At 22.7% G+C, this 239,963-nt stretch overlaps 12 protein-coding genes across 22 annotated transcripts; 6 read left to right on the top strand and 6 right to left on the bottom strand.

Moving 5' to 3' along the window:
• The first annotated feature begins 4,919 nt into the window (after positions 1 to 4,919).
• Positions 4,920 to 7,631, top strand: LOC129608011 (arrestin domain-containing protein 17-like). Its single transcript, XM_055519309.1, has 4 exons — positions 4,920 to 5,204; positions 5,860 to 6,227; positions 6,294 to 6,819; positions 6,881 to 7,631. The coding sequence occupies exons 1-4, from the start codon at positions 5,090 to 5,092 to the stop codon at positions 7,300 to 7,302; spliced, it is 1,431 nt and encodes a 476-aa protein (XP_055375284.1). The 5' UTR covers positions 4,920 to 5,089; the 3' UTR covers positions 7,303 to 7,631.
• A 45-nt stretch (positions 7,632 to 7,676) lies between these two features.
• LOC129607836 (eIF-2-alpha kinase GCN2) lies at positions 7,677 to 13,263 on the bottom strand. Its single transcript, XM_055519033.1, has 12 exons — positions 13,017 to 13,263; positions 12,809 to 12,969; positions 11,589 to 12,632; positions 11,238 to 11,529; positions 10,991 to 11,176; positions 10,455 to 10,935; positions 10,093 to 10,376; positions 9,750 to 10,007; positions 8,910 to 9,691; positions 8,144 to 8,849; positions 7,911 to 8,080; positions 7,677 to 7,842 (listed from the first exon to the last, which is right to left on the bottom strand). The coding sequence occupies exons 1-12, from the start codon at positions 13,068 to 13,070 to the stop codon at positions 7,713 to 7,715; spliced, it is 4,548 nt and encodes a 1,515-aa protein (XP_055375008.1). The 5' UTR covers positions 13,071 to 13,263; the 3' UTR covers positions 7,677 to 7,712.
• Positions 13,264 to 15,158: 1,895 nt separating this feature from the next.
• On the bottom strand, positions 15,159 to 17,537 carry LOC129608141 (eIF-2-alpha kinase GCN2-like). The gene is made up of 7 exons (XM_055519469.1): positions 17,336 to 17,537; positions 16,756 to 17,083; positions 16,548 to 16,701; positions 16,253 to 16,435; positions 15,705 to 16,191; positions 15,354 to 15,637; positions 15,159 to 15,284 (listed from the first exon to the last, which is right to left on the bottom strand). Exons 1-7 carry the CDS (start codon positions 17,535 to 17,537, stop codon positions 15,159 to 15,161), a joined length of 1,764 nt encoding a protein of 587 aa, XP_055375444.1.
• A 973-nt stretch (positions 17,538 to 18,510) lies between these two features.
• LOC129608053 (zinc finger protein 287-like) lies at positions 18,511 to 20,004 on the bottom strand. The gene is made up of 5 exons (XM_055519362.1): positions 19,662 to 20,004; positions 19,169 to 19,599; positions 19,051 to 19,107; positions 18,849 to 18,983; positions 18,511 to 18,791 (listed from the first exon to the last, which is right to left on the bottom strand). Exons 1-5 carry the CDS (start codon positions 19,809 to 19,811, stop codon positions 18,569 to 18,571), a joined length of 996 nt encoding a protein of 331 aa, XP_055375337.1. The 5' UTR covers positions 19,812 to 20,004; the 3' UTR covers positions 18,511 to 18,568.
• Positions 20,005 to 21,136: 1,132 nt separating this feature from the next.
• On the top strand, positions 21,137 to 29,393 carry LOC129607848 (dihydropyrimidinase). 3 transcript variants are annotated; one of them, XM_055519060.1, is made up of 9 exons: positions 21,137 to 21,301; positions 23,365 to 23,543; positions 23,620 to 23,810; positions 23,863 to 24,137; positions 24,191 to 24,337; positions 25,888 to 26,126; positions 27,471 to 27,825; positions 27,897 to 28,221; positions 28,307 to 29,392. In XM_055519060.1, exons 2-9 carry the CDS (start codon positions 23,395 to 23,397, stop codon positions 28,384 to 28,386), a joined length of 1,761 nt encoding a protein of 586 aa, XP_055375035.1. In that variant the 5' UTR covers positions 21,137 to 21,301; positions 23,365 to 23,394; the 3' UTR covers positions 28,387 to 29,392. The 3 variants fall into 3 exon arrangements, with proteins under 3 accessions (XP_055375035.1, XP_055375038.1, XP_055375036.1); XM_055519063.1 differs by lacking the exon at positions 25,888 to 26,126 and adding an exon at positions 26,522 to 26,745 and having other exon boundaries at positions 28,307 to 29,390; XM_055519061.1 differs by having other exon boundaries at positions 21,145 to 21,161; positions 28,307 to 29,393.
• Positions 29,394 to 33,454: 4,061 nt separating this feature from the next.
• On the bottom strand, positions 33,455 to 38,719 carry LOC129607831 (alpha-mannosidase 2). Its single transcript, XM_055519024.1, has 9 exons — positions 38,578 to 38,719; positions 38,038 to 38,397; positions 37,888 to 37,980; positions 37,638 to 37,832; positions 37,371 to 37,585; positions 36,395 to 37,277; positions 36,010 to 36,339; positions 35,125 to 35,956; positions 33,455 to 35,007 (listed from the first exon to the last, which is right to left on the bottom strand). Exons 2-9 carry the CDS (start codon positions 38,338 to 38,340, stop codon positions 34,466 to 34,468), a joined length of 3,393 nt encoding a protein of 1,130 aa, XP_055374999.1. The 5' UTR covers positions 38,341 to 38,397; positions 38,578 to 38,719; the 3' UTR covers positions 33,455 to 34,465.
• Positions 38,720 to 39,526: 807 nt separating this feature from the next.
• On the top strand, positions 39,527 to 40,339 carry LOC129608050 (heat shock protein 23-like). Its single transcript, XM_055519360.1, has one exon. The coding sequence runs from the start codon at positions 39,701 to 39,703 to the stop codon at positions 40,226 to 40,228; it is 528 nt and encodes a 175-aa protein (XP_055375335.1). The 5' UTR covers positions 39,527 to 39,700; the 3' UTR covers positions 40,229 to 40,339.
• A 1,725-nt stretch (positions 40,340 to 42,064) lies between these two features.
• Positions 42,065 to 138,941, top strand: LOC129607845 (uncharacterized). Of its 7 annotated transcripts, none has more exons than XM_055519049.1 (15): positions 64,605 to 64,730; positions 64,905 to 65,053; positions 77,677 to 77,773; positions 83,303 to 83,415; positions 94,515 to 94,649; positions 104,927 to 105,134; positions 115,052 to 115,112; positions 115,434 to 115,647; positions 116,805 to 116,923; positions 117,134 to 117,225; positions 118,206 to 118,379; positions 120,807 to 120,989; positions 132,296 to 132,508; positions 133,823 to 133,936; positions 138,337 to 138,941. In XM_055519049.1, the coding sequence occupies exons 1-15, from the start codon at positions 64,706 to 64,708 to the stop codon at positions 138,600 to 138,602; spliced, it is 2,163 nt and encodes a 720-aa protein (XP_055375024.1). In that variant the 5' UTR covers positions 64,605 to 64,705; the 3' UTR covers positions 138,603 to 138,941. The 7 variants fall into 7 exon arrangements, with proteins under 7 accessions (XP_055375025.1, XP_055375029.1, XP_055375024.1 ...); XM_055519048.1 differs by having other exon boundaries at positions 117,068 to 117,225; XM_055519050.1 differs by lacking the exons at positions 64,605 to 64,730; positions 64,905 to 65,053 and adding an exon at positions 42,065 to 42,327 and having other exon boundaries at positions 117,068 to 117,225.
• A 15,314-nt stretch (positions 138,942 to 154,255) lies between these two features.
• LOC129607943 (uncharacterized) lies at positions 154,256 to 156,266 on the top strand. Its single transcript, XM_055519212.1, has 5 exons — positions 154,256 to 154,497; positions 154,555 to 154,596; positions 154,660 to 154,952; positions 155,048 to 155,210; positions 155,297 to 156,266. Exons 1-5 carry the CDS (start codon positions 154,395 to 154,397, stop codon positions 155,482 to 155,484), a joined length of 789 nt encoding a protein of 262 aa, XP_055375187.1. The 5' UTR covers positions 154,256 to 154,394; the 3' UTR covers positions 155,485 to 156,266.
• A 234-nt stretch (positions 156,267 to 156,500) lies between these two features.
• Positions 156,501 to 159,732, bottom strand: LOC129607942 (egl nine homolog 1). Its single transcript, XM_055519209.1, has 7 exons — positions 159,466 to 159,732; positions 159,155 to 159,395; positions 157,870 to 158,017; positions 157,664 to 157,786; positions 157,417 to 157,497; positions 157,214 to 157,353; positions 156,501 to 157,154 (listed from the first exon to the last, which is right to left on the bottom strand). Exons 1-7 carry the CDS (start codon positions 159,566 to 159,568, stop codon positions 156,941 to 156,943), a joined length of 1,050 nt encoding a protein of 349 aa, XP_055375184.1. The 5' UTR covers positions 159,569 to 159,732; the 3' UTR covers positions 156,501 to 156,940.
• A 1,161-nt stretch (positions 159,733 to 160,893) lies between these two features.
• Positions 160,894 to 168,328, top strand: LOC129608048 (single-stranded DNA-binding protein, mitochondrial). Of its 3 annotated transcripts, XR_008696867.1 has the most exons (5): positions 160,894 to 161,030; positions 161,094 to 161,157; positions 161,233 to 161,719; positions 168,068 to 168,148; positions 168,211 to 168,328. XR_008696867.1 is itself a non-coding variant. In XM_055519358.1 (3 exons), the coding sequence occupies exons 1-3, from the start codon at positions 161,001 to 161,003 to the stop codon at positions 161,562 to 161,564; spliced, it is 426 nt and encodes a 141-aa protein (XP_055375333.1). In that variant the 5' UTR covers positions 160,894 to 161,000; the 3' UTR covers positions 161,565 to 161,723. The 3 variants fall into 3 exon arrangements, 1 of the variants encoding a protein (XP_055375333.1); XR_008696868.1 differs by lacking the exons at positions 168,068 to 168,148; positions 168,211 to 168,328 and adding an exon at positions 161,801 to 162,507; XM_055519358.1 differs by lacking the exons at positions 168,068 to 168,148; positions 168,211 to 168,328 and having other exon boundaries at positions 161,233 to 161,723.
• LOC129608047 (probable cyclin-dependent serine/threonine-protein kinase DDB_G0292550) lies at positions 165,982 to 238,737 on the bottom strand. The gene is made up of 2 exons (XM_055519357.1): positions 238,504 to 238,737; positions 165,982 to 168,980 (listed from the first exon to the last, which is right to left on the bottom strand). Exons 1-2 carry the CDS (start codon positions 238,519 to 238,521, stop codon positions 166,293 to 166,295), a joined length of 2,706 nt encoding a protein of 901 aa, XP_055375332.1. The 5' UTR covers positions 238,522 to 238,737; the 3' UTR covers positions 165,982 to 166,292.
• Positions 238,738 to 239,963: the final 1,226 nt, after the last annotated feature.

Here is a 239,963-nt window from a genome sequence, read left to right as displayed (position 1 = left end):
TGCAATTAAATTGAAAAATAATTTTTAAAATAATTTATATATGCATGTACTTGTAACTATTTAATATTTTTTATTTTATATCCTGCCTATATTATACATGTTTGCTTGTTTACGTCATAAAAATTAGATTTCAAAATGGCAAACTCCTATATTAAGTATGCACTATGTATATAATATTACAGTATGTTAACAGTAACCCAAATATTAACAGGATCAAATTTTATAATTTTTGTTTTGTATGTATACATACATACATATCTATATACTCGTATAACCTAAAGACGATGACATATGAGAACTTTTTAAAAGGAAGTCTAAAATTAATGTGTACGGTTATTACATACACATATTAATATATATACATACCTATATATAGGGTGTGTATTAATATATTAATATTATGTGTATAATAAGATATATATGAACACGTTATATACATGTATGATGTGAGATCCGCATGATTTTCTCTTACACGAATTTTCCGTAAAAAAAAAAAAAAAAAACATATGATTGCTAACTTCAAAACAAAATAAGTATTTGTTTTTAGCTTTCAATAAAAAAGCTTTTTTAGAGTAGAAAAATTTTTATCCTATATACATAAATTTTACCGTATAAGTGTATGTATACAAAATTATGTGTGATATATATATTCTATATATGAATTATTGAGCAAGTACATAAGTATATTAATAAATATTTACACGTATATAATAGGAAAAAGAAATATATATATGTATATATATATATATATGTATTTATACTTTCAAATATATTATAAACTACATACTTCTTCTATATACAATTTTAAATTATGTATTGTTTGTATTTTGAACGTACAATATTCATTTAATATGTACATATATACTAAGTTTATATTTTGGTTTTCTAATGAATAGAAATTAAATCACTGAAATTTATTAAATACTTATAACCATAAACATAAATTGGTGACCAGTTGTCTGGTTAACAATGTAGGATATTGTTTAATACAGCATAAATTAATGTGTTTATAAAGGTGTACGTATAAACTGTACAGGTGGGTACTTAATTTTATAATACGATATGTAAGGTTAAGAAACTTTATGGTTTTGCAGGATAACAAATTATACTTTATAATATCGTATAAAATGTACAATTTTGTTTTGCTATAAAAAAATTATTTTAACGAAATATTTTTGAGAAAATTTTTTCTATTGTGACCGTAAAATATTAAATTATTAATTATACAAAACAAATTTACAAGAATTAAAATTAAAGCAAATTCGATATAAGGTAATTAAAAATTTTTTTGAAATTTTTTAAGAAATTTTATAGGAATCAACTGATTTTAATTATGAGTATTTGATTAGTACACTTAAATGGAAAATTAAAATTAATTTACTGAAAATATAAAATATTATTTGCCATAATAATTTGAAGAATATCTAAACTGTTATATGGATATTACCTTTTATATACATTCTGATTAGATTTTTTCTAACAATAATGTAATTAATTGTTTTGAATGGAAATAATTTCATTCAACAAAATAACTAAAATCTGATTAAGAATATAAATAATTTAGATATTATGACAAATATTGAAAATTAAGAAATTTTTCTTATAAATCATACATAAAATAGTATATTAATATTATGTATATCATTATAGACACGATGTGATACGCCTATATATATGCAATAATATACCATAACTTGAACATTCCGCTATTATTAATTAATTATTTTAACAGAAACATTGTAAGAATTCAAATAGTCTTTATTATTGCAAAAAAATTTTTTGAGTGATGAGTCCAATTACTTAAATTATTGTTTGAATTTGGTGTATGTGCATACATACATACATATATACTAAATTTAAAATTTCTTTTCAAAATTAGATTAAGTATATTATGCCATGACATCATTATAGCATATATGAAATTAATTGAAATATGGTATGCAATGTAAAATAAGTGTGTATATATAATTCTAATTTATCTACTAAGCATTTAGTAAATTGTACATTTAAAAAAACTATTTTCTTAAGCAATTCATAAATATTGTTCAATATGCTACAAACTGTAATATATTTATTTATGTAATATATATTATGAGTTATTGATCAAATATTTAACATGATATTTGTAATTATATAATTTAATTGTCTAATAAAACAGTAATTATCTATTTATTTCATTAGACTAGAAGTTAATTGCTCTATACTGTACAATATTGGTTTCAATGTTATTGAAAAAACAAAAAGAATAGTAGTAGAACAGAATTAAAAAAGAAAAATATATTTTTATATCAAGCCTAAATTAATTTATTTGGGGACATTTATGTATATACCACCAAATTAATTTTAAATAAATTAAGAATATTATTTGAAAAATGGGTTAAACTAATTATAGACTTAACTGCTTAATAAACTATGTTATGATTTAAAATTTTAAGTGTTAGACATACTTGTTAAAAAGGTTTATGTTAAGGAACATTTTATGGATATAAATGTAGTTAATATCCTGTACCAGTAAGGCTATTGTTATGAAAATTTAGTGTCAGAATGAGAATTTATTCTTTATGTTTAACAAAAATTATAAAAACGTTTAGCATAACTGCGAAAATTTTTACAAATCATAATTCATTTAATTTAAAATACTTGAAAAAAATTATTATTGTTATGTCATTAATCAATTAAAATCCGTATCAAAGAGGTTTTACCCATTGTTTATACCCATAAATTCTTATTTTCGATAATATATTGGATTGATAGTTTGATAATTTTCCAAATTTAAACTTGTATATGGAAGATAATAGTATAAAAATTTCTACTATCCCTTGAAATTAAACTCGCTCTTCTTTGTACAAGAAAAAACCCATGTTCAATTCTATTAATTCTACTAAATATGTTATTTTGTCCTATATAATTGCATTCATAAATTTAATATAACAATGTAAAAAATTTATTATTAATCTTTTTTAAACCAACCAAACCAAAAAAAAATTTTTTTTTCTATTTTCTATTTAAATTTACCTATTGTTTTATACTAAAGCTATTTCGTTAAAACTGGATAAAAGATAGGTATTATTTTTTGTTTTCCACTGCTTAACGTATTTTTCTCATACATATGTTATCACATACTATAGGCTCCTATTCCACATATATGTAAATATATGCGTGAATGTATGTTGAGTAAAACTTGAAACCGAGATCAGCATTATAATTTTTACAGGTAGAATAGTTTCTAAAATAAATTTTATTACGTCATACTTTTGATATGATACCGCTCTTAAATTATATCGCGGTTCCCAAACATTTTTATTATTGCCAATATATGAGCAAAAATATATTACGGAAATTCATTACATTTATTTAAAGTTACTTTACAATCAAATATAAAATTCAATTTGATATACATAATAAGTATATATATACATACATATATACATATACTATATAAAAATATGTACTTGTTCGACCTATGGCCTTCGATAATTATATAATTTAAAGAATAACATTAAAAGCTTTCAATATTACAAACTATTAGAACTTTTTGCATATACCGCGATTCTAATATATATATATATATTTTTTTTTTTTTGAAAAAATCTATATATTTCTTAACTACTTTTTCTCTATTTTATAGGCGTTATTATATAATACTCATACAATGGTGTTTAATTCATTAAACCATTGAAGATTGAATGAAAATTTTATATACATATACACATATAGTTGGTAAGTATAATTGAGTAAAATTATGTAGCATACTTTAGTTTGTATATACTGTACTGCTTAGATCAACTTAATTAAGCTATGAGAAATCATGAATATCTGTATATGTGTACATATATAGTAATGAGTAATATGTATACATCCATATATTATATACATATATATATAAATAACGTGATCTGATCTTCATATCATAATGACGTTTTACATTATATATGTACAAAACATATCTTATATATAGCAAAATATATAAAATAAAGTGATATAAACATATTTTCACCGATTGATTTAATTAAAAATTCTTTAATTTTTTTTGGTTTCTTATTTTACAGCTTTTTTGTTTCTTCACATTCGGCAATTCTTAAGATATACAAGTAATTTCAAACAAACACACATTTTCGTAACCACAGAGATTTGTTATATTAGCTGTGATGTAGCCGCATATATGTATGTACACAAATCATTTTATCTCATTCAAAAAATAGAAATATGTATACAGTGAAATGGTAAAAATGTGATCAACAAATTATTATTTTCGAGTGGCAAACACCTAATATTTGCATGTATAAAATAAAAATCGAAACTTTTAGAATGAATGAAAGAGTTGAATTTTAAAAAATAGTAAATTAATTTTCAAATATATCAAAAATTTAGCTAACAACTTAAATAATAAGTGCTTTAATTCCTAAATAATACTTTTTAGTGCCTTATAAATCCAACTTTTAGCAGTCGTATAGACTTTTGCCCAAAAATAATTTGTTCAAATTGTTATTTTCTAAACTTTTCTATAAAAACTTATAACGTAAAGGAATCTTAAATGTTTATGTATATACGTATGTATGCATGCATTCATTTTCGTTCTCAATAGAAGGCTTAGAGACTTAAATTTTACTTAAACTTAGATTTTACTAATTTTACTCTTATTAAAGTTCAAAAGACATAATTAGATTTTTATAATTCAATAAATTCCTCATTTTATTTTTTTTATTTTCAGAAAATTATTGCCTGTAGTCTTCAATTTAGTTACCTAAATATTTTTCAATCTGTAAGACCATTAAAATTCAGATAAAATGATCCCATTCTACGATATTTTATATACTATTGAACTGCTCTTAAATAAATTCAATCCCGAAAATTATTTTATCCATAAATGAAAAATTTCTATTCAGTTTGTTTTTAAACTTAGTAAAGAAAAGCTGCAAAATATAACAATCTCGGATTATTTAAAAAATTTTAATAATAAAACCATTTAATTTTGGTTAAAAAACTTTAAGTTATTATTTTTGTATTTTAATTCTTTTGTATTTTAACTACTAGTATTGTTTTTAAAGCTTTTATTTAAAAATACATAAATTTTAAGTTTATTAATAATATGTCCACAACTTGTAATGTATTATTCGATAATAACCCCAGTGGAGTTTACTTTGCTGGACAAAATATTTCCGGAACCGTTGAAATAATAACTACAAGGCCAAAGAACATTAGATGTAGGTATAAATATACTTAAATTTACACTATAATTGTAGGTATAAATGTAGGTATATAAAAAAAAGTATAATAATGATAAATTGTAATAAATAAATTTTTCATTGAAAATAAAAATAATTTTTTAATATAATTTTTTTATGAAGTTAACTTACGCATAATACAATTGTGAATAGGATTAAGCTTACGCATAATTTAAAGAAAAAGTAATTAATTTGATCATATATAACTTACTCATCAAGTTTTCTGTTCAAAATTATTCTTTTAGATTTTGAAGGTTATTATAATATAACTACATTATGTACATATAAAAAAGAATAAAAAAAAAAATTAAATAGGGTGTCGGAAATTATCTCTTGAAAGTGTCTTAACATATTGTAAGAACATAAATCATATGCATGTATCATTAAATATTCTTTTGTATAATAATTAATAGAATTTATTGCGTTAATTTAATCGAGTTTCTAATTTAACTAGGAATTCTGCTACATCAATATAAAAAGTTAGTTAGACAAAATAACATTTTGTCTTCTAAACCCTAATATCAAATCTACCTCAATACAAAGTACTTCTTATACATTTATATTATTAAATATAATTTTGTTCCTATATTTTCTGTTTCTACAATATTATAATAATAATATTTAATAAAAACAGCTATTCATATAACAATAAACGGTTCCGCCGAAGTCCGATGGACAGAAAAAGTTCAACGAACAAATGATGAAGGAAAAACAGAGGATTCTGAAGAAGTCTTTTCAGCAACAGATCATTATTTGCATACACAAACGTATGTTTACGGACAAAGTGGTGGTGGCTCACTAGAACTTCCAGCTGGGCGTTATCTATTCACCTTCGCTGGATTTATTCCGCCAAATGTACCGTCATCAATTAATGGTTCACTTGGACAAGTACGATATGAAGTGGTAGCAACAATAGATCGACCTTTAAGATACGATAATGTATTCAAGCAGCCATTCACAGTTTTGGCTCCACTGGATCTAAATTTAAATCATGCATATTCAGTATGTATTCTTACTTAATTATTGAAAAACAAGTTTTTAATTTTGCATTAATACATTTTTCACTAGATGCCAATGGATAAAAAAGAAGAAAAAACATTCCTATGCGGACTTTGTTGTGGTAATAATGATCCAATATTAATCACTGTTGCGATTCCATTTTCTGGTTACGCTCCAGGTCAAAAAATAAACTTCAAAATGAATATTGAAAATAAATCAAATACTGATGTTTCTGAATCTAAAATTAAACTTATGAAAACAATTAAATTTAGCTGTCGAACTCCTAAAACAAAAGAAAGATTAAATAACATCAAAATATGCGACAAGCGAATTGACGGCGTACCGAAGCAAGAAAGCAAAGAATTAAATGATTTTCTTGAAATTCCCTCAACTGTTCCATCTACCTTAGAAACTTGTTCAATTATTCATGTAACATATACTGTTATGGTAGTTGTTAAATTTTCTGGAATTCATCAAAATGTTGAAATAAATTTTCCTATTACTATTGGTACTGTACCGTTGTACGCAAGCCTTAGTGAACAAGTTAGCGAAGTAATAATGGGACAGCCTGGTATAGCTAGCATCAGGGCAATACGTAAATATATAATTGTTTAGTGATACAAAAAGAATCTCATTAAAATATATTGTAATTTCAGCTCCACCACTTTTGGAAGACGATGCCGATAAAAAGAGTGTTTTCAAAAACAACGATATTAGCGATAAGTTTATGAAGAGTATTGATTATGTGCCAAAATATCCAGTATTCCGCATACAGCAGCAGAATGGAGCTCATAACGGCAATAACAGTCCAGCATCTCCCCCAACGGGATTGTATCCAACAAATCCAAATTTAAATCCATCTCCTTACCCTCAAAGACCTTTAAATCCCAATATTCCAGCTCCATATCCTAGATCGCCATCACCTGTTCCCCCAACGCCCTATCCTAATTCTCCAGCAACTAACCCGAGCAGTATTCCCACTGCTCCGCCCAATTCAACACCGTATCCACCGGAGCCAGCTGGAGTTATTTGGGATGACGCACCTAAAAAACCAAATAGTTCGATTGGTTGGAAATGAAATGTAAACATGAACAAGCGTTTTAATTTTAAACATATATATACATATATAAACGATCTTGCAAATTTATTTTATTCATAACAATAGCTAAAGAAGGTTTCGCGCAAATGTGAATTTTATGTGCAGTACGCATGTAAGTTATACAGTGTATTACAGAGGTGTTATAAAAATAGTTATTGATTTATTGATATTTTCCCGAATCTGCAATTTTTAAAATATTTAAAATGAATATTATACTATCTAATAATTTTAGATGTTCATGCTTGTTAATTGTGTTTCTCACATCTCTTGCGTGACATTCCGTTCCTACAACTATACCAATTGAGAAAAACTGTAGAGTAAGATGTTATTCAATAAAACAATTTAAGTTTAAAACATTTTAATAAAATGAATATAATATAAAATTTTTATCAAATAATAATGCGAAAATATGAATCTATTGTGCTGTACAATGCAACAATCGGTGTATTTTTTTCCACTGACATAGCATCAATCACATCATCCAAAATGTCTGATATATATCTCTTATGTTTAGGAAATCTAAATTAATAATATATCGTTTAATCAACAATTTAATATAATAAAATAGATGTTTATAATTTACAAACCTTTCCACTATATAACTAATTTCTTTTTCAGTCTCTTTTAAAGATAATTTCCTAGGATTTATGGCACCAACTATTGCATTGACTACTATAGATGGCAAATCAACAATCATAACCAGAAAATATTCTTTTCTGCTAAATTTAACAAGTGTACTCTGCATGTGTTGAGTCACCTTGAAATAAGAATAATAATATGAACTTTTTATTTGAAAATTTTAACTTAAAATCAACAATACCTGGTTTTCTAATCTTTTTCTCATATTAGCAGTAATTTTTTCTTGAGTTAAAAAGGTTACGTCCACATTTGGGAGCCCACTAATAAAATCTTGATTTTTTGTACCAGGACATAAATTCGAATTAATGGCAACTTGCTTATCAGTGATCTGGTGCAAAATACCAACTTCTGCTACATTAAAATTATCTCGAGCCAGTAATTTTTGTATGTAATCAACTAGTTCAGATCGAGTAACATGGCGTTCTTGAAAATGTTCACGATCCCAAGACCTAACTTTTAACACTCCATTTTCTCCTAAAAATATAACGTGTGCAGCACCAAGATCTTTCGCCAAATCTTCTACTTCATCAAAACCTGCAGATTCTACTACTCCACTTCTTATTCCTGCTGACCATAGCAATTTCAAAATGTAAGTTACATCTTTCAAAGGAGGTTTAGTGCCTGATACACATATTACTACATCGATTGTACGAAAATTTTCATTCCATTCTGAACCAATCAAAGTTGCTAATTTATCTAAATAAAATGAAAATCCTGCACCACTAATTCCTCTATGAGGAATACTAACATTCCATCCATGGGCTTGTTGTTGAAACTGAGTTAACATTGTGTCATATCTCTCCCCTACTGCCAGCACAGAAGGTTTTGGAGTTCTGTTTAGTTTCAAAATAGCAATCATTTGCCAAACAATTCCCCCGGAACAGGCTCTATAATAAAAAACAGAAAACATTGCATGTATCTACAGATTTAAATTATGCGTTTCTTACCTATCATAACTTATAGGAAGACCGGCGCATATATGAATTGGACAATTCACACCTAAACTTTGACTTAGGGAAACCACACACTCTAGTTCTCTTAAAGCATTCTTAGCCAATTTTGCTGATTCACCTTTTCCTTTTACAAGAGCTTTAAGTACTGTGTTGTCCATGTGACCCCTTGGTCCACCCATTGCGAATTCTATCAAAAGCAGATCAATCAAAGTTGTAGCACTTGTTTTAGATGTTTGTAAAATAGTAGCTACAGCAGATGTAAAATGAAATTTGGATAAACGGCCATCAATATAGTCCAAATAATTGGCAAACAATTGACTATACAAATGTTTCGGAACGTTACAGTATAGAAGGATAGATTTAAGTAGGTTGGTATGATTCATGCGAATTGACAAGTTTTTTTCTTTAACATGAGGAATTTCTGAAGCTATCTCATATGCCATTGATATTAGTTCCGCATCAGCCAAAAAATTCCCAGGATTTGGCGTAATTATGTCAAAAGCGCATTCATAACTTTGTTTAGGATGGAAATTGAATACTTTTTTTTCCCTGTATGTTCGATCTATTGAATATCTTCGCATCACATTTATTCCAGACATTGCAACATGCCGCGCGAAAAGAACTCGTAAATTATTAGGCAAAACCACCACGCTGCCTGAATGAGTCATTAATTTAACAGGATTAGAATTCGAAAAAATATTTTTCGATAGAGGTGTTAAGAGGGGCGCATTCATTTCTACGCCACCATGTTTTCTAAATAAATTAACAACCTTTTCCTAAAAGTACTTGTGTTTCAAAAACTTTAATTTTTTTTTTAAATTTGATAAAATTCACCTTAACAAATTCCAATACTGGATTACTTGCTAATAAACCTAGGTGGTAAGTCAACTCCAAAACATCATCACTTTCTTGCTGTAAACATCTTGCAACTAGATTTTTATAACCTTTAGATTGTGGATTGGCTAATATATGTCTTACAATTTCCTGTAGTTCGCTAGTTTCTAATTGTGCAGGTGGCATTAAATCTGATAATAAAAGTTCTTCCGCTGCTGGTCTCTGACTTGGATCATGTTTCAATAACCATTGAATAATCTTTAGTTTTAGAAAATAAAGAAAATTAATTACATATAAACACTTAGTATTTATGATTATGAATTTATACTACTTAATATTACACCTTGACATTTTGATCATATCGAGGGTTTTTTAAAATTTTTTCTGGCAAAACAATGTTTTTGCTTCTTAGATCAAGAATTGTTTTTATGCGTTCCATGGCTGTTTCAAAAGGTGGATGACTCATCTCAAATAATATAATTCCTAGAGTATACATATCCACTTTTTGATTATAGGTTGATTTCGAAGCATTTCCAGTCAATTCTGGAGCAACATATAAAGCTGTACCGACGGTGCCAGTACCGGTGTTAGTTCCGTCATCTTTCACATTACTAATATTAGCATGCTCTTAAAGAATATAACTTTTATTGTTTTGAAAATATATATATATATTATATATATACAACAAAAATCTAACTGAATTACCATTTGATTGCAAGGCTAGAAAACTAGTTGTTGCAAGTCCAAAATCGCCTATTTTTATTTGATCTCTTGAATCTAAAAAAATATTGGCAGGCTTCAAATCACGATGAATAATGCCTTGTTGATGGATGTGAGACAGTCCTTCAAGTATTTCGCGAAATAATCGCCATAATCTATCAGTATTTTCGCAAAGATTATCATCGATAGCTTGTCGAAGTGTAGATTTTTCGCAAAATTCCATCTGAATATACATTACTTGATTTAAAGGCTTAGGTGAACTTATGTAATGCTTGTCTTCATCCTCCGATGCTTCGCATTCATCATAAACAACAACCTCTCCATCAGAGTTAACAAATTCTATGCCGTCAGAATCCGAATCGTCAACATTTTGCAAAAAACCCTTCCATATACTTGAAGAGCTTTCTTCAGAATCTGCCGGATTATATGGCGATAAGCGTTTCATTTCTTCATTGCTCTCTTTGTCCTAAATTTAAAAAACAATATTTCATTTCACATATCTTTGATTGAACAAATCTTACAATATCATCTGCTTCATTAGACATTGCATTTTCAATCCAGCTATTAAAATATCTTACAACATTTTCGTGGTTAAGACGAGACAGTAATTCTACTTCCCTGGTCATTTTTCTATATAATTGTCTACTTTTAGCTGACAGAGGTATTCTTTTTATGGCATATTCTCTGTTATCCAAAATATTTCGAACCTAAAATAATTCGGACAGCTTCAAAAACTTTAATAGTTAATTAGCTTAAAAAAATTTGCACCTTTAATACATCTCCAAATGCACCTTTTTCAAGATATTGAAGTATTTCAAATTCAGTACTCAGTCTGGATTGCGGTATATTTATTGTCAAATTGGAGTAAAGTGGTATTAATAAACGATCAGCATTATGCGAAGAGTTGTTTATGTCTTTCTTCAGGTTAGTTTTTAATAGATTATTTTTAGATGTTTCAAAATTGAATAAGTTATCTTTTTGTTCCTCCAAACACATAGTTCTCCTCAAAAAGGGATGTTCGAGTAATTCGGAAGCTGACAGCGTCCGATCTGATTTGCACCTGTATACATATGAAAAGGGCTGGATATTGAGAAGTTAAAGGTAATTTTAAATAATTACTTATCAACGAAATCCTTCATATCACTAGATAGAACTGGCATCAGACTTTCTATTAGACTCCCCAACGCAGGTAAATCGCCGTCCTTTTGCCTTTCGCCAGTAGTTAATTCAAGTAAATGTGGAACGAGGGAAAAGTCTGTACATCTTACTTTTCCAAAATTATCTATAAAAACAGTTGTATCGCAAAGATAACTGTATGATATTCCACGATTATGGAGAAATACAAGGGCCTCTAAAACCTCCTTTGCAACAACTCTAACCCCTTCAATGCACCAGCCAATAGAATTAGTTATATTACGCACATTATTTCCTAACACAAAATCTTGAACTAAATTAATAATAACACATTCTTTGTGATTGGAGCATAATACTCGTTCATATGCAGCTATATTGTTGTGATGCATTTGAGATAAAACTCTCACATGTTTTTCAACACAGTTTATGAAGTCAGTTACATTGTGTCCATTACATTTTGAATCACTAGACCAAAAACAATTTAACTGACACTTAGCTTCAATTTGCGAATATTTTATATGCCATTCTGTTATATAAAACAATTTTCCAGTATCAATATCTACTCCTGAGAATGCTACATATCCATTTTGAGAGTGACCTAAACAGCATCCACGCCTTATCTGCTTACCACTTTTAGGAAAGTTTATCATATCACTGTAACCATGATCAGGACATTCATTTGCAGAAATTTCATTGCTTATAAGGCGCGTTGGTTTAGCTTCAGTTTTAAATAACTCTTTCCTTCTTTCAACCTCTTCTAATAAATTTTGTCTCTCTCGGTCTCGTTGCTCCTGTTCCTCTTCCTTCAGTTTTTGATAACGTTTAAATTTTTGTTGCAACATCTCATCATAGAAACTACCTTTAGGGGGTTTGTTATGTTTGTGAAGGAAAGATTTAACCGTTTGAATCAATTCAAAAATCATTACTTCTCCTTTGAGTTTCGAGGCTTGTAAATTTAGTTCTTGTATTAAATCTTCAATAAGCGAATCGGATATACCTTTTGTCTCTTCCAAACTTAATTTGGGAGCTCTAAAAAATAATAATTACTTTAATATTCTTTGAATTTAAGGTTGATTCCCATATATTAGTTCAGTTCACTTCATTTAACAGAATTGATACTATACTCGAATCGGAAAAATTAGAATTGTCATTGATTTGAACTGAACTCTGGTATACACGAATCAACCTTTATTGCACAATTTTACATTTCGGGATATTTGTGTGAGCATGTTACACGTAGTTTTGTTTCAACAAAGGCCTCTGATATGTCTGATACTTTTGACGGAAATAATAATATTCGTAGATCTATCGGTTTCCATCCTGAATTTCCAGATCGAAGATCTTCAACATCGTTTCCATAAATACACTAAAATAACTTTTTTAAATATATGGACAAAAAAGTATGGAAATTACCTTAATAACTTCCAGTTCTTCGCATTGTCGAGCACGATTTGATTCTTTGGCCATTGTTTATCAAATTTTCGTTGCGACTTTCACTAAAAGTTTTGAAATTTTTAAAAAATTGTTCAATGGTTATGTTTCCATATACATATTATATAGGAAAAGATAAACAAAATTTTGTATATTTTACAACTTTATTCCAAATTAACTTGCAATATGTATTACTAATTAAAAAAAATCAAATATCTTCCAAATCCAAATACATATTGTTTATATCAGTTTAAAATATGTACATAAATACACAATACAGTCATACCCGGATAAAAACATTCATACCCATAACAAATATCATTTTACTCAACCCTGCAAAAAGATATAATTTTATGCAGATAAGTATGTATATACTTTAACTTTGCAATATTTCGTTTTTAAACAATTTTTATTTATTTTTTCATTACGTTCAGTTTTCGTAGACGATACGCATTCACTATTATACATACCATAAAAAAATATAGAACATGTATTTATATAAATAATTATATCATTAAAATGTTCAACTACAGGAAATTTTTCAACTACAGTAATTTTTCGATGTAAACGTATGACGTATATATAAATTAAAGATACAAGGAATGTCATATTCGTAAGGTTTTCTAATTTTCTTACGTTTCATTTGGTAATTTACCTATAAACTAAAAAGAAACATTACATATTTTTTATAAAATCTTGACATTGTGAAAATTCACTTTATCTGCTAATGTTGCAAATTTAAGATTTAAATTGCTGATAAAATATAATAATTATGATTGATAATTACTGATTTACTATTTTGACATTACTTTGGACAAATGAATATTTTTACATTTTGAAAATTCTAACCTTACATTTTCTTAAATAGACTTATGTTAGGCACTATAGTCACAATTACTTTTAGCTTTAATTATTAAACAAAAACAACGTCATTAGATAATATTGTCAACACTAAAAGAATGGACAATTTTAAGAAATGAAAACTGATCAATTTTTTTACTTATAATAAAATTTGTGCGACAACAATAGTTTTTACTTTTTATTTCTTTACATACATATTATATACATATCCATTTTAAATGGAAGGTTTTGGTAACAAGTTGCCATTTTTTTGTATGGTTATAAACCTATCAAATTTTGATATTAAAAATGAACCTTCTTCAACCTTTATACTGTCGTCAAAAAACTTTGCAAAGCAATACTTTGTTGCAGATTTAATGTTAGATTTGTCGTATATGTAAATGGAACGTAAGGTAGTAAGACTTCTTTGAAATAAGAGTAAATTTTGTAAAAACATTTATATAAAAATTAAAACTTGCGTTTAATAATTTATATTTTTGACACATGACAAGGTATCAATGCATAAAATAAACACATTTCAAATATAACGTTTAGCTTATCTGAACATGAGCGGCACATTTGTATTTTTAAAATTTTTTGATTTTGTTTTGATTTTTTTTAATTGCTTTGCATATTATGTATTTTGCTTTTGCTTTAGGCATTTTGTTTACAATATTTTGTCTTTTTCGTACATTGAGAACTCTTTAATTACCATCCTGAAGACCTGTTACTTTTGGAAATATATTTGAAAGGTTTAGCAAAAAGAAACTAACGGTTTCTGCACGATTATTATAAATAATGTACAGATACTTTGATACACATTGCATATGTTCTTTTGAAATATACTAAATTTTTCTATTGTAGGACCTTGATGGAACTTACATACTTATATAAGAACATATGTATGTACATACATATAATTTGGAAATAAAAAAACTAAACAAGTAGGTATATTATCAAATATTTAACCCTTTAAATTTATTAAATTTTATAAACTTACAATAACTTAAACCTTAATTAAAATTAATATAATATAAGAAAATACATGCATTAGCTCGAATAAGGAATAAGTTTATTTAGTATCATTTTACTATATTTTATACAAATTTATATGTATCTAGATATGTACATAGATTTTGAAAGAATTTTAATTTGTCTATTAGTTATGTATATATTATGTATAAATAACGTAAACCGTTATATATACGTTATTTTTTATATATTCGCATTTAAAATATTTGACGCAATCAAATCAACGTTATTTTTAAAACTGTAGTTAGAAAGTTATACAAAATTAGCTTCACTTGCAACATATGCTTTGAAATTCCCTTGAAGCATTAAATTTGAATTCAAAAGCTCTTTTGCAGTAGGCCTTAGACAAGAATCATGTTTAAGAAGCCAGCGAATTATCTAAAAAAGTGTCGTAAAATTCATTAAAATTGTGTTGTAAAGTTACTTATAAAATAAAAATTAGCATACCTCATTTTGTTCATACCAAGCATCTTTTAACATTTTTTCGGGTAAAGTGATATTTTTACTTCGTAATGCAGTAATGGTTTTAACGCGCTCCATCACGGTTTTAAAAGGGGGATTACTCATTTCGAACAAAATTATTCCTAATGTATACATATCAACCTTTTCATTGTAAATTGGTTTTGAATCGCAGCTTGTTAATTCGGGAGCAATATATAAAATGGTTCCCACCGTCCCGGTTCCTAAATTGTTGTAGTTGTTTTTGCAATCAATATTATATTCATTTTGATCTTTAAAGAAGGAAAACTTAAAATTAATTCCTTAAAAATATCTGCATAGTGTTATAACAATTTATACCGTTGGAATGTAAAAGTGAGAAATTCGTTGTTGCGAGACCAAAATCTCCAATTTTTATTTGATCCCTGGAATCTAAAAATATGTTATCTGGCTTTAAATCTCGGTGTATTATACCCTGCTGATGAATATAAGATAATCCTTCGAGAATTTCGCGGAATAATTGCCACGATCTGACTGTATTTTTATATAGATCATCATCAATTGATTGTCGAAGCGTTGATTTTTCGCAAAATTCCATTTGAATGTACATTACTTGATTTAAAGGTTTCAAAATTTTATGCTTTTGGTCTTCGTCATCCGAAATCTTTGTATGATATTCAGCAATTACTTTACCTTCTGAATCCACAAATTCTATACCATCTGAATTTGAATCATCACAACTTAAAGCAAAACTTCCTTGTATTTTTGATTGTATTTTTCCTATGTTCGTTAAATCGTTTGTTGATGATGATTTCGTACTATGACTTAAATTATATCCTGATTTTTCCTTAAAATATTAAATGTTATATGTACTAAAAATATATAAACTTGGCTATTTTGAAACTTACTAATTCTTCAAGTTCTTCGGACATTTCCTCAATCCAACTATTAAAATACCTCACAACATTAACATGATTGAGTCGTGACAACAGCTCGACTTCTCTTATAATTTTTTCATACAGCTGTTCATTTGTGGTCAATAAACGAATCCTCTTGATTGCGTATTCTCTTTTGTCCAATATGTTTCGCACCTTAAAAAAATTTAAATAAAGTTGAATTCAAAAAATGTAAGTATGAAGACAAACAGGTATAATTTTTTTTACTATTAAGCATAAGTAAGTATGTACTTTAAGTACAAATTACCTTTAAAACGTCACCAAAAGCTCCCTTTTTGTGATACTGAAGTATTTCAAACTCCGTTGTTAGTCTGGACTGAGTTATTGGTTGATGAAGTGACAGCCTTCTCAAAAACGGATGGTCTAAGAGATTTGAAGCTAAAGGAAAATCATGTTTACATCTAAATGAGAACTAAATTGATAAAATGAATCTTATATTTCTACAGATAAATTACTTATCCACAAAGTTTCTCAAATCAAAGGGCAGCACGGGTAATAATTTTTCTATTAATTTTCCTAAGCAAGCTACATCCTCATTTCTTTGTTTTGGTTCAGTTATCAAATTTACAAATTGTGAAACTAAAAAGAAATCTGCACATTTAATTTGACCAAACTTATCTATCAAAACAGTTGTATCGTCGAGATTTCCATGCGATAAGCCATTATTTTGTAAAAATAATAAAGCATTCAAAATTCCCTTTACAACGACTTTGATTCCTTCGACATGCCAACCAATTGATCTTGTAATACTAAAAATATCATTCCCCAGTACGAAGTCGCGAACTAAATAAATTATTAATTTGTTTTTTTGCTTCAGACATAGAACGTAGTAATACGGAACCAAGTTTTTGTGAATTAATTTTGATAACATTTCAACGTGCTTTTCAACGCTTTTAATAAATTCATCCACTTTATGTCCATTACACTTCAAGTTGCCAGACCAAAAACAAGATGATGAACACTTCGTTTCTATTTGGGAATAAGTTATGTTCCACTCTGTAAGGTATACCAATCTCCCAGAGTCTGTGTCGATACCTGAGAAAGCTACATATTTATTTTTATGATGGTCCAAACAACGTCCACGTTTGATGAGTTTGCCATATTTTGCGAAATAAAGTAGGTCACTATTTTTGTGCTCAAGGCACTTGTTTGAATACCTATTGTTTTCACATAATAACAAAGATGATTCTTCAGAACTTCCAGAAGTATTACTATTTGTGTTTTCTTTATCAGTCATTATTTATTATCAAATTTGTATTACAAATTGCTTCAATGATTTTACAAAAATTCAAGTTTTAGTTGTTTGATAACTTAATTTCAAAATTTTTTCACAATTTAATTTTCATGATTTATAAACTTCTTTTTTAAAATCTTTTATACTAGTTCAATACATAAATTTTATGCTACATTAATCTACCAACACACAAGTTACATTAATACACCAACGTGTATATTATTGAAATAAATCTTCTAGCTGATCATGTGAACAACGGCCAGATTAAACAAATTTTTCACGCCTTGGATATTAAAATCCTTAATTTTGTTAAAATGTAGGTCCTAATATTCCTAAGCTTTGAACAAAGCTGGATGAAGGCCGCTTTTATTCGTTCACATTGAAAGAGAATACATATATTATATTCTTATTTTTCAATGCATACATACACACAATAACACAATTCTTTGTTTTTCCAATTAAGTTTCTTTCATTTTATGTCATGTCTCATTTTTAAATATTTGCGTAAGAGAGGTAAATGAACAATGTAAGGTGTATTTTAAAATGTTAAAATTGAAGTAATATTTCAAATTTAAAATATAAGAAACAGCAGATAAGTCAAACAACTATGTACAAAATTTACAAAATAATATGAGAAATCCATATTGTTTTGAATTATAAGATACATGTATAATACATATTAATTATGGTTACCCTCCAACTAGACGTTAAAACAGTAATATCTACATAAACCTGATTGGTGTTTCATGGTTCTACTTGAAATTTCAGATACTTTTAGTTTTTAAAAATTTTCATATTTTGAAAAATTAAATTAAGTTTATGGTTCTGTACATATATCTTGTTTTGACTAGGTATTTTTTCAAAAATAAAGTGATACGAATGTACGAAACCAATTATTCATATCTCTTCATTCTTCCATAATTTTTGCAGTGAATGTTGTTTGCAATGACTATTTATTAGAAACTCTTGATTTTATTTTAACAATTTTGTCATTAATGTTTATTAAAAATTAAAGTACCTACATATTTATGAAATTATTGAGTTAATATAGAATAAGTTCTAGTTGATTCGTCTTTATGGACATCTGTTCTGAAATGCTGGTCCAAGTTTGATTTTGTTCGAAAAGTTTTATGACAATGTTTACAAAGATATGGTTTCAGACCTGTATGACAAAGCTGGTGCCTTTTTAAATTATGTCCGTAGAAAAATGAACTATCACAATATTTGCATTTATATATACGTTCTCCTCTATGAACCCTACAAATTAAGACGTAATTAAAAAATATTATTAAAATCGTATTTATACAATTTTACCGCTCGTGTTCTGTAAGTTTTCCTTTTGTATAAAATTTTCTAGAGCAAAAGCTGCAATTGTATTTTCTGACACCACTATGTCTTTTAATATGAGCAGACAAATACTGCTGTTGTTGGAAAGCTTTGCCACATATCCTTTAAAAAATTTTTTAAAACAATTTATTTAAAAAACAAACAAACCAATAAATATATCTATACTAACTCGCATTCGTATTCCTTTTTATCCGAATGTGTGGTTACATGCTTTTCCAAAAGATATCTTAAATTATAATTTCTTTTAGGATGAAACTTTTATATAACTAAATTTGAAAAATAAATACCTTTTTTTATATATGTTGCCACATATTTCACAAATAAAAGATTCTTCTTCTTTTTCACGCGAGTAGTTTTGTATATAATTTGTAAGACTTTCCTGAGAATAATTTTCATGACTTTCATCGATATCAGGCAGTTCAACAACATTAAAGAGCTCTTTCCCAACAACTCTATGTTTTGGTACATCTACTTCGCATATCTCAATTTTGATGGATTCCGGAGAAAGGTTTTCAAAATATTCTTCTTCCCACAAGGAGTTTCCTTCGGTTTTAGGTTCAATTTTGACTTCTGCGTATTCTTTAATATTTTCCCTGGCTATGTGTTTTTGGAGTATGTTGTCCGTTCGTAAACATATTTTTAAAAATGTATACATTTTCCTTAAAAATTGTAAACATTTGTAGCAAATTTTTTGACCAAACCTTGAAGTTTCTGACACCTTTGAAGCACATTAATAAATATAACAGAATAATTTTTAATCAAAAACAAAAAGGGAAATACCTTAATACCCGTGCATGTAAAATATTTTTCAGCAAAAGAAATTTCGTCTATGTCAACATCACTGAGAGAAACAGATTCCCAGCGTTCTTTTTTATCAACGCAAAAGGAATCCCGCAAACACACTCTGCATGACTCTATTGATATTTCCATTATTTACAAAATCAAAAATAATTTTATTGAACTTTAATATTGTTTTTTACTTAGCTACTATTAGAGATTCGATTGATCTATTTTGCTAATTTTAGAAGTATAATAATTTTGATATAAAATAAAAAATGAATGGACAGACGATTCAGCTCGATTTGTATTTGTGAATTAATATTCAATTTAAATAATCAATGTAAAAACCATGTACTTTAAAAGCTAGACTGACAGACCGTAAACAAAGTGTCAGTTTTGAATGAAATATAAGTTTCGTTCAACAAATCATTTGCAATTACAAATGTTTCGAACACCTGTGGAACTTCAAAAATGTATTGAATTTCTTGTACAATCACAGATTAATCTTAATTGATCAAGATAATATTAATATATCAATTAATTGTATGGTTAAGAATTGAAAATTTTGCTACCTGTAATTTTACATATTGAGCAAACTTAAAAAACTAACATTTAATGAAAATATAAGTTAACTTGGTTTTTCAAAGAAATGTTTAGAAATTTATTGGCAAAACGCTTGTGTCGTTATTCTGGCCTTTTTAATTGCTCGGTTAATGATCGAAAATAAGAGAATAAAATATTTTCTGTACCTGTCATATTTGTGATTTAATTTTGATCTTTTGGTATTCGCTAGCGACTAGATACATATTTGAAAAAATGTTTTTGTTTTTAGTGATTTGAAATAATTATGTTTTTAGTGATTTGAAAATTTTAAAAAATTCAATAAAAAAATATTTTCCGCCTACTTATTTATTTATTTATTTAAATTTCGTTGATATGTATTTTATAATATTCTCATACGGAATCTGTTTATTTTACAAAAATAATGTATTGTCAAATGAAATTATGAAAATGAGATTAAAAAATGAAATTGTTTCACCGAAAATAGGTATAAATAGAAAATCCCAAGAAGAGTAAAAATATATTCTGTTCACAGTCATTTAATCTATTCTTAGACTGGAGTTCGCATTTATTTATTTTTATGTATTAGCAAGCGAAAAAGTAAAACCATGTATGAAAATGAATTTATGAATTATTCATGAGTTATTTACCTACAATTGTTGGCAATTTATGTATCGGACAACCAAAATAGTTTTAAACTGCATTAAGGCAACAATAGAGCAACGAAGTGAGGTTAAATCATTTTTTATTTTTCGACTAATTGATCATTCAAGTTCAATTACTAACAAATACTAAATGTACGTCAAGTTTCAAGTTAAAAACGGTAAGTCTGAAATTTTTTGAGTGACGCAGCCGATTGAAAGACACTTGAATAATATTGAATCGAAACTCGAATAAAATCTTCGAAGTGCAATTTATATTATTAATAAGAGGGTGTAGGTGCGTTAAGCTTATTTTTAAAAATAAAGAATAAATATATATTAGATATTTTTGAAAAAAAGAAAACAAATTTTTATAAAATAAATTTCAAAAGTGTAGAAATAATTTGTGTTTTAAGAATAAGTTGAAAAACAGACTTGGTGGGTAGACTATTTCAAATTTTAATATTTTTGTGTAATTTTGATTATCATTATATATTTAGATAGTGATTTTGAAATGATTATTTTTTTTTGAATATAAGTTGAATCCGAAATAAAGTAGCATATTTTTCCAATAGTTATTTAATATACATAAATATGTATACGTATAAGTAACTAAAATGCCAACAAAGCTACAAATGTACGAATAAATGCGATAAATTTCATATTTGTATACTTATGCATAATCACGAGCATAGGATTAATCAAGTATAGGTATACCTATAGGCATAGTCTACATTCCTGTAGTACTTTCCGTAATTTTGATATTCTATTATATTCTATATTCATGAATTCTTTATATAGATACAGAGGAAATAAAAATTAATAAAAAAATTCCTCATAATGAACCTAACATTATTATGTATATTTATACATTATTTAGGGTATTTATGTACAGTGGATGTGATGTACTTAAATATATAAGTATGTAGATAGGTTATGTGTACAGGAGCTAGATGATACTGAAGAGTGAATATGTATTTCGATTTCATTTAAAATCTAGGCACGCATATCTTTGCTTGAGTCAAAAAAAGTAAACTAAAGTTCTATTTTAAAAACATTCTTTATAAGTTATCGTTTTATCGCAATATTAAATTTAAACATTGTTTAATTAAAACACTCACATAGTAAGTTGGTAGGTACATCTCGGTACGGAGTATATTTAAAATCCAAAAAGAAAAAAAGGTAATTAACCTCTTGATTTTAAAATAGTTCAAGGTTTGATTTTTATGTTTTACTTCAATTCATTGATCTTTAAGCAAAGTTTTTACTGCTTTTGTATCACTATAAAATATCTTATAATTATTAAAAATTAAAAATAGGTTGACAAAAATTTTTGGAAACTAAGACGATTTATTATACAACATTTTTTTCATTTGGGTATTTTGTTTTTGAACAGATTGAAAATAACATACTTTTGTGCGTAGGTATATATTGTTGTTATCACACTGAATGAATTTTACATAAGAAAAATAAAATATTAATATATGGAACCACATATAGTAGAAAGTATAGCAAATTCAAAACAAAAGTTAATAAATCAATTACTTATAACCTTTCCAATCATCAATTTTTATAATTCAACATATGACGGAAATGTATTTCGTAGATATACATACCATTGATACCTCAAATATACATTGAGACACCTATACCTACATTGACCTACATTGATTTGGTGATTATTAAAACAGTTAAAAGTTTTTAAAATCTTGAAAAATTAACTCAATATTAGGTATGTATGTAGGTATCTATTCAATATTATGTACATAAACATATTGAGTAGCCATCCAACAATTGAGTCTTAATAAGTACTTAAACTGATAAATGTCTCGAATATAAATAGAAAGTCGTGAGCGTACTGTATAGACACCAACCATACAAATCACTTTACATAATATTGTATACAAAAATGTTTTTTTCTTACACGAATATACAAATTTGGATGAAATCGTAAGTTCTATAATTAGCATAAATATTGGGTGGTACCATTTGCAATTTAGCACGACCTTAAAAAAATCGAAAAGTATATAATAATATTCTCTCATCTTCAACTTTTCTACCTCCATTTTTTTTTTTAATTTGAATATTACGATTTTCGTTTGATAAGGGGTCGTTAGTAGATAGGACGAATAAGATTTAAAAAATTTCTTAGTTATTTTAATTTAAAACGTTCGTTCAATACATATGTATGTCTAATGTGGTATGTTATAGATAAAGAAACTGGACATTTAATTGCAAATTTTTATTTAAATATTTTGTTACGCAACTTGTTTGTTTTTGTCACCCAGTTATTTAATTTTTATGTAAAAATTAAATTTAAAAGTTCTTATCGTATTCATATTTATATAAACATATTTTTAATCAGTGCCAATTCATGTGTTCATACTTTAACACTACTTCTTGAAAATTTAGAATATGTAAATGACATTTATTTTATATGTTATTAAATTTATAATATCTTATATAATTAAAGAAGTCTTATTACACCTATTTTATTTTAGTTAATTTCAATATAACCAAAGAAAAGTAAAATGGCTGAAGCACCTGCCCCAACTCCAGTCAAAAAAGTGCCAATTCATCTCCAAAGCGCTCAAAATCGGCTTTACATCAAAAATGGAAAAATTGTCAATCATGATAAGAGTTTTTGTGCTGATATTTATGTTGAAGATGGCAAAATAAAGTACACAAATTTTATTTCATATAAAAAAATTAAAGAAAAACATTTTGTTTTTTACACTTGTTCCTATTCTAATCAGATTTGTTGGACCAAGCACAGATATTGTTATACCAGGAGGTGTCAGAGTAATTGATGCTAATGAAAAACTTATACTTCCGGGGGGAATTGATCCTCATACTCACTTTCAATTACCATTCGGTGGAACCGTTGCTGTTGATGATTTTTATCGCGGAACCAAAGCTGCTTTGGCAGGAGGAACAACCACAATTAGTAATTTTTGACTATTCTAAAATTTTTGCAAAAATTATACATTTTTTTTTAGTTGATTTTGTGATTCCGCAAAAGAAAGAGTCTTTGTTGGAAGCATACGATACATGGCGCAGTTGGGCGGATCCAAAAGTGTGTTGTGATTATGCTCTTCATGTAGCTGTTACTTGGTGGTCGAAATCTGTTTCTGATGAAATGAAAATTTTATGTGAAGAACGTGGCGTTAATTCATTTAAAATGTTTATGGCATACAAAGGACTTTTTCAATTAAATGATTCGGAATTATTAGAAGCTTTTGAAAGATGTAGAGAACTAGGTGCAGTTGCACAGGTATGATGAACAATGTCATTCTTATATATTAAACCAATTAAATTTTATTTTAGGTTCATGCTGAAAATGGGGATATAATTGCGAAAAATGTTAAAAAACTATTGGAAAGTGGAATAAATGGACCCGATGGTCATGAATTGTCGCGACAAGAAGAGGTTGAAGCTGAAGCAGTTAATAGGGCGTGTATTCTGGCTCATCAGGTAATAATAAATAGTGTGTATATAAAATATAGTATTTATTTGTATATAATTCTGTTACAAACTGTATTGTACATAGAAAAATAGCACGTTTACTACAAGTTTTTACAAAAAAATTATTATGTTTGCATGAGAATGTTGTGTACTTACTGTAGGACACGAACATAAACAAAATAGCAATATCATTCAAAGCACAATAAACAAAAATTAGTTGTTCCAGAAACTCTTTTTCGATTGTAGATATAATTTGTTTAGACATTGTTTTGTTACAGTGTTTAAAATATATAAGTTTCTTTTCTGGAGCTTACTATACGTAATGTACAAATGAAATTTTTAACTTTGATTTTTTATTTTCAAGAATTAGAAGTTTAAATCAAAAATTAAAATTGTTAATTTTGTGAATTGTTTTTGTTTTTTTTTATTTAATGCCCGTGAAGTGATTATGGAATATTTAATTTAAATTTAGAATAGAAAATCTATCATTTTATAAAAAATATACATACATGGCTAATATTGTATTCCACTCCTTTTGCAGTATTTAATTAAAATTGATTTTTGTTTTTTTTTATTTTAAAGTTTAAATATAAATATTTAGATTTACTGTATTCAAATATAAGGCTTAGTTATGGTTTTTAATGTAGGCATCGGAAATTTAATGATATAGAAATAATAATTGGTATTTTTTTAATGTAAATAATAATATCAAAAAATACATATAAAGAAATAAAATACCTTATATGCACATATAAATAAAAAATATACATACTTTCATATTCAAAATATACAAACTTTTTTTTATAAAGCATAATTTTTTATACAATTTTAATGTAATATACTTTGTGTATTATATAAATCATTATCTCAGTCAACCATAAGAGTGCACACAAATTAGGAATTGTTTGAAAAAACTTTGTTTTTCTTTTTTAATATAATTTAGCAAACTTTTAGAGTTTACAAATTTGATTTTATGTTTTCATTTTGTAGTGGCTTTTTCAAAAATTTTCATTTCGTTACACAAAAAAATGTTTGCATATTGTCACATAATGAATGTGCTTCAAACTTTGGAGGCAATTTGTTCCTTGCTTTAGAAGCGATATTTGTTTCAAGAATATTTTGATTTAGAAACGCATGTTTTGTATATGCAAAAATAAGAAACTTTTCAAACATATTCACTTCTATTTGAAGTTAAAAACTTACAACATTTTTAATTGATTTTAGTGAATTTATTATATTTTAAGTCGGGTTCTATAAGAACATTAATATCCAAATAATGCATTTACATTTTATCTACATTTCAATTTACATTATTGAAATTATTAAGTTAAATTAACCAATGTTATTTAAAAAGTCAAACATTTTTATGAAGCAGCAAGATTAATTTTAAGGAATAGCTTTTTTTTTTTTGTAAGACCACCTTTATTTTTATTTTTCTTCTACTTTAGTTATTTTCTTTTTTTTTATTTATTTATTTCTTTTTTTTTCTTTATTTTTGCTTCTTTTGTTTATTTCCTTCCTTTCTTTCTTCCTTTTTTTCAATTTTCCTAATTGATTAGATGCAATGCCCTTTATATGTTGTACATGTAATGAGTAAATCAGCGGCAATTGAAGTTAAACGTGCCAGAGAACGTTATAATCAAAAAGGAATTTATGGTGAAACCTTAGCTGCCGCTTTAGGTACTGATGGAACTAATTATAAGCACGAATGCTGGCATCATGCCGCTGCTCATGTTTTGTCGCCACCTCTTAGGCCAGATAAAACAACACCACAATTTTTAATGAAGAGTTTGGCTGAGTAGGTATCCACATGTGTAATTATACTTGTAAATATTTTATTCTAACAAAAAAAAAAACAAGAAATAACTTTATAATTATACATATGTAATTTATATTTATAGTTTAAAAGCTAAGTTTTCTATTCAAAATTGTTCTTCATTTTAGCACTTACAACTTAAATTACTTTCTTTTGCATGCTCTAACATTTCAAGCATGTTTATAATAATCATTTTATTTTGCATTTATAGAAAATAATATTTCCTAATTTAGAAAAAAAAAAACACTTTATAAATATAATGATCGCTACATAACATTATTTTAACCAATACGCAGAATAATTTTGGAAACTATCCATAACATTTTTTTTGTGTCCGTTTTCTTTTTTTTTCATTCTAACTAAAAACAATCCTTCAGATGAAAGTTCCGTTATATGTTACTCGAGTAACAAGTAATTTATCAAGTGAGGTAATTGGACGATATAGACGAAGTAATTATTGTGTTTTCGGTGAAACATTAGCTAGTTCAATAGGTCGGTGTATGGATGATGTAAAGCCGGCAGCCCAAATATATTTCATAAAAAGTCCTCCGATACGAAAATCTGTTGAAACGCCGAAACATTTGGTTAAGGCATTGGCATAGTAAGTATTTTGAGTGTGGTGATTATAAAAGTTATTAAACTACCTTTTCCTAATAATTGACTAACTCTTCTTGTATATATTTGGCATTTTTTGTTAGCTTATATTAATATTTAGTATTCTAAAAGCAAATAACAATTTCCATTTAATTTTAAATCAATTGTTAAATACATAACTAAGTAAACACAGTTTTAATATAAATGATAAATTAGATTATGTGGACGCTTTTGAATTAACTTAAAGCGGAATTGGTCGAATTAAAGTTTTTGGTCGAAAACCTTCATAATTTTCCAAGTCTAATCTTTAGATAATTTAAACATTATCGAAATAAAATATCAACGTTATACAGCCAACTGCGAGAACCATAAATTTGTAATTTAATGTAACATTTATCATAACTTGAAATGACACAAATGTCAATAATATTACATACATTCATTTGCTATGATATCTGTATTGGAGTAACCTATTTTTTTTGTTGAATCATTGGTAATTCAATTACTTTTCCCTTAATTTTTCAATTACGAGTATTTATTTTTCTTTCAAATCGAATTTCATAAAAGACATATTATCAAATATGAAACATTTCTAATTTTAATTTTTTGGAATAAAAATGAAGTCATAGAAAATTCATTGAAACATTTGCTTTCCAAAACTTGTTGAATATCATAATGAAACTTGTAGCTAATAAATATAATTTATTTTATTTTATTTGATTTTTATAAAAGTGATAATCTTCAAACCACTGGAAGCGATAATTGTACTTTTAACAGAAATCAAAAGGAGCTTGGCCGAGATGATTTCTCCAAAATTCCAAATGGAGTAAACGGTGTAGAGGATCGCATGTCTGTTGTTTGGGAAAAAGGAGTTCACGCTGGTATTTTAGATCCATGTAAATTCGTTGCTGTAACAAGTACAAATGCTGCAAAAATATTCAATTTATATCCTCAAAAAGGAAGAATTGCAGTAGGTTCGGATGCTGATATATTGATATGGAATCCCAAAACGACAAGGAGAATTTCAGCAAAAACTCATTATCAAGCATGCGATTTCAATATTTTCGAAGGGATGGTGTGCCACGGCGTAAGTCCTATTTTATTTTTACTTGTTTTCAATTATATTAAGTATTACGTATGAATGTTAAAAATATTTAGGTCCCAGAAATAGTTATTGCCAAGGGAAGAATTTGTGTAGAAAATGATGCAGTTCGTGTAGCTGAAGGACAAGGTACATTTTTGCCAACTTCAGTTTTCCCCCCGTTTGTTTACAACGCTCTAAACGGAAGGGCTGAAAATCATGACGACATGGATCAAACAAATCACAAAGACGTTACCAAAGAAGACTTGGATATAGATTTATTTACGAAGGCTGTTGATGATATACTTATTGAACCAAAAGAAGAATCAGTTTATACGCCATCTAAAGCACCACGACTTGATGGTCAAAAGAATATGCAAGAATCTACATTTTCTATCAGCGGTAACTTAATTTAATTAATAAAAATGAACTTCAAAATGAATACATGCTTTCTTATATGCATATCATAACATATTTATATTTGTAGAAGAATTGGATAAAAGCGAAAAAAGATCATGCATCCGTGTAAGAAATCCACCAGGCGGAAAATCTTCTGGATTTTGGTAATTTATTTCATGATGCAATAAAGTTATTGTAGCCTTTTGATAAGTTGGGAAAACATTAGCAAACCAGATCTAAAACGGCAACTATATGAATAATTACAAATGATTATTATATTAAGCAAGCACAATTTCAAATATGTAATTGATTTCATATAATTGTAGCTTTGTTTTTTACTTAATAGAATGAATGTTTAATTATGAGTAAAGTAATCATAAGAATTTTTTACTTAAAAAAGTATAATTTTTTTATATACAGGATAAAGATGAACTAAACTATATTATTATTATTTAAAATTAAAAATAATATAGCCTTTTTAAAACCCACCAACAATTTCAATAGTGAAATAATTAATTTATTAAAAATATTGCTTAAAAAAATTCAATAAATTTAGAAGTAGCATTTTTCGAAAATTTTCTTTGTTGTTTTACTTTTTATTTATAAAAGCTTTTAAGTGCCTCAAAAATTAAGTATTCGTTCAAATAAATACTTTTTATATATTTAAAAGAAAATTAGCCTGACTTTTAACTACGGCATTATTTAAATTAAATATTTATTTGTTAAATTAAATTTTTATATTTACATGAAACCTATAGTGAGATTAAAATATAAAATGTTTCAGGAATATAACTGTTTTAATACTTAATACCATGTATTAATAAATATCCAAACACGTTTAAAGTAAAATATTTTAATTATTAATTACCTTTTATAATTGGTTCATATTTTTCTATAACATTCTTGAGTAATAAAGTTAAAATAAAACTAATGTATGGTACAAGTAATATTTAAAAAGCAAAAGGATTTGAAAAATATGGGAACAAAAATTGAAAGAAATGATTTTAAAAATTCTTCTTAAGAAATTTGCTTGAATACATTAAGTTTAGTTCAAAAATGATCATATTCCTGTATAAAATATTATAGTGTTTAAATATACAAATATATTAACAAATATTATGAATGCATGCAATTTAAAATAAAATTTACTTATGTTGTCATTTGCAAATTTTTCTTAATATTTAGTGAATTTAAATTTATTAATAATTGTAACTAAGCAAAAAGTTTTCATTAAGTTTTTCTTTTCTTTAACATATGTATGTCTTTTTTGCAATATTTATAAAAACCAAATGCACATTTGATAATGAATTTATATATTATGCATATTATGTAATATGTTCAATACAACATAATATATATATACATATATATATATACATATACGTATATATATATATATATGTTAACCTATTAATGTTTAAGGAAAAGAAATTTAGATTAAATTTATACTTACACATTTATATACACGAAAATAATTTATTTGGGATCTTATAATAAAAACAAAAAATAAGAAAAATAATTTTGAATTATATCTTTCTGTATACATATCTCACTATTTCTTCTAAAGTTGTCGCCTAAAAGCTGTATAACCGCTAAAATACAATAAAAGAAGTCTTCATATGCATTACGATTTCTGAAATATTGAGTTAACGCTTCTGAGAATGCTTAAAAATTTTATATTTTAGTTACAAAAATACATATTATTTCGAATGATTCATGTTAGAGACTTGTACAATTTACTGGAATGAAGATTTGCCATTGGTCCCTTTTTTTGAGACTTTTCACCTATTATACTTTGCTTAAATTTTATAAAAAGAATGAATAAGGCTAAATTTCCAATTAGTTAAAGCAAAAACCATATAATGTATATATATATATATGGTCTTTGGTTAAAGTTAGTCATTTTCGTGTTTTTTTGTCATGTTCTGAATTTTCCCGAAAGATTATTTTACTTGAATTGATATAAAAAGGAACATTATTATTTAATTTATTATTATAATTAGAGGTGAAATGGTAGAGTAATTTAGTATTATTTTTAGAGGAGAAATTGTAAAATTCGAAGAGCTTTCAAAAAATAACTACACTAGCTAACGTTAAAAATATATTTATATAACCTTATTATGCGCTGTCTTCCTTAGTTGGTTTTTAAACAGAATTTCACTTTTCATAATTGGATAAATCCTTTTTTGCAATATTGGATTTTGTGTATTTTTAAGATTAAATACGCAATAAGAAAAAGTTTAAAATGCTATTAAACGGATATATTATCTCACTCATTTGCTTAAACCCGAAATATCTGTCAAGAAAAATTTTCTTACTCGAAAATAACACGAAAAAATTACCTTCGTTTTCGAGTTCTTTTATTTGCGACTGTATAGTAAGAAGACCATATGAAATTTTCGACTCATAAAAAATTTGTCTTATACAGATTAATGGTTCCGTAAAAAAATATTACAGATGCAAGGAAGTAAAAAAAATATGTATGTATGTAAATAAATAAAATTTTGTCTCTCCAAAAAATGTTTTTTATTAAATTCTTTCATATTTATAAAAAAAGGAGAACAAATAAATTTTATAAATTATTTTTTACAAAATCCAAAAAAACAAGAGAAAAATTAATTTTTAACTTTTTCTTTTTGCTTTTAAGGATTTTGAAAATTATGAATTGTATATTTGCTAACTTTGGATTTAATTTTAATTATATTATATTTTGTTTTTTTTTTTTTTCTGTTTTTATTTAATTTTTAATTGGTTTATGTTTTTAAATTACATAATTTTTGTGTTTTGGAATTTAATTCTACGTAGAGTCGAATAATTCCTTTTCTTTTTTTTTAATTTTTTATGTTTTCAACTTAATTATATATAGCTACACATATATATTTAATTTAAATTTAAAATAATTATATAGGTACCATAATAAAAATGATAAATGTTTAATTAATAAAAAAAAAATATCAATCATTTGATCTGTACAAGTGAAATACTAAATAAGAGTTTTACGTGTCATGTTTGCATTAATTTGGAATAGAGAGAGAACATACCAGGATACCTACTAGAACTAATTATATACTATCACTATTTTATGTTTTTTTTTTATTCGAATATTTTCCTATAATAATTATGTAATAATTTTTTTTTATAAATAATAAAGCTTAAAATAATTTTTTTCATAATTTGTCTTTTTGTTTAGAATTATTTGCTGTATCATTAAAATGTTATCTTAATTTTTTACCAATTTTCAACTATAATATCAAAATTATTATGTTTATATTAAAAATTATTAATCAATTGATTATCGGTTAAAATGAAAATATTTCTTTATGAATCAATTACGACTAATTTAAATTTTTGTTAAATTTGTAAATTGTCGTTAATAATTTCGACATTATATGCACAGCAAATTTATTATAATAGAGTTTTTAATATTTTTGTATTATAATAAAATAATAGATTGTGAGGAGGAGTTTTTTTTTTTATAAATAAATAGATAAATTAATTAGTTATGTAATGAATATTAGAGATACTCTTATCCTTTATTGACGTCTTTATATTTTTTATCTATTTGTTTTTTCTTTAATTTATATTTGAAGAAAAGAAAGTTGAACGAACAATTAAGATTTTATTAAAATGAAAAAAAAAATACATGTAGTAATTTTTTTGCTCATTCTTTTTAAATTTGTTTTTAACTCCAATTATTTATTAATAGATATCAAAACTTTCGTAATCGTTTTTAAAAATTAATTTTACTAACTAGATAAATAATTATTTTACATTCGAGTAATATTAATCAATTTATTAAAATCTTTTTATAAATAAAGCTGCCAAATTTAATAAACGTTTTTTGTATTGGTTTTTTAATAAAATATTTTATTATTTTTTTTTATGTATCTCATCAAATAATGTTATCTTAAAATATGCTTATAAATTTGATCTAATTTAATATATAAAAAAAAAATCAAATAAAAACTTGAAAAATAAAAAAAAATTAAGCTAATTAAAAAAATAAATTATTTAAAAGACAAGGAATTGTAAGCTAACATCTGTTTAATAAAATATTTAAACCACATTAATAATCAGTCCGTTTTCGTTTGCACTTTACATTTTAATAGCTTTCAACTTAACTTAAGCTAATATCAATGATAAAGAAATAATTGAAGAACGTTCAGGAGATTCTATTGCATTAACCATTTTTTCCCTTTTTTTTTTTTTTAATTAATTAATCAAAAAATTTGCAAAGTTTTTGTTTCACCAAAAGTCAAAACACTTATTATGTAGTATCTTTGGAAAAGTTAAGAACTAAAAGTGGTTGGTGCAATAGGGCCCAGACATTCATTTTTTTATTATTTATCATTGAAAACTTTCTTATTTCCTACAGAATTAATGTTGAATGTAAAGAAAATCACAATATTTGAAAGTCAAAATCTTTTTTAATTTTTTTTTTCTTTTATGTTTTTTTTATAATAAATAAATACATTTCCTTCATAGAAGAAAAAACATTGCACTTAAAATTTAAACATCATCAATAAAAAAAAAATATATGTATATGTATAAATAAATACATATTTATATATATTTATCATTATTCATGTAAGATAAAAAAATAAAAATATTTTATTAAAATACCAATTTAAATGATTTTAATCTAACGAAATTTTTTTTAAATTTAATGAATTACAATATTAGTGTAATTCTCATTATACAAATTATTTTAATTAAAACAAATATTTGATAAAGATTCATTCAATTAAAAATTTTAATTTGACGATCCTAAAAATGAGGATTTTGTCATTTTAAATAAATTAAATATTAATTTATTCCATATAAAAATTATTAATAAGTTAAAAAAAAAAGGAACAAAGAGAATATTCTGCATTAAATTACTTATCATTTACATTAACGAATTTGATAAACATATAATGCTTTTCTTCATTTAAATTTGATACATAATAAAAAACAATACTCCTCCTCTATTAGGTACAAAATTTAAAATATAAAGTTAGAAATAAACAATTTGAAATGCAATTTATGTAGATATATTATATAATACACAAGTTTTCTATGTAAATTTAAATTTAAAAATATTTTTGTTCAATTAAATGCTATAAATTTTTATAATATCAATATTACTATATGATTCGATTCAGTTTGTAACATAATTTTCTAATTTTTTATAATAATTTTACTTATCAAAAAAGAAGAAAATTAAAAAAAAAAAGTACTAAAAATAAATAGCTGCCCTCTTATAAAATTAAAAGAAAATACAGGAATGTTAATTTTTTTGTTTCATTTTTGTTAACGAAATGTTTATGAAGAATGATAAATAAGTTTTAATATTGATAAGTATTCATAAACATTTTCTATTTTCAAATACAGAAAATCAATTATATTATATTATTTAATTTAAAAATGAAATAAAGTTAAAATGACTTGTTTTATTATAAAATTTAGAAATCGGAAAACAAATAAATTTATCTAAAGTGGCAACAAATGTAAACAAATTGAACAAATGTCCATTTAAAATACATAAAACTGAAACTAGTGAGTTTTTGTATGGAAAATGTTTAGCTGCGATCTATAGCATGGGTCTGAAATGGGTGAGTAAATTCGGTGTAAAAAAGCTACATAACATAAGTTTCATGTGTCAAATTGGAGACCATAATTTGGAAATTTTCCAAGCAGCAAAAAGAAAGTAAAATGTAGTGACTCCATCAGGGGTCAAAGTTCTGACAATTACCATTTGAATAGATGAGATGTCCCACACTATAAATCCTGAACAATTCGTAACAGAGGAATCAACAAAATCGTTACACTTTATGCCGTACAAGAGAGACAAAAAAGTCATCAATGAGTAATTAACGTAATAATTAAATTTGAAATTAGAAATATTTAAACGTTTTTATATTTTAATAATGTACTAATATGTTTTTTGTTTAAACATTTTGTAATATTTTGTTTTATTTTTTATGGGATAAAAAAGAAAAAAATTCCGTTTGTGATATGTTTTCAATAAAAAAAAACATTTGAATTTTAAAATATGTATACAATTATTTCGGTTAATATTGTAAATATTGCACAAACGTTTAAATATTTCATTTGAACTGTAACACTTTTAAATTAGATTATAAGTTATATACTTAATATACATACATATATTTTAAATTGTGAAAAGAAATACCTCAAAATTCAATATCTTTAAAATACCTTTCAATTATAAATTCATTACAAATCTTTTTTTTTTGTTTTTCTTTTAAAACTTAAATGTTATATTAAACGTTTTAACATCCATTGGTTCAATAGAAATATCTGAAAATGCTTTTATATTTTTGTATTTATTTAAACCGGTAAGTGAAGTACTTTCAATATTCTGAATTAAAAGGCGATCAAACATTATATCTGGCAGGCTAGTTGTACTATTGTTACAAATTAAATTTAAATTATCATCACTAATTATACTACAATCATAACCTTGGCGATGCATTATAATTAAAGCAGAACGTGATGGAAAAAGTGGTAACTGTTCTTCAGTTAAAGTACGTAAATTTAATAAATGCAAGTCACAAGGAATAGGATTTTTCAACAAATTAATTTTCTTCCTTAAATTTGTTGGCAATTTAAAATCAAAATTTTCCATAAAATATACGTTTGGCGGGTATCGTAAATTATTAATTAGAAGTGTACCTAATAAACTGGGCATTTGATAAGTATTTTTTAATTGTTTTGGCAAATCTTCAATAATTAACCAAAATTTGTTTCGGGTAAGACGACTGTCAACCACTCCTTCACCCATTCCTACAAATAATAAACATTAATAATATAAATTAATATTATATAAATTTTTATGCATTTTAATAACTTTAGTAAATTTAATATTATATAAATTTTTTTTTGCATTTTAACAGCTCTTACCTCTATAGTCGTCATATAAAGTTCGTCGATCTAACATTACTTCCAGTTCTCCAGGTTCTAAACTAGCTGCACCTTGAGCGTGATTTGTTATAAGTGTTATACGTTTATTGGTATCTTGGATAAAAGCTGCCGTTGTAATTGGAAAATAATTGCCTTCTATTCCGATTGACGGTACTTTAGTACGTCTGTGAAATTGGAAACCATTTTGGTCTGAATAAAACTCTGGCGTTTCTCCATTTTCTACATCTGTTAAAAATCTCATGAAAAGTTCAGTCTCTCTGTTTTTAGGTGGAAGTTCGAAATCTATATCATTTTCTATGTAGATAGCATTGTCCATAAATGTCCGAGAATTAAAAATCCTTACTGAATGAGCAAGAAACGGTGGATAGATAGTGGTCACATCACTGGCTAAAGGTCCGCTTGTAATAATTATCCGAACATTGTCGTATTGTTCTAAAACATCTTTTTCCGCTTCTCTTTCTACAGGATCAGTTTTGAATAAGTATGCCCCCGAATGAAATTGAGCACTTTTGTAAGCTGCGAATTTTATTCCACATTGTATTGGCTTTCCAATATTTTTTCTAGTAATTGATTTCAGAAACCCTGACTTTTCGTCGAATAGCAAACGCATTTTATTATTTTCTAGTTGAATATCACCAGGCTGTTTAATTTTGACATCAAATTCGTTCTTTGTTGTATTGTCAAAGCATTCATCACAATAAATAGTAGCCATATCATTTTTGTAATTATCTCGTGGTACAATTCGATAAGTCACTATCGACAGAGGCGGTAATTCTGCCAAAAATAATATAGAATACTGCTTTGTAGAGACCTACACAAAAAAATGTTAAAAATGTTTAATAAGTTCAAAATTAGATTTTTTACTTTAAGTTGATCTAAAGTTTTAGGGTTTTCGTAATTTTCTGTCAAATTCCAAACAGGATTGATTTGTTGTACAACAGCGGTCCCATTTTCGTTTATCACCAAAACATTGGGTCGAGAAGTTCTGATGGACATTACTTCAATACGCTTTTGAGCCAACGAGTTAAATATTACAAAAGAACCCTCGCCGTTATTTTCCAAAGTGATTGGCGTTTTTTTAGGTAATTTGCCAAAATTTTCCCGTTCTAGTTCGCTAAGTAAAAAGTTATGATGATAAGTTGGATCGTTTTCCAAAAGAATTTCTATTGTGGATTCCTGCATCTTTACTGTGTCCTACCGACAAAAAAATTGTTTATTTATAATATAAAAAATATTGAATTGAAATTACTTGTATGCTTTCAAAAAGTCTCAAGCCATAATCACGCATTACAGCTGCTTTAGAAGTTCCCGTAATGGCATCGTGATGTTGAAATAATCCCAAATTACGACGTGCCAAAATCATTTTTTCATAATTTTTTTCCAAAACTTTTACTGCATTGTTATGTCGTTTTTGTCTAACGAAATTGTATGCAATTGAAAAAAGAATTTCACTCGCTCGCAAATTATGTTCCAAATCTGTACTCAAAATTTTGTAAAATGGTCTTGTCGTAAAGTAACCTGACCAATAAGCTGGTCTGCCTTCAGAAAATATATCAGAGTAAACAAAAAAATCTCCCTTGAGTGAAGGGAAATTTTTATGTCGTTGGCGAATTTCTCGGAAATAATCTTTCGGTGTTCCGAATTGAATTTCTGTATGATAGACATCTTTGTGGGCATTAATGAAGTCAATGAGTTTTTTGTAGTTATTATATTGTTGATCAACTTCCCGTTCTTTATTATACCGAAAATCATCCCCAATCGGAATCAAGGCGACATTATGTGGAAATAAAGAAGCCGTTCTAGAATATTGATTAAGCAGCAATTGTGCTTTGTCAGCTACGTTTTCATCAGTGATAAATTGAGCTTTGATTGAGTACTCGGTATATTCTCCAGGAATTTTTCGAAAATCAAAATTTAAGCATATGAATGGATGGGGACCACAAGAATGTTTTATTGAATATATATCAAAGGGCATGTTATGTGTTAATAGACTCCTTTTATCATTCAAGTCAATACCATTTGGTGATGATGTTTCCCAAAAAGGTTTCCAGACAAAATCTCCAAATTGGTTTTTTGCAAACCATTGCTTCCACGCATAATGAATACGTTGAATGATTGTTCCATCAAAATCACTGTAAATATTAAAAAAAATTATTTAAGATAAAAACGTGATTTGAAACATAAAATTTATATCGTTATATCGGAAAATAAATTTCAATAATTACCTAGCTGCTAATAAATAAGGTACCGTTGCACCATGCCCAAATGGATCAATTGACCAGCCTACAGTCGGTGTTGCGTTTAAATTTACTTTAACCCATTGATGTCCTTCTACCAGTTGATCTATCATTGCAAAAATGTGGACGTTGGCTTCATCTGTCATTACCCAGCCTCCAGTAGTTATTTCAAATCTTCCACTGTTAATTAGTTTTTTTAAAGCCTAAAAAAAGAAAAATTATTTAGCTTCCCTTTTATATAATTCAAAAAGATACCCTGCGCTTTGTAGGATGTGCTTGATCCCACCATAGCTGCAAGAAACTCATTTCAGACCAAATAAATGTCATTTCCGTATATTCTTGCATTTTTCCAATAACATAATTCAAAATTTGTCTTGTGTCACTTTGAAAATAATTAATATAAGTTTTCAACCAACCAGGATCATTATGAGAATGCATCACTAATATTATCTAAAAACATGTATTATTTTTAAATTACTCATATTGAACTCATTTATTTTAATACTTTTAGAGGTGGTCTTGATCCATTCTTGATTTGAGAATCATACCTTTCTTCGAAAGATTTATCCCAATACTCTTTACTTCGCATCCATTCCGGCTTTTTATAAAAATATAAGAATAAATAAAAGAAAATTATTTTTATATGGCTGTTTACCTGAAATTCGAAATTTTCGAATTCTTTGCTTGTTGTAATATTGGTTTCATGCTCAAAGAGCTGGTAGCATTTCGAGTTAAATTCTGATGAGACCCCGCTCAGATGCAGAGATTCATATTTTCGATTTCGTTCTCCAGTTTCATGTCTTTTAAAATGACTTTTAGTATTATGTTGGTGAAATTGCTCTTTATTTCGTGAAGGTTGTCCAATTGATATGTAATATAGACATATGAGAATAGTTACAAAAGCTGAAAGAAGTCCTATGCATTTTGCAGATCCTCTTCGGAATAATTTAAATGTCATTTCTTCTTTAAAGCTGTTCGACTACCGCATCATAAAGAAATTTTAAGTTGAACTTCACTACACAAAAAAAAAATTGCGTTGTTATATTAATGTAATTAAATTAGTAAAACTATTATTAGACAAGGCTTCGTGATGTAACAAATTTATGTATTGAACTTTGCGATTTTACAAAGCGTTCTAGCAAAATTTTACATAAAACATGAATTTCTATAAGACCATTTACCCGTAAATACACACCTTATTTGCTTTAATAAACAATGTGACAAAATAAAATTTATTAATGCATTTTTAAGCAAAAATCTGGTATGTTAAATTTTATAATAGTCTTTAATAGCAAATTAATTTATTTCTTCCCCAAACAGCAGTCCACAAACAGATAACTTATGTCTGAGGTAGCAACTATTTGTGACAAACTAATGTCAATTTTGTTGTTATTTGTAATATGAATACATCATTCTTTGAGGGATGTTGTAAAACTAATTACGTTTACATAACAGCTGTAATGTGTTTAATCATTTTAGTTCTGTGGTAAGGTTTGAAAATTTCTTCCATGATGCTATACTTATAAATTTCTGGCAGTTAATAAATTTCTTAAAATATATGCATAACATATATCCAGAAATATTTTATGTTTTAAAATAAAATTGCCTGTATCATAACACTGCTATTTCTAGTGTCCTCCTGTAATAATCAATGATATTTTCAACAAAATTTTTTTTACTGACATGAAGGCACAAACAAAAAAATGTTTTTTCTATTGGTATGCAAAAATTTCTCTGAAAATTGAATCTGGAAATACCAATAGAAAATGGCATTAGATAAAATTTTTTTTTTTTGAGTCATAATTCTTGAAAATCAGCTTTTTACAATTGACTAATAATAGGTTAATTTACAATTCGGCGTTTAAAACTTCCAAAAATAATTTAAATTTATTACTCATTGATCTTTTTAGTATTTAGTGCAATTATATTAACTTTTATAAATCAAAATTCTATCTTAGGTAACATAATGAGTTTAAATTTGTTTATCTACGTTTTGTAAACAGCTTTTTTCGATATTAAATTCGAAATGTCACATTACCCGCCAAGTCAGCCGGTATTTGCAATTCTGCAGCCAAGGCTGCCAACTTAAATCCTTCAAAAACTACATTTTAACATTAACTGCATTTGCATTTGCATCTTATTCGCAGAAATATTCAGTTTTTAAAGCGCAAGCGCGCAATTTATTTTAAAGTTCCTAGACGTTAGTGTTTGTCTTATAAATTTTGCAAGAATAATTTAGAAAAAAAAGCTTTGTTTTAATTTATTAAAATACGTTAATCGAAAATACATAATATAAAAAAATTGAACTGAACAAAAAGATGTCTGTTTCTTCATCAACTTTCAATTTATTTGAGCCTTGGGAAATTCAACCAACAAAGAGAAGATTATGTATTGGTAATGACCGCCTACCATATGATTATGATGTCGTTCCAATGCATTTAGTTTCGTATTTATCAACTTTTCCTGAATTGAGACGGAAAAAAAGTGGCCAAATCAAGCATGATTTCAAAAATAATAGTGACATAAAAGGGAATGAATATCAAATGTGTTTAAAAGTATCCAATTTTAAACCGAATGAAATATCTGTTAAAGTAAAAGATGAAGATGTCATTATTGAGTGTAAACATGAAGAAGAACGTGATAAATATGGTGCTATGTCTCGTCATTTTATAAAGCGATTTAAACTACCAGATGAGTATAGTTTAGATAACTTATCTTCATATCTGTCATCAGATGGTGTACTAATTATAAGAGCTCCTAAAAAACTTGCAGGTGATTCAAATGAACGTATTGTTCATATACAACAGACTGGTCCTGCATATTTGAATGTTAAAAATTCTTCATAATACAATGAATAAAAGCGAAAATTAAATATGAAACTTGTACTTTTTACTTTTCAACATAAAAGTTTTCTAAATATGTAGATAATATAATGGAATGTTGAGATTGGTTTTCAGTTTGAGGACATTTTTAGTTTTAAACATATAGATTAAAGTAATTTTTATATGGATTACCTATTTGTTTCAATTTTTATATACCTAATATAATTATATAGATATTTTACAATGTTCGATTTTATTCACTTTAATATTCATAATTTCAGAACACTTCAAAAATAATTCCATACAATATTCATTTTCTATATAGGCTATAAAGTTAAATTAAGGATCATTAAGAATCTTGCAAATGGATAAGTAGATCCATTTGAAGATAAGTACCTACCTACCTGTTCAAAAAAGTTATAAATTTAATAAATATCTCGATCAATATTTCCCGATTTTCAATATAAATACATAGATATTCTTATCTTTTATTTATTTTTCGATAAAAGCATGTCCATGGAATGGTTAAAATTTTTGAAAAGGTAAAATACAGGATAAAATTAATATTTAATGGGTACCTACTGTATTTATATAGACGATATGGACATCTAACATTTTCAAATAGGTTATTTACTATATTTTCTTATTTTGTTAAAAAAGGTTTTTTACTGCACTTTGCATTTGCTTTCTTTTTGTTCGAAATCTGTAGGTAGTTAAAAGTATTCCAAATTTTCAAAATAACGTAAAAATATTTTTCAATTTTTTTCAATTACATATATATACATACATAAGTACCTAAATATTGTATTTCTATTTTATACAGACGTAACATTAATATTGTAAATTGTAATGCTAATATATGTACATTATGTTGTAATACCGAAAAACATTATTATACATTATGTGCTAATGCATTTAATATAACATACATATGTATGTGTACTAAAACCCGTAATCATAATTACATACATACATATAATATAATTCGCATAGAATGCATTTGGCTGTCAATTTTATAATATAATTTTAAAACACCGTTATAATACATATTTAATAATATTTTGAAACAACAATGTTTCTTGTTTGCGCAGGACTTAAAATTATAATATAAATTTCTCAAATTTTCTTAACTATTTGTGTTAAATTTCCCCTTTTTATATACATACATTATCATAAAAAATAAGTATATTTTTGTTCGAAAAAAAAAATTATATGTATGTGTGTATGTAGGCATAAAAAATATCCTGTCTTGTTGGTCAATCAAAAAATAATTTTTTTTAGTTTTCGTGGCGATACTACTTGAAGCAAGTTGTGCTATTATAACATTATTAAAAATATTATTAAAAGAGAGAAAGAAAAAAATAAAAATATAAAATATAATATATTAAATATATATATATATATATATATATACATACATATGTATATTAAAAAAAATGTATTTATAATTAAAAATTTCTAAAAAATTAGAAATCATTTTCTAAAATCAAAATTTTATTTAACAAAAATATTTTATTTTAAAATATTTAATAAGAAAGGAAATTATATATTGGGGTCATTTGTATAACAGAAAAAAAAAATTTGTTAATTTTTTTCCTTTCTATAAAAAGTCATTCTATAAAATTCTATACTACTCGTATTTCCTAAATTTCGAAATTAAAATAAAATTTAATCTTTACAAGAGTATAATAAATATATTTAAGTAAGTACATGTAATATTAGGCATTATTACAAGTTAAAAAATATTCAAAGAAAAAAGAAAAATTTAATAAGTTTAAAAAGTGTTATAATTTTAATAATATTTTAATAAAATATATTATACATACATACAAATATTAAAAAGTAGAAAGTAGAGAAGAAACTTAAATGAAAAATTTCCTCTTTTTGATTTAATTAAAAAAACCATACTTTCTTTTTTCCTTCTATAAAAAAAAGAGTTAAAAAAGTTATTTTTTTTTTTTTGAACTAAAAAATCTTCTTATAAAAGAGGAAAATATTACAAAAAAAAAAAAAAAAAACATTTTTTTTATAAGCAAAGTAATTACATAAAAAAAACAGGAATCCTTATGATTGGATCATTTTGGAATTTTTGTAGAGCGTGTCCCTCAATGCCTGTAGATAAGGTGAGTTTTTTTATTTTAAAAATTGTACATTTTTCCATTACTTATATAGAAAATAATTTTTAGAAAAAGAATTTTCAATATATTATTTATGATTTGTGATATATATGTATATTGTATTTTTACTTAAATATTCTTATTCTAAAGTAAGAAAAGTTAAAAACAATATATATGAGAAATATACATATATATATATTTTAAAAAAAAAAAATACAATTCAAACTATACATATATGTATATATATATATGTACATATAATTCACTTTTTTGTATGGAACTTTTTATAAAACGGTCATATGATTTCACTGCAGTATAATATAATCATCATTGAAATAATCAATATCCTCGTTGAAAAATTATGCATATATACATATATCTATATATACATAGGTATATTTATATTTTAAATACTATTAAAGGTACATATTACGTATATATAACATACCTATATATACTGTTTCATATATAACAAGAATGATAATATTGTATATATATATATATACATATATGTTTAAGATTGAACTTTTCCATGATTTTTAATGTATAGATATTTTTTATGTGCATACATATATATATATACATTTATATATATGTATATACAAGTATATTATTATTTTATTATTATTATTTTGTATGCTTTTTTTTTTGCTTTTAATATAATAATGTAAGATTCAGAATATAAAAAAAAGAAAAAAAAAAATCGAAAAAGGGCACTGAAAAACGAAAAAATATAAAAATCATGTTTCAAATCGGAAAATTTAATAAAATGTGACATACTCTATAACAATTTTGTGTATAGGTACTTAATATAGAATAATATGTATAAAAAATTAAATCTTGTCTCTTTAGTAGGAACAATTACTTTTTCAAAAATTTTAAAGTATATTTTAAATATAATATGTAAAATGTAATTTTTTCAAATTTATTTCAAGAAAAAAAAATTAATTCATTGTATTTTTATAAGAATATGTATAAATTGTATGTTTTAATTGTATATATATATTTATGTGGGATTTAGCAATTTTGATTATTCTTTTGAAGTAGAAATTCACGATTTAAGTTTAAAGTTATATTAATTAATTCATATATTTTAGCACAATTTTAAAGCTTGATCCCGGTTGAGCCCCCATATGTGGCATTTAGCAATTTTTATTGTCGTGAGCGAATCAATATTAACTTTAATTTTGTTTAATTTTTTTTATGAAGTAAAGAATAATTAGTATAGCTAATAATAGCATTATAGCTATAAATAATATTGTAAAATAAAAAATATATATATTAAACATTCTACTATGAATTAATTATTTTATTGTTGTACAATCAAAATTGCTAAATCCCACATTTATATGGTAATGATTAATGTTTTGGTTATCTATAATATTAAAGTGCAAGTAATAATTTTTTTTCTTTTTTATAATAGAATAGTTATGTACAATTTAGCCAATTTACCTACATAATAAAACACAAAATAAGAATGATTATTGAGACCTATGTCACAATTTAAATTAAAAACGATAATGATTGTTCCATTTGGGTTTAAAAATAATTAATAATTCGGTTAATTGGTTATTTGCTTTTTATAGAATATTTATTTTCTTTTATAGTTTTAATTCAAGCTATTAAAATTATTATTGCTTTATTTCCAAAGCAAATTTGAAATTGAAAGTTTTTGGAATTTGAAAATGGACTAAATTCGGTTTCAAGATTAACCGTCCATATAATTATAGTATATCGGAGTATTATTATAGCATATTCGAAAGTTATGTACGTGTATGTAATTTTGTTTGAAATTAAAAAATGGCAATTTAAATTCAATTAAAATATTTTTTCCTTTCGAAAATTAACTACCTATGCCTATGTTAATGTACATAACCTTTTATTATTTAACTATTATATATTTTTATTTATTTACATTTTTATTTTTTTTTTTATGTATTTCAATATAGAGCAATTATTGATTTAGAAATTAAAATATGAAAAAGACGAACAGCAATAAAATGAAATATAAAATTTCCTGTATTAAAAAAAAAAAACATTTTTTCTGCATAAAACCATAAGTAAAATAAATAAAAAAAAAAATGGTAAAAATAAAGAAAAAAAGATTTTACTTTTTTTATTTGCTTCATTATTTTATTTTCTAAGGATATAATAATTTTGAGAACAGAAAAATACGAAGTTGACAAGGATAAAATACTTTGCAATGACTTTTTGTTTTTTTCTCCTTCTTATTATAAAGTATTCTTGCATATACGCCCATATACGTATATACATTCATAAATATATACACATGTATGCTATAAAGTTCTGTGTATACAATTTTTCTATATTTTGTTTTATTTTTTATTTTTTTTGGGAAAAATCGATACTTAGTGTTTTTTAGTTTCACGCATTCGAATATATTGTAAAGAACCGCAAAGTTAAATATTAATGGTGTTCTTCTCTTTTTTTTTATTATATGAAGTCAGACTTATATAAAAAATTATAATATATGTATGTAGTATTTATAGAAACATAAAGATATAGAAATACATAAATGAAAAATGTAAAAGAAGTTCGAATTTTCTCAATTATATGGAAATGTATATATATATAAAAATATGCAATAAAACAAAAACTATATAGTAATTTATACATATATATATAAACAAACATAGAATTCAATTGATATTTATTACTTATATAGGTACTAATGAGAGGATGTGTATAAATTGCAATATATAATAATAATATGTATATGTATATATACCTGCAAACGTATATTTCACAAAATTACCCGTAAATAGATAATATGTATAAATAATGAAATTTATGTAAAATATGTATATATACTAATACATCCATACATATATATTTATTATTTTAAAATTTTTATATGTATGTATGTATAAATTTATATAAAAAACTTCAAATTTGCCGTTATACCGGCAACAACATTCCCTTTTTTTTACATTTTTTTTTATTTTTTTTTTTTTCTGTTAGGAAGTTATTATGTACATGATTTGTTATTGTAAAAACTTAATATATTCAGTTATAGAGTTATTCAATGTATAATAAGTAATATGTATATATATGTATACATCAAATATATATATATATATCGGATATATATGTATATATATATGTCCGATATATATATACATATACATCGAATATAATATATGAATGCATCTTTGCAGAAATTTATGTGTATGTGAATATATATGTATGAATATATATACCTTTTAATATATTTGCAATATGTAATAAAAATTAATAAATTGATATATATGTACTTAGTTCGAATTTGAAAATAAAATGATAAAAAATATAAAAAAAATATAAAAAATTATTCTTTTCCTTTTGATATTACTTTTATAATTTTATACGTTGTCCTTAGGAATTTCACAAATTCTATATATGTAAAATGTAGTATGTATGTGGGGCTACGTGCATTTATTACGTATGTATGTATATAATATTGAAGAAAGTAATTAATATTAAAAGAAAATCTAATAATTTCAATTTAATGTAAACATTTTTGCTGTACACATAAATATACATATATGTATATATAAAAATATTATGTTTAAAATGTATTTTAATAAATGTATGTATATATCATATAAAAGAAATATCGTCACAAAGATGTTTTTTTCATGTAAATTTTTTACTACAGATTTGTAGTATATTAAATATATTAAAATTATAATTAGTATAAGCACTGGTATACGTAAAATTTTTAAAGTATAAAAATATATTTTCATATTAAATTAGTAAAGTACTTATATACATACATAGATTATTTTTTTTTAAAACCAAACATATATACATAACCATATAATTGTACATATACATAACCATATATACGTACATATGTCATAAGTTCATTTGGACGATTGTGAAAATTTAAAAATTTTCACATCTACGAGTATATAATGTTTTGATATAACTGCGGTAACCATTATAATTTACATTGTAATGCATTACAATTTCTTAAAAAAAATATACTTAATAACTATTTTGGTTAAAACAAATATAAAATGTTCGTAAATGGAAAAGACGATGGCTACAAATAATTATTTGTAAGTGTATATATGCATAGTGGTGGTAATAGAAAGCTTTTTAAAATGGAATAAGAAATGTGGTTTTTTTTTTTTGTTTTTTAAACAGTTCACGAGGAAACAATGAACTCTCTTCCAAATATACACTGATGTTAGTATAATGTTTTTGTTTTTTTTTTTCTGTTTTTCTTCTTTTATTTTTGTATTTTTAGTGTGCTTTTTTAACTTTTTCCGGATGACGTAATGTTCGAATTACTTTTAAAATACAAATATATTATAATAAAAAGGAAAAGAAAAACAAAATTAAAAGAAAAAATCATAAAAAAAAAAGAATAAAGTCTCATCGTTTTTACCATCGTCTTCCCCAAATATACTTTACCACTTCTCCTTTACCTTTTCCTTTTTTTTTCTTACATCCGATATACTTATTTTTGTTCTTACTCTACAATACATTTAAAAATAAAATACAAATGCGCTCATATTATAAATATTATATATAGAAGTAGAATATATAGAAGAAAATTTAATTGAAAATTTCTTGTACTAGTCTTGTCCAATGGAAGGGATTTCATTTCGTATAATATGGAAGAGAAAAAAAAAACGTAATAATAAGAGAAAAGGTTAAAGGGAATAGAATTTAAATTTTATTGTGTAATACAAATGTATAAATATGTATATATATATATACATATATATATACTACGAGCATAAGTATACGAGCATAAATATAAATGTCTGTATTAATAATATATTGTATATATATATATCTGTAGTTAAAAATATAATGTATATTTACATTTTTATTAATAGAAATAGAAAAAATAAAACGCTTAAAGTATAACCTAATGTAATAAAAAAATTTTTTTTCATAATACGAAATAGTAGTATATATATATGATATAGATAGTATATATAATAGTATAAATGAACATAATTACATTAACATATTTTTAATGAGGAAGAGGGTAGGTGTATACAAAAAAAAAGTAAATATTAATTAAAAGAAAAGTACAATATAAATATATATATAATATATTTATATATATATATATTTATATATACATATATTTATATATATATATATATATGACTGGACTAAAGATATGAAAATGAAAAAAAAATGATGGTTTCGGGCGTGCTCGGAAAATATAAGTAAGTGTTTTTTTTTTTTTTAAGCAGCACTATATGGTCATAAATTATAATATTTCTCACTATAAATTTTTTGTCTGCATTCATATATATATTTAAAAGGAACAGAAAATGTAGCATAAAGAACTGAGTTTTAATATATTTTTTTTTTAAATTTTATATAACTAGCTTTTATAAATTAATTATTTATACAAAAACAATCAAAAGTTTATAAAACAAAAAAGTGAATTGTTATATGTTCTAATTTAGTGTATTCTATATTTTTTAGTAATACTCGTATATATTTTATTATTAATAATGGTGATTGAAATGATGTCATTTTATTTATTATAAATTGTATATATAAAATTATAATATATATAAATTTAATTATGTCGTTTTTGTTTGAATATACATATATATATATATATATATATATATATATAAATATGTTAAATATTTTTAAAATCTAAAATTATCATTTTGTTGTTATTTTGGCGTATGTACAAGTGAAATACAATATTTTTAAAAAAATAAATTATAAAAATTGCATATAATAGGGCGAATATAAAATTTTCTTATACATGTAAAATTGTATTTCTATAGAAGAATTTATAAAATGGTAGTTCAATAATATTACAGAAAAAATTTGGAAAAAACTTATTTTAAAATTACAAAAAAAATGTGTGTTTTTTACATATTTATATATTTACAAGTAAATCTCGTTGACTGTATAGTTCTTTATATATAGATAAGGTAATTGCACATATATAGTGCATACAGTGTGTATATACGGCAAGGTTTCTCAAATTTCATTCTATAAAGCTTATATATTCTTTTCGAAATTAAAATTTATAGCGCTTGCTTATATATACTTTTATCCTTTTCGGAATTAAAATTTACTTTTGGAGTTAATGTCATAAATTAAGAAAAAATTAGATTTCAATAAGTAGGAACATAATAATTATAAGTACAAGTTGCCGCATTTTATTTAATAAATATATATGTTTTTAATACTTCATTAATCTTGTAAACACAAAATATGAAAATTATGTTTTCAATATATTATTAATTTTTTTTTTGAGTTTTATATAAAATTCTTCTCTATACATCATGTTATATACTTCTTCTTTTATATAATAATTCAATTTTTATTTGAAAATAAATAATATATATCAATAAAAATTATTATAAAATATAAATTTCAAAATTTATTTCATTAATTATGTATAAATTACAGTAATTTCTATACTAACAATAAAAATCAAAAAAAAAATTCATTTATTAGGAACCATTTCCATTTTTTGATAGCTATAATTTCAGATTAATAATTAATATAGCAAATTTTCACGAAATCTTACATTTTCTATATATAAAAAATGTAATATATTTTGACAAAAAACGCAAATTTAACACCAAATTGATTAATTAATAAAATTAATACAATTAATTATTTAATTGCCGCAATTTTCGTTTACAGTTTGAAGAACACTTACTCATATTATTCATATTAAAATAAAAATAAATATTTTCTTTCCGTATATATAAAGTATATACAATTATGAAATATTATTATAAATATACACAAATTATTCACATATATACGCGTGTACATTTTAATTTCTATGATTAAAAAAACTCCTTAAAATTATATCGTAATATATTTTTATAATTTTTACATACATAACGTTTATATACCTGTGTCTATATAATGACCTATGTCATATGCTCATAATAAATTCTCTTGAATGAAGTGGAAAGCTTTTTAACTTTGATAAAAAAAAATCCTTACTATATATATATACTTACGACAAATATCTTTTTACATAATATTTATATAGTAAATATTCAGTTATTTAATTATATATGGGTATATACATATGTATGATATATATATGAGTATATATATATATGTATGATATATATATGATCATATTATAAATAAAAAAATAATATTTATTAGTTGAATATATATCAACATATGTATATTAAAATTAAGCAATATATAAGTGCTATATATGGTATTAGCATAATAAACTATATCGTACACAATATGAATTGGAATAAATACTTCACAATAATATTTCGAATTACTTATATACACATATGTATGAACTTTATATATATATATATATATATCACATTACTGTATATCATAAATTTTAATTTAACTGAGTAGTAATATGTTTTTATTATTTACGTATAATATATTACGTATAATATGCAATGATATATATAAGAATATATATGGATATATAACTATTTTCAAAATATTTTGCATCCAAATTTTATTATATAAAAAGATGTATACTGTATATTACGTTTTTTTTTTTCAATTTTATTGATTAAAATTGTTTGAATTAGTTTTCAGTTTATTGAATTTTTATTGCAGACAAATATACCTATACATACTTATGTGCACATTTGTATATATAGATGTGCTTGTGTAATAAAATAATGAATATTACTTAATGAAAATTATTTATTTATTTTATACCAGTAATTTAAATATTGCCGGTTAAGGTTTGATTAAAAAATTGTAATTGAACAGCATTCTTATAATTTAATAAGCAAATTGACTACAGTTATTTGTCCACTTCTTTTCAGAGTTACTATCATCTTTGACAAATTTTCCAACTTTAATTTTCAAATAAATTAGTATGTAAATCGCCTATAGTATATGAATATTATATTTCTATATTTTGAATTAACTTTTTCATTAATAAGGAGCAAATATTATAATACGAGGTAATAAAGGTAATGATTAATTTGTAATAAGCCTGAAATTCAAATTATATAACATTATCTATTATAAGGTTCAATAAAATTTTTGTATTTCAAATAATAAGAATAATAAGAGAAAATTGAATGAAGTTTACGATTTGAATAAAAAATTTTTTAATGTATTTGTATAACTTCGTAATGGACAAATAAAAACGAGAACTATATAAATTCTACATCATTATTCTTTTAATTTGAAATAATATGATCCGGATCTGAAGTATACTAAAAGTTTGATGTTTCATATACATATATTCAAATGCATATTTAAGGATATGCATTTATTATCCTTAAATAATATAAATTTCTCCTTGTAAATAAAGAGAAAAAACAATTTAAAATTAACTTCGTCAAATGCATTGATGCTTTTATTTAAAATTTACACACGTATAAGAAATTTATATATTAATATAATTTTATTATGCATATTTTATATACATATTAGGTTCAATAAATGTAATATATTACTTGAAATTTAGTATGGTGTAATAAATTTTGTAATTTTGTTTAACATAAATTTTACAAATGAAAATTGAATTGAAAATAAAAAAATGTCAGGTGCATACAGATTTTATTCTTTCACAGACATTTTTCATATATGATAAGCAAAACTTTTAGTTAAATTTTAGATGAAATGAAATAAAAAATCAATTGTTGCTTGAAAATGCTATAAGAACTTTTCATTTTTCACAAGATTTCAATTTGAAAGCGATCAGTCTTAGCTTTGATAACAAAAACTTCTAAAGGCAGATTATAATGGTTTCTTATTCAAAATCATTTCTGCAGTGTTGTTGTAGAAAATTTAATGAAGTTTTCTAACTAGTTTTAATTGTTTTATTTATACAATTTAACTGGAGTTGTTACAGAGAAATTTTACGAAACTTGTACTTGAAAAATCTCTATGATAATTTCTTCGTACAATTTCTGTTTGTCATAAGTGTTCATCTTAAAATTATTTCCCTTTTATATTAAGCGTAATTACAAAATCTTAAAAGATTTTCACTTAATTTAATATTTAAATATTTCGTTTTTCGATTATTCAAAACGATTTTAATCTAATACGATATTAAATTTATTAGCTGGAAAAATTTCGATTAGTAAAATTAAATTTTAATATCATAATTTAAATTATTTTCCTTTTTGTCTACATATTTCTAAATAAATTATATTTTATAGCATGTTCTTGAAATTTTCTTAAAATATTTATTAAATTTCACTCCGTCTGCTCGTCTGTTAAAACTTTTACGTATTTCACGACCGAAAACTGAAATTCTATAGAACAGAATTTTTACGAATTCTAAATGTTAAAATTTCAATTTTGTGTCCAAATCAAGGACAATTTATAAGTTTTAGAAATGCAAAAAGATGACTATGATATTTTCGTGAGTTGACCCTTTATATTAACCGTTATCTCAAACAGTTTTTTTTTCGCTAATTTTTAAATAATTTTTCTCTTATGGCGGCTTGGATTAGCTCAAATTTTACTTGTAACTAGATAAGTTAGCGATTTATTTAATTCAATCTTAAAGCTAGTACAACTTTTTTGAAATATTATATTAATATTTCTCCTAAAGGTATGCAAATTGATATCCTAGTAGAAGCATAGTTATTTCAATTAAAATATGGGTTGTAGATCTAAAATTCAATAAACATAATCTTAAAATTCGAATCGTTAAATAGAAATGCGCTATTTTATAAACCATGGTTCGGGAATTTGATCGATTACGTTTGTTTTTTTTTTCAATAGTGTGCATTTTTTTTCACATAATATACGTATATATGATATACTGGGAAAAAAAATGAATTAAATTACTCAAAAAAGGATTTGATTTTTATATAAATTTTTTATTATCATTTTTAGTAATTTTTTATAAAAGTTATTTATGTTTCAAATATTAACATATATCACATTTTATATATTTATTATTTATGTACATATATACATGAACTTCTTGTTGTTATACGCCCATGTGCAAATACTACATTTACATATTATGGTATGCCGCATCCATAGTAAAGCAAGATATAAGAGACTTTACAAGGATATTAAATTTGCATGCATAAATCAAAATAAAAAAAAAATAGAAAAAAAATAAAAATAAAGGTTTAATAAAAAATTCTTGAAAAAAAAAAGGTAAAATATATACGAAAGAAAATTTTTAATACACGTTATAATACATAATGTGTGTATATAAAATTCAATTTCCCGCAAGGGAATTAAATTTGTTCAATATTTTATGGGAATTTCAGGGTTATATTGCGCTCATTTAACAAGAAAGAAAAAATTTCCAGAATAAAATTTTGAAAAAGTTAAGAAAAGAAAAAATAAAAATTTATTTTTTTTTGTTTGTTAAACGAGCGACTTTTAAAAAGTTCATGATATGCTCCTACAGTCCTACACTATGTGCATTTAAGGTTTTTCAATTCCAACAATTATTACGCTGTTCTAAATTTAATTTATTTTTAAAATTTAATATATTTTTTTGTTCCCTGTTTTAAATTCAAAAAAAAAGAGTCTATATAATCATTTGGGATTTTCAATGGTAAATATGGTGCAATGGTAATATGGTAAAAGTTAAAAATAAAATAAAAAAAAAATGTTATTGTGACATTTGAATTTAGTTTATTATTTATTTAGATTCGCGTTTTATTTAAATATAATTGATATACACATATTATTTGAATGGAAATGTAATCATAAATAAAACAATATTATTTGATAATAATTTATTGAAATTTTAATTGCTGCGGAAATTTTGACTTGTAACAGAATATTTATTAGAATATTTTTAAATTATTAGAGAAAATATTGAAAAATATGTTCAGTGGAATTCTGATATATTTTTAAAAGTACAATTGAAATTCGCTCAAATAAAAATAATTTAAAAATATAAAAAATTGTCTGGGTATACTCATTCAAAATCAATTGACTTCATATTAGAACAACAATAATTAAATTTTATATATAAATAATTGAAGGTTTCCATGTATTGTTCAAAAATAAAATGTACATCCATGGAAATGAAATTACAAATTTTGTGCATAATTGTCTGAAAAATATAATTAATTTATAAGACTATGCACATAAATTTATTCTAGCAATATGCTATAGTCAGACACTATAAACAACACTCATAAATATCTCCATTCAAGCTGTGCAAATGCATAGCGTGTTCGCTTACAGAAGAAAAATCGAGTATATACAGAAGAAATATCGGGTATAACAAATATATGTACTCGTTTTCAATGTCCTTATCAGCGAAACCGACTGATATATTATTTTTGGAATAGATATAAGCATTTTTTTCACATTTATGCATAATGTGACTAAAATTTTTATTTAATAATAAACTTTTCCATATATTTATATAATGTAATATAAAACTTTGATTTTAATGATACTCTATTTTTATAAAAAATTTTTCCCCACATATTTTAGTATGATCAAGCGTAAAGTTTCCTTTGTAACTCATTTTCAATTGAAAATTTTCCTTACGAGTTATAGTTTTTATATATTTATGTAGCATGAATTATAAATAGCACAGAAAATCCATTTACTATAAGGGACAATATTATTGATTTATTATAAATATTTTATTATTAGTACTTAATTTTTATAACGCGCAATCCCTTTAAATTCATTTTGTATACACATTCAATGACACTATATGATCCTATATAATTTAAAAAAAAATTAATTTTAAAGTAAAAAAAAACATGAAGATTAAGCATAGGAGCTCTATTTAAGATTTATTGTATATGCAAAAAGGTTTAGTAACCATTAATTAATTATAAATTTATGGGAAGGTATAGAGTATCCATTTTATTTCAAGTAATAAGCACGTACTCATTATTAATGTTATATTTACTTATTTTAAGATTACTATGTATAAAAGCTAGAATTAAATTAAGAACTTATTTTATTTGTATTCAATTCTAATTTCATTTTATCGAAGAAATTAGGGACCTATTCATTATGAATAAAAGCTTAAAATAACTATGTACATACATACAAATTTTTTATGTTTTTAAAACGTGCATCCGAAGTTTTCCCAAAAGAATATACTTATGGAATATTTTATTAATGGTTTCTTCCATTAAAAAATTAATAATGTACAATTATTTCTTTATATTAATTAGCTTACATTTTCATTTTATTGTTTATTTTAAAATTATTACTCCCCCGCATCTACGTGAAGCACATATTACTAATTATATTCATCCACGTATCATAAAAACTTTTCAGATATAATATATTTATATTCATGTATATGCATATAATATTGTATATCTACGTTGAGTAATTGCCCTAAAAATTTTGCAAGAAATGAAAATTAAAATTTTCTTATGATTGAACTTTAACTTTTTCTTCTCTTTAGTTTTCTTGAAAACTTATTAAAATCTAATTAGGAATTTCACACTTGAATAAATCTAAAAAAATATAAAATTTTGTTTGTATTATCATATATGTAGTTTAATTACAATAATATTTCCCCCCAACTAATTTTTTTACATTTCTTCTTAAGATTTCGTAAAATCTTTATTTGTTTTTCTCCTCCGAATATATAGACATCGAGTACTATAGAGAAATTAAGGTCTAAGATATAGATATTTATAAATATTTATCCAGAGACCAGAACGTTGGAGATTCTGCTCGAATTCTGATTCGATATAGCCATGCCTGTTTGTGCGGACCGGATGACCGTCATTCGGTTCATATCTTCGTCAGTTTGTTGAATTAAGCTACATTATTGGTAAACCTCCAAAAGTGGTGATAGGGAAAACGATTCGGGCAGCAGCCGAATAAAAATTGTTTGGTCGTATATTGGAAACTATTAAGAGGTGCAATATTGAAATTTAACAATAAATTAGAACCAGGACAATTTTTCGGTAGCTCTGTAGGTTGAATAGGTTGAATAAATTATATATTTTTTTAAATATTCAAACTACGATGGTGAAGCTTACAACGAATTGTATCAATAATAAAACTAATATTTTAAATCTTATAATAAGTGAGACGAATCCCTGTAGGAATTATCATTTAACTCCTAGTATCATTCTCTTAGAGTTCATTCAGTCAAGTCAACTATATTTATTTGCATTTTTCTATAATATTTTAATATTATAGAAAACTAAAAGAAAAAAAACGAATTTATCAAGATAACAAACAATTTGTATATTTCATAAATTGAAAAATCAATAAAGTTATAGACGAGCAGTGAAACGAAATTTTACGACTAATATTAATTTTCTTGCGGGCAATCTTAAAAATTATTTTTTTTAATAGAATAAACTCAATTTCTTTAAATATATTTGGCTGTATAATGTGCATCCAATATAGTACTCATAGATTAAATAAAATACAAATGGAAATTAACAAAAAAAAAGATTTTTATTTCATTTGGAATAAAAGCCTAAGTAAAGCATTTTAAGGCACACTACGAAATTTTTACTCAACACTCTCGATTTCATAATTTGTTATATATGTAGGTGTTTTTTGTTATATCTGTTTATAAACTGCCATTCCACCATAATTTTTGTAACCTCTCTGTTATGGAAACGCTAATTTTTCAGGAGGGCTGTTCTCGAGGTCTTTTCGTCCGAAGTGGTAACAACTGAGATTTGGCCGGCGCCTAGAAATAGTGCTAATGTAACTGGATCGCGCATCACAAAAAATCGTATGGGTCGAGATCGCCCCGGTCTCGCCTTTAAAAAAAAATGGTAATGTTTCAGTTGTAAAAGAAAATTTCAAAAATATTTCGGTCTTATTCAAGGTGAATAAAATTCACGTTATTTTATTAAGGTTGGAATTTTATTTGCCTAGATTGCTCTTTTTTTCTAATTATATTAAAATAATATTTGAGTCATACTTTTTTTTTGATTTGAAGTAATTTTTTACAATTTTATTTTCTTTTTCATTTTTTTAACTAACGACTGACGGTGTATGAGCCAATTATGTAACATAAAAATTTTCCTTGAACAAAATTTAGATTAAAAATAATTTGTAAGCGTAATAACACCAGTTAGGATAATATCTTGAGTTAGATAAATAGTCTAAAGGTAAACGATATTTATAAATTAGAAATATAATATGTATAAGTATGTCACAAATATTTTACTGAACTTAAATGTTACTAAATAATTATAATTAATCTAAATAAATAAAAGAACGCATAAAAGTATTTAGTAATGAAAGTGTTCTTTAAAAAAAAATTAAATAACACAAATCTTGTGGATTCACTCTGGGTTATGCTGCCACTTTATGTCTTAGATGCCGTTAAACTACCTTGATATTTCGACACCAACATTGCTTAAGCTTTTAGTATAACAATATCAAATATGGCATACTTATTGTCAACAACAGTCGCGTCAGCTAAAATTCCCGAAATAATTATGAAATGTTAATTTTTTGGCCTTTTGATAAATAAAGAAATTTTGGATAATTTTGGTGTCATTTTTTAAAGTATCAAGTTTTTAAATTGTCAAGTTGTTAAATTATCAAGGTTTAGAACACCTTATAGCTGTACGTGTTAGTTCGTTACACAAAAAAAGCGTTCCATCATTTTTTTTCAGTTTATGTTTTCTGTATTTATTGTAAATATGTGCACATCCTTGTATGTAGTCTCATTTGTGTACACGTATTCTTGCTGTTGTTTATACACATACAAACACATTTAAATTGAATTGATATGAAGCAATTATTTTTAATTCTTAAGAGAATTGATTAAATAACTTGAATTCCAACCGCAATTACTGATAAAATAAAATTTTAAGGCTTTGACTAATGTTTTTTGTTTTATGCTATTTTTTAATGGGATGCAGTATCATTGAAATATTGAACTTAAGGATAATTGAAATATGTATCAGCAAAATAAACATTAAAATCGGAATCACTCTAGCAAAATGTTTTAATATTTTTTATAATATACTTTTAGATTGTCTGGTTTTTATTTTTCTCAATTTCATATTTTGAATTTTTGAAAAACTTATTTTTATTTGTAACATAGTTTCAAGTATATAGCTGCAAGTAAAACTAAGAAAGTCATATATGATAAATTTTTATGCAAGTGAAAAGTAATAAAGGGGGATTTCAAGGTACGATATACATTACAAAGTAAGAGCACTTATGTACTCAAAGTATATAGATGTTACAGTATTCTGCATTGCTGAATTCTAACTTTATTCTTGCATATGGTAAACCTGCGTGATGAATGTTGTTTGCTGTACGCTCATATACAAAGTTTTGGTTTAATAGAAATAGTCATTTTAGTATATTTTGTTCTTTTTAGTAACTGCTATTTTAGGTAGGTGTGTAGAAAAAAAATTTTTTTGCCCTCTCATTTCTCTATATGCCTTGGTGAACTATCGTACAAAATTCGTCTTTACTTGTCACGTTAAGAAAATATTCTGAGAATAGTCTTAATGTTTGACGTGATAGATCTTGCGTCTCTTAAAGTTCCTTCTACTATTCTAATGAACAAACCCCTTTCATGACGTGTGATTTTCGTTGAAATATTGTATTGAGTGCCCGAAGGCCCTTGGAATTCTAATATTCTCATCAAAGATCAATATCAATTTTAGGATGCGATTTATTAGTATATTAAACTACTGCGCTATCTTTATCTCGATCTATAAATTCTCTCGTCTATCTCATATCAGCATATATGGCAAAGAAAGTTACGACGAAAAGGTATTGGATAAACGATTTTCGACAAATGGGAAAAGGGAGTACGCCGCAAAAGTCAAAAAAATAAAATAAAAGGAAGGCAAAATTTTGGGTTTCAACATAAGTGATTTTTTGATGTCGAATACCTTGATTATAAATTAGCATGTCTTCCAAAAATTCGCAATTATGGGGATTAGAACAATTAGATTATTTTGCAAGCTGGACTCCAATTAACAAATTCACTAAAGAGTTGGTCAGCTGATTGGAAGTCAGCTCAACAGCCATTAAAAACATGAAGTAATTTATATGGGAAATTCAAAAACAAAATTTAGCAATACGTAATTAAATGGTAGGTACTTTTGATACCAAGGTTTTTCCTTCTAGTGACTCGGGGACAGGATCATTAGAATATGAAACAAAAGCTTATTCCAAGGACAAACTCAAATAGGAAGGAAATTTGGTATATACCCGGACGAGGAAACTAAGAATTAAAAAGATTTTAAGCAATTATTTTTGCATTTGAGCTTTTTAAGAGATGTAAAATAAAAATGACAAAGGGTGAATTATTTAATTTATAACTTAGTATAAATTGCATAAAATAAGGCGCAGTTACAAATTACAAAATTGCTTTTTGTCCGTTTGAATGTTGCTCTGCCGCATTCTGGAAGTTTACATATAAGTAAGGAGGTACATTTAAATTTATTATATTAATCGATGAGATCAGGTACGAAATTCACAATAATAAAATGAAAAAAAAAAATAGAAAATGCTGCAATAATATAAAACGTAATAAAAAAAAAGAAAAAAAAAAGAATTATATAGTAATGTATGTAGGTCAATTTGAAAGAAAATATTTATGCCACATGTTTAAGAATAATAGAAGTGAAGAAAAAATATAGTATGTGTGCAAATTTCTAATAAAAATGTTTTTTATACTCTTTTTAGGTTATTCACCTATAAAGTAATCGGCTAATTGAAACTATGTATGTATATACACACTAACAAGTATGTACAACACCACAATAAATGAAATTATAATTGTTTTGACAAATGTTAATTAAAGCTTTTTTAATTAAGAGTAAAAAGATAAAATTACGGTTCAGTGACAAAAATTCATAATTCATTTTGGCTAAAAAAACCTGACCCTATTGAGAAACTTCGAAGCACTTTATATTATTATAATTTTAATTCGTTTGAACTGAAATTAAAGCTGAAACTGAAGGTTTTCGAGGGATAAATTTTATACAGAGGCTTTATGTTATTTATTTATTTCATTTTTATTTCAAAAGCTTATATAAAGTTATATATAAAAACTTAGTTATATACAATGTGAAAATCTCAAGTTCGACAAACTAACAAAAAAGCGAAAAAATGCTAATTTTAAATCGAATGACAAAAATCACTACACGAAAAGAATTTTTTGATTACAATTTAACGAGGAAGGAAACGAGGAAGCAGACATACTGGCGAAGAGGGAGGGGGAGGAAAAAAGGAAGTAGAGTAAAAAAAGGTTAAAGCTATGGAGCTCGAGTCCAGAACCGACGAATCTTGTAGATACTGTGACGTGGGGGAGGAGACTCCGGTACACCTTCTTAGAGAGTGTGGGACGTTCGTCTATATTCTATAAGAAGGAGGCCAGCTTAGGGGGGCCCTGGCTGGTGGGCATGTCGTTGTGAAATATCCCCCGTTGAAGTTGCTTGGATTCATCAGAAGTGTGGATCTCGAGGTGGTGCTCTAGGCAGGAAACTGAGCGCTAGTATTGGGGGCACAGTAGATCTTTTAGGTTGCGGTGCAGGATCACCCCATTCTGTAATCTACATTGCATTGCAAATAAAGCATCTTTTTCGAATTAAGGGAAATTTTTCTTCCTTTTTAAAAAAATATAAGATTTATTGTTTATTTGGCCAATTAAAAAAATCAACAAAACAGCGATAAAAATAATAAGTAAAGAAATAGCAAAAAATTAAAAAATTGAATACGGAGGCACCTAGGATTTTAAATTTATCTCGTATTTTAATATTTTATAAATTTTAAGTGGTTTATTCTTGTTATTTCCTTTATTAAATAATCTATTTGAAGGCAAAGAATGATAATAACTTGTTTTCTACGACTTTTATACTTATTTTCCATTCTCATGATTTCCGTTTGTATTTTTCTAAAAAAAAAAAATTTAAATTTATCACGCACTATTCAAATGTGCTGAAATAACGATTTTTATTATTTTTCCTTTTTGTGCGTCTGTATATAAGAAATGAAAAGACAAAAAAGAAAATGTTGAAGAAGGTGATGAAGAGGATCCTAAATAATAGCATAAAATTTAATCTATTCAAAATAAGTACACATGTATGTAATATTTACATATGTAAATGTCTAATAAATATTATACATGAAAATATAAAAGAAATAGTTTTACATACATACATACAAGTGTAGCCATATAAATATGATTAAAATGTAAAATTCTCATATGTACGCACTTTTAAAAACTCTCAATTGTCAGGTTTTTCTTTTGTATTTGTATAATAAAAATTACGAAAGACATACGTAGGTTGCTAAAATTAAAATAATAAAATGACATGAAGAAATGAAAAGTGTTTTTAGAATTTGTATCGTTAGAGAAATTCTAGTATATGAACTGGGAAAAATGTGCAAAATAATGAACACAATTACTTAGCAAAGCAATAGTAAAAATAATAAGCTATGTATATATTTTCGATCTTTCTATTGTAATTAAAATAAATAATAAGCTGTTCTTTATACACTTTGAAAACCGGTTTTAAAATGTCGTATGTTATTTATTTATAGTGTTCGGTTTAAGTGTACATAGTACTCTACACATATAATAACGTACATACATATGTAAGTTATACATATTTTCTACGCTAACCGTTACAATAAAATATTTGAGAGCAATATATACTTACGCACATTTATTCCGGTAGCTGATCGATGACTTATAATTTTTGTGTGAACTCCAGAGTAATTTGTAGTGTTGTAATTCCTGTAAAAAGAATTTGTTATACCATAAGTATTATAAAAGGTATTTAGGTTTATTGTTGCATGTTCTTTATTAAATTAAAAATGGTAAAATTTTAAAAATCACCTTATTCATAACAGCAGTAAAACAAACACTAATTTTTCAATATTTTTCGAAAGTACATATAACATTTTATCAACAAAGTAATAACCATATTGAATTTACGTAATGAAAATGTTAAAAAACTCCAATTTTTATACGGAACGATGCGATGTTCAATCGAATTCTAAATTTAGGTTATTTAAAATTTGTAGATGGCGTAGTTGTATTTTGATTTATTATACTGTCATTAAGAGAATAATAAGTACAGTTAAAATGGAATATTGATTATATAATTAATTGATGAACTAAGCGACAATTTATGAATTTTATAGGAAGTTTAAAAAAAAGATATTTATTTTATGATAGAATGAATTTTTATTTATTTCTTTTCAAATATTTAGATTTTACATTTTGTCAGTCTATGAGCAGGACTCTAACACAAGTCACTCGATATTTTATAATTTCAAGCTTTTAGGGGCAAATGAAATGTGTTTAATTTAATAAAACCAATAATTTGAAATCGTATATTTTATACACGATTACGATTATAATTATTATTATAACATTTTCTGGAATTTATTTATATCTAATTAAAAAATATTCCGAAGCATTTGAATGTAATTTTTTTGTTATTTTCCTTTAATACAAGTTATTATTAGTGAATACTTATTTACATATGTATACATACATGTAGAAAATTTACTCGTGCTTATAATTTATAAGCAGTAGTACTCAATAACATAATCATATTATAAGAATATGTCAGGCAAATATCGAGAAATTTTAATATAATCTCTTGTTATGTGATTTGACATTTATTATATCTTGGGAGAACAATGACAGTCTTATATAGAATGATTGATAACAGAATACAATTGAATTAGAGAAAAATAAGATAAGTAACATATGTATGAATGAAAATGAATAATACAAATGATTTTAAGTAACATATGTGTATGTACAAATGTATATAAATGAATCTATTGAATTATTTTGTATATAGATGTATATACCTATAAACAAACATCAATATATTATAGAATATAGCTTAAGTTAGAAATATTTTAAATATTAAAAAGTTTATCAAATTAAATTAGTGATTGAATACTTGTATAATAATATATTAGTTACAATTAATAAATTGCTGAATTTTACAAATATTTTGTTGACAAACAATTAGAACTTAAATTCATAAATTAAATCAGAATAAAAATCAAAATTAAGGCACTTCTTTTTTTTTAATTCTAACACCACTGTACTATAATTTTCATTTGTGAAGTAAATTTTTCTGAAAATGAATAAGAAGGCTTTTGTTTGGGAGTGTCATCTATATATATATATAATAATAGTTATGTGTAATTAATACGTTTAAAATTCACACGCACGCGAATGTGCGAAATAATAAAGGACAAAAAAATGATTGATTTTTTATTTTTAATCCCAAAACTTACACATTGTTATAATCACCGGCATAAGAAAGAAACTAAAAATAGATTGGATTACAAATACTTTGTATGTAAGTATATACATCTATATATATATATATATATATATATATATATATAGATCACTATATGCGTATGTACATATGTGCATAGTTAAGGCACGCCAATCACATCTTTTACATCTTTTTTATTATTCTTTTTTACATAGTATATATAATATTAATGGTATTATAGAAATTACACATTTCGCTAAGTGTATACATAATATTCTTATATGTAAAAAAGTTTTTAACAAAGTGTACATAACATAATGAAATCAAGAATAACAATTTTTTCAATTAATTGTGCGTTTTCTTTAAAAATGTTAAGGGTTTTCCATATGTAACTGTGCATCTTTGTAAAAGAAAATCAAAAAAATACTCACTTACATATGTGAACAGCCTAGTGTGCAAAATTTAAATTGCAAAGTAAAAAATTACATTAAAATTGCAATGTGAACTGCAATTCTAGTTTTCTTCTAGAAACTTTTACTGATTGCACGAGCAAAATTTTGAAATATGCACTATACGATATAGGTTGAGTATATTTAAGTCTAGGGAAAATTATTTATGCATATTTTTCTTAAAAAAATGACAACAAAATCTGTCTCAAATCTACACAAACGCTCCGATGCACTGACGCAATTTGCACTTTTATGTGAACACCCTTATAAAAAAAAATTAGAAATGTTTTTATTAAAAACTTAGAAACATATTTGAATGTTATACGGTATTAATAAAAATTTTTCGTTTAGTTAAGAATTTTGATTAAAACTTAAATTTCATATTATTTTGGTTAATATATACAAAGTTCAAAATAAATAATAGAATTGCCGAACTATACATAATATACGAATTTGCATGTATATAAACATACTTGTACTCATTATGTAAATTGAATACTGCAAAATATTGTGCGTGCGCTTTGTAATAGAAAAATATTTCCTAGGATATTTTATATATATGTAGATACATATGTATGTATTTATGTATTTCTTATTGTATTCTTGGTTCGTTTTCTTCTAAATGTTTTGTCTTAATTATTAATAATATGAGCACAGATGTTTTTTTTTCAATTTTTATATAACATTAGCATTTTGATTAATTTAAAAAAAATCCAGGGAAAAATCTTAAATTAAAATATTGAAGAAAAATTATCTAATTTTACAAATTTTTTAAATAATATTTTTGATTTATGAAGAAAAGTACATTTAAATAATATCGAATTAAATAAATAGGGTTTGTAAGGCAGTTGGTTTCTGTGGATGGCTAATATCGTAAATGAAAACCCTATTTTACTTTATTCTCACGTCATACAATTTTTAAAATTTTTCAATTTAATATTAATAAATTTTAGTTCTAATTAAAACTTATTCCAGTAAAATTTTGAAAATTTTAAAATTTTTCAAAAAAATATGCCAAACCTGCCGGGAATTTTCAGAACTTACACATGTCTGCAAGAAATTATTAATTAAAAAATCCACCTTCTCAGATACTAATAAAATGCTACCCCTTATCATGTAGAGCAAGAGTAGGGTAACGAATCGGTAAGTTGTACTTATAGGTACATTTCTAAAATTGTATTAATAACATAATTTGAAGTCTTTTAATGTATTTAGGTGTTTGCGTATTTGTCATTTATATATAGCTTAAGTTTTCAGGGAAATATTAATTAATTGTTGAATATTGTTGATAATATCAATGGCAAATAGTTTAGATGTAAATATTGCAGTATCGACTACAAAAATGGTACATTCACAACATGCTTACAATTGATATAGAATTTTAATTGCTATAAATAAGTCGAATCAATGTTAGATCTTCATTCATGTAAACGTTCGATGCTGCACTAGTAACATTATTTGGAGTATACAAAAGTTCTTAAAATTTAATGATTTTAAAATTTTACTCCAATCTAAAATTTAAAATATATAACAAAATTTTTTTTAGGGAATTCATTCTCTCTTGTTTTAAATTTTGGAAATTTCTCTTTTTTTTTTAAATAATTTATGAATTAATTTTTGCTTTATATCTTATCGCTATTTTTATATCACAAAAAATAACTCTTATTTTTCATTTATCTAATCAAAAACATACAAAAAATTTTTTTTTATTTTTTTTTTATTATTATTATTCTAATTTATAACAAAATTATAAACATTGTTTTTATTTAAATTTTAGTTTAAACTTGCCATTTTAAAACAATGTCGGTGGAAAAATTTTCGAAATGTAGGTATTTTTTTGAGAAAATAAAAAATAATGTTAACAATCATAATATAAAAACTTATATACAATATAACACTTTAAAAAAAAAACTAATTATAATTATTTTTAAAAATGAAAAAAAAAAAAATTATCAAATAAAAATTAAATGAAAATATTTAAAATATTATTATGAATTAGCAAACGATTTCAATTTTCCGAGATTGAGAAAATATCCAGATAGAGCATATCAATCAACTTTTTGCTTGAATACTCCTAATTTGGGAGCATCAAACAATGCAACAAAGTCAAATTTAACATTTTCAAATATTAAAGAAGCACCGAGAAAGGTGAGTTTTTAATACGATTTACATGAATATTATTATATACATACATATGTATGTACACATAAATTTATTTAATAAATTTTTATGTGCGTATACAAGGTGTTTAATGCTAAATTATTGTTATAATTTCTGTGTTTTTTTCTGGAGAAACATTTAATAATATAAAAATAATGCTGAGTTATCGTTTGGTTTAGTTTTAATATTTAATTAAATTATAGGCAGATTTTTAAAATTATATACCAAATTAGCATATCGTACTAGACGCGGTGATGTTGTTTTCATATAGCCCTAAAATTTAATTTTTGTAAAGTTGTTATAGAATTCAAATATAATGTTTAAATATTTGCTATAAAACTTAATTTGCTATAAATTTTAATATCTATAAAATATTTTACTTTAAATTTTTAACATTAAAGAGTATATGTAGAAAAAATTTTTTAGCGAGAATTTTTATGTTTGTGTTGCAATCTACCTATACAAAGAAGTGAAAATATTAAGATAATTATGATCAGAATTTATTATTATCTAAGTATATATTTTTTTTGGGTTTAACAACTATAATTAATTTAAAATTCTTAAAGAAAATTTTAATTATATTTATAAACATTAATAAATAAATAAATTTAAATAATTTAATTTTTTATAAATTTTTAATGAAAAATATTTTGTTACACAATTAAGATTTTTTTTTTAGAAAATATTTTTTCATAAAATATTCAGAAATAGGTTTAATAATTAATTAAATGTTGTTTGAATTGAAAATTAATATAAAAGCATAAAATTTCTTTTAAATTATAAGAACTTTATATAAAATCAAACGAAAAAATTTCTTTAAAATGTTGAGTTTGTGAAATTGTTCTTAAAATTGTTGTATAAAAATTTATATGTGTGCTTAAGTATGTTAATGATCACAAATCAAGCATTTAATGCAAGTATGTACATACATATTATATAGATAATTTTAATGTAAATATAATTATATTAATGTTATCTTATTATGTTTATTATGTACTTATACATATATATTTCAATAAGGTATATAAATTTTAAGATTAAAAAAGCTTAATGATATGGAAAATATTTATTTTAATGGAGTGCAAGTATATGTTAATGATATAATCTTTAAAAAATTTATTTTATTTGAATTGAATTTAATATATAAAGTTAAAAGTATATATAAAAACCAAATGCAATATTCATAATATTTATTTAATTAACACAAAATTATAAAAAAAAAAATTTTTATTAATTAATTTGCATTTTGCGCTTTTATAAATACTTAAAAAATATTATTTTAATTCGGTTTTTTATTTTAATTTCTTTTTATTTTTTATTTATTTGAGAAAATAAAAATAAATCAATGAAAATTCGTATGAATTTATTTTAATAAATAAACTTAACAAAAAATTATTATTTTCATAAATTTATGTACATTTAAGCTTTATCATGTTTTTTTTTTTGAAAAAATTGTAAATTAATCCGTAAATATTAGGTGTTAATACCATCATAACATACAGTTCTGCACATAAATAACATTTTTATGCTATAATAGTTGTTTATAAAATTAAATTGAAAAAAATATTTAATATTTTTATATATTTTAAGATTTAATCGTGTATGCATTAATATTTTTAAAATATAGTCAATTTTATTCCTGTAAGTGCGGGTATAAATACGAGTAGCTATATTAAAGAATTAATGGCAAGAACTATAGGTACAAAAAATATGAACTTTAGATTGTTATTATATAAGTATATATTATATATATGTACTTATTTCAATATTCCTAATATAGCTTAGCAATGTCCCACAGAGCTATAATAAATAAATAAAGAACTCATTACAATTTTATTACAATTTTTTTCAAATTAAAATTATTGTTTACTTTATGATTTCTTATCATATAACATAAAATTAATTAGCATATAAATTTTTGTACTTTGATATAATAATAATACATAAGTACCCTGTCTAGAATATTTCATAAAACAGTTATCAAAAATATTTGTTTAAAAAAAATTTTGGAAATTATTTTACTGCAATTAAAAGTTTGGTTTGTATTGGTAAAATAATGTGAATGAAAAATGTTTAAATATTGTGTAAATAATTCAAATGAAAGTTTATTAAGAAGCATAAAATTTACAAATGAAATTATTAATTGAGTGTATGTTAACTCAGAATTGCCAGGTATATGTGATACTGTAAAAAGGGAGCACGAAAAAATGTACTTCCCACTCATAACTTTTTGAATCGACTTTGAATACAAATTATATTTCCATAATGTAAAAATTATATTTGTATTGAAAATTAAATTAATGAAAAATTTGCCTTCCCAATATATGGGTCTTGATTTGTCAGTTAAGAAAGGTATTTACTAGAACAATAATCTAATATACACTCAAAAATATCAAATTCAATATAAAATTTTACAACTAATTTCTATTTCCGCAACATTCAACTTTCGTTTACTTAAAAGCAAAGCATTATTATAATTGATCAAATTAAAAATATAGAGTAATTTATATATAAATAAAAATTCTCAAAATTCCCTAAAAAAGAGTACAGTTGACAAGGCTTCTGCTATTTAATTCAGAATGTAGTAATACTTGTTTTAAATTATATTATATTTTATAGGTAGTCGTTTTTGATTTGCGAAAGTATACATACACGCTATTACTATGACCACAAGTAGTGACAGAATTTTTTTTTTACAAAAAATAAACCATACCTTATAAAGCTTTTAAAAATTGATATATGCATAAATTTTCTTGAAATAAAGTAATGTCAGCTGTACGGATTAAGAAAGCATATCAAATATGTCGGCGTTATTGTGTCATAAATTTTACGTATACAAATAAGTACTTACATATATAAATTATAAACTTACAACAATTAAAATTTGATCCAAGTTTATCGAAATTTAAAGTTATTAAAAATACTTTGAACTTTAACAAGCCCCTAAAACTATAAACTTTGTATGTAGAATTAATAATTATTATTATTAAATTAAAGTAATTACTATACCAATGATAATATTATATGTTATATACATATAATCTGATAAGAATTTATTATACACGGTAGTAATGTTTACAGAGTATGAATTACTGAAATTTCATTACCCTTTTTTATACAAAATAAAGGGTAGCTGTTATAGAAATAATAGAGTTTGTACAAAATATATACGAATATACATATATCACAGGTGATTAGTTTCGCCTCATAAAAATAACAATAAAGTTTTATAACAATTCAATAAATATTGTTTTTAAAAATGAAAATTGAAATGGGTGAATTTTATTACAAGAGTAAATGATAAAACAAAATTATATATACATATATACCTTTATAATAAGCATAGATTCTATTTGTTATGACATATATATTGTGGTATTATAAGCGATAGACCGTGACTACCAACTATAATTTAAGTATTTTCCATTTAAATTGATTAATATACGGAAATTAATTTTATCTATCGTATACATGAGTGAATTTTAACACCTTATAATTGTAATATAACACAATATCGCAATTTCAACTATTTTGAACTTTATGTTTTTCGTTAATTGTTAATTTTTTATTAAATTGTAGAGTCAATAGCCTGCTCCTTATTTCATTTATAGTGTAATCGTACAAAACTTAGTTGATATTTTTACTTATAGCAAATTAAATTTTAAATTTTTAACAATAAATTTGAAATTTTTAATTCATTTTTAATAATTAAGAAAAATTTAGTTTTTAAAATATTAAAAATATCTTCATTTTTTTTTAATTAAAAATCTGAAAGCAATAAATTCCCTGTTGATATTTTATGATTTTTATTTTTTTTAATTACTTCTTCATAATTTCTAAAACTTTCACGTTTAACTTTTATATTAAAAAATAAATGATTTCGTTAGGGTTCAAATTAATAAAAAACAAAATGTTAAAAAAAGAAAAGAAGAAAATAATAATGTTCTGTTAAGTGACTGATGCGACTACACCTTAATTTTGACGCAGTGCTTTAAAACTCACACTTCATCCTTATACTTGTATTTTATTTTTCCATAGACATATAACTATAGGTATACTCTAGTTAAATTAAGGAAATCATCATAAATGTGTAGACATATGTGATATATGACACGAACTACGAATATATGAATGTATGTAACTAGGAATGTATATTGCAGAAAATAAACGGAAATAAATTAAAAAATACGGATATTAAATGTTGAGTCTATATTAACTAATAAAATTTCTTAATGGTTGTATATATGGGAACTTTATATTGCATGTTATATTTAAATTCAAAGGTTGGGCCGAATGTTAAAAATAAATGTATGTATTTGAAATCGATTGGTAGATCAAGAGGACCAAGGAATATGAACTCAATTTCAAGCTGTGTTTTATAAAATATGCTAGTATAATTATGTATGCCTATCTATACAAACATATTTTTTTTTTTTAAATTATATAAATTTGAAAAATATTTTAATCAGAGTAATTGCAGTCATTCTCTAAATAAATTTAATTAATTTCAAATTTTCATTCATTTACAATAATACTTTGCTCTATTTAAAAATTATGTCGGAATTTCTTCATGGTACATTAATATAATTATGATAAATTTTTATGCACTAATAGTTTTTGCTCATATAAATATGTTTATAGTTTTTATGTATATAAAACAGTTATGTACATACATGTATGCCGATTTTTTTGGCTACCTCCCTATGCTTAAATGAATTCAATGGCATAGAATGGTTTAATATTGTGACATAAAATTAAAAATATAGAATTTTTAATGTTTTTAATTTTGATAGCAGGTACATTACGTGTATTATATATTTAAAATCAAAATTTTGATAATTGCATTTATGTTTATGTATATGCATGTAAATATATGTGAAGAACAAATTTTTATATTCATATGTATGTACAGGGTCCTTTGATAAGCTTGCGCTGCCGTCATTGAGCATCAGATAGTCAAAAAGATTCTATCTCCCTCTAGCTCCTTCTTATTCGTCATCACGGCAGCTGCGACTATGTCATATTGAAGGGCAATTCCAACGAACCGTATAGAAGTCTGTAGAATGCTCCCCGAGAGATTACCGGGAGACAATACGATTTTCTAAGATTAGTCGGCCTTAAAAATTTAAGCAACAATATGAAAATTAAATTTTTACCAAAATTTCTTCTTTATATCAAAATGAATGAAAAATAAAATTTGATGTTTAAAAATTATTTCGGTGATTTGACCATGGCGATTAATTTTAATTTAATGTTTTTAGCTGGAAGTTGATGTTTTGGACCACTTTTCGGGTGTAAGTAATCAATTTCACGAATATCTCATTTAAATTTATTAAAAATAAATAAACCAAGTTTGCTTATTATCGCAACCCGTTGATGTTAAAATGAGATCCATCTTTGAAAATAGTATTGGGTATAATATAATTTGCCTGAATAAATGACTGATAGTCGAAGTAATAATTAGTAATTTTGACAATCACCAACTTTAATGTTAATGGTAATCTTATACCAACATAGCAGCTCATTTGAAAGTTCAACAATCCCTAAATTCTATCTAAAATAAATAAAGTACCCTATACTATGTTTGCATAATGCACATACGTTGACATTTGTGTTCATATGTACATATATAAAAAATTTTATTTATTTGAATAGGAAAATAAATTAAAACTAGTCATGTACAAATAGGACAGTCTCAAAAATATATATATCTCAGCCAAAAATTATTTAAATTTATTTAAATTAACCTTAAAAATTATATATACTCTCATTTCAAAGAAGAGAAAAGAAAAATGGATTTCTATATGTCTACCTTATATATATTTATATATATGTATAAATATATTATGAACGTGATTACGTAAGAAATTTTAATCGGCTTTATTTTCTTTTAGCCCTCTCAATATTCTGTAATTCATGTGAAATTGAGATGTTATTAGTTAATACGGCAAAGCAATTAGATAATATGATCTTTAATATTAAATATTCAAAAAGTTGTTTGTTTTGTATCTAGTAGTTTCACCATACTTCCGTCTGCTCATCGTTGCTAAATGAAGCAGTCCATTAGTAAGCTTAACAAAATTAATTGACAATACAATTTCATTAGAGCGTCCGCCTAGAAAGCGGTAGGTCACTGGTTCGAGTCCAGTTCGAGGAGAAAAATTTTTTTAATGAATTTTTCTGCCTTTAACTCGTTTCTTTGATTACGTCATCCATCTGTTCTGCAGTTGCATGAAGAAATTTCCATTAAGATAAATTAGTAGTGTAATAGGCACATTCTTATTATTTCCGCAACTATGATGTTGTATTAGTAAAATTCATAATACAATTTCATACTTTATGCTACATAGTATAAATTTTTTCATAAATTATTAATATATAATTTCGTAATTTTATATTGTACTACAAGTGAATTTTTTCGATAGATCATTTTCTATTATAAAAAGGCAAACATATATTTTGAAATGAAAATGTTCTATTTTACAAAACATAGCTTTGATCGATTACAATTTTTATTTAATAATAATATTGAATTAAATTTTTTATTTTAACAAAATGAATTATGTACCCTTAGAAAACAACTTCTTAAAAAAATATAAAAAAAAATGTAGAGATAAGATTTCATTTTCATCCCTTGAAAATGTTAACAAAGCATAAGCTTGAATAATTATTTAGATAAGTTAAAATAGTAAAAAAAAAAGTATAATATTAAATTATGAGAAGACTTAAAGTTTCCGTTTTAATAACAAACAATATTACACGTTTCTACATACAACATAACAATTTTCTTTATGGCACACATTGCATATATTGCATATACATACATAAGTACATGCATAATGTTAAATGTATGCAAATATTTTAAATTTTGTAATTTAAAAATAAAAAAAAAAAAATAAAAATTGCTGAATACTTAAAAATTTATAATACCTACATACATACATAAATATAAATAATACTATTAATATAAATATATTGTTGTATATGTGTACACTCTTGTGTACTTAAACAATTTTCGTCCTTTCCTTATACACTCTAAAACGCTGAGATTTTGAATTAAAGTGAAGTGAAATGTCTTGATGTTGATTTAGGTACACTTTATTTTTTTTTTTTTTGTGTTTCCATGAAATTTTCTTTTTGTTTCCTTTTTTAACTATGTCAGAGCTTCTAAATTTAATTTTAAAATCTTTCATTTTCTCTTATGCAACTTAAAAAAAAAATTATTTTATGCTTAATCTTGCATTTATTTGAATATATATATATATATATATATATGTACATAATTGTATGTTTATATATGTATGTATGTATTGTGTATTTTTAAATAAAAATCTTATATAGATATTTTTTTTTTTATGAAAACTTTGTACTTGTTTAAGGTTGTAGACCTTGTACTAAATTGTTCTTATTCTTCTGTTTTTTTTTTTATAAAATTTATAGCGATAGGATAAAAAATTATTTATTTATGAAAATTTTATTACGTGACTAAAACTAAAGGAAATTTTTTTTTTTGTATATTTTTTTTTTAATTTTTTTTTTCTTTAATAATAGTATGTGTATAGTAGTTGTAAAAGTGTTAAGAATTTTTTTTTAGTTGAATAAAACTTATCAATATTTTGTTAATTTATGTATGTATATTTGTATATAGATATACTCCTTTATATATATAAATATATAAATTTAGAGTATAATAGTTATACATTTTTTTTAAAATATAATAAAGAATATAAATATAACTATGTATAAGAGTAATAATTGCAAAATCTTTTGTTTGAAATAGTCCCAAGGTATATTTAAAAAAACTATAAGAATAACACAATAGCGCATCTCTTCTATATTATTTCTTTTTATATATAAAATATATTGTATACATTTTAAATAATATATATATATATATATATATATATATATATATATATATGCATATTTTTCATATTCATGCATTTATTTCCGAAAAGGATGTAATTTAGAATGTTTAAAAACAATCTTCCAATCTGATATTTTTTTTTTGTTACAACTTTTATTAATATATTAGGTTTACATTTAGAAATTTATTAATTATGGTCGTATGTCATTTGTATATAAGTATATGAATATATATACGAAGCTGTTATATTTTGAAAAGCAATATATTATTATTTTATTCCTATTTTTATATAATTAATATAATATAAAGAAAATTTTATAATAATATAAAATATTTTTTAAGAATGAATTATATTATTGAATTGTTATAAATTTATTTCCTTTATACACAAAATAAGATTGTATAACAGTTTTGTTATATATATTATAATATTATTTCTTTTATATAATATTTATCTAAACATTCGTGAAATAGTTATAAAAAGAATTTATAACAGAAAAAAAAAGCGGACACATGTACTTCTTGTTTAGAAGATCTTAACCCTCCGTTTAATTACCTTTTTACAACTGAAAAAGAAGGGAGAAATTTCTGTTTTAAGTGACTCTCCTTCCTATCTGTCCGAATAATATTCCGAAAACTCGATAGCATACCGTATGTTTGTGAGTCGTCTGTGAACAATTCATGTTCTACTTTATTTGGGTTTTCTTCATTCAATCATTATCACTTGTCAGAAAAAAATGACACGAATGGTTTTTTTGGTAATTTTATATCGGATTTTTGCCACCCAGATCGATTAATTTTTGAGCAAACGCAACTTATTTGGGAGCAACAATTTCGAAGAACATAGTTGAAGCGAATTCAATAACATCTCCATCACTGAGGGCGGGTTTATAATGTGTTTCTTAACAGGCAATCGACATATGAGTACAGAACGAATTATAAATTTAAGATACATTTATATGTGTATAATGATTTTCTTGTCTCTGAGCAAAATCCGAACCCGAATAACATATTTAATATTTTTTAACATGTTTATTAGCAACTATTAGATGTTATTTTTTACCCAACTTTTAAATTTTATTTAATTTTTCAGTAGTTTATCTACAAAATTTTCAACAAATATGTTTTTTTTTCATGCCAATTTATGAGTGCCTAAAATGTAACAGTAAATAACATATATATTAAATAACATATATATCTCAAATTATCCTCTGAAAATAATATAAATAAATTATCTAACTCTCATTCTCATATTTAAATTAAGATAATATTTTCAATTTTTGGAAAATTTAAAATTACTTATTTATTCTTTTTGAATATTTACTGGGCTTTTACAATATAAATAAGTAGTAAGTTCAAATATCGATAACTAATAAAATTTTGTAAATTATGAAACAATAAAAACATAATATTTATGTGTTTACAATAACATTTAATTGCCCAGTAAACAAAGTGTGAAAATTTTTTTAAATAACTTCAAAACATTTATCCGTTTTCGGTAATACTTCAAGTATGGTTGAAGTTATACCGAAAACGGATAAATTTTTTGCAATTTTCATTATTTTCGGACTTAGAATTATTTTTTTTTTATTTTTCATCGCTTAAAGATTTAAAAATTTCAGAATAATTTCAATTTAACTTCGAATTGCCAAAACTGGTTTTATTTTTATTTTCCGGTAACTTTGTTTCTTGGGATATAAATATATAGTTCCGATACCTATATAAATTTTACTCCAAGCTTAATTTCTTTGAAGAAGAAAATTTTTATTTTTCTGATTATTTCAACTGATATAAAATTATTTAGTTTATGACATTCTCTTACTTGAAGTAAATTGGTTTTTCGAATAATCATACACGCGAATACATTGATATACATATACATATTCATACAAAATTTGCATATACATATGTGTATAATAATTATATACGAATGTATATACGGTGTGTGTGCGTATTTACACATCTATTTGCGTATATATACAGTTAAGAATTTTGCGTATATCTAAAGATATCCCTTTGGGGGACAAATGGATATTTTAAGGGAAGTAATAAAAACCAATATCAGTATTTTTTTTTTCGAATTTAAATTGTTTATTTATGTAGATATATGTATGTATATATAGTTGTGAAAATGATGATGATAGCCCAATGACGGTAATAGAGAAAAGCAAAAAAAAAAGCAAATAAGTTAGAACGAAATCAGCAAAATAAAAAAAAAGAAACATGATAGAATCAAGGAAAATATACTTGAAATTTACATTTTAAATTGTTTCCTATTTCAGAGGATATTTCCGATTACAAATATTATTTTTAAATAAATTTAATACTGATCGCGTCTAAAATTTTCACACCGCATTAGCCACATCACGTTGTGTGTGTTTTTACAATTTATTTTTCATTTTCGCTATAACATTTTATTTTTTGTTGGTTTTTCTTTTCCAAAACATTTGGGAAATATTATTTTTAATGAAAAAAGCAAAAATATTTTAAAATTTGTGTAGGAAGATTTTTCTTTTTTTGAATATCCTCTGGAAATATTATAACAAATTTGAAATTTTGTAAAAAACGATAATGAAAACTACACAGGAATAAAACAAAATGAAAAAGTTAAAAAAAGAAAACGTTCTACTTTATTATTAATTAGTATAAATTTTAAATAATAAACAGAGAGTTTTTCAGAGTTACAGATGGTTTTAATTTGTTATAAAATGGTTTTTATACATATGAGTAGTATGCCAATTGTACATATATTGCTCATATTACAATTGTATAAAACAAACCTCTTATATTATTTAAATATGCTGTATAAAAGTTTTTTATGTTATATTATTATAAATTTTAAATAATTTAAAAAGTATAATGAAAGTTTGTAATGTTTGAAAAATTACATGATTTTTGTTACGTTTGTTTTTGTAGAAAAACTTGACAGCAGCAAAAAATATGTGTGCAATGTATAATTAAAATAAAAATAATTTGTGAGTAGGAATGTAAATTCACTTAATTTTATGAATTTTTACAATAATGTACAAAAATATGGGTCCTGTTAATTGTAAAATAATGTTAAAAATAATTTTTATTATGAAAATTTTTATCATAACTAATAAAAATAGCAATTAAATTATATTTACGCCTAAATATATGCAATTTTTATATATATTCAATATGCAATATATAGATTTTTATTAGCCGCTTCAAAATTTCTGTTAGAGAAATGTCGTAAAAAATTGTAAGATTATTTACATGGCGGTACTTTTTAAGACCCTTCCATGGTAGGGTCTTAAATAGTACCGCCATGTAAAATTGCCATAGCTCTTAATGTATTTGTTAAAATTTTCGAAAACGTTCCCCAATTTATTATAATTTTATTAAAGATTTACTTAAGAGAATTATAGGAGCCTTTACAATTAACTTTTAAAATAATTTTTTCTGTACCATACCACTCGAATATAAACCAAATAAATTTGTGAATATTACTAGCAATTTAATCTTAAATAAAAGTAAAGACCTTTAACACATTGCACGATTACATTAACTTTTGATATTGATTATTATAAAATATATAGTATGAGAAAATCAAAGTATATGTACATAATTATGCCCCTGACTTTTTTATTTTTCTAATTTTGTTTTTTAACATTCATTGTATATTTGAACAATTTATTTATTTCAATATTACATGCGTGTATCATTTGAACTGTAATATTATCATATACGTGTTTATATATTAATAGAAATTATAACCTGTAGAGTTATACATTTTTTTTTTATATTATTTATAAAAAAAGATCCTGGAGGTTATATAACGTTAATTATAATTTATATGTACTGTTTATCCTTTTTATTTTGCCGTGCTGTTTGTATACAATTATTGCAAACGCTAAAAGAAAAAAACAAATTCATATAAAATTGTGTGTAAATTAAAACACAAGTAAACCATTAATTCTGATTTAGCAATGTATGAAAGCATTATTACCTTCTCTTGAGAGAATAATATATTGTATAAAGTTGGTTTTGTTTGTTTGTTGGTTTGGTTGTTTTTGCCAGAATCAAATAATATAAAAAATGTCGAAACACTTATATAATTTCCTGTACAAGAAAAAAAAAAAGGTTGTTAAAAATACTGAGAAACAAAAAAGTTTCGAGTACTTTTGAAAACCTTGAATGTGTTCATAATATGTGAATGTTATTTTTTTTTTTTTTTAATTTTTAACATTTGTTTTAAGAAATATACGAATACATTTTCATTTTTTGCGCTTCCATGGAAAATTCATTTCTACAATAAAAAGAAAAAACTAGTTAAGAAAGGTACATTTTATATTTTATATTAAAAGAAGGCATATTAAAAAATTAAATTATACGACATTTTAAACGTTCATTAAAGCTTGTGCTTTACATAGGAAAAAAAAAATGAAATAGTCGGGGTACATTGTGAATTTAAAAAATATTCATAAATTTAAGAAAAAATTTACCCACATTAAGTAATTTAGTTAATTAAATTCTAAGTAAATTTGACGTTGCAAGAAAAAGACATCAATCTGCGAAAATTATGTTTATAAAGAAACATCTGAATAATACTATATAATAATCTCTCTATATATTATTTAATAGAATATATACTAGATATAAGAGATATAAGTTTTGGAATTCTTAATTAAATCCTTAACTTTAAAGAATATTTTTGCAAACTAAATAAAGCTATGTCATGATATCAAGTTAATGTATATTATAAATTTTTTTCTTTCAGCTCCATTCGGAATACCGGAGTACATATCGTTGGCATGAATTTGCTGCGAATGCAAAGCAGGAAGTTGTACGCCGGCCACCAGCTCCGAATCAGTTTTGTAAGTAGTTTATTATTATTAAATTATATAATAAATAAAAAAAACATTATATTTTTACAGAACGCATATAATTTATAAAAAAAATTTCTTTAGACTGAACTTGCTTTTAAGTTGTTGATATAAGGCGGACAGACGAACATTTCTAAATATTATACATATGGGTTTGCATATGTTTAGCAATTTCTATCTTGCCTAATAAATTTGAGCGTGTTCTTTTTAAAATAAGAGACAGTAGAAAATAGACAGACTGAACTTCTCTTACTCATATAGAAAAAATGTTTATGAAAGTAAAGATGATATTTCCTCAAAATAACCGGGTTGCTTAGATAGGCTACTTATAAGCAAAAGGTTTAATGACAATAAATCAGCACATTTGTGCTAATTGAGGTGCAATGGATCTGCTTCACCAGTCACATCAAGCATAACATATCATTTAGACTTTAGAGCAACTGGAACGCCAGCTTTCATAATTTTTTATTTTTATATTTTTTTGGTTAAAAATCCTAAACCAGTACAATTTCGACAAAAAATGAAAATCGGAGTATTCCCGAAAAACTGAGACATCTGATAACCTTAATTATATGTATATTGAATTTTGTTATGGCTTCAACTAAAAACCTTAATATAATCGAAAGTGATTTTAAATTTCAAAAATCACTTAAAGCAGTACTTTAAGAATATTATAGAGCTACTTATAATTATTTGATTATATTATTACGTGTACATGAGTGCGTTATTTATATGTACACTTACACGCACGCAGATAATTAAATTAATATACCGTATAAGTGCATGTCTTATAATCTTATTCATAAATTTAAAATTTTCTTCAATATTATAACAAAAAAAAATTTAAATGAAATTTTACAATATTTTTTTATTGATTTAAACTTTTTAATCCAATTATACGTACATCAATATGAAAAAAAACGAGAATAGATAGAGTTGACCGTATCAACTTTATAATACCCGTCCGAATGAAAAATTTTAAGAATTGTATTGTAATTGCCACACTGCTTTACACGATCTAGTTTTTTTTATACGTGCAGCTATCCAAAATTGAATCGGGTTCCGGCGTTTACTATGTATTATAAATTATGTGCGAAAATTCATTGAGGGTAGCTCTATTAGTTTTTGAGTTATCTTTGGCACACATAACCATACGATACTGAGGGAGTTTTCACCTGGTACTGCTCAAAACGTACAGTTATGTCTATGCAAATGATAAGGCAAATTTATACATATGTACGTTAAAATTTACACGGGTATAAAAATTTGTTTTTAAGGAAAATTTAATCTCAATTACTCGAGTTTGAACAGCAAACTAACAGAGAATTTTTATTTTAATTAAAACAATTTTGTGAAAAAAGAAAATTTTTTAAAATTAAATACTTTTAATTCACTTTATTATTCAAATCAAATATTTTATTTCAAATCGATAAAGATTCAATTGTAAAATGAATTTTTTAAATCACTCCCTTACCTTCAGTGTATAAAATTACAACTTATTGTATTACTAACTATTTTTTTTTTTCGGAATTCTTAAAAGTTTTAAATTCTTTGCATTTTTGTTTTTGCGAAATGATACCCAGAAGCATTCATTTTCAACTAAATTTCAAGTGTCTTTTTTTTATTTTAATAATGCAAAAGAGCATTAAATTGCAAAAAAAAAAACAAAACCAAAATTTAATATGGAAAATTCAGGAGAAAAATTTTTTGCTTTCATTTTATCTATTCATAAGTATATAGTCATTGAAGCTCTTGACATTTTGTTTTTATCTGTACAGCGATGTTGTACATTCAAATATTGTTACCGACTTATAGTTAGTAATGGGTATTTTGCATTACAAGTTAAAACTATTAACTTTATATTTATCTCTCAAATTTTCATAGAAAAAAAAAATGAGTTTTGAATGGTGAATAAAATTTTGAGTTTAATATAAAATGTTTATAGCTTTGTTTCTATATAAAATATCTTATTTTTTTTGTAGGGATTTTATCAAGTACATTTGTTGAGAGTCTTATTTTGTCTGAAAATTTATTTATGTAATTCATGGAGTTTCAAAAAGTTTCCTTAATACAACTTACTGAACCAAAAATTTTCACTTTAATATAAGTACATAGTATCTATAAAGTTTTATATTTGAAAATTTTTTCAAAATAAATTTAAGAAAAAGTTTTATAAATTATGGTGTGTTTAAATATTAAGTGACATATTAAATTTTCGAATAAATTGTGGTCTTTACTTAATATTCACCACTTTTCTTAGTGCATGTTTTCTCATAAGAAAATAATGTATAAAATTTTTTTTTTATTAGTGCTTATTTATTTGTTATGTACATTATTTACTCCCTCTCTTTAAAATTAATTTATATTCTACATATAAGTATGTGAACTCTGATACTACATAAATTCTAAATTTAATCAAATATTAAGCATAATGATTTGTTTTCGATAAAAATAAATAAGGACATTCAGTATGCATACTGATATTTTTTTTAATTATTTAGAAATTTTTTAAGATTCTACCAGAATTATTATAGGTTTTGTATATAATAAAAATAGAAAATCAATTTTAATTGATAATAATTTTAAAAAATGCAAAAAGATTAAGTTTTTTATTGCTTAAGATAAAAAAAATTTAAATAATTTCTCGGTAATATGGAAAAGATTTTAATATTTTTGCCTACTATCGCTATCGAAGTCATATCACTTTTTCTTCAAAAAGTATATATGTACATGTAGATAATAAATATGTATATTATGTATGTATATGAAAATGCTTACCTAATTGAAAATTATACAAAATCTGCAGTGGAAATCTGCACTAATTTCCATTCTAACTCCATTCCTTCCTTACAATTATCATGATTATGAGGAGCTCTGAAGTATAATGGCGTACAATCCACTTACAAAAAAAAAACTTTTTTATGACTTCAATCGGCATGATTTAAGGTATGATTTCTTGGATTAGTGATATCGAATTTTCAGTTTTAGAATAGGTTTTTCTATAAGGATTATTGCCATGATTTGAATTACTGAATGTAATGATAATCTTCTTCTTAGCTTCTTCTAATTCTTGACGATTAATATTAAAACTTAAATGCTCCTACATGATAAGGTATTTCCAGGATAATAATACATTCGAGCAAACGTTATTGTTTGCCAAACATATTGATTTTAACATTTTATAAAGGAATCACAATTCATCCTGATATTCTTCTTTTAAACATTTTTAAATAATTTAAATTATTGCATAACCGTGTGTTCAATACCATATTGTATTTTCAATATTTTCTAAATTCTTCTACAATTTCCAAAGTTACATAAACTGCAAAATATTTTGTAGTTGTTCAAAATTCATCTTTAAATTTCAATCAAAAAACTCAATAAATTTTTCTTTTGTAAAAGCTTTTCATTAACCTCTTCTTTTTTTTTCGTAATTCTTTGAATACGAGACAAAAATATGAAATTTGCAAAATAACAAAAACATTATTTTTTTCTCTCAAAATTAAAAAGAAAATTCATGTTTATAATGTTTATGCAGACGACATTTCTTATATTATTTCCACAATTTTTTTAAAAATTAAAAAAAAAAGAAACCTTGATTTAAAATTTTAGATGGGTATTGATTTTCTCTTTTAAAATTCTAATTTAGAAATGTTATTCAAATTTTAATTTGTTAAGTTTGGTATATTCGAAGTTCATGAAAATATCGGAAATGTCTTTGAAATTTAGTTTTGTTAAAAGAAATTTTAAAATAAATGTTAACAATAGTACACACACCTATTTGGTGTGTTTTACACACCTCTTTGGTGTAATATTCAAAAAATAATAATAGGCGCAAAATATCTTCTTTTTACTGTTTCACAAATGGGTGGACTTGGAAAAAGTGTGGAGGCGGCGGTCTTTGTTACTCTATTATCTTCTTCATACATTTTCTTTCTTTTCAGCGTAACTAATCAATTGGAACCACGCTCGTGATTTTTAAGATTATCTTTTCCGAAACTTTGTGATCGTAGCAGGGTTCAGACGGGACCCATAAGGCCTTCAACCCTACTATCTGTAGTGAGCTCTACTATCTAATAAACTTAATAAAATAATTCGTTCAAATGGAAAAGCTCTTCCAGTTTTGTGATTGTACGTCTCTGTGTTTTTAGTGTGTTTGGAAAAGGGTTCTTCTCAGAGCTTGTTTGTTTGTAATTCCCATTTCTAATGCTTTTAAGCTTTCCTTTCATGAGCTTATCTCATGCAATACTCATTAATAAATCTAAAACCATAAAATACTTATCAATACTCTAAATAGCATTCTTCAAAGAGAGCGTAATCGTATAAGTCATCAATTTCAAATAAAATTCTAAATAAAATTTCAAGAAACGTACTTGCTTTTTTATACTAATACCATTCCCCTGAATACTTACCAGGGCAGTGCTAATAGAATACAAAATTTAAGGTCATAATCATTTTTTAAATTATCCTTATGACTTTTTTTTTTTCAAAAATACAAAAATAAAATTAATTTTTCAAATTTTTAATTATAATTTAAATGAATAATCAAATATACTAAAAAAATTAAATTTTTTATAATTGCTCCAGATATTTTTAAAAGAATTTCCTTTTTGTATATATGAAAAAAAAAATATTCTTAATTGCTACAAGTTCATATTTTTTCCTTGTTTTCTCATGCACTACTTTAATTATGTAAAATATCTTTTATAAATTTTTTCCTGTAAACTGAGATTATTATATTTAATTATAGCAATTAAATCTAATTTTAAGTTTTTACTTTTTTATAAATCTGAACTATGCCTTTGGGGTTTTTGTATAAATAAAATCTAATCAACACTGCAGTTTACATAAGCTTATAGTATATATGAAATACATTAGAGTGTAGTTGTTAACTGTTATACAATTCTCTCTTAATTTATTTTCATTTTATACAATGTTAAATTTACCATAATATAACGATGTAAAATGTCTATTGTTAGTTTGTTCTATAGGATTTTTTTATGCAATCTTGATTTTCATCTCAATTCATTTGTCTATTGTTACAGACCTACAATTTTAATTTTCTTATACGTGGTCTAAGGGATTTTTTGTATTTGTTTATTTAATTATGTGTATAATTGATGGAAAATTTTCAATACTCATTTAGTAATGACATTCATGAGAATTGTAAATTGAGTTGAATTAATTTATGCTATTTAAACGGAATAAGATTCATAATTCAAAACTAAATAGGTTTATTAAGACTCAAGACTCTAAGGAAAATCTAATAGTTGTAGATCAAATTTAGAACAAATATGGTACTGAGACTGCAAAATGTATTATCAAATTCCAACACATAACTGCAAAAGTGTTATACTCTTCAATTATTTAAAAAAAAATCTTATATGAATGTGCGTAATTTTTAAATTATATTCAAAAAATTTATTTAAAAATTGAAAAAAAAATCATCTATTATTTTCAAAATTTTTTTTAATCAAAATTTAAATAATGAATTTCTTTTTATTTAAAAATCAATTTTAGCTCAAATCAATGAACCGCCTTTACCAAGACGTAAAAAATGCCCTGAATTAGCATATAAAACACATGAGTTTATAATTGGTTCTGAAATAACAAAAGCAACTGGTCGTGCCCGGGTAAGTTTTATTAAGAATATATAGAACAATTATAAAACATACAAGCAAACAAAAAAAGAGAATATTAAAATTTTTTTTTCATTTTCAAATATCCTTCAACTTATTATTATAATTTTCATAAAACATGAAATACAAAATAATAAAAATTTGTTTTTTTTTTTTTGTAATTTTTTCGCTTTTCTTCCACATTTTATTTGTTTAATTTCGATAAAAAAAAAATTTTCCGAAAAAAAAAATAATTATCATAACTACACACACACGTACTAACATCCTCTTCTCATTCTTATCTTGGCTATATAATAGTGTTTCCTAATTCCGTTTTCGAAATTTTTTTAAAATTTAATGTAGAGCTGTGACTAATTATTGGGAAATCGCAATATACTCGTAATATTAACTCAATCGAAATTTCTTCATACAACTGCGGAACAGATGGATGACGCAATCAAAGGGACGAGTTAAAATTAAAAAAAAAATTTCTACTTGAACTGGACTCGAACCAATGACTTACCATTTTCTAGGTGGACGCTCTACCAACTGAGCTACAGAGGTATGAAGAAATTGCTGACGAGTTGTTCTTCACATTGCTTTATACTGTAATCAACATGATTACTAAGTACTGTTTACATTAAGATGCTACATGCAATGTTCTATTTGAAACACACAATCGCAAGAACATATATAAATATGTATTATGCCTATATTCATAGACTCCTATAATGTAAAAAGGTGTCTGTGCTATATTACACTAATATACTGAATTACTAATACAACATGTAGTTATATGTGCAAAATAATGTTTTTGTATCTGATATTATTTGTACACAATTTTGTAAGCTACTCGGTATAAAAAAAAAAACTTATAATGAACTGTGTTTGACTCACTAGAGCTAAATATATAATACATATACATATGTATGTATATATGTTTGACATTGACATACTTATTTTCATATTATGAAATGTAAATTGGGGAACACTGTTTATTTTTGAAAATTCTTTTCGGTCGAATAAATGAAAATCAATCATTCTTATATTAATTTTTTGCCGATAGAAAATTGTTTAGAATATGTTTATATAGGTATATAGAAAAAACTATTTGTATTAGGGGTAAAATATGTTTATACATAAATATTTCTATATGTATGTATATTGTGTAAATTACATAATTCTCAGTTAGGGAAAAGTGGGATATTACGAAACAATAGGGTAGAAAAATTTCGAAAATGATTGAAAAGAATTTTTGTAAACGTTATCGTCACACCATTATTAAATTATTTTCATTATTATTCACCAATTTTTTTTTATTGCTATAAAATTTAATTTGACATTTCTATATTATATAAAAATTTTTGGTTTGTGTATGTACTTAATTTTAAATTATTTTATGTAAGAGTTTGAAATATTTAATGAGCATATTTCAATTATATATAATTATAAGTTTTTTATGTTTAAATTAAAAAAATTTTTAAGTACACATACATATATATATATATTATAATTTGTTTGTTATATTAGTAATTATATTAAAAAATACTTAACCTTAATATTGTATATATAAAATAAAAATTATGAAAAATAAACTAATTGGACCAAAATTAAATTAAAATGAATACGCTTTTGTTGCATGCATTTTTTTACTAAAATAATTTTTTTTTATTCTTTATTTTGCAAATTTACCTTTAAAAAATTTTCCTTTTCCTAATTAATTATTTTTTGAAGCTTTATTCGGAAACAAATTTAGTTTTATATGCGGATAGTCTAGTATAACAGTTATATAGAAAATATTATACAACTACATACACATAAGTTTATCTTAAATATAAGTTCATTATTTTATACATACTTTTAATATGTCGTCATTTCATTCAAAAAACTGTTGTTTAATTAAACGGTCCCATTAATTTTGTTAAAAAAATATTTTGACACCTTTTGACTTTCGTTTATATGCAATCTACTCCGTAGAAATTATATAGCAGTGTTATATTCTCGTGAATAAAAGTTGTACAGTAGTATTACTGTGGTAAACCAAGGCCGGGTGACACCATCGGGTGGAAGCAGATTTTCATTATATTTTGAAAATTTATAAGGAAAATATTTAAAAATTCACCCTATTCTTATTGTTTTTCTTTCTATAATTCAAAAAGTTTGATTTTTGTTTGTATATAAAACACAAACTGTCCATATTACATAAATTCAATATAACATTGACATATTATATAAAAACTTTGAAATATTTTATTAAATTTTTATAATTCATTTGATATAATAAAGATTTTATTCAATGATTTGATATTTTCTTTAAAGTGTGAAATGAACATTCTTAAAGTATGAGTGAACACTTTCACAAAAAAAAAAAACAATTTTTTAATTTTTTCACTTATAAAAGCTTTTGACTTATATTACATTTGACACAAGAAGACTTGGAGATAAAACAAAATATTACTAAATTATATTATAATAGCAAAACAACAAAATCCAAGAAAAAATAAAATTTTTCATATCAACTCTGTGATACCCATAAGAAGTTGCTATTCTATTGCCGAATTTATAATAAACTTCGAACATACGTTCGCACGGCAAAAATAGTTGTCGTCTTACCATATTAATTTATGCAAAATTTCAGTACTATACTTTAAATAGTTTCTGAGATATGACCAAATAATTATTAAAGATACTGACAGCTATAAAACCAACCGAACCGCTGCCTCGAATACACCCAATTTAAATGGCTAAGCTAAATTAGTTTTTGAGTTGTCGCTGGGATTGACGGACAGACATGGTTAAATCGACTCAGATATCTCAGATCATTATTTTTTACCATTACAAACGGTAAGGTAAAATTATAATACCCTTCCGACATAAATATGTACGGGAATAAAAATAAAAACGTTTCTAGAAAATTTTCAATTAAAATCTAATATCTGTAACTATATATAAGTGATTTTACAAAATAACCTTCATTAAGGTTAATTAATCTAAATTATTTATCAGAAACTTTAAATTATAATTAAACAGTATAGTAATTTAATTAAGTTGTTAATGAACAATAAGCACAATTTTCTTTTTACAAACACATTTTTATGTGTTCCACAAGCTTGTTTGTTTAGAGAATATCTAACATTATTGCGGGAATTCCATTTAAAATATGAATGCATATACATATGTGCGTATATAATAAAAGCTAATTCTTTCAGAACACCGCATCACATGTTATGTACTTCCCCAACCATTAAATATTTGACATTGCAATTAAAATACTATATACAATATTGTTTTCATGCTTACAGTAGAATAAAACGCCACTTTATAACACTCTATGTCGCATCAATGACTAATATTTAATGTATATGTATTACAATCTTGTTGAAGTTCAATTAAATGTTCTAATTTTGAATGGGTATTAATTTTTCAAATTCTATTAATATTCGTTTCTGTACGTAATAAAAATATAAGTAAATGGTGTAATTGTTATATAAATAAATACAGGCCTTATAAATTTTTAATACGTATACCTGTTCATATTGTGTGTTAGCAAAATCAATAAAAATTAGTTAATTATGCAAGCAAAGAAATTTTATTACAATAAAATTATAAAAATAAAGCTATTTAAATTCAATTTTATATCAAAATAGAAAAAAAATATATTAGTGGGTATATATCTATATATATATATCTATATATCTATATAGATATATAGATATATACCCACCTATATATAGATATATTTGTATATATAGATATATAAATATATTATCTATATATATTAATATATATAGATATATATCTGTACAGATATATATAGATCTACACTCTCTATATATATATATATATCTATAATATATATATATATATATATATATATATATATATATATATATATATTATATACACAATATCTATATATATATATTGTTTGTGTTAGCAAATTTCTATAATGCATATAGATGGATCCATGAATATTATAATTGGAATTTCCTAGAATGTAAAAGACAACAAAATATTTTTATAGCTTTATTTTTTTTCAAATATCCTAGGAATAGCAATTTTGTGTTATATAAAATCAAATACAAAATTACATTTGTTACAAATGTGTATAATATATATAAGGAAAAATCTTCATAATCCTTCAATATTTGATATTTACATAAGGATATCAACCTTAATTTTAACGTTTAATAATTGCTTATGCAGCAAAATTCAAAGAAAACAACAAAGTAATAATATTTTTATATGAATATATGAGATTTTTGAGATATTCTATTTATTGCTTAATAACTTTGACACCTGCATAAATATTTAAAATAAGAACCTCTTTCCATCACAAAAGCGAAATGTATAATGTGGGCTCAGCACTTCTGTTTAACGAGTTCAATACTTTTTTGCAAAAGAGCAAATTATATTACATATTTTATTGTAGTACCATAGTATGAAATAAATCAATATGTAATTTTGTTGAATTTTGGAATAAAGCCAAAGTAATTAATATTAAAGTTTCCCAAAAGATTGTTCAATATTTCTAGTTATACTGGAAAACAAAAAAGTAATATAAAATTATTTTTTTTATTATCAAAAGACATAATTTTATGCAACAAAAATTTATAAATATTACACTAGATTTGTAATAAGTATTGAGTTATTCGGTTTTCAAATATAGAATAAACTGGTTCTCCTGTCTCGCTAGCGCATCAAAATCCCAATACATTTGGTCGGTAGCATAATTTATAAACCTCTCTCGACATTTTTCCCTATTTTAGGTGATCGATTTTATTTTAGGCTAAATTTTGTTGTTAACTGCCATTTCTTTTTTATTGTTCTACTCCATGCGTATTTTTAGGCCTACAGATATTTCATTTACTTTGGGTATTCCAATCTAATACTTACCTGGCTGTGTATTGTTCTAGGTTTGATAACTTTCAGTAATCTATATACATTTGTATATTCTTCTTCTTATTTGTTTCTTATTAGTTCTGTTTGGCCAGAATATATGACGCGAAAACATTCATCTGTGAAAACCCGGTATTTTATAAATATTTTTCTTATTTATTAGCCAAGTTTCATTGACATTATAATATTACACATCCTCAATCTCAAACTTTTGGATATTTGTGTGGAACTCCAAATTTTATACTTTACTACATAATTTTACTAAAGTTTTTGCTAAGTACATATTTGCTTTAAATTTATTGACTTTATTTTAAAAGTTTTCTTAAAATTTAAAAAAAAAATTTGTTTACAGTCTTTTTTCCAATGCCCGCTGTTAAAAGGGAACCTAAATAATTTTTTTTAATTTTTTTTCTTAAAATTTTTAATAAGCGCCCTTGTTAAGAGTTTATTGAACTATATAATATTATGTTGTCCAAAATGAGGGTTTTAAATTCAAAAATATAAAGTGCAAAATTTTTCGAAAACTTTAACATTATTTTAGACAACGAAAAAAATAAAAAGAAAAATAAAACAAATTAACCTGCAGAAAACGATAAATAATTTTCTTTTTTGTTTCGGCTCAATACAATTGCTTGTTAAATTTAAACATTCAGTATAACAAAATACAGTATAACAAGTATAACAAATGTATATAGAATAGTTATTTGTTTTAGACTACTATTATATTGTGTGAACAAAATAATAGTAATGTTTTCAAAAAATAAAAACATTTTTTATAAGAAATTTGCTTTAGAACACTAAAAATTTTTAACTAGAAACGAAGAAATTTATGGGTTGATGCAGGAAGACTACAAGAATTGACACTGTTTTGCCAAAATATAGTCGTATAATAGCAATAATTTCTTTACAAAAATATGGTAAGTCTTAAAACAATAAACTCTATGATTATTTAAACGTATGAGATCAATTGTAAAAATTTTAATTTCTGATATTTTGAACACTTTAGCCATTATTTCCACCATTTGACGTCTTTAGTCAAAATGTTTTTTCTCAACTATAATAAGGATATGAGGAGTATGAGGTAGTAAGGAAATGTTATTCTTGAATGTTATAAATGGAAAAAAAATTATTACGTACAACTTGGAACTATACGTATACTTGGAACTAAAATCGTCCGGATATAATGAGGACAATGTAAAAATAAATAAATTATATATACTTATATACGAAAATAGAGGAAAAAAGCATATAATTTTGTAGATAAAATCTTAACCAAAAATAATTTTCAAGGAGATTCTATATATGACTAATATATATATATCACTACCGTTATTATTTGTATATTGTCGTATACTAGTGGCTAATACATATTAATATAAACACATGCATAGAAATTACAAGAATTTGGACACTATATGTTATATAAGTAATTTTTGTATTATTTTTGTATATTATATAAAGTACTTTAATTTAGAAAATTAAAGTTCTACTCCAATATTAATCAAGTTAATTATACTCATATGCCAAAGTATGTTTAAATATTAATATCATAAATTTACTATATTCTTGTTTTGGGCTAAGAAGGTGAGATCAATGTTACAAATATTATTTATGTACAAATATTCTTGTTTCAATGTTCAAATTTTTAGTCAATTCGGTTATATCTATTGTTCGTCGCTCTTCTATAGATAGGAATTTCGTTCTGACACTTAGAATTCTGACCCTAATTTTGTTAATTTATCAAGAATTGTTAAAGGCAGTAACCGTACTATATATACATTATTGCCCTACAAAAAAATTTACACGCACTGTTCTAAATATTTAGTTAAATAATTCAACTTCGAAACTTCGAAACTTTCAAAATCTATTTGTAGTATTCAGTTTTTGAACAAGTTTAATAATTTATATAGTAATTATTGACACATTGAATGTGAATTTTTTTGTTGCCTACTTGAGAAATATTCGGTTTGCTATGGCAGTTTTATAACTATATAGGTCTAATTTACCTTTTATATAATTTTGATTTTATATTTCAAATATGCCGGTATAATTTAATGTAATACATAAAAATGTATGTGTACATTTAAAAATTAATGTGCATTTTATTTTTCGACTAAAAATCCCAAACACGGCAACAAAACTTAAAAATCTTTAAAAAAAAAAAAAATTTATAAAATTTTTAAAAGTTTCAAAAAACCAATTAATCTTTTCAATACATTTTGCTCTAAAATGAAATTACAAAATGATATCAAAAATTTTATTTTTAATTTAGTGAAAGTTAATTTTTTTTTATTACAAGGCTCTTATAAAAACTAAATAAAAAACTACAATACTGCATTACACACGTTCATTGTACTAGATTTTCTTGAAAAAAAAAAACAGAGCAAAATTTAAATATTTTAACAGTTTATGTGTACACGAGAAGTAAATTTTGTCAATATTTTTTTTTTTTAGCATTTTGCTGTGTACACTTCAATATTTGAATTTTAAATGTTAAAAAACACCGAAAACATGGATGGTATATAGTTGGAATATTAAAAATAAATTACGGTAAAACTGAAATTGCAATAAAACGATTATTAAAGCAAAAAAGAAAGAAAAGGACATTAATTTCATCATGTATAAAAACATTATTATTTTTTTTTTCTAAAAACGGCAACAATTACGTGCATATACGTTTATTTGAACATACATACATATGCTGTTTTTTTATTTTATTTTGAAAATTTGCATATTTTTCCAAGCGTATTCAATTATATTAAGTGGAAGGAAAAAGCATGTTATATTTTTTTCAACTTATCAGGATCAGGGCTGCCGTTCTACAATTTCACAGAGTAGACAATTTTACAAGAAAAAAAAACGGAGCTTTCAAGTTTGACTGTGAAGCCCGTCTACCCGATTTCGTATTACTATAAAATACCACTCTATGCTAATTAGTATTCTACTATTCAACTAAAGATACTTAATTCATTGCGAGATTCATTTTTCAAATCGTTATTTAAGAATTGCCAATCTAACTCGTTATACGTCTATTTAAATTCCACACATATAAATATATCAGAAAGTAATATACATTTCACCTTCGGTTATCAAGATAGACGTTCCAATTTTGCATAAATAGCTTTAGTTCACATTTAACCATAAACAAGCAACGGATTCCAAAAACCAAAATATTTTGATTTTTTTTTTTTTTAAACTTAAAAAACTGGCGAAGAAACTTTGAATTTGGTTTCTTATGATTTTCTGTTTAGGGATCTAAGTAATGTAAATGCTTTTTTGTGTTTATATTTTATATTTTTGTGTTTTATTTCAATTAACCCTTGAATAGTGGAGAAAATAATTTTTTAAGAATATATTTATATATAATAAAAATGAAAATAAATTAAAACGAGAAAAAAAATAGAGTTGACCTTGTCAACTCTGTGATACCCGTACGAATTTGTTATCCTATGTGCAAATAAAGATGCCATAACTGACCATGGGACAGACTATGACTTTAAATTGCCGTATTACCATATGAATATATGCAAAATTTTAGTACTGTGTGTTTTTCAAAATACTGTGTGTGCCAAACTACTATTCTGGTAGTTGGTAGCTACTAGAAAGAGCTAAGAAATTTTAACAAATTTTATCAAACACATTGACCCTACTAACATATTCGCTTGTGTGAAATTTCAATACCATAGCTTATATTATAGTTTCTGAGATATAGCCAAATAACTTTTGAAGTTGTATGGCCTTCAAACATACGTTCGTACGGGTATAAATATTTCCGGTATACTTATTATTAAAGAGGGGCTTTTTGTATCCATAACTGACAAATCGGAGCTCTTTATCGAGTATAGTGGAGCACGACAGCATACATACAAAAAAAGGGAGCAGAAAACTCATTTCGGAGCCTAAACGGCAGTGCTGATTAGTTTTCTTCTATATTATAAAATTATACAAAAAAAAAGAACATGAAAAATTTTATTCTATATTAAAAACAGAAAATTTTTTTTATTAAATGGAAATTTTTATGTTTTTATTATAAAATTGCAATATCATCAATTTTTATATAAAAAAAAATCTTAAAAGTCCTTTCATCTATATAGGTGAAAATTTCTAAATATAGTTTATTAATTTTGAATTTAGAAAATTTAGAGAAGAAATTTTATTGCAAAATATTTTAAAAATTAAATTTTTATATTCGAAAAATCCACACTATAATAGGTCCCTCTTCAAGGTACATAACTTTCCTTTTTTTGGATTTTTAAAAACCTTAATGTTTATTTATAGTTAAAAAAAATTTTTAAAGAAATTTTCAATTCATTGATCGTATTTTAATCGTAATTTTTAATTAAAACCAAGTTCTTAAATATTGACCTTGTTTTTTCCTTCTTGGGTTTTATTATTGAAAATATACCTTTTAATTTCATTTGGTTTCTGGCAAATGCCTATGGCATCACGAAAGTCAAAAAAATTTATTTATTTATATTATGTGCGCCTATATTGTTATTATTATTCTTAAGAGTAAATTATTTATTCCTTTTCTCTTTCAAATTTTATAATTCATTTTTTTAATATTCATAAGCATATTATTAAAGTTCTTATATTTGTACATATATAGAAATTCGGTTAATGTCCTTAAAATTTAAATGATACAAAATTTTCCAGAATTTTTAAGAATGTTTTGAAAATATTTTTGAAATTTATACATATTATGTAATGTATGTATGTATAAGAAAATAATTTTTCTTTAATATGCAAAATTCTTATAGTTTATATATGCATATTTTTTAAATATAATGTAGAGGCATTTTAAAAAATTTAGAGCAGCCAATTAATTAATATTCAATTATTGATTTAGTATATAGAACATATTTATTTGTATATACAATGATCACAGGTTATGGTATTACAAAGTACGAGTATATAAGGTGTTTCACATAATGTTGCAAAAAATTTGGATCAAAAATGAATCAGAAATGATTCTTGAAAATTTCAGGAATGTTTTGGAACACATTTAACAGGGGTTACTGGCAAAACTATAATAGACTGAAATAAATATTGTATAGAGAACTGGAGTAGGTTTCCTTTGGGTAACAGGTCAAATATAATTGATTTTAAAAATCTATCATTTATCTTTAAAACAAGTGCCTTAAGGTTACTCTTAAGTTACACGACTCCATCAGTTATGTGAAAGGAAAATCTAAGACAGATTATTTTCAACCGGTTATAGCTCCCAAACACGTATTCTCTTTCCTCCCTTTACGATTGTTTGCTGGAAATTGATTAAAGAATCGGCTCTAAAATTGTTTGCAATTTTATACGAAACACTGTGGAAAACACAAATCAATTTTGAAAATTAATTTTAAATAAAAAAAATTATGTAAAAACAAAATATGGCTATTGTGATAATTCTTATTTATTCGTTATAAATTGCATACTTATAGGATGACTTGAAATTTGACAAAACGAAAAATTCTGTGGTAGTAATAAGAATCTATTTAAATTAAATTCATTTAGATGCAATAAAATAAAATTTTAGTCAAATAAAATTTAAAAGTTTTATTGATAAAATTGTCCTAGAATAGAATTTCGAATTTTATATGCTATTGTTGTCTCTTTCATATAGAAATTCAATTTGATACTTAAATTTATATAAAATTAATAATATATTGATGAAAGTTTTTCACATATTTAAACATATATTGTATGTACGTTATATTTTCATATATAAATGTACTTGAAACTATACTAGACTATCTTCAATTAAAAAAACCCTTAGCTTTTCCTAAGAGAAAAAAATTAATTTATAAAAAATTACTCACATTATCCCTACACTACTTAAATAAGTGCACAAAAATTTTCTTTAAATTTTATAAATTTTTTCCATATTTCCTTTTTATTTGGATTGCAAAAAAAAATTCTAAATAGAAAACTTTAAATATACATTCCATATAACATTAAATACACATCTCATACTCTCTCATTACATATACACATATATAACAATTATATAACGCTTCTTCTAATTTTTTATTCCCATTTATCTTTTTCTTTTAAAATATGAGAAAATCAAAATTTTTCATTTTAATTTTATTTTTGGGAATTTTTTCAAAATTATAAATTATAAATTAAAAAATGAAAAAAAAAAATAGAAAATAAAATAGGAAACAAAAAAAAAGAAAAGAAAAAAATTCGCATCAAATTGGTATTCATTTTAATTTCAGCCTGAAGAGCGTGGAACTCCTTCAAGAAGGAGTAAATCTGAGGGTCCACATGGTGTTCCAAATGGAAGGGTATTCCCAATTTCTACAATGCAAGAAACAACCGATGGAATTGATCATGGAGTTACTACAGCGCAGGTAGTAAAAATTAAAAATAATAAAATCGATACGAAAAAATCAAAAATTAATAGATTTTTTAATAAAAATGAAAATAATAAAAAATTATCATTTCAAATGCACTTGTAAATTACATATTATATATACATATATATACATTATATTAATATTATAGTATATACATAATTATATTATATAAATATTTTTCATTTTGTACTTTTTTTTTGATTATATATTTTAAAATCATACATAAATGTAAATATATAAAAGTCAACAATTAAATAATTTAGTTATAAAATTTAATTTACATACTAAAATTTAATTACAATAATATATTATTAAATATTATATATTGTGTATTATATAAGCTCAATATTTATAGAAAATAATATTTAGAAAATTGAAAATAAATTGGAAAAAAATATTTTTTTTTGCCGCATAAAAAATTTTTATTTTATTTTATTTTCTTTTTTAGTTTTTCGTTCAAATTTTTATTTTAATTTAAAACTCATTCTTCCGAAAACATTTTTTGAAAATGAAATCAAAATTTATTGTTATTCTTATTATGCTATTTCACAATACTAGATTTAGATTCGTACGAAACTTCAATATTGCAAATTCTTAAAAATTAATCAGAATAAAATTAATTCAAAGTGTGTCTGAAAAGAGGTTAGAAAACAAATTCGAACTTTAGTCATGCAAAAGCTGATCAATTCCGAAATTTTCAAATCTAATCAAAATTTTAAATATAAAAATTATTCTTTTCCAAAACCCTTCCTACCTGCTCGACTCCTCGACTCTTCCTCTTTAATTAAACTTATTAAAGCGGTTCACCAATTTAAGTTTTAAATTTTTTTTTAATATAAAAAACAAACAGAGAATTATTTCTAATATTTTAAAATTGCCAAGAAAATATAACAAAATTTGTAAGTTTATTTATGTGAAAATTAAAAAACAACCTATACATACAAATGCACGTATTAAGCTATATGGAAGAGGAATTCTTAAATTTTTAACGGTGTGATTTTTCATACATTCCTTGAATTTCTTGAACATTAATTAAATATTGTATGTGTCAATCAGAATTTTTAAATCGCAAAATAATATTTATTTTTTGTAACTTATTAAAAGATAGTTTCTCCAAATAAACCATATTTTTATATCAAAGCCTTATTTTCCCTTTCAATAATAAAGTTTAATTTTTAACAATGTCAGCAAATTATAAATGGAAAATAAACATGGTATATATAAATAAATAAGGCGTATTTATTAACTCTTATAATATATACTTACCACGCACATACATTATAATATTATATAATATTTCTATTTTAGATTAAGATTATAGAGGACCAAAAATAATGTTTATATAAGATTATCAGATTTCCATTATCAAAAAAAAAAAATGAAAAAAAAATTTTTATTCTATATTTATTTTTCCTTTAATGATTAAACAAATAAAAGCTTAAAACTCAATTATATAATAATATTATGTTATTTATTTTATATTCTTTTATAAAGATATAAGTATACAGAGTGTTTCGCATAAGGTTCCAAATAATTTCAGGGAAGATTTTTAAATCAATTTCGAATAAAAAATTGAATAAAAGATAGGAGGGAGATTAAAGTCAGATATACTCGTATTCGAGCTACAATCTGTTGAAAAAAATAAAAAAAAAACTCTAATAACTTCGGAGTCGTGGCAACATGGAGTAATCATTATAGACAGTTTTAAAATAGAGATAATTCATAGATTTTTATTTTCGTTCTTACACAATCAATTATAACAAAGCTTACAAAGTTTCCGAGAAAACATACCCAAAGTGAGAATTTTTTTTTTGAGTTCTTTTTTTTTATAACACAAGATTTCGGAGAAATTTTTGTTATAAATTTTTTTTTTATGCGCAACAATGAGTAAAAGTCCCCCAATACAATATTTCAGTTTAGTCACTCATAGTTTTGCCATGCGTCACACCCTGTATGCACATGTATGTATATTTATATATATGTGTATTTGTGAATAGATTTACACATGTTTGACCTTTTTAGTCTTTGACCCATTCTTTATTCATGAAAAATTTCATAAGTACGAGTTTTTTGTTTTTGAGGAAAGTCTGATTTAATTTGAATAATTATTTATTTTATTTTGGAATATTTATTATAAAATATAATATAGATATAGATCTATGTGTACTACAATTTGTCTTAAATGAATAGTTGAAAATATAATTTAAATTATATTATCATTTATTATAAGTATATTATGAGATCAATTTCTATTAAAACTATGAAATTTTACTCTAGAACCAAAAAGACAAAGTCAATTTTAGTTTAAGATTCTTGTTCATTATTTTAAAGTAAATATAAATAGCAATAAAAATTTAAATGTTTTGAATTTCAATACACTGACGTGGCCAAGACACCTTATTTTATTCCAAAGAATTGTAATGGAAATTTTCTGATTTAAAATGCAATAATAACTTTTAATGAACACTATTAAATCTAAATACGAGTACTAAAACTTAATAAGCAGCTGCTTATCTCACAAACTTTTAATAATCACGTACAATATGCAAAATATTTTTTGTATTACTAAAATTCATCTTAATTTCAGTTCATTCCACAATATTGTTCACATAGTAATGAATTTTTTTTTAATCTTAATGGATGAAATTAATTTTTTAAATTTGATAATAAAAATTCCAAATAAAATTGAAAAAAAATATATATAAGTAAATAACACGTTTCACAGGACCAACACTTAAACTTCTAAAAAATTCTAAAATTTTGTTTCTTTTCAAAAAAATAAAGCAGTTCTTAACAAAATTATTCACTTTTTATATTCTTACTTTATACAAATTTAAAATAAAATATTTTAAGAGAAAGTTATACACGAAATTGCAAAACAATTAAAATTGTAATTCCCACCAAACCTGAAAAAGTTCCATATATGTATATATATTTGAATTGAAACTAAATATTATAAATTTTTTTATATAACAATATAATTAATTTTTTATACATCAGTGATTAATTTTAAAATGCAAAACAACAAAAAAAAAACATTAAAAGTGATCAGTGTATGACCTATTATATTGACCCGAGATACTCAAGTTTTAAGTGGGGTATTGAAAAATTTCACTCTTAAAAATTATTTTACAAAAAAATGTGCAATGGTGAAAATGCTTTTTCTATATTCTTTCCAAATGTTTAAATATTTGTAATATTTATTTATTAACTTCTCAGTTTATTAAAACAATTTGTTAGTTATCAGAAATCCGATTTCTGCAACTTGATTCATGAATTAGAAGTCAGTTCGTATTTCAAATCAACAAATGTAAAATTAACTATCACATTTAGTCTTGTACATTAGATTTCCGAAAATTGATCATTTTACCTAATTCATTAAGAAAACTTTCGTATGTTAAACATAACTGAGATACCAAGTTTTCGATCAGTGAAATTATAAGTACGAAAACAATACCAACCCTATATTAAGTATAGAATATAATCCGTTCATCTATAAATTGACTTGCTTGTATTAATTAAGCAAAACGAAAAGTATAAAAATAAAAATCATCACGAAAAAAAAATGCATAGATCCGAATTTTTTTTTTTGTTTCAATTTCTTATAAATATTTCGTTAGATAAGAGCTTTGTTTATATCTAATGCAAGTTATTTGCGTCACTATCAAAACACACGTACGACCGCACATTAGTAAAATCGACAGGTCATTTATTTGTTTTAAGAGCGGTTTTAAGATAAAACGAATTTCACTAATTTTAATAATTTTTTTTTTTTTTTCAAATAAATTTAAATGAAAGTCGACATCGAATAAAACTTTCGTAGAAATTTTAAATAAATATGAAGTTTAATTATATAATAACATTCGCAATCATACTCAAGATAGATTATCATTAATTATTCAACTATTATTGTAAACCGCAGTGCATACGATTAAAGTGGTAATGTAATGGCACCAAATTTCGTTTGTCGAGTTTTCTGTGGAAATGCACTACCCCATGGTAGGGAAGTTTAAATACACTACTTTTTGAGAGATGTTTGCGGGTAGATCAGAACAGTATCTCAAGTTCGACTAGATCAATTTAACGAAAATTTTTATCTGAGTTTATTTATTAGTTCTCAAGTTATTGAGAATGTGACGATTTGCTCAACTTTCAGGATATGTCAGATCTCTGAAATAGAATCTTTACTACACGCCGAATTACCATTTTTACTTATATAGAGAAAAGTAATCACCAAATTTATGCTTAGTTAAGTTAAGCTAAATTAATTAAGTTTTATAATTAAAATCAGAATATTAAAACAATGAACAGGAAAATTTTTCGGAAGTCGTTCGGAAAATAAACATTCACTAAAAAAATTTTCATAATTTTATGTAACATTTTAAATATGTACATGCGCGATCGGTTATGTACTGATAACATTATACTTTTTTTTTATAAATCAAACATTATGTAAATCCCATGAGTGACGATTAGGTCAATTAAAAATGGAATTTTGTAATTTTTTTTGTATTATTACATACTAACTTTTCTATTGATTCGTGATAATTTAAATAATATTATTATTTTTTTTTTGTATATTTGTATATTGCCTTCACAATAATTACTACATATTGTGCTTTTTTGGCCGATATACATGTACAGTCCTGTATAATAAATATTAATTTATTTCTTACCAGTAATCTTTTAATTTGCAATAATGGTCCAATATAATGAGATCTCTTTCGTTATTATATTCGTATGGCTTAAAATAAAATTTTTACGAAACCCGCGTCTTAAGTATTATCTATACAAAATAATTGGAAATCGTTTCAATTTCAAAAACCGGCATGATTAAGCAAAAAAAAAAATTTTTTTTTTGTATCGCTTAAATTATTTAAATAAATGCTTTCGTAAAGGAGCTTGTAAGTCAAATAGTTTACGACCATCAATTTTTTCTATTTTAAAAATTTTTTTTTTATTTAAAATTATTTAATTTTATTATTTGCTAACAAATTATTTTCAAGTATATTTTTAAAATTACCTTTTATTTAATTCTTGTAAATTGTTATACAATTTTCATTAACTGCAGTTTTATTTTTTATTTCTAAACAAATTTTAATTATATTTATTTATAGGAAGAAAATATATATATAGCTTAATTCTGCTTTTCTTAATATAAGTATATATATATGTAGATTTACCTTAATTGAAGGTATATTTAGTTAATTATTATGTAATTCAAAAATCCAATTTGAAATTATTCAAACAGTTTCTATGAGTAATGCTTTGCTTTTTTTTCTTATTAAAATTTTTTAATTATTTATTAATAAAATAATATATAGGTTTTAGAATTTGATTTCTAAGTAAGAGAATTTTAATTCTAAAAATTTAATTTTTATAGTATGTTTATTAATATTTTATGATCAATTTTATACGTTTATTAAATTACATTAAATTTTTAACATTATTAAAAAGTTATTCTTATATTTCTACACGGCTATATGTAATAATTATATAATAAATTTATTTAATAGGTAAAATTTAAAGCGAATAATTATTTTATAATCGCGTTCAGCGAATTTATTTTCTATACTTGATATATTTTTAACCTTAATGTATACTATATTATAAAAATTAAAAAAACAAATCTTATAATATTAAAATAAATATCAATTTTAATTTTCACTGATAATAAAAGTAATTAATTTTATATTGTATATATACATACAAATATATGTATAGTTGAATATGTATAGCGAAACTGAAAAAAAATCACTCTAAATATGTACTCGTAATTACACCGGGGTATAAGTACATAAGTATGTTTGTATTACATTAACTTCTATATTACTTAAAGAGCGAATATGAACTAAACTCTATAATATTTGTATTCCTTAATTATAAATTTGATCATTTCACTGAAAAAATTTAAATGAACGAAATACTATAAAAACAACAACAAATTTAAATAATTTTTTTTTTAGTATAGTATAGAGAAAATCAGAAACAATAACAAAAAAAAAAGTTTTATTTTCGCATAGTAAATTAATTTTTTGAAGCTTTTCTGTTTTTTTTTTTTTTGCTATTTTTTTTTATTTCCAGTTTGTAAATTGACTGAATTTGATTTTGATTTTTAGTGACCTAAAGCGATTATTTCAGACTATCTGTATTGAATTTTTTTTGTTGAAAATTTTCGTTGTCATTTAAAAATCAACAAAATTAATGTTTATTCACGTCAACTCTATAGTGTAACAGTAATAGCAAAAAAAAATACAGGGTATGTCGTTAATGGAAGCCCTAATACCTGGTAAATCTATTAATTCGTGTATGTAAAATATTATAATTTATGCGTGAATGTGATTAATTTAACAAATGTAAAGTACGAATAAGGGACAAATTGAGTTTCTGAGAGTAAATGAATGTAAATGAATTTGAAACCGTCTTCGAATATATTTCGAACCGCAAAATTACGAATTTTTTACAAGTAAAATCATAATATTCTCTCCTCCATTAGAGTTGTTCAATTAAAACTTGAATTATTACAGTCAAAACTGTGTTATATTTATGTTGATAAAAAAAGTATTATTATATAAGTTAAATTTCATAAACATTGCCAAATTATTTCCAACATATAGAGTGAAATTGTTATATTAGTAGCACTTTTAAATCATATAAATTGTTTTATTTTAATAAAATAGTCTAAAATATATTCACCATATTATGTTATAGCAATAATGCGTTTTGGAACATTGCATTTATAAAAATCTCTATATATTATACTCCCATTTGACTTTCAAAATCTATTTATATAGATGCTCTATATTCATTATAATACGATTAAAACATTCGCTCTACTAAATCTATAGTTTATATTTAAAATATAACATTATAAATGTATAAAGTCTTTTTCACTATAATATTTTATTTTTAATAAAAATAGTCATCTTTTTTACAAATATGTAATAAGCATAATAAGCAATGTAAAAATTGTTTCAAAGCAAACCTCTTCATACATTCATATATATATAATATACCTATTAGAACCGAAAGTTCTTTATATATGTATAAAACAATATATTTATAAGTTATTTTCATTAACCGGAAAAATCCCCTTTTTAAAATAAATATTTATATTTAAATAATATAAAATTAAATTGCTTGAAATCATTTGAAAAGTAAAAATGTTTATACATTATAACATCAATTATTATAGACATGGAAAATTTATAGAGATATGAATACATTGTGTTGTATATATTAAATTGAGAAAACATAAATTAAATTTACCGTAATATTATTTAGAATTTACTCATTACGTTTATAGAAACAATAGCATAAAATAATTTATGTAATTATAGTTTTCTCTTGACAGTTAGTTATCTTGGAATTGACATTTTTATAAATGAAAACCACTCATTCCAATAACAATATAACTAGTTTTTTTGTTAATTATTATTGTTATATTTTAATTTATGTATGTACATATATATACGTACCAACTCATTTGTATGTCATTAGTATTATTCAAACTCAAAGTTATTATAGCAACTTTTTGTTAAAATATTTTAAATGCAATACATATAATTACTTATGTATCACATATTTTATTTGGGGTTGTTTTAGATGCAATTACAACCTTTACGTAAAATATAACTGTTATACATGATATAACTGTTATACAAAATCATAACTGTTATACAAATTATAACTGTCATACAAATTATAACTGTTATACAAATTATAATTGTCTTTTTGTTATTAAATTTACTGGTAATATATTGACGAATTTAAATTATGACTTTTTTATATTATTGCATTGATTTTTAAGCAAAACTGCTCTTAACTTATGAAAATATTATTTTAAATAATTTTTATTTTAAATGCTACGTGTAGGGATTTGCTTAGGCTAATTATCATAATAACATTAAAAAACTAACATAAAATTAATATTCACATATAATAATTGCTATACTTACTCGTAGGTGCAAATTAAATTTTATTTAATAAACCAAATTAGAAAAAATTAAATTTTATGTTAATACAGGTTTAAAATAATATATCATATCAAGAGTTGTGATACCGTTTATCACAACTCATTTATACGAAATTATTATACTCTTCATGGTAATATGAAAATCAATTAATTACATATATACATATAATATAATCTTAAATTTATTATAGCTGATATTATATTCGATTAGGAAAAGGAATTGATTTTCTTTTAAAATTTTGTAAGTATATTATATACTTTCTTGGTGTCAGCAATTCGATGTTCAAAACATTTTCTTTAAATATTAAATTATTAATTACCGCATTCTACATATAACAGTATCCAATAGAATCGCAATTTAATGTATACTACATCAATATAAAAGCATCTTTGATTTTATTCAAAATTTGAAATGATCTTTAAGTATTTAAAGTATGTTACATCTAACTTCCGGAACTATATATGTATTATTATTTGTAAAAATAATTTGCTGATTTTCTCTCAGAATTAAAATTTTCAGCTTTAAAACTTTTCAATATATCATCTTTTATTTACTTACTAATAAATTCTAAAATTAATTCTAATGCAATTTACAATTTGTGGTGAAAATAAAATGAATATTGAAAATATAAACAATCTGAAATTTTTAATGTGCGTCTATTTATTGGAAATAAAAATAGTTTATTTTAATAGATAAGCCTATTTATACTATAAACTAATGAAGCTGAATTATTTACGAAACTAACTGAATTACTCTTATAACCTTTACAATTTCCATAAATAATATTGACTTTAAGGAAAAATCAATATTATTAGTTTATTTATATAATTTAGAATAAATATATAAAATTTATTTTTTGCTATAAAGTTCAAGGTAAAGTAATTTTTTCTCAGACTATTGATCAATAGTAAATGATTTTTATATTATTAATAATAAATAAAAGCAAAATGGTAACTACTTCTATATTTTATTGTAAAATAACGAAAATATAATAAATTTGAGTCAAGCTAATGGTTTATAAAGTAGCACAATTTCCTTCAACAAATGAAAATATTTCACAGACGAAAATTTCATTTCAAAGATTTCAAATATTGTATACATTTAGGCTGAGACAAAAAAAAATTGAAGGTATCCACACAATAATCGAATTCAAAAGTGCTTTAATTACGTCAGTTTTCTACATTTATAGAAATTTGGAAAAGCATGCAATGCCGGAAATTCAAATTTTTCAAAATTTGAGCTGTGTGGAAAAAATTTTTTCTAAAGAATTCCAACTAACTGTTTATTGGCATAAAAAAGCTGTCAAAATTTTAGACTCAAAAATTTGAAAAAAAAAAAAAAAAGAATTTTAAATATCAGTTAATTTTAAAGACATTTTGTCATTTCCATGCTCATCTAGTCTCATGTCGCAGTTGAAAAAGTCAGTTTTCTGCTTTTGAGTAATTTAAAAAGTGTCTGTGGTTTTGGTACAATAAATAGTTAAAATAAAACATTGGTTGCTTTTTAAAACATTGGTTGCTATAAATTTTAAAATTTTTCTAGAGGTTTTTTTGTAAAGTTAATGAAATTGGGGAAGAACAATTTTTCTGTGGTGATGACATACATAACTGTATATAAATGTGACTTGGAGTTAAACTATAGGATATCTCTAAAATTGCATGGGAGTGTTCGTTAGATATATTTTTAAAGTAAAATATTGTCGAATAATTATGGGGTTAAATTATTCTCTTATGACTCTATAAATGACGTGTTTTCACAAATGATGACAATAGATTATGTAACTTCAGAAGAGAAATGTCAAATTCTACATTCAACACCTTTATTATTGTTATGTAGTATTATTAGAAAAACAAACGTGGAAGCAAGTCTGGAGTGTCATAAACAAAATGTTGAAAAAATATACTTATGTTTAATATTTTGAACAATTTTTCTTTATAACAAAAATATATTCCTTAAATGCCTTATTTGATTTTATTTTTTTGCCAATATAATAATATACATGTACATACTTAAATATGCTTTATTATATTAATTGTATAAAATTTTAATGAGCTGGATGCACTAACAAACCCTAATATAAACAGCAAATCTTATATAAACATATGTGTGTTGCACAATTAGATATTATTATACCAAAAATCAATATTTTTAACACTTTATATTCTTATATATTTATATTAATAAAAATATTTCTCTTAAAATTTATATACATATGTATTTGTATAAAAAACAAAAAAAAAAAATTATTCTCTTTTGTTTTTTTCTTCTTTTTAATTTTTATTTTATTTTTTACAGACGGGTGAGTCTAGTGGCATCTTCAAAAAGACAATTTCAAAATTGAGTACTGAATATCGACTGCAATTCGTTTGGCCTCGTAGAGCAATCAAAGGGCCAAACGATCCAGATCAACCAAAAAAATCGATATCAATGAGTGCTATCAAACCATCACAATCAAATGTTTTGCCAACGGTTCATAAAAAACGAACACCAAGTCGAAAAGAAGGTGCGACATAATATGTCGCTACTTTTTAAAAACAATTAAAAACAAAAGATTTTAAAAATTTTTTTAAAAATTTTTATTATGAAAATATTTTCAATTTAAACTTAAATTTTTGAACAATATCAAAAAAAAAAGAAGAAAAAAAAATTTTTTTTTATATAAGCAAAATTAAAAAAAAAAAAATTTTTTTTTTAAATATTTTCTATAGAAATTCTTTTGCACATTTTAATCAATTTTAAAATTATTTATACTTTTATATTTTATGTGATTTTTTGTATATTTAGTTTTTGTTTTCTTTTTTATATTTTAATACCTTCTTTTGTACTCGTAAACAACCTTAACACGAAATATTTTTTTTTTATTATTTTAATCTTGATATTTTGGTAAACTTTTGACACTCCTTCGTAATATTCCTTTATGTTATATAAATAATTTTCTGTAATATAATAATGTTCGAACTAAAAATAATATGTTACAATATCTGTTAAAATTTTTTCAAATCTGTAAAAAAAGAAAAATTCTGTAATGTGTAAAAGTACTTGTAAATTGTTTGCCATTTTTTTTTTACTTGTATACCTTACTAACTTTTGTAATTTGTATTTTTTAAAGTTGTTTATACTTATTAACTTCTTTTTATAATCACAAAATTTATTTAAAAGCTTATATTTTATAAATTTACATATATGAATTCTTTAAATATATATATAGTTGATATTTTTTCGGAAACAATTCTTGAGGGGCATTCATAATAAGAGTTAACACTGTGAAAAATATTGAAAAATTTTATTGAGCCAGTGTAAAATTTCCGAAACTAATTTGCTTTTTAATAGATTGATCTATGCCTATTTAAAAGTTCATTGTTTAAAAGTTCATACAAAAATTTTTATGAAAAGTTTCACCAAATTTTCACGATTTAAAATTTCAAATGCCTCGGATTCATCAAAAATGTGGGTCTCGAGGAAGGCACAATAGACCCTTTGGGTGTAATTCCTATTTTTCAAAAAATTTCATAATAGTGAGGTTTTATATAAGAGATCTATAATGTAAATTTAATAAAACAATAATTTCTTCTCAGTTATAAAAATCCGAATAAAAAAAAGCTATTGAAGCTATTGAATCTATAGAACAATATGTTGTCCACAATTTTTTACATCTCACTTAATAAACCTATTTGTATTTTGTTATTGTTATAGAAAAGAAATTTATAGAACTCAATTAAAATTAACAAAATTATTCTAAATAAAAATATTGTTTAAATTTCAATATTTGTAAAGGTTTATATGGAAATATGAATGCCTCCATAATTATTGTTATTCCTCACAATTTTGAAAATATGTATTTAACTTTGAATGCTCTTATACATTATACGTAATTGTACTTTTCAAATATTTAATATTATTGATTCTTATATTATAGTGTATTATTACATACATATATTGTTATAAATATATACATAAATTTTTCTTATATAAATTTTAAATGTTTATTTTACAAATAATATTCAATAATAGTTATATTTAATTCAAATTATTATGTATAGATACCTATACTTTATTTATTTTCAAAACAATAATAAATAATTTACTAATATGAATCTTCTCTATATAAATATATAATAGTTATACATATATATATTATTTTATTTACTAACAATATTATATAACTTAATTAGTATCAAATTTATTTTGAAAATGGTTAATTATGCAAAATAATTATAATATAATGTAGTATTTTATATACATACGTATATTAACTGAAATCTAATATTTAGAAATTCAAATATTAAATTAAAAAATTAATTACATTTAATATAGTAGAGTAATGTAGAAACTATATACATATATATATATATATATAAAATATTTATGATATATCATATAATTTATAAGCTAATAAAAATATAGGCGAGACGGTGTAGTACTACAAAACAATAAAAAAAAATATTCTAATTTATTTAATTATAATTTTTAATTTAATTGTATTTATTTCATTTATATAATTTTTTATTTTTAGTTTTTATTAAATTAATTAAATTATAATTTATTTTATTTATTTACTATTGTTTTTTTTTATGCTATTAAGTTTTATTTTTTGATAATCAGCGTGTAATAGAGATTTGTTTAAGATACCGTACATATGTATATACAACCATAAGATACAAGATTAAATATATGACAAAATCTGATGGCTTCATTAAAAATTTTAATAATTTTACTAAAAAATTATAACCAGAATAAAAATCAGCTGGACATTGTTCAGAATCTCACAAAAATGGGATTTTCCATTTTATTTCCAAAAAAACTGATTATAAATTTAATGAGAACAGAGTAATTTCAATTATTTGCTGTTAGAAAAAGATAATGTCAAACATTGTTTACGAATTTATTTAGACTTTTGTATGACACATTAGTCACAATCAAAAACTTTCTAATGATAATTGTATTTATATCGTAAAATTATAATGTATTTCAAATTCAACATGTACCTGGATGTATAATTGCGTATTTATAAATAAATTCTAAAATCAATTAAATTCATTCAAAATTGATCATAGTTATCAAATAAATTTTTATATATGAATATATTTAATTACATAAATTATAATTTTCAAAATAATTTAATAATATTAAGTTTTAACAAAATTCTACTTAACAAATATGCATGTAATTCACAATGGATTGTCAAACTTGATAATATTAACAATTCGAATAATTCAAAATAAAATACTACACACATGCAAATTTACAATTTTTATGACTTATATGTCATAATAGCTTCATAAGAGTTTCCTTATTATTGTCAGGTAATAACAAAATACAATAATTGTCATTTTATCATTTTGGCAATTATTGTTTCATATTGCTGTATCGGAAATTGTCCCGTATTTACTGACATATGCAAATAGATACAGACTCTCAAATAAATTACATATAAATTACATATAATTTATATTATTTTGCTTTTATATTTATTTGATTATTTTTAATTTAATTATAATTCTTATTTTCAGTTTATTATCTTTTATTTAAAAAAAAAAACTTTAGTATTCAATTTTAATTCAAAAATTTATGTAAATCTATTCGAATTATTTTCCATTAAATAAAATATAAAATTCGAAATGAAATTTTAAAAATAAAAAAATTATTGATTAAAATTGATTGCAAATATTATTAAATATTATATCAAATTCGATTCCCTGGAATTTTATATTTTAAATTATATTTCCACCCCTTATACTGGTTAAAATGTGCATTTAGAAAAATTTAATATATTTTTTTAGCCCGACTTCAATATATACATATACCGTCTTACATAATTATATAGTTGAATTTTTTTTTTATTCACTTTTTTCTTATAATTGAATTGTGTCGGGTTTTAATATTAATATTATAGTTGAAATTGAAAAGTTCATATTTATATATATATACAGAATGTTATATATATAGTTTAATTAATAGTATATATTCAATATATATATGTTATTTTTGCATATACATATATATGAAAGTATATATATATATATATATACTAACTTAAAGTATTTTAAAATTTAATTTTTTCTTTTTTTCATATACTATAGCTATATATATATATTAAATTTATTTTTGGCTCTATTATGAAAAAAAACAATCATAAAAACTATTAACATTTTCTTCTTAATTATAATTATTAATTAAATATTAATTATTATATTATTAAAGTATAAAAATAAGAAATTTAATTTGCTTCGTAGTAAATGAAAGGTATTATATGACAAAAAAAGACACTATATAAAATAATAATTGAAAAAATTTGATATACAATTAAAAAGTTTTTTATGTACTCGTCGTTATTATTATTATTAATTGTTATTATATAATCATAATTATTATTATTATTATTAATATTATTGTTATTCTTATTATCATTATTACTATATAGTTTTTATTTTTTAGTTTTTTTTTTGTTTTTGTTTAATAAATATTAGATTTTTATTATTTTTTTTCTAAAATTAATATTATCTTGTTTTATAAATATTTTTTCAAATGTTAATTATTAATAATTATAGAAAATTTAGCTTGTTTTTAGCAATTTGCAGAGTGCTTCAGTTACAATAATATCACACAAAAAATAGAAATTGTAAATTTTTTTTAACACATTTTTATGATATTGTGAATAATAAAATATATAACACAATATACGTAATATATAGATAAATAGAAATACACAAAAAAATATTATAGTATATTTTGAACAATTTTATATTATAGATTGTAGGAGTGAATTAATCCCTCATGCAATCAAGCTTTACAAAATTTATAATTTGTAAAATATTTTGTTATGTTCTCTTGGCACATAAGCACCAACAATATTATTTTAGCTTCCATTTTAAGAATTTATAAATTTAAATCATAAATTAAATCTTAAATATTCTACTGTCATTATAGTAATAAAACTCTATACATATGCATTACGTTCTTCTAATAACGCTCCAGTTATTTAAGTATAATAATAAAATTATTTATTATTATTATTTATAAAGCATCATTATATACGTCGTATGCAAAAACCGAATTTGCAAAGATTTTCCATCAAAATATATGGTTTTAACATATTTCAAAAATTAAAGAATTTCTCAAACTGTATCTCCAAAATTTTGAAGTCTGTATTTAAAAAAAAAAAAACTTGAAATTTCATAATTTGACGTAACGATTTCGTATACATTATTATTTACTGTACGTTTCATGTATGAAAGAGGAAATTTTGTACTTAAAGCAATTACATATACGTAGGCAAATACTTAATGTAAAATAGAGAGTAAATCAAAGTGATGAAATATTTCTGTTTACGTACGTAATGCCATATCAAACATGATTCTAAATACGTAAAGTATTAGAGGGTCACGTTTTTTAATTTAAATGTAATTTCTTTCAATTGAACTGCAATCAATGTACATACATGTGTAACACATATATATTGTATAAATTTACATACAAATATTAATTTCCTTATTGATTATATTATGTACGTTTTGCAAAATTATATAAATAAAGTATATATATGTACATGAATAAATCATATAATTAACTTAACGTTGTACTTTTTGATCTGTGTTTGACAATTTGATAATATCAAAAATTTTCCATTATATTATGAGAATGGAAATTGTTATACATACTTATATATTATGTAAATTTCTCTTAATTTAAAATTCATAAAATATTTTTAATTGCAATAAAAATTTAACAGAATTCTAATTACTCTTTTTAATTCAAAGTCATATACTACATAAATTCCTTTAGTTAAGCATTTTAACAACAAAAACAAACGTGTATGTAAAAATATAAATTACGTTAGATTTTAATACAAAGATTAATATTTCATATAAATTTCATTCAACCGGCATTTTGTTTCGCGTGCATATAATTATTTTGTTTATAAAAAAGATTGTAGATTTTTTCATTAGAAAAAAAAAATTATTTACAAGTTATAAAATGTTTAACACGCGATAAATAATATTTTCTACTGCAATAAAATTTTATTAAATAAAAATTTTTATAGTTATAGCATATGTGATATAAAAAAATTACGATATACATACATAATAAGCATGTAAGAATTACGATATACATACATATACTTAAGTATATAAGGGATATGATTATCTAAATCCAATAATCAAGAAATATTTTGTATATGAAATAAATTTTTACACCTTGTTATATAATGATAATCAATTAATTATATAGGGTATAAAATGCATAAACCTACAATATGTAAAAAATTAATTGCAATTTTTTCAATATTAATATTGTGTAGTACAAATTAAGTAATCTTAATTTAAAACATATACATTTGAACTGTGAAAATTCACAGTCACAAAAAAATGAATAATTCCCATTTTTTTAAAAATATACTTGTATAACACTTTTTTTTTATTGACATAAAATTTGTGCAAATATTATGGCATGATATCCTTTTCTTTTCTTATATAACACATATTATAAGTAATATATATCCATATTTGCAATTGTGAAATATTTGCTCAACTCTAAGACATTTCCAAATATATACACAATATGTATACATATTTAAAATACCTGTAAGAAATGTTATGCGTTTAACATCAGAAAATTTTAATAACAATCTCAGTGTATATTTAACAAAGTTGAAAAATTTTCCATTCCAAAACCTATATACCATTTTATTTGAAATCTACAGTTAATATACATTCACATTAAGAAATATTTAATCTATTTTCTTAGATTTTTTCCCTTTCATGTACATTCAATAAAAATTTCTTAATTTCTCAGGTTTTATTATAAAACAAGAAAACTTTTTTATTTACTCAATTCGAAAATTCTTTCAATATAGTTTGTCATCCTTAAACATAATAGTTAAATATTATATAAGATGGTGGTAGGAAAAAGTTTAATGATGTCATAAATTTGAAGATAAATATTATTTTTTTTCATGCATACATACATATAAATTCATGAGTACTTGTAACTATTACGAATGTTCATAACAAAAATAAAGGCGCCAATAGTTCATAAGTAAAAATCAATTTTTTTTTATTATTATATATTATTTTTATTATATACAGTAGAATCCACGTAAAATCGCATCGGTTGTAAAATTGTACTAAAATAAAAGTAAATAAACTTTAATATTTTGCCAATATAGATCGAATATAAAAAATTCTTTCTGCATTTTCATGTAATGTCAGTTTGAATCTAATGTAAAAATCAATTTAATGTTAACTGTTACGACTGAAATTATGTTATTTAATAACCATTCAATAAACTAATACCCAAATATTATTGTACAAAAAATAAAATTTGTGTACGTAGAAAATTTTTAAAAAATTATTTTAACACCATTTATTTTCACAAAATATGTGAAATTAAAACAATTCTCGTCTATTCTTACAAAATGAGATATTAAAGAGATTTTGTTTATTTTGACAACTCGATTAATGTCATTCAATTCTGTGCATTTTTCGCTGTGAATATCACCGGAACCAGATTCTACTGTACATACATTTTAGTAATAGAATATCATAAGATTTGCGAATTTGAATTGTTTGTATGTATATAATGTACATACACAAATACATACATATATTATTAATTCTTTATTTTATTTTAACCAGTTTTAAGCATATTTTTTTTATAAAATAATCTTAAATTTCGATTTTCCTATTATTTTGTAATTAAATTAGACTACTTATACTCGTATAGCGATTTCTACTTTATTATAATAAATTATTTGGATTTTAAGATAAGATTAAAACACAAAAATATAAAATAAAAATGGTATGTCATTAGTGTCATGAAAATTAATTTTGTGAGTCCACCAAAAAGTGGACGAAAAATAAAAATTTCCTCTTTTAGATTTTTTTCTATATTTCATTAAAAATACATGATATTTAACCTAATTTTGATTATTTAGAAAAAAAAATATATTCAAATGAATTTCGTAGTTTCCAGTCACCCCACTCATTTTGTACATTCATTCGCCCCAATATAAAATATGACAGATTTTTTTTGGGATTTGATAGTAAAATTTTTCACTTTGAAAAACTCTGATTTAAAATATTATTGTGTTATAAAATTGTTCAAAGTATGCAAGAAAAACAAAATTGCAATCACAATGAAATCTTAAAAGAAGAAAAGTTTTGTTTTAATGTAGCTTATTTTTTTTTTCCTGTTAGAATAAATATCAAATTAGAAAAAATCAAAAAAAAAAAGAACAAAATTAAAATTTTAGAAAAAAAAATTCATTAAATTAACACCATATAGTCATGTACTAACATTTTAGTATAACAGTATACATACAAGTACGTAGATGTGACACAAAGCACAAAATATTCATTCATTAAATTTTCATTCACTGAAAAAAAAATATCAATTATACCACAATAATGTAGTATTAAAAGAATTTTTCTTTGACAAAACTATGAAAATTTCAATCTGTCTAAATTGAAAAAAAAGTATAAATTAAATTTAATATCAATATTAAAATTTAACGATCCGCTTAAAATTGTACACTTGTTTTTTGTATTCTAACACTTTTTTTAACTAAATTTTACATATAGGTATACAACCATTAGATTTTTTTTTCTGTGAAATTCATTCAAACATATTTTCACCTCAATTAGATTGAATTCTATAAGTAACTATGTTGTATATAACATAGGTACAAATCGTGTATACATATATAGTTTCTATGGAATAGGCCATTTTTTCTACATATGCACTGTGTGTTATTCAAGCAAAAAAAATAATTACATTTTATACATAAATGTACATAGGATAATATGTGGGAAAGCAAAAGGTAAATTAAAAAAAATTAATGTTAAAAAACATAATAGAAATTTATCCATGAATATTTTCACATTTGAATGAGAATGAAAGGTACGAGCAGACACACATGTAAATGAAATATTTTTTAATATGATTAATTTCCAACATGCCCCACTCTCTTGTAATAGAATTTTTTTTTTGTAGTAATTATAATAAAAATTGTCATAATGAAATAAAAATTTTCAATTATTAAATTGTCAATCTCATATTTCAAATTGTAATCTCATTTATCGTAATTTTATTAAATTAATAGATTCACTTAACTTTTAATATGTAGGGTAAAATGCAAATTATAAAAAGTCATAATATGTTAAAATAATAATTAAAATAAAATTTGCAAGCATAAGAGTTAATTTATAATTGAGGAAGATATTAGAAAAAATGAGGTAACTTTGAGCTGCTACACGTATAATTATATCGAAAATGGCATATTTAATTTTATATATGAATGCAATTATATACCAGTTAGTTTCTTTAAATAAGCATACTAGACTGTAAGAACAACAAAATGTGTCAAATTACAATAAATCTAAATTTTTAAATATTCGATTGAGGTTAGCAAATAATTACAAAATAATTAGAAATAGGGTAGCCCTAAAGCGTGTTGCTTTAGGACTGCCCTATATATTAAAATTAATACATACATTTCGAGTTTACTGTTAATGAATTTTTAGTAAGTATAATAAAAGAAACAGTCCTGAAAAGTTATTATTGAAAATATACATGTATTTAGTTATTCGAATTAGAGTCTCTCCATACCTTTTACTGTTCACTTTTGATAGCCTACTCATAGTAAAAGTAAATTGCATATAGTTCTTAGAATGTCAACAGCACGTGTAGAATTTCGGGTTTTTACGATATTACCATTTTTTTTTTTGTTTCTTCATCATTTTATCACTTTCATTTTAGAGAGAGAAAGCACTACGAAATAATTTTTTTTTTCATCTCATTTAATTCTACAATTTTTCAAAATTTCAATTTTGAATACCATTGTTATAATCACCTATAATTATCATATATGTTTGTAAATATACGATTCGATAATTTAAATTTTAAATTTTATAAATATTTTTTTTTTATTTCATCTACTTATGATAAAATTGAATTTTTATCATTGAAAAATTTTTTTTTTTTGGTGTATAAATTTATTTTGTATGAAAGATGGAAAAATCTGTATTTTGTATAAATTAGTGTGGCTAAGTATATATATACATAATAATTGTATATTTAAAAAAAAAAAAATTACGTAAGTAAAATATTAAAAAATTTGTTGGTTCCGTTTATCTTATATATATTTTGATTGGGTTAACTTTAGCACTCTGTACAAAAAACAACAACAATTAAAATCATTTCTAATTTATATTTGATAAATTTTTGTTTAAAAAAAACAAAATTTAGTTTAATTTTTTCTCTTTATAGAATGTTTAAAATTAGTAAAAAAAAATAATTTTTAATTTTTAATTTTTATAAATTAATTTGTTTGTTTTTTTTTTTTCTTTTTTCGTTCTCGTTTTATTTTTAATTAAAAATTTCGGATTAATGCTTTTTAAAATGATTTATGTTTATTTTCAGCTGCCGTACATGAATTGGAGCCCCTAGTTAATCATGTTGATGAAAAGAAACCAAGTGAAAAGTAAATTAACTATTTTTATAATTAAAATAAAAAATAAAATAAGCAAAACAAAAAATAAATCATAATAACAAATTCATTTTTATTGTTTTGCCATTGTTTTTTTTTTGTTTGTTATTTTTAATGTTTTTCTTTTCGGGAAAAATATTTTTCTTTTCCATACATTTTGTTTTCATAAAATAAATTATATAAAAAGAAAAGAAAATTTTAATATTAATCAATTTCTTAATTTTTTTCTCTTTTTACTTTTATTTTCACCATTATTATTTTGTTCTCTTTATTCTAATTTTTCTACTACTTTAAAAATATTCAAAATAAATAAAGGCAAGTAACTATTGCGGAGCCGAAAACAACACGCCCATTTTCTCAATTAATTGATCAAGAAAGAGCAAATCATTTCATAACTAGAAAGGAAAATTTTGGATTCGAAGATATTAAAAGTAAATCTTTTGATGAAAATAAAAATGCAAGTCCTTATAATAATGAAGAATGGTATAAGGAAGTTATTGAATTAAGAAAAAAAGCTGGGGAATACAAGGTTAGTATAAAAAGAAGTCTATATGTTAGAATGACTGTTAATATTATTAGTTAAGTACATTATTAATGTCTTAATTTTTATCGAAGTTTCGAAAGTCTAATGAATCAAAAATATCTGGTTAAATACCAAGATTAAATACCAAAATAGATTTATAACCCTATAGGATGTTAACAGACGCTTATACAAATTTTAATTTTTTATAGAGTAATACAATAAGTTTAGTGGAATTCGCTTATCAGTTCAGAAGGAATTATAGTTTCTTTGAAAAAATCAAAAATATTCTTATGATTTATTTTATTTTCGTTTTTCAAAACTTATTTTGTTTTGTATTTAATATTTTCGTCTGCTATTCAAGATATTGTTGCATTGATTTAACAATATGATTTATAGTTAATATACCGCCAACATCACAAACTATAAGCAAGATTTATATACCCAAACCTTAATTTTGCGACCTTAATACATATTTTTTTACACTACATATTCTTAATATTTTTTTTATTTCCAATACTTCCAGTCATCATTTCCATTCCATTCATCATTTAATAATTTTTTAATGTTTTTGTTGATTAAGTTTTAATATAAAAGTGTATGGCGTATTAGGGTGTTCAATTGATTGTCAACTTCCACATTTTCTAGAATCCCAATGTGAGTGGAGTGAATGTTATTGATGTAAATTTCTGATTTGAGCTTCTGTGTAGTACATTCTTCTTTTGAATTATGATTGAGTGACTGGAACAATTTTGTGTTATACCTTGAATTGTACAAAGGGAATCAGTCCAATCCAAATTTATTGTTTTTCTTTATAATATTATTAATTATATATTCTAAAGATTTACTAATTGCATGTAATATTGGAATTGCCTAGAATTGCAGAACTAATTTCTAAGTTACGATGGTTAAACGTTTTTTCATAATTTTGGTTTTAGTATAATAGTTTAGTTTATAATAGTTCGAATATTATATTCTGCAAAATAATTTTAAAAGCGATACAAAATTTTGTAAAAGCAATACCGGCAACACTTTAATTTAAAAAAATTTTTTGATTGCTAAACTAATCAAGTGAAATGTCAAAAAAATATTTATTATTAAAAAATTTATAATTATTCAAACTAATTTAATCAAAAATTTTTTTTTACTTTTTTATATTTTAATAGCATCGGGGTTGGGGTATTGAAATAGATCCGGATTTACATAAAAAACAAAAAGATCTATGGGATCAAGTTTCAAAAAGAAGTTCACTATCAGCATTGTCTTTAGCTTCAACTGTTCATAGGTAATAATCGCAATTAAAAAAATTTTCTCTTAAATTTAATATTATAAAAATTTTTTTTAAATAAATTTTATCTGAATTAATAAAAATATATAATTATATAAAAAAAACTATATTTATATATTATATTATTATAAATGGTCGCAGACCTATTACCAAAGAAGAAAAAGAAAAAGAAAATAATAAAAAATCAATTCCATCAAAAAAATTTAGAGACGTTGTTGATAATCGTATCATCGATGAACCAATACTGCCAGCTCGTGTACAAACAATACGTCATCATTTAGAACGTACAACTGGACCTGGTAAATTATATAAAGAAGGAAAAAATTAAAAAAAAAATTAAATCATTAAATAATATAATTATTATAAATTTGCCCTCATAAAAATTGATATTTAATTAACAATATAATTAAATATTTATTATCATTAATATAAAATGCATTTCTTGGGAAAAAATTTATATACATAACGTATGTATATACATAAAGACATATTATTACGTATGCTCCCCTTATTCTTGTTGAATTTTAAACATGAATTTGCTTGTTGCCTTAGTGTAACAAGTGAAACTATGTGGATATTACTGTCGGTAATTGAATGAACATTCAATATTTGCCTTTTGTTTTAATACAACGCACTCTTAATTTTCATTTTAAATACCAAATATATAATAAGTTCTTATCAGTTCGAGAAAAATTTTGCTTTTGGCATTAACAAGTCCAAACTCAAATTATAAAGGTTAACATTTTAATAAATTTAATTTATCTGTGCCATTTTTCCTATATGACCAAGCTTATGTAGTGTTTAAAATTATATCATGCATAAATTATATATGAAATAAGTTGTAGAAGTTTGAAATTTTCCAGCTTTTCCAAAATCGCTTCTCCAAAATCCTTAAAATTTGAATTATCGGAACTATTATAATTCCAAACTATTAGCTCTTCCAAATTTCTATAAATGCAGACAATTAACAGTAAATGCTGTTCCATCAAAAAATATGCTTTACAAACCATTAGTTTGGCCCAACTTTATTTATTATTATTGCCTATGAGTAAAATGCATTTTATATAAAATAACAGATGAACTAAGGTTGTCATAAACACAAAATAATCATCAACTTATGCAAATTTAACTTTTAGTTATAATCACTAAATAAAAAAAATTGATGATAAATTTGTGTGTATAATAACTTATAAAATTAATTAAATAAATAATCATACAAAATAAATATTATATATGTAATGTATATACATATACACGGCGTATATTTAAAAAATTTTAGATGTTGAAGAAGGAGCATTACTGCCTTCCCCTACTAGAGAGAAATTAATGCCAGCTATTACAAAACGTGAATCTGAATCACAAAGAGGAAGTCCAAAAAAAAGTGTACCATCACGTCATGGTAGTCCACAGAAAGGTAGTCCACAAAAAGGAAGCCCTAAGAAAACTTATAAAGGTTTGTATTTGTTTCCAATTGTTGTATAATTTTAAATTTTTTTTTTCGTATAAAATGAGAGTTGAAAAGTACATATAGAGAATTTAAAAAAGGACATAATTTACATCTCTTTTTGGTATTGTAATTAATTTTTATCTTCATATTGTTTTTCATTAATTTATTTTTTCCTTTGTTATTTTTTTTATGTTTAAAAAAAATATAAAACAAATTAACAACATTAAAACATATAGAAGAAAAAAAATATATTTCCAAAAACATTTTTCTAAATAACAGTTTGAGTTTTTTCCTTCCTTTTCCCCCTTTTTTAAACGTTAACTAAAAAATAACATAAATAAAAATTTTAAAACAGAATAAAACAGAAAAAAAAGTATATTTTTTTTTTGAGAATGCATACCCTATAGTTGAACTCTTGTTGGTTTCTGTTTTATATAATTATAGAGATTTTCATAAACGCAATAGTGCTTTTTCGATGACGGCGGAATGCAATAATGCCTTAAACATAACGTGATGAATATGCAATATATTTTTAACTATTCTATAAAATCAAAACCATTCTTAATTGCGCTATACTCATAATAACTCTGCTATATTGAAAAAATTAATCGTGTTTATAAACAAATTGTAGTGAGCAACATTTGCTTATGAACACAAATATAGCGCAGTTTTCCCTATATATCGCGATATATTGCGTTTATGAAAAGGTCTTATATGATATATTTTGTATTTATTTTATATTTTAAATTTTATGTTTAATTTTTTAAAATTTAATTTGAAATTTTTGCACTTTTTTTAAAAAAAAAAAAGAAATAATTATTCTAAGCAATAATTATTTATAATAATAAAATATATTCTTAAAAATAATTAAAAAATTAAGGAACACACAATAATATTATTATATATAAATATAAAATTTATTATTTTATTTTAAGCTTTTGCTATGGCTTCTTAATTTTTTGAATAAAATTAATACCATTTTTTTTTTTGTAATTCAAAAGTCGAACAAAAAAACCAAAAGTACTCTAAACTTTAAAATTTAAATATTCGAATAAGCTTCCAAATTTCAACTTTAATTAATATAATTATTTATAATTTTTTTTTGTTTTTGAGAGATTATATATATTATACTTAATATATTAGTAAATAATATATAGGAAATTTATTATATTAGCTTTAATAAATTAAAAAAAAAATACAATAGTCTAATATTATCTGCTGTAGGGAAATCTTAGTTAGCTACAAAAAAAAAGTAAACAAAACAAAATTTATATACTTGGTTATGAAAATATGAAAAACACAAAAAGTTATACTTGTATGTTTTGAATGCCATCGTATAATATGCTACACATATAAATTAAATTCAAAATTTTTTATATATACCTACATACATATTAATAGATATATATATACATATAAACATATATATACATATATTATATATTATATTAACAAAATATAGAAATTTAAGAAAACTTATGATTTTCATATGAATATATTATATATGTACATACAAATTTTATTAATTTTTAACGAAATTTAAAAAAAAAATACTAAATTCTAATTACATAATTAATTTACCATAAAAAAGTATTATAAAATCATTATTACAAACTTTAATAATGTTTAAGAAAATATAATTAATATTACAAGCTAGTCCGGCTTAAAATTTCACGGAACCCCACTCTTCCCAGAGACCCAAACCAAATTTATCTCGAACTGTCCCGTCATTTCGCTACGAGACGACCTACAACCAATTGCTCAAAATAGACTCACCCACCTACCCAGCTTTCAAATTTGAATATGTCCGTGTAAAAATTGACGGGCACGCCCCTGACACCAACTTCGTTGAACCAGGTTTGCCTTGGCAGAATCGAAGTTCCAAATTTATTCGTGATTGACAACACAGAAGGAATCGAATCAATTGTTTCCACCACATGTCGCCTGTCTGCAAGAACAGAAGTATGTCCCCTAGGATCACATGGCCATTGAGAAGCGACCCTCAAACGTACTACAGATCCTACAGCCATCTCCCGGCCCAGTATATCTAATGGCGGCAGATGGAAGAAAATTTCAAGAGCCTTGGTAGAGGTGGTATGTAACACCCCATCAATACAAACCATTGTCATTCTTTGCATTTTGCTTATCAATCTGAAGTTCACAGCTATTCGGAGCACTGGCCAACACACCAAAAAACCTTACGTCGGGACCGAATTCACCAAATTTTGACATATGTTGGACTTCGCTAAAAATTTTTATGTAATATATATATATATTTATTGTATGTTAATCATAAGTATTTCAAAATTAATTTTCTAAACTTTTTAAATTAATATATACATATACATATATATGTAATATCATGTATATATATAATATCTATGTATCTATATATCATGATATATATATATATATTTGATGGGAAATATGCAGCTCGTTCGCAATCGGTTGGTCCAGGAGCTGCTGTTGAAGCAAATGAATCATCACCAAAACGTCAATTGCGTTCAACTAGCACTGCACCATCATCAGCACCACCTGCTACAAAAGTATCTAAGAAACCTGGATCAGCAGTTCCTGCCCCTACTACTACTACCACTGAAAGAAAACCAAGACCTTGTAAGTATATTGTATTTGTAGTTTATGACAGAATACAAATTAACAACCTAAAACGAACAAAACAGAAAATTCAATTTAAATATTATTTATATACATTATATAGTATATGAAAAAGATTATATTATATTGAAAATTAAAATTAAAATCAAGAACAGCAGCAAAGAAAAAAAAATGTGCAAAAAAAAAAAAGTGCAGAAGAAATTGACAGTTCAGTTTTAGGGCAGATTTCTTTTTAATTATTGATTTTTAAATATTTTATTAATTTTTTAGTTATAGTTTTCTTAATAAATTAAATTATAATTATTTGTCACTTTTATTTTCAAAATAATCTAAATTTTAATTAATTTTATTTTATTAATTACTTAATATTATTATTTATTTTATATAGTTTTTAGTTTTTCTAATATTTTATTTTCTTGGTATCTATGTTTTTTTGGATATGAAACTAAAGCATGCAAAAGTAAAATAAAAACAAAAAAAAAAGACAATTAAATTGAAATGAATTTTATAGAGAAAGAAAAGAAACAAACAAACAAATTCTAATTAAAATGGATTTGAAAGGCTTTTGTATAATTTTTGAATAAAATTTAAAAAATTATTCAGTGATATAAAGGATTAGGGGCATCGGAAACTCTTATGAATATTTGAGCTTAGTTTTCTCTCATTTTTAAATTGCTTTTTCTTTTCATAATTAAAGCAGAGAAGCAATATAAATAAAATACGCTTTTGAATATACTTAAATTTTTATATTAATATACACACAAATATTATGTAATTCTAAAGCAATTTTTAACTTAGCAAATAATTACAATTTAATTTATTAAATTTTATTCCCATATAAATAATTTTTTTGTTTTCAATTAATTATGCGAGATGACAATGCGCTTAACCCATTTTGAACATACTATATGCGCTATACATAAATCAGATTATCCTTAAATTAAAAGAAATTGATCTTTTAAAATTGTTATAATTTTAAAAAAGAAAAATCGGAATTTTGAAAACAAAATTGCAAAAATTTTCATATTGCAATCCTTATTCATGTAATCCATCTTTAATAAACCACAATGTTATCAAACTATAAAAACTAACTAATTTAGTTTTACAACAACTTTAATATTATTCAAACAATTATTTTGAATATACTTAAAAATTATTAATTTTCAATAAACAAACTGTCAAGAGCAGTTAAAAATTAAGAATTTTTAAAAAATTAATATTAATAAATTGTAAGGGCATAACACATGATTACTCTTAAATTTAATATTTAAAAAATTTTTATATTTGGTTTCAGTTCAAAATTAAAATGACTTGAAAATAATGTTATTGATTAGATTAATTAAATTTCGTATCACATTTTAGATAAAATTTAATATAATTTTTAAAAATATAATAATTATTGTTATATTATAATAATATTAATTATAATTGCATTAAATTACCACCACAAGAAACGAGAATAATATTTTAATGACCAATTAACATTACTTTATTTTCTTTAAATTAAAAATAATATATCCATTTTAACTAAAGGGTTTGTTTAAATTTATAAAATATAGTATTATATTAAATATAGAATGGTTCTTAAATAATATTTACAAAATCTATTCAATGATTTTATATATGAATGATTTCAAATGTAATATATTAATTTTAATTGATAATTTTAAATTGTATAATTAAATTTATAATTTACACAAATCTTACATGAATTTTCAAATTCCATATTAAATAAAATTATTTTTGAAACATTCTGTATTTAAATATAAATTCTATTTTTTTTTTTTTTGAATAGTTTTTTACAAAATAGATAATTGTTGTTTATATAATATTACGACTTTACATAATATATTTTTTTCAATGTATATATGTATAATTATATGTGTATGATAATATAGAAGATTACATACATATATACTTATAATATATTAGTTAAATACATATTGATCAATGTGCATTTAGATATCTTCCTTCGTATTAAATATTATTCATATAAATGTTAAATTTTTTTTAGATTACATAGTTATTTACTATAAATATATACTTAATAGTAAATTAACACGATATACAATTATGTGTTAAAGAATAAAATGACACGATTTAGAAGCGAAAACATAATATTATTATAGAAATTTTCCATAATTATAGTTTTAAAAATGTATTATGTTTATTTTAAAACACAATTTAGTTGAACTTAAATTTATTCGTAGGAGTTAATTGAAAAACATTGTTATTAATTATGCTCATATATAGTGAGCCCAATTGCATTAATATTAATTATTTTGGATTTTGAATTAAAAATTTTCAATAGTAATTTGTTAAATGTTAATTTTTTCTTTATTTATGAAAATAAATATGCTTTATTTGCAATGTTTATTTGAAATGAGAAGAAATTATGGTAGTCTGAGTTCGTTATTACTATTGCTAAAAACCAAATTTTTAATCAACAAGCGATTCAATCAACATGAGTCAACGATTCAATATAGTCTTAATTAGAATTGTTTTTAATTTTGCTAATTGAAATAGTGTTTTAAAATTAACATATATACAATCATCTTCCGGGGACTCATTTATTAATTATAAACATTTTTACAATATTTTTAATTTAATTTTGGTATTTTTTGTTTTCAATATATTATATATGTACAATTTTCTGTTTTCCATTTTGATTTTTTTTTATTTTTGTTTTTTAAATATTTAATTTTCTCTTATTAAAATCATTTGAAATACATTTTGAGTCATATTTAAATAAAAATCAGCGCAAATTTAATAAAAATCGAAAAATTATTATTAATTTTAAGATTTAAAGTTAAAAAAAAAAATCAATTAAAACAAAAATAATAATTTCATTTAAACAAATTCAAAAAAAAAAAAAATACTTAAGTTATAACCAAAAAAAAAAAACAAATCAAAACAAATCGTAAAATTATTTTATAGCAACCCTATCCACATCAATCCATTCCCGATCGAAAAGTAGCTCCTTAGCTCCTACTAGTGGTAATAGAGATCATCATATTCAAAAATCACATAACGATAGAGTAAAATCAGCTCAACTACAAAATTTGAATAAGCATCAAAATCATGTAAAAACTTCGGCTTCTTCTTCTTCTTCTTGTACTCCTGCCTCTAAGACGTTAAATAGTTGTAGTATTAAAGGCAAAAAAGGACTTACTGATAATATAAATGAGTCCGTTAAGAATTTAAAAAATCTGGATAAAAAATTGGCTGAAAGTGAGTAATAAAACAAAAAATAAGTAAAAAACAAAAAAAAATTTAAAATATCATTCCAATTTAAACATTAAATAAAATTTTTTAATAATAATGAAAAAATTAATAAAATATTTTTAAAAATATAATAAAAAAAAAAATTTATAAAAAGGTGCTTGCGAAAAAAAAAACGGAAATTGTTTTATTATTTTATTTTTTCTGCAAAAAGGATTCAACTACGTTTCAACAACGTATATGTGTATATTTTTATCGCATAACTTAATTATTAAAGTAATTATTACAAAACTTTATATATAAATAATAATAAAGTAATTTTATTGAATAAAATTAATTTTCACAAATTTGAAATATTTTTTAATTTAGTTTGAATAAATTAAAAAAGAGAAGCACCCAAAAAAAAAATTATTTATAATTATATAGAAACGATGCATAAAGTAAAATTAAAAAATCAATTAAATTATGAAAGTAATTATTTAAGGATTCTTTTTTGCTAATTTTTTAATACATATATATACATTTATATAGAAAATTAAGTTAATTACTCCCTTTGAGTCTAGTTTTTTAAGAAATTTTTGTATACAAGATTTATAACTTACATAATATATAAATTTATACAAATATTTAGGCTTGCGTTCTTAATATATACAAGAATCATGAACTAAAATTAAAATTTATACAAAATCAAATAATAAAATTTAATTTAAAAATATAAAAACAAAAATATATAAAGTTCAAAGAATTATACTTTTACCACTGAGATTAAATAAGAATGAACCGAAAGTGTCTTAAAATTTCAATAAAAAAATCAAATTTTTAGTACTACCTAAGTATATACAGCGATCTCTAAAGAAAAATTTTGAAAACATGAAAATGAAATATTTTAATACTTAATGACGTATCCGCCTTACTACATATTAAAATTTTGACAATTTTTTATTATATTACTTTCTTATAAATTTATAAATTACAAAATATCGAAAAATAAGAAAATTGCTAAAGAATCTACACTACACTGTTCGCGTAGTGCTTGTTTCAAGATACATAGTGTTACAAATAACAAATGTTTAAGAAAAATGTTAAATTTACGCGATCAATACGGTTACCTTGTTCACCTACGTATTCTATGCACTACGCAACCATTTAGGTCTTGCCCTAAAATATAAAAATCAAAAAATACCGTTCAATACTGTGAATGAGCAAAATATTATCAGGTTCTCTTGACAATGTTGTCAAAAATGTCATTATTGAAAAAATAGATAATCAGTATTTTATAACATTCATATAAAAGCATTTATTATAATCATTTCATAATATTGTTATTTTATTAACTTTTAATTTTATTCAAAAGTAACTTTTATATTCGTGTCAATTAACAAACTTTTTAAAAATTAATATCTTTGTTATACACTCTTTATTGAATTGTGAAAATCATTTCAATTTTCAATTAAAGGCCAGCTAATTTCATAATTTTAAAAATAACAAAAAAATTATGATATTAAAATTTAATTGAGATCAAAATTTATATATTAATTTTTAAATAAATTTAAATTGAAAAAAAATTCTTTCTTTCAAATATATTTTAGCGTATATTTAATTTAATTTTGATGACAATTAAAATTTTTCCGTTTATGTATATTTTAAAAAATAAAATGAAATAAATTTTTTTACAAATTCTAAAATTTTTGAAATATTTTAGTTTAATTATTTATTTAGTTTTCGATTTATTTTTATTTGCACCTATCTCAATTTTATCTTTCCAATAATACATGCACAATTTTTTCATTATAAAATTGACATTTAAAATTATCAATACTATCAAATTAAGAATATTTTACTTGATTAGTGAAATTAAAATAGTTATAGTAATTTATTTAATTATAAATTATTTTTGATAAATATTAAATACAATTTGTATTCGAAATGTTTTTTAATAAGTTTTTCTAATCTTCATTAATGTATAGAAGAAACTAATTAATCTAATGTAAAAATTCTACACTTCTATACAAAAATTTTTAGCTGCGCAAACTACAGTATTACGATAATACGTTGATATTTTTCAATACAAAAGCTACTGCCGCCATTAGACGCTACTGTCGCAATTAGGCTCTACTACACATTTTATAAAAATATCGTGCTATGATTTAATGAAGACAGCATTTATTTAAATTTATTAACTAAAAGAAAATATTTTTAAATATTATATTAATCTTAGTAAAATTCTACATCAAAGAGAAAAATTTATTTATTAAATTTAAAAACACTTTAAATAAATTCTTAATTTGACAGTAATTTCATTATTTCAATAAATTTAAATTTTAATTTAATGACTTATGTATCTTATAATCATGTATTGAATTTTAATATTACTCAGTTTTATTTTATTTCTTATTTAATTTAAATAATTTGTTTTTATAATTATTGATTAATATAATATTAATTACTTATTTTATTTCAATTATGATAATTTTGATTTTTAATTTTAGAATTATAAAATTCTAATTTTTATTAAATTAATTCTTATAATAATTCGATTAAATTTCATTTGAATGATACAAATTATATAATTATAAATGTATAATAAACAATAATTGAAAAATTTTGCCAAATAATATATGAAAATATTTAAATAAAATATTTAAATAGTATAAATTTAAATTATTATACAGGAATAGAATATAAGAATTAAAATTTTTGTTGAACAATTAATATATATAAAATCAAAATAAAAATCAAATAAAAAATATTTTAACTCATAACATATAACATTTAAATAATCGTACATAAAATTAAATATGAAATAAAATGCGGAAGAATATTATATATATTATATTTTGTTATTTGATTAAAATTTATTAAAATAATTATTAGAAAATATAAAATATTATTATTCATTTATATTCATTAAAATACTCAAGAAAAATTAATTTTATTTTCTTAAACGTTCTTTAATATAAAAAATAAAATGCAAAAAATGCTGTAAGATACTTTATGCTTCGTATCTATTTTTAATATTAATCTTTGATTAAAAATAAAGAAAAATTATTATATTTTTAACTTTATAACAAAACATTTAAAGTATATAATTTAAGTTTTATTAAAAAAAAGTTTAAATAATCATTTTCATTATTAATATCATATTCATTTTGTATAATAGTTATCATATTCATTAGCAATTCATAAAACATCAAAGAAAAAAAAACCAAACCAATAATCATAAATTTCATATTGTTATTTTTAATTTATCTTAATTTTTTAATAAGGCTTTTGTATAATTAAAACAAAACAAAGACAAGTAACAAATAAGTTATTTTCATAATGAAACAAAAAAAAATGTTAGATTGTATTTTATAGATTTAAAAAATTTAATTAAATAGAAAATAATTTGATTTAATATATATGTAGATATAAAAGTATATATAGGCCGCTTTCTAGTATATCGAATGCTTGCATCTGACGTTACTCATGAATTTTAACGCGACATGACGTACGCGTCATAAGGTCCAATACGCGTTGTAAAGTAACTAATTATTATTTTAGTTTTTTTTTAACGTTTATTTAAGGGTATACAGGGGATTTTTATATGTAACAAAATGAATGATTTTCCAGGTTATTGAAATATTTTTTAAAATGACAATTGCGAAAACTGCTAAATTGCAGATCGCTATAATTTATAAAATCAACAAATAACGTGTTTGACATGATAATCAAATCTTTGACATACTGGGAAACAGCCATATATATACATATATTTGCACCATATAATCTATATATATATATATATATATATATAAATATATATAAATGTTTGCTTATATTAATTTATTTTTTTTTATAATATATGTATTGGCAAATAAATAAATATTTTTTCTATATACACAATGCAAATTTTTTTCATTTTTATTATTTATTTTTTGATTTTTTTAATTTTTTTTTTTAAAAATACAATTTTAGCACGCTTCATTACGAACTTGAAGGATTTTTATATAACAATATATTGTTAATATTTTATCATTGCACTCTCAGTATATGTATATAATTATTATTATAGTAATATCTATATAGTCTTTTAACATAATAATACGGTAGTGTTGTGTAACAGATGCATTTATAATTTATATGTTAAATATATTGATGCGAATAAAGAAAATATCTGTGCCTTAGAAAAAAAACTTAACTACTTAAATAAATTTAAGATAATAGTTTTGAACTCATAAGAAAAAATTACTTATATATTTACACCTATTGAAATAATTCAATCAAATTTTGAAATAATTTAATTGAAAAGAGAATTAAAGTTTTGTTATACTTCATACATAAAGACACATACGAGTACTTATATAACAACTAACAGCTACAATTGCTTGTGTAAATATAAATTCCTATATATTACTCCATCGTATACCGTAATGTTGGTATAACTGGTTTTGAACGAAGAAACTTATTCCAATCCTAAAAAGAAAAACAAAAATATTTGTAATTAATTATACATATAAAATTATTAAATAAATAATTGTAATTAATTAACAGGGCTACACAATATTGCATTATATATAATTAACTGATAATTCATACTGCGATAAGTATGCAAATTGCATATGTATATAGAATTAGTGACTCTCAACATAGTAGTTTTGCATTTTTCATAATATTAAAAGCATTTTTTTTAATAAAAAAAATCCAAAAAAAATTTTTTTATAGAGGTACGTTGATATCTAGCTAAGTAAGACACTTTAATTTTTGAAAAATAAAACAAGTGTTGTGTTCGTTTGTGAAAGCTTCAACAGGTAGTGCAGTTTCTGAGTTCGACATCGAATAAATTCGATGAGCGCTACATTCGCACTTCATTAAAGCTGATATTCTTCTAATTACGACAACAAAGATTATATTATCTTTATCTATTTATATCACAAATAGTATAACTAACTTAACTTGTTTGCACAGATCGCTTTAAACTTTGGTACATACATCTTTTTTTATTTGTAATAAATTTTAGTAAAATAGGTTTATTCTTAGATGAACTGCAACTCCGTACCTTTATTGAATTTTACCTTCTCCATCTTGGTTTTTCAGTTAAAAAATATTAGATTTTTGCAAATGTTGTCTTATTTAGCTGACCTATTTTTTTGAGATAGACATAGAATACGTTTTTTAAAATATTAAGTGCAACAGGTTATATGATTCAATTATTTATGCAGACACATCAATCAAAAAGTAGTGACATTCAGAAAAAAAAAATTTTTTTTCTCATTTTATATTTTTGATATTAACCATTTTAGCTTCTTTACACATAGACAACATGATTTTGAAAACAATATTCAACAAGACCGATCAACAAAGTGTTTGGGAGAACATCTCATCTTTAATATTATTTTGAACGTCTGCTTCCAAAAATAAAATAGGTGCAGTTGAATGGTAACGCTTCAAAACGACATGTTTTTACAATAATTATAATATACTCGTATTATACGAGTACAATAACTTATACAAAAAAAGGTTTTGGTGATGATATCGCGAAAATTTACATTGAAAATAGTAAAAAAGGAAACTTAGCTAAATTAAAAATACATATGTATATGTAAAATTTATTATAATAAACATAAAGAATTTACATTATAGAGGTCAATAGGAAATTTTTAAAAAATTACATTTTTAAATAATATTGAATTTTTGACACAAAAATTTAAAATTTTCTGTATAGCTCACCATAAAACATTCTACTTTTTAAACTCTTATATTATGTCATAAAATAGGCAGTATTCCGTATTACAAAAAAAAACGTAAACTTTGACAATATTTTTTATAAACATTTGACGATAAAGTATTATCAGTATACGTTTCTTAATATTTAATTTGGCATAATATAGCGCTAATTTTTGACTTTTTGCGCTGATTTTGATGTTGAAAATTTGGCAATAGGTTGAAAATTTTTAGGAGGATGTTTTCAAAATTTTATTTTTGACAATAATATTATTCTTCGGAAAATTTACGGAATTCAATATACGGAAAATTTTTATTATAATTTTTTATTAAAATAAAAAATTAGCTTTATCGAAAATTTTATTAAATTAAAATTATACGAGTATTGGAATTGAACAGTCTTATGATTTTTATAGAACAGAAATCAATTTATCTGCAATTATATACGAGACAGTAATAATAAAATTATAAAATTGATTTTTAATTTAATATTTTATATATTAGAGATTTTCATAAACGCAATATTGCAAAAAAAAATAATTGCAAAACTCCATATATTTATCATAACTCAATATGCCATATATTTTTCAACTATTCTAATAGTTAAAAAGTACATATATGGCATATAATATGGCATATATAATAAAACCAAAACAGTTCATATGATTTAACTACACTACTTATACTAATTTCATTATAATGATAAAAATCAGCCATGATCACAAACAAATTTGGTTCGCAACATTTGTTTATGAACATAAATATAGCGCATTTTTGGCTATATATCGAGATATACACTGCGTTTATGAAAAGACCTATTATATATTAAAAAAAAAACAAATAATTTTAAAATGCATGACTTTATAAATTAAAAATAACACTTAATTTTAATTTTTGGTTGGTAATCGTAGAAAAAAAAATTTTGCATGTACTTATTTAAAAAAAAAAAAACAACAAAAATGATAAAAATTTAGTATATGATTTTAAAATATTATTTTAAATTTATTTTGATTTTGATGAAGAAAATTTTAAAAGTAAAAGACAGAAAAAAAAACGTAGTTGTTATTCCTTTTTGCGAAATAATTTTCAATTATTTTATATTAAAAAAAATATTTTAATTAAAATTATTAAAATAAAAATTAAAAATATTAAAAAAAAAAAAAAAGAAAAACAAATATATATGTGTGTGTTGATCCTTTTTCCCGCAATGTTTAATTATATGTAAATGTTATGTGTTATGTGTTGCTGTTACATATATTATTGTATGTATACCAAGTTAAATAATATTATTTATTTTATAATTACATGAAATAGATTATCCAATATAACAATAACCACAATTGAATGTAAAAAATAACAAAAAAAGAAACATTATAATACACAAAAAAAATTAACAAAAAAAAAACAGAAAAAAAAGAAAATAATTAAAAATTCAAATATTCATTCAACAACTTACAGAAACTCTTTACATATCTTGAACCGTTTTCTTCTGGCCTTTCATATTAATATTGTCATCATATCATTAAATCCTTAAAACTACACAATTATCCACTTTCAACACTTGTCTATTGAATAACTCTTTGTTTTTTTTATATAAATGTTGTGATTTATTATTTTATTTTTAAATATTATATATATATTCATATATTTATACATATATATAAGTAATATATGTACGTATGCAAAATTAAAATGTCAAATTCTTTTTTTAACTTCAATATACCTATTTTCAGATGGATACACATATGTATGTTATATATATGTATATATATGTATATATATTTAATCATTATATATTAAATTATTATTAAAATTTTAACTATTGTAGTTTTGTGTCATTGTTATTTAGTTTTTTTTTACTTTAATTTTTAAGCATGTTTTATTTATTTATATATGTTAATGTAGATATATTAAATGTACATAATATATAGTTGTGTTGTGTGTAAATATTATACTTTTTCTTCTTCTTATATCCCCTCATATAACTTTGACTTTCATAAACATTATCTTCTGTCCGCTATATTTAATTTGGAGAAAAAGAAAAAAAATATAAGAACAACAATAATTGGCAAATTTTTTATAATTGTTTATTTAATTGCCTTTGCTATATTTATATATATATAAATGTCCTGTCAAGAACAAGTTTATTTTTTTTTTTACCTTAATTTCAATGTTAAACGCTACACAAATAAAATAAAAAACGAAAAAGAAAAAAAAAAAACAGAATAACATTATAAGAAAAAAAAAAAAGAAAAATTTTAATGAAAAATCTTTTTTGTCCAAAAATTTTTTGAGAAATTTGGTTGACTTTACACTTTTCTCTTCTTTTTTTTCGTTTTTTATTCTTGTTCTTTGTTTTTTTTTCAATTATAATATTTTAGATGACGATGCTGGCCATGATGCCGGTGTATCAGTTTCAAGTTGTAGTCCACAATTAGCTCCTGAGCAAATTGAACATATTGTTAAATCACCACCTGAGCCAACTCGGGTTAAATCGCCAGAACAAATAATTATGCGTTCACCAGATCCAGTTAATTGGACTGTACCATTAGATACTGGTAAAACATTTACTGTGACACAAAATGTTAAGGATGGTAAGTACACCAGCAATTACATTGTTGACAAATTATAATATTTTGCAAAATCATCTATTAATGTCTCTAATCGGATTTTGAAAAATTTGTTTTTTTCATTTCTGCAAAGTTTTGATAATTTGGTGCAATGAATAATGAAGACATGTTCAGATACTCATATTGATAACTAGTGTTGCGAAAAGAAAATTCGATCATGATATGTGAAAAATTTTTCTAACATATTTCCGATCATGCAATTTTTGCTTTCTCAGTATAAGATTTGACGATCTTGTTAAACACTTCATTTACTTGATTTTGCAATATAGCAAGTTAAATTGACATTTTAAAAAATTATTTCAACAAAGCAAGTTACTTAGCATTTCTTCTTTTATTGATGAGGTCCCTAATTCTCTACCTAGTATTTCTTCGACAGTTTATTGAATCTTAATAATGATTTCTTCCCAAAGAGGCTTTTGATGAAGTGATAGCATTTCTCGCGGTCTACTGGCATATATACTTGCAGTTCGGAAGTTTTGGAAATTCTGTGTACTGTAACGTTGGTTTCTGTTGTTATACTGCCTCTTTCTTTTCATTTTTAATCAAATGTCACCTGTCAACAGTTTAAAGTCACTATCTATGTTTTTTGCACCTTTTCTCTATTTCACATCCAATATGAATTTTCTCCATCTTTAGCTAATATATATGTGATCAAGCTGGTTTCTTGTTCTGCCGTTTGGACCACCCCTATTTATGTATGTCTTGTAAGGGAAGATGGTACATTGTTGTTGTTTCTACTCTCTATGCCATGTGTTTGTAGCCCGCTTTTATTCGTAACCGCTCTTCATCGCTCATTAGTATGACTTTATCGCATTATGAATTTCAAGAGGTGCCGTTGTGAGTTTGTTGTAGAAAGACAACTTCCCACAATTGATTTCTTCTGTCAGCACATAGCATTGTATGATAGTGATATTTCGGACTTTGCTGCGATCAAAAGTGGGTTCCAACTTTCTAAAGTCGTTCTGAGTTTTTATTAATGACTAAGGCCTCATCGCTTTCATTACCCGTATCTTTCCGCTATATATAACGGTATTGTCATTTGAAGTAGCTGACTCGGCATGATTATTCCACCTCATTTCATTTATCAGGATGTAAATTTTGTGAGGATTCATTCGTTTTTCGAATTGTGCCAGCCTTGATGCTTCTCGGAGGGACGTTCCATTGTACTATTCTTTTTCTTATTCGTGTTCTAATGTTCATTAACGAGAGATTATTCGTTAAATGAACGTTGGAGGAAAGAATAAATTACTTATATTTATATTATTTAATTATTTTTAGGTGAAAATATTAGCCGCCCTCAAAGTGAAATTAAAGCATCTACACCAATTGACAGAGCATTACCAGCAATACATTCAGCTCCTCCAGAATTAACAGAACAAGCAAAACTTGATGGTATGTACCAAAATGGAAAGATATAAGAAATAAAAAATTACTAAAAAACTATAAAAAAAGATAAAACAAATTTATAAAAGGATTATTGGCTGTATGATTTTTGTTTTCAATTTTTTTTTTATATTATTCAGTCGAAATAAAATCAATTTCGATACTAAAATGATCAATAAAATTTAAATTATTATATACAATGCTCATTTAATAGAAAATCAAATTTATTGCATTATATAAAAAAGAATATTAAAAATTTTTACCATAAACAATAATATTTAAAATGAAATAGAAATTGAAAAAAAATGATTTGAAAAAACTAATATTAATAATAAAATTAATAACATTGAATAAAGAAAAACAAGTATATATAGAAATGAAAAATGTAGAATGTGTGAAAAATATAAGATTCATATGTAATTTAAATACTTCCAAAAATTAAATTATTTCAAATATTTTTTTACATTTTTCATATTAATTAAATTTTGATTAAAAGTACATTAATTAAAAAGATGCAGGATATAAGAATGTATTTAAGGTATGAATATATTTATAAATATAAACACTGAAACTGAATCTATGACTGCAATTAATTGATTGAAATGTAAAAAAAAATTAGGAAATTTCCACTAAAAGTTTTACATCGTTTGTTTAAATATTTAAATGAATATTAATATCTAAGTTATGAAAAATATATTAACTACTAATTTGAAACACATGATTTGTAAAAATCAAACTATAATTGAGTTTAAATCCTTAAAATTATTATTCGGAATATTTGTAAAAAATCATTTTGCCAAACTTTCCTACTAAATATTTCAGCACGATTATGTTTTTTTTCTTTTATTATATGATGTATTTTTAAAAAAATAGGTTAGAATCAGTTATAATATTTAAATATTATAACTAATTTATATTTTTAATTGCATATTTTATTATTAATTTAAAATAAAAAATAATATGTGCCGTTCAAAAATGAATCATTAAAACGATTGTGTTAAAATACATAATATTTCAATTTTAGAATGAAATTTTAAGTGATGCAACTAATACGAGTAGTGAAATTCCTATTACATAAAATGTGATTGCTAAAATATTTTTTATGTTTTTAAAAAAAGAAAATTCCAACTTTATTACCGTTTCTTTTTTCCTTTCGGTGATGAAATTGGTATATTAAATTCTATAAATTTCAAAATTTGTCATTGTGTAAATAATTTACAGTGACATATAGGAGACAATTTAGTAAGTACACAAACGAACTACTTTTATTGAATGGCGCTATTCTAAATTAAAACCTATTACTCACTAGCGCCACTCAAAAAATATAGTTCGTTGTGTAATTTCAAACATTGTCTTCTGTATAAAACTATAAACTATATACATAATGGTTTTGATAATAAATTCCATATTCCGGATAAATGTGATATACATAATATATCTCATATCTCAAATAATTTTCCTACAATAAAAGAAGTTTTTTTTTTTGGAGAAACAAAAGTTTCCCATTATATTCCAAAAAAAATATATAATTTTAATCTTTTTCAAACTTTTAATATAATTTAAGTTATATGTATAACACATATTAAAATTGCATAATTATATCTTTATTAAGATGGAAAAGTTCAAGGGCCTAAAAAATAATAGTAAAACATTAAATGACATTATTAATTTTAAATTAAATTTTTAAATTATTACTCGTAAAAACATAATGTACATTATACTACTGGCAGATTTGTAATATCGATATTATGATATCAGTTCAATACTATAAGTGTGTGTCAGCTATACCATAATATTAAATATTGTAATTTATAAAATTGCAATTTTGTCCGTCAGAGTACTCACATATCAAAAAAAAAAATTTTGATTTGAAGTTTTCAAAATTGAAATATTTGACATATTTAATGTCAAAAAAAAATCTATTAAGAATACAGTTTTAATTTGATTTGTTCAAAATATTGTTGGGGAATGTTTTTCTTGTGAAAGAAGTTACAAAATAATGAAAGAGGAGAAAAAAATCGGATTTTAAGCAATAGAGACAAAATCAAATTAATTGAAATATGGAAAGAGCTTGTTGAAGATTAAGAGGGGCCAAGCAAAATAGCCATATCTATGCGAAAATACGAAAGGAGCTGTATCGAAAATGCCAATAAGAACTAACGGGCTCCATATTTATGTATTTGCTATACCTTAAAATGCTAATACTACATTTGTCTCATGGATTTTTAATATTATATTGTTGAGACTGTTGTAATATTGATATTACATGTCTGTAAGTAGAATCAAGTACAAAATCATATTTTCAACTTTTTAATTCCTGTTTTCATTTTATTGATGTTCAAATTAACACACTATAAAGGAAACTTAAAAAAGTAGATTTAGATAATATTTTCTCAGTTTTAAATCAAACTAGAAACCAATATAAAAGAAAAAATTTAACATTAACTAAAAATTTTAAAAATTTCAAAAATAATAAAATAAAATTTAGAATTTAAAAACATGTATAACATATAATATTATAATTAAATAACTAAAGTAAATTGAATACTTTGCGTATAAAAAAAAATAAGTAAATTTTAACATAAATTAAAAGAATTTCTTATGTACAAAAAAAAACATAGTAAAACAAATTTTTTTATACTAACCGGTATGAAATAACATACCGAGTTCAAGAAAACTTTGCAGTTTAATTGCAGTTGAATAAAATAATTATACAAAAGTAAAAAAAAATAAGAAGAGATGAAATGAATTTAATTTAAAAATAATAAAAAAATCCATACATATGTATAGTTATATGAAAATATATATATATTTAAATAAAAAAGATGTTTTTTTAGAAAACTTCAACAAATTAATTAACTTTTATATATATAAAATAAAAATTGTAGGTAAATTATATTAAAACAAATATAAAAATTTTTAGGTATTATAGAAATTATTTAATAATAATTAATAAATTAATTACATTGAATCAAATTGCAAACATTTTCACATTTATTTTATTAAAAATAAAATTTATATTATCTTTAATTTCTTAAATTAATGTTATATATTTGAACACTTATTTCTAAAATTCTCAAAAAAGCAAGTTTCTTTTTCAAAATTCAAATAAAATTAATTTAATTTTCCCGATAATGCTAAACATAATTAAAGCGATAAAATAAAAGTGCTTTAAAAAATATTATGATATATAATTACTTAATTTTAATTTTAAATTTTCATTTTCAAATATTAAAACAAATTAATTAAAAACTTAAACAAAAGACTCGCGAGAATCCTTCATAACAGTATCCTCCTCTGAACAAGTATTATTTTAATAATTACATTAAATTTTCCCTTTTAAAATTACAAATTATTATTAAATTAATTACCTATAGACTGAGAAAAGAAATATTAGAAAAAATTTACTTAATAGGACTTTTCTTAAAAATTTTTAAACATTAAATTATTTTAATATCCTGGATATTATCGAAAATTGAAAGTAAAAGAAATTCAGTTTCTATTTACAATTAAGAATTTGAATACGAAAAATTTTGTTAAATTATTGTTTTTTATAAGCATTTTGAATTTTCTTATTGTAATAAAAATAAAGAAATTTTAAATCGAAAAAGGAAATTGAAATTTATGCAGATACCATTTTTAAAACAATTTTAATTTTATAATTACAATATTAAGTGTATAAATCATAATATAATAATATATAAAACTGAAATAATTAAATACAAAAAAAATCTAACATTATAAATTGAAATATTTTATTTCAATAAATATTAATATAATTAATATTAAATGTTACAATTTATATTTGAAATCAATGTTAACTTCAAAAAAGAAAATCCCGAAACAGGAATATAAATGTTATAATAATTTTAATATTTTAATAATTACTTAAGACAGTGTTAAAAATCAACAGATTACATGTTAAACATTCTGTATCTTTTACTCTATATATATATATTTAAGTACATATATGTTTATATTATATGTTATATTACATTTATTTTAAAAATTTTTTTCTTTATAATTAATTTAAAAATTTTATTCTTTTCCCTCTCCTATATATTATAATATATTTTATTTATTTATGTTTTTCTTTGTCTTTTTCTATGTATTTTCATTTGCATGCGAATTCGCACCACTCTCCAATCAAAACCAAATAATATATATTAAAAACAAATAAAAATTAAACCAACAACCTAAAAATATAAAATCCAAATAAAATACAAAATCTATATACATATATTAAATTCCAATAAAAAACAAAATACAAAATACCATCCAATATCAAACAAAAATTTTATCAAAAAATAAAACTCAAACTTGAAAATACTACTATATATATATTTTCGCCGAAAATAAAAAATGAAAATCAAAATATACCTACTACAACTTTAAAAAACAAAAATTAGCTTGGAAAAATGCAACTGAAATCAAAAAGGATGATTTTAGTGGCACAACAATATTCATTCAACAAAATGACAGTACACCAACAACAAGTGCATCCACAATACGTACATCAATCGATGGTAGTATTTCAATTGTAGAACCTTCTGAACTTGGTCATTCACAACAACAGCGCACTTCTACAGCGATAACTGCTTCAGATGTTTTAGAAAAGGCTCGTGATCGTTTTGATAGATTCTGGGGCAGCAACAATAAAGAGGACAGTGTCTAAATATTGAAAATTTAGAATTTTCTGAATTATTCTTTTTCTGTTCTCTTTTTTTATCATCAACAAAAAAACAAACAAACTTTAATTCCCAATAACTATACTTATATGGCAAAATAAACGAAAAAATTTGGAAAAAATTAATTAAAAATACACAAATCAAAACAAAAAAAAAATACATGTCACTTTTAAAACTGAATTTCATTCTTCGTGTATTCGTAAATATATATACAATAACATAGATATGAAGCTGAATACATTCAACAATAAAAAAACAACATCAACATTCAACAATATAAATGAAAAAAGAAAAAAGATATTATTTTATACAAAAAAATCCAATATATTAATACCAACTAAATGTAATAAAACAATTATACATAAAAAATATACAATACAAATATATATATATTATATATGAAATATACTCCTTTTTTTTGAAATAGTATTAAAAATAAATTAAAAAAAATATCTAAAATAATGAATTCAAATGAAAGTAAAACAATACAATTGCACCCTTAAATATTAAAATTTACTTTTTAAAAATATTATAACAAAAAATATTTATATACTTCGTAAGAATTATATTTAAATAAATTAATATTTATAAATATATATAAATATTATTTAAAGAGGAGTCAGTTTCAAATGATCTGTTAAAATGTATAACATTAGCAAATTATCAAAAATAAAAAATCTTAAAATTTTATAAAACAAAAATATGTTATTATTAAATATGTTATTATTAATTTGTTATTAATCTTTATAAATAATTAATTAGTATCTTTTTTTGAAATATTTTTATAGTAACATATTACACAATCATATATACAATGAAAATTTTTTTGGTTGCACTTTTAACTTTGAGATTTTAAAACATTTTAGTTCTTAAGATTATTAAATAACTATTTATTTTTTTATGCATGTATACATATTTAATATTATAATATTATCTATATGGTGAAATCGATAATATCCAACGCCGATAAACAACAATTACATCTGATGATCACAAACCGGCAATCAACAATTTAGGCTTAAAAAGCTTTTGCGTATCAACTTTCGCATACAAACTTTTGCATTCAACCGGTTTGTAACTGCTTTAGCTACAAATTATTCTTGATAATTAAATTTTTGGCATTTTATACTTAAATGCTATTTGATTAAACAAAATTAATTTTCTCTTAAAACATTTTCCATTTCACACAAAAAATTAAATTAGTAATTGAAATTTTTTTTTATTCTTTTTTTTAATTCTATTAAATTAGCAAGTTGACGCTATTAGTTATGCGACATTAATTGTTTTTTTGCATTATTATTGGTTACACTATAATAAATGTAGATGTCTTGGTTGACAACATTAAAAATTACATAATGCTTTTGTTAACTGCAATTTCGATTAAAATTCGATGCAAATTTCGTAGCATAATAAATTTAAGATTCAGGCAGAGTTTTTATTTTTTAATTTTCAATACAAAATAAAATACGCCTCACTTTATATTTCTTTAAGTCGAATTTACTCATTTTAAATTTACAATTTATTTTTTTTTACAGTTTATTTTTGAATTTTGTAAATTTTATTTAATAAAGCAAAATTTTCTGCGTACAAATTCACATTATATATTTGCTGCGTACAAATCCAAATACACTTATTTCTTTTTTTTAATGTAAAAATTTTTAATTAAAATTAATTTTAAAATTTCTATTTTATTTGTTTGTAAACTTTTTTTTTTTTGCAACAAATGCAATTAACAGATGTTTTTTGTAACTGCACTTCTCATTATACATATTATGTAACTATATATTTATATATATTTAAAATAATATACTCGTATATTATATAATAAAAATAAAAGTATTTTTCATTACATACCCGTATGTATTTGTATAAATTAAAATCATATGTATGGTAAACATATTTTGACTTTTTCTTTCGGCTTTCTTTCACACAATTCCTCCACAAATAAATTATTAAACTTTATACAAATTTTCATTTTAAAAATTTTACAAAATAGTAAAATAATAATTCATTATAAAAATTCATATTGAATCATTATGTGCAAATAATTACTAAATCAAACTAAAAAAAAAATATTTTAATTTTGAACCACCCCAACTTTTATAAAATTTTAATTAATTTTAAAGCAAATCAAATCATAAAATACATTTCTATAAAATAAATTAAGAAGGAAAGAAATTTTATATTTTTCTTTTGTATATTTTTTTCTATTTTCCATAAATCCTTTATATTTTTTGTGTCATCATTAATTAAAAAATTCATATCCATAAATTTTGGTGCTCAATAGAAATTTTAATTAAAACATGAGATTAAAATTAAAGAATGTTAAGAAAAAAATATTCATACATACACATACATACGCATACATACAAATATATATATACAATGTTTAGTATAATTAAAATAACACTAATTCATATATTCATATTTAAACATTTGTGCAATTCATTTAATACTATTATATAAAATTCAAATATAAAAGTTAAAAGTAAATTGCATTCAAAACATAAACATTACAACATTTGATATACCATACCATACATATTTTAAACCATACTAATTGCAAAGCATATAATATTAAAAATAATAAAACCAAAATGAAAAAAATGAAAAAAAAAAACACAATATTTTAATCCTTTTTCTAAATCTTGAACATAACAATATTTAATAAATTAAATTTAAATAGAGCAATTTCAACCATCCAATATAATAAATTAACTTACTTGTATGATATACTTCTAACTTATAATATATATATATATTTATATATACATATATGATATATATAACAAAATATAATTTAAAAATTTTTAATTATATTCTTATAAATATATATACATATATATATTTATAAGAATATAAATATATATATATATATATATATTTATATACATATATATATTTTTGATTTATATATATATATATATATATATATATATATACGAAGATACTGAAATAGTGTAAATTATAAATAGACAAAAATAATAAACCCGTCCATCGGTTTTAAATGAAAAAAAAAATAATTTCATCATAATAAAATTTATTTTGTATAACAAAAAAAAAGCTCTCTGGCATCATCTCATTAAAAGTAAAATTAAATACAATAAAAAAAAGTAAAATTAATATACATCAAAAATATACCGAATTGTAAATTTTTACAAAAAAAAATTTATTATAATATTAAATATTTAAAATATTTCGTGAAGGAACTTATATACAAAACTCAAATATACATATAATTTCATTAATACCAAGAGGACATGATCAAATCTATTCAAAGAGGAATAAACAAGCAAACCAATACAAAAATCATAAACGACACCACACTCAAAAAAAACAATAACCCGTGACATTCATTTTGCAAATAGAACATAAAACTAGCAATATCGTCACATGATCCAAGTTGCAAATAAGAATTTATGAAATATTAAATGATCCAAATTGTAAAATTTATAGTCATAACGCAACAAATAAATTTTTTGCATTTGTATTTTACATTATCTTCAACTCATCTCTAAAAAAATATTTCTTGTAGAATAAAATAGATGCTTCTATAGTTAAATATAAATTATTTAAAAATTTTAAAGAATAAAACTGTCAAAACAAATTAAGTAACGTATGTGACAATAATTAATGACGTCTAATGAAAGTTTAAAATTATTATGCAAAATGAAATGGTAGACAATGCATTATTTTACAGTTTATTTGACAAAACAAATAAACTGTTTTAAAAGCATTGCTTCTAATTACTTTAATTGTGCAAAGTTTTCAATTACGTTTGCAAAATGGATGTCACGGAATAATAGAACAATTAATTAACTATTTCTCTATGGTATTTTTACTTGAAAGCCCATAGCAATCAAACTTTCATTGGATAAAATGAAATCTTTTATATTATTAAATTTCATATCTTTCTAATGATTTTATTTTAATATGGAATTAATATTACGAAAACATCCAAAATATAAAAATTTTTTACATAATGAATAATAATTTGTTATAATTTATTATAGTGAAATATTTATACTCGAATAATGCTCATTGTCGCTGTGAAAGAAAATAGAAATTGTAAACATTTGTAATTTTAAAATCATAAAAATGTCAATGAATTAAATCTAGTAAAGATTCACCACTTGTCGCAATGCGGAATCTTTTCCGAATTTTAACAACTTTAATTTTTTTATATTATTTAACAAATAGTATTTTTTCTATACGTTTATATAATATACATACATATTTGGTAACTCAAAACCATAAATTCTTATACGAAATATTTTATATTAATAATTATAATATTATTATATAAATTTTAACTTGTAACAGTAGAAAAAAATTAATTTTAACATAATTTCGAAAATTTTGCTTCTAAAATATTTTAAATTTGTATCATAGCTTTTATTATGATTAATAAATCTAAAGAAATATACAAAATTATCTTAATTTCTGTATTGCTTAAAAATTTAATACATATTAATTTGCAAATATGTAATTGCCAGAAAATTTTTTGAAAAATTTGAAATTTTTAATTGTAAAAACAAATAGGTGGCTTAACAATACCAAAAAAAAAACAAATTACTAAACACAATAATGAGCGCATTTAAATCGCATCTATTAAGCGAGTACAAAGTACTCCGTAATCACTTTTGAGCTACGCGAACAAATGTCTTTTTTTTTTGTTTTAATTGCACATTTTTGTTTTTTTTTTTTTGGTTTTTGTGCGCTATTAAACAAGCTATGAATTTGCTATTGAAAAATATAAAGAAGCATTTTGACTAAATAATAATAAAATTTTTTAATAAAAGCATAAAAACGTGCATTTAATAACACGCATTGCTCTGTAACGTAAATTTTTTAAAAGCATTAAGAAACGCGCATATTTTAAGCAACTCTTATGTGACAAAATAAAAATTTTAATAAAAAAAGAACATGAGACGCTATTTTCTAGATTCATGAAAGATGAAAGCATTTCAAAGCTTTAATTTGTAAAGGGGATTTTTATTTTTATTTTTTTATTCATTTTGCAAAAATTCCCCCAAAAACTGATCAATTTCATTTCTATGTTGTTGGTTAATTTTTATACATGTAGCTTTAATATACTTTTAAAATTTGACTGTTAAACAAACTGCTACCAAAATTTTTGATATATGCTTTAATAGCATTATACGCTTGCATATGTAATCTTGAACATAAAATGTACCAGACTAGCATATACATATAAAAAAAACTCGGGCTATTTAGAAGAAAAAATTATCGTTTCTTTTTTGTTTTGTATAACAAAAATTTATTTGTCTTCGTTTTAGTAGACGAATATAATAATTAAGCAAAATACGTGGTTTTGTCTTGTAATTTTTTCAAACAATAATTTCTTATTTTATACATTGCATATTTATATATGTACGTACAAAAGTTAGAATTAACAAAGTATTGTAATTGGATACGACAATATTTGTTATTATTTATTTTATTTTTATGTCAACTTTTCATTAAAATTAAGGTGAATTGCTAACATTAAAATTTTAAGAGAAGAAAAAAAAACATATATTAACAATACTATATAAGCAATATTTACACACCAATAATAGCAATGACAAACAAAAATTTTAAATGAACCAATTTCTTAAGACCGTAAGACAATTTTTTTAATTCACTATTTCACTAAATAATTGATTTTTTTTTAGCTATTTTACAATATACATACATAAAAGTTATCACAAATTTATTCAATGAATATAATATACACATAAAATATTTTATAAAAAAAAAAATTGATGAAAGCATGGTGCATTCTGCATTTTTTTTTCTTATTTTGTTTTCATTTTCTTTTGAGTGTTACATTTTATTTGTATGTAATTGTTTTTTGTTTTGTAAAAAAAAAATTATATTTTTATTTTAATCCATATATTAAGTAATTTCTATATGACATGATAATGAAAAGATAAATATAGAAAAAATATATACGAAATAACTAGAAATATTCATAAATGCATTACTGCAAAATAATAAGTGTGAAACGCAATATGTACTGCAAAAACATAATGCTCAGAATTTGCATTATATTTTTAACTGTTCCAACTCATAATAATTAATGTAATTTGATTTTGCTATATTCCGATTATATTACGATATACGAAAATTACCAATGTTTATGAACACACTTATCAGATATTTATCAACATAAATATAACACAGTTTTCGTTATATATCACGATATACTGCGTTTATGAATAGGGCCATTAATTTCTTAATTTAATATAAAAGGAATTATTTAATTTGTACATCGAAATTTGAGTCTTTTTTGTCCAATTAAATTTTATATGATTTGTATTTGATTATAATATTTTTGTTATACAATTAAATTTTAAAACCAATAAAACTTTTGTTATATTATGTTTTGTTATATAATTGAATTCATAATGCAATATTATTTATTCAAATTATTAATTATATAAATTTTGTTTCTATGATGTTATTAATACATTTATTTTTACAAAGCCTAATTTCGTGTGTAATTCGGTATAAAAATTATATAATTCCTAAGAAATTATATAAAATCGCTTAAATAAAAAAATATAATATATAATAATATAATCAATATTTATCATGTTATAAGAAAATTTTTTTTTTAAATTTTGTTAAATTTATAAAACATTACCGTAATAACCTATATTTATGATTTTTTGTAATTCAAATTTAAAAGAAAATTAAAAAAAATTTTTAATTTTAAGAAAAACATAATTAATTTGTTAAAATAAAATTTAAACACTGAACACAAATTCCTGTTGAAATTCATTTTTGTTTAAATCATTTCAGTTCTTGTAATTCAATTACGTTTATTGTTTCTTAATTTTTAACCTTTCTAGCTTTTAATTATTTAATTAATAATTTATTTATTTATTTATAAACTTTTTACATTCGTATGTATTTTTAATCTTAAATTATTTATATATTAATTTTATTAACTATGTATATATTGCATTAAAAAAATATAAAATATAAAAAAAAATATATTGAATATATTTTTAGTATATTTATATATGTGTAAAACATTATTTGAAAACTGCCACTCATCCAGTTATAAATAAACCAAATACAAAGAAAAAAATTATAATAAGATTATAAAACAAGAAGATAAAATACAAAAAAATAAAATAAATTAAAATCAAATTTTATGGCGCAATAAAAATATAAGAAATAAAATTAAAAAAAAAAAGATTTTTATGCTAAAAGTAAAATTAATAAAAAAAAAATCCAATTAAATGAATTAAAGGAAAAAAAAGATTTTGTGAAAATAAACAAAAACAACAACAAAAACTTTAAAATTAATTCATTTGAAATATATTCTAATTACAAAATTACATTTGAAAACCAGGAAAAAAAAAAACAAAAATTTAGCGAGAATCAAATACTGTTTACATAATATAACATTAAAAAGAAAATATAACAATAATTTCATTTTAAAAAATAACAAATTACATCCTGTCCTAAAGTATGCATGTTTAACAAAAATAAAATCAAAAGAAATTTCTATGCAAAATCTTTAATTTCTAAATTTTTATAATGCATCAATTTCGTGCAAGTTTAAAAATTAAACATTATTTTAATATCAACAACAACAGGTTTGCCGAAAATTGAATTACACTTTCTTTATAGCAGCCCCAATATATACTCAATAATGATGCTCAAATACAAGCTTTGCGTCATAGATCATTAATGATACCGGTACGTTGCTCTTATGCTTAATATAAAAAAAATTCAAAATCCAATTTGATTTTTTCTTTTCCCAAATAAATTTTTGAAATTTGAAAGTATAATTGATGCTATAAAACAAAAAATATATACATTAAAGAATTCAAAATCATTAATATAAAAAAATTTATTGAATTTACCTTTTGTTTAATCTGAATTTACTTTAGGACTAAACAAAATTAATATTTTCTTGAAATGAAAAAAAATATTAATTATTAAAAGAAAAATAATTCAATGCAAACAATCTTTTTAGCTAAGAATCTTTGACACAATTTGCACTAATTTACATTATAAGTTTAATTAGTATAATAAAAATTAAATAAAAAAAAAAGAAATAAAAAAATATAAAACATTAATAATAAATTTAGTAATTTCAAAAAACAAAAAAACTACAATAAAATGTATTTAAAAAAAATAATGAAAAAAAAATTTGAATACACAAAAAAAAGAAATAAATAAATTAATAAGTAAAGAAGACATTATATATATATATATATAAAACAAATAAATAAATTGTAGTTTAGTGATTTGTAAAGTAGATAAAAACAAATTTATTATAATAAAAACATAAAAAACATAAAAACTGTTATACTAAAACCACAAAAATAATTTAAATTTGATAGAAAATTTGATAGAAAATTAAAGGGAAAAACAATAATGATTCAAAGTGAGAAAGAGAGAAAAAAAACGAAAGAAAGAAACAATTGAGTAGAGTTGTTGCTTTTTAATATTATTTTCTTACATTATTAACAATATAATTTATATTCTAATTACATAAGTCTCAACTGAGGGAGTCAATGAAATAATTTCAATTGACTCGAATTTTTGAAGTTGTTCAAATAAAGTTTTGCTACAACGAAAATCGAAAATATACAACCGACGTAAGTCAGAGATGACACATGCAAAAAAATCTTCACTGTTAAAATTTCAATTAATTATCATATTCATAAATTTGTTATTGTTTATTTCATTTATACCCTTTAAAATGAAATAAAGAACGATTATTAAATTATTTCGTTTGCAAAAAAGCAAATAGCTATTTCCCTTTACAATGATAATGGACGAAGATGCAGAGGTGGGTGGAACATCATGAATCAATTAATCTTTTACGATATAGAAGACATTTAAAAAATGCTTCAAACCCTTTGGCAGTCGCAGAAATTATGTAAAGTAAAAATTTTGTTGTTAAAAACTGCGTATTTATCGAAGAGTTTAAAAGAAACAGAACTAAAGCGATTTCTAACATATTTAACATTGCCACTTCGCTCTTTCAGATAAATTTCATTTTTTTTACAAAAATCATAAAAAAAACAATTCCCGTGTTTGAAGCAATAGTTTTCATACAAGTTTCAATTAACAATTCGAAAAACTCGGAGTTCTTAAAAAATAAATAAATTTATTTAAATTAAAAATCTTTTTAAAATTATTATTAAAATTTCAATTTTCATGGGAAATTTTGCAAAAATTTCATTATTTCTGCCCTAATCTGCCCAACCTGTCCAAATGAAACTGTTCGAAAATACTATGTGTGCTATATACAATTCATAATAATTTTAATTTTCATTTTAAAAAATAAACTTTAATATTCTTCCCCTACATCTTATGTTTCTTTCGATCATTAAAAAACCCTTTTATAATACATGCATATAAAGCTAAAAATTGCGGAACTTATACACAATGTATTGCAGAATACAATGTAACATACTACAGAAATATGCATGCAACATAAAATATATATATATATATATATATATATATATATATATATATATATGCATTTATAAAACCTTTATAAATGTATATATATATACAAAAAACATAAAATATATAGGATAAAGAAGATAGTGTATGGTTATATCATTAAACATATAAATTATATAATTAATAATAATATAGATCTAATGATAGATAGAAGGTATATGAGTGAATTAAAAAAAACAAAAATAATTTTTTTTTAATTTTCTTGTAGTGATACAACTAAGTAGTATTTTTCTATTATATAATCAAATTTATTATATATAAAAAAAAACAATAGGAAACCAATAAACTATTACTTATACAAATTAATTTTTTTTTGTTAATTCTTAATTATTTATTAATTTTTTCAATTAAATTTTACTTAAAATATGGATAAAATAGTATAAAATGGTATAAAAGTTTTTGTAAATTGTTGAACAAAAATGCGATAACGATTTTCATGCATTAAAAATGCTTTATTAACCTAATGAAAGGATTTCTTTGATCCATAACTACATATATATTAAAAATCACTAAATAAAAACATAAAAATCAACTTTATTATTTAAAAAGAATTAAAGAATTAAATACAAACAATTAGTTCAAATTAAAAATTTGTAACTGGAAAACATTGTGATTTTTAGCTCGTTTATTTAATAAACTTATGTAAAGAATATATATATACATGTTTATATATACTAAATTATAAATATATATATATAAGAGCATATATATACGCTCATATGTGCATTTATATGTGTATATACATGTATATATATATTCACATATAAATGTATATATATATACATATATATACACATATGTGTATATATATGTATATATATACATATACATACACATATGTATATATATATATATATATATATATATATATATATATATATATATATATATATATACATAGATGTAACGATATATTCATATATGTATACATATATAAATAGATATATATATATTTAGAATCTATTATATATATACTAAATATTCATATAACGCCATTTATTTGTTCTTCGTATGATGGCTAATATATAAATTTGAAAAAAAATTAATGCATATACAATATATAACATAAGAAACGCATAAAATTTTTTCATATATATAATTTCTATATATTCAACAATTTAATATAATAATTATTATTGTTAGTATTTACATTTATTAATTAAATGTAATTGCATATACATATATATAATTTTAATTAATATAAAAATGAGCTAATTATTCTTTACTTATGAAATACATAAGAATTTTTGCTATACATATATTTTATTTTAATGAATTTCGCACCGTATTTTATACAACATAAAAACTGTAAGATATATATAAATATATATATATATATATATACCACATATATGTATATACATATAAATATATGCAAGTATATCTGTAAATATAGATCTGTATATATACATATGCATATCTACGTATATTTATATATGCAATATATATGAATATCTATACACACGTACATACATATATATATATATATATATATATATATACATATGTATTTATATTAAATTAGCTGCACTTAATTTAATTTTTACCTAAAACAAAATGAATTTATAAAATGAAAAAAAAAAACAAAATCAAAATTATTATACTGTATACTTAAAACTTAATTTTATATAAAACTAAAACATATACAATTATATTGAGCATATAACACATTTAAATATACTATACCTAATTATATTAGCATAATACATTATTATATTAACAGTATTTCACTATTGTTATACAAAATGATATTTGGTTATTATTATAAAAATTTATAAAAAAATTTGTAACATTGCTGGTTTTTTCCCAATAATATGAATTATGTATATATATATGGATATGTATATAGATATATATATATATACATATATATAGATATATATGTATATAGATATATATATATAAATATATATATACATTGTATACATATATATATATACATTGAATACATATATATATATATACATTGTATATATTTATATATATACATATGTACAAATTAAAATTTTAAATATATATATATTGTATATATTCATATATACATATACATATATATTTACAATTTTATATATATATATATATGTATATATGTATACATATTCAAAGTTTATAATATTTAATATTTAACGAAATCTTTTTATTTTTTAATTATTTTAGATTTCATTAAGATTAATTATTAATATAAATAAGGCGTTATATTTGAATTATTAAATTTAAATATTTAAATTAAATTTGTTACAATAAAAATTTTTTTGAAAATTAATATTATTATTGTAGGGAAGAAAAACTCTTATATATATATATATGTATATATAAACAAAAATCGTTTATGTTATAATTATAATATTGAAAATACTTACAATTTTTACTGTTTCAGACCAGAATATTTTGTATATTTGTTAAAATTTTAATACTAGATATAATACAGTGTAAACTTATAACAGCATAAATATATATATATATTTATTTCTTTTGTTAAAACAGTTTTAAAAGTCTGAAATATAAAACACATTCATCAACAATTTTATTAAAAATTCTTGTTAAAATTTTGCAATAAAATTAAATTTTCAAATATAATTCGATATTTTTTTTAATTTATTATTAAATATATCGAATAAAATTCTTGTTTCCTAAATGTGAGCAGCCAAAAAACACAGTGATAAATAATTAATATTTGTAATAGCCTTGACCCATTAACAAAATATTATATGAAAAAAACAAAAACACATCGATTTTCTTTAAAAAATTTACTAATTTTCTCTTCTTTTTTTTTTATAAAAAAATATATATTGGCAATTATTTCTTTACTTTAAAAAAAAGAGACCAAAAAAAAAAGCACAAAAAATTTTTATAATAAAATAATTTTGGGAAAAAAGAAAAAATTATTTTCTGACATTATCAAATGTAAATCAAAATTATTATACAATAAATTTTATTTAAAAAGTATTAGCCATCGTATGATATCAATAACCAGAATAATTAAAATTACGAAAATCATTAAAAATATTAATGATATGTGCGCGACCACCTCTTTTAAAATTTTGTTAAGAAAAAACACATTAATTATTAAAAATTTTCGGCAATCGTCAAATAAATATTCTATACTGCAGAAATGTTGTATTTTTTAAATATTGTGACATTTTAAAATCATACATTTTAATTTATAATATAACAATTTTCAATAAATATTTATGATATATTATATAACAGATAATAAAATATTATTCATTCTCCTGCAAAAAAAAATAAATTCTTTTTGAATTTCATACTGAAAAAAAAATTTTGTTCATAAAACAATTTCCTACTTTTATAAAGGTAGCTACGTGATTATAATCAAATACAGCCTTCTTAACTTTATTATCTGCTAAAGATAAACTATAGTATAACAAAATAAAAGCACATCACATATATAACATTTCAACAACAATATTTCTTTACTACATATATTATTCAAAGAATACAAATTCAAATAATAATTCAAAACTGCCTTATATATCAATTTAAAAAATATTTATTTTTCTTTTGAATTTTTTTTTTTAAAATAATAAATTTTATTCAAAACATAAAATTATAATAGATATTCTTTTAATTTTATTAATGAATAAATTATATAAATAATAAAAATCTCAGGAAAAAATATTAATATAATTTTGAAATTATAATAAATTGCATTATTTATTTTCAATTTAATTCAATCGAACTAAAATATTTTATATACAATATATTTATTTTTAAACAAATTACATTTTATTTTATACCATTTATAAATTTATAAATTTACTTTTCATTATTAATGTAAATCTTTGAAAATGAAAGTATTTTCTTGAATAGTTTTAAAATGAAATAAAAAAAAAAAATGTTGTCATTAAATTTTCGATAACGAACAATATTCGAAAGCACACAAATAGAAAACAAAAAAAACAAAATATTAAAAGAAATTTGTTAAATTGGGTAAAAGTATAACTGAGTTTAAAAATTATATAAACTAATAAATAAAAAAAAAAAAAAAACAAAAGTTGATAAGCTAAAATAATTATGAAACAATTAAAAATATACTAAAAGTAAATACAGATTATAATATAATTATAATATTAAAAAAAAACAAAATAAATAATGTATACTTGTACCTTTAGTTATGTATTTTTATAGTTATTATTTAATTATTATATAAAAACAAAAAAAAAAATATGTTGTAGCTTGTACTATAGACAAAACAAAAAAAAAAACTGAAAAAGATAATTATAATAAAAACGTAAACATTTCGCAAGCATATTTAAATTTAAAACATTCTGTTGTTTTATTTATATTTTATTCGAATTTATAATTCAGAATTACTGAAAAACGCCATACTTATATCGGGACTGTTAATTTGAGAGGTACCGATGGGTCTTCTTGTTCGCCCAGTGCATGGGTTTCGCGAGGATATAACGGTCGCCCTCTCTTGCTATTCCTATACTACAACTATATATTAGGGCTAATTTGGCAAAATGGCAAAAAATAGTTTTACAAAATGTGTGTAGACATTTGGGAAAATTCCAATGTAATACGTATCTTACAATGAATAAAACAACATGGTAAAGTCATACTTGCTCATCGAAAACACTTCAATCTTCAAAAATTGTAGAAATTGATAAAAGTAAAGTATGTAGACTGTATTGAGGATATATATGAGCATGCTAGATAGCAATAAGTGAAGAGTATCCGAAGTCTGTACGATGAAAATTTTTGCAAGACTAAAATTGTTAAAGGTTTAAGTTTTTTTAAGTTTATTTTTGAAAACAGTTTAAGAAAAATAATTTATAGTTTTCAGATTTGAAAAACTTTGCACATTAAATTTTCTGATATTGATATTTATGATATTTGCATCGAGCCCATAAGGATAGGCAATAATTTAAGACGCCAAAAATTTTTTTTTGTTGTTATAATATTTATTAGCTGATGTTTGGCATTGAGCTTATATGTCATTTCATTTTGAACTTTGAATTTCAATTAATTTTACATGAGGTACATGTAGTTTGCGGGCCGAATACAGTGAATTCAACCAAGAAATATAATAATTAATAAATTTTTAAAAGTATTTAGGAATCATTATATCTCATTTCGAATTAATTTCAAAATTTAGTTGTATAAGATCATAATCAAAGTATTTTGAATGGTTATATATAAAAACTATTGTTTTTAATAATGATTTAGTAGGAAATAAATTTCAAATTTGTTCAAGTCAGTATTTAAAGAGATCCTTTTATAGAATGGAAAATTAATGAATCGTTTAGCATTAAGCATATCTTCTAATAAAACGTTTAATTGAGTTAAAATTTAACAGACAATCATCTTTTCAATTAAATCTAATTAAGTACTTATTATCTGAGAATTAATATATGTAATTGATTTCTGTCCATAAATTTTATTTATACATACAAATATATAATGTATACAGTCACATTTTTAATTTTTTTTTTTCTTACATACTATTAAAAAAACTTCATAATTATTTAGAAACCACTCTTTTTTATTCTTGATAAACGGTAATTCTTATTATTGGTAAAAGAGTAATTTACTCTTTCAATATTAGAAAGAGAGAGTATGCGAACATTAAAAGAACATCTGTAGGAAATCTGTCAGAATTCCAACTACCTTTTTACAAGTACAAATAAATTTTAATTTATTTTCGGAAATTTAAAAATTCTAAATTTAAGGTAATACAAATTATAATAATATCATTTGTATGTACATATATTGAGTTAATTTCATAGTTTTGTAAATTAAATTCATACTCATTAAAGTTTGAAAAGGAATCCGGTCCAGATTTCCATTATTTAATTAATATAAAATTTTTATTAATAAGACAATTTTAAAAATTAGAATCAGAAAACTTCTACTTATAGTAGATATAAACATTATTTGATAATATAAAATCACTATATTATTGAAATGCAGGAAGTAAAATCTGGAATCTACTTGGAAAATTCAGAATTGTAGTTTGTAGTAACTATTTATTGTAGGTTCTATGTACATATGTACATATATACATTTACTTATGTGCGGTTATGGTTTAAAAAATGAGGAAACAAACGGCTTAACCAAATAAATTGCAAAAACTGCGAATTCCTTTTGCTGACATCAAAATAATTTTTAAAATATTTAACATTCAAAATAACTTATGATCACCTAGAAAAATTTGAAATATATGAACTATTTTGTAGGGTTTTCAAGAAAATATTAAGAAATTCAAAAAATATTGTATCCAGAATTAAATATCAGCTGCATCTAAGATGTCACGTAGGAATATTAAAGTTCAAGCCGCAAACCTTATAAAAGACGCTCTACCTGATTTTGAATTTTTAAACACTGAATTGGATAATACTAGTAATTTAGGTAATATTTTTTGTATGTAATTCTAGTATTTTAATTATAATTTATTTTTAAACACAGATCAATTTCAAACTCTAAGCAATGATACAAAAATTCTTAAAGGTAAATGTTATAGAAATTTATCATAAATAATTCACTAAAATGATTTTATATGGAAATTCACAGAAATTTTGGAAATAGTAAAGGAATTAAAGGAAGAAAATGAACAAATAAATCAATTCAATAAAAATTTACATGAACAAAATAAAAAATTATATATACGTTTTGCACAAGAACTTGTTGGTCTCAAAAATGAAATCGCTGATCTTAAAATGTTATTACCTAATCGAGTTAATATGTCATCTAATCGACCTAAAATAGTTTCCAAAAAACTACCACAATTTCCTCTAACAACACTCGAAAAAATTTTAGACTTCGAAAAAAGTTTAAAAAAGGACAAGGAAATGCAAATTGAACTTGTAATAGAAAATGCATTAATACCTATTTTGTTGCATTATTGAAAAATTTATCAAACCGTGTATTTAATTATGAATATAAATGTATTTACTTTTAGATTGACAGATTTAGCAGAGCTAACAATGAGAACTTAACTCAATTTATAAAAGAAAACTTAAAAATAATTTTTGGAAATGATGAAGTAGCTTCAAAATTTTCATGGAAAAGCTCTAAAGATAATATTAGTGTTGAAAAATTTACAATTGTGGATAACCTAAGAGGTTTGTAAATAAATTATTTGTTTTTATATTTAATATGCATATTTTGAATTTAATTTATATTTATTATTAATACAATAATTTTTTAGAGGCTTGTATTACTTATGTTTATGCAGCCAAAGAAAATAGAATACACGAAGATGTAAGACATTTTTTCTCAACTATAAAAGATCGCGTCCGAAAAAGAAAATCTTCAAATAAACCACCGACAACTATAAAAACTGCAAAATTGGATCATGATTCAGATGGATCAGATAGCAATGGATTTGCCTGTTAAAAAATAATTATAAGTAGGTAAATACATACATATGTATGTATATGTATAAAAATTAGTATTAGAAATTTAGTATATTTTATGTATATGAATACTATATGAAATTTTTTTCCAATGACATTTGCACATACATATGTGTTAAATTTCAAGTAACAAACTTTTTAATAACCCACCAACCCCTTGCCAAAAAATTCCACAGTTCTCAGTATTTATGGAAATATATAGGTATCTGAATATGTATGCATGTAGACCGCAAAGTACTATTGCTTAAGTGAGCTCGTTCACTTGAAGGATTTTATTTGATCGGGAAATGAGTTAAAAATTCAGAATTACAAACGCATATCAGCATGTGCATATATATACCTTTGTTATAGATTATAAAATGAAAGAAGTAATAAACTATGTATGATTTCAAAATTTATTTTCACTTTATATTTCTTTTCTTTGTAATTATAAATAAAATAACAATAGTTGGAGTTCTTAAATATAAGCGCATTAAAATTATAGTATAATTCTTTATCTTTTATTTATAATTTATTACAATTATTTTTTTTATTACTTACACTCAAATATGAATTATTAAAGTAAACTGCATGAGTTTAAATGATACTAAATTTTTTACATTTTAATTCATAAGCATTTTAAATCTAATAAGAGCCAATCGAAAATGCAATTATGTGGGACTAATTCACTCAATTAAGATTTTAAAATTTGTAATACAATACATGTTAAATATATCAAGAACATATAAAATTTTTTCAATTTAATTGCTTATTTCATTGGCGTACCTAAATTACTTGAAGAAAATTACTTTGGTACGAATAAAATAATATACAAGAATTTTAGTAAAATTTATTCAAATTAAAAAAAATTATAATTATTATTCTTTCTTCCTATAATTATTATATTAATTTATTAATTATCATAGTAGTAAAGAGCATACAGTGAAAACTTGAAGAATATTTTATTAATAAAATAAAAAAAATTATAAACGTTGTTTTACAAACGCTACTGTAATAATGTTGTAATATAATTTGACTGAGAAGCATGAAAAAAATACTTAATAATAAATATAATTTTTTTAAACCCTTCAGTTAATCTATTTCATTTATAAAAATTGTGTCTTTGAATTTACCTTAATTACCAGTAGAACATGATCAAATAAATAGACATATATGTAAGAGCAAAAAATTACGAGTTATGTAATGTTCAAATGCTGTTAAAGCACTCGTAACAACAGTTTTTAACAAAAAAATACTATTACATTAATTTCCAAAATAATACATATAATGTAGACTTATATAGTTTGATTTGAACGAACAGTACTTTGAGTTTGATCAACTGCAAATTTAAAACTTTAATTAAATGGGAAATCATACCTGCTTCTATAAGTATTGCCTTTCTTGCCAAGTTTTCACCGTAATATTATAAAAAAAAAACTAAATTAAATTTCTATTCGCTACGTTTGATTTGTTTTACTATTATGTTTAGGTTTATGACGGTTTAATGCTGCTTCTCTTTCATTCGCATCAAAATACCAAACTGTTATAGCATAACGTGTTCTATGTGCAGGTTGAACTTCATGTGGATTACGTCTGTCCGACCAAAAAAATATTAATCTGTCGAATTTAGGTTCAATATCGGCAATTGAACTACCATTTTCTGGGAATATCCTACAAAATGGTATATAAAATGAGAAATGCAACAATAATAAGTGGTAGATTTTGTTTACCTTAAAATTCCTCCACTACGACGTATATCCCAATTTATATTTAAATAATATATAGCTGTTATTACACGGCCATCTTTATTTGGATTGTCAACATGCATAACATAATGTGCTCCTGACCCAGGATAACAAGCAACCATAGCCTACAAAATATATATTCATATTTATAAAAATTTACAATAATAGCAAATATTTTGATTTCTTACCTTTGTTCTTTCTCTTATTTTGTAGTTACCTAATTGACCATTTTCGTGCATTGTGTTAGCTCTCGAAACAACTGCATCAATCTTAAAAAGAGTATATAAAAATAATAAAATATTATTATAATATTTAGATTGATTCAAAGTGGAAAACTTAAATTGATGAATGTTTTGTCTTTTTAATGTATCTAATGTCACATATCGGTTACATTTTAATTTCTGTTTTAAGGTAATTTTTATAATACATACTCACTTGATTAATTAAATAACCAATATTAATACATCCTGATTCTGTTCCTCTAACCCATGTAATTTTATCGCCTCTAATAGTACGTTTTTCTTCTTCAGCAATTGAATTAGAAACTAATTGACCATCCTGATGTAAAATAAAAATAATAATTATTTCATTCGATTATTAAAACTTGATTCAATTGAAAGTATAAAAACTGATAAATTTACCTTAAAAACACCAGCCGCGTACATTTTATGAACTTCATTTAAAATTTGTAAACCTTTTTCAGCACCAAGAAAATCATCTACTACTGAAAGGCCATATGTATTCATATCGTTTATTATAATTCGACATAATTCCTCGTATCTTCTTTCGCTATTAATTATGTAAAAAATAAAATTTTTAAGTTTGTTATAAATTCTTATATAAAAATTAAATGTTTAAAAATATTGAAAAATTATCCGTGCCATCATTTCTAAAAATAATCTGAATGATAATACAGATATTTAAATTAAATTGATTTTAATCCACCATTTTAAAATAAATAAATATGCCATGGAATTGATTTCAAAATTTTTATCATAAGAAATATTAAAGTGTTTCCTTACAATTTGGTAAAGCATAAACAGTATCTTGTTAGTTGAAAAAAAATCCAAAAAAAATTTTTTGTAACAAAATATATGTATGTATGTATGTAATTTCAGGAAATTAAAGTAAATTCAGTAAACGAATTCAGGAATTGATAATTTAAGAACTGAAAAGTTGGTCGGTAATTTTAAAAAAAATCTAAATTAACATACATACATACATTCACTCAATTATTTGTTTATTGGTATAGCACAACAATTTCTGGTAAATAGATACATATGAATGTATATGCATAAATATTTTTTGTATATGCTCAATACAAAAATAATTGCGAGTATTTAGTCACGTATTCCATAAATGTAATGGAAAAGACGTACAAAAATTTCTCTTTAACAAATAAGAACTTCACTCTGATTTTATTAACAACGTAAATCTTTTTTGCAAATATGCAATATTTTTAATAGAAGTAGAATTATTTATTGAAAAGAAGGTAGATTCCCACATACCTACTTTAAAATAAATACTCATCAATAAGATAAGATAAAGTTGCAACGCAACTGCAATAAAACTGGGTTTGCAATTTTAAATTCTCTTCAACACTTCTCGTAAACTTAGAATTTTTAAATAATATAATTTTTTTATGAAAAAAGAAAAGAAAAACAAAATAAAAAAATATTATTAGTAATATGAATCAGAAATTTTCCAAAAATGAAAATTACCCGATTTAAAACCAATAGAACAGCGTAATTATAATGAGCAAACAAAACAAAAAATCACAAAACAATACTATACACTTGGTTCTTACTTACAAACATTGTACAATATAAAAAATTAAAAATAAATTTCATTGAGTAAACAAAAAAAAAAAAAAAAACAAAAAAAATAATATACACAAACACAATATAGATACATTTATGTAAATACCTTGTGCTATTCAATTCCAAAGATAAGTATTTTTCATCTCTTATATTAAGAACACTTTCACTAGAATTTTTTGAACTAATTTCGGGGACAATTTTATCAGAACCGCTAGATAATTTATCCCCATCCGTAGCTTTGAAGGACACTTGATGGGATTGTTGTGTAGAAAAATGTGGAGGCTTAATTTGATTTTCTTTTTTCTGTTTTGTTATTTGACGACATAAGTGCTTGTGATTTTGCCAATCTAAAATCAATTTAAAAAATCAATTCTGATTATTTCTTAAAATAAAAATTAAGCAATAAAATTCACATACCTAAATGCTGGTGATCTGTTGAGCAATAATAAATTTGTTTGCATTTTCCGCAACGAAGCAGTGATTGAGTTGTTTTGCATACATTGCAAAACGGAATTTCCATTCTAATTAAATTATTGAATTTTTTTTATTTTCCAGGTTTACTGCAATACTATATTATAAGTTATTGTAATTTTTATGAAACCTTTACTTTTTATTATTTTTTTTTTATTTTTTTACAAATTAAGTGAAGTTTTTAGTATTTGTTTTCAAATCATATAAGAAAATTTTTCACCTTGACAAGAAGTGCCATTAAAGTAGTGCATTCCTCACGTCTCCATTCAAGACTACATCGCTACAATGTAGTAAGCAACATAAAATTCAGTTATACGAACCGCAAAGTTTTTATCTATAAAACGGTAATATTTCTCCTTATTATGCTAAGGTCACAATAACTTTTCGAAATTACATAATCGGTACAATTATACGCTTATTAATAAAAATAGACGGATTTTTTTTTTGAGTTAATTGAATTTGTAAAATAAGAATCCTGCAAGAATTAACTTAAATAAAGAATTTTTACATTTCATATTTGCGTTAATTTTGACATATTTGCGCTTTCTTTAACAAAGGAAATAAGAGAGTAATGAAGAACATCTGTGTTATAATGTGTGATCTAATGGATTTATATAGGTAAAATGAATATTTGTGAACCTAAAAAAGTGTGCTTTATCCGAAACAGGTTTCCTTTTTTCACGTTTTTATTATACGTTAAATTGCTTTTATGTACCTCTTATTTCAAAACGTTATTGGAAGTTTACACGATACTCAAATTACCACGCAACTATTAAAATATGATTCACGTTTGTATAAAACCTCAAAAACAAAAAAAATTAATTACATAATTAGTTCTAATGTCGCACACTTAAAATACTTTGGAGATATGTACACATAGGAAATGTATTTGGGAATCTGAAAAAATATGTATCTCCTATTCATTAAAAAATTGGCACATACAAATGTATATATGTATTTTTATTTATATATGGATTTGTATATATGTATGCATATATATATAACGTATATATCTAAAGAGTTATTCTTTTACTTCCATCTTATAAAGATTTTATGTTTGTAAAAAATTAAACTTTTATATAGCATTTAGTAACGTATAACAATTATGTTGGGATATCCGTAAATTTAATGACAAATTTGCCATAGTCGATCTTAATTTTATATTAAATTTTATAATGACTATGTCAAGTGCATTTGACATATACAAAAATATGTTTGTTTCATCTACCTTACAACTGCCAAATTTTTAAAATTTGACATAAAATGGCAATGTATTTGGCTAATCTAGCACAATTTACTTTACCAAAAGTCCCAACACTAAATGTAGATTGAAATTGATTTGTCAGCCATCATTTAAAATGAAAAATATATCAGCTGATTGAAAGCAACACGCGGCTCAACTTAATTCTCATAAACAAAATATTTTTTTGTTGATACTTGATAGTCTCTAGCATTTTATTTTTTTTAAGTTTTCTAATACAATGAGTATATTATTTCCCAGATGTTTTAAGGTATTTTTACAATATTTTTACTAGTGTCTTAGTTTTAATTTAATATAAAATAAATATTTCTAGGTTTTACAACCCAAATCGCTTGTATCACGGCTTTACTGTAGCTCTGGCCCAAAAATTGAAAAAAGTAAGTATTTAAATTTAAAAATTTACTTCATAAATTTTCTAATAAAACAATAACTGTTCTTAAATTACCTTTTAGCTATAAATTCAATAACATTACTTGGTAGGATTGGTGCAGATCCTCAAAAGCGTGGTACTGACCAGCACCCAGTTGTGACATTTTCATTAGCAACCCATAATAACTATAAATATGAAAGCGGTGATTGGGCACAAAGAACTGATTGGCATAGAATTGTAGTATTTAAACCTAGTCTTCGTGATACAGTTATGGATTTTATGAAAAAAGGACAACGTGCTTTAGTTCAAGGGAAAATCACATATGGAGAAATAACAGATACGGAGGGAAATCAACGCACAAGTACAAGTATAATTGCAGATGATATCGTATTCTTTAGAGAAAATAAAGAATAAATTTCCAAAATAATCACAAAGGAAATAATCATCTTCATGCTTTTTACATTATCTCATTCATTTTATTATTTTGCTAAGAAAAGGAATTTCATTATGTTGTTAAATAAGATTAAGAAGTCGAATAAATAGAAAGTTTTTATTTTAATAAAATAAAGGTAATTTTATAATAAATTTTATTTAATTAAATGCGAAACTATCATATAATTGTTATTATGATATAGTTTTTTTTTTAGTAGACATAATTAAATGTAAAAGGGCTTACTAATGAAAATGGTATTGTTTGGCTATATTGAACTTCAATCAGAATACTACATACTTTTTGAAAATTGTTTGTGTAGTATATTGGTGACTGTTGTATTAATATTTTACACTGTCTGAAGTATTTTATGAAGAAGTATATAAGATGTGAATGATATGATTAGTCTTGGAACGACATATGCTTCCCAATGGAATATTTAAAAATGAAATCATTTCTAACACTTCAATTGGTCTGCCATAATTTTTACTAAAATTATATAAGGTTTTGTCTAACAATAATAAGACCCAATTTTTTTTTAAATATTATAATTTTTAGAGCAAAATCAACTTAGAATTTTAAAATTCTGTATTGAAAATTTATGTATGTATGTTGTTTTGAATTAACATTCTATCAGGGCTAGTTCCATGTCTAACAAAACATATGGAATCATTTTTTTTAGGGTAAAAGGAAAATAGTAATGAAAGCAAATGTAGGTCTAAGATAATTATTTAATGGAAGCTAGAATTAAGAAAGACAAACAATTTTTATTTATTATTCAACATTATTTTTTATTGTTTTTTTTTAAATATTTTTTGTTTTGTACCTAACTTATTTTCTTTCATGTTTATTTTTTTTTCTCTTATTTTATTTTTAAATATATTTTTTAAACATTTTTTAATTTTTTCCTCTGTTTTTTTTTTCTTGAATTTTATTAATTTTTTGAGTATTCGGTAACTGATTGTACATTCTTATTCAAAAAATTTTAACAAAAGTTTAAAAAAAAAAAAAAACCATAAAACAAAACTAATTTTCATTTTAAATACATTTTACGTTGGAGGGAAAAGTTTTAAATACTGAATATTTAATTAATTAATATTTTTATAAAACGAAATTAAAAAAAAAAAAAAAAACTAAATTTCCCAATATATTTTCGCCAATTTAATTTACTTAAAAATAATTATTTTATTATGAAAAAATATAATTTTAACTATTGTTTTTGTTTATTTTTTTCGGTTGAAATTACATAGATGTTACTATTTATTATTAAAATTAAATTAATATTAAAATTTATTAAATTTTATTTTCACAATATGAAAAATAAATCTGGCATTTTTTGATTGATTTTCATTTAATTATATACTCTTTGACAATATTTTAAGGGACTAGATAATAGTTTGAAAAAATGACAAATTAAAAGAAGTTTTAATTTATATACTTCGAATTGTTATGAATTTAGAAATATTATTATTATTTTTTTATATTATTATTTTTACATAAACATATTTTTAATTTGAAAAAAAAAAAATTTATTTTTTATATTTTAATTCACTTCAATTTATTTCATCTGATATTTACAATTTTTCCCATTTTATATGTATATTCCTCCCACAAGTACATATTTTAAAATTATTCATATAAAAAATTAATTATAAATTAAGTAAAAAGCAAGTTTATATAAGTATTTCTAAAAATTCTAGATATTGAAAATGTATTTTATATATGATAAAATCAATTCTGTTTTATGTTTGAAATTGCCGACTATGTAAATTATTAAAGAATATTTTGAAATTTTGAATGAAAATTTAAAGATTTGAAATAGCTTTTAGATAAAAAAGAAAACAAAATTCAAATAATTTTATTTATTTAAATTTTATTCTTTAATATTATCAGTATTTAAATGTCAACAACATGAACTGTTTTTGTAACAGTTTTTAAGGGTATATGTAATCCTTGACGGCAATTTAAATAGGGTGCTTTGAAAACAGTGAATTAATTTGATTTAATAGTAAATTTAATTAATCCTGATTGTATTAATTGATTTACGTTTTCCGTACAAAAAATAGAAAATAATTTTTTTCATTTTACTAAATTAATTTTTATATTGAAAATAATTAATAAAAAAATTGTATTTAAGAAAAAAAAAAATAAAATTAAAAAATTGCCCGGCGCTCTACATAAATAATTCATATATTGCTTAACAAAAGTCATGAAAAACTTAAAATAAGTGGCATAAAACAAAATATTTATCAATTTTTAAGAATTTTTCTCAGATTATTTTATTAAGGTTTTTGTTTTTTTATTATGAGTTTTTAATTTTATAATTTAACAATTTTTTTTGTTTTTTTTTTTGTGTTTTTTTTTATAAAGAAAAAAATTTACAGTAAAATTAATTTTTTCGTCACTATTTTTTTTTTATCATACTTATATATATATATATATATATATATAGTTTCTCCTATATACTCTATTAACAACTCGTCGTATATAAAGTAAAATAATGAAACTAAAAATAAAGCAAAGAATTTAAAAAATATTTGTAATAAAAAAATTTTATAAATTTTTTGATTTTCACTTTACTGACAATTCACAATAGCTATAAATTGATTTTTTTTTTTTAATTTTTTTTATTTTTTTATTTTTTTTTCTAGTTTTTAAGAAATATAAATATTTTAAAATGAAAAAAAAAATAATAATAATAATAAAATAATTATTTTCTGTTTTATATAAAATTATATTTATAATTTACATTAATATAAATTGAATAAGATTATCTATTTACAATTAAACATAAATACCACAGTTGAGTAAAGGACCAAACCCAAAGGATAATTTTTTTATTTTAATCTGCTATTATTTTTGTTTTATTTTTAAATATTTAAAACAGTTAAAAATTTTGGTTATATTTTATATTTCAAATATTTTTTTATTAAAAAAAAAAAAAAATTATCCTTAAGGATTCCACAATACAGTTTTGTCTGTATATATAAATAGTATGTAATAATTTTTTTTTTGTTTCATATTTTATTTTACTTTTTATTCATTATTTGTTCTCAAAAATTTTAATTTTTTCTTTTGAAAAACAAAAAAAAAAAAAAACAATTTATTTAAATAAGTTCCAATAATTAGGCGCGTGTCGAAATTAAAAACGTAATTTTTTTGTATCGGAATGAATTGAAGAACTTTATTGATTTTCGATAATGCAGATTCAGACATTCACGGAAAGTTCGAAATTAAATCTTACTTTTACAGGTTTTAAAAACATAATCGAATAATTTTCGAACATGCCATTTTTTGCAGATTTTACACTTATTATATTAAGACCTAAGCTAGAATTGAATTATCGAAAATCCCCCTTTTGATCATCTGTTGGTCAAATAAAATTAAAATACATTTTTTTATTTTTAAATTAATAATAATATTAAGTACAAAATGTAGTGTAAAATAAATATTAAGAAATAGTTTTGATTTAAAATATATTTTTAATATATTTGAATTGTTTTTTATAATTCTGAAATTAAAATTTTTCATTATTTTTGCGCAATATTGTAAAGGATAAATTTTGCAAAAACTAAATTTTTATAGAATAATAAATAATAAATTTTGTTTTGAAATTATATTTTTAAAATTTAAATTGAAATTGTTTGAAAATAAAATTTTCTAATTTAAGTGAATATTGTTGAAATAATTATCAACCAGATTCTGTTCGTGGCATCACGCATCACTTCTGTGTTATGGGTTATTATTCAAAAATTTTCAATTTTTTAGAATAATAGAAATTAATTTCAAAATTTGAAATTCTATACTGAAAATCAACTCAAGTGATTCGATCATCATAATATAGGTGATTATGCTTGTTTAAAATTATAAAATGTTTTCAATGTGGTTTATTGGAATTACATAAATAAATTGATTTTTTGTTTTCATACATGAATCAGTGGGAACCGAAAACATCTTTGACAAAAATTTTTTTATTTTTTAAATGCATATACTCAGAAATATATGCATCTATGTTTGTATGTACTTAATCAATCTTGTTTGTTTGTTTGTGTTTTTTTTAAATTAAATGCCAATATTTCAATACAGGATTTTCATAATTGAAATTATTAATTTCTTTGTTATATTTTTGTTATTATTTCAATTAATTCAATTTTTTTTTTGTTTTTTTTTTCTTTGTTTTTAATATAAAAATACTTAATTTTTTTAAATTAATTTTTACTCTTCGATTTTCATTTTGTAATAATTTTTTTACTTTTATAATTTTTATAATTTAAATTTAATTAAATAATTATTTTAATTTTTTTTTATCTCATTAACAGAAATCTTAGTTTTCTTCTTCAACTCTTTCATATTTGTATAATAAATTGTACGTTTTTTTTATTTTTTAAATAAAAAAAAAAAACTAAGACTCACAACCTGAGCAAATTTTATACATTACAATTGTTTTTCTTAAAATTTCGCATACTTTACATTTGTCCATTAAATTAATATAATTTTTTTTTCATTATTTTTTTTTATACACGATTCTTTTCCAAGATTTTAAAAATGTTTTTTCTTCATTAATTATTTTTATATTTTAAGTTTTTACTTTTTTTTTCTCTCTTAAGTATTATTTAGTACTCAAGTTTTTCTAATTTTTTTTTTATGTAATTAATTTAAATTTAAATTATGTAAAATTAATTTTTAATATTTTTATTTCTTTACATTTGATACTAGCTGCCAACCATTATATGAGCTGGTGATTCTATTTCGTTGTCATGAACATATCTAGCTGCATTCAGTGGTGTTGAAATTGATTTAAATAAATCATCTGATGTTAATTTACAATGATGTGGTACCAGTTCAGTTAATTCAGTACCAATTCCTAAATCCATATCTAAGAAATTATATTCCCATGTTGAATTATTTGTTTGTATTGATGAAGCTGAACAATTATTATTGCTTTCTAAATGATGATGTGTTGTTGTTGTTGTTGTTATTGATGTTGAAGATGATGATGATAATGATGTTAAAGTTGACAATGTTGTTATACTATGATTTGTTAAAATCGAATTATTATTATTATTATTATTAATGGACGTACTATTTGTATTGTTATTGCTAGTACTATTATTATTATTTCTATTATTATTTGTTGTTAAGGTACTATTTGTTGCAACAGTTGTTGTTGTTGTTGTCGATGAATTCAATGATAATTCATTATTATTTTTCATATCAGAATTATTATTATTACTATTATTGCATATTAAATTATTGGATGATGTTACAATTGGTATTGGAGTTGCAGGTGATGGCAATATTGAAAATAAATCATTATTATTTAAGGGATCTAATGCTGACTGTGAGGATAAACTTAATACTGAACTCCAATTAATTGAACGATTACAATCATCATCACTATAACCAGAATCAGATTCTGGTGATACACTAGCTAGATTTTGTTGATTTAATGTTGTCATTATTGTTGTTGAATTATTTATAGGTGTTAAAGATGTTGTTGTTAATGACGATGATGGTGAGGATAATGTTTGTGATAATGTATTTGAAGCCGTTGATAAAGCATTTGATGCATGTACTGTGCTTTTACAATTATTAATACTATTTTTGTTACTATTATTATTAATATTATTGTTACTGTTACAGTTATCATTACTGTTAATATTACTATTTGATACTGGAGAAGCTGCTGGTGACGCTATTGGTATAACATCAGGATTATCACTACTATGCATTCCCATTGGAAATGGAGTTGCTCTACCTAATTGTGCCTCTCTGAATGGGTAATGATCATACGGATGTAATAATTCGTTTGGACAGTGTTGTAAATTATTGCTACCAGTATTGAACAGCACATTGGAAGATGATTTTGCCATCATTGATTGTTGATGGTGCTGTTGATGCTGTTGATGTTGTTGCATAATATTATATTCTTTAATACATTCGTTTTCATTGTTATTTATATTGCTAAAGTGATTTGGTGACGGTTGAAATATTAGACTATTATTGTGATCATGTGGTATCACACATACTTTCGTGCATGAACCAATTGGCGTAAAGTCATTACTGTTATTCATATTTGATAAAGATGTTAATGGTGAATTACCATGATGGTGATGATTGAGAGGATGATGCAAATGTGAATTCATATGCAGTGGATGATTATGATGCATATGATCTTTATTCTCTAATTCAATTTCTTTATCAATATTTTTCAATGTATTGCATATTAGTACTGATCTATACAAGGATTGTTCTGATACTTGTCGAAATTTCGATAGTTTAAACATTGACAGATTTCTAATTTTTAATCTAATATCTCTATAACAATTTTTACTATTGCACCATATTCCTCTACCATCACAGCCACATTTTTTTGAATGCCTTGAATTCAAATTATTATTTAAATTGTTACTATTGTTATTTATTGTAGGATTTATTGGAGTAAATGTTGAACTACCCAATTCTAAATAAGATTTTCCATTTTCAGCACATCTAATTGTTTGTTGAGTATATCCCATAGTACCGGTTCCAATAGTACCATTACTACTTCCAATTGGTATTGAATCAGGTGATTGCATACTATAATAATTATTATTTTGATGAGCATTTAAATGATTCCAACTATTTAAGGTACCAAACCGAAAATGTTGTGATTGTTGCTGATGATGTTGTTGTTGTTGATTAATTGTTCTTGAACAATTCTGCTGAGGGAACGGTTCAGAATAATAATTTGGTTTACCTAAATAAGTATGATTGATATTACTAGCATTATGCGGTGAATAACTATTTGCACCATTTGTAGGACTATTAACACCATTACGTTGCAAAAAATGAGGTGGTGCACATGTATATCTTACGGGGCAATATGTAGGAATGATACTTTCATCTTCTTCATAATCATCATCAAAATCATCATCATCATCATCAATTTCATCGGCACTTAAAAGTGTTGTTGCTAATGTTGAACGAGTTGTTAGACTACCCCATGTATCAGATGGCACTGCAACTGCTTGTAATTTTGAAATACAATCAACTGGTTCAGAATTCCATAAATCATTTGCAGTAGCAGTTACAACCTCTAATTTTGTCAAAGTTTTTGTATTTTCATTTAAATTGTTTTCTTGAATTTGTTGTTGTAGTTGTTGTGACTCTTGCTGTTCTTTTTGTTCTTGATTATTATTATTATCATTGTTGTCAGCATTTTGGTTATTACTATTAATACTATTGTTACTACAATTATTATTTTCATTTTCTTGAGTGTTGTCTTTATCACTAGACCATTTCGTTGTCTTTAGGGGGGGACAACTTGACTGATAATCTGATTCTTTCTCACAATTGAGTGTGAACTCATGTTTTCTTTTCTTAGTCAATGTAGATTGTAAACCCATATTTGTATCGTTCTAAAATTAGACAAAATAAATTAAAATATTAATTTAGTATAAATAATTAAAATTTATCTAAAATTAATTTATAATTAATAAAATCAAACCATTTACATTTTTACTTAAACTATAACATTTCAACGGTACTTATAGTTTAAAAAAGAAATTATATCAGCAACAGCAAAATAAGTTTCTTATTAAGATCACTTGTTTTCATAAAGAGTTTTAGCAAAAAATAAATTTCTCATTCAATATTTTAAGAAAAAAGACAATGAAAAAATCATTTATTTTCCCGCCAACGATTTGATGATTCAATATTCATTTTTATTTCCAAAAATATTGTATGTAGTTAAGTAATGTAGTTTATAAAATATGTATATAATTATGTGTGTATGTATATTGTATTTACCTAAATAACTAAATCTTCTATTCCTCACCAAAGTTTCATTCCCATTACCAGACACCATCACTTTAAGTTTTACATAGTATTTTCTTTTTCAGTTTTTTTTTCTAACGCCCTACAAAAATCGACAAAAATCATCGTACTATTTTGAAATGCGAAAAGGGGGAAATAAGAGAATGGACGATGAAATAACATTTTGAAAAAAGAAAATAAGGCAAACAAAAGCATGAAAAAGAAAAAAAACCTGAAATATTTTTGAAGTCTCTGTCTTTAGAAGAAATAACAATAAAATAAAAAAAAAATATAAAAATTAAAGTACAAAAACGTAAAAAAAAATTTCTTCTTTATTTTTTATAAATGTAAGAGAGCAGGAAAAATTTTCTATAGAAAAAGAAATTTCAAAGGCCCTAGAAAAAAAAGACTACCATACTTTTTCAAATAAATCTAAAGGGGGGTAATAAGCAAATCTAAGGGCTATAACATAAGGCGTGAGTAATAATATAAGACAAGTGATATTTTTCGGTTCCACGTTAGCTTTACAAATTGCATACACTTAGCGTAATATTAAAAATTCGTAAATCATACCGATTGAATCGGGAACTCTGCTAATTTTAAAAAGTACATATATTTTTTTTATGAGCTAAATGCATCATTTCCATGATTGGACCCGAATTAAAAATTAAGTTTCATAATTATTTGACACTAGGAACAAAAGGAATATAAGCAGAAAACTTTGTCCATAAAAATATAATCTTTATGGAAAATAGATCTTCATGTATTACTACGCTCTGTGCACATACGCACAATAATAATTATTTAAATCATATTTTGTAAGACCAAAACGCTCCAATATTTTTCTTTCATTTCTTTGTACATACATACGTGCATAATCTATAGATATGCCCATATGTCATACATTATTCTAGAATTCAAATTATCAAATGAGGGAGATATACTTTAATACTTTTTACTTTTATATAAATTTTCAAAGCTAGTACTCCGATCGTCTCGTATACACATCTATGTAGATATTTAAGCCCAAAAAAAAAAAAAACTCAAAAGGGAAAATTTTCTTTTTTTTTTGTTTCAATTCTAAGAGTTTTTAGATTTTCTTTTTTGTTTACTCTTTGTTTATGCAGTCAGTATATATGTATACTATATGACACACAAACATATGTATATTTCTATATACAGAACATATAAATTTCTATATTCATAAATATGTACATACATACTGCATATTTATATCTTAAAATGTTAAGTATGCAAAAATAAAAAACAAAAAAAAAACATAAATTGAAGAATATAACATTGGTATGTACATATTGTGTTCAATCTCTATAGACATTCTAAAAAATCATAAACAATATAAAAAGGAAAACGAAAAAGTATAATAAGAAATAAAACATAAAACAAAAAAAAGAAGTCGATGTACAAGAATAAGAATGAAGAGAAAATGTTAATAATAAAAAGCACTCCCACAAGGCAATCAGGCAACAACAGTAGCATAGCAAAGCAAAGAAAAATATTGTTCTGTTTTCTGTTATACTATATAATTGTACTCATATCGATATTGTCGTAATCGTCGTATACCATTGTCATGCTAGAAAAGAATTGTTTTTGTTTTATTCCTTCATAATATTTCATATTCAAAAGTATAAAGAATATCTATTGAATCACATATAGAGTGTACCTACATACATATGTACAAACAAAAGACAATATTATAAAATTGTGTACTTAAAAGATATGTAGATCTCCATAAACGCCATAAGTCAAAAATTAAATTGGCACAATTAGAAATCATTTGAAAGAGTTACTAATTTTTTGTACTTAGAATTCTATTTTTGCTAGTTTAGCCCGAAAATAAACTAACTACTATATTGCCTCTATTATAAATACATCTTTTGCACTGAATTTGTACAAAGGCCATGAAGGCCTGTTTTTGTTGCTAACGCAAGTGATTCTCATTTTTTAATTTTTTTACGTTTATTCATGTGTTACAGCATTTACAAAAGTGAATTTTTAAAAATGACAGATTTTAATACAGAAAAGAAAAGTTGGCAAGAAAAAAGAGATGACAACATTACAAAAACCAAATTATCAGCTGGCAAGAGTTGCTTTATTTGCGTATAATTGTTATTTGAAAATGAAAGGTTCACGTGATTTACACGATCGTCACATTCATTATGTCCTGGGAAAGTAACAAAATAAAAATTTTTCGAAACGATTTCGTTCACTTTATGTAATAATTTTGGAATCTTTCATAATATACAAATTTTTTATAGCGCAATAGTATCTAACATTTTAAGACATTTTTTCATGTTAGACATTTCTTAGGTATATTGCATAAAATATACTGTTATACTTCCGAATTGAAGTAAATCTTTTTAAATAATAATAAAAAAAAAATTTTTTCTTAAAAATAATCTAAATATGGGGGTGCAATTTAAAAACTTAAATAGGATACGCATACACGCAAACTCATACACAAAATGCATATTCATACGGCATTTATGGTATGTATTTTTATTTTACACCATGTATAGCCAACTTATCATATAGAATAGAATATTTTTTTCCTTTTGATTTCTCTTGTTTTACTTTTTTCCTTCATATTTTAACAAAGAATTTCGAAATTCAGAACATTTCATATACAATACATGTATATATAGATATACATTATATATCTACTGTCTATTGCTACATAACATATAGTGTATGTTCATATGGTTGTACATTCTAATGTATACTATGTATATGAAGGGTGTATGAGAATATGACAGCATAACATAAAATAAAAAAAAAAAATTAAAAAGAAAAAAAATGCTAATAATATGAAAGAAGAAAAAAGAAAAACAAAAATATAAAAATAAATAAAACAAGTTATTTTATATACATACATACACATATATATGTACATACAGAATTATAATATAGGAGAATTTTATAAAATGTGCTCATACGTATTTATTCATATATGTATATACATACTTACATGCATATTCATATAATGTGTTCATATATTTAGTAATATTCGTATATTATTCAACATAAATATACAAACTTATAAAAAATATGCACATTCATACATTTATAAAACATGCCATATGCATATAAAAAATCTACATATTAAGTTTTTTTTTTTTGTATGTTTATTTGGTTTTAAGGTTTTACTTATAAATAATGTAGGATACATAATAGTTGAGTTGAATGGAAAATTCACAGATACATATGTCAGAGGTTTTTAATAGTAGCATAAATTTGTAAAAATGTCCTATCTCTATGTAAATGTATTTTAATTAGATTTGTAGATTGTAGATTCTAAGGGAACTGAGTGGGGACAGGAGCATCCCCCCAAGCCACCGCAGCCATTTTTGACTTATTGTAGCCACCCCACTCTCCCGTCTATAATATCCCCGTCCCAATCACAAAGCCGGAGATATCCCTAAGGGAGTTGGACAATAGTTCCCGAACACTTAGGGACCCATGTCCAAGACAATTGCGGCGCCGAACAGCCAGTGCCGGACAGTCGCAGAGAATGTGCACGGCGGTCTCATCGCCACCCCCACAAAATCTGCACAGGGGGGAGCCCGACTTCCCCAGCCTGTGCAGGTGGTATTTCACCGGGCAGTGCCCCGTGAAGAAATTCGCAATAGTGCGAACCCGGCTCCTGCTCATCCCCAGCAACTCCGCAGCGAATCCGCCGGAGCACGCCGGAACAAACACCTTCGCATGACGGCACCCTTTCGTGTCCCGCCAGTGACGACTGCATTCCGCCGCGAGTAGGCAGGCAAGCCTGGCCCCCACGGCGGAAGAAGGCAGACCACAGAAAGGCAGCGGCTGCACAAAGGCAGCCCCAGATCCCCTCCGTGCCAACTCATCGGCAACTTCGTTGCCCGCATGGCCACTATGGCCCGGCACCCAAATGAGCATCACTCTGTTTTCCGATGCCAATTCCATAAGTGCAGCAAGGCAGCTCCAGACCAGCTTGGATGTAACCTGAGCTGAACGGAGCGCCAGCAGTGCAGCCCTGCTGTCTGAGAACACATAGATGGTGCGGTTTCTATACCCCCTTTCCAAATTGATTCTCAGACAGATCTCTATTGCATGTATTTCGGCCTGGAACACCGTGCAATACGGGTCAAGGGTTGCATATACACGCGTGTCCGGGCGGACACCGTATACGCCCGAGCCCACACCCGACTCCGTTTTGGATCCGTCCGCATACCACACGCTCGAACCCGACCTAAGTACCGGACCACCCCGATCCCACGTCCATCGATCAGGAAACAGAACCCTGTACTTGTGGTCGAAGTTGTACCGCGGCAGACAGGTATCTGACATGGTTATCCTTAGAATCGGATCGCCCTCAATGAAGTCTCTGTGAGTTCTGTGGGCCAACTTTAGCCCTGCCCCGTCCTCGCCAGAGAGAAGTCGGTAAGTCACCAGCCGAGCTTCCTTCAATATATGGAGGTGCAGTGGCGGCAATCCGATCATCACCTCCAATGCAGCGGTGGGAGCCGTCCGCATCGCCCCGGTCACTCCCAGGCAGGCCAGCCTCTGTAGCTTTTCTAGCTTGGCCCGCACACCCGCCTGCTGAGCTTTACGGCACCTATTTTATTACCATTTTAATTACATATGTATCAATATTTATATAATAATATCATATAATATCCTACAATTATAGTTAATATTCAAATTTTCTCTGCACATGCTATAAATGTACACATGTATGTATATAATAATAATGTAGTGTATTTTCAATGCACATTAATTTTATTTTTGTATTATATATATTTATGTATATGCAGGTATGTTTATTGCAGACGTTTGCTTGATGATGTACATATTTTCTATTTATATTCATATCTATAAATAGTGATAGATTTACTTATATTTATACATATGTATGTAAGTATATAATATGATATTATAAAATAAATAATGTTAAATATCCTTGAATATTAAAATGATGTAACTCAAAGGAAATAAGGTTTTTTGTAATTCAGTTTTTTTTTTCTTGTTTATTGAAAATATCGATTTTAAAATCATTAATTTCAAGTCAGTATAGACGAGATGCAAATACACGGTTCTTGAAAGGTACATAAAGGTTTCTAATTATAAAATATATGTACATAATATTTATAATAATAAAATTAAGATGAAATCACGATGGTGTTTTACGATACATTAAAATCTTATGAGAAAATATATGGATATTGAAGAAAATATTGCATATAACTGGGGATCTTGTCATATTTTTTATTATTTTAAATTACTTTATTTTCATTATTAAGTAATTAATTAACATTTTACGGAAATTATGGTATCTTAAAGAACATTATATGTATTTATAATATTTTATATGCAATATTAAAGATTTATTTAATCAAAGCGCAATTTTTAATTAAAAAATTTTGCTCACAATTTTTTAGTTCACAAATTATTGCTATACTTAAAATTAATAGATTTTTGACTTGAATCACTTCAATTTTAAGGAGTTTTCTCTTCCTTTCTAAATATGCGCATATAATTACATATAAATATATTAGTAGAACAGTTAAATTAATACATGAGAATGGGATATTATAAACAGTATTGTCTTCAGAAATATCCTTTTTTATTTTTATCGAAATAACTTTAAATTTTTATGTGAACGTACATACATATATATATATATATATATGTATTATTAAGGTATAAATTTAAAATTTTCTGCATATCCATATAATAATATATATAATATTATTATGTGTGATATTATTAAAATTTAAATATATTATTTTATTTTTAATATTAAAATGATTTACATATATATTCTTTTATATGATCATATAAATTTTATATTTAAAACCAATCTACAAAACCATAGAATATATACATATATGTACATGCATATACATATATTATAAACTTATGAAAATATTTTGAAAGTTAATAATTTTCATATTTAATTTAAATATGTACATATTATGTATTAAAAAAATAAAAAATAATTAATTTAAAAAAATAATGTGAAAAATTGGAAAACACTATCTTTTGTGTATACCGTTTATAAAATTATGTAAGTATATGTATATTTTTATAATTTTATAATATATGTATGTATGTATGTACAAAAAATATGTTATACTATGCCATAAGTATATAAGAATAATATTATATGTATACAGAAGTTGACAATTTTGTAAGTAAAATTTTGAGGTTAAATAATATTTTTCATAGTTTTTTTTTCGAATTAAAGGTAAATTTTTGAGGTTAAAGTTATTTTCATTAATAAATTTTTATAATTAAATTATTTTTTTCATTTTAATTAAAAGCAAATATTAGGATTAGATTATTTTTAGTTATAAATAAAATAAAATATATTTAATATAAAAATATCCTTCAATAAATTAAATACAAAAATGTAGGGTAAAACAATGATCATAATTTTTTTTAATTTTTTAAAATTTTTAATACAAATTCATTAGAATGAATTCAAATTAAATGAAATTCTGCTCATTTTCATAATAACATTAACGGGAATAAAATTTTTACCCTATTTTAATATTTCCCTCTATAAGAAATTTTAAATTATTTTAAATTTCTACAATATATACATATGTATCTCATACATATATTTTCTTCTATTTTAAATATTTGAGTACATCCCTGGTTTTTTATCCCTTTTAATATATAAAATGAGAAAAAAAGAAAACACTGAATATTATAGTGTGTATCTAACACTTTAACTCTATAAATTTTCACCATCATTATAAATGTATAACAAATATTATGCATGTATGTATGTATAATTGTGTTTTAATATTAATATACTCGAATATAACACTCTCATATAAAATTTCTATTATCAATTTTAGTATTCGAACAAACTAAAAATTCAACCTAAAATGCCTCTTATTAAAAACAACAAAGCGAATGAAATGTTAAAAAAAAAATTTAAAATAAAAACAAGAAAAACACACTGAGGCAAACATTGGGAAATTTTTCCATAATTTTTTTTTTATATTTTTCATTCGTTGAAACACTGTTGGGTTGGTTGCTGTTTTTGTTCAATATATTCAGCATCAACAGAATTCAAAATCCAAAATGAATACAAGTAAAATAAAAATAAGAAAAAGAAAAAAAATAACGAAACGAACGAGCATTTATAACGATAGCACAAATTTCAGTTCAATGTAATTTTTGAATTTTTTTTTGTTGTTTTTTTCATTTTTTTTTTTTAATTATAAATATTCTTCTCTGCTATATAAGTGAAATGTTTAGGGTTTTAGTTCGTTCATATTTTTTTTATATACAGTATGCATACTTTATTTTTAAATATTTTAAAATTTAAAATAACATGTAACATAATCTTATAGCTTTTACATCCAAATTTTAAATTATTAACAATAAGTAAATTTAAATTTGAGGAGTTTCTCTTATAACAGGATTAAGAATATTTTTAAACCATTGGCGAACAAGAAGATGAATAAGTTAGAACTCATCTATTACAAAAATTTGAACTAATTAATATGCAATAATTTTACACACATACACGGCATGAGTATGATAATTTTATACATACATACATATGTACACACGAATATGTAGTGTAATAAGTGCAGTTATTAAATGAATTTAAAAATATTTTGAAATTCATTATTACATACCTTAATATTAAATTTTATTTGAAATTATTTATAAAATATTTAAACTGAACATAGTCGCCTAATAATATGCAAGAAATAAGAATTGAAATATAGTTCACAATAATAATTCAAACTATTAATAGGCTATTACTACGACCACGGCTACCACGGCCATTATGGGTTTACAAAGTTAATTTATCTAATAATTATGTTGTAAGAATAATTATTGATAATATTCTAATTAATTTATTTTATAATGTTATATAATTAAATAAATAAATACTCTTGAGAGAAATCTAAATTTCATTTCAGTCTAATAAGAGTTAATACATAATTATGTCTTCTTAAAACAATTTCCTGAATTTCAATAATTAAGTTATTTTCAATTAAAAAAAGTCAAAATAGTTAGGAATATTTTAAGATAATATGCAAATTATTGGGATTAAGGGTACATACTCTCTGCCGAAATTTACTACTAATATTGCAGTTGATTCTATGGTATATCTTAAAATACCACAATTGTCAACGTATATATATAAGTATATATAAGTAAAAATGTATTTTCAAAAAAATCACAATTTCCATGATCTATATACTTTTTTTTTTCCAAAAATATACTGTATAGCACTGTATATTCTGGCAGCATTTTGGTATATAGAAAGTATAACTATAAATGCAATACGTATAATATATATACGTAGTTTTTTTCATATTTCGAACTAAAAAAAAAAAATTTCAATTCGAATTCAAAAGAAAAACGACGAGAGGAAATACCAAAGCCAATGGAAACAAAAACAAGAAAAAAAATAACAAAAAATAATCAACAACAATTTTTCTTTTTTATAACCAACTTTTTTTTTTCATATAATTTTTGCTTTTATATTCACAATATAATCTGCTGAACAACAGTACAGACTTTAAAGAGAAAAAACAGAAAAACGAAAAAAAATAAAATATAAAAAACAGTTGTGCTAAATTCAACATAATCAACGTATAGTCGTATTTTTCGTATAAAAACCCAATGTATAAGCAAACAACAAATATAAAACATTCATACAAACAACATTTATAAATTTTATGTTGAATTTTGTATACCTACATAATTTTCAACATTCAACAAAACCGACACAAAAATAAAAAGAGAAAGAATTAAAAGAAGAGAAAAAAAAAAGGTTGTATTTATTAAAGCAAGTATTCAAATAAACATAATTACATACATAAATATATCATATATATATACTGTATATGTTTAGAGATATACAAACATTTTATACCTAGAGATACAAGAATTTTATAATTTCAAAAGAAAGGCATATGAAACTATACGTTATTGTATAAAACCATATACTTACATACATACATACATTTGTACAGTAAAATTCATTTACCTATCATACAACATGCATATTGTATTCATACAAATGTCGTATGATTATACGTATAAACATATTTCTATATACCCACATACAATAGTTGTACATTTTTAATGATAGTACATTATAGAGCATTGGTTAGGTGGTTGGCTCAGGCTGGTAGATAGTTAAGTATTATAATTTTATACATACTTATGTATATGAATATATTTTTAGTTATTATACTGGTTGAGGTTCGAACATTACGAAGAATCTCAAAATAAATTTTTTTTTTCGGTTTTTGTGTACGACAGCAACAAAATAAATAAAAATATATACATACAGTGTAGCACATTGCACATTAATAGTATGGTATTTTTCATTATATAGAGTCAGATGAGTTCCGTCATATTATGAAGAACAGTATGCAGTATAATGGGCGTTATATTATGAAAATAAAGAAAAAGTAGTAAAAAATCTACGACAAATGATATATGTATGTAGTTTTGCGTTATGGTAAATCGAAATGAATAATACTAAAAAATGTAAGTGCAATCGGGCCCATATATATAAGAAACTCATATCTTAAGAACACGCTTAATTGCAAAACGAAATCGTTCTCATTAATTTAATTGTATTGACACAATAATTTTAAAAAATAAAATTTTTCGTATTTAATATCTCGATCGAAATTTTTAATGTTTAAAAGGCTAGAGTAAATTCTAGCCTATGAAGTTAAATTTTGATATTACAGCTGTCATAATTTATGCCAAAATTATTAGAATATATAATTTTTTTTTTTAGAAATTTTGTTCCCATAACTGCTGAAACTTTGTGTGTGTATTATATAAATCACACATTGGGGTAAATATGAATGTTCTTGCAACTGTAAAGAAGCCAAACCATAATGTGCATTATTTTTGTATGTATGTACAAATAAAGGTATGTCGGACTGTGTATAACATCTTTATGTATTTATGTGTTCGTAAATACTCAATGATAATATAATATATACAATAGTGTATTATAAAAGTAGATTACATTAGGTAAGGTACTTATTATAAAAAAGAAAAACAAAACCTGAGTGAGTTTAACTATTTCTGTTGCAAATAGTTTCATATTTTAGTAACTAACTATTGCTGAATATTTTACATAAGTAGTATACGAGTATAATGACGATACGATAATAATGATGACTGTTTCTTTACTAAATTTTTTTTTAATTTACGAGTATTTTCTACCCTATTTTACTTTAAAAATTCTCTTATTATTTGAATATACAATATGTACATACATTATGATGTTATATTGTCGTCTTATAAGACAACTTGTCTAATAAAAGTTGAATGTACAATAGCCCTTAAAACAAAAACTTGAAGAAATTGAAAACAAGTTAAAAAAAGTCGAAATTCAGTTTAAATGTACGATCAAAGTGAATACATTTTTTAAAGTTCAATTAATTCCATAAATAACTTCGATATCTAAACTGTTATATACAATTTAATTCAACATCTATGTCCGAAGATATTGTACTCTTAATTTTTAAATTTTTTTGTTGTATACGAGTACCTTAAATTACATATTTTTCAATTGAAAAATACGCTGTTTAGCAACTCCAACTGTTGATATTTTTAACATTTTACGAATTAGTCAAAGTAATTAATGTTATAATTATAACAAAAATAAAATTGTTAATAAAATTCTTTTGTATTAATGTGTATAGATAGAAATATACACGTGTTCAAAACTCCCATTAAAATTTTCTATTCTTCAACTATAATTTTTGGACATTCTCATTAAACAACCACTCATATTTCTAGTAGAATTCATTTTTTCAATCATATTCTGTCAGTCCGTCCGTTTATGCAAACGTATAATTTTCAGAAAAAAATGCAAATAACCAAAACGAGGAGAAAAAAAAACTAAATTAAGGCAATGCGATACCACAGCCATTGTACGTTCTTTGCCATCCTTTTCAAGTAATACTATTAAATTTGAAATTTTTTATATTTTCAAGTCGACTTGAATAAAATAAAATTAAAAAAAAAACCCAAATCAAATCAAAAAATAGAAAACAAAATGAAAATACAAAATTTTTAGTCATTCTTTTTATTTTTTTTTTTTTGCTTGACTCAACTTTTCTGCTGCTTTAAAAATAAAATTCCTACAAAAATGAAAAACTCAGCTCCTTGTACTTCTTACAATTTTTCTTTATTTTATATCAAATCATCCCGTTTCTTTTAATATCATTCATATACCAACTTATTATATTCTAAAATTTTCTTATACACAATTTTCTATACAAACACATATACAGGCACACACATTTTGTATAACCAACAATTTCCCATTAATGCTCTATCAAGTATTTTATAAAAACTATGCTTGTGCCTATCCTATGATATGCATGAATATCAATACCATATTAAAAATAGAAATATACACACATTTATACACAAAAAGAAATTGTGAAATATACATATATATGTATGTATGTGGCTGTGTATATGAAAGTAAAATAGGATTATATTATGGTTTATTTTTTCTGTTTTTTTATTTTTTTTTTTTTGTTGAACCAAATAAAATTAAAGGAAAAAAACTTTACAGGAAAAATTGTATGTTCTTTGTATACACATTAATATCTACCTACAAGAATAAATTTATTGTATAATTCAATGTAAGTTTGTATGTATGTATAGTCAATATTATAGAATAAAAATAAAAATAAAAAAAAGACTGTAATAAGAACAACAAAAGAATGAAAAGCAGAAAACAAACAAAAAAAAAAAAGGAATAATGTAATAAAAAAGGAAGGATAAAAACAGCAATGACAGGATGAAAGGCAGGCATTTGTATAGCCTTGTGTTTTTTTGTTTTCGTTTTTTCTTTTTTTTTATACTTTCTTTTTAATATACTTTATATTATTACACATTTGGAATACACAAACATTATATACACGAATAATATTTATGCGCATATGCAAAATACAGTAGAATTTTCTCTTTCAGAATTTATGCAGGGCCCCAGTAAACGAGTTCTTTTGAGTTTGAGCTCATAATTAACATTTAACACAAATATTTTATGTATTTGATAAAAATTACTACATGGGACGTGGGGAATGAATGATTTGAAATGCATTTCCGCAATATAGTTTTGAAGATTTAATATAACTGTTATACGTTTAAAGAAATACAGCCTTAAAAACTTATCACGATTCCCCTAAACAGAATTTGTGTTTCTCTTATAAAACAAAATTAATTATAACAAATACAAAGTTTTAATATTTAATAAAAATTTGAAAAGATTGAATATTAATTTAAATATAACAGTATTGTTTCTTTTAAATTGTTCATTTTAAAGAAATAATACTGTTAAATCTAGATTTTCGTTTTATATTGACAATGTTATACAAACATTTATACAAATGTGTACATTATTCTTACCATTTATTTTATGGTCTACTTTATATGATTCTACTTTTTATACCTATGTTTTTTTTTCTACATCATTTTGGGATATACATACACACATTCATTTATATTATAAAATATTCTTTCGTTAGCTCTAAATGTATACAAAGATGGAATATTCAGGATAATATTCGTACCTTACTTCTCCCTTTCTCAATCTATCTACAATATCTTTCTTTAAACCAAACAATTGTGTCTCTCTTTAATATTCTTTTTTTTTTCTTTTTTAAATTTTTCCCTTATACACATATTTTTCATTTTATTTTACGTTCTATATTTCTTTCTATAGTTAGTACTATATTTTTTGTTATACGATAACGAGAAACTGTTATTGCTGTTGTTGTTGAAAAATACTGCTTAGTTTTCTACTACTCTTCTTACCATCGTTTTATACAGTTATACAATTTTTGTTTTTATCTTTAATTCTCATTTTTCTTATATTTTTTATTCTTGTTTTTTTTTTTTTTAATATAATATTTCAGAGAATTTTTTTTTCTGTTTTTCAAAAAAAAAAAAAAAAAAGTCCCCTTTTAATTTTTATCATTCTGAAATCCTTAAACATGAAGATATTACAACAGCAGTATACGTTGAGAAGTATTAAAAAAAGAAGTATACAGAACACATTATACTGGCATACCATAAAGTGTTATACTTTCTATATAGAGCTATGGATGGATCGAAATGAACGAAACGAACTTGTACGAGCTTAGAAAATTTATTTTTCAATTTTTGTTTTGCTTTTCTTCTCATTTTTGTTAATATTTTTTTCTCATTGTTATTGTAATTATTTTGTTATTGTTTTGTTATTTTCTCTTTATTGTTGTTGTCATATATTCTTTGTGTTGTGATGGTGTTTTTTTTTTGTTCTCTTGTTTTTGTGTACTTTTAATCTAAAATTTTGTTTTTTTTTTTAATTCTTATATTTTACTCTACACGTGTTCCTATTTTTTCCCCATTTCTTTGTTACCCTCTTTACGTTGTGTGTACTTAAAATCTAAGACTAAAAATATATAGGGTGATTTAAGAAAAAAAAATTAAAAATCATAATACAAAAAAAAATGAAATAATATATAAAATGTCCTTCTACTTTATTTTTTCTCTTTTATTTAATATATTTGTATAAAATATATACGAATGGATGTGCATGTATGTATATATCAATTATATTACAAAATATAAGTATATATACATACTTTTATGATAATACTCGTATATTTTAGTTAGGTATGCAATAAGGGTGTATAAAATTTCTCTGAAGATTTGGGGTATAATTTTTCCTTTTCCTTTTTTAGAAAATTGTTAATTTTTTTCTTTTTTTTTTTTCCTTTTTTCTAATGAAATATAGAAAAAAAGAAATAAAAAAAAATATTTCCCTATATTTTTTTCTGTACTTTCATTTCTTTGTCTTTAAATATGTATACCATTTTCTATATTTATATAATAATGTTATAATGTTCTTGCATAGAATATTTTATAAGTAAGTCTTATGAAAATTATATAAAATTTTTCGTATATAACTATATAAGAATATTATAATATACAAAGACCTCGAACCAACAAAAAATCATTTATATTATATATTATGTATGTATATAATATATAATACATTATACTTATATATAAATATATTATTAATATTCAGATATCTTTGGTTTTCCGAAATAAAAAAAGGAAAATAAAAATTTAGACTGAAATTTAATTGTATAAGGAATGGTATATATGTATAGAGAGGCGGATAGAGAATAAAATAAAATGAGAATAGTGATGAAGGCGATGTTAAGGGCTAGAATGTGTACACATATTTTAAAAAAAGAAAAATATATACATATATCCAAATATAATAAAGAATGAGTAATAGACAGCATGTTTTTAAGAAAATTGCCTACTTACAGTATATTTGCACTTACAGTATATTCTATATTGAAAAATATGTATATAATATTCTAGTATATTTATTATATATGCTATATAATATGATAAAATAATTTGAATTTTGTGTTACAACATGAAAATTATACTGAATATATGTATATGATAATTCAAAAAAATATTTAGTTAGGGGTGTAATACCAAAATGAAAATGATATAAAATTGATATATTTTTGAATTTATTTAGCACTGAAATATTATATTGAAAATTAGACTAGAAATTTTGCATCTTATGGCTTAAACATATCAAATGTTGATAATTTAGTGTAAACTAATATAAAAATTCAAAATTTTTAGATGGCCAAAATCTTCAAAATTTTTTATGTATATTGTATATCAATTAATTCATTGTTCAACAAAAGACCCGTGATGGGGATGGCCATAAATTTTATTCGAAAAATTTGTGATTTATCAAATTTATTTTTATTTTATGCTATCTTTGTTTAAGATTCCATACTGAAGTAATCGAATTCGGAATAATTTTATTTTTACTGAATATCGATTTTATTTTTTTATATATATACAGATAGGGTTTGTACACCCCTACAATATTTACATAATATGAAAAAATTTTTTATTATATATATATTTTTTTTTTGTGGTGTTAGTTTAGTTTCCATTGAAAGGACGTATATGGAATTTATGTATGTATATATATAGATATATATATAAAATTGTATATAATATAAAGTTTATAAAAGTTTTTTGTCACAATTTATATATAGTTTATTTTATTTATTTTTCTGTATTATATGCGTTATATAATATACTTATTGTTATATATTTTTATATACATATATATATGTTATTTTTTGCTTTTATATTCATTTGTTATACTTTTTTTAGTTTTTTTAATATTTGAAAAATAATAATGTATTTATAAGAGGACATTAAAGTATATACACAATATTATAATGTATATGAGAAAATATATAGGATTCATATATACGTACTTATGTAATATATATATATATTGATATATATATATATATATATATATATATGTAAATAATATATAACATAAAAGAATATTTATATCCTTTTAGGACATTTTCAATTTCAAAGAAATATGATAATACCTCAATAACTTTTACATTATAAATATATATACGTATGTATAGAGATAAATGTAATTATATGGATTGAAATATAAGCATTTATATATTGCATATATATACACCTTGTATATATATATACGTATATGCAAAAATATGTAAAAATATTGTATATTTTAATTCAAAAAAAAAATATACTTTGATAATGAAAATTGTTCATCTAATGAAGCAAAAGAAAAAAAATTCTAAAGAAAAATGTTAGAAAAAAAAAAAAGAAAACATGAAAATATTGAAGAAAATAAAACCCAAAATAAAAAAGAAAATAAAGACAAAATGATAAGAAGCATAAAAAATTAATATTTTTTTTTTCTAAATGTTCCAGAACAGAAAAGGACTAAAAGCTTTATCGAAATAACTAAAATAGAAATAAAAACCTATTTTCTCTCCATTCTTTGTGGTATACTCCATAAATTATATCTATATATATATTATAATATATATATATTATATATATATGATATATATACATAATATACAAGTAAGTAGATTAGAATGTCGAGAAAATAACAATATAAGAGGTGTTTTATGGTCAAACATAAGAATAAATTGATTTTTGATTATTTGATATTATTGATGATATTGATAGTTGATTTCATATATTTATATATATATTTATATATTTATATAAAATAAGTATATAATGTAATATAACTATATATGTATAGTTTAAATTTTATGTATATATCCTAGTAAATATTGTATATATATAATGTATTAATTTAAATTACGATATTTTGTATATATATATAATTATATATATATAGGTCTTAAGAAATTTCATTTTAGTATATGCGTATATCCTTTTTGAAGAAACAAAAACACTTAAAAGAATATTAAAGAATATTAAAGTAAAAGTAAAAAAAAAATGAAATTGGAAAAAAAGAGATCGTAAATTTATTCCTAATTATCTTTGTCGTTTGCACATGCGTAAATTTTTTTTTTGTTTTTTTTCCAAAAAAATTTCATTTTAAGTTGATTAGAAAATATTTTAAAGGTTACAAGTAGGATTTATTATGAAAATTTTTGTACTTTTATAAATTAGAGAGCGTTTTGCACAAGAAAGATAACAATTTGTACATAGTAACAAAAATAAGATCGAATTTTCATATTTGTACCATTTTATAAGAAAATTGCATAAGTATAGGCGATAATTAACATTATTATATTATAAAATCAGTTTTCAAATTAAATTCTTGAATGTTTCAATGATTATTATCGTAAAACTAAAACAATTTATCGTAAAATTAAATAATTTTTTTTTCTAAATTTTTTTATTTTTAACGAAAATTATTTTAAATTTTTTTCGAAATCAAATTCAAAATCAATTTTGAGGGAATAATTTAATAATTTTATTTAAATTTTTATTTTAAGTAGAATATGGGAGAGCTACAATATAAACCATGACTGATTGCGGTAATCGGAGAGGGAAATTTCTTTACCAATATGTCTCTTCAATAATCTACAATCCATTTATAATTGTAATACCATTTGAAATAAAATAAGAATTAAAGTAATTCATAATATAAAGCCCTCACTCTTATACAAAAAAATAAACAATATGGGTACATGCTCAATTGTTCATATAGACATACTAGCATATAATTATTTTAAAGTATATAATCTAATTGTTATAAAAATAATATGATTATAATCATATATAAGAAAAAATACATAATATATCAAATATAAAAATATGTTTGAAATTAATTTGTAATAACACAAAACCGATAAAAATAACCTCATATTAATGACATTAAAATTATATAAAACCTGTTGAATTATTGACTATACTTATAAACTGAATTGAATTAACAACGTGTTATACAGCCATACAAACACATATAATATATATATATATATATATATATATATATATATATATATATATATATATATATATATATGAACATTAATATTAAAGTTATTTAAATTTTTTCAATTTCATGCTGACTTTATACTTAACATTTTATTTACATTTTTATTACTCTAAATATATATACATTTGTACATACTTACATTTTTACAACCATGAACTTGAAAAAGTTTTCCCTTTTTCTTTATTTATTTATTGTTTTTTTTTTTTTTTTTCATCTTGTTATACACATAGTCTCTAACCACCCATTTACATCCAATTTGAAAAAAAAAATATTACGTGTGTTCTTATTATCAAAACAATTTCAATTGATAACTTGATAATAACGTTGGAAAAAAATAAACCAACCCCCCGTGAAAAAAAATAACCATAAAATATTGCATTCCACTCTTGTACTCGTATACTCACTTAAATATTATATACATATACATAAATTATTATATCTGCATTTATATATATATATATACTTACATAAACCCTTGTGTAGGTATATAAAATAAAAATTTTCATAAATATACATATGTACATAAATATAAATGTATATACTTTTATTACTTCAGATTTATCATATATACTTACATACATACATACATACATATAAAATCCTTATTACTTTACATATACATATATAATTGGGTGACATTGACGATTATCTTTTCTTCTCTGTTTACCCTCCCCATATAGGTCCAAAAATAAGAAAAATAACAGTAAATTTATATAGGAATGTATAAGTATATATGTAAGTATGTATAGACCGAAAAAAAAAATACCGTTAAACGCAAAAATTCATTGATAATCTCTTATAAATAAAAAAAAAAACACACACATTTTCTGAATTTAGAAAATAAAAGTGATTTCTGTTATTGCTTTTTTTCGGAAAGTCATTTCTAAAAAAAAAAATAATAATAGACAAAAAAAAAAGCCATTTTAACTGTTAAACCGAAAATAAAGTGACATGAATAGAAAAACAATAATAAGAGGGAAAAAAAATTTTAGATATAGAAAGCCAAAATGTATGAAAATAAAATTACGAAAAATCCTTTTTTCAAAAAAAAATTACATACTTACATATTTACATACATTATAGAATACTCTTACATATTATATAATATTTATATACAGTAGGGTATACGAGTATGTTTAATGTTATGTAAGCGAATAAATAAATCTATTCGGTAGAAAAAAAGGACCAAAAATCATGTTACCGTATCCAATACAATTTAGTTGAAGTATGGGAAGAGAAAGGGTGTAAGTGTGAGTACTAAGTAGTAAAGTATCAGCAGCAGCCTTCATCCAAAATAAAACTAAAAACTAAAATGTTGAAGACGAAACCAATTTTATTTAATGTGCGCTGCTTTATTATGTGCACATGCATATTACATGTACATGAAATTGTACATTATATAGTTGTACATTGAATGTAAGTGTAAGTAAATTCATCCTCATGACTAATGCTAAAATGTGAAAAATGTTTGGTTTTTTTTTTTTTCTTCTTGTTGTGAAAATGAAACGAATAAATTTTATTTTGAAAAATTTTCAATTTTTTTCTCATTTTTCTTTTTGTATTTTTACTTTTAGAGCACGCGACGTATAGTCCGAATTGCATGATTTTGTAAAATACATAAGTATGTCGAAAAATAAACAAAAACAGAAAACGGTGCAATAATTTTTGATTTTATCCTTCTTTGTTTTTCTTTTTTTGCTAAATACATACGAATGGGTTTTTCAATTAGACTAGATTTTAATATAAGGATGAATTGAAAATTTTTTTAAATCGTATAATTAACGTTGTTGTTAAAGTAAATTGGCAGGGTAGGCGATTTCCGAAAAACTTGTTTAATTTTTGAAAACAACTGCATCTAGATATAATAAGTATAATATAAACAGCTTCAGCTATAGTATAATAGGAGATGAAGTAAAAAAGTACAATAGAAATGAGATTGTTTGCGAACACTGAAATAATTTACAACATAGCAAGTGGCTGGATAGTAGAACCAAAGTATGAGAAAGCAAACAAATAATATAAGAATTAAGGAAAATAATTTTACATTCTGTTCTACGAACACATACATGCATACGTATGTACTGGTATAAGACTTATTATAGTCTTTCAAAACAGCCATAATTTGCCGTCACATGAATATATTCAATTAAATCCCAATTATTTGTTTGGGATTAAAAAACATATTAAGTTATTTAACTAAGTTTCAGTACAATTATTGCCATTGAATTTGAAAATTTAAATCATGGGGACATATTGAAAAATCTTTTGCAATCAACATACATACATAGAACATAATGCAATATATACGTATATATTAGTATATTTTAGTATAAGGATAACTTGGAGGACTAAAGTAATTTTCTATTGCACATATAATTTATATATAAATATCGTTAAATATACTTACAAATTGATAAACATGTATTTGTGTATATGTACGCTTACATAGCAGAAATTTTTTCGCAAATAAAAATATATATGTAAGTAAAATTATATAAATTCCAAAAATTGTATATAAAAGTAAATTGAAAAAAAAAAGAGAAGGACAAATACGACGGGGGCAAATGCAAGTCATACACATATGAAATTATTATCAAACTTGTTTTATATGCGTGAAATAAATTTGTACATGTGAGTGTGTACTAACAACATTCATGCATTTATAAAATATATTTATAGTTTACAATTTTACATCACTGAAAATAATCAATGTTACAAAATTTATTTTATAAAATATACGCACATGTAAAGTACCACCAACCCATATACATATATATGTAGAAATATACACACATATACATTGTATTCATAAATTTAGAAAAAAAAAAAAGAAATCCAAAAAACATACAGCTACTATAAATTTATAGTTGAACTTTTCATCAACATCATCATAATCATCATCATAATCAATAACTATGTATACTATCGCCATCATCATCATGATATTTGTATAATCATCATCATCACTATCACCGTCATCAATATTATTATATTTATATTCATCAATAATATTATCATTTTTCTAAGTACATATAAGCTACATATATGTACCTACAAATATATACATACATACATATATGTACGCTATAAATTAGTAGGTATTATACGTACAGATATTTTACTTTTTTTTTTTTTATGTATGAGACGTAACGTGTGTACATTCAAATTCACTTGATGAATGTCGAAGGTTACTCTGTCGTCATACTAATAAAACAAAATGAACAAAAAAAAAAGGGAAAAAATAATCAAATAATAAGAAAAATCATAAAGAAAATGAAAAACAAAAAAAAAAATTGATATGTGAATGGTGTATTAGATGAGAAGGAGATCGGATCGCTGCCAAAGAGCACATGTAGTAAGTACATACATACATATATAGTTGAAATATTGTTTGCAAAAAAAAAAAAACAGAGAGAAAGAAAGGTAATGTACTTTATAGTAACATTGTATGTATGCACGTATATAATTTTATACAGGAGCTATACTGCGAGTATGTCATGCTACTATAAATATTAGTGAATATATCCATACATACAGACATACATTTTTACAAACTTTACAAAATAAATTTCTTTTTTTTTCCTCTGTTTTGGATTTGACGTTTTTCACTTGTTCTTTTTTTTTTTTTAACTTTGAATTGAATTGAATAAATCTAAATCAGACATAATATGCACATATGTATATATTGTTATATTGATATACTATCAAAGTACTTTACTTAAATATACATAACTACATCTGTATTATGCATAAATTGTAAAATAAAGCATGTACATATTTATAAATAGTAACAATGTAATTTTTGAACTTATGTAGACCGCCTATAGTTACATGTATGCAAATAAACTGTATATGTATATATATGTATATATACTGGTATCTGTTCTAAATTTATCATGCATTAACATTGCAAAATATAAATATGTATACATTGCAATAATATACAAACATATATGTATGCAATGAATTTTCAAATATGTTTATATATATAGTATGCCTCCAATAAATAAATTCTCAGACTGCTTAGTCAAATTATAACAAAATAAATAATATGTAGTCAATTAAACGCATGATTTCAAAAAAAAAAATATCACAATAATTTAGTTTTAGAATTAAAGTTTATATAAACATTAATATCAAATTGCATATACATAGGAGGAATGTTTGAAGTAATAATTTGAAATAAAATTTTTTACTAGTGCTATGTAGTATAATAATCGAATTAAATTATAAAAATTTTGAGACAGGTGAGTTGACACTATCCTGTGTTTCCAAAACTAATATAGTTTTCCTATTAATATGTACTTATGGTTTGAATACAGTATATGTGAACAAGACGTTGAATTTTCACGATTACACAGAGCTATAACTATAATAACAAATTAAGGTAAGAGAAAATACGTTGATTTATAGAAATTTAAAGAAAAAAATATTGTTAAAATTTTCGATTATTATGATGTTCAAGTTGACACCCCAGAGAAATGCTGTCCTAGAATAAGACTAATAAATATATTTTTTCCGAAATTAATAAAATTTTTCAATATTCTTCTATATTAAATCCTTTTTTTTTGACAATTGGTCAAACACGCTACACAAATTCGCCTTATAAATTGATTTTCAAAAACATAAGTCTATATTATATAAAATCGAAATCGAAAAACCTAGACAGCATTTCTTATAGGTTCTACTTAGATAATCTCCTACTTATCCCCAAAATTACAGTGTATCCATGAATTTAGACACTTAAAAATAATCATATATTAGATTGACTATTGATGATGACAATATTGTGATGAAAATCAATGATATTGATTATGTTCACTGTGTGTATGCACATATTTTAAAGAATTTCCATAATTTTTTTTTTCTTTTTTATTTAGAACCAGCAAAAAAAAAAGTAGAAAGACAAGTACGTACTTTAGAAATCTTTTGAAAGAACTATAAGACTTTTATACAAAAAAAAAATAAAACAGAAAAAAAATCAAAGTCTAGAAGAATGAATCATACACGCTGCAAAACAATACCACCATATCTAAAAAGTAAAAAAAAAAATCAAAGGAAACAACAATAACAAAATATTAACATCAAATAAAAAACAATAATAACAAAAATAAACAAAGAAAACAAAAAATAATATAAAAGTTCATAATTTTTTTTTTGTTTTTCCTCTTTTTTTTTCTTTTTTTTTTTTATATTTTATGCGACACACAAACGATAAATGAAACGATGACGTCAATAGTGTGGGAGTCTCAATAATTCTATATATGGTAGGTACCCAGACTTTTATAACATTTTAGTAAAAAAAAAAATTTTTTTTCCGATTTTTTTTCTCTTTTTTACCTTTCATAATATTTTTTATATTTTTCTGTTTTTGTAGATGATTAAAGTTTGTAAATGTTTTTTTTTGTGTTGGTTTTTTGTCTGTTTTATCGTTTTACGTAAGTCTTAAGACAAACACGACTTTAAGGAATCATAAACAATGCAGTAAGAAAAATAAAAAGAAATATTTGACAATTAAAATTCAAATTGGAAGATTTTTGGGCGCTAAGATGTTTTGAAAAAATAAAAAGAGAAAAAAATTTGGAAAATCATGAAAATTGAAATTTTCTTTGAGAAAATAAAAAAACAAATTGAATTTTAAAGTAAATGTATTTGCAATTTTATAGTACAAAACTTCTTTCCAAACACACATTTTGCATATAAGATTTTGAGTGGAACTTCTTATGGTTACTGAATTGCAGAAAATGTTTTTCTTATTCAGTTTTCCGCCGAACTTCTTATGGTTACTGAATTGCATAATAGTTTAGTCATAATTTGAAGAAGATAGTAAATTGCCCCGGTAAAATTTACATAATATACACATAATTTTTCAGAAATAACTTTCGTCAGGAAATTCTTAAATATTAAAAATCGTTCGATATTTGTATTCGGTAAATTATACGATCATTTGTTATGTAATTACATTTCTGTCGACGATATAATTGCCGTATTGTTTACTTAAAAGCGCTGGACTAATTATAAAATTGGAGCAGCATAATTTAATAAAATAAATAGGACTTAAGAAATTTTAGGATATTTAATATATTTTCTAATTGTGATATTTCAAATTATTTTTTATTTATATTATTAATAAAATAAAAGAAATAACAGACTTTTAAAATTTAATAAAATTTTGTATTTAATTCATAAGTTATTCATAGGTACATAACTTTTCCCTTTTTAATAAATAAAATTAATATTTAAGAAATATTTTTATAAAATAAAGTGGTATATTAATAATCTTTCCATCATATTATTCAATATCATATTATACGATAAATATGATGAATAAATAAAATAAAAAATACGATAAAGGTCATATCGTAATTATAGAAAATAAAAAAAATTTATCATTATTTAAATAGTATTACACAAAGAGTTGTTATAAATATTACGTATATTATGATATCAGGTGTTTATGTTCTACTTTTGTATACCCACACATATAATAATATATTATAATATTTGAATTAGATAAAGAATAATATTTTTAATAAATACATACACACACAAAATATTTACATATATATAAATGAATTTATATATATATTTAAAAATTAAATAGAATGATAATAATAAAATTGTTAATAAAATTTTCTTATTTTCTTTTAATTAAAATAATTTTATAAACTTTTATATGTATATAAATATATATTAGAAGCATAATTTAGAAATTTTATAAAACAATATTATGTTCCTATATTGTAACATTTATATTATACTGTAAAAATTGTTATACAAGTAGAAATGTATATATATCAAAAAAAAAAAAACATAAAATAAATATCAAATTCTCAATTATATATTCAAAACTCACAATATAACATGTTATATTTATTAGAAGAGACATACAAAATAATATTGCTCTTTTAATGAAAGTCATTCGTATTAATAAATACAAACCTATATGTACACGTATTGTATGTGTATGCATATACATATATGTATATGAATTAATTAAAAATATTTTGTTAATTTTCTTTTGTTTTATTATAAAATACATGTATGTATGTATATACAAAAATTATTTACAATATACCTTTTTTATATATTAATCAATAAATTTATATATAATTATTATATGTAAATTAAAACAAATAAATAATAAATTAGAATTTATAATGAAAAAAAAAAAAATTCAAAAATTAATTAAAATTTAAAATTATGTACAAAAAAAAAAAATAGTTTATTTCAATTCAATTGTTCATATATTATTTAAGGGTATAGAATCTTTGAATTCAACAAAATGTAAATATTTTTTAAATTTATTTAATAATATTTATTAAATTTAATTATACAATTATAATTATTGTATAACGTTGTAAATATTTAATGAAAATTTTTTTTTTAATTAATTATGATCAAATATCAATTGAAATAATTTTAAAGCTATGAAATTAGTATACTCTCATATGCATACTATTTGAATGGGTACATGCATTGTAATCACTCTCAAAAATTGTCATATATACTATTGCCATACTCATAAATTTTTATGCATACGCCATTTCAATGAGCCCAAAATTAATGTCAATATTATAACCTTTTAATCTTATTTTTAGAATTTATCATATAACACCTAAAAATATCGTATATCGTAATTTATTATCACTTCTTTTACCCACTGATTACCCTTTTACAAATTACATATCGTATATTTTTATTTACCATACGAAAATCAATAATGACGAATTTCAATCAACAATTTATAACCTAAATATACCAAAACAATAATAATTATTAAAAAAAAACTTTTATTGAGCATCCTATACTATTGCTAATCTACTATCATTACCGTTTTTTCTTACAATAATATCTAACATATTTTATGTATAAATTATAAAATAAAATGAGTTAAAAATATATACATACATTTACATATATAAATATTTTATAAACAATATGCAAAAATATATTTATAATTACATACATACATTTATAAATGAAAGGAAACCAAAAATTCAAAAACTGAAGCATTTAAAAATGTTTATAAACAATCCTTCTGGCTATTTTAACAACATAATTTTATTCTCTTTTTTTTTCTTATTCTTATTGTTTTTTGTTTTATAAGTTAATTTAATTTTATTTTTTGTTTATTTCGGAAAGAGATAAAAATTCATTCATATCTTTTTTTTTTATAAAAAAAAGAAACAACAACAAAATCAAAAAATACTCACAATCAACAACAGTAAGACAAAACAATAACAATAATAATAAGAAAGTAATAAAACAGCTGAGAGAACCCGATATTTACTTTAAGGATTTCTTTTCTCTCTATTTTTTTTTTTATTTTTTTGAATGTTTATCTTTTGATTTACTTCGTACTATTCAATTTCCTCGTTTTTTTTTTGTGTACTCATTATTATTATTATTGTGTATGAACGTTTCCAACTATGTATATACCATATTATTATAATCAAAATCAATGTTGTCAATAATCTAACAATTATATTATTGATATTCAGTACCTATTATAATATTGTCAGCTATTTATCATAACACAAATTGTGACAATAATTATTGTTATTGATTATATATAAAAATATTCACAATATAAGCATACACAACATGTGTACAATATTAGTATAGTTGAAGAGAGTTTTAAAATTTCAAGAATTCAGATTACTATCGTCTCATTATTATTATCACACCAACATCATCATCATCATCAACATCATCAATTTACTTACTATCATTTTTATATATTGAATTGTTGCTATTTTTCATTTATGGTATAATTATAATAATTGTAGTAAAAGGAGGAGTAAAGAGAAAGCAAATTAAACACGCAAAAAAAAAAATAAGTCAACAAAAAAGAGAAAACAAAAAACTATTTATAATAGTTTTAAGATGAAGGTATAAGTAGAAAATCATCACTCAAGCCAAAAAGAAAAATGAAAACAAAATTAACTAACCAAAAAAAAAAAAAAAAACCTGAGAGCCAACACAACAACTACTCGTGTATTGTGTTTTGTGTTGTGATAGACGAGTGAAAAATGATTACGAGTACATCACAAAAGAATAACAAAAAAATTTGATTCATAAAATGAGCAAAAACAAGAACATAAAAAACAAAAAAAATAAAAATTGTTCTCATGGCGTTTTTCTTTTTGTTTTCCACTACAATTTTTTTTATTTATTTTTCTTCTTATTCTACTTTTCGTTTTATTTATTCCATTCTTTTCTTTTATCTTTTCTTAAAACAATTTATGGGTTTCTTTTTTTTTTTTTTATAGCATACTTTTAAAATTTATTCACTCTGCGCGCCGCCAACCGATTAACCAAAATAAAAAAGACAAGAACAAAAAAAAAAATATTAAACAAAAAAAAAAGGGTTAAAAGCTTTTTTTTAAACAGACGAAAAAATAAAAGAAAAACAAACCAAAATAAAAAAAAAAACTGATAACTAACCACATACAGACAAACCGTAAGATGCAATAAGTAAACGGCACGCGAAAAGTGCTGTCCATATGAATCCATTATGTATATATATATATACAAGTATGTAAGTATATATTTAATATATCTATTCATATATACAATGTACGTGTACAAATATAAAACCAAAAAATCATTCTTGTTTTTCTTTTTTTTTTCTCCCTTTTATTTTATCTAATCCTGTGTATATTAAGTATGTTTTATGTAGTTGCCATTCTGTACTATATATTAATATCTATATATAGTTCTGTATACATAAAATATTATTCTATGTATTATTCTATGTACGAGTATGAGGATGATTTAATGCTAAAAATATTTATATGTATATGGATCTCAATAGTCATACATACATATATCATGTATAGTACCGTAAAATTATTTTTTTATACTTAAGGCGTATACCATATTATCAAACAATACCCACGTTGCGATTATTATGATGATGATAATAATAATGAAAATACATATTATACATACATATGTATATATATTGATGATAGTAATGATTATGATGATGATATAAATTTGATTGCCTATATATTATATGCATATACATATTTGTATAAGTATAGCAATATAAAGGATATTTTAAAATCATAATGAATATTGAAATATTTTAGTACATATACCTACATACATACATGTAATGTACAATTAAAATGTTATTATTTGTGCATATAAAATAGTACTCGTATATACATATTATATTATAACTCAAGGATATTTTAATGTATTTATTAAATAATAAGTTTGAATAGAATCAATACACATATGTACATACACATTCATATAATATGTAAAATAAACTTTAAGGTGCAGGTATTAACAATATATTATTATTATATCTTTTAAAATTTAAATATCTACATCTAGTTTATATGCATATACTCGTATAACATATATTTAGTACATATATTTATATTATTATACATTTGATTTAATCTTTAATATAAATGTTATATTTGTGCTATTTATTGGCGCTATACATATTATTTTAATTGTGTATTATTACAAAATTACGTATATATATGTAAGTGAATGATATATATATATTACATTATATATCATACGATATAATGTAAATTATACTGAATGCATATGACAGAAAATAGAATTTTTTTTTATATATAAGATAGTAAATATATTCATGTAGGTATGCATAAGTAATATCCTTTTGTTATTAAGTGGATGAGGTCAAAAATATTGAATGAAAATTTTTCTTTTATATACGTACATCTATATGTATATACATTGACTTTTAATGGTTTTATAATAATATAAAAATATATGTAGAGAATTTATTAAAATTTTATTATTCATAAATTCACTTTCGTTATTAAATTATATAATAATATTATAGATAAAATATTGATATACTATTGATTTTTATTATGAAAATCAATGGCCTATAATGCCAAAATAAGAATTTCATATTAAATTGATTTAAAACTGGGTATATTATCAAATAAATATCAAATATAAATATATCAAACAAATTTCGCTAAGTATATTTTCTATGATGGAACTAGTTCTGAATAAAAAAATATCACTAATAATAAGTGATAGTGGCATTTATCGGAAAATTTTTTTTAAAAATTAATTATAGACACAAATATTTTGTACAATATTGGTTTGTGTTTGTAATAATAATCTCGAACTTTTTACGATAAAACATTTAGTTATTAATGATTCGATTCTCAAAATAGGCCCCAATATTAATCATTAAGATTTTATTGAAAAAATATTAAAATTTGGATAAATTTTTTTTTTTGATTAATTTTCATAGACAATATTGTTTAACTCAAGAAATATATTTTAATATAGAAATATTAAAAAAAATTATTTTTAAAAATATAGAAATTTCAATAAAAATTATTTGAAATTTTGTGAGAATTTCTGAGATATATACATATGTATATTATTACAAATTTGTATACATATATATAATTACTCTTTCTATAAGTTTACTTGTTTACGTACATATATACTCGTATAACAATTTGAATTCACCTTAATTTCTTATTGTCTTCAACGTGTATACTTGTACAAATTACACGATTGAAAAATACACGTGTATTTTTATTTAATTTATTCATTGTACCTATAGATATTTTATATTACTATTTGAGTATATAATGCCTAAGTCAATAGTAAACCTGAAATTGTTCATCAATATCGAAAAAAACAAATCCATATATATATGTATATACATACTTATATAACTTCTTAGAGCAAATCAAAAAAATACAATACAAAAAATCTTTCATAGTCAAGTTAAAAACCATTGCTATATCTAAGCGCTCACTATATAACAAAAATGTTGAAGTATTTTGCATATCTTTTTCGTTCTTGTTTCAATCAAAAATGTAAAAAAAAAAAAACCTTAAAAAACTAAACAATCAATTTTTTTTGTTTTTTAAAGTTTGTAATTTTTATTTCAATTTTTTTTTCTTCGACTATTATTTTCTATTATGCCTCATTTTTGTATTTAAAAATTTTGTTATTTCTTTTCGATTAAACAAAAAAAAAAAAAAAAACAGAAAAATACAACACTAGCGCGCTCAGGGTTGTCCAAAATTCAGGTTGAATATATAAAAATAAAAAAACAAAAAAAAAATAAACAAAATTTTTTAACGGTGTTGTTATTGTTGTTTCATTTTTATTTTTTTTTTTATTATTTTTTATTAAGTGGTACGGTTATTCATTTACAAGGTCATTTTAACTGCTTCAGATGAAATGAAATATACAACAATACAAAAATAAAAATTAGAAAAAAAAATATTTTTTTTTAGATATTAAAGTGAATGTGAACAAAAAATATTGTATAAATGTATGTATGTAGATAAAATCCAAGAGATTGAAGTAAATTGTGAACGAATAAAAATGAGAAAAATAAAACCGAAATAAATAACATTTTTCAAAGGTATAATCACCGTTATTTACCTTTAATTTCAATACAAAAATTATTCAATTTATTTCAATTTAAAACACAAGACATTTACAAAAAGTACAAATTTAAAGTATGTATGATTGAATTATTATTGGAAAATGTTCTATACTTTACTGTCCGAGAGTATTAAAGTATTATAGAATTAAGGGAAACAAAGGATATTTTTTTTTATTCCATTTTAAATGTTTGAAATTTTTGAATTCACTCACAAGGATTTTTTTTCTAAAATTTAAAATTTAAATAGTAATTATATCAAGAATAAATAGAAAGAGTAATATGTGAAAATTTTAATTGAATTTAATTGTTGTAAGTGAATTGAAAAAATTAAAGAGAAATTGTTAGAAATTTTTATAATTAAATTGTATTTCTGACTGAAGTACTAGTAAATTATATTAAGAAAATGTTTTCTTAATTATAAACAATTAAATTATATTATATTTATTCAAATATAAAATGTATATTAAATGTGATATTAACAGATTTCAGAGAAATTGATAAATTTGAGAATGATTTTAGAGAAGATAGCATATTTTTATATTCTTGCCTCAGAGAAATATTTCCCGTACTGTAATCATATTTTTAATTAATAGAATCATAATTTTTAATAATTTTTTAAATAATTTTCATAATATAGCAATTAGAATTTGTACTAGTATCTTCTATCCTATATTATCTTGCCAATACAATATTGAATATGAAATTAATATGCCAAATTTATTTACTAAAATTTTAAGAATAAAATACTACAATATTAATAAAATAAATTTTTTTTTTAATGAACAATGAAAATTATAGAAATAAAATGTATAGATTCTGAAATTTCATTTCATATAACCATACGATTTGTAGAATTCCAAAAACTTCCTTCCATACACATACAACAAATTCAAAAAAAAAAAAAAAAAAATTTTGATTTCAAAATCCTGTTTTATCCTTTTTGAATTAAAAATTTTTCTAAAATAATTTTTAACCCACTTCTATAATATTTTTTTAATAAAAAAAAAATTTCTAATGGAAAATATACAAAAAACTCCGCCAACAAGCAAACAAAAACAAAAATCATTATTTCTATAGAGTTAAAAAGAAAATTCAAAAAAGAAAAACTAGAAAAAAAAACAAAAATTAAACCACCTGCGCGCATCTGTACTTATAGAAAAAAAATTTTCTTTTAAGATTTTTAAACTCATTATTGTAAGTTGTTATTATTAAAGAAAATATAAGAAAAAAAAATAGAAGAAAAAAAAAGGAAGAAGAAAAATTTTCCTGTAATTTCCAATGAAAGATTTTCTTTTTATTTTTCTCATTTTCTTTTGAATTTTCTTTTTATTTTTTTTTAATTTTCTTTTATTTTTGGATTTTTTTTTTTTTTTTGAATGGAAAGAAGCAGGTATAAAATAAAGTAAGAGTTTTTCCTCTGTAAATTTTAATTTTCTTTTTTCTCTCTCTGATAATTTTCTTTTTTTCTTTTTTATCTTTTGTCTTCGTTGTCATTTTTTTCCCCAGTTTTCTATACGTTTATGTTACTTTTATAATAAAACTTTTAACTAATTTTCATAAAAATTAAAAAAAAAAATAGAAAACCGAAAGAAAAATAGAAAGTCAGAAAAACTCATCCCTATGCGCAAAAATAATCAGAAATAATAAAAAAAAACAAGATGAAAAAAAAATAACAACATGAAAATAATAACGCTATTTTTTAGGGTTACCACTATATAAAGAAAAAATTTCAAAATGATTTCAGTAGAGAAGAAATGAACCAGTTACAATTAAATTCAATTCATTTCGTAATTTTTTCATTATTGACTTATTTTTTAAGGTATCACATAGGTAAATAGCACAAATAATATTTAGTTTAACGTCCTATTATTAATGACGCCTTCTTTATTACGTAAACGTTTTGAAAATTAATCCGATTTGTTAAATTTAAGATGCAAGAACGAAAATAATTAAAAATTCAACTTAATTAATTTTAAAATTCAATATTTGAACGCAAACCAAGTTGAAAAAAAAGGGAAGAAGAAAATCCAAAATCAAAAAAAATTCTTCCATTTTCAAATCAATTCTTTTAATATGGCAACCCTAGTTATGTGTTGATTTTTACTATATTGTACATATATAGTTATTGTGTATGTTTTATATTTTAGTTTAAATTTATATAATAAAAATGTTATGTTTTATACCTATTATAGTATATAAGAAGATATACACAAAATATTTTGCCTTAAGCTAAAAATTCAATAGCACATATCCATACATGCATATATGTATATATACTGTTGTATTAAATATATTTTGAAATTATGAATTTATGTTGTATATATGAAAAAGTCTATTTATATTAAATATATATGCATAATTATATGAAACTATAAATAGAAATAATTCACAATATTATATATTTAATACTTATTTATTTAAATATGCATTATTATTTATATATGTATAAAAAATATATATATATAATTATTAGAATATCTAGCTATATTTATTAATTATATTTTATTATAATCATAAATATATGTGTACAAACATACTTGGAATTTATACAACTGTTTATCTATATAACATATTGTATATATATTTTAATTTAATATAGTTGAATTTTATATAATTTGAAGTACATTTTTTTTGTAAAATACGTACTTAAATGAATAGTAAATGAAGAGAGTGACCAGAACATTTTCGATATATATGGGCACATATTATTTTTTCCTAAATATTCTTACGTAGTTAGCTTTCATACTTAACTTCCTTATAAAATAATAATATATTGAAGAACCAATTTATTTAAAACAAAAAAATTGTATGATATATACAAAATATTTTGCCTATTCTTAAATTTGAGCTAAATTTGGAAGTTATTTGAATTCAATATAGCTAAAATAATTGCTTACCGCATGTACATTATAACAAACACCTAATTAATTTGAGATGAATTATGTGTAAAGATTTATTTTAAATAATTTTAAAGATTCTTTAAATGATTTTAATTTTCCATAACTTCTAGTTAGACCTATTATATTTTTTATTATTATTTTAGACCTAATATATTTTTTATTAGCATTTTTCAGGCTACATAACTAATTACGCCTAAATAATGACAAAAAATAAAGAACTTTGGTCACGCCGCTTTTTTTTGCATAAATGAATACAATGCACAACATACACACACACACACACATCGAAAATTCTTTTATATATATATATATATATATATATATATATATATATATATATATATATATATATATATATTTACGACTAGATATTATTATTTATAATTTTATCCAGTTATTTTCTCTTTCTTAAATTTTTTTTGTATTCGCCAAAATGGATAAAAAGAATTAGAAATTTTTTTATTATTTCATTTTTGATAAAAATTTGCAGACAAGTAAGTATAAGTATAATACTTTATTGCAGCGATTCCAAGCAATAGGTGGTGAACCGAAATTGGGTCGCCCATTTTAAATCTTCAAATATGCTTTACGTTTTAAGTAATTTGAACGCCTACATATATTTACAGCTTTGACTTCTAAAAATATTGTTTTACGAAAATTTTGTTGGAGACACATACTATACATGTATGTAATACCATTATGCCATTACCCATATATTATATCCACATGTATAAATTTTACGTGATTAGAAAACAGGGTAGACAGGATAGAGACTTCGCCGCAAATCGGATTTTAGAAAGTCTAGTGTTTAAAATCTTTACATATTTTTAATAATTAATTTTACTCCCCACTGTATATACTCATATTAATCATACACAAATTTTTTCATGAATTTCGAGCGAATTTCAGTAAGTTAATGTTGATTTGTTATACTTTAAAGTGGCGTTTTAAAATTTCATTGTTTTTTATTCTCTAAATTTTAAGAATGGCATAAAGGTGTACATACTCGTAAGTATGTTAGGTATGGATATACATTTATTAACAAATTTTCTTTTATACTTTTTATTATTTTCATCTTCAATATTTTTATCATTATTATTACAATAACAAAAATTATCAATATCATTTTACAAATTTATTATTCTTTTCTTATATTCATATAAACAAACCTACATAATTATAATAATGGGAAATGGTACATATTAATGTAGACATATACATACGTATTATATATATCACATGTACTTAAATTAAATATAACAGCCTCTATAAAAATTTAGATTCAAAATAATATTTTGTACGCTCATAAAGGAAATATATTTATGCATTTATATATGTATATACATACATACATGTCTGTATATATTTGTGTTATAGCTTTATAGCACATTTTATATTAAGGATTTATAAATTTTGTTCAATTTTATTCGAATATACCACTATACTTATTTCTTTGGATCTCTGTCTCTACCCACATTTAATTTTTATATACTTATACAAGTAGGTAGGTATATTTTGTTATCTACTGTTTATATAAACATTGAACATACATTCATACTAATATATACCCAAGAAAATAATAAATATGAGAAAAAGTAAAAAAATATATTAGAAGAACAAAAAAAAAATTGAAGCGAAAAAAAAAAACCAAAAAAAAAATAAGCAAGGTCTCCTCCAAGCTTTGAAAAATCTTCTATATTAAAAATATTATAAATAACAAGAACAACAACAGCAAACATGAAAAATGTTACCAAACTGTTGCTCATTCCTTATTATTTCAGGTTTTTTTGCTGTTGTTGTTTTGTTACTTCGCTTTTTCTCGTTCGCTGCTTTTTTTCATTTTATTTTTTTGGTATTTTTCTTTTTTTTAATATTTTTTAATTTTTATTGTGCTTCTTTTTTGTTTTAACACACAATCTTTTTTAAACATTTTCGAACTTTGAAATTCATCGAAACAAAATAATGTTGTACAATTTACATTCATCTCTACTATTTTATTGCTGCTGTTTTCTTTAATGCTAGTGTTAACTTTTTCAAAATATAAATATAAAATGTGTATGCATGTTTGTATGAATGTATGTATATATTGAAACTGGCCTAACTAGCAAATTATAATAATATGTGTAAAATGTAGGATATATAACAACATACATGTGTGAGAGTATATATGAGTACTTTATAGAAAATAATATGAAAACGCTTATTGCATACTTTATATTGTTTTGATAATTTTTCTCTTGCTTAATACAAAGCAAAAATAACAACAAAATAATAAAATCTTTATATCGTCTTAATATTAAAATTAATGATGAAGACGGCGAATATATAACATAAGTGCTAAACCTAAATGGATGCGGTATGGAGTATGTGGTTGCCAATAAAAAATTCGTTTGATATAACGTACATATTATACGTAAATGAACGGCTATTTATGAAATCTCAGCGCGGTAACCGCACCGGACTCGAATTTCCTATTCCAAATACAATGTGCAAATATTATTTTCATTATTTTTCACGTTTAATAAATATAAATGCTGGCAGCATGATTTTGATTTGACGCACCGATAATGCGGTAATTTTGAGTGCCGCATTCTACACACCGCATTCATTGAGGTTAAGCACTAACAGCAAATATATAACGACAATAGTCCACGAAAACAAAAACAATTTGAAGAACGAACGGGCATAGTAAAAACAGTGAAGTGTTATGCGAATAAAAATAGTCGTATCATTTAAAAGCAAAAACAAAAGAAATAAAATGAAAAATAATAAAAACATTTGAAGCAATCAGCAACGAATTAGTTAAAAAAAAAACCAGCTTAGCACTAAAACTATAGTACTGTTGCTGTTGCATTACAATTATTGTTCGTTTTATTTTAACGTGTTTTTGTTATTAATTTGTTTTTTCCTTTTTATTTCGATTTTTCTTTTCTTGTTTTTTTAACTTTTAAAATTATATTGTTATTCCATTCTCTCATCAAATATAATATAGAATATATGTATATGTAAGTGAATATATATCATTATTGACATTATATACTAAAGGTGAGAATGTGCGATTTATAAACAGCAATGGTATTTAAAATTCAAAAGGGCTAGTTATATTTAAATAAAAAAGAAAAGCAATAGAAAAATTATTAAGAATCATTTGATCATATTCCGAACAAATAATTCCGAACCACGAATATTTCGAAAATTTAACGAAAAATTTCAATATTATGGCAACTTTGAACACCAACACAAGAAAAAGTCAAATATATCTAAATCAGGAGCTTCACTAATTATCATTGGGTGAAAATAAAAGGCAAAACAATGAATTTTGTGGCACAGTATGAAAGAGCACACTAACTGTTACATAACTTAAGGAGCAATTCAACTACACTTTTAAAACCTTACCGCTCTCACTTACTTAGTTACGATCAATATTTTCTTTTTATTGAGATGAGTTTATATGATATATACATACATTATAGTATGATATATATATACATTAGATATACTATCATTTCGTCATCTTAAATTACAAAAATTTCATATAAGAAAAATTATATTCTCCTATATCGGTCAGTATTTTAACGAAACCAGTCCAATAAAGTACGTAATTTGGAAATAATTTATTCAAAAATAATATAGAACTTATACAATTAATTTAAAGTCAAGAAATTTAATAACAACATAGGTACATTTAATATTATGGTACTCATATATATGCATATGTTGTTGAATAAACGTTTATATATACATACTTGGAAAAGTTCCATAAGTTTATACACTGAGAAAAGTTTTATTATAATTTTAAGTTCATAAATTTTTTATATATAAAGTCATGTAATTAATAATATACTTATATGCTATAAATGATCTTACACAAACTGTTAGACGTATTACACTTGTATATATATCATAATGTAAAATTGTATGTATATATTTCGTATGGTATATATTGTATATATATCATATTAAAAATTGTATATATCCTTATATTTAAATGCTAATGCAATAATTAAATATAATGAAAATATAATGAAAATATTTCAAAATTTTCTATAATAAAATAAATCACCTATGTACGAGTATATTTGAATATTTATAAATATTCTAATCTCAATTAGTGTATGGAATTTTCACATATTTTACATATTAGTATTTTTACATACATACATGAGCATAGAATAATAACATTTTATATAAAATCACTGAATCTAAGTCAATGGAACGATTTTATTTATTAAATGCAAATTTTAAAATAAATTTATTGCAAAATTCATAATTTGAACAAAAATTCCAAAAAAAAAGAAATAAATAAATTCGAATCAATCAAAACTAATGGTTTTTAAAGAAGCACATTTCCATTATTAATAATTTTATCAATAATTTTCTCTTTATTAAATTTATTGCATACTTTCTGGAAGAATATAATATTTGAAATTAGTATGAACGTATCTATGAAATTTTATATACAATTAATTAATTCACTTGAAAAATTGAAAATGAGAAATTATTACAAATCAAAGTGGAACTTTTACAAAATATTAAACGAGGTAGATGCACTATTTTAACCGAAAAATAAATAATTATCAAAATTTTAATCTTATTAATATAAAACATTAGCTAATTTAAAATTTAAAATAAATAACATTCATTAAAAATTCAATTATGCATTACAAATAAAATTTTCGAAAAAATTTTGCATACTTTCGGGCTTCATCATCTTGTCTCTTTTTAATCATTGAAAATCGTAACATGTTATCATAATTGTATTTTGTATTCAATAAATATATCCTGTCATAAATGTCATTCATAAATTTTATTCAAGAGAATAGAAAAAAAAAAAAAAACAAAAAATAAAATGGAAAAAAATTATTATTAATTTTATTTATTTTTATGTTCTATATAGCAGCCATATACTTAAAAGTTTATGCGTGTACATATTTTACAAATCATATCCTTTAACGTCATCTATTGGTGTATTAACAGTAAATAATGAACAATAATAAAATATATTATAAATATCATTATATATGAGAGAACTATATATGTATGTGTGTACTTGTTGTCAAGAAAAAATTATCAAATCAATTAAAAACATACCGAACAAATAAATAATTTTCAATTCAGTTTTTTTCTTTTTTGTTAAATTTCGATCAAACTAACTCTGTAGTTAGAAATTATTTAAATAAAAATAAAGATATATACCCACATAATTTGTATATTTCTGTATATATAACATATATATATATTATGCTAGAAACAAAATTAATAAAATTACATTTAAATAAGAGAAAAAATTCAAATTATATATAAATAGAATCCTATATTTTCTACATATATATCTAAAAATTATTAAATGATTCACAACGAAATCCATTATTTCTATTAATATACTATATAATATTACCATACATATATATATATATATATATATATATATCTACAAAATTATCATATTATGTACATAATGTAAAAGTATGTAGGTGAATATATTATTATTATTTATCATGGATACATACACATATATTAAGTTGAGTGGAAAATCTACCTACATATAAATCAATAATAGCACAACATCTCTAGTATTGTGTGACGGGTTCTCGTCAAAGTGAAAAAAAAATAGCAGAATAAAAACAAAAAACCGAGAGCTTTATTAAAATATTATATCTTATTTTTTTATTATTATTATTATTGTAATTATTATTATTATGTCCTGTTTTTTTTTCTGTTATTCTCAAAAAAATATGCATAAATCTATATATACATATACATATATGTATATTTATAATAAATTTTAATATCTACTTACATAATTACCTATGTGTACACACGCAAAATATTATTCCGTGTATACACACGGTTTCTTTTATATTCGCCAATCTTTATTTAAAATATATATATATATCATACATATATACATATATATATGTATATTTCTTATTTCGCTTGTTTTAAACTTCTCTGATGAATAACAATATTTTTTTTTTAAAGTTGCAAAATTATTTCAACAAAAATAAAACAATTAAAAAATAAGCAAGAGAAAAAACAAAACAGAAAAATAATAATAATAACTGTTCATACCTATGCTAATATATACACATATATATACTTGTAAATTATATGTATACATATATTATATAGAAATATGCTTATATATTCATTAAGCTTAATATTACACTATACATATAGGTAGGTGCTTTATAATAGCCTTATACAAATATGTACATATGTACATTATTATATTTGCTGTGAATTTTATTTATACAATATAAATGTAAGTATGTATGGGAATGTATGTGAAATTATGTACATATTAATTCATTCTTTATACGAGTATAAATTTATCTCATAAAAACTTGTATTTGTATATTAATATGCATATATACTATGCGTATATACATTGGAATATTTCATTTTGAGATTTTATTTATTTAGAAGAGTAAAAATTTTCAATATATACATACATGCGTACATAATGAAAAATGTAGATTTTAATGTGTATATGTGTATTTGTTAAATATTACATTTAACCGCAAAACATAATATTTTTTTTTCTTCTTTGTTTCTCTTGTTTTTTTTTTTTTTTATAGAAAAAATTTTGTATTTTAGAAAAACCCATGCGCCAAGTTCATTCTGCTTATTATAAAAGTTTTTCTTTTTTTTTTATTGCTTTTTTCTCTGTATTTTTATATACGAGTACATACATATTTTATATTCGTATACACATACATACATGTATGTACATATATTTTTTTTTTCTACTTTTTGTTTCAACAATAATTTTCAACATTTTATAATATTGAAATCGACACACAAAATAGAAATGAAAAATAATAATAATGAAGAAAAAAAAAAGAACAAAACAAACAAAGAAAAAGAAAAATTATACAGAGAGAAAATGTAATATGTATAAAAGCAAAAACAAGAAGAAAAACAAAAGAAAAAATAAACAATCAAATCAGCAAAATTATGTACAATGCATACATACATATATACATACACATATAATGCATAAATACATATATACATATACCGTTTTCATAGTAGCAAAGATAGGACTTTATACAAAATTTTAAGGCACCTAATACGCACTTGTTCGTATAATAATTATAAAAAATTCTAGTATCTAATTTTATTGCAATTCAATTCAGCATATTTTAATCGTTTGGTTGACAACTATATTTTAATAGTTGTCAAAATCTAACATAACAAGAGTTCTATTTTGCAAAATTTCTTATAGTTGTCGCTTAAGTTATTCAATCCTAACTCATAGTTAAGAATGATATAAAAGCAAAGAATTATGTAGTTTTGATGTCTTGTATATTCATTAAAGCTTTAAAAATCTTATTATGCTGGACTTCATATTAAATTCATATATTTATATGTATATATTTTAGAAAAAAATATTTTTGAAATTTTGACCTTAATTTTGAGAGAGAGAGAGAGAGATCAATTTTGAAATTTCTAATAATTCTCACCATTTGAAGTGATACGTCTTAGAGAATATATGAGTGATTATCTTGATTAAAATTTGATTTTCTTGTACTGATTAATACAATATGACAATACTTAATTCTATATAATTAATGTAGGTCAACAAATTCAATTTATTAATGTTAATTTCATGTAAAGTATATAATTTTATTTATTATTTTAATATAATGTTGATTCTTTATGAGATAAAGTGTATTTTCAGAAAAGAAAGCAATGTAATTAACATGACACAATAAGATTATCATAATATACTTATTATAAGAATGATAAAAATAGATCTTGTTCAAATCTTGTTTACATACATTCATACTAAATTATGCATGCAAATATTATTGCTTTTTTATTATACTTATAAATTGTTATATTATCATTAATAACTATACATTTAATATGTAAATATAATATGTGCAATTAATTACAATGTATATATTTGAATTGTTTAACTTCAACTATTTTATTATACAAAATGGTATTTTTAAAACAAAAATTTTAAAATTTGCATAAAAAAAAATTGCAAATTTAAAATTTTATGAAAAAAATAAAAAAAAAAATTTTAATTTATGCAATTTTATTTGGTATTCTAAAGCCTTTTTTTTTAGTAGCCTTAAAAATTTTATTTAAAGACCCATCACTACATATTATTTATTGCATATTTACATACATACATACATACAATTCATTTCATATTAATTTTTTGTGTTTTTTATTTTCTCTGAATCTAAGGAAAAACGTTGTTATATTTCAAAAATAATAAAAAAACAAAAAAAAAAAAAATAAGCAAAAAGAGAAAAAAAAATATTAAGTACACCGACTTTATATCTTGTACAATGCTGACATAAATTAGATTAACGACATTTAATGAGTGGAATGTTGGTATGAAAATAACAACAGCTAGGCAATAACAGAAAGAAAAAAAAATGTAAGAAAAGCGAAAAGCAAAATAAACTTAAAGGATCATAAAAATTTTTAATTTTTTTTTTTTGTTTCAATTACAGAAAAGTATTGAATAAAATATAAAAAATATTCTAAAAAAGTATTATTTTTATTTTTTTTTTTCTTTCTTTCAACCAGAATTAATTATTTTATAGGCGCACTTTACAAAAATTGTTGAATATTTTATAATTTGAATATTTTTTTTTTTTTTTTTTGAAAAATATTCTTGACAATTTTTTTTCTTTGGTATTTTTATAAGCAAAATTACTTAACCTCTTTAATTTACAATTTTATTCTTATCATAATTATCATCTTGTTTTTAAGGTTTTCTTTTTTTTTTTATAATAAGAAATTTTATTCAAGTATATACGCTGTAATTCGCCGTGTATAACCTACATACATAATGTATAATGTTTTTAAAAAATTATTCTTAAAACTGAATAATTGCCCACTCTTTTAACTATTGAAAATGAATATTTTTCTACTATTGTGAATAATTTTGAATACTTCGAATTATAATAAAATGGGGTGTAATTAAATTTTTAGAATTAGATTTCAACAAAAAACTTAAGCGGGAAACTTTTTTTTTTATGAATTTCATTTTGTGTATAAATTTAATAGTGCCTGTTATGTAAAATATACTCTTGTTTTATAATTAAAAATTAATAATTTTAAAATTAAAGTGGAAAAATTTATAAAATTTTGAAAATTTCTTCGGGTTTTTATAGTCAAAATTTTTCACTATTTTAAAAATGTGTTGAATTTTCTAAGCATTTCTTTTTAATTATTGAAGGTTTGATGTTTTAACAATAACAATATTGAATAAGAGCTATTATCAGATCCTTTGTATCTATCTATTCTTAGTCTCATATTTCTATTTCGTTTAATTAATTTTCTGCAAAATTTCAATGATAAATTAGATTTGTAGACATAATTATGTTGAATATTAATATTAATTTGTAATAAACTCCATGAGATTTTAAATTTGGCAATATTTGAGTATTTAAAATATTTGCAATATAGATGACAATTTAAAAAATAAATAATTCTTTAATGGAATTGTACAAAAACTAAATGATATTTTTTTTTCTGATCTAAGTATATACCCTTCTGTCTCTGTATTTTAATACAAAATTCTATTACTTAAAGGCTATTTTTAAATTCATTACTTAAAGTAATTAAAACAAAAATCTTTTTCTTTCCCGCCCACAATACCGTTTCCTAATAAATGTTGCCAACGTTGAAACAATGAATTGAGTTGAGTTCAGGGTATTGTATTGAAAAAGTGTTAAAACACTTTGGAAAAAAAAAAAATCTTTAATAATAAAATATTTTTCTTTTCCAATTTTTAATTTTTTTTTTTTTTGTTTTGTCTTTTCGATTTTCTACAATATTTTTGTTGTTTTAGTTATTTTTTAATTTTAAACTGCTCTGCATATTTTTATTGCATATAAATAGAATACGATATATGTATGTATGTATAGTGAACATATTACATGTGCCATGATCAAAAGTTTGGGAACCAAATAATATTTACAGTGAACTCTGTATGAGTAGATCTACATATCTATCTTTCTAAAACAGTATTATTTTGTATATTGATAGTAAAAAAGAAATACCGAAATATAATAATGTGAATATACATAAGTATATACATACATATATGCTCGTACTTATAACACTAAAGTCTATATACATTGTGCGCATAATATTTATAATATTATAAATGTTGGGTTTTATACCCAAAAAAAAAATTATCATTTTTTTGTTTTCTTGTGCTGCTTTTGCTGTCTTGTTTTCTTGTATCGCCTTATTTTCTTATTTTATTTTTTTTTTTCATTATGATTATATTTTCTTTTATATTTTTATACGAACATTTTTCTTTCCTATATTATAAAATGTAAATAATATAAGAAGAAGAAGAAAAAAAAATTAAAATAATCTACCACTCATATTATTATAAAAGATCTTTACACACTTCTCTTCTTTTTCGCTTTTTCATCATCAGAAAACCGAATATTTTCTCGAAATATAAAAATAAAATAACAAAATATGACTATGACGATATCTCTATGCCATATCTCTTCTCTTGTGTGTATATTATAAACTTTATTTCATATTATTAATATCTATATATATATATATATATATAAAGTATGTGTACATGCTTAAATCTAAATACATTATTCTATATATTCATATATATTGTTATATATATACATATATATGAATATACCATATCTACGTACATATAATATGAATATTGTTGATATTTATTATATCTCCTCTCATATTCGTTTCTTTTTTATTTCAGTAAAAGAAAAAAAAAATTGTTATAAAATTTAGCACACAGCACACAAAATTTCATATCTACTATATTGATATACATATACATATATGTATATGCATAGACTTACATATTATACTTATTATACCTTCAAACAAATGAACCAAAGTATTACACTCTATATTATATTCTGTATAACAAAATGTATATGTATACCATATTATGTTATAATCAACAAAAAAGCAAAAATGAAGCAACAAAAAGAAAAATGTAAAATACTTTACTATAACAATTCTACACGTCCTCTACTCTACCTCTACTCTTCTTTATAGTCTAAAGTCTACACATTTCTCTACTACATATTTTTTAAAGTATATTCAGTATTTTTTTTTAATAATAAACCATTGGCATGATACAGTCAGAACAATAATAACAAAAAAGCAAAAAAAAAAATATAAAAACGAAAACAAGAGAAGGTAAAGCAAAAAATAAAAATTAAAAATGAAAAAAAAAACTGAACGTATCCGAGTGTTTCTGTTTCTCTGTATAACAGCAATGGCAACAGCAACAACAGCAATATACTTTTATACCAACTCTACTTTTGCGACATAAAAATAAAAAAAAAAAATTTATATTATTTTTTTTTTATTTTATTTTTTCACTAGATATTTTGTTGTTGTTGTTTTTTTTTGTATTTTATTTTTGTTCCCAGTTTTCAACATTTTTCAGTCAGTTCAGATTTAGTTAAGTTCGTTTAGGCCTTTTTCATCACACAAAAAAAAAAAAGCAGCACAAAAAAAAAAGAATAAAAAAACAAACAGCACAGAAAAAAAAAACTGAAATACTGAATACGAAAGACAAAATAAAAATTTATTTTAACCTTTGTCGGCGATAAAAGTTCTTTTTAACCATACAGCCGATGGTACATTTAAGCAATTATATTTGAAGTTGAAAATTTTCATTATGAATGTAGAAAATTTACTTTAAAAGGCTCATCTTTGGAAATTCATGCAATTTTATATACAACTTGTTGTACTGGTCCAAGATTTATCGTTTAAGTTCTTTATATGTAGAAACTATAATAAATGGAGAATATAAAGGCAGAATCTAAAACTTGTTTAAGACCCCGTCTCGAATAATTTTGAATTAAACTCAAATTTTTTAAATCTATAATACAACCGCAAAATTAAATATGTCAAATGGAACTTTAACACATTATAATTATTATAGTAGCAAAGTTGATCTAATTTGAGTATTGATGAACATAATTTCTTGGAGAATTCTTGGCAAACCATTAAATAAACATTTCAAAGTTTAACATAAATACAAGGCTATTTTGGTTGAATACAGTAAACCAATAGAAAATTTATAAAAGAAAAATAAATGGCCCAAGATTTATTAAATTACAAAAAAGAAAAAATAAGGTCTGAGCTTACCTTATACATAAATGCAAAACAAAAAAATTTTCCTTAATTTATTATTTAAGAACGCAATGAAAATTTCCATATATTATACTGAGAGTAATTTTGTACCCATTCCGTCATTTAGTGTTGTCAAAATAATATCACCTGACAAAGGTTATATTTTATAATTGCAATGTCGAAGTGCAACAATTGTAGTAATTCTGCTATTAACAAATAGAACGGCATCCTAAATTTTTTATGAAATCTTAAACAGGTTGTAGATTTTTTTTTTTTTCGCATGCTATAAATTTGCTATTAAAATTGTAAAATTTATAAAAATTAAGATTTGATCTTTTATAAGAAAAGGTCATACTCCAAATGAAAATGATAAGAATCCTAAAACTTTACTTTTGTTTTAAAAACTTTTGACTGAGGAAACTATATTAATTTTGGAGAATATTAAATAATTTTTTCATTACGCTAAAATCCATTTTACCGCCTTACTCTCATTACAATTTTGCTTTATTAAAAATTTCATTTTAAAAAAAAATTCTTTAAAATATTTTATAAGGAAAAAAAATTTACGATAAATTAAAACTATTTTTAATAAATTTTTACATTTAATTAAATTTTTAAAAATTTTAAATAAAATTTTCTATAAAATTTTTATTTTTTTTTAAATTTCCTATACCCATTGCTATACAATTTTACAAAAATAAAAATATTAAACTGTATATTTTTATTTATAATTTAATATACTAGATTTTTTTATCCTTAAAACGGTAACACTATATTATATATTATGAACGATGATGTTTTTGAGACGCCGCGCTTGCTATCGAAATTGTATTAGTTTTCTTTATGAATATAATCTTCAATGTGGTTGTTCCCTTGCTTTTCGCTTGCTTGCGTCTGTTCTCTCTAAATTGCGCTGTCGGTGGAATTTATTATACGAGGAAATCGACCTTATTTACCGAACACATATAAAATAATATACACGAAGTTTTTATAATTTCGTTATAATATTAAAATCATATTCGTAAATGTTCGGTTATTTTGGGTTGAATTCCATATTTTTTAAAAATGGTTATATTCGTCGTATATTGTGTATGCATATACGAAGTATATATTCATATTATATACATATAGGTAGGTTTACATATTTATAAAAAAAAAAAATATATGTAAACATAACATAGTATCTATTTTATAGTATAGACTTGGGTGTAATATGTGTATACACATATATATTTAATATAATGTACATACATATGTATGTAATTATAAAATATTGTATGTATATATTTTTAAAGTGGAATATAAAAATTGTATAGAGGATTCGTAAGAGTTTTTTTTTTCTTCTTTTTTTTTCGTATATATATACAGTATTATTATTATATAGTGATAATATAGAGTGTATGAAATGAACGTACCAAAATGAAAATGAAAAATATACACATAATATTATTATATGGGTAGATACAAATAACATATAGAGACGACAGCGACGACGACGACAACGACGACGATTTATAATGTAGATTAAAATTATGTGAAAATGCAATTTAAATTTTTTTTTTTTTTAAAAAATTAAAAGTATGATTCTCTTTTTCCAGGAGAGCTTTAACTGTAATAATAATAATAATAAAATAATGTAGGAAAAAAAAAATTAAAATTATTAAAAATAGAAGAGTATCTATAAAATATGAAAATACAATAATAATAATGAAAAAAAAAAGGAAAAATAATAATAAATAAAAAGAAAAAAGAAAATATTATAGAAAAATAAAAGAAGAAAATTCGAAAACTAGGGAAAAACACTAAGAATAGCCGATGCCCCTCTAATTTTCATTTTTATTAAAGTTTTTCTTTTTTCTTTCTTATTTTTATGTTTTGATTTTCGTTCGTTTTTGTTTTTCTTTATTATTATATTATCATTTACTTATTTATTTTTTTTTTTTTCGTTTTTTAGGTTAGTTTTTAGTTAGTCGTCCTTTAGTCCTTACAACATTTCATTTTTTTTTTTTTGTGTTAGTTATTAAGGATAAATAATAATAATGAGAATAACAAAGAAAAATAACGGTAAAACATTGCAGCTCTTTCGCTCTCTTTCTCTTTTTGTGTTTTTTATTTTATTTATATTTTTATTTTTACATTTTATGCTTTATAAAATAGGTAGAATAATATGTGCTCCTTTTTTTCGAATAATAATAATAATACAATAATAATGCATAATAATGATTATTCATATTTGACTCAGATTTTAGAATTGGAATGAATAAGTACAATAAAAATTAAATATATATGTATTGTATGTATGTATGTATATGTACAAGTAGAAATGCATGCATTTATAAAAAATACCGTGATGCATATTAGTAGGTATAAGTGGTTATGCACGTAAGGTACGTAAACGAAGGATAAACATAAATTTCGTAATTTTTTTTTTTTTTTTAATTTTCAAATGAAAAAAATTGCATAAAATATTAATAAGTACATGGATACATATGTATGTATGTATGTATACATTATTATAAAATAATAACCCTATGCTTACATATGTAAATTTTACATACTTAGTTTATTCTATGCATTTAAGCTTTAAGCACTTCGCTGTTATAATTATTATTATGATGTACAAATAAAATTACAGAAAAAATGTTATGATTGCTATTATTATTGTTATTTGAAAAAAAAAATTTATATAATTAAATTGAATTGAATTTAATGCACATATTAACATACTCTATGTATTTTATATATTGTGCATAAGTAATATAATTTATATGCATAAATGAGTTCATGTATAATTATATTTAATTTTAAATAAAATTTTTAAATTTTTCCAAAAAAAATTTATTAAATTTATTTTTTCAAAATATAGGTAGGTATAAAAAATTTTTCAATTAAAATTTAAATAGAAAAATATTTTCAAAAAGCTCTTCAATAATTCAATATAAGCAAACTGATTTTTAATTTTCATGTCTGTCATATTTATTTTGGCTTACGCATGTTTTTTACACAACATTAAAATATTACAATTCAACTAAGCTTTATTATATACATACATACATTACATACATATCGCGAATAAACATAAATATGAAAAATACAATAAATTGCGTTTGCGTTGTTTACAAAAGACATTTGAAAATAAAAAAAACTCAACAAAAAAAAATGTACGCGTGCATATGTAAGGTCTTGCCTTTAATATTTGGCCGACCAACAATATGATAAAACAGATGTAAAAAAATTTTGTAATATTATTACATTACTTACTATAAAATGTATTTTATGTACACACAAATGTATGTGCACATAAATAATATAAGCATAAGTAACAAAACACTTAACCCTTTCATTGAACAAAAAAAAACAAATTGAGAGAAAAGGAAATGTAATATTATATACAAAAAAAAAAAAAAAACTCATAATAAGAATGAAAAAAATTATATAAGTATTAAAAAGGAAGAGCAAGATTGAGAAAAATTCTATTCTGTTATACGACACAACATTGTAAAAATACAATAAAATAAAAAATATATACAAAAATAATTTACTGTTTTTCTTTTTTCATTGATCTGCCATCAAACAAAGCATACACAACAACCTTATATCGGAATCGGAAAAATAAATTATAAAATTCTCAATGATGATAACCCAACAATATTTTTGTATAGTAGTTGTTGCTGCTATTGCTGATAATAAAAAATTTGATACAAAAATGAATCATGATAGTAAATATAACATTGTGACGACGGTGGTATTCACAATAATATTCCCTTATAGGCACAAGCAAACCAACAAAAAAGAAAAAAAAAAGGAATTTATTATTATTTTTTTTTATTTTGTTAAAAGAGATTTAGAGAGCCATCATATTTCCGGTAAAATAAATTCCTCTTTGTACCGTTACATATTCTCTAATAAAGAGTAAATAGATTTTACGATGTTATAATTTTTTTTTTTTTTGTCTTTTTATTGCTCCTTTGTTTTTGTTATATTTTTCTTTTTATTATTGTTATTTAATACGTATATGACATATATTCAAATTTATACATACGTATATAAAAACTTGTACATTTTGTTTGTAAAAATGTTATCTCTAATATACATACTTAAAATTGAAAAGAGAATTATAAAAATTTGCTGAGAATCAGTGCCATAACATAGAGAATTATTTGCGTTTTCGGGAGTATATAGTTAATGGTTAACAGGAAAAATAAAAAAGTACATACAACAAGTTTCGTTTCTAAATTTTTATTATTTTGTTGTTTTTTTTTTAAATTTGCGATTCGCATATGTTTTTTCTTTTCATTTTACCTCTGCGGTTTTTTTTTTTTTAAATACATATTATTTTTCCGCTATTAAATATCATACATATTTTATGCTGATTTAATATACTTACTTAACAGTAAGTGCATACATGCAAATGTGTGTATATAAGTAGAATACCATGTAAGAATGTATGTATGTATGTCCTTTTAGACGTGAATACTTTAAGTAAATGTAGTAAAAAAAAAAGTAAAAAACAAAGTTTTATATTCACGCAAAAGGATATTCAGCAATCGAAAAAGAATATAAAAAATAACAAGGTTGTTAGTGAGAAAATCAGTAAAATGAAAAATTTGCATGCCAGTTAGTTACATGACAGTATAGTAATATTACTCTTCTAAGTCATTATAATAATAGTTATGTAAGTAAGTAGCTTTAACAGATTTTTTTTTTGAGTTCTCTTAATTTGTGTGAAGGGGTTTCGCTTTAATTTCGTTTTCTTATGATGCTTGGGGTCTAATGTGTAGTAATTTTATTTTTTTGTTTTTGCTATTTAACGCGTGGTGGCGTTTATGTACCTACATAAATTGTTGTATAATAATAAGGAAAATACAAAAATTTCCTTCAAATATAAAACAATGTATTGTAGGTTTTTTCTGCATGGTTTTCTTAATTATTTTGTGATTTTATAATCGTTTTTAATCATTGTAGTCTGAAATTTTGTTAGTTACATAATTACACAATATTAAATTTATAAGCAAATTATAAGAAATTATTACATGCAAAGACTACACAAATAAATTGTTAATTTTAAAAATTTCTACGCAATTTTAATTATAAAATAATTCTTATAAATCTTACAATAACAATAAAATTTCATGTTAAAAACCTTAATTTAATTTTACAATAAACATAGCAATATACAAGATTTGATTTTAGAAAAGAAACAAATCTTTGATTACACTTTGATTGGCGCTCATTGAATTCATATTAAAAAAAATTTGCCTAACGGATATGCAAAAAGTTTAATCTTCTTTAAATCTAGACTTAATATAAAGGAGCATATAAGAATTTACATACAAAACCCCTTCAACTTAATTATTTTATGAATTTTTGTGAATGTATTTATGTATGTCAGTTTTCTTTTTTTGTTTCGCCCCCTAAACCATAATTCTAAACAAATCTTTTTGCTCTTTATAACATACTTGTACATATCATACTTGCAAAATAACCGGCAAAAATTAAAATGAGAACAACATTGTATTTAACTACACAACATCACACTAAAAAGATATTTAAAAAATAAATAAAAGAGGGAAGAAATAAAAAAAAAAAAGAAAAAAAAAATATTCAGCAGGAGCAGCAAACAGTCATTAAAAAAAAAATGTTTAAAAGCTTTTTAAAATTTTAATTATTTTATTTTTTTTTCGTATTTTTTTTTATAGATGTCATCGTTATCGTAAAAACCGAGAGGTAATAATATATTGTAAAGGTAATAGAGGCATATAAAAAAAAACGAAAAGGAAAATATTAAAATAATAACAGCAAAAAAAAAAATCAAAAACGTCAATAAATTGAAATAGAGAGATTTTTTTTTTGGGGGATACGCTCGGTCGGTAGTTGATTTTGTGTTTTTCTAATTCTAATAAAAAGAGAAGAGGAAAAACAAAAAAGGAAAAAAAAAATTAACCAGAACTTTTAAACATGTTTTAAAGCGTACATTGAATTGCGAGATCCGAATACGTACGTATACCAAAGAAAAGAAAAACGTAAGCTTCAAAATATTTTTAGAAATATAAAAGAGCAAAAGAAATTTGTGTTATATACGATATATACCATTTTTTCATTGAAAATTGAATTTTTAGTTTAGAGGGAAATTTTTATTTAGTTTATTTATATTTGTTTTTTTACTTTTAGAAAATACATATATACATACAAAATAGTAGTAAACTGGTACTCCGTAACGTAATCATTCCGAAAAAAAAGGAGGACATTTTTTTCCTTTTCGATATAAAAGATAGTCGGTTGTGAGTGTCGGTTGCGGTTGTGCAGTGCAGCAATTTATTTACGATATACATATATTTTATATGAATTTTTTATAGTAAAATTAATACTATAATACAAATATCAAACTATACACATAGTATTTTGCAAATATATACATATAGGTAAGTAAAACCACACACACACATATATATATATAAAAAAAAAAATAAAAAAAAAAATTAAAATATTATATAAAAGGAAGAAAAAAAAATATCATTGAAGAGTTTTTCTATACTGATGAAATGAGCAAATAAAAAGAAAACTGCTGAACTTTAAATAAGGAATAAAATAAGTAAATAGGAACAAAGAAAAAGTAAAAGGAAAAAAAAACCATTTTAAGTACCTATTAAATTAAAAAAAAAAAATAAAAAGAAAAAAAACAGACAAAAATAAAAGAAGAGAAAAGAGAGAGAGAATTTTTTTTTTCTTTTCTTTTTATTTTGGATAAAAAAAATTTTTACGTTATTTTTTTTTTATCGTTTATATTTCGTTCTTTTTTTTATTTTTTTATGTATTATTTTTATTTTTTAAGTGATAAGGGGAGAATTGATAACAACTTTGAATGACTTTTAGTTGTGGGCTGAATTTGGTATGATGACGAAATAAAATGTGATGTTTGCTCTTGTATAATATTAATTTTTTTTATACATATATACATACATTTATATTTACGTACATGTACATTAAGTATAATGTGTTTATTTAAGTGTGTGCGTGTGTATATTATATTTATACAAAAAGAAATTATGGAATATTAAAGTTCAAAAAAACAAAAAAGAAAAATGTAAACAAAAATATTTTTTTTATATGTAGGTATTTTTGCATATTTATGTATGTATGTATATATATTTTTTACATTTATATATTATCATTATAACATTTGTTTTTATTTTTATAATTTAGAATTTTCTTATTATCATATTAATACCTTTATACACTAATACACCTACTAGGCAACAAAATCTTAGCACCTACATGCATGCACGTTCTTCTTATCATCATAAAATGTGGTTTTAATTTGCGGAAAGAATTTTTTTTTTTCTTTTTTTTTTGAAAATAATGAATAATTCGTAAAATTCTAATTGTTTTTTTCTTGGTGGAGTTTTAGGAACGTTTATACATACAGGTTTTTTGTTCGTATTCTCAGAGTATAACAATATACATAGGTATATACATAAGTATTATATCTGAAGATAATATGTAAATGAGTTCGAATTTTTTTGCTTTGTATTTTAAATATATTTTGTTTGTTTTTGGTTAAGGTCATCAAATAAAAAATTATCAAAATTATAGTAAATAGAGTAGTAACAGGTATATATATATGTATGTACATATGTATGTATTTAAATATTTAAAATTAAAATTATACAATTAAAAAACGTGCTTTAAAGAAAATTTTTCAAATACCTTCGTTTTTTTTTCTCATTTCTTTTTTTTTTTTCTTCTCAATATACAAACATAATTTTGATTCATTCGAAAATTATATTATATGACTTGAAGGGTTATTGTTATTATTATTATGATTATTTATGCAAAAAAAAAAAAGTAAAAATATAACAGAAATAAAAAAGCGGAAAAACGGAAAAAAAAAGACAAATAATCGAGAGGGACTTGTGTGTGACTTGCTTTTTGTGAAAAATTACAAATTGATAGAAATATGAATGAATTTTTTTTATATATATATATTTTTGTATGTATGTCAGTATATATTTAAGTATATAATAAAGTACATTTTTGTATGTATATTATTTTGTATGTATGCATGTATGTATGATGATTTTTATGAATGAAATTAAATAATTTGTATGGTTATACAAAAAAAAAAGCAATAATCGTGAGTATGCCTGTATGTACGTTTGTAAATTGATATACGAATGTATAACATATATTTTTAGTTTTCATATACATATGTTTGTAGACAATAATATGTGCAAAAATTTAAGAAAGAGCAAAAAAAAAAAACAAACTTATTTAGTACTTAAAAGAAGGGAGAGGAAAAAGTAGAAAAATCAACAGTTTTCATAGGTTTTTCTTTTTTTTTTTTTTAATAAATAAAAATATTATGTAGGTTAATAAACTTTTTAATAAATTGTTTGGTTTATTTCATAATTTTGTTTTTTAATTATAAAAATGTAGGTATAACAATTAATTCTTACATAAGTATTATGTTTTTTATTTGATTTGTACTATAAAGCGCATACACTTTTGGCCTGTGCTTAATACTCGGATTTAATTAAAAATTAAATTAAATAAATTCATCTTATTACATTAAAATTTAAAATAACTACCTACATCTGTTATAATTTCTGATTAATGCAACGAATGTAAATTTTAAAATATTTTTAATTTTTAAAAAGTAAATTTTGACAAGAAAATTTTAATTCTTCTTTAAAAAAATTTAGATCTTTCGTGATTTTAAAATTGCAGTAATACCTACTGTATTAAAAAAAATCAGCAATTGCAATTAATATAAGCTGTACTATTACTGTATTTTGTACTAATACTGTGTATTTTTACAGTATTTTTACAGAAATTTTGTACTAACACTATGACTTCGAATTTAAAGACCTTTTGAATATCTAAATTCCAAAAAAATTTACTATATAAATTGCTCAAGTATACATATATCATTCTTCATAATGCAAGTAGTATAGTTTAAAAAAAAATTGATGATCTTTTAGTGTGATCCCTGAAAAATGTAGCTGATTGTAATGACTGAATGATCAGGTGTCTTAGTAAGTATTACAAAAGGCATAATAATGTAAAGTAAATTCTTAAGTTCCTACACATTTTACTACCGTTAGTTTGAGTACGTATGATATCGCTCTTTCTTTTATAAGATTCATTAAAATTTATAAGAATATTTCAGTGTTCTTCTACATAACATTTTTCCTTTACGAAAATTTTCGATATTTCATATAACAACATTGTCGTTGTTATAAAAGTTTCCCTTTTTTAAATTCTCTTTTTTTTTGTTTTATCAATGAATAAGTTTTGTATGCTTGTGAATATAAGTATGATTTTATATATGTATATAGAATTATTCTATTTATACAATAAAAATAGAAATAAAAGACAAAAAAAAAATCCCTTTTTAAAAGAAGAGAGAGAGCAAAAAGAAAAAAAAAAGAAATCCCCTGTTAATAGTTTTTGTCAAAACAAGGGAGTATTTTTTCCCTTTTTTTCAAAAAAAAAAAAAGCAAAAATAATAAATAATTTTTTTTTTCTCTTATTTTTTTTTATTCTTTTTAAAGTTTCCCAAGTATAAAGGGAAAAGATCAAATACAAAATAATACAAGGTTGTTCGTTTTTATATTTATGTACATATGTATATATGTATAATTTATGTGTATACAAATATATATTATATACATACATATATTTCGTACAATCACAACATTTAGGGTTAGAATTTTAACTTTTTGTTTGATTAATATTTGAATGGAAAGAGAATAAATGAGAAGAGAAAAAAAAAATTAATAAAAATAGTAAAGGTTGTAGGTGAAAAAAATTTTATCCGACTTGTGTATAACAATATAATGACGATTGATAACAAATATAAAATATGTATATCTACTGTACGTATATAATAAATACATACTTATATTGCAAAATTGGTCAAATATTAAAAATTGCTAAAATTCGAATAATTTTCTTCTTTTTGTAAATAATAACTTGGTTAATTAAAGACGAAAATATTTTTTTCTAAGTTTTTTTTTTTTAATTAATAAAAAACTTATGAAAAAATAATTGAAAAATGTTTGCGCCAATTTTTGACTAAAAATTTTTTTTTGATAATTTATTAAAAAAATACGAAGGAAACTAACTACATTAATTAAAAATGAGCTCAATTTTAATTAAATGAGAAAATCGCTCTTCTGTTAGTTTCACATTTGCATAAAAAATTGAGAATATTTACTTAATCCGTCTGTAATGAACGGAATTTTGAACGTATAATAGAAATTTTATTCTCTCACAAAAATTTCCAATTACAACTCTTATAAGTAACATATTATTTAAATACTATTTTACCGCTGTTTTTGTTGTGTTAAGTTACAATAGCATGACAGTAATAAACTAATCAGCACAGAAAATAAAAATACTACTTAAATAATACTTACAACAGAGTAAAAATTTTATAAAGAAACGAAACTCTATTTGAGATTTGAGGAAAGAAAAAAATTAAAGAAAAGAAAAAGCTTTTAATTTATTTCTTTTTGTTTTCATAATACGCTTGCATTGCATTCGAATGAAAAGCTATTTATTGCATTCTTATTTCGTGTACGCATTCAATATTAAATATATATTATGTGCATGCAATATGTTATACAAAATTATAAATGATCATATTACTACGTACAGTACATAATTATTGTATTCTTAATTCTCTATATTATAATACACGTGCATATACTAATTATGTATCGTAATTTACTTAATACTCAACATACTCCTAATTTAACAATGAAGATGATAGTAAAATCATATGGACTCTTTTCTATTCAAATTCAAATACATATTATTCAATGAGAAATAGAAACAAAAAATCTTTGTCGTTAAATTTTTGATTATATGTAATAATAATACATACATACATTACAATTCGTACAATTTTTATAATCAAAACTGTATAGAAAATAAGAGAAGAAAAATAAAAATCGAATTCGAATAAAGTGCCAAGAATAAGAATTCATATGCTTATCATGACATATTATTATTATGACAGTGTAAATTATTATTATTACAAAATACAGCATTTATTATACCGTACATACATACATACAATGTAGGGTAATGAAACTTTTTTTTTTTTGTTTTATTTTTAAAGAGAGCAGAGCAATAATTTAGAAAGCTATAGCAAATTGTTATACACATTTTGTAAATAGTAAGTATAAAACAGAAAACCTGAATAGGTAAAATATTAATAATTGCATTTTAATTGATATTGTATATCAGAATTAATTTTATTATTCTCTATGGATATGACACATTTTTTTTTCAATTATTTGTATGTACTTATATACTTCCATGTAAAATATAATATTACGCTTTTATAATGAACGGATAGAGAGCGCAACAGATTAATGAGAAAAAAATGTCTTATTGTTTCTTTTACTTTTTTTTTCAATTTTTCGTGATTATTTATATATGTACATAATAAATATACATATTTGCCTACATAGTCATATGATCAATAAATACAATAAAAATACGGTAATTTTTTTGAAATATATTTTGAGTATTTTTTTATAATAAAATTCCTACCGAGACTACTATCTCAATATTTTGTATTAATTTAAAGATTTCGTTATCAGTAAAACTTTATAACATAGTGTTAGTGCTATTTTGTTTTTGTTGCTTATTCGTTCTACGATACGAAAATTTTGTTGCTCATAATAGTTTATAATATTAATGTGCTTATACAATGTTTACTGTCCTGAAATACTTTACTTTTTGTTTCGATTTGTACTTAATAATATATGTAGATTACTGTGTTATCAGAGGTGATATCAGTGGCGGTCATTGAATATTAATTGTATACATACATATTTATAATATAAAAGTGAAAAAATTGCAAAATATTAAAAAAAAATATTTCTTCTAAAATTTTCAATTTTATTCTAGAATAAATGAGTCAAGAATTTTTAGAAAATATTTATAATCACGATGCGGTATATTTTTTTTTCAAAATTTTTAAATTTGATTTCAAAATTAACCCATAGACAACCGATAACAAAATTGTGTTAAATTTTTATATGTATAGTATATATGTACATATGTTGTATATTTATGACTTTTTATGAATACATTTTTACTATATTAACAAAACCTTAATATGTGTTTGAAAAAAAATATTTGGCTACATATTCATTGTAAAAGAATTTTGTTAACGGCATTGTGTTCATAATGTAGGAATGTAAGTACATATGTATGTACATATGTAAATACGAGCTGTGATATACAAAATGTTATTGATGAGATGACGCATCTCTCAAATCAGATTTCTCATTCTTTATATTACATTTTCATAATATTTTTACATACATACAGTACATACATGTGAAAGTGCATATAGAAATGCCACTCAGTCACTCTTAAATTTTTTTCTTTATAATTTTAAAAAATTCTCTGTTATTTTGTTGTTTTTGTATATGAGTAAAATATTATTTCCATATTTAACTTTTATTCTTTAGATAACTGATGATGGTCAAATGCAATATAAATTTGTTCGGTTCTACATACATACATACATAATATTATAAATAAGACAAAAAAGAAAAAGTGTTTTTTCTTATACATACTCGTATAGCATTTTTCCGTAATTTTTCTTTTTTTAGATCATCAGAATTATAAAAAGAAAAACACAATATGAGGAAAACAACAAGAGAAATAAAAACAAAGAAAAAAGCTAAAAAAGCATTTTACTTGTATGCATATTATTATTTACGTATAATATGTATATATGTATGTATATTAAAATATTCACTACAAATCTATGTTATGTATGTACATTTGTGAAAAGTGTTGCCGTAATTAGGTTAATGTTCGGATACATATTAAATAACTTAAAAAGGAAGAGAAAATTTTCTTCTAGAAAACTCTTTTTTCAAATTTTTGGCGTTAATATTCTAACGTAATAAAGCTCTTAATCATTTAAGAAAAATAAATAAAACTGTTATAAATAATATTATTCCAGTACAAGTCAAATGCTTTGCAAGTACCCGCAATTCCTTTCTACTATAAGTTTTTCGTAAAGCAATTTTGGTAGAAAATTATTATTATAAACTGAATTGGCAACACTATAATGATTTTTGAATAAATAAAGTGTATATAATATTAAATTTGTGTATGTACATATGTATATACTTTCAAATTAAAATACTCAATAAGTATTTCTCAACAAAAAGAAAAAAAGGAATAAGAATGAAAAACGAAAATAAAAACTTTATTTTTCTTCAATAAATTTTTTATATCTCTGGTCTTTCGAAAATTCCGATAAAAATAAACTAAAAATGACATGAAATGACTCAGTGAGAGGGTGAGTCTAAAAAAAAAAAACCCGAATAAAAAGAGTAAAGAATTTTCTACAATACTGTCCTCAGTTCTGAATTGACGTTCATGTACATATATGTATGTTTGCATGTATGTAGATAATATACTCACTTTGAATTCGGATTAACCATATGCATGTAAGAATACACACTTAAATATATTAAACTTTTATGAACTAGTATATATATACATATATACTTATATAGTTACATATTCAACCTATGTATATTGGTAGATATGTGCATACGTATGAATATATGTATTTAAGTATGTATTTTTTTACCCGATTATATAAATATTCATATACGGATTGACAACTATATAAGTAAATATATGCATGCGTACACATGTTATATGTATTTTGGTTCTAAACACACAACCCTACATATATATTTAATTTTTGTTCTGTATTTTTTTTTCTTTCATTTTTTTTTTGAGATATCCGGTACGAGCAACTCAGCTTATTATAGTTATATTCCGAAGGTTTTTATTCCAATAATCAACAGCAAAGAGCAAAATACAAGAAAAAATAAAATATATATTATACAGAAAAGAGATAGAAATAAGAAAATTAATTTACTAAGGACTGATGAAAAATTGAGAACTGATGAGAAGAACTGCACAAAAAAGCAAAACAAATAGGGTTGAGAAAATTTGATATTCAGCAGCTTCAGCATATTACATAAAGTAGTATATAATGTTCATAAGAAAAAATAAATGCATGAGTACATACTACATACCTATTATTTATAAAATAACACAGAAAATGAAAATAACCCCAATCGATTATGATATCATAAATTAATTCAAAAAATATAGGGAATCAGTATACTCTCATAGATTCTAAATAATATTATAACAGTACTTTTACGTAACGTGAAACACATTTACTTCTCTTCATTAAAAGGGGGTTTAAATGTCTTTTGTAAACGTAGCTCATGTAATTACATTATAATTTTAGCATTTAAGTCTTTCGTAATCATCATTGAGGAAATTCCTTTAAGAATAGAAAATATTCAAGACCCCTTAAGTAAAAATGTTTTGAATTCCGAAACTAATTCGATTAGAATCCCAATTACTGTACGTAGAACCGATCGAACTAAACATACTAAATAAATTCGAACATAATATTTATATACATACATATATGTACATCCAAACATCCATACATAACATATGTACTATATATCCTCAATTAAAAATAAAAATTATAAATTTAATAAATGTACGAAATTTGTATGTATAAGCAATGTACTTATTATATTATGTTAGAAGCTTTTATAGCCTTCGAACAAAAAATATTTGTTGTACATTATACCCGAACTACGTACATACATTCATATGTGCATAATGCCTTGTAAACGTACTTACAATAAGTCTGTTCTATTCATATGAAAATCAAATTGTAAGGTCGGAGCAAAGAAGGATAAAATATTTTTATACAATAAAGAAAAATGTACATATAACAGTACAAATTATTATGTGTTTACTCACAAACTACATGACATACGTACATACATATGTGAATACTAAACGTGTGCATATAAAAAGGAATGGTAAAAAATAATAATATAATAAATACTGAAAAAGAATAAAAGAAAATTAATTTCTTGTGTATTAAAAAAAAATTGCATTCCCAATCAAACTACAGCAAATTATTTTTCAGTAAATTAACATGCATGTATGTACATACATATGTATGTATAATATAATGTAGAAGATCAAAAAAATTAAAAAATATGTACAAATGTATGTATACCTATAAATAAATATGTAATTATGTACTATAATTTTTTTTTTGAATTCATTTTCATAAAATATTTTTCTTTTATATTGTTTTTAGTCGGAATTTTTGCTAACATTAACGGAGCCAACAACAAATATTCATCTTACTTGCATGACACAAAAAAGATGAATGTTGAAATTTTCATTCATTTTATGTAGTCATTTTACTCTATACTACTTTAAAAATTAAATATATGCACTGTAAATATCTACAATTAATTTACATGCGGGTTTTTAAGAGATATATACGTGTGTATAAACCTATGTAAAAGAGTATAAAAATAAAATGCAATACAATTTTTAATAATAATTTTATAAAGTGGAGTAAATTAAAATATAAAATTCATATGTAATTAACTGTTAACTGAGTGTTATACAAAAAATTTAAAATATAATAATTGTGTTTTAAAAAAAATACGAAAATGATATAAAGTTTTAATGTTATTTCCTATTATCAAAATTTTTTCGTAGTATTTTTTTTAAAAACAAGTCTATTATAATTGAATTTCCTGTTCTTAAGCTGCTAAAACAAATTTATGAGTATTTGTTCAAAGTACATAATCCAGATTTTTGGTTGTTTCACTTATGTATGCATACAAGGCATGAAATAATTTAAAAAACCTCTTTTACAACACTTTTGCTCAATTATATCACAATAAATGCAAATGTGCATAAATGCAGCACGTGTTGTATATACATACTTTAATATTTTAGAAATTTTTCTTTTTTAAATTATACTAAAAAAATCTTTTAACTCCATCCTAATTTTAATATTTAAAATACTGTATAAGAATATAATATTATGTTTATATAAATGCATAATTGTAATATAAATGAGGGTGTGTGTGCTAAATAATATACTTATGTACACGAATATAAATACTACAGTATCTTATATATAAGCACAATATAATAGACGGAGGAGTATTTTTCATGGAATATATTATTTCTTTGTCGGTATGATGAAAAAGGTAGTTAGTTATATACATACACACAAATGCACAAATATAAATAAACACACGTTTCAGTATACATACATACATACATATAGCTATGCAATCAGTATTCGTTTTATAAAACGAGAAATAAAATGAAAAAAGAATAAATAAATAAAAAAAAAAGAAAAATTAAATTCAAATGAAATTTTCAAGTTAACCCAGGAACAGTTTCATTTTATTAATAAAAGTAGTAAAAATAGAAATTTACTGCTCCGAAATAAATTCTCGATATTTTAATTATTATTAAGAAATTTTCATATTAACATTATTTGTGAATTTCTTTATAATAATTATGATATAGCTATTGAAATAATAATGATTTATTAATTATAATGACTAAAGAATAATATTACTAACTATAATAAACTATTGTCTTCAAAGAATCCGAAGTTTTTTTGAAATTTTCATTCGAATACTAGTTTAAAATTGAGTTAGTCTAGATTATTAGTTGTGTTGACAAAATCTAGTGTTCTTGTAAATATTTTGACGGAACTCTTTGAAATTATACTGATTAAATGGAAATTTTACCACTGATAAATACTTATACATATATTGAAAAATTTTTGTTATAACCGTACATGAGATGTAAAATATAGAATTTTGTTTGAATAAACTAATCTTTATTACTTAAAATTTACTTATAAAATTTTTGCTATTATTTTGACTCCTATATATTTGTTTTATGAATATTACGAAAAACCAAAATATTGAAAAAGTAAAAATGAATATTGTATGTAATTTAAATTATTTATTTAATAAAGGTTTCAAGGTTCTACTTATTTTCCGAGATAAATATAATAAAAAAACAAATAATAAAACAAATTTAATTTTATTTTTTTTTTTTGTATTTAACTTCCAACAAAAACTAAAATATTTAATAGGTTAGATGACGGTATACCTAAAAATTTTTTTTCAGAGAGAAGGGATATTAATAAAAATGCTAAAACTGAAAAATATCTAAAGAGAGTTTAATTTTTTTTTTTATTTATTATTATTTTTACATGTAGCTCATGTAGGTTATTTTTAAATAGAAATCTATATACAACATTCTTACAAACTTTCATATATTTATTGTTTTATTTCAATGTGTAGAATTAATATTTTGTATACTTACGAACATAATATTCATATTATATACATACATATGTAAGTAGCGTTATAGGGTATTAAACAAAAAAATATACATACAAACACTAGGATGGTGAGAAAATTATTTCATTTATTTATGCGCATATAAATTTTTAAGTTTTTTAAAATTTGAAAGCAATGTTTATAAAAACGAAACTAAATTACTCTCTCATTTATTATAATATAAAAATAAGATAAAATTACATTACAGCTAAAATAATTTAAGAGAGAAAGAATAACAGATGTTTATGAATTGATTAAGATTTTCAAAATAAGTGCATGTCGTCCGATTGTCCGGTTATTGTATTCTTTTCTTATTTATGATTTAAGTATAATGAGTTAGGATGCAAAAATTCTAATAAATTCATTAATAATTTTATATTATTAATGTTTAAAATGATATCGCATTCGGATTAATATTCAATTTTCTCATAAAAAGCTTAAATTTTCGAAATTTTTAATAATTTCGAAAAACATGTCTGATCTGACTCTATTCGAGAATTAGAAGTTTATAAAATTTACTCATTAATTTTTAATATAATTTTTAGCAACTTTTGTGAATGATATTGAAAACGGAAAAACTTTTAAATAATACATGGCAATTTTATATTGAAATTATTGTTCATTAGCAATGAATCTGTGTACATACGCATATACATTATGTGTTGTTAAGTGTTTAATATAAGTATATTTATACATATATATGGAGATATTTATATATCTCGTAAATATATTTATGTTTATGTAAGTATAATTAATAAAATATATACGTAAGTATATACACACGTATCCATATATACTATAAAGAAACTATATAAACGATAATGTACATACACACATGTATAATATTATACTTTACTCCGGTATTTATAGTTTTATATGTAAACTTGTTCGTCATTTTCCTTGAAATGCTTTTAGAATAAAGAAAAAATAATAAAAAAGAAAATAAAATACAAAAAAAAAAAACCTGAGATATTATTAAACTTTCTGATAGTGAAGTGATTATACTACTTTGGATGGAAGCATGAAACTTTTGTCTTGCTTTTGCTTTTATTTTTTTATACTTTTTTTTTTGCTTTTTATTGCGACTCTGTATTTTTTTAATTTATTTGCTTGATATTTGCTTATAAGTTTTTAGCTTATTTTCTTTTCTTCTCATTTTCTTATTTTGTGATAATTTTAATATTGAGGTGGATATTTTTGTATACCTTAAATATTTTACATGCAAATAATTTGATTTACACATGGTATGAACAATCACATTCATTTATATTTACGTCCATACATTTATATGTCTGTATGTAAGTATGTAAATGTAGAAAAATATGTGTATACAAACATTAAGTATGAATATTGAATTGTATTAAATAGATATGTATGTACATACTTATTAAGTATTTGTATATGAGTTGAAGCAAAAATAGAATTTAATGGTGAAAAAAGTTTTATACCTATGACTTATAAGCATAATATGTACATACATATGTATATCAATGTTCATATATAAGTATTTAAGTTTGAATATTTATGTATAATAATATGTACATATGTATGTATATTTATTACATATGAATATCCTTCCATACAAGTTGAATGAATGGAATTATTAAAGTAGGCAGTGTATGTACACAATGTTTGTTATCTGGAAATGTTGCTTGAAATTAAATAAGTATACATATACATATGTATATAATATAAACACATACTTACTTATATGTAGATATAGATGTTCGGCTAACATGTATGTATATACATATATATGTTGAATTTTTTATGTATTCAAATATTATCATTAAGTTAAATGCAATTTTTACGTACATACATAGGTACATTATGTTTGTAAGAACAATTTTTCAAAAATTTTTGAAAGTTTTATACAACGGACATATTTTCGAAAATAATTGCCTAAGCATTTGTATGTAACTATGTACATACGTGCATTCATATTATAGTATGTTACATACATTCTATGTATGAATGCACATACATTCTAATAGTAATGTTAAATATAAATAAATACGATATACATACTAATAGAATATAAAAATTTATTTTAGATCTTATACTTAATTTAGAAATTTAGAACTACTTACATATATAGAAATTTCAAAATAAAAAAAAAAAATAAATTGTTTTTGTTTACATTATTTCATGTGAAATCATTATTATATTTCGAATAAAACAAAAAGAAAATGTTGGGAAATCATCGAAAACAATGTTATGAGTATTGTATATTCATAAAAATGTACATACATACATTATAATCTAAAAGGAATTAAAACAATTCGCATAATCGCAATTCGAAAATCCTAAAATACAATAATAAAAATATTCTCTTTATATTATTATAAAAGTTGCTGTCATTCACTACTTATATTGCTGTAAAATGATAACAGTAGTGATATGATAATAAACAAGAAAAAGAAAAATTGAGCAAGAAAGAAGGAATAGAGAACTAAAAATAAAATGATATCGTAAAATACAATGTTTTGATAATGACTGATTGACTCTGCCTGATTAACTTTTGTTTAAAATTGTGTTTTTCTTATTTCATTTTATTTTCGTATTTTTAATGTGGAGCTAAGAGCAATAAATAGCAGGTATATAATATATTATAATTTATTATTGTACACCACCGAAAATAGTATTTATTTTGTTTACCATTCCTCACAGAATAAAATGATTATCAGAAGAATGAAAAATACAAAAATATGTAATAATAATAATCTGCGAGTAGATGGCTCTCATTTTTGTTTTTACTTTTATTTTGACAAGTTTTTTGTTCCCTTCCTATTCCTATCGTCATTGTTGCTATTTCTCTTTTATGTTTTTATTCCTTAAAATGTTAAATTTGTGCTTATGAATGCTATATAACACTTGATGCTTCTGTTATTGCTAATTTTTTTTTTGTCTTTTTTTAATTTGATTATCCTTTTTTTGTTAGGTAAGTAAAGTAGGTAAAGGAAACTACTAATAAAAATCATGATAATAGCTTGTTGTTTTTTGCTTTAGGTGTAGAGATAAGTAAAGAGAGAATTGAAATTTTTTTTTTAATTTTTTTCTTATTGAAAAAAAAAAAGGAAATTTTTATTTGAATGAAAACGGGCAATGAAACAATAAAAATAAAATGAGAAAAAAATGAACGAATGAATTAAAGAATGACGTTTCAACTCAAACCTAACGGTGTACAGGTGAAGTTTACAAATTCGATATTTTCTCTGCCTAATAAATAAATGTGTGCGTTGATTATTATAAACGTGCGAATGAAGTTTTTTTTTAAAGAAGTTTAATTTTCTTATCGTTCACGATAACGTTATTATTATTTTTAATTTTTCTTCAGTTTTCGAATTCTCTCTATTGTTTTTTTCTTTTAGTTCTGTATTTTGTCGCAACTTTTATAAATATTTAGCGTAAAAGTTATGCAACAGGGTATCGTAATTTTTTTCTTCTTATATGTATTATTCTATGTAGTGTAAATAAATACACACGTACTTCTATTAAATACAAAATTTTTATATATTGAAAGCAGGTGCAAAATACATATGTGTTACAATAGGCTAAAAAGATAATAAAGAAAACCGATATCATACTAAACTTATTAGTTTATTATATAGTTCTTTTGAAAATTTCTGTTATACTAGTGTCTCTTTAGTAGAAATATTCTTCAGCTAGGTAACTTTTATTCAAAGTAAAAGGAACAAGAGAAAAAATATCGACAGCAATTTTTGTAATTTATAAAATTATATACGTGTTAGCTAATTGCTTGCTTAACTAGAATATATGTATACGTACATATATTATAAATTCAATGTGCAATAGTACGGACAATAATGTGTTATAGCACATTTGTATCTTTATTATAAATTAATATTCTTAGATATAAAAAAAATTAATGCAAAGTGTATTTTTTTTTAATTCTAAAGAAAAAAAAACATAAAAACCACGACTCTTATTAGAATTTATGATTGTGCTAAATTTAATAGATTTATTTAAGCTTTTAATTAATTAAACATTATGTATGCATTCTTATAAGATTTTCAATTAAATTTATAATATACTGGACATGTACATACTTTACAATGCTTATACATATGTAGGTATATACACTTTTGCATATTTAGTACTTACCATTCAGTTAGGTAACGAAAATCTATATACTATATATTTGGTAAGTAGAAGGAGCTTAAATGTAAGTGAAAAAATTGTGAAAATTGCGGATTTTTATCCAAATACTCACATTAAGTCTGTATTATATACTATATGCAAGTCATTCAAATCGAATTATTCTACGAATTTAGGCTTAAATTTAAATTTAAAATGGAAATATATAAGATATTTAAGTAATACAGTAAATATTTACGCAAAAAGTATATGCGTTAATGACATGATAACCTAGGGGCATTAAAAAAAGTTTCAAGCAAGCTTCTTCTCGGGAGTTAATTATATAGAGTAGACTCAACGTCAAAATTATCAAATAATATCGTATGAATTTTTAATATTTTAATAATATCGTATTTGTTATAGATTGTATTTAGGTGTTAGAACTGACTATGATAAATTTCGCTTCAATCTTAATTATCCTTTTGATATTAATACATACATATATATTTTCCTAAGAACTACAAATACGTGTATTTTTTAAAAACAAATTACAAGTTTCATATTTTCATACAAATTTTAATTATTTGGTTAAATGCTCAATTAAGAAGTTCAACTTTACAAAAGAAGAAATTAATTTCGTGAAAAACTTGCAATTGTGTAGTATGTGAGTATATTTATGTGCCTTAAAAAATTAATTTTTTATTCTAAATCAAAATTATATTTTATACAAAAATTAGAATAGAAACAAAAATATATTACCTTTATTTATTCAAAAAATTTTCTTTTTAGTTAATTTTAAATATTCTCATTTAACCATTGAGTTTAATTGAAATTATTTGAATGAAATAAACTGAAAACTTTTTTATGGGATTGGAAAAAACAAAATTTATTTAAAATATTAAAATAATTTTTTATGTGATTTTACTCGAATTTTTCTGATTTATTCGATTTTGACAAAAAAATGTATGGAAATTTAAATTTTTTTTTTTCATATAAATAAAAAATTTCATAGAATTTAATTTTAGAGTGAAAAATATTTTCAAAATTTAAGAAACAAGACCGTATTGATTATTCTTAGTAACACTTACGCTATGATTTTACCCACATAAAATAGAAAACGATAATCATATATTTATTGGACATTGAAATTTTATAAACAAAAATGTTGAGACTGTTATACATACTTTATTTGAGAATAATATTATAAAATTTAAATATTGTACTACCTTTTTATTATATTATATTAAAAACTCCAATATACTTGTAATATAAACTAAATTTTCTTCAGGTGTATAAGAGTACCTTACTTGTGGACTAAATTTTAGTTTAAATAATTATGGATTAGGTATAAATTTTGTTAAATTTAATTTTGCATATAATGAAAATTCTACTTTTTTAAAAACTTAAATTTTTTCAAAAATATTTTCATTAATCGTTCGTTTTCTTATTTTATGCAAGTAAAATATTCAAAAAAAGTTAGAATAATAATTAGAAATTTTAAAAAAGTTTAATAAACACAAAATTTTCATTTTTATAACAAATTATTTTCATAACAGTATTATTATTATTATCATACCAGCATAATGCAAAATGTTTAAAATTTACTTTGCATTTTAAATAACAATTTGACTCAATAATATTTTTAATTTGACATTTTACTAATACAAGAAGTAATTACAATTATTTGCAATATTTATGACATTAATTTTTTGATTAGTATTTTGACATTTGAAAATAAGAATTTTAGGTTTAAATTGTTTTTTTTTTTCTTGTTGTTATCCGCTCATTCAATTTCGCTATTTATATTATAAATTTGCCTACCTACACATATTTAATTTACACGTAGGTGAAATACAAAAAATGTTATCACTATATACAATATGAGAGAGAATTTTAAAGAGTGCAATGCAACATTTATTATCATTATTGTTACTATTAGTTTGTTATCATTTAAGTACATAGACAGTTATTATAGGTTATCAATTTTTGTTTCTTTTTTCATATACTTTCTGCTCATTATAAATTTCTTTTATATTGAAAATATATTTGAGAAAATAATTGAAAATTGCATTTCAAACAAATGCACGCACACATACACACACACAATTTTATTCGTGTAAACGAGTTTTTCTCTTGATTTAAAATTTTTTTTTTTTTTTGCTTTTCTTAATCTATTACTACTATTATTATTATTATTATTGTTATTATTATATGTATTTAATTCTCATGACACAATTCAATATTGAAAGTTAACAGAAAGAACACAAACATATGAACAACACATAGTTATAAGCCTAGCTATTGCAATCACAAAATAAATTTTAAATAATAAAAAATTAAATTCATTTATGCACCATACATTCATACACACTCTTTGTAATATATTTTCATATTAATATATATATATATGTATGAGTATTTAAATACAATTATATATATTGCTTTTATCTCTATACATACAAGATAATTATGCATTTTTTTTTTAGTGTTTTGACAGTTCATACCTTTATAAAATGATAACAAGAATAAAAAAAGAAAAGAGAAAAACAACAAAAAAAAAATAATAATAATAACATAAGAAAATGAAAAGAAAAATGTTAAATAAAAACAGAAAACGGTGAAGTTAAATGATGTGCAATTTATGACAATTCCAAATGTCAAAGACGCGCGCAATTTGAATTGTTTACTTTTTTAACAAAAATAACATTTAAAAATTAAACTATATTTGATTTTTTGTTTTTGTATGTTTGGTTTTTTTTTTTCGTATTATAAACAAAAAACGTTTGCTTTTTAAGCGGAATTTTAATTTCAATTAGAAAATCTTAAATGAAAATTTAATTGTTAATTTTTGTGTTTAATTAAAATATTTTAAATTTTCAACAATTTAATAAAATTTATGATATTAAATTTTTAAATTTAAATAATATTGTTTTTACTTACTTTTATATCAGTCCACATTGTTTTGTTATCTTCTTTTTAATATAGAATTTTTTTCTCTTTTTTGCAGACAATCTTATAAAATATTATTTGTTCTTTTCATTAATAAATATTTATTTTCAGAAGACATCATCATCATATTTTTAATTTTATTATTTTAAATTTTTAATACAGTATTTTAACTTTTTTATTAATTAAAAAGTAGTTTTTAGCTACTTGTTTTCAAAATACAATTTTGAATATTTTTATATGAACAAATTATGAAAACTTTTTTATTTTATTTTAAAATTAAAATATTATTTTTTATAATTTTCTTTTCTTATAATAAACAAAATTTTAATTAAATAACTGTAATAATAAAATTAAATTCTTGTTGTCTTTTATTTTTTTTTTTTTAAATTTTTTTTACTTATATTTTTATTCAAAAAATAAAAAATATATTTTCTTCTTTTACACTGTTTTGTTTTAAAATAACAAACTATTCATGATTTTATTTTTTGCATTTAATTTATAATATTTTTCCATTGATTTTATTAATTAAATCCATTTTTAGTAAATTGTGCTTTTACATTATTTTATAATAATTTTATTTATTAATATTTTCATTATTTTTTAATTTTCTGTGATAAAATTGTCTTTTTTTTATTTTACGAATTTCACATATTCAATTCAAATCAAAATTTTTATTTACACATTATACAATACATTTTGTTTCAGCTAACTCTATAATCACGTCTTATCTCGTGAACACCACATACTATACTGATACTGAATAAAGTGTGACTACAATTCATTCCTCTTGTGTGACGGTTTTGTGTATTTTACGTTTTTTTCTTTTTCTTTTTTCTTTATAATTTTTCTTTCTTCTTGATGTTTTTAATTTTTTATTATTTTCATATATACATGTACAATGTTATTTTATATTTAATGTAGATATATTTTCATTTTTATTTTCATATTTTCTTTTATGTTTTATAATTTTTCTTGTTTTCTTGTTTTTTGCTTTTTAAATTTTGCTTTTTTTTTTTGTGTTTCGAAAACTATGAAAGGTATAGCAGAGCTAGATTGTAGAAGAGCCGAGCAAAGCAACCAGGCAAGGCAGCTAAAAATTTATACAGCAAAAAAAAAAGAATGTGTATATGTGTATATGTTTTATAAATGAGAATAATGAAAAAAGATTAAATACAGTAGAGTTTATTTAAGAATATTGTATGAAAAGTGGTATTCAATTTGAGGGCCTTAAATTGAAAGGAAGTTTAATATATTTCAATCTACAGCTACATTATTATATTTTGCTTTTATTTAAAAAAGAGAGAAGATTGAATTCGTGTTTGTAGCGCAACTTAGGCCTCATATATTTAGAACAACATTGGAATAGAACTAAAAAAAATAGTACTTCCAATAAAGAAAGTCTATTTAAAATAAATATCGTAACCGAGAAGTGTTTTTAAACAAGGCAAATT

The sequence above is a fragment of the Condylostylus longicornis genome, unplaced genomic scaffold (assembly GCF_029603195.1).
Source record: "Condylostylus longicornis isolate FDR11 unplaced genomic scaffold, ASM2960319v2 ptg000030l, whole genome shotgun sequence".
Classification (NCBI taxonomy): Eukaryota; Metazoa; Arthropoda; class Insecta; order Diptera; family Dolichopodidae; genus Condylostylus; species Condylostylus longicornis.
Note: the sequence above shows the minus strand (reverse complement) of the source record. Positions and strands in the feature narration are given on the sequence as shown.

Bases quoted from the DNA above. Each gene is read 5' to 3' on its own strand.
- LOC129608011 (XM_055519309.1), top strand. From the start codon at position 5,090: ATGTCCACAACTTGTAATGTATTATTCGATAATAACCCCAGTGGAGTT. The intron at 6,228-6,293 runs GTATGTATTCTT...ATTTTTCACTAG, and splicing joins ATTTAAATCATGCATATTCA to ATGCCAATGGATAAAAAAGA. The intron at 6,820-6,880 runs GTAAATATATAA...TTGTAATTTCAG, and splicing joins AGCTAGCATCAGGGCAATAC to CTCCACCACTTTTGGAAGAC.
- LOC129607836 (XM_055519033.1), bottom strand. From the start codon at position 13,070: ATGGCCAAAGAATCAAATCGTGCTCGACAATGCGAAGAACTGGAAGTT. The intron at 12,970-13,016 runs GTAATTTCCATA...AAGTTATTTTAG, and splicing joins AAGAACTGGAAGTTATTAAG to TGTATTTATGGAAACGATGT. The intron at 10,377-10,454 runs GTAATTCAGTTA...ATATTCTTTAAG, and splicing joins TCTAGCCTTGCAATCAAATG to AGCATGCTAATATTAGTAAT.
- LOC129608141 (XM_055519469.1), bottom strand. From the start codon at position 17,537: ATGACTGATAAAGAAAACACAAATAGTAATACTTCTGGAAGTTCTGAA. The intron at 16,436-16,547 runs GTAATTTGTACT...AATTTTTTTAAG, and splicing joins CTTTTGGTGACGTTTTAAAG to GTGCGAAACATATTGGACAA. The intron at 15,285-15,353 runs GTATGCTAATTT...ACACTTTTTTAG, and splicing joins CTTGGTATGAACAAAATGAG to ATAATTCGCTGGCTTCTTAA.
- LOC129608053 (XM_055519362.1), bottom strand. From the start codon at position 19,811: ATGGAAATATCAATAGAGTCATGCAGAGTGTGTTTGCGGGATTCCTTT. The intron at 18,984-19,050 runs GTTAGTATAGAT...AATTTTTTAAAG, and splicing joins AAAAAGGAATACGAATGCGA to GATATGTGGCAAAGCTTTCC. The intron at 18,792-18,848 runs GTAAAATTGTAT...CTTAATTTGTAG, and splicing joins AAACTTACAGAACACGAGCG to GGTTCATAGAGGAGAACGTA.
- LOC129607848 (XM_055519061.1), top strand. From the start codon at position 23,395: ATGGCTGAAGCACCTGCCCCAACTCCAGTCAAAAAAGTGCCAATTCAT. The intron at 24,138-24,190 runs GTATGATGAACA...ATTTTATTTTAG, and splicing joins AACTAGGTGCAGTTGCACAG to GTTCATGCTGAAAATGGGGA. The intron at 26,127-27,470 runs GTAGGTATCCAC...TTTTTATAAAAG, and splicing joins TTAATGAAGAGTTTGGCTGA to TGATAATCTTCAAACCACTG.
- LOC129607831 (XM_055519024.1), bottom strand. From the start codon at position 38,340: ATGACATTTAAATTATTCCGAAGAGGATCTGCAAAATGCATAGGACTT. The intron at 37,981-38,037 runs GTAAACAGCCAT...TTTTATAAAAAG, and splicing joins TCGAAAATTTCGAATTTCAG to CCGGAATGGATGCGAAGTAA. The intron at 35,008-35,124 runs GTAAGAGCTGTT...TATTATTTGTAG, and splicing joins TTTATATGACGACTATAGAG to GAATGGGTGAAGGAGTGGTT.
- LOC129608050 (XM_055519360.1), top strand. From the start codon at position 39,701: ATGTCTGTTTCTTCATCAACTTTCAATTTATTTGAGCCTTGGGAAATT.
- LOC129607845 (XM_055519048.1), top strand. From the start codon at position 64,706: ATGTCGGTGGAAAAATTTTCGAAAT. The intron at 117,226-118,205 runs GTAAATTATATA...AAAAAATTTTAG, and splicing joins AGAACGTACAACTGGACCTG to ATGTTGAAGAAGGAGCATTA. The intron at 132,509-133,822 runs GTAAGTACACCA...AATTATTTTTAG, and splicing joins GACACAAAATGTTAAGGATG to GTGAAAATATTAGCCGCCCT.
- LOC129607943 (XM_055519212.1), top strand. From the start codon at position 154,395: ATGTCACGTAGGAATATTAAAGTTCAAGCCGCAAACCTTATAAAAGAC. The intron at 154,498-154,554 runs GTAATATTTTTT...TTTTAAACACAG, and splicing joins GGATAATACTAGTAATTTAG to ATCAATTTCAAACTCTAAGC. The intron at 154,953-155,047 runs GTAATAGAAAAT...ATTTACTTTTAG, and splicing joins AGGAAATGCAAATTGAACTT to ATTGACAGATTTAGCAGAGC.
- LOC129607942 (XM_055519209.1), bottom strand. From the start codon at position 159,568: ATGGAAATTCCGTTTTGCAATGTATGCAAAACAACTCAATCACTGCTT. The intron at 157,787-157,869 runs GTAAATTTATCA...ATTTTACATCAG, and splicing joins ACGCGGCTGGTGTTTTTAAG to GATGGTCAATTAGTTTCTAA. The intron at 157,155-157,213 runs GTAAACAAAATC...ACCATTTTGTAG, and splicing joins CGTAGTGGAGGAATTTTAAG to GATATTCCCAGAAAATGGTA.
- LOC129608048 (XM_055519358.1), top strand. From the start codon at position 161,001: ATGAGTATATTATTTCCCAGATGTTTTAAG. The intron at 161,031-161,093 runs GTATTTTTACAA...AAATATTTCTAG, and splicing joins TATTTCCCAGATGTTTTAAG to GTTTTACAACCCAAATCGCT. The intron at 161,158-161,232 runs GTAAGTATTTAA...ATTACCTTTTAG, and splicing joins TGGCCCAAAAATTGAAAAAA to CTATAAATTCAATAACATTA.